A 257,284-nucleotide genomic window follows, 5' to 3' on the forward strand; every position below is an offset into this window, starting at 1 on the left:
ACTTGCTCCTTGGGAGAAAATCTATGACCAACCTAGACAGCATATTAAAAAGCAGAGACATCACTTTACCAACAAAGGTCCGTCTAGTCAAAGCTATTTTTCCAGTAGTCATGTATGGATGTGTGAGTTGGACCATAAAGAAAGCTGAGCGCCAAAGAATTGATGCTTTTGAACTGTGGTGTTGAGAAGACTCTTGAGAGTCCCTTGGACTGCAAGGAGATCCAACCAGTCCATCTTAAAGGAAATCAGTCCTGAATATTCATTACAAGGACTGATGCTGAAGCTGAAGCTCCAATACTTTGGCCACCAGATGCGAAGAAACGACTCATTTGAAAAGACCCTGAAGCTGGCAGAGATTGAAGGCAGAAGAAGGGGACGAGAGAGGATGAGATGGCTGGATGGCATCACCGACTCAACGGATATGAGTTTGAATAAATTCCGGGAGTTGGTGAAGACAGGGAAGCCTGGCGAGCTTCAGTCCACCGGGTCGCAAAGAGTCGGACACTACCGAGCATCTGAAATGAACTGAACTGCCAATCATCCCCTTTGTGTCTCTCGATTGGCCAGTGTGGTGCAAAAGCTCCGGATTAACAGGAATATTTTAACGTTGATTGGCATGCGGAAAGAATCCATCTTTGTCCAGTGATTGGCCGGCATGTCTAAACTCTGGCCAATCCTGAAGGGGGCGGGCTGGTTAAGCGTCAGATTTCCCTGACCTGCCTTGGTGGCTGTACTGGTCGGCCTAATAACTGGCTCCTTTTCTTCCTACTCTCGGTTCCTAACGCAGCGTCCTGATGGAGCTATCTTACCAGACCCTCAGGTTCACCCATCAGGCTCGGGAAGCGGTAAGGAAAGCATATACTATCAGAAACTCCTCTACTCTTGCTGCGGGCCGATTCCTGTGTCCAGTTGCTATGGCGACAGAGTCCGCTGCTCTTGTGGCGCAAGCGCAAAGTCTGGGGACTAGGGTTGAAGCGGGGTTGCGGAAAGAAAGTCGAATTTGGGCTCGACTACTGTTTGATGAAAGAGACGGCAGAGTTTGTGACTGAGGAGATGAGGTGTTGAGGGGAAGGCATTATTATCAGGCAGGCTGAGTCTTGATGAGTGAGCGGATTTAGAGTATGGTCAAAATGAAATTGTTGAAACGCAGGATAACACTGACTTGGGAGTTGGAATACGGGGTTCTGGTCCTGATTCACTACTACCAAGGTTGAGACTTTAGGAATTTAATTCCTCTTTTAGGCTTCCGTTCCCGCAGTAGAAAGTAAGGTAATTGGACTATAATCCTTTCACACAAAGATTACATGAATTTTACAATACATAGTGTTACCTATTATCTGTGTCCTTAGCTAACTGGCTCAACAATATTTTCCACAACAAAAAACGTAAATTGAAGCTGTATTATATGCCAGGCATCGAGGATATAACAATACTTCAAGGGGAAAATGATTACAAACATTTTTTTTTTAGTTGAAAAATACTGATATTTAAGCTCCACCTCCAGAGATTCTGATTTACTGGTTTTGGTGTATCCTGTTCATTGATAGTTTTTAAAACCTCAGTTGTGATCTCAATCTCGATTGCAATGTGTAGCCAAGATTATGAACCACCACTCTACTGTTTCCCACCTTTAAAAAGAAGCTAATAATACACAATGAAAGGTAACCCTTTGGCCTTACACTCCCTCTACCTAGCAGTGTCTCTCCAACTTCTGCAGTTTCTTTCCAACTCATGGAAAGGATTGGCTACACTAGCTATTGCCACTTTGTCGCCTCTGGGTTGTGCTTAAGCCCTTCCAACCTGAGCCTGAACCACCGGCATCAAAACATTTGGGGATGGCTCTTAATAAAGCAGATTTCTGCACCTCCCTGAGAATTACAGAATCAGGAGCTCTCTGGGATGAGGATATTGAAACGTGCATCTTAAATTCAGACTCCAGGTTGGAAAACCACTGCCCTAGATAGTCTCACACATCTTCATGACTTCCAGTGCCATCTGTATGCCAGCAGCTCCCTTAAACTGACTTTAGACTGGACTTCTTTGCTGAGCCATGTGATATCCTAGAATATGGAACACAGAAAGGATGATAAATCAATTGACTACTTGACAAATCCAGTGGAGAATCAAGTATCTGAATGTTAACTTGTTCAACTGCTAACTCTTAACCTTCCCCTCTAAAACTTGTAGCTTTTCCAGTCTTCCTCTATCTGGGAATGTGAAACCACCATCCACCCAGTGGCTCAAATCAGAATTCTGAGAGTCATCCTTAGCTCCTTCTTCCTGCTAATTCCTGCTTAAGGAAGGCATCAGCAAATCTTACAGGTTCTATTTATATAATGAGTCTTTAATAATAAATATTTCTACAGCCTTTATCTGGGTACAAGCCACCATAATCTATCACTTGAACCATTTCAATAGCCTCTTAACCATTCCCCCTGTTGGTTTTACCTCCTTTCAGTCAATTTTTCCTCCAACGATCAGAGTGATCTTAAAATTGTGTCACTCCTTGGCTAGGATCCTTTTAATGGCTTTCCATTATACTCAGGATAAAAGTACCACCTTGACATGATGTACAGAGCATGGTAATGTTGTGGCCCAACTTCCTCTTTGCCTCCCACTGCTCTAGGAACATTCTCTCAAATCTGACATGTTTCTGAACTCTATATAGTTTGTGCCATGTAGGTTATTATTTAATTGTGATTAATTTATGGTATTACCTGTTTCCTGCATGTGATATTGCCTCTCAGACAGAATTCACGTGACTTGAAGACAGAGGCCCAATCTTGTTTTTTTGTTGTGTTCCCAAGATGGCACTGCTGCTGCTGCTAAGTCGCTTCAGTCATGTCCGACTCTGTGCGGCTCCATAGACGGCAGCCCACCAGGCTCCGCTGTCCTGGGATTCTCCAGGCAAGAACACTGGAGTGGGTTGCCATTTCCTTCTCCAGTGCATTAAAGTGAAAAGTGAAAGTGAAGTCGCTCAGTCATGTCCGACTCTTAGCGACCCCATGGACTGCAGCCTACCAGGCTCCTCCGTCCATGGGATTTTCCAGGCAAGAGTACTGGAGTGGGTTGCCATTGCAAGATGGCACTAGGGAGAGCCATATTTAGGTATGCTTATTGATGTCGTAAACTCCTGGGGTCTAAATGCAAGGAATTTTACTAATTATGGGCCTGTGGAGGGGATAGATTGAGGTGGGGAAGATAATCAGTGAATCTGATGTATGTCCATAGGAACTTGATCATCTATGTTATCTACTGTATTGGATTTCAAGAATACTTCCTCTTTATTTGGGTGATTTTTATTGTTTCAAATTTAAATATATATGTTCTCATATATATATATTTCAATTGCATTTTTGTTTTAAATAATGTAATGTCAGCACTCAGTTTTAAAAGATTTAATAGTTCTACAGAACTTAAGAAAGTTTCCTGCTCCCTTTCACACCCTCAAGTATTGCTCCCCAGAAGCAACTACTTTTGCCCTTCTTCAAAATAACAAGTTAAAATTTCTGATGCAAATTCTACTTACTTTGATGGAAAGTGAGCATTTGGCTTTTTTTTATCCTACCTCTTTCCTTCCCCATCCTCTCTCTTTCTCTCTGGCCCATACTTCCCTTCCTCCATTCTGCCAAGATCATTTTATCACAATTTTTGATTAAATACAAATTCAGTATAATTGTGTATATTAATCCGACCATGAAACCATTATTCACAGCTGAGCCATATGGTAAACTGTGGTTGTATTTTATTTTTTATTTAACTGTGGGATAGGACTCAGTCGTAGCTTCAGTTCAGTCTCTCAGTCGTGTCCGACTCTTTGCAACCCCATGAATCCCAGCACGCCAGGCTTCCCTGTCCATCACCAGCTCCCGGAGTTCACCCAGACTCACGTCCATCGAATCAGTGATGCCATCCAGCCATCTCATCCTCTGTCGTCCCCTTCTCTTCCTGTCCCCAATCCCTCCCAGCATCAGAGTCTTTTCCAACGAGTCAACTCTTCGCATGAGGCGGCCAAAGTCTGGAGTTTCAGCTTTAGCATCATTCCTTCCAAAGAAATCCCAGGGCTGATCCCCTTCAGAATGGACTGGTTGGATCTCCTTGCAGTCCAAGGGACTCTCAAGAGTCTTCTCCAACACCACAGTTCAAAAGCATCAATTCTTCAGCACTCAGCCTTCTTCACAGTCCAACTCTCACATCCATACATGACCACAGGAAAAACCATAGCCTTGACTAGACGGACCTTTGTTGGCAAAGTAATGTCTCTGCTTTTGAATATGCTATCTAGGTTGGTCATAACTTTCCTTCCAAGGAGTAAGCGTCTTTTAATTTCATGGCTGCAGTCACCATCTGCAGTGATTTTGGAGCCCAGAAAAATAAAGTCTGACTAAACTCTGCCTTATTCTTAGGTTTACTTTTCTGTATATTTGATACTACTTTCTTCCTAAATTTTCTGAAGAAACTGTAAACCTCCTCTCCATGTGGTGAAGCTCACCAAGAAAATTTTCAGGTTTTTTTCTTTTCCTTCTTTCCTTTTGTTTAGAAGAGTGACTTAAACAATTTATTTATTCATTTTTGGTTGTGCTGGGTCTTGGTTGCTGTGTGGGCTTTCTCTAAGTTGCAGAGAACGGGGGCTACTCTCTAGCTGCAATATGCAGCCTTCTCATTGTGATGGCTCCTCTTGATGTAGAGCACAGGCTCAGGGCACTAGGGCTTCAGTAGTTGCTGCTCCCTGGTCACTAGGTGCGGCCCAATGCGTTGTTGCCCTGAGACGTGTGGGATTGTCCCCCGACCAGAGATGAGACCCATGTCCTCTGCATTGGCAGGCAGATTCTCAACCGCTGGGCCACCAGGGAAGTTCCTTTTTCCTCCTCCTTGCCTTATATCCCTGTTTTAGCAAAATACACCAACCAGTGGCTGCCAGAGAAAGGGCACATGGGAGGCAAAGTTTTTGAAGTACGTATGCACATACATCCAGACAAAGCAGCAGTGTATGAAGTGGCTTTCCAGGTGAAGAACCTGCCTGCCAGTGCAGGAGATGACTGAAGCGACTTGGCGTGCATGCACACTATGCGTGCAACTCTGTCCTTCTCTCACCTTGTTGATGGTGTGGCTGAGACTGATACTCTAGGTTGGAATTGATTTCATGTCATTTGAGGAGGCATTTCTCCATTATTTTTTAGCTTCCAGTGGGGTAGCAACAAGTGTGATGTTATTCATTCTCTGAATCCTTTTAGAATCTTCTCCTTACCATCTCTAGTTTCTGAATTTTCATGAAGATATCACTTGTTGAGAATTCTTTTTCATTCCCAGTGCTGGTATGAAGTTATGGGCCATTTAGATCAGGGAATTCATGCCCTCAATTCTGGAAAATATTCTTGTATTATTTCTTTAGATAATTTCTCTCTCTCTCTTTTTCCCTCTTGCTCTTCCTTTCTTTCTCTCTTGTCCTTCTTCCCTCCCTCCCTTCCTTTCGTTTTCCTGTTTTCCTTTCCTGGAAGTCCTATTCATTGAATGTTTGACTTCCATATGGAATCTGTAACATGCTGGTTTCTGTTTTATTTTACAATGCTTACTCTTGTTTTTTCTTATCAAGAGACCTCGTCAACTTTTTATCTGATTTGGTTGAGTTTTAAATTTCTGCTTTCGTATTTTTATTTCCAGATACTTTCTTATTGTCTCAGTGTTCTGTTTTCATGGCTCCTTTTAACTGTGAAGGTTTCCTCTCCCTCCCTGCCCCACCCCCTTCCCTTTTTGTCTTTTGCTCCTAGTATTTTGTCTGTTTCTGTTGCAGGAAGACGGACCCCTTCCAGGGCCCAAAACTGGGCTCTTGTCTAACACTAGGAAATGAATTGTCCGAGGAGACACGTGTGCTGACAAAGCAAGAGATTTTATTGGGAAAGGGCACCCGGGTGGAGAGCAGTAGGGTAAGGGAACCCAGGAGAAGTGCTCTGCTGCGTGGCTTGCAGTCTCACAGTTTTATGGTGATGGGATTAGTTTCCGGGTGGGCTTTGGCCAATCATTCTAATTCAGAGTCTTTCCTGGTGGCGCACGCATGGTTCAGCCAAGATGGATGCTAGCGAGAGGGATTCTGGGAAGCGGACGGACACACGGTGTCTCCTTTAGACCTTTCCTGAACTCTTCCCGTTGGTGGTGGCTTATTAGTTCCTTATTCCTTATCAGGATCTCCTGTCATAAAACAACTCATGCAAATGGTTACCATGGTGTCTGGCCAGGGTGGGCGGTTTCAATGTGCTTCCCCTAACATTTCCTCTCTAGTTTTTCTTTGCTTTTTTTCCCTGGTGCTCTGTCTTTCATGTAGGTTTTCCTCAGAAATCTAGTGAACCTTGCCTGAGGTAAGACACCTAAAAGCGAATTAGAATCTGTGAGCTTTAGAAGAGGCTCCTCAAATAGGGATGGGTTTTTCTGTTGGATGATCAGGTAGGCAGGAGCTTTTTTATTGGGACATCCACAGAAGCCAGTTTCTGTAGATATTTGCTGAGGTTTTCAGTTTCTCCAAGAAATGCTCTTCGCTTTCCTACAGGGAATGAGGGCAAAACAAGCATGCTTCCTATCCCTGTTGGAGTTAAACAGGGAAAGGCAGTTGTTTGGGGGTGGGGGGTTTCTCTTCACTGTTCAGAGCAAAATTTGTACTTACTCTTTCCTTTTTTAAAAAAATTCCTTTACCATCATTTTAATGTGATTTGGGGAGACAGCAGAGAGAAACACTCTCTAGAACAGTTTTTGTTTTACAGATATGTATTGTCTACTGGGCACAAAGACTCGCACTAGTTGCTTTTGCAGGAGGTGAATTTAAAAAAATCAACTAATATATGATTCGTATCTAAATGATAGGTTTGTTTTGTTATTGTGGGTTTCAAATCAGGCATTTGTCATACTTGTTTGCATGTTAAAATTTACTTTTAAATACGGTTATTTATTTGCATATGATAGGGGTTGGTGGCTGAGCTTAAGAATGGGAGTTAGATACTTTTCAATTCATATACTGGTTTTTACTTAACACTGAGGTGTAAATATACATTTATTCATCAGCTCCTACAATGAACACTTACTTAGTGACTACTATGTATAAAAACATGGTGTTTTGAGATACCCGTGATGTTTTGGGCGTTGAAACTGCCGATTAGCCTTAGGAAACGCCTCTTGGTTTTCATGATACTACAGTCTCCTAGAGTTCTGTTTTCCTTCTTGGCCTCTTTAATGCTCTTATCTTTCTCTGTCCCTTACAGTTTTGTTCTTTAGGATCTAAACTTGCCCCTTCTGGTCAGCCTTTTCCAAAGTTGACAAAGTGCCCCTCCTTGATGCAAAGAGTAGACATCACCATGCCACCTTTATCCCAGTAAATTATAATTGGATTTTTCCTTGTCATGACCTTTTCCTTTCCCGTCCTTTTCCTTCCCCTGACCCCAGTAGACTATAAGCTCCTTGAGGGCAAGAACTCTGGTAAGTTTCTTTTCTGACTGGTAAACTGATAATGTTTCAGAAGGGCTTCTGAGTCTTTAGTGTGCACACTGAACACCTGGGATGTTTTGAACATTCAGGTTGTGATCCAGTAGTTCTGGGTGTGCATCATGACCTCCTTTGTGGTACCGTAATGATCTGTGGGTAGCAAAGATCTGTGAGTGGAGAATTTTCTCCTATTCCATTTTAAATTTAGTGTTTAATTAAAATAAAGCTGTGTCCAATTTGTAAACCTCTGCCACTGTTTTTTTTTTTTTCCCCACTTGAAGGTAAGATCCTGGGGGAAAGGAACTCTGAGGAGCAATTGCTTCATTGTTTTTAATTTGACCACAGAATTTAAACCAAACAAACAGTAATTGGTATCAATGCAGAAGAACAGTTTTTAGAAAGCCATAATTGAGCCACACATTCATGTGCAAAATAATCTGATACAAAATTACTTTTATTTATTCTCACTTGTCATTACAGGTACTTTTCAAAAGTTGTGACTTCGCTTGTGTGAAACTTTTATATTAAAAAAATACCTACTATAAGTGTTAACTAATTAATGAGGTGGCAGATTAGGTTTTTAAATGAGTGTTGTTAAATGCCTTAGCTTTTATTAATCACATGGTCCCCTAAAAAAAAAAAAACTAGGGTAATTGAAAATTTAATTACATCAATGTTTTTCTTCAGAGAACTAAGGCTTATTAAACTTTAAATGTTCAAACATTTAAGCATCTATTGAAATACCAATAGCTATAAACAATGCGCAGTTCTAAATACTAATTAAATGAGCTCTAAATCACCATAAGCTAAGCTGAATTTTAAGTAACTCATGTTTTAAGTGCTCTGCTCTGCTCTTACTTACTTAAGGAAGATTAACTACTTCACTGCTGACCACCGGTGTAGCCTTGTGGGGATCTTTAAAAATGCTGTACATTTGGTGTTTTGTGTTAACATCCTTTCTTTCTTTTGTAAAAAAAAAAAACTACATTAATTTTAATAGATTTTATTTTTAAGTACAAAAAGTATATATCTCTCCATTCAGATCAGTCTTGTGTACATTTAAAAAAATTTATACAGCTTCCTGCTTTCAAATGTGATACAGCAAATAGTACCAGCAGTTTTGCAGAGATGAGACAGGGAGCTGAATTTGGGAAGACTTCGGTGGTTAGAATGGGGATGGAAGAGGACCAGAGAGGAGGCAGCTTGGCAAACAAATTGCTCCATGCTTCTGAGTTTGGGGCTGAATACTAAGCTGTGCATACACAGAGTGGAAATGTTTGAAGCTGGGGTAAAGCCAATTATCAGGGAACTGTAAGAGGAACAGCTACCCGTGCTCGTGTAACACTGAGATGTTTGAAGTCCAACCAACCTGAGTGGAGACCTCTTGTGGAACAGCAGAGCATTTACTGGAGATTCTAGGAAGGCAGTGCGTGAGGGAAGATTCCCCTGGAGGAGGGCATGGCAACCCACTTCAGTATTCTTGCCTGGAGATTCCCATAGACAGAGGAGCCTGGTGGGCTACAGTCCATGGGGTCGCAGAGTCAGACACAACTGAAGAGACTTGGCACAAAACTAGTCTTAGAATAAACATGACTTTACATAACCTCTTTTCTAACAAAGCTTAATAGGATCAGAATTACCTGCAAATAACTGAAAGATCTGCTTCTCCCAAACCCTCAACATACTTAAAAGAAGGTAATATAATCTAGAGATTTGCAGGACTGGCATCCAAGGAAAAAACTGCTAGCGGTCATAAAAAACAGGAAAATGTGCCAAAACGACAAAAATCCGTCAACAGAAGACTCAGCAATACAACAAAAGACAGAATTGGATGGGGGGTCTTTAAAAACAGTTGTTATAAATACGTTTAAACATTTACGGAAAACATGATTATAAAAAGGAGAAAAACAAGATATAAGAAAATAGGCAAAATTGTTTCTGGGTCCTCAAGTCTGTTCCATTGGTCTTTTTGTCTATTTCCTATGCCAATGCCACACTGTCTTAGAAATATAGTTGTATCCATTCTTTTATTTTTATTTTTTTCATTTTTTAAGTTATATCCATTCTTTATGGGCTTCCCCAGGTGGCTCAGTGGTAAAGAATCCTCCTGCCAATGCAGGAAACGCAGGATTGATCCCTGGGTTGGAAAGATCCCCTGGAGAAGGAGATGGCAACCCACTCCAATATTCTTGCCTAGGAAATCGCCAGAGGAGCCTGGCAGCCTACAGTCCGTGGGGCCGCAAAAGAGTCAGACACTTGTTTAGTGACGAAACGCCAATCCATTCTTGATATCCTCTAGAGCAAAGACTTCTCACTTGTTCTTTTTTGTCAAATGGTCACACTATTATTGACATGTGTTTACATATTTTAGAATCAACTTGTCAAATTCCACAAAGGTTGCTAAATTTTGATTGAGATGGCATTGAGTTGGAAGAATAAATTTGAGAAGAATTGATGATTTAAAAATAATGAGAATTACAAAGAATTCTCCAATTGAAGAGTATGGTTTCTCTTTTTATTCTGGCTTCCTTAATTTTTTTCAGTAGCAGTTTAGAGTTTTCTGCATAGAAAACTTGCCCATTTTTGTTAGAAATACTTGTAGTTCTTGATACCACTCTAAACGGTTTTCATATCATTGTAAATGGTTTCTTGGTTTTTAAATTTTAATTTTATATTTATTACTAATATGTAGAAATGCAATTGATTTTGTATGTTGATCTTATTTTAGCAATATAAAATAGTGTGCTTAGAGTTCTTTTTTTAAATCAAAGAAGTGTGTTGATTTTTACCAAATACTTTTCTACATTTGTTAAAGTGATTATAATATTTCCCTTTATTTTATAATGTGGTGCATTAACTATGTTGTTTGATTCTCTAATATTAAACAGTCTTATCTTATTCCTGGGATATGCTGAAGTTTGATGTTACATAATGGTGATTCAGTTTGCTAATATTTTGCTTAGACTTTTTCCATCTATATTAATGAGTGAGACTGGCCTATTGTTTTCCTCTTTTGAGTGTCTTTGTCAGGTTTTAGTATGAAAGATATGTTGTCCTCATAAAAATTAAGAAATATTCCCTCTTATTCATTCAGTAGTAAAAATTATGAAGATTGCCATTGTGTTTTTCATTGAATGGTAGAATTTGCCTTGAAAGAAATCTGAGAATGGATTTCCCGTAGAAAGTGTTTTGCTTTGTTTTTTGTTTGTTTATTGCGTGGTTTTTAACAAATTCAGGTTATTTTCATCAAAACTCTTGGTACTTTAAAATTTCTTTTTGCTGTTGATTTGGTATGTTATGTTTTTTTAGAATTCATTTATCTCATCTAAATTTTCAAATTTATTGGCATAATTGTTCATAATATCCTTTTTTTTTTCATAATATCCTTTCTTAAAAAATTAAATATATATGGAATCTGTAACCATCTTCCCTTTTTATTCTTACATTGGTTTTTTTGTGCCTTCTCTTATTTTTCTTCATTAGTCTTACCAAAGGTTTAATCAATTTTGTCAGTCTTTTCAAAGAACCAAGTTTTGTTGATCCTGTCTATGGTCTGTTTGATTTCTGTTTCTCTACTTTTGCGGTCTTAAAATTATTATTTCTTTGCAAATCAAAACAACAATGAGCTATCACCTCATACCAGCCAGAAGGCTAGCATCAAAAGATCTACAAACAACAAACACTGGAGAAGGTACGGAGAGAAGGGAACCCTTCTAGTCTGTTGGTGGGAATATAAATTGGTACAGTCACTATGAAGAACAGTATGCTGCTGCTGCTAAGTTGCTTCAGTTGTGTCCGACTCTGTGCGACCCCAGAGATGGCAGCCTACCAGGCTCCCCCGTCCCTGGGATTCTTCAGGCAAGAACACTGGAGTGGGTTGCCATTTCCTTCTCCAGTGCATGAAAGTGAAAGGTGAAAGTGAAGTCGATCAGTCGTGTCCGACTCTTAGCGACCCCATGGACTGCAGCCTCCAGGCTCCTCCATCCATGGGATTTTCCAGGCAAGAGTACTGGAGTGGGGTGCCATTGCCTTCTCCTATGGAGGTTCTTAAAAAACTAAAAACAGAGCTACCATATGACCCTACAATCCCACTCCTGGGCATATATCTATCCAGAGAAAAACATAATCTGAAAGGATACATACACCCCAGTGTTCATTGTAGCACTGTTTATAATAACCAAGATAGGTAAGCAGTCTAAATGTCCATTGACAGAGGAATGGATAAAGAAGATGTGTTACATATATACAATGGACTATTACTCAGCCATTAAAAAGGATGAAATAATGCCATTTGTAGTAACATGGATGGACCTAAAGAGTGTCATACTGAATGAAGTAAGTCAGACAGAGAAGAAGTGAAGTGAAGTCGCTCAGTCGTGTCCGACTCTTTGTGACCCCATGGACTGTAGCCTACCAGGCTCCTCTGTCCACGGGATTTTCCAGGCAACAGTACTGGAGTGGATTGCCATTTCCTTCCCCAGGGGATCTTCCCGACCCAGGGATCGAAGCCAGGTCTCCCACATTGTAGACAGATGCTTAACTGTCTGAGCCACCAGGGAAGTCAAGTCACACAGAGAAGGAGAAATATCATATGACATCCCTTATATGTGAAATCTAAAAAGAAATGATACAAATGAACTTACAAAACAGAAAGACATTCACAGGTTTAGAAAACAAACTTAGGTTGCTGGGGATGGGAGGGATAGTTAGGGAGTTTGGGATGGACATGTACACACTGCTGTATTTAAAACAGATAACCAACAAAGACCTACCGTATAGCACATGGAAGTCCGGTCAATGTTATGTGGCAATCTGGATGGGAGGGGGATTGAGGTGGGAAGTGGATACATGTATATGTATGACTGAGTCCCTTCGCTATTTACCTGAAACTATCATAACATTGTTAATCAGGTATACCCTAGTACAAAATAAAAAATTCAAAAGAATAAAAAAAGTGTAAAAAATGGTTATTTTCTATACTTTCCTTGGCTTTATTATTTTTATAATTTATTAATATATTTGCTTAATTTTAATATTTATCTTTTTCTTTTAACAGATGCATTTAAAGATTTAAATTTTCCTTTAATCACTGCTTTGCCTGCTTCCATATGTTTTAATATGTAGCATTTTAATTTTTCTTTTTTATTCCCTTGTGGCTCAGCTGGAAAAGAATCCACCTGCAATGCAGGAGACCTGGGTTCCATCCCTGTGTTGGGAAGATACCCTGGAGGAGAGAAAGGCTACCCACTCCAGTATTCTGGCCTGGAGAATTCCATGGACTGTATAGTCCATGGGGGCGCAAAGAGTTGGACTCAACTGAACGACTTTTGCTTTTTTCATTCAGTTCCAAATATTTTCTTATATCTATTATGATTTTTCCCTGACTCATAAGTATTTAGAAGTATATTATTTACATATGGGAGGTCTGCTGATACCTTTTGGACATTGTTTTCTAGTTTAATTGTGCTGTATTTACTAGCAACATTCTACAGGATTTCAGTCCTCTGACATTTGTCGAGAATTGTTTTATGGCTCAACGTATGGTTAAGTTTCTTAATTGTGTTGTTCAAATCTTTTATATGTTACAGATTTTTTTTTCTTTTTGTTCGAAGGCATATAAGTATCTCTCACTGTAATTGTATTTTTTGCCTATTTCTCCTTTTGATTTTGTCAATTTTGCTTTATCTGATGTTATGTTATTTTGTGGGATGAATGGTATCCCCTTCTCCCAAAATGTTATATGTTTAGGTACCTAAACATATAGAATTGTTATCTTCAGTTAATTTGTGTGTTTGATGTGAGATAGGGGTTAAGTTTATTTTTTTTTCCTATTTGGTTATCCAATTGCTCCAGCATCTTTTAAAAAATTTTTGAATTACTGTGGCAACTTCGTAAAAAATCACATGACCATATATTTGTGGGTTTATTTTTGAACTCTCTGTTCCTTTTGATTGATAGATTTATCTATCTCCAGGTCAGTATCAAACTATCTTAATTATTGTGGCTTAATACTAAGCCTTAAAAACTGGTAGTATAAATTCTCTGACCTAGCTATTTTTCAATGCCATCTTGGTTCTAAATTTCCACATAAATGTCAGAATCAGATTTTCAATTTATATAAACAAGTTCACTGAGCTTTTGATAAGATTGCATTCAATCTATACATCAGTTTTAAGGAGAACATCTTTAAAAATTCATTTTCTCAATTCTTAAACGTTATAACTTTTTAAATATCTCTTAGCCCTATTTTGTCATTTTCAGCATAGAGGTTGCATTATTTTGCTAGGGCTGCCATAACAAAATATCACAGACTGCGTGTCTTAAACAGCAAAAATTTATTTTCTCACAGTTCTGGAGGCTAGATGTCCAAGAAAAAGGTGTTGGCAGGTTTGATTTATCCTGAGGCCTTTCTCCTTGGCTTGCAAGTGGCCACCTTTTTGCTGTGTCTTCAACATGGTATTTCCTATATTAGAGAACCATCTCCGGCATCACTTCACATGTCCAAATTTCCTCTTCTTCCAAGGACACCAGTCAGATTGGATTAGGGCCCACCCTAATGGCCTCATTTTAATTTATTAATCTCCTAAAGGCTCTGTCTTTAAATACAGTCACATTCTGAGTTATTCACGGTTAGGGCTTCAGTATATGAATTTGGGGAGAAGGGAATACCATTCATCCCACAAAAGAAATCTGCAACATCTTTTGTTAAATTTGTTCCTACTTGATTTTTATAGACTATTGTAAATTATATTGATTGAAATAGTTTTCCTCAAGTCTGTGTCTGATACTTCTAATATCTTGAGTTCCATGTGGATCTGTTTCAATTTTCTGTTATTCCTAATATTTTTCATTTATGCTGTTCTTCTCTTAGACTGCATGGTAGTGTAGTTGATTTGTTTTTAGAAATAATTTGTGATGAAGGATGATGATATCTTCCTATAAAGGTAATTTAGGCTTGTTTCTGTCTTGTGCCTGGTGGGAGGAGCTAGCAATCAGGAATGTCTCAATCCAAATTTAGGGACTGAGATTTTTCTGGGGTTTCCCTAGTAGCTCAGCTACTAAAGAATCCACCTGCAATGTAGGAGACTCCCATTTTATTCCTGATCCGCTGGAGAAGGGATAGGCTACCCACTCCAGTATTCTTGGGCTTCCTCAGTGGCTCAGCTGGTATAGAATCTGCCTACCATGTGGGAGACCTGGGTTCAATCCCTGGATTGTGAAGATTCCCTGGAGAAGGGAACAGCTACCCGCTCTAGTATTCTGGCCTGGAGAATTTTAGGGACTGACATTTAGGGACTCAATCCAAATTTAGGGACTGAGATATTTCTGGGCCATACAGAACATGGGCACCTTACCTTATCTTTTGTCCTCATTCCTAGAATGGAATAAGGACTGAATATTCATTGATTTTGCCAGGGTCCCCTATCTTCATGGGTCTTGGTTTAGAACTTTTGCACCTTAGCACTTTGAGGTTGTCAAATATACTACTCAGCTTCTTAGCCTTTTAGAGGCAGGCAGATGTTCTAGAGAAAAGTGGATTCACATGCCACGGTCATGTCTTTGTATTAAATACACACACACACAGAGTTGTGTCTGTGGAATAAAATCCTATCAGTGAAATTGCTATATCAGTTTGTATATGTGTATATTTGACATGTGTGCATCTGAAGAATGCAATTCTGTGGAAATAAATAAAAACCACCCATATTGAGGAAGCAGGCTATTTACTGAGTGCTTGCTGTAGTAAGAAAGTCAAATGTCATCACTTGCATTTGGCAGGCAGGGGAGTGGGAAAGCTTTATAGTGAAAAAAAGTGGGAAGATTTTAACATTTTCTGATTGGAGGCTGTTGACCTGGGAAATCTGGAGTTGGGCTACCTGGAAGTGGGGCATCTTATGTGATTGATTTGGAGGTCATATTTGGCTTTCTTGGTTGGTCCTGACTTGGAGGCTAAGAGCAAAAATAGGGAGGCTGGCAGTTGTTGAGCAAATCTTGACCATTCTGGGCCAGTTGCTATGGAGGTTGTGATTTAGTTTCTTGGACAGATTGCTATAGGGTCTGGGATTTGGTTTTCTGAGATGGTTGCTTACAGAGGTTGTGGTTTGGCTTCCTGAGCTTATGTGGGTCTGGCCATTATCCATTTATATATTCAGTTTCTCATCTTAAAAGTGATACTGTAGTACCAAAGGATGTATATAAATTTGCCTTTCAACTTCAGTAGAAGTTGTATCAACTTATCATCTTACTAGTAATGTATGATCAGCTGCTCCAACATAGCAGGCTATTAATTTTTTGAATTTTACTCAACTGATATGTGGAAATTTGTATTATGTTTCAAATTTGCATTTTTGTAAGATTGAGCATCTCGTCATATAGAGTCGTTTGTGTTTCTTTTTGTGTGAACCATCTTTTCCTATGCTTGTCCATTTTTATAGTAAATTATTGATGTTTTTTCTTTGCTTTGTGGGCACTTATTATATATAAAGGAAATTGGTCTTTTGAATGTTAACTGAGTTGTAAATATCTTTCCCAGTTATTGTTTCTTGACCTTTTTTTATATATTTAGAATTTTTTATGTGGTCAAACCTATCAGCCTTTTTAATTAATGGCTTCTGGGTTTGTGTTCAAAAAGGCCTCATCTACTCTGAGATTAAAAAAAAAAATCCCATGTTTGCGTATTTTTATTTATATAAATACAACCTGAAGATAACATTTGTTAATTAAGACTATGTCTTACTGTTTACAAAGGTTAGTTAAGAACAAAGGTATAATGTATCTTAAAATTGTCAGTGAGAATGAGGCTTCTCATCTTCAGAATTCTGAAGTGTTCTCTAGGCAGGGAGGCAGGGGCTTGGTGTGCAGTCTTACAGAAACAACACTTGAAAACTATAGGAGTCCGAGTCCAAAAGTTTCTACAAAGCAGAAGTTGCTGGTCTCCTTAGAAAGTCCCATTCCATAACCCCCACTGCCCTTGTATTTCTCCCCCTGAATTCCACCTCCAAGGCAAGGCCTCAATTTATCGTCGGGAGAATCTGTTCTTGAAGTCTTTAATTGTCTTGGCCATCATAGGAGCAATTTTCTTCACAGGTTTCCTGCCGCTTACCACCTGTGGCAAGTGGGTACTGGTAGTGCTTGAGCATGTGTGGGCCAGCTTCTCATGGGTAAGGTTAAGGCTGTTGCTGCTGGAGGGAGTATGGCTGGTTTCTCTAGGGTACAGGGCTGGCTTGATCTTGACTTTTTCAGGGACAGCTGCTTCTCGTGTTTCAAACTGCTGCCTCCTTTGGACGTCAGAAGGTGGCCGGGCCAGAGAGTTGAGTAGGATCATTTTTGCTTGTCGGCCTTTGGGTTTATTGGCGTGTGCAGACTGGATATTCACTGTCAGTGCTCGAAGCCGCTGCTCTTGGGCATCCTGAAGCCGCATGTACATCTCTCGCCATGACTCATGCTCTTGTGGCCTTTCTTTCCTAAAATTTTGGTGACAGTGAATTTTCCATAGTTGATCTGTTTCTTGAACTAGTGTATGATTGTATTTCTCTATGCGATACAGCTGATCAGGTGCACAGCTCTTCAAGATGGGTTCAAGAACTGAATATGGGACTCCTCCCACTTTAAAGATTGAATTGATGTTGTTTTTAAGTACCCAGATGCACTGTTGGCGCAGGGTCATCATTTTGGCAAGATAAGCACACTTAGAGCCAGAAAACACTTGCATCTTAGAATTCATTCTGCATCCAGTAAATCCAACTTCTTCCTCTTTCTGGGGTGAAGACAGTGCTTTTTGCTTTGGTCGGAAGGAGGACATCAATCTAGAGGCAGGAAGTGGATGGTACTTGGCGGAGATCCTGGGTAATGGAAGATCTGGCCACACTGGTGCATCAGTGGGGACCTTTTCCAGCTTGGCCCAGATGTTTCCAGATGGTTGCAGCTTCTCTGATCTGTTTTCATTCACCTCAGGCAGTTCCTGAACTAAGTCCAAGTTTTGACTTGAGTCATTTTTTTTAGGTCCTTTCTCTTCAAGAGCAGTGGCTGAAGTTTTCATAATCTTTTTCGTGTTCTCCCTAGGCTGGTCCTGGTTGAGGAATGAATGAAAAGGCATGGTGGGCGGCTTGGATTCATTATCCATATCTGTCACAACTTCAGGGAGGGAGCCATCTGGCTTTCCATCCAAATGGGGAGGTCTTACTTTCCCTTCTTGAATCTTTCGGTTATTGGTAGCCTTCTCTTTCACCCTGGGTAACAGGCCTCTTGTCCCCTCTGCTATGTCCAAGCGGTTGAGACTTCGCTTGTTTTTGTCCGGTTTGGTTTTCTCTAAGTCTTCCTGCTTTTGCTTTTTAAAGTCTGAAGGGTGCCCGAAGGAAGGTGAAAACTGGATCCTGCGGCGCCTTCTTTCCTCCTCTTTGACACCAGTAGAAGGCGGATTCTCCTTTGCTTTGTCCCTGGGGACAAACGGTGGACTTTCCTCTCGGGAGGAGGCCAGGACTGATTTTTGGCTGGTCAAAGTAGAAGACTTCTCGTATTCTTTGGTACTCAAAGGGTGTTTGTCCTTGTGGGGAGGCTGGTGCCCCCAGCTTAGACTCCCAGCCTCCCTCCCGTGGGGGGCACAAAGGCGGTGGTCTTGACTGAACCTCAGTCTGGCCCGGGGAGCATAATAGGGTCCTTCTCCAGGTCCCCGCTGTACAACGTAGGTCTCCGAGGGGCGTCTGTGACGGTCCCTGGACATCAGACGAGGACGTGTAGACGGTGGGGGAGACCGGCTGTAACCACAATATGCCCGCTCTGAGGAATATGCTGGGGAATCTCGGCGACACTGCCTTCTGTCCTCGTCCCTCTCCCGGCCGCGGGACTCATAATAGAGCCTCGTGGGCTCTGAGGTGTGTCTGCGTTGCTGCCGTCTGTGCTCGCGACCATGCGAGCGACCGCTGCGGACTGTGAGGTGTGCGCGGCCGTCTCCCTCCATCGCCTCCTCCTCCTGAGGAGCGTCCCTGGGCAGGTTCCTCTCAGGGTTTCAGTCCCCCGAAGCCAGCCTCCTCCACTGCGCCTCTAGGTCCCGCCAAGCTTCCGACGCGATGGCGTTTGCGCCTGCCACTGCCGTCGGGCAGACCCGGCTCTCCGCTAGAACCGCCACGGGGCCGGGCGAGACCGAGGGCACTTCTCGTCTCTCCACGACCTCCTTGGTGTGAGGATGGGGGCGGCTAGGCCCCGCGGCTCCTCAGCAACCTGGTGCCCGGCCGCCGCCGCCCGGCTCTGCCTCGAGCTCCTCCTGGTGCACACGGCGCGCGACCCCGCCTCCCGCGCTCAGGACGCAGCGTGCCCGCGGGAATCGCTACCTGCGCTGCGTCCGGGACGTGAGGAAACCCCAGCGCCCCCTTCCTGCGGGGGCTGCGAGCGGTGCCCACATTACATCACCACCTGCCAGGAACCCCTGGGCCACCTCGCCCAGCTCCCGTCCCCAGAGTAGCAATAGCGACAACCAACCTAGCGCTGGACGCCTGCCATCGAGTAATTCCAGCCTGTAAGAACCAAAGAAGAGTTATATTATCTCCATTTTATGGGTGAGGCTTAGAGAGAATAAAAAACTTGCCTGTGATCACGAAACAGGAAGAGGTGCAGCCGCACTTTGACGGCAAGTAGTTGAGGTCCAGAGTCACAGCTCTGAATACGTCGAGGACCTGAGTCCTACCGAGAGAAAGGGATTTGCCTAAAATTCGACAGATTAACCCCATGAGGGCAATAATAGTCCCTGTGTCTGATTTTGGAGAAGGAAATGGCAACCCACTCCAGTACTCTTGCCTGGAAAATCCGTGGACGGAGGAGCCTGGTAGGCTGCAGTCCATGGGGTCACTAAGAGTCGGAGACGACTGAGTGACTTCACTTTCACTTTTCACTTTCATGCATTGGAGAAGGAAATGGCAACCCACTCCAGTGTTCTTGCCTGGAGAATCCCAGGGATGGGGGAGCCTGGTGGGCTACCGTCTCTGGGGTTGCACAGAGTTGGACACAACTGAAGCGACTTAGCAGCAGCAGTGTCTGATTTGCCCTCAAGCAATATCTAACAAAGGTATCAATAATTCTGAGAGGAATGAATGCTGTTTGCTCTGAACACCAAACGTCAGCAGTAGGGCCTGAGTTGGATCAGTTCATGGTGGTGCCTTAGACCCAAGTGTGCTCTAGGGAACAAACTCTTATCTTGGAAGGCCGAGATTTATTGTTACTATTATTACTACTAAAAGGAACAACTAAATAGACAACTTAAAATGTCATCATTGATTACATCTTATTTGATTAGATCAGATTTTATTAGATTATTAGATTCTGGCTAGAACTCTAATAAGAACCCACTCATTGGAAAAGACCCTGATGCTGGGAAAGATTGAAGGCAAAAGGAGAAGAGGGCGGCAGAGGATAAGATGATTGGATAGTGTCATTGACTAGGGGACATGAATCTGAGCCAACTCCTGGAGATAGTGAAGGACAGGGAAGCCTGGCATGCTGCAGCCTATGGGGTGACAAAGAGTGGGACATGACTTAGCAACTGAACAACAACAACTTTGGTGTAGATGCCAGGCTCTTCGAAGAGCTTGGTTCCTCTCTTAGATAGCCCAAGACTATCTGATTACCTTTGGTCTCCTCATCGCTCTTGGACTTAAAGAAATTCCAAGTCACTGATGTTATCTTCTTCCCTTTGTAAGCAGAGAAGTGACCTTCTCGCCAACCAGACTTTGGATCTGAAAGCAGGATCCTGTCATTGACAACAGAAAGATTTTTGTGTCTTCGATGAGCCCACGTGGTTGGGATACTAGGGTCAGAAAAGGACCAAGATTCTGTGCCTAATTTCCTCCTTATAGTAACTTTCTCTTTGCATGCTGCAGCCTATGGGGTCGCAAAAAGTGGGACATGTTAGTGACTGAACAACAAGAACTCTTAAGAATGCACCTGGCCTGACCTCTTGCCCAAATCAGAAAAGACCAGTGATTGCTGTCTTTGTTTTTTACATTAAATTTTTTTTTAATCTTTTGAACAATTCTATAAAAATTCATTGTGCACTATGGTTCAGCTTTAAATTTTTTCCTTCATTGTTATAGATAACAATGAATAATCTATATTTCTCCCATCATTCTAAGTTTTAAAGATTTCCCAGGTCTTCAGTTCAGTTCAGTTCAGTCATTCAGTTGTGCCCAACTCTTTGCGACCCCATGGACTGCCCCACGCCAGGCCTACCTCAGTTCATTTCAGTCACTCAGTCGTGTCCGACTCTTTGTGACCCAATGAATCGCAGCACACCAGGCCTCCCTGTCCATCACCAACTCCCGGAGTTCACTCAGACTCACGTCCATCGAGTCAGTGATGCCATCCAGCCATCTCATCCTCTGTCATCCCCTTCTCCTCCTGCCCCCAATCCCTCCCGCATCAAGAGTATTTTCCAATGAGTCAACTCTTCGCATGAGGTGGCCAAAGTACTGGAGTTTCAGCTTTAGCATCATTCCTTCCAAAGAAATCCCAGGGCTGATCTCCTTCAGAATGGACTGGTTGGATCTCCTTGCAGTCCAAGGGACTCTCAAGAGTCTTCTCCAACACCACAGTTCAAAAGCATCAATTCTTTGGTGCTCAACTTTCTTCACAGTCCAACTCTCACATCCATACATGACCACAGGAAAAACCACAGCCTTGACTAGACGAACCTTTGTTGGCAAAGTAATGTCTCTGCTTTTGAATATGCTATCTAGGTTGATCATCACTTTCCTTCCAAGGAGCAAGCGTCTTTTAATTTCATGGCTGCAGTCACCATCTGCAGTGATTTCGGAACCCAAAAAATTAAAGTCTGCCACTGTTTCCACTGTTTCCTCATCTGTTTCCCATGAAGTGATGGGACTGAATGCCATGATCTTCGTTTTCTAAATGTGGAGCTTTAAGCCAACTTTTTCACTCTCCACTTTCACTTTCATCAAGAGGCTTTTGAGTTCCTCTTCACTTTCTGCCATAAGGGTGGTGTCATCTGCATATCTGAGGTTATTGATATTACTCCCGGCAATCTTGATTCCAGCTTGTGTTTCTTCCAGTCCAGCGTTTCTCATGATGTACTCTGCATTGAAGTTAAATAAGCAGGGTGACAATATGCAGCCTTGACGAACTCCTTTTTCTATTTGGAACCAGTCTGTTGTTCCATGTCCAGTTCTAACTGTTGCTTCCTGACCTGCATATAGGTTTCTCAAGAGGCTGGTCAGGTGGTCTGGTATTCCCATCTCTTTCAGAATGTTCCACAGTTTATTGTGATCCACACAGTCAAAGGCTTTGGCATAGTCAATAAAGCAGAAATAGTTTTTCTGGAACTCTCTTGCTTTTTCCATGATCCAACAGATGTTGGCAATTTGATCTGTGGTTCCTCTGCCTTTTCTAAAACCAGCTTGAACATCACGAAGTTCACGGTTCACGTATTGCTGAAGCCTGGCTTGGAGAATTTTGAGCATTACTTTACTAGCATGTGAGATGAGTGCAATTGTGCGGTAGTTTGAGCATTCTTTGGCATTGCCTTTCTTTGGGACTGGAATGAAAACTGACGTTTTCCAGTCCTGTGGCCACTGCTGAGTTTTCCAAATGTGCTGGCATATTGAGTGCAGCACTTTCACGGCATCATCTTTCAGGATTTGAAAGAGCTCAACTGGAATTGCATCACCTCCACTAGCTTTGTTCATAGTGATGCTTTCTAAGGCCCACTTGACTTCACATTCCAGGATGTCTGGCTCTAGGTCAGTGATCACACCATCGTGATTATCTGGATCATGAAGATCTTTTTTGTATAGTTCTTCTGTGTATTCTTGCCACCTCTTCTTAATATCTTCTGCATCTGTCAAGTCCCTACCATTTCTGCACATATTGAGCCCATCTTTGCATGACATGTTCCCTTGGTATCTCTAATTTTCTTGAAGAGATCGCTAGTCTTTCCCATTCTGTTGTTTTCCTCTATTTCTTTGCATTGATCCCTGAGGAAGGCTTTCTTATCTCTTCTTGCTATTCTTTGGAACTCTACATTCAGATGCTTATATCTTTCCTTTTCTCCTTTGCTTTTCGCTTCTCTTCTTTTCACAGCTATTTGTAAGGCCTCCCCAGGCAGCCATTTTGCTTTTTTGCATTTCTTTTCCATGGGGATGGTCTTGATCCCTGTCTCCTGTGCAATGTCATGAACCTCAGTCCATAGTTCATCAGGCGCTCTATCTATCAGATCTAGGCCCTTTAATCTATTTCTCACTTCCAGTGTATAATCATAAGGGATTTGATTTAGGGCATACCTGAATGGTCTAGTGGTTTTCCCTACTTTCTTCAACTTAAGTCTAAATTTGGTAATAAGGAGTTCATGATCTGAGCCACAGTCAGATCCTGGTCTTGTTTTTGTTGACTGTATAGAGCTTCTCCATCTTTGGCTGCAAAGAGTATAATCAACCTGATTTCGGTGTTGACCATCTGATGATGTCCATGTGTAGAGTCTTCTCTTGTGTTGTTGGAAGAGGGTGTTTGCTATGACAAGTGCATTTTCTTGGCAAAACTCTATTAGTCTTTGCCCTGCTTCATTCCATATTCCAAGGCCAAATTTGCCTGTTACTCCAGGTGTTTCTTGACTTCCTACTTTTGCATCCCAGTCCCCTATAATGAAAAGGACATCTTTTTTGGGTGTTAGTTCTAAAAGGTCTTGCAGGTCTTCATAGAACCATTCAACTTCAGCTTCTTCAGTGTTACTGGTTGGGGCATAGACTTGGATTACTGTGATATTGAATGGTTTGCCTTGGAAACGAACAGAGATCATTCTGTCGTTTTTGAGATTGCATCCAAGTACTGCATTTCAGACTTTTGTTGACCATGATGGCTACTCCATTTCTTCTGAGGGATTCCTGCCTGTAGTAGTAGATATAATGATCATCTGAGTTAAATTCACCCATTCCAGTCCATTTGAGTTCGCTGATTCCTAGAATGTTGACATTCACTCTTGCCATCTCTTGTTTGACCACTTCCAATTTGCCTTGATTCATGGACCTGACATTCCAGGTTCCTATGCAATATTGCTCTTTACAGCATCGGACCTTGCTTCTATCACCAGTCACATCCACAGCTGGGTATTGTTTTTGCTTTGGCTCCATCCCATCGTTCTTTCTGGAGTTATTTCTTCACTGATCTCCAGTAGCATATTGGGCACCTACTGACCTGGAGTGTTCCTCTTTCAATATCCTATCATTTTGCCTTTTCATACTTTAGAATTTGTTAATCTAAGAATTCCTGACAGTTTCGTTTGTTTTCAAGTTTCTCAGTAGTATAAATTGGCAGTTCTAATGGTTACTTACATAATAAGTCAAACTTAAAGAAATAATAGGTAACAAACAGAATAAATAAGTAAAACCAAAGTATTCCCACAACCCACATATACTAGTGTATTACACAATGATGAACCTTGGTATATATCCATATATCTTTCCAGATCCTTTGGCATATGTGTGTATACACATACATGCACAAAAACATATATTCTATCAAAACGAAATTGTACAATACATGTTACTCTTTAACCAACTAGTTCTGTAATCTAGGTCTAAAACAGGGTCATTCATTGTACCTCATTGTATCCCCGAAATATCTCTGAATTTTCACATCTCCCCCTGTCCCTACTTTCTCTATTTCTATTTCATTTATTTAATCTTCTAGTTTTATTGAGATATAATTGACATATAGTACTGTATAAATTTAAGGTATATAACCTAATGATCTAACTTAATACGTTGTGAAATGATTATTTTAAGTTTAGTGAACATCTAGTATCCTGTGTAGATACAAAATTAAAGAAATAGAAAAAAATTTTTCCTTGTAATAAGAACTCTTGGAATTTGCTTTCTTAACTATATTCATTTATAAGATACAGCAGTATTGATTATGTTTATCATGTTGTACATTATATTCCTAGTACTTATTTACCTTATAACTGGGAGTTTGTACTTTTTGACCACCTTCATCTAATTCCTCTTCCTTCCACCTACCGCCTCTGGTAGCCCCAAATCTGATCTGTCTTTTTTTTATGAGTTTGTTTGTTTTTGAAGTATAATTCACTTACCACACTATGTTAGTTCCTGTTTTATTACATAGTGATTTGGTATACATTTGATTTATATAATTTCAAAATGATCAACACAATAAGTTAGTTTTGATTTGTCATCATATAAGGATATTATATAGTTATTGACTATTTTCTCCATATTGTACATTTATTTTGCAACCAGAAGTTTGTACCCCTTAATCTCCCTCACCTATTTCTTTCCTACCTCTAACTCCCTTCTGGTAAATCACCTGTTTGGTCTCTGTATTTTTCATTCTGTTTCTGTTTTGTTAATTTGTTTTGTTTTTTAGATTCCACACATATATGAAACCATATGGCATTTATCCTTCTCAGTTGGATTTATTTCCCTTAGCATAATACCTTTTAGGTCCATCCATGTCATTGTAAATGGCAATATTTTATTCTTTCTATGGCTGTGTAATATTCAGTTGTATATATATGCCACATCTTCTTTATCCTTTCATTTATTGTTGGGCAATTAGGTTGCTTCCATATCTTGACTATTGTAAATAATACTTCAGTGAACATAGAGGTGCGTAGATCTTTTCTAATTAGTGTTTTCATATTCTCTGGATAAATACCCAGGAGTAGAATTACTGGATCATACCGTAGACCAACCTAGATAGCATATTGAAAAGCAGAGACATTACTTTGCCAACAAAGGTCTGTCTAGTCAAGGCTATGGTTTTTCCAGTGGCCATGCATGGATGTGAGAGTTGGACTGTGAAGAAAGTTGAGCACCGAAGAATTGATGCTTTTGAACTGTGATGTTGGAGAAGACTCTTGAGAGTCCCTTGGACTGCAAGGAGATCCAACCAGTCCATTCTGAAGGAGATCAGCCCTGGGATTTCTTTGGAAGGAATGATGCTAAAGCTGAAACTCCAGTACTTTGGCCACCTCATGCGAAGAGTTGACTCATTGGAAAAGACTCTTGATGCTGGGAGGGATTGGGGGCAGGAGGAGAAGGGGACGACAGAGGATGAGATGGCTGGATGACATCACCGACTCAATGGACATGAGTTTGAGTGAACTCCGGGAGTCGGTGATGGACAGGGAGGCCTGGTGTGCTGCGATTCATGGGGTCGCAAAGAGTCGGACATGACTGAGTGACTGAACTGAACTGATGGTAGTTCTATTGTTAATTTTTGAGGAATCTCCATACTGTTTTTCATAGTGTCTATACCAATTTATATTCCTATCAATGGTGTTAGAGGATTCTCTTTTCTGCACATCCTCAGCAACACTTGATATTTGTTATTTTTTTTGGTAATAGCCATTGTGACAGGCCTTGCCTGAAAAATCCCATGGACAGAGGAGCCTGATAAGCTGTAGTCCAAAGGGTCACAGAGAGTCTAACACAACTGAGTGACTAAACATACAACATAACACACATTGTGATAGGTATGAGGTGATATCTCATTATGGTTTTGACTTGCATTACCCTAATGATTCAGAGAAGGCAATGGCACCCCACTCCAGTACTCTTGCCTGGAAAATCCCATGGACAGAGGACCCTGGTAGGCTGCAGTCTATGGGGTAGTGAAGAGTCGGACATGACTGAGCGACTTCACTTTCACTTTTCACTTTTCACCTTCATGCGTTGGAGAAGGAAATGGCAACCCACTCCAGTGTTCTTGCCTGGAGAATCCCAGGGATGGGGGAGCCTGGTGGGCTGCCGTCTATGGGGTCGCACAGAGTCGGACATGACTGAAGCGACTTAGCAGCAACCCTAATGATTAGTGATGTTGAATATCTTTCTATCTGCTTCTTGGCCATCTGTATGTCTCTTGAAAAATATCTATTCAGATTCTCTCCCTCTTTTTTATTTTTTTATTTTTATTTTTTCTCTTTTTTAATCTGGTTTTTTGATGTTGAGTTCTGAGAGTTCTTTGTATATTTTGGATATTAATCCTTTGTTGGATATACTGTTTGCAAATATATAGTCTCCCATTTAGTATGTGGCCTTTTCATTTTGTTGATTTCCTTTACTGTGCAAGTCTTTTAGTTTGATATAATCCTGTTTTTTGCTTTTGTTTCCCTTACCTGAGAAGCATATTCAAAAAATATTACAAAGACAAATGTTAAAGAGCATATTGCTTATGTTTTCTTCTAGAAGTTTTATAGATTCAGGTCTTACATTTAAGTCTTTAACCCATTTTTAATTTATTTTTGGTCATGGTGTGAGAGTATTCCAGTTTGATACTTTTGCATGTGCTGTACAGTTTTCCCTGGTGGTTCAGACAGTAAAGCGTCTGCCTACAATGCAGGAGACCCGGGTTCGATCCCTGGGTCGGGAAGATCCCATGGAGAAGGAAATGGCAACCCACTCCAGCATTCTTGCCTGGAAAATCCTGTGGACGGAGGAGCCTGGTAGGCTACAGTCCATGGAGTTGCAAAGAGTCAGACACGACTGAGCGACCTCACTTCACATACAGTTTTCCCAACACCATTTATTAAAGAGGCTGTCTTTTCCACATTGTATATTCTAGCCTCCCTGGTTGTAGATTAACTACCATATATAAGTGTGGCTTCATCTCTGGGTTCTCTATTCTGTTCCATTGATCTGTGTCTGTTTTTGTGCCAGTACTATACTATTTTCATGACTGTAGCTTTGTAGTATAGTTTGAAATCTGGGAGTATGATACCTTCAGCTTTGTTCTTTCTCAAGAGTGTTTTGACTGCTTGTTTTGTGGTTTCATACAGATCTTAGAATTTTTTTTTTTTTTTTTTTAGATTTTAGAATTTTTTATTCTAGTTTTGTGAAAAATGCCATTGGTATCTCAACAGGGATTACATTGAATTTGTAGATTGCTTTGGTCATTTTCATTTGAATGGTCATTTTAATAATTTTCCTTCTTCCCATCTATGAACATGGTGTATTGTTCTATCTGTTTGTGTTGTCTTCAATTTCTTTAATCGGTGTCATAGTTTTCCAAGTACAGACTTTTTATCTCCTTAGTTAGATTTGTTCCTCAGTATTTTTAATTTTTAATGTGATGATATATGGAATTTTTTCTTAATTTCTCTTTCTGATAATTCATTGTTAGTATACAGAAATGCAACAGATTTGTATATATTAATTTTGTATCCTGCAACTTTACCAAATTAACTGATGAGTTCTAGTAGGTTTTGGTGGCATCCTTAGAATTTTTATGTATAGTATTGTGTCATCTGCAAACAGTGATAGTTTTACTTTTTTCTTTCCAGTTGGATTCCTTTTATTCTTTTTTCTCTGATAGTAGTGCCTAGAATTTCCAATGCTATGTTGAATAGAAGTGGTGAGAGTGGGCATCGTTGTACTGTTCCTGATCTCTGATGAAATGCTTGTAGCTTTTCACCATTGAGTATGATGTAAGTTGTAGGCTTGTCATATATGGCCTTTATTAAATCACTGCAGATGGTAACTGCAGCCATGAAATTAAAAGACACTTACTCCTTGGAAGGAAAGTTATGACCAACCTAGATAGCATATTAAAAAGCAGAGACATTACTTTGCCAACAAAGGTTCGTCTGGTCAAGGCTATGGTTTTTCCTGTGGTCATGTATGGATGTGAGGGTTGGACTGTGAAGAAGGCTGAGCGCTGAAGAATTGATGCTTTTGAACTGTGGTGTTGGAGAAGACTCTTGAGAGTCCCTTGGACTGCAAGGAGATCCAACCAGTCCATTCTGAAGATCAGCCCTGGGATTTCTTTGGAAGGAATGATGCTAAAGCTGAAACTCCAGTACTTTGGCCACCTCATGTGAAGAGTTGACTTGTTGGAAAAGACTCTGATGCTGGGAGGGATTGGGGGCAGGAGGAGAAGGGGACGACAGAGGATGAGATGGCTGGATGGCATCACTGACTCGATGGACGTGAGTCTGAGTGAACTCCGGGAGTTGGTGATGGACAGGGAAGCCTGGCGTGCTGCGATTCATGGGGTCGAGAAGAGTTGGACATGACTGAGCGACTGATCTGATCTGATGCCTTTATTACGTTCCTTTTGTGCCTACTTTGTTGAGAGGTTTTTTTTGTTGTTGTTGTTATCATAAATGGATGTTGAATTTTGTCAAAAACTTTTTCTGCATCTGTTGAGATAATTATATGGCTTTTAGTCTTCAATTTTTTAATATGGCATATCACATTGATTGAGTTGCAGATATTGAACCATCCTTGCTTCCCTGGAGATAAATCCCAATTGATTATTGTGTATGATCCTTTTAATGTACTATTGAATTCAGTTTGCTGATATTTTGTTGAGGATTTTTACATCTATGCCCATCAGTGATACTGGCCTGTAATTTTTTGTGTAATGTCTTTGTCTGATTTGGCATCAGGGTAATCCTGGCCTCATGTTTGGAAAAATATGTTTGGAAAAATATGTTTGGAAGTGTTTGTCCCTTTGCAGGTTTTTGAAATAGTTGGTGAAGTATCAGTTTACCTATCTTCTAAATGTTTGGTGTAATTCACCTGTATAGCCATCTAGTCATGGACTTTTGTTTGTTGGAAAGTTTTTTGTTTTTATTTGTTACTGATTTGATTTCATTACTGGCAATTGTTCTGTTCATATTTTCTATTTCTTCCTCATTCAGTCTTGAGAGATTGTACATTTTTGTGAATTTATCCATTTCTTCTAGGTTGTCTATTTTATTGGCATATAATTGTAGTAATCTCTTATGATCCTATGTATTTCAGTGGCATTGGTTATAAATTCTCCTATTTCATTTCTGACTTAAATTGATTTGGGCCCTATTTTTTTTTTTTGAGTCTGGCTAAAGGTTTATCAGTTTTGTTTATCTTTTCAAATAACCAGCTCTTAGATTCATTGATCTTTTCTGTTTCATTTTTTAGTCTTTATTTCATTGATTTCTGCCCTGATCTTTATAATTTCATTCCTTTTACTAACTTTGTGGTTTTTTTCTTTCTCTAGTTACTTTAGGTGTGAGGTTAGGTTGTTTGAGAGTTTTCTTGTCTCCTGAAGTAAGCTTGTATTGCTATAAACTTCCCTGTTAGAATTACTTTTTCTTTATCTCATAGATTTTCAGTCATGCGTTTTTGTTTTCATTTTCTCCATGTTTTTAAAATTTTGCCTTTGATTTTTTTCAACAACTTCTTGGTTGTTTAGTAACATTATTTAGCCTCTACATGTTTGTGTTTTGCATATTTTTTCTTGTATTTGATTTCTAGTCTCATAGTATTGTGATTGGAAAGGATGCTTGATATGATTTCAGTTTTCTTAAATTTACTGAGACTTGTTTTGTGACCTAACATGTGATCTATCCTCGATAACGTTCCATGTGCACCTGAAGAGAATGTGTATTCTACTGCTTTTGGATGGAATGTTTCGTATAAATGAATGTGATCCATTTGGCCTAATGTGTCTTTTAAGGTCAGTGTTTCCTTATTAATTTTCTCTCTGGATGATCTGCCATTGATGTAAGTGAGGGTTGTTAAAAAGTCCCTTACTATCATTGTAATGCTGTCAGTTTTTCCATTTCTATCTGTTAATGTTTGCTTTATGTATTTACGTGCTCTTATCTGGGGGGCATATATATTTATAATTGTCTTCTTGGATTGATCCCTTGATCATTAGGTAATGTCCTTCTTTGTTACAGTCTTTGTTTTAAAGTCTTTCATCTGATATAAGTATTGCTACCCTGGCTTTTTTTATTTCATTTTAGTCTGCGTGGAATACTCTTTTCAATCCCTTCACTTTCAGTCCATGTGTGTCTTTAGATCTAAAGTGAGTTTCTTGCGGGCAGTGTGTATATGGGTCTTGTTTTTATGTGCATTCAGCCACTCTGTGTATTTTGATTACAACATTTAGTTCATTAGTCCAATTACATTTGGAGTAATTATATATACACTTATTGAAATTTTGTAAATTTTTTTGTGATTGTTATTGTATTTTTTCTTTTGTTCTTCTTTTGCTCTCTTCCCTTGTGATTTGATGACCATCTTTAGTGTTATATTTGAATTCCTTTCTCTTTTTACATGTGTGTGTATTTATTATAGATTTTGGTTTATGGTCATCATGAAGTTTATATATATAGAAATACATATTTTAAGATGCTGGTCTTTTAAGTTCAAATGCATTTTAACAATCCTGCATTTTTACTTTCCAATGTTTATTGCTTTTGACATTTTTTTGGTTTGTTTTTTATTTTTTGTAAATTAATTAATTTATTTTAATTAATTACTTTACAATATTGTGGTGGTTTTTGCCATACATTCACATGAATCAGCCATGGGTTTACATGTGTCCCCCATCCTGAACTCCCCTCCTGCAACCCCCCCCATCCCATCCCTCAGTGTCATCACAGTGCACTGACCCTGAGTGCCCTGTCTCATGCATTGATTGACAGCATTTTTATCCCTTCACTACGTAATATGGATAAAGATGAGTTTACCACACCTGTCTTTTTGTTAAGATTTGTGTGTTTATTAACTTTTGGCTGTGTTGGGTCTTTGTTGCTGCATACGGGCTTTCTCTAGTTGCAGCAAGTGGGGGCTGCTTGTCGTCGTGCACGGGCTTCTTGTGTGGTGGCTTCTCTTGTGGATCATCGGCTCTAGGGCACACAGGCTTCTGTACTTGTGGTGCATGGACTCAGGAGTTGTGGTGCACGGGCTTAGTTGCCCCTCACAGCATGTGGAATCTTCCTGAACCAGGGGTTAAACCTATTTCCCCTTCATGGGCAGGCAGATTCTTAACCACTAGACCCCCAGGAAAACTCAACCCTTGTCTTTTAACCTTCCTACTAGTTTTACACATGGTTGGTTCACTGCCTTTATTGTCTATATGCCTTTACCAATGAGGTTTTTCCTTTCATAATTTTCCTAGTTCTAGTAGCAGTCTTTTCTTTTTCACTTAAAGTAGTCTCTTTAATATTTCTTGTAAAGCTGTTTTGGGAGGGCTGAGCTCCTTTATCTTTTGCTTGTCTATAACCTTTTTGATCATTCTATCAAATTTGAGTGAACACATTGCCTGAGAGAGTATTCTTTTTTTTTTTTTTTTTTTGACGTCAGTAAGTATTTAATTAAAAAAACAGGTTCCATCTTTAGACAAGGATATATTCAAACTCAAATAGAAGGGATTCTTAGAGCCTTTAATATGCCAATAGGCAGGTTTGCAAAGTTCCCAACTTGCTCATGGAACCTTTCATACCCTTGAGCATCTCTTAGGAATAAATGCTCCACAGAGCAAGTCTTAAGAAACACAGTTTTGAAACTTTGGTGCATTCAGGAGCTTCACTAATTCCTTAGGCTATCAGTCTTAAAATTAACACCAAAAATAACAGTTATAGCCAGTAAGTCTAGGATTACAGATTCAGGAAGAAAGCATATGGGCAATGGGTAGGGAATATACCTGTTCATCATACTCCATCATTTTCACCTCCCCAGCAAAAATATGTTCAGAATCCCCATGTTAACCACTTTTGATGATGGCTGTACAAAACACCTGAACAAGCTAACCAAGACTGCTTGAGGCAAAAACACTGAAATAAAGTTTTCACTTTCCCAAATGGAAAAATGCACACATGTCGTATTAACAATTTATAATTATATACTCAGAAGAGGTAACCTCAGTTATCAGTTAAGAATCTGCATACTGTGTAATTCATTAACATTTACGGAGCTACTTTATATTAAGTTACTAGTGAATAAGTAAAGCTTCTATGGAAAACTTCTCTTTATTTAGGAGTTCTCTTACTTTCGTGGTGGTTTAGTCGCTAAGTCATGTCCAACTCTTGCAACCCCATGGACTATAGCCTGCCAGGCTCCTCTGTCCATGGGATTCTCCAAGCAAGAATATTGGAGTGGGTTGCCATTTCCTTCTCCATGAGAGAGTATTCTTGGTTGTAGGTTTTCCCCTTTCATCTCTGTAAATATATTGTGCCACTCCCTTCTGGCCTGCAAAGTTTTTGCTGAAAAGTCAGTTGATAACCTTATGGGAGTTTCCTTGTACTTAACTTTTTGTTTTTCTCTTGCTATTTTTAATCTCTCTGTTTATCTTTAGTTTTTGCTACTTTTATTACAGTTTGTGTTGGTGTGGTCCTCTTTGGGTTGATCCTGTTTGGGAATCTCTGTGATTCCTGGACCTGATGTCCATTTCTTTACACAGGAAAGTTTTCTGCTGTTATTTCTTCACACTGTTATTACTTCACACTTCACACTGTTATTTCTGCCACACTCTCTCTCTCCTATTTCTGAGACCCTATAATGCAAATGTTAGTACCTTAATGTTTAAGAGTTCTCTTAAACTCTCTTCATTAAATTTTTTTTCTTTTTTTTCTGTTCAACTTGGGTGATTTCTACTACTCGGTTTTCCAGCTCACAGATTCATTCCTCTGTATCATTTAATCTACTATTGATTGCTTCTAGTATATTTTAAAATTTCACTTATTGTAGTTTTTATCTTTCTTTGGTTCTTCTTTATGTTTTCTAACCCTTTATTAATAACTTTCAACTTCTTACTCTGCTTACCTAATCTTCTCCTGAGTTCTTTGAGCAGCTTTACAATTATAACGTTGAGGTCTTTATTGGGTTGATTATCTCCACCTCACTCATTTCATCTGGTGTTTTATCATGTTCCTTCATTTGGAACATATTCCTGTGTCACTTCATTTTGCCGAATTTCCTGTTTTTATTTCTGTGTATTTGGTAGGTTGGCTATATTTCCTGACCTTGGAGAAGTGGACTTTTGTAGATGTCCTGTGTTTCCCAGAAGTGCACTTCCCTCTGGTTGCAAGAGCTATATGCTTTAGGATTATCCCCTGTGTGGGCCGTGTGGGTCATTATGTTGTGACAGGCTGACTACTGTGGGTTGTCTGGTAGGCCTGGGTGCTTTATATATAGAGCTTCCCTGGTGGCTCAAATGGTAGAGAGTCTGCCTAGAATGCAGGAGACCCAGGTTTGAACCCTGGGTCAGGAAGATGCCCTGGAGAAGGAAATGGCAACCCTATATGTATAGCAATATAAATAGCTATAAACCATATTGTTTTGTTGCCTGTGCTGAAGCTGCTAGCCACTGGTGGATGAGGCTGGGTCCCAAAGCAGCTGGATACAAAGCCTTGAGTGGTTCTGGGGCTAGTGCTAGTCCATTGATGGGTGGAGCCAGGTCCTAGGATGGGTGGTTGCAGGGCTAGGTGTCTCGAATCCACTAGATGGCCTGCTGGTGTGGGGCCTGTTCCTGACACAGCTATCTGTGGAGTCCAGGGTGTCCGAAAACAGGTATTGGCTTGCTGGTGAGTGGGCCCAGGGACAGGGGTTTCCCAGGGCTAGTGCTAGCCTGCCATGGGTGGGACTGAGGCCCTTGGAGTCCTGGGGCTAGCGCAGGTTCACTGGTGTGAGGGTTCTGGGGACAGGTCCTGGGGCAACCTGTCTAGCTACTTGGCCTGTGGTGTCCCTGTACCCGTGCTTACAGGCTTGTGGGTGAGGCCAGTCTCAGTGCTAACAAGCTGCAGGGAGGACTCTGCAATGGCACTAGTCAGCAACAGTGTCCTTGTGATAGAATGAGCTTCCAATAATGGCTGCTACCAGCGTCCATGTCCACAAGGGGAACTCCCGTATCTTCCTGCCTCTCCAGGAGGCTCTCAGAGATCACCAGGGAGGTCTGACCCAGGCTTCTTTCAAATTATTGCTTCTGCCCTGGATCCCAGCACATATGGGATTTTGTGTGCACAAAGAAGAAAAAAATAGAGGTGAGGTCTCTATTTTCCACAGTCTTCTGGCTCTCTTGAAAGTAAGCCCCATTGGCCTTCAAACCAAACATTCTAAGGGCTCATCTTCTTGGTGCAGGACTCCCAGGCTAAAGATCATGATGTGGAGCTTGAACCCCTTACTCCTTGTGGAAAACCACAGCAGTTGTAATTATCCCCCCATTTGCGGGCTGCCCACCCATGGATATGGGTCTTGACCATATAGCATCTCCACTCCTCCACCCTGTCTCATTGTGGTTCTTTCTTTTCTATCTTTAGTTATAGAAAACATTTCCTTCTCTTCTTCTGGTCTTATCAATAGCTGCTCTGTAAGCAGTTGTAATTTTGGTGTGCTTATGGGAGGAGGTGGGTGCGGGGTCTTCCTACTCCACCATTTTGGCCATTCTTTATTTTTAATGACACTGACTTGTTCAAGAAGCCGTGTCAATTATCCTGCAGAACATCTCCCTTTCTATAGTTGTCTGATTGTTTCCTCGAGGTTTCACCTGCTGTTTTATGCCTGGTCACACTGTGATGTCGCCTTACCAGGATGGCAGTCTGATCTTTCCATCATGTAGCTATGTTGCAACTAGAAAGTACTCTGTCTGAGCATGAGCTTTTGAAAAGAACATAAACCTCGTGATTCCATAATCTGCTTCTGTGTTTATAACAATGACATGGCACAGAAAGTCCTCTGTATTTCAATAGGCTTTATACTTCCCTGAAATCCCCAGTTTTATAACCAATTCATACTCAGGATTGACTCTACATGCTTCCCTTCATGGAACACTGTTCCTGAGCATAATTGACCGGTTCTGATTTTTTATTAAGTATAATAAATGCCTTTCTTGGATCTGTAGACACCACTTTTGGTAGTTCTAGTGCTTCATCAAGTTGAGCAGCATTTGAAAGTTGGGAAGTTTCCTGGTAGAAACAGGAGGTAATCAGGAAACAAACAAAAAACAAATTAGAACTTATGGGTATATATATTCAAGCTTTTAAGTGAATTTTAGATGCAAAGACTGTAAAAGAGAACTATAATAAAAACATTTGAAAGAAGAAATGTGTCCTTTTTAACTGTTTGTTTTTGAGATGGAAAGCTTAATGCAAAATTTGGATCTTATTACAGAAATTGAAACGAGCTCATGCAAATTAATCTCCATTGCACCCGTAAAAAAGAAATTAAAAGCACTAATGCTGCTTCTAGTGTATATACAGTAACATTTCCTAAATATCTTCTGGGTCTAAAGCTAGGAATGATATTCAGTGCTTCCTTTTCCTCAGGCTACAGTATCATAGGATTCAATTTTGAATCTGATAATGGAGGCGCTTTTGTTGCACAATAGCCCACAAAGGAAATGAAGGAAGTAGAAAACAGGCAGATTACTGAAGCAGAGACAAATGAGACGCCTCGGTTAGAGGCTCAGTCTTGGGCTTCCTTTCTTTGGTAGACAGAAATTAATTGAGCATCTAATTGTGTCCATTTCAGGGGCACATTACCTTTTACAGTTTAAATTGACCATTGATGGTGGCCCTATGCTTAGTCTTTTAATCCAGAAGACAGTTTTCTATGTTCATTTGAATGACGTGAGTAGAAGATGTTACAGATCTGACAGACTTTATACTTTTATTTAACAAATTTATAAGATGACATTCTGTGTTTCAAGTAATTACATATCTTAAATAGTTAATACTAGGTATTTGCATAGAGTTTTCTTAGCTCTCTTTTCTGCTCTTAACAAATTCTGAATTTCCATCAAACTTATCTCAAAAAAAAAGTAGTGATTTTATTTTAAGGCCTGGGCACCTCAAGTATAAGCTGTTTCACAATCTGCATAGAAAGAAAGCCATTTTTGAAGCAACCCATGATCAAAGAATTCTAAGTTACTGAGCCACAGCATGTCCTTAAGTCCCCATTATCTGCTGTAGAGAGCAAGTCTACTTGCCAGACTTTGTGATTCCAGCCTAAAACCCTAGAAGTACTCTTGACTGGAGTTGAGACAGCTACCGTTTTCCAGGAATGTAGTAAAACTTTGCGGAGCCACCTCAGACAGGTCGTTTATAGTCTTTCAAGAATATGGTCAACATTGCTCAGATCAGCTCAGGATCCGGAAGTCCCTCCATTCCAAGAGTTAGAGCTTTGCCTTCCTATTCATCTTGGTATACCAGGATTTCACTAAGTCAGTGATTCACTGATTAAGTGACTCTGCAGGGATTCTAAAAGGAATTTGAGGGAAATTATTCTAACAAATCCTTCAGCTCATTTGGTGAGGGCAGCTGTGAAACCCAAGGCTCTCCATATGTGTGTGGATAATTGGATCCCTAGATTTCTCTGCCTTAGTGTATATGTACATGAAAGGCATCTGTATATTCAGTGTATAGGCATGCAAGGTCAGGGGACCAGGGACTAGGAAGTGTAGTGTGGAGGAGGAGACGCCTGTGGGTGCCTTTGTCTGGATCTTTCCCTCCTAGTGAATGGAACACCCAAGGCCAGCATCAGTGTCAGGACATTTCCCACTCCCGTACCTACTGATGCAGAAGAGGGGAGGGACCCTGATATCAGAGTGGCTCATCTGCCAAGGTGATGATGGAATTTCTTAGCATAGAAATTTTTTGATCTGTGAACAGTAGAATCCAGCCTATTGGGTTTCCTTGCTTTGTACTTGCCAAAGTATTAAACAATTCAGAAACCTCTGGATAAAAAGAAAAAAATTGAGTTGCTGTACCCTCATCCCATTCCTTGCAGAAGGTGATGGCACCCCACTCCAGTACTTTTGCCTGGAAAATCCCATGGACGGGGGAACCTGGTAGGCTGCAGTCCATGGGGTTGCGAAGAGTCAGACACGACTGAGCGACTTCCCTTTCACTTTTCACTTTCATGCATTGGAGAAGGAAATGGCAAGCCACTCTAGTGTTCTTGCCTGGAGAATCCCAGAGATGGGGGAGCCTGGTGGGCTGCCATCTATGGGGTCACACAGAGTCGAACACTACTGAAGTGACTTAGCAGCAGCATCCCATTCCTTTACCCAGAAGTATCTAAGTTTTTCACCAAAGCACAGAAATACACATCCACACTCTTTCACTCATAGAAAAAGAAAGGGAAAAAAAATTAGATATATCTTGGGCTTCCCTGGTAGCTCAGACGGTAAAGTGTCTGCCTGCAATGCGGGAGACCCCGGTTTGATCCCTGGGTCAAGAAGAGACCCTGAAGAAGGAAATGACAACCCACTCCAGTACTCTTGCCTGGAAAATAGGCTACAGTCCATGAGGTCGCAAAAAGTCAGACACAACTGAGTGACTTCACTTTCACTTTCACTTTCACTACATATGTCTTAGAATTAGGTAGATCTGCATTTGCTTATATACAGAGGTGTTCAAGACATATTATTGAATGGGGGAAAAAGGCCAAACAGTATACACAAAATGATTCCATTTTTGCAAATTTAAAAGAGTATTTGCAAAAATGGACTCATTGATGTATTGATATATATATTGATATATTCAGAACAATTATATGAGAAATTAGTAATAGTGATTGGGTGGAAAGCTAAACGTTTCTTTTTAAACTTTTTGTATTAATTGAAGTTTTTCTTTGTCCGATTTAAACATTACCTTTATGTTTTAAAAAGTTATTTATTTATTTTTGGCTGCGTTGAGTCCTCGTTGCTGCATGAAGCCTTTCTCCAGTTGAGGCGAGTGGGGACTACTCTTCATTGCGGTGAGGGGGCTTCTCATTTCAGTTTCTCTTGTTGCAGAGCACAGGCTCTAGGGCATGGGCTTCAGTAGTTGTGGTGTCCCACAGTATGTGGGGTCTTCCTGGACCAGGGATCAAACCTGTGTGCCCTGCGTTGGCAGGCAGATTCTTAACCACTGTACCACCAGGGAAGTCCAAACACTACCTTTAATTCAAACTTTCTTTCTACTCGGGAGTGGACAGACAGTACGTGGATGGGGAGAAAAAGCTGTCTTCAAAATCAGATCTACTTTGTCTTTGTATTGTGGTGATCCTTGGTAAGCCTGTATCATGATTTATGTAACCTCTAATGGACATTTTCTGTGTGTGTGTGTGTGTGCTCCATCGTGTCCTACTCTATGTGACCCCATGGACTGTAACTTGCCAGGCTCCTCTGCCCGTGGAATTTTCTAGGCAAGAATACTGCAGCAGGTTGTCATTTCCTACTCCAGGGGCTCTTCCTGACCCAGGGATCGAACCTAAATCTTTTGTATCTCCTGCATTGGCAGGTGGATTCTTTACCACTAGCGTTTTAGATATTTCTAATTTCAGAGGAGAATGTACATAATGCTTTATTAAATATCCTTGAACATTAATTATTTTGCACATGTGAACCATTCCTATAATATAGTGTAATCTTGCGTGAATGGTGAGGTGTGGAATTGTGAGTTGGTGGGCATGTGTTTCATTTTGCTCTGTAAAAATGTTGTACTAGTTTATATTCCTACCAATTGTATCTGAGTACATATTCTTTCATACCTTGCCTGCTCTGAATATTAGCTGGGTAAAATCTTAAAAATTTCTGCATTAAAATTTTTTGAGATTCTTTTTGAAAGAAGCTAATATTTTTGTCCAGATGCACTGAAGAAATACTAATAATACTTAAGGTGGTTTCTTCAATTTTCTGTGCACGGCAAGCTTTTTGATACAACCAAAAAGAAAACATATGAAGGGAATATCTGCTTAGATGATTTTGTGTGTTCTTTTCTTTCTGGGGACTCTATCTTGTAATCACGTTGACTCAGCAAGTTTGTTACAGCCAATTCATCAGAACAAGTAAAGGAGCATCGTTGCCACATTCTAAGATATGGCCCGGCTCTGCCATCAGGGCAGTAAGGAGACCCTCATAATCGTGTGGGTGATAAGCAGCCCCCCATTTCCATTTTGAATAACTTCAGAATATTACATGAAATCATTTGTATTTCCAGCCATATCATTTATTTTATATTAATTACTAAAAAAATTATTCAGATTATTTACATTCATTTTAGCCTTTTTCTCCCTACCTCTCCCTGTTTTTATGTATTTTAAGACAGCTTTGTTGAGATATAATTCACATACCATGCAACTCACCCATTTTAAATGTACAGTTCTATGGCTTTTAAGGACAGAGGGTGACAGCTAAGGGGTGCAGAGTTTCTTCGGGGAGTAATGAAGATATTTTAAGATTATTATAGTGATTGTGGTATAAATCTGTAAATAAACATGGGCTCTACCCAGGTGAGCACCTTTAGGAAATTCAGGGCTACCAGCCAAAGCCAGAGCAGTGCATGTCATACTGAGGAGCACAGGCAAAACACCCCGACTGTCTTTTCTCAGCATCTTAGTCATAAGAGAACACGAGCGCGTGTTTAGGAAGGAGCTCGTACTCCCAGAGCGTAGCATGGAGGGACTCTGAACTCTATGAACAAAGTAACTAATAGCTGCTGCTGCTGCTAAGTCGCTGCAGTCGTGTCCGACTCTGTGTGACCCCATAGACGGCAGCCCACTAGGCTCCCCGGTCCCTGGGATTCTCCAGGCAAGAACAGTGGAGTGGGTTGCCATTTCCTTCTCCAATGCGTGAAAGTGAAAAGTGAAAATGAAGTTGCTCAGTCATATCTGACTCTTCGGGACCCCATGGACTGCAGCCTACCAGGCTCCTCCGTCCATGGGATTTTCCAGGCAAGAGTACTGGAATGGGGTGCCATTGCCTTCTCCGAATAGCTGTTGAGTACCCACCAAACACTGACCCTGATGCTGGCAGAACACCCACAGTTTCGCAAAACACTGCCCAGGTAGAAATGGTCACAGTCCGTGTCCAGTGCAGTCCCTCTGGGGATGTTTGTGGCTTTCATGGCTCTTTAATTCAGATCCTTTTGTTCTTAAAAACCTTTGCTTACAAATGAAACAGATGAGCTTCAGGTACAGCAGGACTGTGACTTTTCTGGAGTTAAAGGCATAATTCCCTATGAGATACACTTCTCTTGGTGCAGCAGAGTGACTAATTAACTGAGGCCTGGCCAGAAGTTGCTCTGAAATGGTCACTAAAATTGTGAGATTCAGTTTGAGGACCTGTAAGGGACACCATTTGTTACTAATGTGAGGTCAGCCAAGAATTACTGGTAACCATAGTTGTTTGATTTTGGCAAATTTGGCACACCATTTTTGACAAAATAGCGATTTCTCTTTGGTCTCGTGAATGTGCAGGGGTGGGAATGGACATTGATGAGTAGGGGTTAATGCAGGGGGGCAACTGATGGAGGAAAGGTCATTGGCTTGGGAGCCAGAGACCTAGGTTTTGAGTCAAACCCTCAAGTGTGAGTTTGAGAATGTGGACATTTAGAAACATATTCCATCAATCTTGCTTGTTTAATATGCAGTTTTAGTTTTTATTTTGCAAGCTTGATTTGAACTGAATTTTATGCTGATCATCTTTATTATGTAAACAGTCCTTCGAAACTACCCAAATTTCATAAAGGACCCCAATGCTGGGAAAGATCAAGGGCAAGAAGAGAAGGAGGGGACAGAGGATGAAATGGTTGGATGGCATCACCGACTTAATGGACTTAAGTCTGAGTGAACAGTGGGAGATAGTGAAGGACAAGGAAACCTGGCGTACTCCAGTCTGGGCTCTCTGAGAGTCAAATAGGATTTAGCCACTAAAGAGCAAAATTCATGAGGTGCTTCCCCTCCTCATACACTAGATGGCACTATAGGTGAGGCAAATCAATTTACCAAAAAAGAGCCTTGGATAACCAAGACTAATTTTGGTAAATTAGAAAAGCTTAGCACTACAGGATACTTCTATTTTCTGGGAAACAGAAGAGTTACCTTGAGAAGCCTTAAGATAGCAACCCTCTAAGACACTGAAATTATGCCCACAGACTAGAAAGCAGTGGGAGCAGATAATTGAATGAAGATATTATGAAATAGCTGCATTATACCTAAGCTCTTACTTTGATATGAACTTTTTTGGGGGAGGGGAGAAATTACATACTGTGAAATAAAAGTAGTCACAAGAAATAAATGTAAATTCCATTCACATAATGTTAAAAAATGTGAAAACCTAAACCTAGAGTCTGTTATACAGAGTTAAGAGAAAAACAAATATCAGATATATGTATTAAGTTAGCTACTCAGTCGTGTCCGACTCTTTGTGATCCCATGGACTGGAGCCCACCAGGCTCCTCTGTCCATGGAATTCTCCGGGCAAGAATACCAGAGTGGGTTGCCATTCCCTTCTCCAGGAGATCTTCCCAACCCAGGGATAGAACCCAGGTCTCCTGCATTGCAGGCAGACTCTTTACCGACTGAGCCACCAGGGAAGCCAAAAATATTTACTCATGATCACATTTTAACGAACTGAAGAGTCTATTACTAAGAGAATAAATAAACATTATGTGATACATTCTTGTTTTAATTTAACTTTTTTTGTGTGTGTTAGTCCCTCAGTCGTGTCCAACTCTTTGCAACCCCACAAACTAACCTGCCAGGCTTCTCTGTCCATGGAATTCTCCAGGCATATATATACAATATGTATATGTACATGATATCTAAACGATATACTCTAGAAGAATAGTACTGATGAACCCATCTACAGCGAAGAAATGGAGACACAGACTAGAGAATGGACTTGTGGACCCAGCTGGGGATGGAGGGGCTAGGAGAAATCGAGAAAGTAACATTGACATCTGTTCACCATCATGTGTGAAATAGACAACTAACAGGAAACTGCTCTATAACACAGAGAGCCCAGCCTGGTGCTCTGTGATGACCTCGAGGGGTGGAATGGGGAGAGAGAGAGGCTTTAGAGAGGGGATATGTATAAAATTATGACTAATTCATATTGATGTACGGCAGCAACCACCACAACATTGTAAAGCAATTATCCTCCAATAAAAAAGTTAATTATCCTCCAATAAAAGCAATTCTCTTCCAATAAAAAAGCCCTTCCTCGTTAGTATAGTGGTGAGTATCTGCACCTGTCATGTGGGAGATGGGAGTTTGATTCCCCAACAGGGAGGCTGTATACATAATTCAAAGGACTTCCCTGTAGCTCAAACAGTAAAGAATTTGCCTGTGATGCAGGAGACCAGGGTTCAATCCCTGGGTTGGGAAGATCCTCTGGAGAAGGGAATGGCAATCCACTCCAGTGTTCTTGCCTGGAGAATTCCATGGACAGAAAAGCCTGGCGGGTTAGTTTGTGGGGTCGCAAAGAGTCGGACATGACTGAGGGACTAACACACACACAAAAGTTAAAAGAAGAACGTATCACACAATGTTTATTCATTCTCTTAGTAATAGACTCTCCAGTTCTTTAAAATGTGATCGTGAGTAAATATTTATGGATATTAAAAAATGTGAAAACTATCTACAGTGTATTTTTAAGGATGTATGGTAGGCTTCCCTGATAGCTCAGTTGGTAAAGAATCCTCCTGCAATGCAGGAGACCCTGGTTCGATTCCTGATCCAGGAAGATCCCCTGGAAAAGGGAAAGGCTACCCACTCCAGTATTCTGGCCTGGAGAATTCCATGGACTGTATAGTCCACGGAGTTGCAAAGAGTTGGACACGACTGAGCGACGTTCACTTTCACATAGTTGGTAAAACCATAAAGAGAAAGGCAATGCTGAGTATAAAAATTGGGATGGAAGTTACCTCTGGTGGGAGGAGGGGAAACGTCTGAAAGGAACAGTGAGGGGGTTTCTTAGACACAGAACGTGCTCTGGGCTCTAACCAGGGTGAAGCCTGTTATTATTATTAAAAAGGAATGGATGTTTTATACTCTTCTATATGAATTATATATTTCGTAATAACAGATAAAAACGTAGCAAAGATTACTGTAATTCCCTTCTTGATTCTTTTTTTTTAATTTTAATTTTATTTTATTTTTAAACTTTACAATATTGTATTGGTTTTGCCATATATCAAAATGAATCAGCCACAGGTATACATGTGTTCCCCATCCTGAACCCTCCTCCCTCCTCCCTCCCCATACCATCCCTCTGGGTCGTCCCAGTGCACCAGCCCCAAGCATCCAGTATCGTGCATCGAACCTGGACTGGCGACTCATTTCATATATGATAAAAATATGGAACGCTTCACGAATTTGCGTGTCATCCTTGCGCAGGGGCCATGCTAATCTTCTCTGTATCGTTTCAATTTTAGTATATGTGCTGCCGAAGCGAGCACCCTTCTTCATCTTTATCTTGCCTTTCCGGTTTTTTAACTCCCCCTGATGCTACAGATTTCTTTAAGGACAGAGGGGGAGATGTACCCAGGGTCATTTTTTAAGGATGGCCTGTCATCTGCTTTTAAAACTCTCTTAATGTTATCAGATCTGTCCCTGAGGGCAAATTTGGATTTTAGAAACAGTCAAAGCTGCTAATAAAGTGTGTTCTTAAATTTGGTGAGGCCCAACTTCAAACAAGAGGACTCTCCAACAGCTGAGGGATAATTAAGTTATGATGCTTTCTGTGCAGTCATTAAAACTTTTAATAACTGGGAAAAATATTTACAAAGTATTTTTATGGAAAAAAACACAGCTTATCAAAACACATGAGAAGCCTATTTTGTAAGAAGATGGAAAGAATGTAACCAAAATATCTTATTTTTTTTTCTTGTGCATTTATGCATTGGTCCAGTTTTCTACAGGGCTGCATATTATTTTTGTAAATGTGGGCTAGGAGAGGATGAAGTGAAGTGAAGTCGCTCAGTCGTGTCTGACTCCTTGTGACCCCATGGACTGTAGCCCACCAGGCTCCACCGTCCATGGGATTTTCCAGGCAAGAGTACTGGAGTAGGTTGCCATTGCCTTCTCCAGGGGATCTTCCCTACGACCCAGGGATCAAACTCAGGTCTCCTGCATTACAGGCAGATGCTTTACCACCTGAGGTAACAGGGATGAATCTACATTGAAGGTGATTTTAAAAGAAGAGTTTCAGAAATGTTTTGATCAATAGAATAAAAGCATGACCTACTAAGGTGACTACTTTGAAGAGTGACTCCGTTTAAATATATTGAGTTGGCCAAAAATTTCCTTCAATTGTAAAGTAAAAATAAAAGACGTATTTTTCATTTTCACCAGGAACTTTACTGAACAATGTACTCACCATTTTCTTCTACTACCTTCTGCCATTTTCCGGACAACTTCATAATTCCGTATTCCCAAAACTTTTTCTCTTTTTGAGCAAAGAACTCTTCTGGGCGCTTTTTACAGTTCTAGGGAATTGAATTTTTTTCCATTAAGCGAATTTTGTAAAGACCAAAATAAATGGAAATCCAAAGGTACAATGTCTGGTGAGTACATTGGATGAATCAGAACTTCCCAGCCAAGCTCTAATAGTTTTTGCCTGGTCATGAGAGAAATATGTGCTCTTTTGTTATCTTGATGGAAGATTATGTGTTTTCTGTTGACTGATGCCGGACACTTTTTGTTGAGTGCTGCTTTCAGTTGGCCTAATTGGGAGCAGTACTTGTTGGAATTAATTGTTAGGTTTTTGGCAAGGAGCTCTTAATGAAGGACTCCCTTCCGATCCCACCGTATACACAATAGCACCTTCTTTGGTTGAAGACTGGCCTTTGGTATGGTAGAGGGTGGTTCATTTCACTTGCCCCACGATCTCTTCCATTCTACATTATTGTACAGTATCCACTTTTCATTGCCCGTCACAATCTGTTTTTTAAAATGGACAGTTTTCATTACATTTAAGTAGAGAATCACATGCAGAAATATGGTCAAGAAGGTTTTTTTCCACTTGACTTATGTGGAACCCAATCATCAAAGTGATTAACGTAACCAAGCTGGTGCAAATCATTTCCAATGCTTGATTTGGATATTTTGAGTATATCAGCTGTCTCCTGTGTGATATAACATTGATAGTTCCCAGTTAATGTCTTGATTTGATCTCTATCAACTTCAACTGGTCTACTTGACTGTGGAGCATGGTCTAGCAAAAAACTCCACAAAGCACTTTTGACATGTTTTTTCACCTTCTCCAAACACTTAAAAAATCTTTTTTTGTGTGTTTCAGTTGAGTATTTACCTTTCTCAAAATAATAAAGCATAAAATGCCAAAAATGTTGCTTTTTACTTCCATCTTCAATATTAAAATGGCTACACAAAAATTCACCAATTTTGATGCTTTTTTAAAAAGTTGCACACTGATATGACTGCTGTTAAAATACAGTCTGAAAATTGTTTCCAATGAAGTTAAAGACAACTGAGTGCTATTTAGATCCGTTTTACAGGGGAAAAAAAGAATGAACTTTTTGGCCAACACAGTATTAGATCTGATATTTTTGTTTAAAAATCAATTCATATTAAAAAGAAAGATTTTTTTTAAGAGCAGTTTTAGGTTCACAGCAAAATTGAGTGGAAAGTTCAGAGAATTCCCATATATCTCCCACCTCACATGTCCACAACTCCAGCATCATCAATATCTTGCATCAGATGAATCTACATTGACTCGTCTTTATTACTCAGAGTACATAGTTTGCATTGCATTAAAGTCACTTTATGCACACCCTATCGATTTTGACAATGTGGCTACGTTGATAGTGTCATGTAGAAAATAGTTCACCGCTCTGAAAGCCTCTGTGTTCTGTCTCCCTCTCTCTCCCCACCACTGATCTTATTGTCTTCATAGTTTTGCTTTTTTTTCCAGAATGTCACATAGGTGAAATCACACAGTATGAAACTGTTGATATAAATAATCAGTAAACAACCTAAAATAGGAATGAAGTGAAAGTGTCAGTTGCTCAGTCATGTCCGACTCTTTGCGACCCCATGGACTGTAGCCCTCCAGGCTCCTCTGTCCATGGGTTTTTCCAGGCAAGAATGCTGGAGTGGATTGCCATTTCCTTCTCCAGGGGATCCTCCTAACTCAGGGATCGAATCCGGGTCTGCATTGCAGGCAGATTCTACTGTGTGAGCCACCTGGCCCATCCCATAATAAAAGTAGAGAAGTTTTATTTGAGCCAAACCAAGGACTATAGCCTGGGAGACACAGATTCAAGAAGCATTTGAATTATGTTCTGCAGGATCAAAATGGGGCAGGCTTTTAAAGGCAAAAAACTGGAAGGTTACAACTAGTTATATGAGCTGTTTATCAAGAATTATAACTGGAGCTGGCAAGAAGTAAGTGTGCTTGTGGAGTAAGGATTGGTTGGGGTCCACATGGTTGCAGCTGCTAGCAGTTTGAGGATAGCTAGTGGTGGTGTTGAGTCTGATACTGTTCAGAAATTCAAGTGCTTAGTAATGTAGAACCTGTCTGAAACCACATTCACAGTGGCCACCAGGCTTCATGTTGGATGCTTGAACTACAGTTACTCCATTTTGATTTTTAAAAGCATTCTTTTCTTTAATGGTTAAAGCAGATGTACACTTTATATTTGACAGGCTACAGACTGGCTATTCTAGACAAGCCAGATCACGTGTTAGGCAGAATGACTTCTCCATAACTCAGTATTTGAAAGTTTCTTCCATTGTTACCTTTTCAGATCGGCTTCTTTCACTTAGTAATATGCATGTTTCCTTCATGCCTTAATATATTTTTAAAAATACTGTCTGATATTCTGTTGTGTAGATGTGGTGCACTTTATTGATTCACATACTGAAATAGGGCATTTTGATTGCTTCTGGCAATTATAAATAAAGCTGCATGGGCAGCTTCAGAGTGAAATTTTGTGTGTAGGTGTGTTTTTAACTCTTTGGAGTAAATACCAAGGAGCATTACAGCTGGATCATATGGTAAGAGTATGTTTAGTTTTGTAAGAAACCAACAAACTGTCTTCCAAAGCGGCCGTACCATTCTGCCTTCCCACCATCGGTGAATGAGAGTTCCCATGGCTTCGCGTCTTCATCAGTATGTGGTGCTGGTAGTGTTTTGGATTTTCACCATTCTGGTAGGTGTGCAGTGCTATCTTGTTTTAATTTGCCACTCCTTGATCACGTATGTTGTTGAGCATCTTTTCTGATAGGTGTGCAGTGCTGTCTTGTTTTAATGTGCTACTCCTTGATGACGTATGTTGTTGAGCATCTTTTCATATATTTGTTTAGACTATCCATATATCTTCTTTTGTGAGGTATTTGTTCATTTCTTTTGCCTATTTTCAATTGTATTTTTTGTTTTCTTATTGTTGAGTTTTAGGAGCTCTTTGTATATTTTTAATATAGTTCTTTATCCGATGTGTCATTTGTAAATATTTTCTCCTAGTTTAAGTCACTACTTTTTGTGTTAAATATTTTATTACTTCAAGGATTATAATTTTCCTTTAATCTCCTTTTCTCTTAGACTTTTGGGGACATTCACTTTATTTATTTTAGCCTGAATTCAAAGAAAAAAGTTTAACTAAATAACAAAAAAATGTGTATAAACTGGATGATAAAATGCAAATTAATTTTTTTAAAGCAATAATTATCTCTGAATGGCAGAAAACAAATTTTGGTTGAAAAGGTAGTTCAGTTCAGTTCAGTTCAGTCACTCAGTTGTGTCCAACTCTTTGCAACCCCATGAATTGCAGCACGCCAGGCCTCCCTGTCCATCACCAACTCCCGGAGTTCATTCAAACACATGTCCATTGAGTCGGTGATGCCATCCAGCCATCTCATCCTCTGTCGTCCCCTTCTCCTCCTGCCCCGAATCCCTCCCAGCATCAGAGCCTTTTCCAATGAGTCAACTCTTCACATGAGGTGGCCAAAGTACTAGAGTTTCAGCTTTAGCATCATTCCTTCCAAAGAACACCCAGACTGATCTCCTCTAGAATGGACTGGTTGGCTCTCCTTGCAGTCCAAGGGACTCTCAAGAGTCTTCTCCAACACCACAGTTCAAAAGCATCAATTCTTCAGTGCTCAGCTTTCTTCACAGTCCAACTCTCACATCCGTACATGACCACTGGAAAAACCAAGCCTTGACTAGATGGACCTCTATTGGCAAAGTAATGTCTCTGCTTTTGAATATGCTATCTAGGTTGGTCATCACTTTCCTTCCAAGGAGTAAGCGTCTTTTAATTTCATGGCTGCAGTCACCATCTACAGTGATTTTGGAGCCCCAGAAAATAAAGTCTGACACTTTCCACTGTTTCCCCATCTATTTGTCATGAAGTGATGGGACCAGATGCCATGATCTTAGTTTTCTGAATGTTGAGCTTTAAGCCAACTATTTCACTCTCCTCTTTCACGTTCATCAAGAGGCTTTTTTAGTTCCTCTTCACTTTCTGCCATAAGGGTGGTGTCATCTGCATATCTGAGGTGATTGATATTTCTCCAGTCAATCTTGAGTCCAGCTTGTGCTTCTTCCAGCCCAGCGTTTCTCATGATGTACCCTGCATGTAAGTTAAATAAGCAGGGTGACAATATACAGCCTTGACGTACTCCTTTTCCTATTTGGAAACAGTATGTTGTTCCATGTCCAGTTCTAACTGTTGCTTCCTGACCTGCATATAAGTTTCTCAAGAGGCCAGTCAGGTGGTCTGGTATTCCCATCTCTTTCAGAATTTTCCACAGTTTATTGTGATCCACACAGTCAAAAGCTTTGGTGTAGTCAATAAAGCAGAAATAGATGTTTTTCTGGAACTCTCTTGCTTTTTCCATGATCCAACGGATGTTGGCAATTTGATCTGTGGTTCCTCTGCCTTTTCTAAAACCAGCTTGAACATCTGGAAGTTCACGGTTCACATATTGCTGAAGCCTGGCTTGGAGAATTTTGAGCATTACTTTACTAGCATGTGAGATGAGTGCAACTGTGTGGTAGTTTGAGCATTCTTTGGCATTGCCTTTCTTTGGGATTGGAATGAAGGTTTACTATGATTCCTTCACAAGGTCTTAGAAATACAAGTTTCTTTGTTTTCTGTATTTTCTGGCAATCTGAATAAAAACGTATCACCTTAAGCAACAAAACTTTATTTGAATCATTTTGGGTGGATATCTTTATAAAATAGTGTTTTACTTGCCTGCTGCTGCTGCTGCTAAGGTGCTTCAGTCATGTCCGACTCTGTGAGACCCCAGAGACGGCAGCCCACCAGGCTCTGCCGTCCTTGGGATTCTCCAGGCAAGAACACTGGAGTGGGTTGCCATTTCCTTCTCCAATGCATGAAAAGTGAAAGTGAAGTCGCTCAGTCATGTCCAACTCTATGCGACCCCATAGACAGCAGCCTACCAGGCTCCTCCGTCCATGGGATTCTCCAGGCAAGAGTACTGGAGTGGGTGCCATCGCCTTTTCTGTTTACTTGCCTACATAAACATTATGTTCAAAATATTGAACTTAACTGACTTTGAATCATAAGAGAACAGTGTATTCAAAAAACAAGAATGATATGTTTTGAAAAAGGAACGATCGTAGCATAAGAACAAGGTCTTGGAAGTTAAAAATATTTTTGGCTAAATAAATTCTGTAGAATTATTTAAAGACAAGGCCAAGGAAGTTGCCCAGAAAATAGAAAAAAAAGAGACCAAAAAATGGGACACGTATAGGGGAAAAAAATCTTGTAAAACATGCATATGGGTACTTAAAAATCAAATAGTACTATATTTTATCCCTTTCTAAGTTTCTTTTTCATTGTGATAAAATACGCATTACATAAATTTTACCATTTTAAACTATTTTTTAAAAGGTTTACTTATTTGTTTATTTTTGGTAGTACTGGGTCTTCATTGCTGCCTGTGGGCTTTCTTCAGCTGCAGCAAATCGGGGCTCCTCTGTGTTGAGGTGTGAAGGCTTCTCAGTGCAGTGGCCTGCCCTGTGCAGACCACAGGTTTCCATAGATGCAGGTCATGGGCTCTAGAGAATAGGCTCAATAGTTGTGGTGCTAAGGCTTAATTGTCCCTCAGCATCTGGGATCCTCTCAGACCAGGAGTCGAACCTGTGTCCCCTGCATTGCCAGGCGGATTCTTAACCACTAGACCACCAGGAAAGCAAAGGTACATGGAGATGTGGTTGAGAATTTGCATGGCTGAAAGTGTCTTTGTTCTATTTAAAAATGTGATCATTTGAAAGGGCATAAGGAAAAAGCAAGAGAGTTCCAGAAAAACATCTATTTCTGCTTTATTGACTATGCCAAAGCCTTTGACTGTGTGGATCACAATAAACTGTGGAAAATTCTGAAAGAGATGGGAATACCAGACCACCTGACCGGCCTCTTGAGAAATCTGTATGCAGGTCAGAAAGGAACAGTTAGAACTGGACATGGAACAACATACTGTTTCCAAATAGGACAAGGAGTATGTCAAGGCTGTATATTGTCACCCTGCTTATTTAACTTACATGCAGGGTACATCATGAGAAATGCTGGACTGGAAGAAACACAAGCTGGACTCAAGATTGCCAGGAGAAATATCAATCACCTCAGATATGCAGATGACACCACCCTTATGCAGAAAGTGAAGAAGAACTAAAAAGCCTCTTGATGAAAGTGAAAGTAGAGAGTGAAAAAGTTGGCTTAAAGCTCAACATTCAGAAAACTAAGATCATGGCATCCGGTCCCATCACTTCATGGCAGATAGACGGGGAAACAGTGGAAACAGAGTCAGACTTTATTTTCTGGGGCTCCAAAATCACTGCAGATGGTGACTGCAGCCATGAAATTAAAAGACGCTTGCTCCTTGGAAGGAAAGTTATGACCAACCTAGATAGCATATTCAAAAGCAGAGACATTACTTTGCCAACAAAGGTCCATCTAGTCAAGGCTATGGTTTTTCCAGTGGTCATGCATGGATGTGAGAGTTGGACTGTGAAGAAAGCTGGGCACTGAAGAATGGATGCTTTTGAACTGTGGTGTTGGAGAAGACTCTTGAGAGTCCCTTGGATTGCAAGGAGATCCAACCAGTCCATTCTGAAGGGGATCAGCCCTGGGATTTCTTTGGAAGGAATGATGCTAAAGCTGAAACTCCAGTACTTTGGCCAGCTCATGCGAAGAGTTAAGACTCTGATGCTGGGAGGGATTGGGGACAGGAGGAGAAGGGGATGACAGAGGATGAGATGGCTGGATGGCATCACTGACTAGATGGACGGTGTGTTTGAATGAACTCCGGGAGTTGGTGATGGACAGGGAGGCCTGGTGTGCTGCGATTCATGGGGTCGCAAAGAGTCAGACATGACTGAGCGACTGAACTGAACTGAACCTTCTTATTCCTGGTCCTTTGAAGGTAAAGGATCTTTTCTTCTCAGGAAACTTTTAGAATCTTTTTAACTCTGGTGTTCTGAAATTACACAATTTCGTTCATGCCTGCCTTTTTCCATTCACTGGGCTTGCTGTTGTCAAACCAGACATTCTCATGCTTCCATTCTAAAATAAAATGTCTTTTATTATTTCATTGATAAATTATTCCCCTATGCTTTCTCCAATTTATTTTTAAGAACCTCTATTAATGGGGTATAACCTGGATTGATTTTTTAAAGATTTTTTCCCCTATAGTGTCCCATATTTTGGTCTCTCTCTCTTTTTTTTTTTCTATTTTCTGGGAAGTTTTCTTGGCGTTGTCTTTAAACCATTCTACAGAATTTATTTAGACAATAATATTTTTAACTTCCAAGAGCTTGTTCTTATTTTCTGTTCCTTTTTCAAAAGAGTTGGCTTAAGACTAAATATTAAAAAAACTAAGGTCATGGCATCTGGCCACATTACTGCATTGCAGATAGAAGGGGAAAAGGTGGAAGTAGTGAGACATTTCCTCTTCTTGGGTTCCAAAATCACTGGGGACGATGACTGTAGCCATGAAATCAGAAGACGATTGCTTCTTGGCAAGAAAGCCATGACAAACCTAGATAGTGTGTTGAAAAGCAGAGACATTACTCTACCAACAAAGATCCGGATAGTCAAGGCCATGGTTTTCCCAGTGGTCACATATGGTTGTGAGAACTGGACCATAAAGAAGACAGAATGCCGAAGAATTGAGCCTTCGAACTGTGGTGCTGGAGAAGACTCCTGAAAGTCCCTTGGACAGCAAGGGGATCAAACCAGTCAATCTTAAGGGAGATCAACCCTAAATATTTACTGGGAGGACTGATGCTGAAGCTGAAGCTCCAGTATTTTGGTCATCTGATGTGAACAAACGACTCATTGGGAAAGTACCTGATGCTAGAAAGATTTAGGGCAGAAGGAGAGGAGATTGTCAGTGGATGAGATGGCTGGACGGCATCACTGATGCAATGAACATGAACTTGGGCAAACTCTGGGCGATGGTAAGGCCTGGCATGCTGCAGCCCATGGGGTCGCAAAGAGTCGGACATGACTGGGCGACTGAACAACAACAATGCATGTTTCAATTTTATTACATTAATTTTTAGAAAGTTTGGATGAATGCCTCAAAAGTTTCTATGTGTCATCATTGTGTTTGTGCCTAGATTTTATGATATAATTTGGGCCACTCGGGCCTTTCTTGGTTTTATCCAGTTCTTACCTGTGTTCTCTTTAGATAAAGGTAAACATTTTCAAATAAGGGAAGTATTAGTGAAGGTAAATATTTTATGAATACATTTTAAGAGAATGTAAGATACCAGATATCTTACATGCATACAGATAATGCATATTAATACTATGAATAAAAGTACAGCTTCATTCAGTTTGAATAAGGACATTGTTATTTGGGAATGTCCCCTTTATGGTCCCTGCTACTCAAGAGGATATTCTAAATGCCCGGGTGGGGTTCTCCTGAGTGGTTTGTTGGAACTTATCTCCACAATTTTTTAAAAATTTATTTTTAATTGAAGGATAATTGATTTACAGTAGTGTGTTGGTTTCTACCAAACATCATCTCCATGTTTGTGAAGGGTCTGGGTGGGATTCTGGGTGAATTTAAGGGTTTCCCTGGTGGCTCAGTGGTAAAGAATCTGCCTGCCAATGCAGGAGATGCAGGTTTGATCCCTGAGTCTCAAATATCCCCTGGAGAAGGAAGTAGCAACCCACTCCAGTATTTTTGCCTGGGAAATCTCATGGATGGAGGAGCCTGGCCAACTACAGTCCATAGGGTTGCAAAATAGTTTATATTTTAACATCACTTTCCTTCACCTGGTTCAAATAAATGTGTGTGTATTTGTTCCTTTGCAGTGATAAGCAATAAAATGCCAATTAGTTTGGCAGTAAGAAGTGAACTAGTCAAGTGCAATCCCAATTGAGATCATTGTACCTTCAGTTTACAATTGAGGAGGCAGCTCTGAGAAGAAAATAACAATGGAAAAACAACTTTATATATCCTTAGAGACCCCAAACTGTCTTGCAGCCAAGAAGTTATGCTTCTTGCTTTTGACAGGTTACAAGTACCTTCAAGAGTTTACTGCTATAGAAGGAGTGTTGTATTTCATTGTTATCCCATCTGCATTTTCTTTTTTGTTCACAGTGCGAGATGAGGACAGAAGCACGACGAAAAAATCTTCTGATTTTGATTTTGCATTACTTAACACAAGAAGGGTATGTTGCACTACAGATATTTACAGAGAGGATTCCTGTCTTTCTCTGACCTCTGCCTTTCCAGATACACACTTTTAAAAGCAATTAATAACTGTATTTTTTTAGACCAGTTTTCGATTTACTGAAAAATTGAGCAGAAATTTCTGGTATATGGGCGAGAACTCCCATATATCAGCAGTTCCCCACCCTGCCTAGTGACCCTGTTACAGCTTACATCGATGGGTACGTTTATTGCACTTGGTGAGTTGATATTGATACATTATTATTGAAGTCTGTAGTTTACATCAGAGTTCACTTTGTGTCATATAGTTCTACGAGTTTTGACAAAGGCATGATGTCACATATCCACCCTTGTAGTATCATGCAGAATAGCTTCTCTGCTCTAAAAATCTCTTGTGCCCTACCTATCAGTGCCCCCACCCCACCTCCAGCAACCCAGACACCTATTTTTATTGTCTCATTTGTCTAGATATTTTTCACATTGTGCATTAAAAAAATTTTTATTAACAAAGCTACCCAGTTCATGGGATACTTGCCCTTTCCCAATCAGGTTTGAAGATGGTGTAGGCCTTTTAATAAGATTTCTGAAGTCCCATTGCTGGCACACAAAGACAGCTTTCTTACTCCTCAGTTTTCCTTCTTCAAAATAAAGGTTTTGCATTTACCTGGATGACTTGTACTCAACTCTCTTTCCTGAGGAAATTGGGAAGCATTTGAGTTTGGCCACCTACCTCATTTAAAAATGTGCGAGCATTGGAGAAGGAAATGGCAACCCACTCCAGTACTCCTGCCTGGAGAATTCCATGGACAGAGGAGCCTGGCGGGCTCCAGTCCATGGGGTCACATGCCTGTGCGACTAGAAAAAAAATGTGTGAGCACTTACAATGAAGACTGCTGGTATGCTGGGTCCGGGAGAGGAAGAGAGACTACAAAGTATCTGAAGGCTCCTCTTTTTAATTTATTTTTTATTTTATTTTGGCTGTTGCACTGCACGGCATGTGGGATCTTAGTTCCCCAACAAGGGATCAAACCCTCGCCCCCTGCATTGGAAACTCAGAGTCTTAACCACTGGTCCACCAGGGAAGTTCCTGAAGACTACTGTTTAGAGTTTCCTTTCCTTTTAAAATTTTCAGCCTGGAAGAAAATATTCAGGTTTCAGGATTAATAGGGCTAAAAACTTTTGAGTTAAAGCAGTGGTTCTCAACCCAGAGAACCACTGAAAAGATATTTGACGTCTGGAGTCCTTCTGAGTGGTGTACCGGTATCTAGTGGGAAGAGGCCGGGATGCTGCTGAATGCCCTTCAGGTGCACAGGACAACCGCAAATGTCAATCACACCCTGATGGAGAAACCTTTCCTTAGAGCACAAAGAACCAGCCGGCTGCTGGTATTCTCCCAAAAGACTGAGTGAGCATCTCTTCCTCCGATAAATGTTGTAGCTGTCCGTGAAATAGGAGATCTACTGTAGCTGAGAGTCTAGTAACCCTCGTGTTGAGGTAGGAAGGCAAGCTGGAGGGTAGGAGGTGGCTGGGACGGAAGTGAGAGCTGATGCTTGTTTCTCTGATCTGTGCCAGCAGCAGCTGTTTTAAATCTAGCGCCCTCCCAAGGGGAATGACCATTCTAGAGACCTTGAGGACTTTTTCTTTTAAGCTCTAAGGGAAGTAGTATTAGGGTCCCCCTTTTACATTTGAAGAAATTGAGGCTTAGGGGCATCTAGCAACTTGCTGGAAGTCTCCTGGCTCTAAGTGGGGGCACTTTGCAGGCCTGTCTCACCCCCAAAGTCTTTCAGGATCTGATTCCTCTGCTCTGGTGTGGAAGACTTGTTTTTGTTTGAGGATTACCTCAGGAAAATCAAAATGTATGTGTGGCATATTTTTTGAGTTAAAAAAAAAAAATAGATGGCTTTTAAAAGTCAGAAAATGAAATCTCTGCAACTGTAGTGAAGCATTCTTTTGTTATTGAAAGATTTGAATTTTTATCGTGGAGGTTTTTTTTTTTTGGCCAAAATTTCAAAGGCATCCTTTTTGGTGATGGATTATAACACAGCATTTTTGAAAAAAAATTTTTATCTTATATTGGAGTATAGCCGATTAACAAAGTTGTGATAGTTTTAGGTGAGCATCGAAGGGGACTCAGCCCTATGTTATACATATCTCCAGTCTCCCCAAACTCCTCTCCCCTCCAAGGCACCACATAACACTGAGCAGAGTTCCATGTGCCATACAGTAGTTCCTTGTTGGTTATCCATTTTAAATATAGCAGTGTGTACATGTTCATCCCAAACTCCCAAATTATCCCTCTCCCCCTACCCGCTAGCAGCCATAAGTTTGTTCACTAAGTCGACAACAGCATTTAAAAATTCTTTTTGTTTACTTATTCATTTTTGGCTGCATTGGGTCTTTGTTGCTTTGGGAGGGCTTTCTCTAGTTGTGGCAAGCAGGGGCTCCTCTTTGTTACGATCCGTGGGCTTTTCATGAAAGTGGCTTCTCTTGTTGCAGAGGAGGCTTCAGTCGTTGCAGTACACGGGCCCAGTATTTGTCACGCACAGGCTTTGTTGCTCCGTGGCACGTGGAATCTTCTGGAAGCAGGGTTCAAACCTGAGTCCCCTGCATTGGCAGGCAGATTCTTATCCCACTGTGCCACCAGGGAAGTCCCAGCAATTTTTTTTATTTTAACAGCACTTTTGAACAAACTTTGTTACTGAGTAATATGATTTCTCCCTGGACTGACCGCATTAGATCTTCAGTGACAAAGTGTGGCCTTTCTTATAATACCTTACATCAAAATTTTGGAAATGGCCTTTTTTCTCATGGTAAACATGATGAACATGGTAAACATCACTGCAGATGGTGACTGCAGCCATGAAATTAAAAGACGCTTACTCCTTGGAAGGAAAGTTATGACCAACCTAGACAGCATATTAAAAAGCAGAGACATTACTTTGCCAACAGAGGTCCATCTAGTCAAGGCTTGGTTTTTCCAGTGGTCATGTATGGATGTGAGAGTTGGACTGTGAAGAAAGCTGAGCACCGAAGAATGATGCTTTTGAACTGTGGTGTTGGAGAAGACTCTTGAGAGTCCCTTGGACTGCAAGGAGATCCAACCAGTCCATCCTAGAGATCAGACCTGGGTGTTCATTGGAAGGACTGATGTTGAAGCTGAAACTCCAATACTTTGGCCACCTGATGGGAAGAGCTGACTAATTTGAAAAGACCCTCGTGCTGGGAAAGATTGAAGGCAGGAGGAGAAGGGGACGACAGAGGAAGAGATGGTTGGATGGCATCACCAACTAGGTGATGGACATGAGTTTGGGTAAACCCCAGGAGTTGGTGATGGACAGGGAGGCCTGGCATGCTGCAGCTCATGGGGTCGCAAAGAGTCGGACACGACTGAGCAACTGAACTGAACTGAAACATGATGAACTTCGTCATGTTTAACATTAGATCTTCATGTCATTGAAGATCTAATGTGGTCAGTCCAGGGGAGAAGAGCAATTGACGAACCAGGCAGTCTGCACGTGGGCAGTGGGTTGCTCTGCACTTTTCACCATTCATTGATGGAAAGCACTTCCAAGGGCAGCGTAGTGCCAAGTGTCTGCTCTAAAACCAGGGCTGGCGGATTGGTGTGGTAGGAAGGGCTTGCAGGGTAGAAACACAGACTCAGGAGCCAGTATTGTTGTTGTTCAGTCGCTAAGTCATGTCCGACTCTTTGTCACCTATGGGCTGCAGCACGCCAGACTTCCCTGTCCTTCACTATCTCTGGAGTTTGCTCAAACTCATGTCCACTGAGTCAGTGATGCTATCCAACCATCTCATCCTCTGTCACTCCCTTCTCCTGATGCCCTCAATCTTTCCCAGCATCAGGGTCTTTTCCAGTGAGTCAGCTCTTCGCATCAGGTGGACAGAATATTGGAGCTTCAGCTTCAGCATCAATCCTTCCAATGAATATTCAGGATTTATTTCCTTTAGGAATGACTGGATTGACTGGTTTGATCAACTTGTGTCCAAGAGACTCTCAAGAACCTTCTCCAGCACCACAATTCGAAAGCATCAGTTCTTCAGTGCTCAGCCTTCTTTATTATCCAACTCTCACATCACGACTGAAAAAACCATGGCTCTGACTATAGGACCTTTGTTGGCAAAGCGATGTCTGCTTTTTTAAATTTTATTTTATTTTTAAACTTTACATAATTGTATTAGTTTTGCCAAATATCAAAATGAATCCGCCACAGGTATACATGTGTTCCCCATCCTGAACCCTCCCCCCTCCACCCTCCCCATACCATCCCTCTGGGTCGTCCCAGTGCACTAGTCCCAAGCATCCAGTATCGTGCATCGAACCTGGACCGGCAACTCGTTTCTTACATGATATTTTACATGTTTCAATGCCATTCTCCCAAATCTTCCCACCCTCTCCCTCTCCCACAGAGTCCAAAAGACTGTTCTATACATCAGTGTCTCTTTTGCTGTCTCGTACACCAGGTTATTGTTACCATCTTTCTAAATTCCATATATATGCGTTAGTATACTATATTGGTGTTTTTCCTTCTGGCTTACTTCACTCTGTATAATAGGCTCCAGTTTCATCCACCTCATTAGAACTGATTCAAATGTATTCTTTTTAATGGCTGAGTAATACTCCATTGTGTATATGTACCACAGCTGTCTTATCCATTCATCTGCTGATGGACATCTAGGTTGCTTCCATGTCCTGGCTATTATAAACAGTGCTGCAATGAACATTGGGGTACACGTGTCTCTTTCAATTCTGGTTTCCTCAGTGTGTATGCCCAGCAGTGGGATTGCTGGATCATAAGGCAGTTCTATTTCCAGTTTTTTAAGGAATCTACACACTGTTCTCCATAGTGGCTGTACTAGTTTGCATTCCCACCAACAGTGTAAGAGGGTTCCCTTTTCTCTACACCCTCTCCAACATTTATTATTTGTAGACTTTTGGATCGCAGCCATTCTGACTGGTGTGAAATGGTACCTCATAGTGGTTTTGATTTGCATTTCTCTGATAATGAGTGATGTTGAGCATCTTTTCATGTGTTTGTTAGCCATCTGTATGTCTTCTTTGGAGAAATGTCTGTTTAGTTCTTTGGCCCATTTTTTGATTGGGTCATTAGTTTTTCTGGAGTTGAGCTGTAGGAGTTGCTTGTATATTTTTGAGATTAGTTGTTTGTCAGTTGCTTCATCGATGTCTGCTTTTTAATACTGTGTCTAGGTTTGTCATAGCTTTTCTTCCAGGAGCAAGCTTTTTTTAATTTCATGGCTTTAGTCACCGTCCGCAGTGATTTTGGAGCCCAAGAAAATAAAACATGCCACTGTTTCCACTTTTCCCCCATTTATTTGCCATGAAGTGATGGGAGCAGATGACATCATCTTGGTTTTTTGAATGTTGACTTTTAAGCCAGCCTTCTCACTCTCCTCTTTTACCTTCATCAAGAGGTTCTGCCTTGATGGAGGAGCCAATCTGCCTTGGTTCAAATGCCCTCTCTACTCTTTGCTAACCAGTGACCTTGGGCGATCTACTTACTTCCTCTGTCCCTCAGTTCCCGTGCTTGTAAAATGGAGCAATGGAAGATAATGAGTGTCAGGCACATGTTTTATTATAAGGATTAAACACACGACTTGCTTAGAGTAGTGCCTGACACCACGTGAGCATATATGAGTCCTTGCTTACTTTTACTGTGGAGGAGGTACGAGCTGGATTTTATCCTTCTAATACACAACCTGGTTCAGCAAAGAACTTAAAGCAGTTAAAAATGTGGGTTTGGCCCACTTTTCATTATCTTTTGATAAAAATCTCAGCTCCATTCAAAAAACTCTGAGCTGAATTACCTCGAGACAGTGTTTTCTAAGCACCTGGAACTCTATAACAGTCATTCTGCAGAATGTTAATTGATATGACTTCAAATGAGCTTTATGGTCAAGTAAGCTTGGCAAACATTGGGTTCAGTTCAGTTCAGTTCAGTCGCTCAGTCATGTCCAACTCTTTGTGATCCCATGAACCGCAGCCTCCCTGTCCATCACCAACTCCCAGAATCCACCCAAACCCATATCCATTGAGTCGGTGATGCCATCCAACCATCTTATCCTCTGTTGTCCACTTCTCCTCCTGCCCTCAATCTTTCCCAGCATCAGGGTCTTTTCCAATGAGTCAGCTCTTCGCATGAGGTGGCCAAAGTATTGGAGTTTCCGCTTCAACATCAGACCTAGCAATGAACACCCAGGATTGATCTCCTTTAGGATGGACTGGTTGGATCTCCTTGCAATTTGCAATCCAAGGGACTCTCAAGAGTCTTTTCCAACACCACAGTTCAAAAGCATCAATTCTTTGGCGCTCAGCTTTCTTTATAGTCCAACTCTCACATACATACATGACCACTGGAAAAACCATAGCCTTGACTAGACGGACCTTTGTTGACAAAGTAATGTCTCTGCTTTTTAATATACTGTTTAGGTTGGTCATAACTTTCCTTCCAAGGAGTAAGCGTCTTTTAATTTCATGGCTGCAGTCACCATCTGCAGTGATGTTTACCATGTTCATCATGTTTACCATGAGAAAAAAGGCCATTTCCAAAATTTTGATGTAAGGTATTATAATAAAGGCCACATTTTGTCATTGAAGATCTAATGTGGTCAGTCCAGGGAGAAATCAGTCCAGTGATTTTAGAGCCCAGAAAAATAAAGTCAGCTACTATTTCCATTGTTTCCCTGTCTGTTTGTCATGAAGTAATGGGACCGCATGCCATGATCTTAGTTTTCTGAATGTTGAGCTTTAAGCCAACTTTTTCACTCTCCTCTTTCATCAAGAGGATCTTTAGTTCTTCTTCACTTTCTGCCATAAGGGTGGTGTCATCTTCATATCTGAGGTTATTGATATTTCTGCTGGCAATCTTGATTCCAGCTTATGCTTCTTCCAGCCCAGCGTTTCTCATAATGTACTCTGCATAGAAGTTAAATAAACAGGGTGACAATATACAGCCTTGACGTACTCCTTTTCCTATTTGGAACCAGTCTGTTGTTCCATGTCCAGTTCCAACTGTTGCTTCCTGACCTGCATACAGGTTTCTCAAGAGGCAGGTCAGGTGGTCTGGTATTCCCATCTCTTTCAGAATTTTCCACAGTTTATTGTGATCCACACAGTCAAAGGCTTTGGCTTAATCTAGGTTAAACAGGCTCCTTTATTTCCTGACTTCTCAGATCTTCTAATTTACATACAATGGGAATATATCTGTGCTAAAGTCACAGTATTCTGGGCTTTGCAAACCAGTTTGGCCAAGGAACTGATTTTTCCTCAGGCCATCTTTAGGGACTAGTTTTTCATGGAACACTCTGAGAAATGCTGCCTTCACAGATTCACTGACCCTCATAGACCTGAACTCACCTTATAAGGCCCCAACATCATGAGCTTTGTATTAATAGATGCTTGATAAGTGTTATTTGAGCAGCCATTAAGAAACTTACTAGCAGGTAGATGGGTGAAATAATTGGAAAGAAAGACACAGCAATTCACACAGGTAATTACTGTTTTTTTTTTTTTTTTGTATTCTAGAAACTGTATCAGGAGAACTGTAAAAACAAAAAGACAAAAGTCACACAGCTATCCTTTCTCCTGCAGGTGCTATTACTGCCTCAAGAATCGTCTGTTTACAAAGCATGCATTTCCCCTTTCTGCCACGAGATGGCCTCTTGCATCTGTAATTGATAGAAGTTATGCTAAAGTTGATCATTTCCAGAGACCTGCTGGGAAAGGGAGAGATGAATGAATTATCAAGTTGAAAAATGTTTAAGGACATATTAGTGTCACGAAAGTAGACTTGCCTTAAATGAAAAGCTGAGAGGATTGATTTTTGTGTATTAAAATAAATAGAGAAAGCGTTGTAGGGAAGGCCATGTGAGCTGGTCTTGAAAGATGTATAAAATGTGGATAGACAGTTGTGATGGACAAGGACGTTTTAGACAGGGGCACAGAGCAAGCAGGGGCAGGGCATAAGTGAACCACTAGGTGAACAAAGAGCAGAGATCAAATGCATGAGGGAGAGTTAGTGAGAGCCGACGGTGAGGGGTCATGGCTGCCGTTCCTCTAGCTCCGCACGTGCACCTCCTCTGGCCCCAGTGCCTGTTACCAGCCTCTCCGGCATCTCTTCTACTGTGGCTTTCTCCTTACTGCTCACACCTCTTTTTAAAGTCCTGTCACTCTGTTGGTTAAGAATTTCCAGTAGCTCCTCCTACCAACTCTGTTAAATTCAGACCCCGTTCAAGCCCAAACAATGGAATAGGAGCACATAGACATAGCTCTGCGTACTTCCCTGATGGTCCAGTGGTTAAGACCTTGTGCTCCCCGTGCAGGGGGTACGAGTTCAATCCCTGGTAGGGGAAGTATGATCCCACATTCCCCATGGAATGGCAAAAAAAAAAAAAAATCCTGTTTTCCTGATCAACTAGTTTAGGAAATATGGGGCCTGCCATCATCTATTGTTATCATTTTTAAGCCCAAACTCTCTGATCCTGGAAAGTGTTCAGAATGTGATGTCAGGAAAGCAGTCTTTATATTCAGGCAGTCTCTAATGTATGTTCCCATCTTTTTTTTTTTTAAACAAGTATATGTATGTAAGTATATGTGTATTTAAGTCATTTTAAAAATGTTTGGAAAGAGAGAAAACATTAACATTGTCTCTGAGTAGTGCAATTTTCTTTTGATTTATCTATATTTTCTAATTTTTTCTTAAATGAGCATGTATTACATCATACTAAACAAAAAATTATTAATAAAAATGGATTTAGTTTTTTCCTATGTAAAATGGGGATTAAGACATAGGATAGAAGCCTGATGAGCCATTAAGGAGTATAGAAGCTGACTGACCTGATCAATTCACGTTTGCAAATTCTTTAAATTAAGCAAGGTACTTGAAATAGTCATGGCAACCTCTTTTAAGAAAGTTTAGTCCTCTAACTGATCTGAATCTGGAACACAGAAGGAAGCATGATAAAAAAAGGAAAGTTTTCTCCTCTATATGTTCCCAGAGTTGAAATCAAAGAGAAAGAACTCTAACTGGAGTCCTCAATCTGAGGTCTTTGGATGAGTTCCTGAAATTATATGCTAATTTGTACGTATTTGCATGTTTTTCAGGAGAGAGTTTTTGGTTTTCAAAGAGGTTGAGGACTCAGATTAAAACCAGAGTTTTTCCACTTTCAGAGGATTGTGAGACAAGGAGCTTGCTTTTATTGCTAAGACCACTTAAGTCAGACAGCCTCTGACTGACCAGGTTAAAATGAGCGAGGGACCCCTGGTGCTGACACTACATGCATACAGAGGAAGCTGGTGGTATAATCTGTGACCAATGAAGAAATTATCAGAAACAATACATCCAAGTAGATGACACTTTCTTATACTAAATTTCCTTAGTGATGTCGATCAACAGATTTTTGGAATCCCCTTCAGAGCACGTGACATATTCTTTTCAGCTACTTCAGTGATGGCAAGCCTTGCCTATTGTGGTTAAACTGGGGTTTTATCACTTGTCAAATGTTGCCTGAAATGAATACTAGTAAATAAAGAAGTAAGCAAGTTGGGCAAATAACCATCTTTGGCTAAACATGAATGAAAGTAAATTACAAGATATTTTCTTAGTTGATTTACTTATTTGACTTTTAAGTACTTCCAGTAGCATATTGGGCACCTACCGACCTGGGGAGTTCCTCTATCAGTATCCTGTCATTTTGCCTTTTCATACTGTTCATGGGGTTCTCAAGACAAGAATACTGAAGTGGTTTGCTATTCCCTTCTCCAGTGGACCACATTTTGTCAGAGTGAAAAAGTTGGCTTAAAGCTTAATATTCAGAAAACTAAGATCATGGCATCTGGTCCCATCACTTCATGGGAAATAGATGGGGAAACAGTGGAAGCAGTGTCAGACTTTTATTTTTCTGGGCTCCAAAATCACTGCAGATGGTGACTGCAGCCATGAAATTAAAAGACGCTTGCTCCTTGGAAGGAAAGTTATGACCAACCTAGATAACATATTGAAAAGCAGAGATATTACTTTGCCAGCAAAGGTCCGTCTAGTCAAGGCTATGGTTTTTCCAGTGGTCATGTATGGGTGTGAGAGTTGGACTATAAAGAAAGCTGAGCACTGAAGAATGGATGCTTTTGAACTGTGGTGTTGGAGAAGACTCTTGAGAGTCCCCTGGACTGCAAGGAAATCCAACCAGTCCATTCTGAAGGAGATCATCCTGGGTGTTCACTGGAAGGAATGATGCTAAAGCTGAAACTCCAGTACTTTGGCCACCTCATGCGAAGAGTTGACTCACTGGAGAAGACTCTGATGCTGGGAGGGATTGGGGGCAGGAGGAGAAGGGGACGACAGAGGATGAGACGGCTGGATGGCATTACTGACTCGATGGACGTGAGTCTCAGTCAACTCTGGGAGTTGGTGATAGACAGGGAGGCCTGGCGTGCTGCAGTTCATGGGGTTGCAAAGAGTCGGACACGACTGAGCGACGGAACTGAACTGAAGTTCTTCCAAAATGTCTTTTTAATTTTTATTTACGTGTTGACTTGGCCGTGCTCTGTCTTAGTTGTGGCCCCTGGAGGCTTCCATCTGCGTTGAGGCATGTGGGGTCTTTCGCTGTGGCATGTGCACTCTTAGTTGCAGCGTGTTGGACCTAGTTCCCCGAGCAGGGATCGAACCCACGCTCCCTGCATTGGGAGTGCAGAGTCTTAGCTGCTGGACCACTGCGGAAGTCCCCAAAATGTTTTGAAAGACAGTGTTTGGATATACTTAACCTATGTGGTGGAGCTCTTTACTATACAGGCAAACCTTGTATGTTCTAGTTTTTGTTTAATGTACTCTTTAATATACGCTTACTATTTGTATTGAGTTTCTTTGGACTTTGCCTTTATTTTCTTTACCTAGAGTTAATTTTTTTCTTTCTTTTGTGAAATGGCCAGATATATTGATGCAGCCAATGCTTTGGAGCAAGAAACTAAAATGGGGTTACGACGCTTTCAAGTGTGTGACAACGTTGATCTTGAAACTATTTTGATGGAATATGAGAGCTATTATTTTGTAAAGTTTCAGAAATACCCCAAAATTGTCAAAAAGGCATCAGACACAGGTACGTGGCTATTTTCTAGAAGTAAGGTGCTGTCTCATCTTTAAGTTCTGTGTGTCTTCCTCATTTTATTCCCAGATAGAGGATGTCCTCCACCCTACACTGAAAGAATAGACCAGAAGGATTCTGTAGCCTCTTTTAGATCCAGTGCAGATGATTTAAACATGGTCGTCTGGACACTGATGTCCCTTTTTGTCATGTCGGCATTTGCTTGAGGACTGTATGGTTTAGGGCAATGAAAACAAAACCCCAGCGTGTCGCAGGTACTTTTTAGAAGATCAACATTACTTTCATTTCTTTAGAGATGGAAAGAGCTGTTGGAAGACAGTAAATGACAGAAGACTTTTTTCTTGTTGGGAAGACCTATTATCTATCTTGAAAATAACATGAAAATGAGTATTGGTGAGGCTAATAGCTCATGTATAGATAATGAAATGCTTCTGAAAGCCATCAATCCAGATAATGATCAATATAATGCAAAGACCCAGTATAGGTTAGCAGTCAAGGAGGCTGGCTGGAGGGAAGATCTAAAGTTAAGGCCCTGTGTTTTGTAGTGACATTGACTTAGAAGTCTGTAAGTGGGGGAAGTAATTATAAACCAAGGGAGATCATTGTCCTGTTTACAAGGCACTTGTTAAGCCACAGACTTTAACATTTCATGTAGGGACCAGGAAACCAAAAGGAACGTCAATTAAAAATAGCCAGGGCTGAATCACAGAGCTGGAAGGGGTCCGAGAGAGCAAGAGAGGTTTCATCTGCACTCTCTTCCAGTTCAGTGTTCATAGCTCTACATCCGTGGCTGGTTGATGGATCTGGGTTTTGACAGAAAAAAGCAGAGACTCCTAATCACTGGGCCACAGGACTGTTACTGACATGACTTGATTTTAATGCTAGTTCTAGCTTGGAACCACACTCTCCTGGGATATTGGGCACAGTGTCTTTAGTTTAAGGTAAACGGGCAGGGTTTGACTGAAGTGTTCCATTCTGGTGTCCCAGAAAGTGAAAGCAAAAGTGTTAGTTGCTCAGTTGTGTCCAGTTCTTTAAGACCCCATGGACTGTAGCCCATTAGGTTCCTCTGTCCATGGAATTCTCCAGGCAAGAATACTGGAGTGGGTGGCCATTCCCTCCTTCAGGGGTCTTCCTGACCCGAGGATCGAACCCAGGTCTCCTGCACTGCAGGCAGATTCTTTACCATCTGAGCCATGTCCCAGGGACCACAGCAAAATCATGTCAAGTTCATGAAAACTTAATGAAATGGTAACTATAAAGCAGCCCACACTGGAGCTGCCACCGAGTCTGTGGTCTCCAACACGTTTAATATCTTCTGAGGCCTTTGGGGTATTTGTGTGGAAATGCTTGGGAAGCTTGGGCTTCTTTCTCTTTGCTGGTAATTCCATTCCTCTCTAGATGAGAATAGCTTACAGTTTCTGCATGTAGCACTAATTTTAAGAACAATGTAAAAGGACAAACATACCTGAAAAATCACTTTCTCTTAAAAATTTATATTTCCTTCTCCTCTTGATATTTGTTTTGCCACAGCAGAAAACAGTTTACCTCAAAGAAGTGGAGGGAAGACCAGAAGGTAAAGTAAATGGTAATTCATCTTGACCAACTCAACCCTTAAGAGTTTGTGGGATCCGTTTCCAGAAGATTCTCCGGTACGGCTCCATATCTGCCAAGCAGCAATATCAGACCGTGGTCCTGTGACCTTGGGGGGCCAGCCATGGGCTCCCCTTATGTTACAGACAGCCAGGGCGTGGACCACTGTCGGCGCTCTGCTTTTACCACCAAGAATTGCATCCGCCGATGCTTTGTCTTTCTAGACTAGGTGGTATGAAAAGTATGGACCTCAGAGACCAAAAGATCCAGGTTCAGTTCCTGGCTCTGCCACTTACAAGCTTGGAGCAAGAGTCTGACACATAGTGAGTTCCCAGAACATAGTAAGCACCTCCCCAGAAATATTTTTCCTTTTTGAATCGTAAAGGTCATTTCTCTGTGTACCCTAGATCACGTCCTGACAGTCTGGAGGGAGTCAGGTCTTTCCATTCCTCTCCTTTTCTCACACTCACCTTGTATTTCTTTCTCCAGCTTCTCAAATCCCAGTCTCATCTGGGAGTCGTGGTATCTGACTGGAGCCCCTCTGTCTCCTGACTCTTCTGGGTTGACACTTGCCTCAGTGTCCCCCGCGTTCCCCTCCTCCCACTCCGGGCCACACGCCTGTCAGCAGAGCCTGTTCACAAAGTGCCCAGGACCGCACAGCTGTGGGGCATCAAGGCCTGTGCTCTTTGCTATTACAGGAAAGCCCAGACCTCAGGGGAAAGTGGCAGTGGGCTTCCAGTGGAGACCACACAATCACTCAGGCCGTGAGCAAAGTTTAAAAAAAAAATCTTAGGACACAATTAAAAGAAGAAAACTTAGATTGTGATCGTAGGTAACTCACTGGGCCCTCGAGAGCTTCTGGGAGTCCCATGGACTCCCTGCTCTGTGACTCCAAGTCCCTTGTCTGCAGCCTGAGAAGGAAGGGACTTAGCCGCCTCATCTTTTATAAGTGAAGACCTTTGGCGTCATTTAAAGAAGAGCTATGGAGCCCGAGCCTACTTCACCATGACGGTCACGGGTCCTCAGCCTGAGGCTACCTTTGCTTTCATGCAGTTTTTTCCGAACAGTCTCTTTGTTTTCACCAAAGTGTTCTTCTTTCCTTTATAGTTTCCATAAAGCTAGTCAGACTCCGGTAATAAATGATAACTACTTGTGAGCAGAAACAGTGAGGTGCATTTTAAGAGGCAGCTTCGGAATGCGTATGGAAACCTGATTGCTTTTCAGCCGCAGGTTCATCCCTGGGACCTCCTCAGCACTCCGTATCTGGCGGAACGCTCTGGGAGCGACTGTCTGGGAGCGCCTTGCTCCTTTAGCCCTGGAGCAGGGTGGCATGGGGCAGCAGGGGGTTTCTTCAGCTCCTCTCTGGGTAGCTGTTTATACATGGCAACCATTGACGTTGGGTGGAAAATTGTTGGCTGTAAGAAAGATAGCTAGAAAAATGATGCATGGCATTTGTATATAATCTATACTCTAAACAGTTATTGAAATGAGAGGTTGTGTCATGAGAGGAGGCGGTGGACCCTCTAGCCCCGCCTTAGACCTGGGAGGTAGACTGAAGATGGGCAGGGCTGGGCCGGACTGGGTGGGAGGACAGTCCAGATGGATTTGTGCCTGCAGATCTTTCCAGAACTCTCCTTAAATGCACTGTGTGAGGTGTTTGCGATCTCAGATTCAGTTAACAGGATTTCCTCCAAGGTCTTTGTTCCCTGCCCTAGGGTGATGACCGACAGTTGTCAGAATCTTCCCAAGATCAACCAGCAGAGGCGCGGTCCAAAACCACCGTGGGAAAGCCCGGGGACGCCAGGCCCCTCCACGTGGAGCATCCCAAACAGGTTGGGATGGCTTTGCTTGGCTCCAGTACCATTACAGGTGGCTGAGAAACAGCCCCAAGGAAATAGTCACGTTTACTTGTTCATTGAGGACAGTTTGATTTTGTTCAGTTACAGAGTTTCTTCCAGTACTTGGAAGGAGGGCTCCTTCCTCCCCACAAACTTTCGGCCTGTCTGAGTGCTGGGCGACAAGCCTTGAGGGGTGAATCCTAGGCCCAGTCAGAGCAGGAGGGCCTGGTTCCCACAAGGCTCAGTCTTCCTCTTGAGGAAGCTGGAGGTGCCAGCTCTTCCCATCCCACAGTGTATCCCTGGGGTCCTAAGTGGTAGGTTGGGGTGGTCTTGGTGTGGCTGGGCTTCAAGTCTCCTGTTGGGTTTCTCCAAGGCACACATGGTGGGTCGCTAACCCACACCTCCACACTTGGCTTTCTGTGGGGAGAGATGGGCAAGCAAGAGGAGAGAGAGAGCCCAGCAGGCGAGTGAAACCCATGCTGAGAAACTTCGGTACAGGACAAAACATACCAACCAGGTTTGAAGGAAAGAGAACCAATGGAAATGGTGAAGAGGAAAGGGAAGAATGCATGTCAGAGCTGTCCAGGGGGATAGAAAGTCATTATCTCACAACTCAGTAAGGGTCAGAGGGAATCTCTCATCTTCAAGGGGGTTGTGTGGTCCTGGCCACTGTAGACTGGCTCAGGTGGAAGCAAAGTAAAGCGGGAGGGGGCAGGATGAATCCCACAGGAGGCTGGCTGCCTGTTGACTGCTGTGTTTCCAAACTCAGCCACCCCTGGCCACAAACACCTCTGGTCCCAGGAGAAAAGACAGGCCTGTGAATGGAGGTGGGTGGAGGCCCAGCCATTTCTTCCACTGTTTGTGGGTCTCAGAGCCTGTGGCTTCCTGGGACAGCTCCTCCCACCCAGCACAAGCAGAGTTTATTCGTCTTGTTGGGTCTGCACAAAAGTGGTGGAATCACACATGGAGCTCCCCATTTGCAGAAGGATTTGGGACGACAGGACAGGCAGCTGCAGCCAGCATCTCAAAATTGCTTTCTGTCGCTGACTTCTCACTTCTCTTCCTCTTTCTCCAGGACGTTGTCAATCACACTCACAAGGAGAATGCTGACTTTGGCTTAAGTATATCTGGAATCAACAAAGGCAGTGGAGAAGAAAACGTCCGTCCACAAAAAGTAAGCGGGACTCATGAAGCAAACACTGAATGGGGAATTTCCCTGTTCTTTCTGAAAATGAAAAATTTTGAGTGTTAACATTTCTCAAACAGATAAGGTAGTATGTGATGATCAAAGGTTGGCTATGGGGTGAACTGGGAAGAGATGGGCTGAGGATGAAACCCTGAGGTCCTGGACCAGGTCTCCCTTCTGGATGGGTAGATTTGAATTAGTGGCTCCATCTCCAAAGGGCTCAGTTTCCCATTTATAAATTGTGGGGTTTGGAAGAGATGGCTTGGTTCCTTTCAGCTTAAAAATCCTGTGGTTACAGTGATCAACTGTCTGCATTATTTAAGGAGTTGTGGCCTCACATTCATTCCTTTCTGCCCTGTCAGTGGGAGTTGACTAGCAGTGTCCCTTTCTCCTTGGAGATATGGCTCCAGATTTGAATATAATTTCATGTGAACCTCAGTTGATATAAGGTTGATCTTGTCCTCGATAGTCATTTCTACTGCTTTCCTTTTTTTTTTTTTTTCTACTGCTTTCCTAATGAACTTCATGTCCTGATTTGTGTGTAAGAGTTTTTCGAACAGAAAAGACCCAGTTTGGGTAGCTGTAGGCTACAGGCAGGTAAAAATGTGTCACTTGGACATAAAAAGCAGCATCGACACCAGTGTGTTTCTCTTGACTGTAACTTTGAGGACTGAGTTCCATTCAGAGTTACCTTTCTTTCTTCGATCCTATGGGACTGCTGACTCACCTCTAGCCAGCGCTTCTCAGGCAAACTTAACTCTGGATGTGTGTGTCTGGAGGGAAATGGGGAGCATCTCCCTGGAAATCAAGGGGAATTGGCTCCTTTTAGGGCCTCAATTATATGGGTGAATGCTGGAGGTGACAGATTCCGATCAGTGCCGCCCACAAAGAAGCACTTCCCTGCTCACCGTTCCTACCTTATCATGTTTTCCAGTCACTTTTGTGCCCAGCAGTGTTGCAGCATTAGTTGCTCTTAGGAACATCTCACGTTGATATGAACGGGTATTTCTAATCAGGTCAAGGAAGGGGCTGTTTAATCCAGCACTTAACCTTTGAAAGAATCTGGCTATAAATTCTGTTTGCAGCAGAAATGCCCTCAGGTTAAGCTTTGGACAGTTTCTGCCTAACGTTTCATGAGCTTAAGAAGGGGTTATAGTCAGGGGCCCATCTCCAAAAACTGGCGCTTCATTGTCATCTCAGAGGTGCCCAATCTCAGAGCCTCCAAAGCTCACGATACCCAAGTCCCTTTGCAGATTTACTAGGTGTATTGTTCTCAAGGCACCAGCTTTGAAGTCAGCCTGCCTAGGTTCAAATCCCACGTCTCACCTTCCTGACTGATTCTTGGGCCAGTTTTTAGATCTCTCCAAGCCTCATTTCTCTCATCTGTGAAATGGAAATAATCAGAGTGTGCACCTCCAATGTCATAAGGAACAGAGAGCACACGATAAACACTCGGTGAGTGTTGGCTACTGTTACTGTCATTTAATTTTGACAAGTATCCTTGCTTTTTCCTTCTTTCTATAGAGGGACAGTGGCATCAGAAGGAGGCTGGGTATGGGAGATAGATATCTGGGTTTGAATCCTGGTCTTAAGTTCCTTGTTAGCTGTGGGACCCTGGGTAGAGCATTTCACTTCTCTAGGCTTACCTCCACATCTGTGAAGCGAGGATGCCACTCCCGACTAGCAGAAGTGTTATAAGAATTGGCAGTAATCCACAGCAGGTACCTCACACACCTGATTTGTGCCAGGCACTCTCCTGAGTGATGAAGGTACAGTATAGTCAGCAGATAGGAACTATCATTATTCTTGTGCCAATGAGTTCTTCCCATGTGTGGAGTATTTTAAAAGAAAGATGATACAGGGGAATTGGACACGTAGAAAACTGGTGGTGCATCAGGAGCTGAAAAATGCTCGGGAATTTTATTCAAGCCAACTTCATTGTGGAAAATTTATTTATAATGTGTTTTTTCTTTTTTTCCTGGAGTGCCCCAACCTGAGGAAATCATCTTGTTCATTATTAGCATAGCTTCCTCTTAAAGCTTTACTTTAAGTTTGCACTGCAGACCATGGTACATAAATGTGTCTTGATTTAATGAAGCCGAGCTATTAAGGACAGTCTCCCCTCCTGTTTTAATGGCCGCTGCAATAACTATTACTCCCTTTCAGGGCCCAATCATTGACTTCCGAGGGCTGCTCACAGATGCCATCAAAGGAGCAACCAGTGAACTTGGCTTGAACAGCTTCGACTGTAACCCAGACCCCTCAGTAAGTGGCTAGGATGGGACATCCATCTTGCAAACTGCCCAAATCCAGATGAGATTCTGGAGCACAGTTTTGAGTCCAGAGGAGCCTTGAGATCCAGTTAAAGGTCACGGCGACCTGCCACCGTTTGTGTCATGGAGCTCTGTGCCCTGTTTTCCTTCCTAAGTGGTGAAGCCATATTGTAACGTGAGGCTTTCTACCCTCATCATTAGGAACGACTCTTGAAACCTCTGAGCGCATTTATTGGCATGAACAGTGAGATGCGAGAATTGGCAGCCGTGGTGAGCCGGGTAAGATCTGATATTCAATTCACAAATTTACGGAGGCAGACTGGGGCTCCAGGAGCATTGTGGGCTGCTGCTTTTATTAATAACAATAAATATGATCATTTATTTATAAAGTGCCCCCACTTGCGAAGGCACTCATATTGTTTAGAGGCACAATAATGCATGATGAATAAATTATAGAATCATAAAATTACAATACAAAAAGCCCACCATCTCACTATAGAGGCCAAGAAAACCCAAAGAGAAAAGGACTTAGAAAGGAAGGGACAGGTGAAAGGTTTTAGAGCTAAGCCAAGATTTAAGGAAAGCAAGCCTCTTAGAGAAGGAGAGAGGACGTCTGTGTTTTGTTTAAACAGTCTAAGCCTAGAAATAGAGATGTCGGGAGTCTGGTTTCATAACTGGAAATTTTCATGAAGAAACAGATTAGTAGGAAAGATCTTACCATCTACAGGACTGATTTTTTTTTCAAGCTTGGTCCCCCAGGACCTAAAGGCAGTGAAATCTAGTGGTTGATGACACACAAGCTTGGGAATAGATTGACCTGGATTTGATTTCTAGATCCTCCTCTTTTTCACTCTGTGACTTGGGGCAAGTTCCTTGGTAACAGAATAGATTCCTGAGTTACAGGAGATTTTTCTAATCTCCAGTGATCTCATATTTAATGAAAGACGGAAACCAAGGCAGGCTCCTTTCTGGATGTTTAAAATGATGCAAAATTTGCACAGCTGCTCCGAGGTCGTTAAGGTCCCCAGGTCTCCATTTAGTCCAGCGGGTGTCCCCTGCATGCCTCTGATGTGTCAGGCACGTGCTGGCGGCTGGAAGCACAAAGGTGAATGGTAGCTGGAAAGGATCTGTATCTTCTTAGGGAAGAAGAGACACAGGAAATAGCCCACGAGAAAGGGTAGAAGAGGGCGGAGGGGAGGCGTTCTGGGCAGAGGTACAGACAAGTGAGTTGTAGCGCCTATGCAGTGTTTCTGGGGATCCAACTGAAACACCATTAGAAACTGCGGGAGAAGGGACTGGAGAGCGAGGCTGGGGTTCCTGCGTGTTCGGGCGCTGTGAACAGTACCTGAGGTTGGGCTCAGTCTGTATCAGATGGAGAATCTCTGAAAGGCGTCCATCAGGAGAACGGGATAATCAAATGTGCTTTTAGACAGCTTGTTCTAATGACAGTGTGGAAGGCCATCAGAGAAATGGAGATAGGAAGACCAGCTCAGGAGTTATTATCAGTGAGAGGATGAGGGGTCAAGCCAGGCTATGGTAATTAGGATGCATAAGAGAGCAGAGAAAAACATTGTTATACCCCCAAATCAAGTCTTGTTACTGTCTTTGCAAATGGATACCATGACTAGTGGTGATATAGTTGTGGAGTAGAAGTGGCCTGGAATGATTCCACCTGGAATCCTTTCTACAGAACTGTGAGAGGCAGTCATATGGACTCTGCTTGAAAGCCGACAGGGACGGGGAGCTCATCTCCCACTGAGGCAGTTCTATTGAGTTCTGATAACTTTTGACTGAGATTAGGAGGAGCTTCCTACTGGGAAATTATAAACACTACCATGTGGAATTCAGTGTCAGTGCTTGATGATGACAAGAGATACTGCTGTGACTGATGGATGCCTTGAACTCCAGTGAATGCCCATTGTGTGCAAAGCTTTTCCTAAGAAAGTGTGGTAATAATACTGAGTGGCTGGTCCTTTCAAGACGGGGTGGTTCTCCCGAGATTTGGGAAGACTGAGATCTTTATCATCTCACCCAGGAATGGATCCTACATATCACGCACTATCAAAATCACCTGTGTAAAGAGTTTCTCTAAGAAACGCTGTCACCCCTTGTGGGGGGACCTGGGAGGATGGGGGACTGAGTGGGGGCATAGCATCTCACCAGCATGTAAAAAATATGTTTTTACGTATTATATAGATTTATTTATTCGGTTGCACCAGGTCTCAGTTGCAGCACACAGGATCTTCATTGCATCATGGGGGATCTTTTGTTGCAGTGTGAGGGCTCAGTAGTTGTAACACTTGGGCTTAGTTGGCACTTGGGGTTAGTGGCCTCTTGGCACGTGGAATCTCAGTCCCAGACCAGGGATCAAGCCCACGTCCCCTGCATTGAGAGGGTGATTCTTAACCACTAGACCACCAAGGAAGTCCCTGGTTTTATGTTTTTGAATCATGTGCATATATCACTTTTTTAAAAATAAAATAAATATAAAATTAGTTTCCAGATTGTTCTGTAGTCACTCAGAATGACTGTGGAAGGGAGGTGGGTTTTTTTGTTTTTTTTTTTTTCTTTTTGCTATAACACTCTAGACAAGTTTGCCCAATACAGTTCCACTGAGAAAAGCCCCTGAGTGACTGTTCCGAGCATCTCGTGAAATTGAAGTTTGGAGACTGCAAATTAGTTATCAGTAAAAGCTACCTTAATTGATAATCCTCCATGGTTGCTATGGGGCTCTACTCTGTGAGGGGAAAACTGTATTTTCACTTGGTTGTTGGCTTCCTTGGATTTTGCAGAAGCAATTGCTCCTGATGGAAGTAGGGAGCAATCACTAGGGAAAAAGAGAAATTGGTTTCAGAGGAGCATAATCTCTTTTATGTAGCAAATTAGAAAGTGTTGTTGAGATCAAGGAGCAGGAGAGAGTCCAGGCACCACCTAGGAACTATGTTTCGGATTAAAAGCTAATGTAATTTGTAGGCATGTTCTGTAGCTTCTTTGATTACAGTCATAAATCAGCATGGTTTGGTACTGACTGAAGACGGGTATAGTCCACTGTTCGGAGATTTTTTCTTTTTGGTAAATTTTATGTTGTATTATTGTTGTTGTTTAGTCGCTAAGTCATGTTCTACTCTTTTGCAACTCCATGGACTGTAGCCTGCCAGGCTCTTCTGTCCATGGGATTTTCCAGGCAAGAATACCGGAGTGGGTTGCTGTTTCTTTCTCCAGGGGATCTTCCTGACCTCAGGGATCGAACTCAGGGATTGAACACACATCTCCTGCACTGGCAGTTAGATTCTTCACTGAGCCACCTGGGAAGCCCTTTATTTTGTGTGTGTATATGTAGTTGGAGAAGGAAATGGCAACCCACTCCAGTATTCTTGCCTAGAGAATTCCATGGACAGAGGAGCCTGGCGGGCTACAGTCCATGGGGTTGCAAAGAGTTGGACACAACTGACTAACACTTTCCCTTTCATATATATATATATATACACACACACATACATATATATTTTGTATATTTAGCTAATATTTGTATATACACATATTTTGTATACATATACATGTATATGTGCATGCACGCTAAGTCAACTCTTCGTGACCCTGTGGACTATATTCTGTCAGACTCCTCTGCCCATGAGATTCTCCAGGCAAGAATACTGGAGTGGGTTGCCATGCCCTCCTCCAGGGGATCTTCCCGACCCAGGGATTGAACCTGCATCTCTTATGTCTCCTTCGGTGGCAGGCAGGAACTTTACCACTAGAGCCACTTGGGAAGCCCGTGTATGTATATGTATGTATACAAAGCCTTCTTAAAATGTATATATACATATATATATATATAGCATATATATACAAGTAAATGGCAGTCCACTCCAGTATTCTTGCCTGGGAAATCCCACGGACAGAGGAGCCTGGTGGGCTACAATCCATAGGGCCGCAAAGAGTCAGATACAAATAAAGCAACACAGCGCACACACATATACATACATACCTATATGTTTAATTTGGCTACACCAGGTCTTCGTTGTGGTATGTGGGTTCTAGTTCCCTGACCAGGGATTGAGCAGGGCTCCCCCTGCTTTGGGAGCCCAGAATCTTAACCACAAGACCACCAGAGAAGTCCCTAGGAGATTTTTTTTTTAACCCTAAAAGTACAGTATTATATTATGAATATCTTCTTCAGGGAAAATCACTAAATATTTTCATGGCATCCCTTTGGTGAACTAACTTCAAATTACAATATGTATGTACATATATACCTAATACGAAAAGTTTTTTTTATCATAAGCACTTTATGTCCTATCGCAAGTCAAGTATTCTGCTGCCCCTGTGTTTATTACAGCTGTGAAGGAGAACATTATAGTTTTAACAGAATGATCAAATGTGCATTGCAGGACATTTATCTCCATAATCCAAACATAAAGTGGAATGACATTATTGGACTCGATGCAGCCAAGCAGTTAGTCAAAGAAGCTGTTGTGTATCCTATACGGGTAAGGATGGGAGGCCTCTTGGGAGGCCCAATTTCTGTCCATTATCCATGGGGCAAGCTCACCTATCAGGAAGAGAAAGGGTGATTTTCTGTGCACAAATTGACTCTGTTTTTTTAAATTTAAATATATTAAAATTTTTTTACAATATTGTATTGATTCCTGCAGTACAACAGTGTGAATCAGCCATAATTATACATACCTCCCCTCCCTCCCGAGTTTCCCCTTCTTCCCCCCGTGCCATCCCTCCAGGTCATCACAGGGCACCAGACGGCTCCCTGTGCCAAACGGCACTTCTCACCAGCTGTCCTTCTTGCAGCTGATACAGCTGCGTGCGTACGTTGATGCTTCTTTCTCCATTTGTTCCACTCTCCCTCCACCACTGTGTCGACAAGTCCATTCTCTACGTCCTCATCTCCATTCCTTCCCTGCAAACAGATTCTTCAGCACCATTTTTTAGATTCCATATACGTGCATTAATATCCTATATTTTGTGTTTCTCTTTCTGACTTACTTCACTCTGTATAACAAGCTCTAAGTTCATCTACCTCACTAGAACTGACTCAGATTCATTCTTCTTTACGACTAAGTAATATTCCCTTGTAGGTATACACCACATCTTCTTTACCCATTCATCTGTCGATGGACATCTGGGCTGCTTCCATGTCCTGGCTATTGTCAGTAGTGCTGCTGTGAACACTGGAGTACATGTGTCTTTTTTGATTATGGTTTTTGCATCGTACATACCCAGTGGTGGGGTTGCTGGGTCATATGGTAGATTTATTCCTGGTGTTTTAAGGAATCCCCATACTGTTCTCCATAATGGCTATATCTGTTCTCATTTTACATTCCCACCAACAGTGGAGGGTTCCCTTTTCTCCACATCTTCTCCAGCATTTATTGTTTGTAGATTTTTTGATGATGGCCATTCTGCCTGGTGTAAGGTGATACCTCATTATACTTTTGATTTGCATGTCTCTAATAATTAGTGATGTTGAGCATCTTTTCATGTGTTTACTGGTCATACATTCACTTTTTGCCTATGTCACAATATTTTGTCAACACGGAAGCACCAAGGCTCTGTCCATTCTAGGCCATTTGAAATCATGTTACATATTGGTTGAAGGCAGGTGTCTCCTCTAAGAGGTAATTTAAGATCTAAGACTCTGTAGTCTATATGATTAGTCAGTTACTATCAGACTATCTCCCTAAATATACTTATTATAGTAAAAATACCTGCCATAGGAGAGAGCATCTGACTGTGTTTGCATGGATTTCCCCCCGCCTCACCCCCCGTACTCCCATCATTGGGGGCTTTGCTTTCGGCTGGTTGTAAAGACTAGACAGCCCCTTCCAGGGAACCAGCTGGTAGAGCCATTGAGTTGTGCTCATTGCTTACTGCTGACAAACCTTTGTGCAGAGTGACTCACTAAACAGGAAGAAAAACAGAAAAACGAGACTCCACGTTTGGTTTACACCAGTGGCGGTGAGGTCAGTGTTGTTGTTGTTCGGTCACTAAGTCATGTCTGACTTTGCGACCCCATGGACTGTAGCACGCCAGGCTTCCCTGTCCTTCACCATCTCCTGGAGTTTGCTCAGACTCATGTCCATTGAGTCGATGATGCCATCCAGCCATCCCATCTTCTGCCTCCTCATTCTCCTCCTGCCCTCAATCTTTCCCAGCATCAGGGTCTTTTCCGATGAGTTGGTGCTTCGCATCAGGTAGCCAAAATATTGAAGTTTCAGCTTCTGCATCAGTCCTTCTAATGGATATTCAGGGTTGATTTCCTTTAGGATTGACTGGTTTGATACTAAACAGGAAGAAATACAGAAAGCAAGACTACATGTTAGGTTTACAGCAGTGGCGATGAGGTCAGTGTACCACATGGCTTTTGCTGTGTAACAGACCACCCCAACAGTTAGTGCCTTAGAGCCACAATCATTTCCTTGTTTGCAGCGGTTCTGTGGGTGGGCATTTGGGGCTGGGCTCGGCAGGGCCAGCTTACGCTTTTCCGCGTGACCTTGGTTGGGCTCACTCACATGTTTGGGGTATCAGCCAGTCTGTCTGGAGAAGATGGAGAGCCTGGCAAAGCTGGGGTCACCAGGGCACCTGAGACCTCTCTCTGCCTCTCATCCTCCAGCAGGAGAGCCCAGTCTTGTTCACGTGGTGTCATCGAGTTCCCAGACAGAAGCAAGAAAGGGCCCAATTGCTGAGCCTTTCCCATGTCTCTTTTCATATACCTTATATTTTCAAGTCTCTTCTTCTACCTGCTAATGCCCCACTGGCCAAATTCATGAGGCCAAGTCCAGATTCAAGTGGTGGAGAAATATCCTCTGCCTCTTGATGGACAGGAAGGCCTGGTGTGCTGCAATTCATGGGGTCGCAAAGAGTCGGACACGACTGAGCGACTGAACTGAACTGAACTGAACTTGATGTAGCAGCTGCAAATAATTAGTGGCCAGTTTTGGTGATCTCCTGCAGTCAGGATTACAAATTTGCTTTCTTGAATAACCTATTTATTCTTACCCCTGAGACCTTGCAGCCCCTGATTTTTGGATGCTTCTATTCAAATGAGACAAAATCAGTCCATTTGGACCGTCTTTCCTTTCTTCCTTCCTGTGTTCAGACACATGGGGGAGGAACTACAGTGGTGGTCAGAGGAAGTAGAAAGGTATTCCCTGCTTCCTCTGAGTAGCTCCATTGTTCAAGTCTTCTTGTGCAAAAGGCTAGAGCATTCATTGAGACTCTCCGGATGTGTTGTCGCCATGGTATTTGAAGTTCCATACAATGTCAAGATTTTGAATTAGTGTCAGCAAGAAGCTAATAGCTAGTTATGATTTTACTGTTTCTTTTCCTTCTCTCTTGTCCTTTACCAACTCCAGATGGTTTGAATTTGAACTAACAGGAGAGATTCACTGAAGTCCATGCGTGTCCTGTTTGGAGTCGGTGTCTCATTATTATTGTGCATTGCACGTTCTCAGCTTCCAAATCAGGCTTCACCATAACGTTGAACTTTACTCACATACACCTTTCTATATTGGTTTTAAAAAGTTGGCATCTTAAAGAGCGCACCTGCTTCACAACATTCAAAAGACTGCTCGAACTCGGGGGGAAATCGTTACTTGCATGTGAGCAGTGACTACAGCAATGGAGGGGATAGTACCTATACATGCCTTTCTTCTCCTTAAAATAACTGCTCTTTTAAAAAGCAAAACATTTGTGTATCCTATCAAGAGTGAAAGTCAAATCGAGATAAACTAGATACTCGTGTGTGTGTGTATACAGAGAGGGAGAGAGCCAGTCTTAAAAAAGGAGGGGCTGGCCCAGAGTTGTGTGTGTTTCACCCTAGCTCCCCTAGCTTGCCTGAGCTGAGGGTGTGCAGGCTGCCCTGCAGGTACCAAACCTCATTATTGTTCCTTGCTCCCACAGTACCCACAGCTGTTTACAGGAATTCTTTCCCCCTGGAAAGGACTGCTACTCTATGGACCTCCAGGTAAAGGAATCTTTCTTCTGTGATCTTGGTGTGAAGCGAGTGTGCAGAGGATGAGTGGCCCATCTGTCTTCCCTTCGGGACTGGGGCAGCATGTGCTGTGTACCCCCTCCTGTGCTGCTTGTGTGACTGTCTTGTGTCTGTCAGCAGAGGAATGGAGTTCGAGGGTCGCTCATGTTTTACCCACATGTGTCTCCAGGTACAGGAAAGACTTTACTGGCCAAAGCTGTGGCTACGGAATGCAAAACCACCTTCTTTAATATTTCTGCATCTACCATTGTCAGCAAATGGAGAGGGGACTCAGAAAAGCTTGTTCGGGTAGGGTTTCTTGATTTTGTTTCTTTAGAATTAATTCTGGCAGAAGACAGTGGTACAAAATGATGACAGTGGTCTTATTTGTTCTTAAGCGATTTAAGTGTTCAAATATATCCTGGATCTTAATGACCAAAAGCCCAGGAGGTGGACTGACTACTGTGAAGCTGCTAGCGGTGCCCCTATCAGCAAACATGATCTCCCTTCTTTTGGGAATTTGGCCAACAGCCCCTTTTTGATTCACGCGACATACAAATAGAACCATGAAAAAAATTGTCTCTGTAGTGGCCTATTTTTCTTTTATTCAAGAAACATTTATTATTAAGCATGTTCAGTATATTCAGTTAAGATTTACTGAGAGGCTACCGCGGTATGCTTGTCCTTATACTAGATACTCTAAGGAAGAATCAAGAAACTTAAAAAACTCTTTCAGATGCTCCAACCAGCTTTCCTCCACAGTGCCATAGGCTGTAGGGTTTTTTTTTTTTATTCCCTTAGGAGATTGTTTTTATCTTTATATCATTTCTAAGAGTATATGGTATATGTTTTTTAAAATATTTATTTATTTTTAATTGATTGATGATTGGCTTATAACATTGGTTTGATTTCTGTCATACATCCACATGAATTAACCATGAAAATGAAAGTTGCTCAGTCGTGTCCAACTCTTTGCGACCACATGGACTGTAGCCCACCAGGCTCCTCTGTCCATGGAATTCTCCAGCCAGAATACTGGACTGGGTAACCTTTCCCTTCCCCAGGGGATCTTCCCAACCCAGGAATCATACCCAGCTCTCCTGCATTGCAGGCAGATTCTTTACAGCTGAGCCACAAGGGAAGCCCAAGAATACTAGCGTGGGTAGCCTATCCCTTCTCCAGTGGATCTTACAACCCAGGAATCAAACTGGGGTCTCCTGCATTGCAGGCAAATTCTTTACCAACTGAGCTATCAGGGAAGCCATAGGTGTACATATGTCTCCTCCCTCTTGAATCTCCATCCCACCTCCCGCCCATTCCCACCCCTCTAGGTTATTACAGAGCCCCAGTTTGAGTTCCCTGAGTCATACAGCAAATTCACATTGGCTGTCTATTTACATATGTTAGTGTATATGCATCCATCCTACTCTCCCCCATTTGTCTCACCTTCTCCCCCATTTGTCTCACCCTCTCCCTCTTCTCCCCCACCCTTGTCCATGAGTCTTTTCTCTATGTCTGCATCTGCATTGCTGTTCTATGAACAGATTCATCAGTACCATCCTTCTAGATGACATATATATGTGTTAATATAGGATGTTTTTTTTCTCTTTCTGACCTACTTCACTGTATAATAGGCTTTAGGTTCATCCACCTCATTAGAACTGACTGACATGTGTTCCTTTTTACGGCTGAGTAATATTCCATTGTATGTATGTACCACAGCTTCTTTATCCATTCATCCGTCAATGGACATCTAGGTTGCTTCTAAGTCTTGGCTATTGTAAGTAGTGCTGCAATTAACATTGGGGTATATGTGTCTTTTTCAGTTTTGATTTCCTCAAGGTAATGCCTAGAAGTGGTATTGCTGGGTCACATGGTGTCTTTATTCCTAGTTTTTAAAGGAATCTCCATACTGTCTTCCATAGTGGCTGTATCAATTTACATTCTCACCAGCAGTGTAGGAGGGTTCCCTTTTCTCCACACCCTCTCCAGCACTTGTTTGTGGATTTTTTGATTCTGGCCATTCTGTCTGGGGTGAAGTGATATCTCACTGTAGTTCTGATTTGCATTTCTCTAATAATGAGTGATGTTGAGCATCTTTTTATATGTTTATTACCATCTGTATGTCTTCTTTGGAGAAATATCTGTTTAGGTCTTTTGCCCACTTTTTGATTGGGTTGTTTGTTTTTCTGGTATTGAGTTTATGAGTTGCTTATATATTTTGGAAATTAATTATCTGTCACTTGTTTAATTTGCTATTATTTTCTCCCATTCTGAGGGTTGTCTTTTCACCTTGTTTATAGTTTCTTTTGCTGTGTAAACACTTTCAAGTTAATTATGTCCCATTTATTTATTTATTTTTGTTTTTATTTCCATTCTAGGAGGTGGGTCATAAATGATCTTGCTATTATTTATGTTATACAGTGTTCTGCTTATGTTTTTCGTCTATGAGTTTTATAGTTTTTGGTCTTACATTTTGGTCTTTAATATATTTCAAGTTTATCTTTGTGTATGGTGTTAGGGACTAGATCTGATAGACAAAGTGGCTGATGAACTATGGATGGAGGTTCGTGACATTGTACAGGAGACAGGGATCAAGACCATCCCCAAGATAAAGAAATGCAAAAAAGCAAAATGGCTGTCTGAGGAGGCCTGACAAATAGCTGTGAAAAGAAAAGAAATGAAAAGCAAAGGAGAAAAGGAAAGATATACCCATTTGAATGCAGAGTTCCAAAGAATAGCAAGGAGAGATAAGAAAGCCTTTCTCAGTGATCAATGCAAAGAAATAGAGGAAAACAATACAATGGGAAAGACTAGAGATCTCTTCAAGAAAATTAGAGATACCAAGGGAACATTTCATGCAAAGATGGGCTCAATAAAAGACAGATATGGTATGGACCTAACAGAAACAGAAGATATTAAGAAGAAGTGGCAAGAATACACAGAAGAACTGTACAAAAAAGATCTTCACAACACAGATAATCACAGTGGTGTGATCACTCACCTAGAGCCAGACATCCTGGAATGTGAAGTCAAGTGGGCCTTAGGAAGCATCACTACGGAACAAAGCTAGTGGAGGTGATGGAATTCCACTTGAGCTATTTCAGATCCTAAAAGATGGTGCTGTGAAAGTGTTGCATTCAATATGTCAGCAAATTTGGAGAACTCAGCAGTGGCCACAGGACTGGAAAAGGTCAGTTTTCATTCCGATCCCAAAGAAAGGTAATGCCAAAGCAAGCTCAAACTACCACACAATTGCACTCATCTCATATGCTAGTAAAGTAATGCTCAAAATTCTTCAAGCTATGCTTCAACAGTACATGAACTGTGAACTTCCAGATGTTCAAGCTGGTTTTAGAAAGGGCAGAGGAACCAGAGATCAAGTTGCCAACATCTGCTGCATCATCAAAAAAGCAGGAGAGTTCCAGAAAAATATCTATTTCTGCTTCATTGACTATGCCAAAGCCTTTGACTGTGTGGATCACAATAAACTGTGGAAAATTCTGAAAGAGATGGGAATACCAGACCACCTGACCTGCCTCTTGAGAAACCTGTATGCAGGTCAGGAAGCAACAGTTAGAATTGGACATGGAACAATAGACTGGTTCCAAATAGGAAAAGGAGTATGTCAGGCTGTATATTGTCACCCTGCTTATTTAACTTACATGCAGAGTACATCACGAGAAACTCTGGGCTGGAAGAAGCACAAGCTGGAATCAAGATTGCCAGGAGAAATATCAATAACTTCAGATATGCAGATGACACCACCCTTAGGACAGAAAGTGAAGAAGAACTAAAGAGTCTCTTGATAAAAGTGAAAGAGGAGAGTGAAAAAGTTGGCTTAAAGCTCAACATTCAGAAAATTAAGATCATGGCATCTGGTCCCATCACTTCATGGGAAGTAGATGGGGAAACAATGGCAACAGTGGTTGACTTTATTTTTTTGGGCTTCCAAAATCACTGCAGATGGTGATTGCAGCCATGAAATTAAAAGATGCTTACTCCTTGGAAGGAAAGTTATAACCAATCTAGACAGCATATTAAAAAGCAGAGACATCACTTTGTCAACAAAATAGTCAAGGCTATGGTTTTTCCAGTGGTCATGTATGGATGTGTGAGTTGGACTCTAAAGAAAGCTGAGCGCCAAAGAATTGATGCTTTTGAACCGTGGTGTTGGAGAACTCTTGAGAGTCCCTTGGACTGCAAAGGAGATCCAATCAGTCCATCCTAAAGGAGATCAGTCCTAGATGTTCACTGGAAGGACTGATGTTGAAGCTGAAACTCCAATACTTTGGCCACCTGATGCGAAGAGCTGACTCATTGGAAAAGACTCTGATGCTGGGAGGGATTGGGGGCAGGAGGAGAAGGGGATGGCAGAAAATAAGATGGTTGGATGGCCTCACCGAGTCAATGGACATGAGTTTGGGTAAACTCTGGGAGTTGGTGATGCACAGGGAGGCCTGGCATGCTGAGGTTCATGGGGTCACAAAGAGTCAGACACAACTGAGTGACTGAACTGAACTGATGGTGTTAGGAAGTACTGTAATTTAATTCTTTTGCACATAGTTATCCAGTTCTTCCAGCACAGCTTATTAAAGAGGCTATCTTTTTCCCGTTGTATATTCCTCTTTTATGACAACAAAAACACGATGACCCAAAACCTATGGGATGCAGAAAGAGCAGTTCTAAAAGGGAAGTTTATAGCAGTACAGCCCTACCTCAAAAAAACTAGAAAAACATTAAATGGATAATCTAACTCTACATCTAAAGCAGCTGGAAAAAGAAGAACCAAAAAGTCCCAAAGTCAGAAGAAGGAAAATCATAAAGATCAGAGCAGAAATAAATGAAAAAAAAAGAGAGAAAACAATAGTAAAGATTAATAAAACTAAAAACTGGTTCTTTGAGAAGATAAACAGCATTGACAAACCATTAGCCAGACTCATCAAGAAAAAGGTGGAGAAAAATCAACAAAAAAGGAGAGGTTACAACAGACAATATAGAAATGCAAAGGATTGTAAGAGACTATTATGATCAACTATATGCTAATAAAATGGACAATTTAGAGGAAATGGACAGATTCTTAGAAAAGTTCAAGCTCCCAAGACTGAAACAGAAAGAAATAGAAAGTCTGAACAAGCTGATTACAAAGTCTGAAGTCAAAACCGTGATCAAAATCTCCCAAAAAACAAAAACTTAGGACCAGATGGCTTCACAGGGGAATTCTTTCAAACATTTAGAGAAGAGCTAATCCCTGCCTTTCTGAAAGTCTTCCCAAAAATTGCAGAGGAAGGGACACTCACAAACTCATTCTACAAGGCCACAATCACCCTGATACCAAAACCAGACAAAGATATCATGAAAAAAGAAAGTTATAGGCCAATATCAATGATGAATACAGATGCAAAAATCTTCAACAAAATTCTAGCATGCAGAATTTAACAACCCATTAAAAAGATCATATACCATGATCAAGTTGGGTTTATCCCAGGGATGGAAGGATACTTCAATATACACAAATCAATTAACGTGATACACTGTATTAACAAATTGAAAAATAAAAACCCCATGATAATCTCAATAGATGCATAAAAAGCTTTTGACAAAATTCAGCACCCATTTATGGTAAAAACTCTTCAAAAAATGGGCATAGAAGGAACCTACCTTAACATAATAAAGGCCATATACAACAAACGCACAGCAAACATTCTCAGTGGTGAGTAACTGAAGACGTTCCCTCTGAGGTCAGGATGTCCATTCTCACCACTATTATTCAACATAGCTTTGGAAGCCCAGTTACAGCAATCAGAGAAGAGAAAGAAAAAGAAATCCAGAGTCTAAAGGAAGAAGTAAAACTCTCACTATTTGCTGATTACATGATACTATATATAAAAACCCTAAAAATACTATCAGAAAATTACTAGAACTAATCAGTGAATTTAGTAAAGTTGCAGGATACAGAATCAGTATACAGAAATCACTTGCATTCCTGTATACTAACAATGACAAATCAGAAAGAAATTAAGGAATCAATCCCATTTACCATAGTATATGGTATATTTTATATTATAAAAGTTTATTACACCTTCCAGTCACCTTAAGAAAATACTTGTTTTGATTTACGCCTCAATGTAAGGTGGGTCCTGCTCAGAAATCCTGTTAAACTATTGCACTCTGTTGGGTGACTGATAAGTAATCAATACAAAGTGAATGTAAATATATTTTCTGAAAAAAGATTCCTTTAAAATATTTCACTTAAGTTACATTTCCATAGAGAGGCTCATCTTCAAAATATTATGGCTTATTTGAAAGTGATCATAAAATATTTTTAAAAGATTGATTTACTTAAAATACCTAAAATAACCTATGTATTACTTTTTGATTGTCCTCAAGTTACTTCAAAAGTGTATATTTTTATAAACTTTTATCACCCGTATCAGATTGTAATTTTTGGAAATCTATGTTGACATCTTCTGTTTCATTGTTCTTCATCTGGAGTCTAACTCAGTGCCAGATGGGATTTAAATTTAATGCTCCTAAATTTATGGGTTTTGTTTGATTCTAGTTAGCTAGATTTCAATTAGCTTAAATCCAACTAACTAGAATTGTTATCAGCCTGAAGACTTCTTTTTAACATTCCATTTCTATGGGCTGAGGAACAGTAAAACTTACAAGGTGCCCTCAGAATCAGCTTCAAATCAGTGAGCAAAAAACACTGTAAGGTGTTCAGAGAAAAGATTCCATCAGATTCCTTGGATAGGACTCACCTAAGCAGAAGAAAAAATTCAGGTGTTTATGAATATGGATTTTCTTGTTCAGTGTTGAACAGCCAGAAAAGTCATTTACCTAGAATGCTCCATTCTCTGGGAGCGTTTTATTTAACTCCAATTTTCCTCTGCTTCAGGAAGACTTCTGAGAATGAGGAAAGAATTCCACCCTCAATTTCTCCCCTTTCCTTTACCAAACATTTTAAAAGTTGTCTTTAAAACAATATTGATAGTAAAAAGACGCCTGAGCTATCTTTCCAGAGGAAACCATAACAGTTGCTGGTACAGCTTTCCAGAGCATTTATTTATATTTACATTAACCTCAACAACCATATCTCTGTTTTCCCTTCCTTTTAAAATACAAGTAGGAACATAGTACATATGCTCTTCTGTACCTTGTGATTTTTCTTCTCACTTAACAGTGTAACTTGGATATTGCTCTACAGTTTTATAGACAGACCTAACATGGTTTTTATATGTCTGCATGACATTTCATTGCATGGTTGAAAGCAAAATGTGTTTAATCAGCCTTTTCTCAGTGGACATTTACGTTGCTCCCAGTCTCTTGCTATTATGAAGAAAGCTCTCTCTGCTCCTGTCTGCACGTGGTGTAGTGTAGGACAGTTTTTTTGAAGTAGAGTCACTGGATCAGAAGGAAGGAAAACCACTGATTGACAAATTCCCTGCCGACAGGGCTGCATCCCTTACACTCTCGTCAGTGCGTGTGTGTTGGTTTCCACAGCCAGCACCACGTAGCACCCAGATGTAAAAGTCTTTGCCAGTCTGATAGTGAAAGTAATATTTCAGTGCTCAGATTTGCATTTCTTGCATTCTGAATGAATTTGAACATCTTTTTATAGGTTTAGAAGATATTCATATTTCTTTCTGTGAAATACATTTTTATTTTGGATATTAAAAATAATTCAAAAGGAAAACAGAGTCAGCTTGTAGTGCAGGAGATGCAAGAGACCCTGGTTCGATCCCTGGGTGGAGAAGATCCTAGAGAAGGAAAGGGCTACACATCCCAGTATTCTTGCCTGGAAAATTCCTTGGACAGAGGAGCCTGGCGGGCTATGGTCCATAGGGTCACGAAGAGTCGGACATGACCCAACAACTAGGTGTGCACACAATCACGCGACCTGGAAGGAACCTATTGTCTGTGCTTTCTGAAATTCCTCTATTTTCTGAGCTCCTGGAAAGAGCCACACCTGGCAAATCTTGGTCATGCTCTCAAGATTCTCATTGTGAAGCTTTCAGATAAAGAAAGCCCCTCAAGACCTTCACCTAAAGCAGAGATGCTTTCCTACCATTTGCTTCTCTTTCTGCTCCAATTAAGGAGTTATTTATAGGGAACCCTTTTGTTGCTCCCTTCCCTCCTAATGTTTAGGCCTCTGAGGAGTTGATGCTATTGAGTAGTTGAGTGGTCTCGTTAGCAAATGCACACACCTGTTGGTGCTTACATCTTTCAATGTTTCACCGCCATGCCCCACCCCATTGCATGATTTAACTTCCTCCAAGTACTTCTGAAAAATTTTAGACTAATGCTTCCCGAGTGCTTACCCAGGATTCCTCATGTTCTCTGGCCATGGGAGAGTAGTGATCCACGTGGAGACGTGGGCTTCAAATGTGGTTCTCCTTCCAATGGGATGTTTGGTCTTATTGAACCTGATGGCCTCTCTGCAATTTGGGGAGTCCTTAAAATGTGTATGGTTCCAAAAGAGTCCATTTTTTATTGGGTAGGTTGCTGCTGCTGTAATTATCCTTAGTATCAGGTCTATTTGAACTTTTCTATTTGTGACAGAAAGAGAGATTACCTGCCTCTAATGAGGTGGTCTCTATTGTCTGTCTAAAGAGCATTTGTGATGAGTGTCCCAGCATTGACACTGTTCTTGGAAGCTCCTTGGGCTGAGCCAGTTGTCCTGGCCACATAAAATAGGATTCTGTGAAAGGAAAACACTAGTGCATATGAGCATGGAAGGGGCGCTAGCGGTAAAGAACCCATCTGTCCGTGAAGGAGACATAAGAGACGTGGGTTTAATCCCTGGGTTGGGAAGATCCCCTGGAGAAGGGAATGGCGACCCACTCCAGTATTCTTGCCTGGAGAATCCCATGGACAGAGGAGCCTGGCAGGCTATGGTCCATAGCGTTGCAAAGAGTTGGACACAACTGAAGCGACTTAGCACGCACACACATAAACAGGCAGGGACCACACACACAGCAGTGGTGAAGGTGAGGCTGTGCCCATTCAGTGACAGCGAGGCCTGAAAAGACGACTGGCTACTACTACGAAAACCACAGTCTGGCCTCTTCTGAGCCCTTCCCCTCTTCTTTACTCTGTGATGGTTTGCTAGTGCTAATTGACATGGAGAATAAATCCCCTATGCCTATTTAAGAACATCTATTCTTTTCTAAATCTCTAATGCTTTCTCTGATCAACCAGGGAAAAACTGTATATGGTGCTCAAGCGATCAGTTTCAGGGTTTTTTGAAAAAAGGTATAGTTTCTTATACTCCTTTCCTCACCACCACATCTCCCTCTAGAGCTCTTGAGTTTGTTTTTGTACGTCTGTTCTTTTGCTGGTTGTTTTACTGTTCCTGTTCAGTCTATAATATTTTACTCTGGAGTGGAACATTTTATTCAATCGGGAATTGCCTCGAAGTACCTGAGCCTACCAAACAGCAGTGTGGGGGGTCCTGGGGAATAATTTGGGGAGCAGAAAAGGGCAGAATTCTTCAGCCCTGTTACTCACAACTGGAACTCTATTTTTTTTCTGCAGTTCTTTCTTTCGAGAATAACCTTCTTATTGTCCCTAAATGTTAAGCAAAAAAAATTGTTACACGATTTTATATCTTCTACGGCTTTGTGTCCATATAGAACACGTCATTGGCAGGGGGTCTCAAGGATTAACTAACTGACTGGAAGTTCAGGAACTGAGTTTTACCTTAAGCTCTCCCACTTATAATTAGTAACCTTGAGCTCACCACTTACTCTCTCTGGCTCTCATTTTATCAGCTGATAGATGCAACTAATTGGACCATCCAACCCCATGGGGTAGTGCTAGGGAGAAATAACTAATGATTATAAGGTTGTTGTGAGCTAAAGTGCAGCATAGATGCTTAATATTACAGCCATCCTAATCTTTTAATCTCTGGGGCCATCTGAGAACTTTAAGTATATGGATTTGAACATGTTGGTTTTCTCCCACCCAGGTGTTATTTGAACTTGCCCGCTATCACGCCCCCTCCACCATCTTCCTGGACGAGCTGGAGTCAGTGATGAGCCAGAGAGGCACGGCTCCTGGGTAACAGACCGGGGGTTTTTTTGGTCCTCACTTTTCCCCTCCTGTAAGTGTGTTTGATGGTCGGAAGCCCATCGACATTTACCAGCAGAATGAGCCTATTAATAAGCCCACAAATTTTCTGCAGACACACGGAAAGGTCTTTAAATTAGATCCTGTTAACTGAATAGCTGATTTAAGTAGTTTTTATAACCGGAGGAAATGTCCTCCTCCCTTCCCCCCTTCCCCACAGAGTGGTTTTCAGGCCCAAAGATCATCTAGCCCCTGATCCCAGGCCGCCATAACCGTTCTGCTAGCTCAAAATAGCTGCCTGTAAGAGCCTCCGCTGGAGCCAGAGGGGCTGCCTGTGGGGAGCGGGGCTGCCCAGGGCCGAGTCTGGAGAGGAGGCCCTTGATAAGGTGTGTGAGGCTGGGGAAGTCACCGCTTCTCTGTGACACCAGACTGCGGCTCAGCCTGACCGATTGTGAACATGTCACACACCTTATCTCTAAAGATTAAGTGTCCACTAGGGTCCCCAGCCAGAAAGCCCACATCTCAGACTGTAATGAGGCTCTCCCTCTGTGTGTGTGTGTGAGTGGTGTTTTAAGAGTTATTTTCTTTTGAAACGTTTTACTAATCTTGGTATCCCTGGCTTGAAAAAACAGGTCTCAGGGAAATCTCAACACAGCTGCATTTATTGATAGCCTCCAATGGTCTGTCATCAAGACAAAATTGATAGTAATAAAAAGCAAATAATTATCTTGTTGGAAGTATAACTAGAATTTAATTTATGAAATTTTACTTATGAAGAACCATTTCCCCAGTAGAGAGAAACAGCCATCAAGATGTACCCAGGATGCTCAGGCTGCGACTATTTCTATGGCTTACAGGGTGCTAGTCAGCCCTGGACTGGGTGCTCTGTCCCTCCAAAGGGGCCCGACGGGAGAGGCAGCTGCGGCGGGGCCTAGCGAGGACCCCACTGGAGTGCCCTAATGGCACTCGTCTGCACGGCCCCACGCACGCAGCCTGCCTTCCGCAGTGACTCTCACCCTTATATGCAGTCTGTCTGCCTCCGTCCCCAGGGTTCCCCACAGCTGTGACTGAGCTGATTTGGAAACTCTTCCTCTATATTGAGCATGTCAGTTTCCTCCTCTGGAAGTTAAATACTAAAACTGGAGGCTTCAAAGGATCAGGGAACGAGGGCAGGTGCTCTGAAGACTTTGGGGGTCATATTATGTTAAAAGAGTAGTAATTATGTGTTGCTGCTAAGTCACTTCAGTCGTGTCCGACTCTGTGCAACCCCATAGACAGCAGCCCACCAGGCTTCCCTGTCCTTGGGATTCTCCAGGCAAGAACACTGGAGTGGGTTGCCATTTCCTTCTCCAATGCATGAAAGTGAAAAGTGAATGTGAAGTCGCTCAGTCGTGTCTGACTCTGTGCAACCCCATGGACTGCCGCCTACCAGGCACCTCTGTCCATGGGATTTTCCAGGCAAGAGTACTGGAGTGGGGTGCCATTGCCTTCTCCAAATTATGTGTTAATACTAGATAAATATATAACTCTACCGTGAGACTGGCTTTCCTCTGAGGTAGAAAGGGTCACAGTTCCTAAAAAAATCCAAGAAGTCTAATTTGGACTGCCAGCATGTACGTGCAGAGATGAGATGAGACCCTGAGGGTTGTCTTGTGCTAGAAAGGCCTTTTATTGTCCTTTAACTTGATCTACATGAGAGCTTGCTGGAGTCGGCCAGGCTTAGAGCCATTTCGATTGTGCAGGTCCTCTGGTGTCCTGAGGATGGCCTCAGGCAGTGGGGGTGGTGGGGACACTGGAGGGTGAATTTGCACAGAAAACGGCCTCTAACCCGTTTTCCATGCTGTGCACGGAAAGCCTAGTTTCCCTGTCGTTCTCTCGTCTCTTATTAGAAGAGAAGGAAACAGATTGTGTTGTAGCTCATCTCTCTTCTTGGACAGTTTATATCCATAGATTACACTAAACAATAATGTGTGTAATATACTCTCATGCCTGTTGTATAAATGAAAATGATTATTCTCAATGAAGCTTTTTTTTTTTTTTAAAGGGTAGATGATACTGCAGGTCGGTACAGCCAGGCTGCCTTTTTTAAATCTACTAGTTCCATGGTCTCCCTCTGTTACTTTCCGGTTCATTGCCAACCTTTGGTTTTCTTTTCGGTATCTTCATTATATTCATTTACTTCCTTTCTGGTACTGTTTGAAAAGAGTTCCAACTGCTCATTTCCTCCAGCCTTGGGGTGAGCAGCTCCTGAGGACGTGGCAGGGCAGGGGTTCCAAGGGGAACTCAGTCTGCAGTCTCCGCGTCCTTACTGTGAGCGGAAGCAAAGACTCTGCCTCCTGGGAGCGCCTCACCTCCTCGTCTTTCTCTAGGGGAGAGCATGAAGGCAGCCTGAGGATGAAGACGGAGCTTCTGGTGCAGATGGACGGGCTGGCTCGTTCCGAGGATCTCGTGTTTGTCTTAGCAGCCTCCAACCTGCCGTGGTAAGAGATCCAGAGAGCACATTCTGAATGCATTTTCAGGAGCCACTGAGCCGGTGTGGATATCATATTGATCGCTTCAGGCAAAGTCTCCTTGTTTGGTTCCAGCCCTGGAAGGTTAAGCTGAAGGCTCTCCTGGACCAAGTCCTCAATCCTTGCTACTTGGATTGTGAAAGAATTTGCCTGAACTGAAGGAACATAGGTCAGGGCTACCACTGACTATTTAAAATGGACATTCTGAGCCAAATTATTTACTGTGTTTAAGCAGGGCTTTGGCAGAGAACCATAAAATACTAAAGTCTCCAGGACTCAAGAATATTCCAGAAATAATATGTTTGGATTTTAACAGTGTTAAATTTAAACTCTTTTTGAGTTATGAGGAAAATCTTTAATATTGTGCAGTAAATATGAAGCTAAATAATCTCTAATTGAAACTATAATCTACTCAGAGAGTCTGTTATTCAAACTATCCCAGAGTGATATAAGAACAATTCTAGAAGTAGAATTGGGAAATAAGAGATGTTGACTAGAGAAAAATAATTTCGACTTGGAGAGAATATTTAAAAAAATAATTATAATCCCTTTATAGTTCTCAAGAATATGTTCACATTGTTTTGAGCTACAGGTGAGACAGGAGACAATAAGGAAAGGCTGCTCTTGCTATTTGCAAAGGAGGCCAAGGTCAAGGGAGGTCAATCCACCCAAAGTCAACAGCCGATTTGCAACAGAGCTTGAACTAGCCACACCCTCTCCCTTCCCGTACTTCGTCCATTTCTGTTTCTATATTCAAAGATGCAATGCTTTTGTTTGTACACGCTGATCATCTAGCCTCCTGAAGAAGTCACTGGAGAGAGAGAAGGATGTTTGTGTGGAGTCTGTTATTTTAACTATATTTATAATTTCAACCCAACTTCGCCACTTCTCAAATTTATGACTTTTCTGATGTGCTAAGGTGATCAGCATTTTACATTGTGAGGAGAAAGGTTTTTATACACAATGTTGAAGTTGAAATCAGAGAGCTATCATTTAGGCATGGAGAATCCTTTAGAGAGAGAATCTCCATTCCTTCACCTGTTTGAAACAGGGTTGATCATCATCTCTTTTCTTATGTCCCGGGGGGCCTGTGAGAGCCGGCTGAGGAGGGTGGGTGACAACTGGACAGCTTCGTGCATGGCTCTGGAAAGGGCTGTGCCTGCCAGGGAGGCGTGGAGAGCCTTCACTCCCAGCGAAACCTAGGGCTTCACTGGGAGGTTATGGTGCTTCCACGGTTTCCCTTGGGCAACCAGTCTTTGGTAAACTCAAATAAAATGGTTCAGAGAGGAAAAATAAAAAGCTGGCAAGCAATCACAAATAAAGAAGCTCAGAAGGGCTTTTCTGAAAGAATTACCTCTCATCATGAAAAAAGTGAAGGTCCATCATGTCAAATGGCAAATACGTATGTTTTTAAGCTTGAATTCCTTGACATCACAGATTGCAACCCTACCGCATACCTGGGAACTGTCCTACCCACTCTTGAACGTTGCTGGGTTTAAAAAACTTTTTATGATGAAAAATTCTTGACAAACACTAAAGATGAGAGTACAAAGAACTCATTGGGTTTAAAAAACTTTTTATGATGAAAAATTCTTGACAAACACTAAAGATGAGAGTACAAAGAACTCAACATTTTCCAGTTTCAGAAACTAGCATCTGGCCCAATTGATTTTAATCTATTTCTACCTTCTCTCTTGTTTTGCTGCAATATCTTAAACTATATCCCAGATTCTCATGTTATTGCTCACATATGTATACTTCAGCTTACATCTTAAAAAATAAGGACATTTTCTTACATTATCACAATGTCATTATCAACCCCAACAAAATTAACAATAATTGCTCAATATCATCTAATACCCAGTTTATATTCAGATTTCCCGTACTATTCCAAAAATATCTTTGTACAGTTGGTTTACTGAACTGGTAACCAAACAAAATTTGCATTTTGTAATTGGCTGTTCTCTTACGTATCTTTTAATCTAGAACACACTCTTTCTTCCCCCACCCCTTCCCCACTTGCTATTGACTTGATTGCTAGAGAGGTTGTCCTACAGAGCCTAAACTTTCTGGATGTGGCTCATTGTATCCTCATGGTACTGTTTAGCTAGTTTTCCTTACCCTTAAAATTACTCTAGACTAAAGGTTGGATTGATTAGATTTGATTCAGGACCAGTGGAATTCTGGGGTGGACATACTTCGTAGGTGATGCTGAATATATGGCATTGCATCGTATGCAGCCGTATATAACACCCTGTCGTCCCACCTTTGGTTATACCAAGGTTGATCCGTGGGCTGAGGTGTGTCAGCCAGGTTCCTCCGCTGTGTAGTTCCCATCAGTGGTTGAAGCATCCATTGATATCTTTGCCTGAATCGCTTATTTCACTAGAAGTGTGATTCTGTCATGCCTTCTGATTGATAGCTGGAATTATTCTCTACGATAGAACTTTCCCCCATCCAATAGGGTTATTTGATAACCCTGAAATGTAGTTCATCCTAAAAAAGCAGAATTCTTTCTCTTTAATATTTAGAGTCATGTGTTGTGCCCTGGCAACCTCCAGGTAACTGATGAGTCCTGTCTCCCTGTCTCTTTCTCTCTCTCTCCGATCTCATGCCTTGTTTGGTATAACATCATTTGTTTTTTTTAAAGTTTTATTGATATATAACTCACATACCATACACTTTACCCATTTAATGTGTATAACTCAATGGTTTTAGATATATTTATATTTATGTGGTTGTACAACCATCACTACAATTAATTTTAGAACATTTTACTTTACCCCCAAAGAAACCCTATACCCATTAGCAATCATCCCCATCTCCCACTCCCAGCACTAAGCAACCACCTACCTATTTTCTGTTTCTATAGATTTGCCTACTTTTTTACCTATTAATATGAGTGGAATTATTATGGTAACTCTATGTTTGATTGGGCTTCCCGGGTAGCTTACCTGGTAAAGAATCCTCATGCAATGTGAGAGAGACCTAGGTTCGATCCCTGGGTTGAGAAGATCCCCTGGAGGAGGGCATGGCAACCCACTCCAGTATTCTTGTCTGGACAATCCCATGAACAGAGGAGCCTGGTGGGCTACAGGCCATGGGGTTGCAAAGAGGCTGACACGACTGAGTGACTAAGTACACACATGCATATTTACTTGAAGAATGACCAATCTGTTTTCAAAAGTGGCTGCACCATTTTATACTCCTACTGCTGCTGCTGCTGCTGCTGCTGCTGCTAAGTTGCGTCAGTCATGTCCAACTCTGTGCGACCCCATAGATAGCAGCCCACCAGGCTCCCCCACCCCTGGGATTCTCCAGGCAAGAACACTGGAGTGGGTTGCCATTTCCTTCTCCAAAACATGAAAGTGAAAAGTGAAAGTGAAGTCGCTCAGTCATGTCCAGCTCCTAACGACCCCATGGACTTCAGTGCACCAGGCTGCCTCCTACCCAGGCAAGAGTACACTCCTACTAGCCATGCACTAAGCTTCCAGTTTCACCACATCCTCATCAACACTTGTTATTGTCATTTTGATTGTAGTCATCCTAGGATGAGAAGTGCCGTCTCCTCTCTTTGCTTTGCTTTTCATGGTGACTGATGATAGCATATCGTCTTTGGTGAGATGTCTTTTCAAATCCTTTGTCCATTTTTAAGTTATTGAGTTATAAGATTTGTTTTGTCATGTATCAGATATATGATTTGTAGATATTTTCTCCATTCTTTGGCCACTAGTCTGTCTTCCCTCCCTCCTTCCATCTCTGAATTTTTTTGTTCCTCTCTGTCTCTTTATGCCCTTGCTAAACTTCCCATGGCTATCCTATTTCCTAAGCCCCAAGTCTTTCAGAAGACACTGTGACCATTTTTTTGGCACTAGTTCTGTCTATTAGAAATACAGACTTAAAAAAAGTCTAGTAGCCATATTAAAAAATAGCAAAAGAAACAGATAAAATACAATTTTGTTAACATGTTTTATTTAACCCAGTATATCTAAAATATTATTTCCATATATAATCAATATAAAATTATTGTGATATTTTACATTTTTTTCATATGAAATCTTTGAAATCCAGTGTATACTTTACACTTATGGCCTGTTCCAGTTTGGACTAGCCACATTTCAAGCGCCCAATAGCCACATGTGGTTGGTAGCTACTGTATTGGGCAGTGCAAATCCAAGGGTAATTTGTCAGTCCCATACCTCTGTGGTAGAGATTGAGAACTGCCTCCCAATATTTATTTCATCCTTCTAATGTAATAATAGAACCCCAATTTCTGAATTCTGCTTCTTAGTCTTCCCTGCTGTTAGGTGTGGCAAAGCCAAGTTTCTTTGTCATTTTCACAAGATGACCCAGGCTTAATTTTAATATTCTGCTACAGACTTGGAATCAACCATTGATTCACAGAGCCCTGGTTCCCTTCACTGAAAAGTACTGTTTAAAAATCATAGTCCCACAGTTATGGGTGTTCCTTGCTACTGGATTATCATTGATTCATAGCCTTTTGATTGAGTAGAGCTAAGAAATAGATACCTAGTGTCAAAAGGGGGCAAATAATGAGTTCGTACTAGTATTTTCCATTCAAATTTAAGATTACAAGGTTTTTAGTTAAATTAGTTGATTTTATATTTGTGTCTTTTCTTTGTGAAAATTTTAGTTCTTAACACTGGTATAATTACTATTCACTTTATCCACATACTTTGCCAACAAAGATCCGTCTAGTCAAGGCTATGGTTTTTCCAGTGGTCATGTATGGATGTGAGAATTGGACTGTGAAGAAGGCTGAGCGCTGAAGAATTGATGCTTTTGAACTGTGGCGTTGGAGAAGACTCTTGAGAGTCCCTTGGACTGCAAGGAGATCCAACCAGTCCATTCTGAAGGAGATCAGCCCTGGGATTTCTTTGGAAGGAATGATGCTAAAGCTGAAACTCCAGTACTTTGGCCACCTCATGCGAAGAGTTGACTCACTGGAAAAGACTCTGATGCTGGGAGGGGTTGTGGGCAGGAGGAGAAGGGGACGACAGAGGATGAGATGGCTGGATGGCATCACTGACTCGATGGACGTGAGTCTGAGTGAACTCCGGGAGTTGGTGATGGACAGGGAGGCCTGGCGTGCTGCGATTCATGGGGTCACAAAGAGTCGGATACGACTGAGTGACTGAACTGAACTGAACTGAACTGAATATGTAGATATATTTTATATTTGTGTCTATAACAGAATTTTCAGTAGTATTACCAGTACTATCATAAAAGTAGTATTTTTATAAAGAAAATGATACGGACCTGACATAACTAAGATGAAGAGCGCCCTGACATTTGGGGCCAGATAACCCTGCTGTGGGGCCTCCTGTGCACTTTGCCATGCGGAGCAGTGTCCTTGGTCTCTCCCCACCAGAGGCTAGTGGCGTCACCCCCAGTTGTGACAAGCAAAGTATGTCCACAGACTTTGTCAGGTGTTCCCAGGGAGCAAAATCATCTCTAGTTGAGACTCACTGGGTTAATGGGAGGAATGACAGACATTAATTGCATAGAGACAAACTGTCACATCCTCCACAAATAAACTCTTGAGTTTTTGTGTTTTTTTTAAGAAAACCGTAAAATAACTGAACTTGATTTACTTACGTGAAAGGTGGCATATTATAGAAATTGTCCTGTATTTTGATTTTTTCCATAACAAAATGTTGGAGATCCTTCCAAATAAGTCCAGAAAGTTCTCCTTCCCATTGTAGCTGCACGTGTTCCATCTTGTTCATATGATAGTTTATCCCACTCACTTACTGATGGGCACTTGGCTATTCCTACTCTTTGCTATTATAAATAACGTTGCAGTGAGGAATGGTACGCACATATATCACTTGGTGTGTTTTTCAGTGTATCTTTGGGGAAGGCTCCTGGAAGTAAAATTGCCAGGTCAGAGGGTTAATGTGCATGAAATTATAATCGAGATTGCCAAACTTCCCTCCATAGAAGTTGTGCATTTTGTATTCCCACCAGTGTCCTGCTTTCATTACTTAACATTATAGTAAGAACATTTCCAATGTCATTAAATAATCCTTGGAAATTGGATTTTGTAATGACTGCCCAAAATTCCCACATGTGAATATACTATAATTTAGTTAATCATTCCTTTCCTGTTGAACATAAATGATGCTCCCAACTTTCTCTATTATAAATAACACTGAAATGAACTTCCTTGAATAAAAATCTTTGACCAAAATCTAGTTATTTCTTGAGGAGAAATTTCTTGCAGTAGGATTGCTGTATCAAAGGGTATAGATTTTTAAAAAGTCCTTTGTTACATATTGCCCAAGTTCTTAAATTAGGAAATAGGATTTTTATCAGACCACCTTACCTGTCTCCTGAGAAACCTGTGTGTGGGTCAAGAGACAACAGTTAGAACAGGATATGGAACAGCAAACTGGTTCAAAACTGGGATATACAGTCAAGGCTGTATATCGTCACCCCGCTTATTTAACTTATATGCAGAGTACATCATGTGAAATTCTGGGCTGGATGAAGCACAAACTAGAATCAAGATTGCTGGGAGAAATATCAATAACTTCATATATGCAGATGATACCACTCTAATGGCAGAAAGTGAAGAGGAACTAAACAGACTCTTGATGAAGGTGAAAGAGAAGAGTGAAGAAGCTGGCTTGAAACTCAGCATTTGAAAAACTAAAATCATGGCATCCAATCCCATCACTTCATGGAAAATAAATGGGGAAAAAGTGGAAACAGTGACAGATTTTCTTTTCTTGGGCTCCACAATCACTGTGGATGGTGACTGTCACCACGAAATTAAAAGACGCTTGCTCCTTAGAAGGAAAGCTATGACAAAGCTAGACAGTGTATTAAAAAGCAGAGACATCACTTTGCCAACGAAGGTCCACCTAGTCAAAGTTATGTTTTTTCCAGTAGTCACATATGAATGTGAGAATTGGACCATAAAGATGGCTGAGTGCCAAAGAATTGATGCTTCCGAACTGTAGTGTTGAAGAAGACTCTTGAGAGTCCCTTGGACTACAAGGAAATCAAACCAGTCTATCCTAAAGGAAATCAACCTTGAATACTCATTGGAAGGACTGATGCTGAAGCTGAAGCTCCAGTACTTTGGCACCTGATGCAAAGAGCCGACTCAGTGGAAAAGACCCTGAAAAGCTTGGAAAGATTGAAGGCAAAAGGAGAAGGGGGCAGCAGAGGACAAAATGGTTAGATAGCATTACCGACTTAAGGATATGAATCTGAGCAAACTCCAGGAGACAGTGAAGAACAGGGAAGCCTGGCGTGCTGCAGTCCACCAGATCGCCAAGAGTTGGACATGACTTAGTGACTGAACAACAACAAAAATTTTTATCAAGAATATTGGGACATACCTTTATTTTGGCTTTAGATGAGGGAATAAACTTATCTGATAAAAGCAGTCTGCCCTTCTTAGGGAAGTAACTAAATCACACCATAGTATGTAAAAACCCAGTCGTAAAATCCCCAAAGAAATCCTTTCTGGTTGGTTAGTGGTGTTTCTTATCCACAACATCTTCCAGAGTGCTAGGCCATCGTCTACTGCTTGTTAACTTATCACTTTCCTTAGACAAATCCGTTCTGTCTCAAAGGGCCATCATTTTCTCCCTTCTCACAGGGAGATGACATGCAGCATCTTTGTTTATTCAGTGCTTCTTCTCCAAGGAGCCCCTTCCTTGAGCTATAGCATCACAGAGAGGAAAAGAAAGAAGCAAGAAATAACAGTTCATCTGTGTTATTTGATGGGTAAATTAGCAATGAGAGGAATAACAAATGTTGCATCTTTAATATTATCACTTAAAGTAATAGCCATGGAAGAAGTGTTTAACAAACACAATTAGGGCTAATTTGACCCGCTTCGACTACTGAGTATTCAAAAACTCAGGCCTGGGAGTCCAGAGGGAAACAAAATACTGAACAGGGCTATTAAAGTAAATGCCATCTTTAGATGTCTATTTAACTTGATGGTAGTTGGTACAAAGAAGGTACATGTTTGTGTGAAGCATGTTGAAACTCATCTTTTCTTTGTTAAACCCTAGTGAACTTTTTGGCCAACCCAATATTTGCAAAAGGGCTAGACATTTCACTATCCCTCTTAAAAATCATCCACGTGGTATGATCAAATTCTAGATTTTTAAAAGTCCTAAAATGTAGAAGAAAGCATAAGATCTGAAAGGTTTGGAAGGGTTTGTACACTGGGAATGTGCAAAAATGTACCAATGTAAACTGACTTCTTCCCATGTGGGCTCTCTCCTGTCTGGCGTGAGATCTCTACAGAAGTGTATACATGTGATCAAAGAGGTCAGCAGACATAACCCTGGGCTTTCCCCCAATAACTCCATGCATCTGCTGGGCTCCAGGAAGAAACTATGCTCTCTGAGGTCCTACCTTTCAGCCTCATGTCTTGACTGTCATCACCCTCTAGACCAGCATTTCTCCAAGAATGGTTTCCCACAGGGTCAGATCCCCCAAAATGGGATTTCATGGGATCTAATTTAACTCAGAGATACTGAGTTAAACACAGTTCAACTGATTTCCCCATGGCAGGACTTTTAAGTGCCTTCAAGATGCTTTTGTGTGTTCTGACTCTAAGAAAAGCTATGAGAAAGCAGTGCATTCCATATTTATTTGATCCCAGAATCCTTTACCTTAAAGAGCATCTTATAAGATCAATGTTCTATTTGAAAACTTTTTGCAAATAGTGGTTTGCATTAACTCATTCTGATCCAATAATTGCATCTTTCATTGTGATGGCATTCAATCCTACTTGTAGGCATTTAAAATCTTTTGTTTTTAAAAAAGTGACAACAGGCCCAAAATGAAGTCACTCATTCTAAGCCCATGTCATTTCACCAAGACTCAGTCAGTTCAGTTCAGTTGCTGAGTCATATCTGATTGTTTGTGACCCCATGGATTGCAGTATGCCAGGCTTCCCTGTCCATCACCAACTCCTGGAGTTTGCTCAAACTCATGTCCATCAAGTCAGTGATGCCATCCAACCATCTCTTCCTCTGTCATCCCCTTCTCTTCCTGCCTTCAATCTTTCCCAGCATCAGGGTCTTTTCCAATGTCAGTTCTTCGCATCAGGTGGCCAATACTTTATTGGAGCTTCAGCTTCAGCATCAGTCCTTCCAATGAGTATTCAGGATTGATTTCCCTTAGGATTGACTGGTTTGATCTCCTTGCAGTCCAAGGGACTCTCAAGAGTCTTCTCCAACACCACAGTTCAAAAGCATCAATTCTTTGGCGCTCAGCCTTCTTTATGGTCCAACTCTCACATCCGTACATGACTACTGGAAAAAACCGTAGCTTTGACTAGATGGACCTTTGTTGGCAAAGTAATATCTCTGCTTTTTAATATGGTGTCTAGGTTGGTCATAGCTTTTCTTCTAAGGAGCAAGTGTCTTTGAATTTCATGGCTGCAGTCACCATCTGCAGTGATTTTGGAGCCCAAGACAATCAAGTCTGTCACTGTTTCGATTGTTTCCCCATTTGTTTGCCATGAAGTGATGGGACCGCATGCCATGATCTTCATTTTCTGAATGTTGAGTTTTAAGCCAACTTTTTCACTCTCTTCTTTCACTTTCACCAAGAGGATCTTTAGTTCCTCTTCACTTTCTGCCATAAGGGTGGTGTCTTCTGCATATCTGAGGTTATTGATATTTCTCCCAGCAATCTTGATTCCAGCTTGTGCTTCATCCAGCCCAGCATTTCTCACGATGTACTCTGCATAGAAGTTAAATAAGCAGGGTGACAATATACAGTCTAGACGTACTCCTTTCCCAATTTGGAAACAGTCCATTGTTCCATGTGCAGTTCTACCTGTTGCTTCTTAACCTGCATACAGATTTCTCAGGAGGCAGGTAAGGTGGTCTGGTATTCCCATCTCTTGAAGAATTTTCCACAGTTTATTCATACATAACCTAATTGTAATTTCAACCTCTTCCAGGAATGTAATCTTAACCAGTCAGTCTGGAATTACCTGGTCAGTACTGGTGAGTTAATCTACCAGGTAGACTCTGCTGTTCCCCAAAGGAAGGTGACCTTCCCTAAAACAGTCCACTCTCTGCTCTTTGCTTTCCTGTTGTATCTCCTCCTGCTTATGAAAGTCTTCCACTTTGTATAGCTCTTCAGCGTTCCTTTCTATTTGCTAGGTGAGATGCTCGTGGATCCCTGAGTCACTGAACAAGAAGAGTCGGATCTTTAAATTTACCCATTTGAATTTTGTTTTTTAACAATAGTATGTCCATGTCTACTAGTGATCAGATTGTTTTGCTTGAAGTTGCTTCTCTCCATACAAAGTTTCACTAACCCATGCAATCCTGTCGAGTTTTTGATTCTCCACATGTGGCTGTTGGGTGATTCTGACACAACCAGGAAGGAAGCGCGAGGAGCAGGATTTGGTGGGTGCAGCGGGGCAGACCCAGGACTGACCCGGCAGGAGGTTACTGCGAGCACCCTTGGTCTTGCCCCGTCGATTTGGTGGGTGCAGCCGGGCAGACCCAGGTGCGAGCACCCTTGGTCTTGCCCCATCAATTTGGTGGGTGCAGCGGGCAGACCCAGGACTGACCCGGCAGGAGGTTACTGCGAGCACCCTTGGTCTTGCCCCATCAATTTGGTGGGTGCAGCGGGGCAGACCCAGGACTGACCCGGCAGGAGGTTACTACGAGCACCCTTGATCTTGCCCCGTCCACACCTTCTCAGGCTGTTTGGCTTCCTCAGACATAAATTGATTTCAGCCTGGCCTCCTATGGCATTACTTTTGCTTCTTAGGGTGCAGGTTGACATGGGAACTATAATTCTAAGACCATACTTTTTAAAATATAAAATTAACATAACCCTTTTACAGAAAATATGAGAGCTAGGATAAAATCACTCATAATTTCAGCACTGTGATTTAAGTATTATCATCTTTGTATAATCCTAATGGTGGAAGTGTTTTGGTTATTTGTTATCATTTGTTGCTGGTATATCCTTCTGTGGTAATTTTTTTCCCTGAGAGGGAAGTCGTTTTTATAATTTTAGCTGTTTACAAAAAGAATACATGTTCATCATAAAAATCATATTTTATATGCTTTGGTATTGGTTGAAAGTGAACAGTCCCCTATAATTGTACATACAGACACCACAGACACGTTACATATTATTTTGTTTTATGGCTTTTTTTTTCTTCTTTCACTTAATATATTGTGGACAACTCTGAAAATTCTACCTATTTCAGTATAGAATCCCACTGTGTGAGTGAGCTGTAATTTGTTTTTTAAGTTAATTTTTGAATTTTTTAATTGGAGAATAATTGCTTTATGATGTTGTGTTAGCCTCTGTTGTATAATAGTGTGAATCAGCGATAAGTATGCATACATCCTTTCCCTCTTGGGCCTCCCTCCCACCCCCATCCCACCCCTTTAGGTCGTCATAGAGCACCGAGCTGAGCTCCCTGTGCTATATAGCAGCTACCCACCAGCAATTTATCTTACACTTTTCTTCTTCTTGAGGGTTTTAATACAGCACCAACCCATCAGACCAAGCTCCTTCCACCATGGCTCCCAGCACGGACACTCGAGGTGGGGGACAGTTTTCCCTTTGGTGTTTGGCTGAAGCAGCGGAAGTATTATCAAAACAGCTTTGTGTCCTGATGGACCTCCCTTTGCCAGTCCTTTGTTTGAGGGATTTTCTTGGGGCTTTTGTCTGTGCCTGTCAGCAGTTTGCCGCCAGGTTTCTCCGGCGCCCCATGTGGGAGGTCTGTGGGAGGCAAGAAGGGCCTCCCTTCTTGTATGTGTATTTGTCTACCGAGAGCCAGGTACATTTTATAGGCCCAGTTCAAGTGCCCGCTACCCCATTTTCTTTTAAGTATCTTTCATCAGAAATGGCCTGTGTTCCTGGAACACTGCCCTGTCGTTCGCCTGGCCCTCAGCCCCCTCACCTCTTCCCAGTGTCTTCCTAGGTTTCGATGCTGCAGGGGTTTTGGTTGCAGAGCGTGGACTAGAGAGGGGCGGTCTTCTCTATCTTGACCGGAAGCAGTCTCTCACTCATATGTTTGATTCCCTCTTTTATCTCTCTATCCATCTGAAATGCGGTTATTTTGATTCCCTCTTTTATCTCTCTATCCATCTGAAATGCGGTTATGTTATAGTCTGTGTCAGTGGAGTCCAGTTCAGTTCTCAGTGTCTTCTGCAGACTCTCCTTCATGGTGGTTCCGCATGTTTCATAATTTTGGATGGTGAGCTTCCATTTAGTGAGGGGGATCTTGTACGCATGCCTCCACAGAAAATTTATGTCTGACTAGGTCAGGCTGTAGGCCACTGTAAGCTGACTTCTCAGCATAGGGTTTCTTCAGCCATGCGTGTGGGGGTGAGTAGTGGAGATTTTCAGTAAAGATTCCCCCTCCCCACAAAGCACAAGACAGACAAATTCCCTTCGTTCCTTCCACTTCCAGTGAGGGGATTTTTCTGACCCACCTGTGATAAAGGATGTGCCATCTAGTTTTTGTTTGTGTGTTTGTTTAATGTGATGGACTTTGTTTCCACCTACCATCTAGAATGGGTCCAAGGCCTTCTATGCTATCCCACATGTGGACTTTAAAATCCAAACTTTTTTGGTAACTAAGAGGCAAACACTCCTGAATCAACCACAGCTTCAGTCTCACTTGCCCAGCCTTGAGTTTTAGCTTCCTCTTCATTTTTAGGGCTTGAGAATTTTGGTGCCACTTCCTTGTGGACTCTTTTGTTGTGTATTCCAAAAAAATATGTCCTAGCAAGCTTTTTAAGGGACTTTATATCAAGAGATGTTTGAATGTCTAGCTCATCATCTTATTGGAAAAAGAAGCTTCCCATTTCTTTTCTCAATAATTGATCATATATTTTCTGGCAAGAGTAAGGGGGATATATTTCCTTTGTCAGTATTGTAGTAATTTGAAGTAGTTGCGATCTTTTATTATAAATGAGTGATGCTCTTAACCCCAACATCAGTAGGACATGGATCGAACTGACGGCTCTCCTCCTGGATCCCCTTGTCTAATGCTTGTAAGCTTATCCTCAGAATGAGAAGTACAGTCTCTGGAGATGAGAGACCCTATATGGAGATTCCATCTTTCACCTTATCTTCAAAAGCATTGCCCAGCCAAGTGAGTTGAATGAATCATTCCCTACAATCATCATTTCCATTATTTTTTTTACTAAAGATGAAAACAAAATGTTTTATTCCTGTGTTGGTTTTCTCTGTTAATTCTAGCTAATGATGATTATAAAGTGCTAGTTTTCAACAAAGCAGATTTACCTTCATAAATAAAGACTGGGCTCTAAGGAAGCCGATCATTTTACTTGAAGCCAGTAACCTTGAACTGAAAGCTTCTTTACTTACCGCAAGTAGTATCTATTGAGTACCTATTGTGAGTATTCTGTGTGATGGAAGGAGGAACCCAAGATATATGGTCCAGAGGCTGGCTATCTGATGGAACAGTGGATAAAACATAAACACAAATAACTAGGAAGTAAGGCTATAGCCAGCCATGTGGCTCGTACAGACAATACACAGGATAAAAGTATGTAAGGAAGAGGCCATTTCTGATGAAAGATACTTAAAAGAAAATGGGGTAGCGGGCACTTGAACTGGGCCTATAAAATGTACCTGGCTCTCGGTAGACAAAAGTGAAAGTTCCCACTAAAGAAAATGGCCTGAATAGACTCTCCCCTAGAACAGCAAAAGGTAAATTCAGACAAAAGCAGACAAAGGAGTTTGGTCCAACTGGGAAATGTAGGTAGGAGGAGTCAGCTCCTGCAGAGCTCAGTGCAATGGATGAAGTAGCCTTTGAAGCTTTGCTTGTTGGTGGTCATCTGCCAAAGCCCACGACAGTTCTGGAGTCTGTTCTTCAAGGATTGTCACGATCTCTTACTTTACGTTGGTTACGGACATTCTGCAAAGACTCCGCCTAACAATCTGAAGGTTGCTTTCCTCTTGCCACACTGAGATGGCTTGAAGTTAACGTTTTCATGATGGAATGAGCAAGCTGGAATTGTGTTTAATTTCCAAGTTCTGTTAACTTTGGGATGATCATTTTCCCAGGAACAACACAGTTTAACGGGAGACACAGACCAAGGGCTGAGGAAGGGCCCTGACAGATTGGCACAGGAGCCCAGGTGCTCAGGTGCGAGGTCCTGGCCCATGTAAACTGTCTAGGTGGCCAGTGGGCATTGCCACCTTGTCTCTCTCAGTGGGCACCGGTCCAGTGGTCAGGCTGTGAGGTCTGTGAGCCTTCACTGAGTCACAGTCTCTCTCGCTGGTTGCTTTTGACCTTCGAGGTGATGGAACTATGAAATGACCAAGATAAAGGAGATGTGAAAACAGAATAATTTAGGTTTAAAAAAATCAAAGTGTAGCAGCTAAAGGGAGTGTTTTCTGGTTGCCGCAGGTTAAATTTTTTCACATGAATATATTGGCAGAAAGAATGATTTCTGGGTACATTCCATTTGTCCTTTGTTTCCTCCCTTGTATGATTATATTATTATTGATGTCATTAAAAGTGCATTCATCAGGCCCGGCTGTCAGCGACTTGCACTTATTTTGTGCCCACAAGCAGTTTTGAGGTAGATCTCTTGCTTTAGGGCATTAGCTGATCAATGAGACCATCTGTCGTGAGGGATAGTTTTGCCCACCTCCCTCTGCTGCCTCCATTTTCCTGGGGCTTTCGGGGATCTGGTCTTCCTCTCACTAAGGAGTCCCTCCCGCTGGGGTGGAGAGACCAGAGGTGCCCCCACCAAACAGCCATCCTTCCGCAGCCCTTGCACTTTCCGGAGGGACAGCTGGTCCAAGGGGAGGCCTTGGGGGAAATATGGCGACTGCCCACCACCCCAGTGCTGCCGTTTCTCCAGCTTATTCTCTCTTCCTTCTTGGTTTTCAGGGGCTCAGGTCTTGTTTTATCTTTGAAGTTTACAGGGCCCAACATTCCTTCAGTCCAAGGCCCAGGCCTCCCTGTTATTATAGCCTATTATTTACATAGAAAGTGAAAGTGAAAGTCGCTCAGTTGTGTCCAGCTCTTTGCAACCCCATGGACTGGAATTCTCCAGGCCAGAATATGGAGTGGGTAGCTTTTCCCTTCTCCAGGGGATCTTCCCAACCCAGGGATCAAACCCAGGTCTCCCGCATTGCAGGAGGATTCTTTACCAGCTGAGCCACGAGGGAGCAATGGCACGCCACTCCAGTACTCTTGCCTGGAGAATCCCATGGACGGAGGAGCCTGGTAGGCTGCAGCCCATGGGGTCGCTGAGGGTCGGACACGACTGAGCGACTTCACTTTCACTTTTCTCTTTCATGCATTGGAGAAGGCAATGGCAACCCACTCCAGTGTTCTTGCCTGGAGAATCCCAGGGACGGGGGAGCCTGGTGGGCTGGCGTCTCTGGGGTCGCACAGAGTTGGACACGACTGAAGTGACTCAGCAGCAGCAGGGAGTTTATCACATTCATTTCTGTGTACTGGAGACTCAGCAGTTGACAATACACTTGCCAGGAGGGGAACGTTGCTGGACTGAATTCCTGAACGAGAGTCTAATGGCTTCTCTTCTCTGTTAGAAGATCTCCCTGACCCCCTCCTTTCGTCGCCCCTCACCCACCCTCCTCCTGCCGCCAGTCCAGGCCCAGCTCTCTGCTAACTGTCCAAAACAACTCTGGATTCACTCAGACTTACCAGGTGTTCACTCCATTTTGTCTTCTTGGAGGCATACTTTCCAGAACCTTCTTACCAGCTCCAAACTGAGTGGCTGTCCTCTGCACCCCGGGCCCCCATGTCATCCCTCTCTCTGTCAGACCTTCTGTTTCTCGGAGCCCGTGTGGCCCTTTGGTTCGGCTCCTCCTTTGGTTCTCCAGTACTTTCCCAATAAAGGGTACATGGGAGGTGATATTTTTTTAGGCTCTGCATGTTGGTTTGATCAAGATACTACATTGGAAATTATTTCCCTCCAGTCCAGGTTCAACGCACGATATTGGATGCTTGGGGCTGGTGCACTGGGACGACCCAGAGGGATGGTACGGGGAGGGAGGAGGGAGGAGGGTTCAGGATGGGGAACACGTGTATACCTGTGGCAGATTCATGTTGATATATTACAAAACCAATACAATATTGTAAAGTTAAAAAATAAAATATAAAAATTAAAATAAAACAAAAAAAAACGGAATTTTGAAGGCCCACCCTATTTTTTTTTTTTTTTAATTATCTCACTTTGCTGATGAGAAATCTTATTCTCCATCCATTGGATGCAACCCATTTTTCCTCTCTGGAAACGTTTATGGTCCTCTCTTGGTTCCCAGGGTTCTGAGAGCTCACCTTAACGTGACTTGGGGTCTCTCTGCCGCTCCTGTGCTGGTGTCAGTCCAGTGACTGAGGCACAGGCCGCGGAGCCTCACTGTTTGGGTTCAAGTCCAGGCCTTTCATTCACTCGCTTTGGCTTCAGGCAGCTACTCTTCTCTGCACCTGTTTCCTCATCTTTCATGGAGATGGTCGTGCCTACTTCATAGGGTGGATCTGAAAATTAAATTAATATCTGAAAAGTGCTTGAAACACTTGAAACACTCACCGCCACTTGGTGAGTGCTATTTAAGCATTAGTTTTTATTATTATTTCAAATGTAAAAAATAATCTCCTAGAGGGCTTCTCTGGTAAAGAATCCACCTACAATGCAGGAGACCTGGGTTGTATCCCTGGGTTGGGAAAATCCCCTGGAGAAGGGAAAGGCTACCCACTCCAGTATTCTGGAGAATTCTATGGATTGTATAGACCATGGGGTTGCAAAGAGTCAGACACATCTGAGCAACTTTCACTCTCTCCCTCAGAGGCCTGCAAAGTTCCTTTGACCCTGTGTCTGGAATATAAACGTTGGCCGTGAGAGGGAGGGGGCGCAGTTGTGCAAGTGGCTGAGTCTCTGATGAGATGAGTTTCCACAGGGTGAAGCTGATAAAGCAAATGTGAAAAAGATAGGTAATTGTTATTGCCAGGAAAGCGCCCTGGACTGGATTCTTAGCTCGGAGGAGAGTAATAGGTAAACAAAAAACATAATCTCTTAAGAAATCTGGTCCTTCCAATTTAGATTCAGATATATTTCCTTTTCAACTTAAAAGGAAATATCATGACATAGATTCAGAATGAGAGTAAGAAAAATGGGAAGATGCTTTGCAAAGTCTTGGTATCTTTAGGACAGAAAATTTGGTGACCATGTTACTCTTTATTAGTGGCTCAGCCAAACCAACACACAGGCATTTCCTAATTTCTTACACTGGAAAATCAAACAGATTTCCTTCCCATCTAGAAGATTGAAATTTTAACATACAAAGAGTTCACAAACTTACACTCAGAATGATATGTTTTTAATAAGTACTCAAGGTAACCAGAGCCGCAGTCATTGAGGGAAAGTTCCACTTTACATAATAATTCCAAATAATACATTTGGAATGGAAAATTTTTTAAATCGCCATTTTGCATCGCTCTCATGAAACAATTTATTCAAAGATCATCAACAGATGCTAAAATCACTAGTTGAAATGGCCTGGGGAAAGGGGTCTTCACACGGTGCCAAAGTAGTCTACTCAGAACACTTACTCCTTGCAAGGGATCTTATCCAATGCAGAGAGCCGTGGTCAGCAGATAATCTCAGTAACTAAACATCACATCATTAAAGTGAGATACACCAACATGTGGATTCCAATGTAATTAATACGAAAATGTATCATCTATGAAATATACTTGACAGAACTGTTTATCCTGAGTCTGATTAAGTTTTGAGATCTCACTTCCATCTTGGAGGACGGGGGACAGAGGAACCAGTTACCTGATACCACGAGGAAAACAGGTGAATCCAGAATGTAGGGCATTGTACAACTAGCCCTATCTTTTCAAAAAGAGGCCAAAGCAAGGAGACTGCTTTAGATTACAAGAGAACTAAGAGATAGAATCATACGTGATACATAATCTTTGATTGAATTTTGGTTGAAAAAAACTGTAAAAGATATTTGGAGGATGATTGGAGAGATTTTAATATGGAATAACCATTGGACATGTTATATAATGATTCTCTTAGTGTCATAATGATATTGTAGTTATATAAAAAGTCCTTTTAGGGGGAAATACACACTGAAGCATTTGGGGGTGGAATTTCATGATGGAATTTACATTGAAATAGTCTAATAAGAATAGATACATAGATATGAAGCAGATACGGCAAAATGTTAACTGTTAAGTCAAGATGGTAGGTATGTGGATATTTGTTGTTTTAGTCTATTTTTCTACTTGCTTGAAATTTTTACCAATATATTAAGAAATGTAAGGAAATGGCCCACAGATGCAAAATTGCACAAACCTGGCCTGATAGCGTTTTGAGAGGAGCAAGGGTCAGTGTTTCAAAGGGCCACATTTGCACTGGGCACCCAGGAAGGAGCATTCACCTTCACTCACAATGGAGTGAGATTGTCATTTGCTTCAGAATGTATGTGAGTTCCGGAAGAATTAGTGTCCTTCCCAGAGTACCCACGTTATTATCAGGAATAATGTACTCACTGGCAGGATCAGATTGGAAAACTGATGTTACAACTGCATTGGGAATGCTCACGTTTGGTTGTTGTTAGCTGGATTTATTTCCCCTCAAATTAAGTCACTTAAAAATTCACATGAGTTCTTTGGGGGATTTTTTTTTCTTTCTCCTTTTCTCTTTCTTTTATTCTCCCTCCTTCCTCCTTTCCTCTCTCCCTCCCTTTCTCTCTCTCTTTTTTCTTCTTTTTTAACTATTTCTTTCTCCCAAACAACACGAAGTGGTGGTGCTCTCCCCTCAAGCACAGATGTAGCATCACAGGGAAGATGCAGGATTGTCTAATTTGTTCTTCAGACACAGTTGTGGCTCATGAAGCGCGTTGACCGCCTCAAACCAGTTCCTCTGTTTCGGCCGTGATTCAGGGAGCTGGACTGTGCCATGTTGCGCCGCCTGGAGAAGAGGATTCTGGTGGACCTGCCGAGCCAGGAGGCCCGGGAGGCCATGATCCACCACTGGCTGCCCGCCGTGAGCAGGAGCAGCGCCCTGGAGCTGCGCGCGGACCTGGAGTACAGCCTGCTGAGCCGGGTGAGCCGCTGGGGAGGCCGCCCCGAGACCCTCTTCTCAGCAGGGTCATCTCGTGAGCTGTTCGGAGGCTGGAGTCACCTAGAAAAGATCCAGGCTACCCCCAACAACCCGACAGGCCTCTCCTCCATGAAGGAGTGAGCTCTTTGTCCCTTGCAAGCATTCCAGCAGAAAGAGATGCGATGAAGTGGAAATAGCATAGGGCTTAGACTCAGAGCCTCTGGTCAGATCCTGGCCCTGTCGCTTATACTAGCTGTGTGCCCTCGGGGACATCACGTCCTCTCTGAGCCCCAGCTTCTTCATCTGTAAAATGGGTAACAGGCCACAGAGGGTTACTGTGATGATTAAATGCACATCTTTCACAAACAGTAAAGCTTTAGGTCACCTGTCTGTTATCCCACAGCCACGGGTGTCATTGCTTGAAAGGACTCTTGAATGTGGTGTTCTCTGAGGTTCCTTAGAGACAGGTTATAATCTTATTTACAAGAATAAAAGTGTCCACAGAATTTGATCATCCTGGGATCTGGGCACAAAGGCCCCATTAGGCTGACTTGGGCGGGCCAGTCCTTCACCAGCATCTCCCCACCTTTGCTTGGATGGTATTAGGAAGCTGTTCGTTGCCCAGCTCCTTAGGTTATCCAGCCTCCCTCCCCCCAGACACTGTTTATCCGGGAACCTTTTATATAGTGTCCATGGGTGACAGACACGGAATCCAAACAGGGGCTCTGACACCTGGTCCTGCCTGTGAGGATGTAACCACCGCCGCGTTCTGCCTGCTGCCTAATGGCTCCGTCTGCGGGTGTTTCAGGAGACCGAAGGCTACTCTGGCTCGGACATTAAGCTAGTCTGCAGGGAAGCAGCTATGCGGCCTGTGAGGAAGATCTTCAACGCCCTTGAAAATCACCAGTCAGGTACGGTGAGGATGACAGCCAAGGGGCTCTGGGAGAGAAAATTGTTTAAAAATTTAGCTTTCGCCAGCAGGTGGCGCCTCGCCTCTGTTCCTCGTGGCTCCCTACACTGCCACTCGTTCTTTGGTGGAAATCTTCCTTCTGCACCCAACTCCTTTCTCCTCTTCTGTTCTGTTTTGGATCAACTTTGCCCCCAGGTGATAAACTCCTTAGGGCTCGGGCTTTTATTTCTCTGGTACACTATGTGGGGCTGGATCTATTTGCGGCACATATAAATATTAAATAATACTTTTTAACGATACATTTAAGTCAGATTTTGTGTATGGGCTTCAGGGGCTGAATTGCACATTAAAGATGTTTTCCCCCAACCTTCTTTAGCCTTGCCTGTTGCTGCATTAACCATTAAGAATGCTGCATTATGCATTGTCTTGAAAGAAGGTCTATTAGCGTTTCAAGAGCATTGATCACCATTAGGTCGATTGTTGAGCCCTTATTCTTGTGTTTCCATCTAGGGAGCAGCAATTTACCTGGGATCCAGCTGGATACAGTGACCACTGCCGACTTTTTGGATGTGCTCGCCCATACCAAGCCTTCAGCAAAAAGTCTGACTCAGAGATACGCAGCCTGGCAAAGTGAGTTCGAGTCTGTGTGAGGTCACATTTACGCTGACTTGGCCTCAAAGAAAACCACAGAGGCCTCCTCATTGATTAGTGTAAGTTTACAGGAAGAACAGAAAATTGGAATAGAAAACAGAAAATTTACCTTGAAGATTGGATTAATTTGGACAACTGTACTACTTTGGAAGTAGATATTTTCATGGTCAATGTCAGCAAAATACTGAAGATTCTAATTACAGGTATGTGTCATGCAGTGGAGACTTTTCTCACAGTGAGACCCCATAAAATTTCAATGAGTAATTTCTTGTAGTGTTCCTCCTTTGTGAACTGGCATTTTTCTTTTGAAGAATGTGTGGTTAGGAAAGTTGTGTTGGGATGCACAGGGTGGTTCTGAGTTGGGGAGCCAATCAGAAGTGGAGCTTGACAGACCATCTGACCAGCGGACAGTTCAAGGGTGGATAAAGGTGAGAGCATGGAAGGAAGCAGAGTTTGCTTCCTTCTTCTGACAATATTCTGAATCTCATCAGCTCTCCCTGATTCTGACTCCAGCCATTCTATCAGCAGAGCCAACTCCTAACAGACTAGCCCCACTCAGGAATGTCACTGGCCCATCTCAGAGTGAAAGTCACTCTTTGCAACCCCATGTAGTCAGTCCATGGAATTCTCCAGGCCTGAATACTGGAGTGAGTTGCCGTTCCCTTCTCCAGGGGATCTTCCCAACCCAGGGATCAAACCCAGGTCCCCCGCATTGCAGGCAGATTTTTACCATCTGAGCGACCAGGGAAGGCCATCTCTGGAGACGAGCTGATAGCAGTGGGGATAAGCAACCACTTTCCCCACCCACCAGTTGCAGCGTTTTGAGTTCTGGCCCCTGTTAACGTCTTCACATCTCACACCCTGTGTGTTCAGCCCTTCTCTTTCCATTGCCACAGCTCCTTGTTGGATCCAAAGCTTAGGATGGGATATCTGAGCTTCTGGAACAGTCCTCCCTGCTCTTAGGCTCCTCCTTAATCTTCTTATGGGGTTGGAAACAGCTGGAAACATCTCATTTAGAAACCCACAATCTGAGGCATCAGCTTGCAGATCCTGGTACATTTTGAAGGCTTTCACTAAGTAATGCTGTCCCTACCCCCACCTGGAATTTTCCCATGGTGGCCACCTTCTGTCGTCTCCCTTGCCTTCTTTTCTTCATCCCTACAAGTCAGACTCATTCAGAAAACACTTCCAGGAAAAAAAGGACATTTTGGCTAAATAGTCCAAAGGATCTCACCCTTTAAAAAAAAAAAACACATTGGGGTATTGATCATTTTGAATAGAATATTCTCAAATGCCTCTTAAGACATCATTTCATGGAAAATGTAATCAAATTGAAAATATACGCTTATAAAACGACTTTAAAAGAACCAAGAAGACATTTCATCTTAGCAGAAGCGCAGCTGAAACTTCTTCATGGTCACTAGGTAGGCCCTGAGCGGCACTGCTGACAGCTGGGATACAGAGGTCTCCAAGTTCAACGGCCTCACTGCTGTACTGCTTAATTTCCAAGAGCTGCCTTCTGTGCTTCTGGGTTGTTTTCTTTGCCTGGCTGTCAGCTGACATTTCTTACAGCTGTTAGGGCGTTCGCTTGTGGCTTTTGCCATCCTTTCTGATTTCATAAAATCTCAAGTGGGTGGAACCTCCACCTGAAAAGCAGGTGCACTGTATGTGTACTTAAGGTGTATTTAAGATACAGGGTACTTGACATGTACTACATGTGTACTTAACATGTCCTAGACGTGTACTTAAGAGTGAACCGGCAAAGGAGTGGAGGAGGGCTCCTGTGGACAGCATGCTTTGTGACAACAGGGCTGGACCCCTCAGCTTACTGCCCGAGAGTTTATGACTCTGTTCAGGTAAGTGTGGTTTGGCCATCCTTCCCACAAATCCATGTAATCTTCCATTTCCAAAGCCCACCTACATTTCCTTCCTCCATTCCTTTTGAGTATCTCCAAATTCATCTTTGGAGCACTTCTACCTACATTCAATCACATTCTCCTTTCCCCATTCCTTGGAAAATTTGTCTGCAAATGACCATGCATGACTGTTCTTAGATCATGCCTTTATTTTAGTGGCTTCTTCATCACTTTTACGGAGAAGGCAATGGCACCCCACTCCAGTACTCTTGCCTGGAAAATCCCATGGATGGAGGAGCCTGGTAGGCTGCAGTCCATGGAGTTGCTAGGAGTCGGACACGACTGAGCGACTTCAATTTCACTTTTCACTTTCATGCATTGGAAAAGGAAATGGCAATCCACTCCAGTGTTCTTGCCTGGAGAATCCCAGGGACAGGGGAGCCTGGTGGGCTGCCGTCTGTGGGGTTGCACAGAGTCGGACACGACTGAAGCGACTTAGCAGTAGCAGTCATCACTTTTATACATTATCTAATGACTTCCTGCTTTGGATGAAATGAAATGTAGCTTTTTCATTCCTCTGCCCCATCCATACCACACACATAAGTCTTTCCCTATCATCCTCAAATAGTTTTATTACAGTTTTAGGTTAACTCAATAATCATATTTTTTATGACATTGTTCATTGTACATTGTTCACTGCAGAGGCAAGAATTGGATCAGGTTATATTTCCTTTCTTGATGGGTTTTGTCTGTCTTGGAATTAATAACTGTCTCCTTTTTTTCATTTGCTTAATTTTCTTGGCAACATTCTGAGATTTGTCAGATGCCTATCAGTGTTGAGGGCTTCCCTGATAGCTCAGTTGGTAAAGAATCAGCCTGCAACACAGGAGACCCCGGTTCGATTCCTGGGTTGGGAAGGTCTGCTGGAGAAGGGATAGGCTACCTACTCCAGCGTTCTTGGGTTTTCTTTGTGGCTCAGCTGGTGAAGAATCTACCCGCAAAGAGGGAGACCTGGGTTCGATCCCTGGTTTGGGAAGATCCCCTAGAGAAGGGAAAGGCTACCCACTCCAGTATTCTGGCCTGGAGAATTCCATGAACTGTATAGTCCATGGGCTCGCCAAGAGTCAGACACAAATGAGCAACTTTCACTTTCATCAGCGTTCTCTTCTAAATGGCCAAACACATCAGGTAAACAACCTTAAGCCCATTCCCATGCACTCTGGTCCGGGAGGTAAGGGGAAGGGGACCAGAGGACCAGTGCAGCCTAAGCAGAGATTTACCTAATCCCGTTTTCAGCCCTGCATCTCACGCTGGCCCACCCCCGACTCTATAGTCTCCAAGGCCTTTATGTTCACAGGTCCACTCTCCCAGAGTAAACCTCCTCTCCTGCCTCGCTGAGGGTGCTCATCTGGCTACTTAGGGTGGGGAGGGTTTCTGGGCTTCCAGCCACTATCCCAGCTTTGAACCAATTCCTTGCTTCTCAAACTTGCCCCACACCTCATACCTCTCTGCTCAGTGTCTCCAAGCCTTGAGTCTTTGAGGTTGTCTTACAGGATGAATTCTGGTTTTTTGCTTTGTGCAGATTTTAGCACAAATGCTCCAACCTCTTCACAGATCCTAGACAACTGAACTCTGTCATCTACCGATGTCTCCTCTACCATTTTTGTGGGTTTATTCCAACTTTATTCCTCTCTTGAGTGGGGCTTTGAGAGATATCAACTAATACATGATTAATCTGCTGTTTAGAGTCTCTGGTTATTTTTTTAAAAGTAGACTAAAGTATGTCTAGAAGACAATGGCACCCCACTCCAGTACTCTTGCCTGGAAAATCCCATGGACGGAGGGGCCTGGTGAGCTGCAGTCCATGGGGTCGCTAGGAGTTGGACACGACTGAGCGACTGCACTTTTTCACTTTCATGCATTGGAGAAGGAAATGGCAACCCATTCTAGTGTTCTTGCCTGGAGAATCCCAGGGACGGGGGAGCCTGCTGGGCTACCATCTATGGGGTCGCACAGAGTCGGACACGACTGAAGCAACTTAGCAGCAACAGCAAAGTATGTCTAAGTTTATAGGGCTATAGGAGACTGGCCTGTTAGTCGATGGAAAATTTAACTTAATTCCACCTGGGGCATTTTCTTTTAAAGCAGAGGTCATAACTGAAATGCCTATAGAACTTTGAGCATAGTAACACATGGGTAAAGTAAGGAGAGGTGGGGACTGTGGTGAACTGCAGAGGCCAGAACTGTCCGAAGGACACAGCATCGACCTGGCTCCAACTGAACACGGAAATGCAGACCCTCTGACCTTCCCAGGAAAACCAGTCATGGATTTGCATTTGCCACCTCCTGGTAATTCAGACGCTGGCAGTTCAGGTTCTTCGCCCTTCACCCACGGCACTCATTCTGGCCATCGGGTGCCTTCCCTAGTTATCTAAAGGAACAGCAGCCTCATGCTTCCTGGCTCTGTTCTCCATCAGTTCTTGTCAGTAGCTCCACTGCATGACACAGTTGTGTGTACGGCTGATTGTCTGTTTACCCTACCTGAATGTTAGCACCATGGTTGTGGTACTTTCTGCCACTGCTATTGAATGGATGAAATGACAGAACACAGACTGTCTGAGCACTCTATGTGCTTCAGAGGCTGGACGTTGTGATTACTGTTCCCAAGCCTTTCGCTCACTGCACATCAGCTCTTCTCTGGGAGGACTTACACGACCACCTTGAACTTGCCAGAGCCCCTGGGACTTCTAGGTGCGCTGTTTACATGCTTTATTTCCCATCTAGAGGATTTGTATCTAGGAGTTGGAGCTACAGTCTGCTCGGTCTTCCTTGATGCTTTACTCCCGGTGGGCATTTAAGAAATAACTTTGATTTCCTCAGGCACAGCAGCCATTGAAACAAGCAGGCACTGAGATGTGTATGACATTAAATACTGGAAAAAGATACTGAAATCTGTTTCATTTTAATAGATGCCGTTTGAATTACGATAAACGATTTCTGGTGCTCAGGCACCTCGCCTCTCAAGGAGAGCAGCATTCTTTGAGTAGTAGGTGGTTGGTGTAACACAAAGTTAGCAAAGGCCTTGTGCATTTATTTTGGGCAAAATTTTGTGATTTATGTCAAAGAAAACTCTGTGATACAAACTTGCTCCATGCAGATAACTGCTAACAGGACAAGGGACTCTGCCACCGAGGCAAGTGTTTTAATGAAACACATTAGTGCAGTTTTAAAAATTCTTTATTATAAGTACCCAAGGACTTGAGTTTCATCCTACATGAACCACCAGTGATCCAAAATCAACTGAACATCATCAACACAGGTGTATTTTGACTTTCCTGTACAATTCACTCCTGTAATTTTTCAATGTGGAATTAGGGTTAGGTGATGACACCTGTCACTCCAGGGGAGTCTGTGACATCCACAGCCATAGGTGTTTGATGGAGCCGTTGCTGAAGGAGGTGGGCAAGCCCCCTTCTTTCGGGGCATCACTATCTGCCCTGAGAGGGGTGGAATGGTGGGTAGGCAGAGTCACTGCAGAACTCGCTGATTCTGGATGGTGAGTGTGAAGTGGGCACAACTGTATCTCCCCCAGGACTTGCCCTTCGCCCATCACACCGAGCACACACCTGGCTCACAGCAGACACGCAATGACCACCTTCCGACAGTGGATGTTCTCTAATGCCCTTTCCAGCCCTAAGATGTCACTTGGTCCCTTTCTGGGGCCAGGACAGGATTACAGTAAAGCTGATACAAACACTTTCCTTGGGGGTCAGTACCACAGGACAGTCCTTGAAATGTAATGGCTGGAAAATAAAGTCCTTTACATACTTCGGTTATTAAATCTCCTCCATGAGGCCCAACGCAGACCAACCTGCTGAGCTGGGAATGTTTCCAGTAATTTCAACACTGTGGACAGGTCGGTTAGAAAGCCCTATTTAACGTTTGTTAAATAAAACGGTAAACTAAGGTTTTAATGGCTTCTAGGGCCACGTGAGAGTGGAGGAAAGTGGAACAGCCACTTCTCCTGGCAGGGCTGGGTGCACACGGTGCCTTACCCTCTCCTGCCACGCACCTGTCAGTCATGTCTACTGCGTGTGGCTTTAGCTCTAACCTGTCCCCAGAGCATCAGAGCCATTACTTAAATGTCTAATGGGCCTCTTCTATGGACAGCAAGTCTAAAATGAAACTTATTTTCTCCTCCCTACCCACAGCTAAACGTTCTAGCATTAAGTTCTTCTGATATTTACAGCTAAGTTTGATTGGTCCGGTGACTGCCTGAGTACCTGTTCTGTGCTGTAGCAGACACAGTCTTGTCTGGTGGGGAGAGGAGACGCGTGAAGGTCCAAGTGTAATCTAACAAGTGCAGCACAGAGGTGGGGACACTTCCTCCATTCTGCGGGCAGGACATCACAGGACAGGGACACAGGATCTTCACACTGCCTTGGGCATCCTCCTGGGCCCCTCCTGGCCAGATCCTTCTCTTATACGCTTGCTTCCTAGCAGGCACTTCACACACAGCAGCGAGCAAACACTTGAGAACGCCTGGGCCAAGGAATCGCTGCCCCAGGTGCTGGGGAACAGGCCACAGGTGAACATACCAGCAGCCTCTCTGCTTGCACGCGGGGCTTCCCCTCTTTGCAGCTCTGGTCTGAAGGAGTTCAAATATCGTAGAATGTCTCTTTTTTTAAATCCTCAGGAAGACCTTCCCCACTGAACTGGCTATAGAGATGAATTCTACCAAACTTTCCCAGATGGTTAAATGTGGACACTCCTGTATCTGCATGTTGTCATCGCAGACGTGGGAGACTTAGCATCTGCCTGATTCCATTCAAAGTCTTTAACACGTGGGCTGTGCATTTAACTCTCACAACACGCCTGCGTGGTGGGCACCGTGGTTATCTCTATGGAGAAGGGAGCAGAGGCAGGAGGGGCTAGGGGAGGGGCTAGGGTCCTGGAGGGGCGAGCTGGCAGTGCTGGCCAGGCTCTGCGCCCCTGCCACTGCCCCTCCTTCCCGTCCGGGTGGTGTCCCAGCACTGCTGTCTTCGGCACTCTGCCACATGCTAGGACTAAGTCCAGCATCTGCACAGTAAGAACAGCGAGCGGCCAACGGCCAGGAGGAGGGGAGTGGCCATTTAGCTCTGCCCCCTCCCACCTAAGACCAAGCTGCTCTCTAAACAAGCATCAAAACCCGAAGCTCATCCACACCGCTGTGTGCTTCAGTGTGGGGAGCACCAAGATGATGGGCAATTACGTGCTGATAACCCAAGGCCCAAGAGCCCAGTAAAACAGCTGCCGAGGCCCAGGATCCTCCGCGTATGCAAATGCACAGGACAATCATCACCTCCTCAGTCCCCTTCATTGTGGTGGGTTTAACATGACAAGAAGCATCCATGCTACAAGGCGAGATTTCATTTTACAGCCGCGGTAACCAAGTACATAAAAGCTTGAATCTGTCCCAGTAGTTTCTGAAGGATTTTTCCCACAGTGTCAGAGGCAAAAATAATGAAATCTTGCAAATGTACAGTTAATGGGACCCGGGTGGACACTAACCTCAAAAATGCATGGTCTGTAAGACATTAAAGGCTTGATTTTAGTTTCTGCACTGTTCCTGTTAATAACAATGTCTAATTAAAACATCTGTGAAATACTGATAGTTTTAATTTTACATAAAATTTCCAAAACAACTGTTACACAGTATAATAGGTATCTGCAATGAATAGGTTATTAATGGAAATATTATTTTAAATTAAAATCAGGTTCTAAATTTAAATTAGTTATCTCTGGTTAATGAAGAGAAAAAGAAGTCACCCAGGCTGGGAGTAATACAGTAGCTAATCTAGTTTTCAACATCCGTGAAAGCAAATCCACTCCATCACTTGGGCTAAAGGACAATTTATTTTGTTGCTTCTGTTCTGTACTCCACTTGGCACTTCTGACAGATTTCACAGCTGAACTCAGCATTAAAACTACAGCCTAATGCAGCCTGCAGTACAGTACTTTATAACTTAAAAAGATACCATTCAACTTTAGTCAGCCTGAAGCCCACCAATTTACCATTGAGAGGACAGAGAACGAGGCTCCCTGCAGCAGACTCCCCTCCAGCCCCGCTAACCTGATGAATATTTTAAAAGGAACACGCAATCTCAGTTTTCCCTTTTTTTGGATCTCATCTTCTTTTACAAAATAAAAGGGATTATTAGCCCGGCTGAGTGGCTGGCTGCAATTCAATACCTTTCTTTCTAATTACTGCACAATAAAAGAGGGTTGAACGGTGAGCAGGGCTGAGTGGTCCGCGTCTGTCTAGGCCGGCACTGAGTGTGTTGAGGGATTCATTCCAGTCGATGAAAAGCTGCGTTTCAAGTTCCTTCAGATTCACGTAACGGTTCACAGCAGATGCTGCAGAATGTGGTCCACGGCATGCGGGAAGCTCTCACAGGTTAAGTAAGGAGCTGGGTTAATTTTGTCTTCGTCTGCTGCTCGATATTTCCCTGAAATGAAAGTAAAGCCCGTGAACAAAGGCTACTGTCAGGACGCCAGAGTAATCGTGGCCTGTGAGCACACAGGCCACCCTGACAGTGCCGAGAGAACCGGGGGCTCCACAACCCCCAAAGCACCTTTCATCCAGGCTTCAGGATGCCATGAGGCAACCCAAAGCCAGATGTGTTCAGCATTTCCCAGGCCCTCTGGTCTCTCAGCAACGGATGCCAGATCCCAGGCACTGGGTCACCTGGCAGTTAAGGGTGCCCTCAAATCTCCTCACCTGGTGAAATTTCCTCCCCCACCAGCCCTAAAGATACGGACAGGGATTAAATCAGTGCTTTTACATGAGAGCCCAGACCGCACAGGATAGAGGCCTTGTCAGCTCACGGGTGACTGGAAACTGCATGAGCTGCTGCCCAACAGGAACCCTGTGAGCAGGCAAATGAGCGCGCCGGGGGCAGGGAGAGACGGATGGTCACGGTGCTCATGTGCAGGCTGGCCGGCCAGGCTGCCCAGCAGGGCACTGGTCACACGGGGACACAGAGCTGATCTGACAAATGGTCATCAGGCCATGCATGACCCCCATTTAGACACCCTTAATGTGTCCCAGTGCTCTTCAGAAAGAACCCCAAATGTCTGTTGTTGCCTACCAGGCCCTCAGTCACCCAGCTCAGCACTCCTCACATGGTGGGCATTCTGTAGCACTGGTTAAATGAAAGAAAGAAGGAAGGAAAGAAGGGACAGAGGGAAGCGGGGAGGAACACTGCTTCAGTCAAGGCCTTGGGGATGAGGCCGACTGCCCTGTAGCCTCAGTGCAGCCTCTGCACGTGCCCTTTCTGCAAGCTCTCTCATCCCCCTTTCTGTGAGCTCTCTTTATTCTTGTGCAATTTCCTGTATTCTCTGCCTAAATCTGGGTTTCCAAACAATAGGCTCACCATTTTCTACAATACAATCCCTTTTGTTTTCTACAACTACCTACAAGGTTTTGTCCAGCAAACATGAAGCCTGAAAATCCCCAGCCCACAACTTGGTGCTGTGGTGGTGACATTGCTCCTGTCCTGTCTTGCTGACTTGTGAATTCCTTCAGGAAAGGAGCCAGCATCAAATGCACAAAGGTAACTCCTCAGCATCCTCAAGGCACCTGTCCACGGTACGGTCCACACAGCAAACTCTATTGCTTATTTCTTCTTAAGCTTAAATCCCATTGAGTATAAATCTTTGCAAGGTTTCTGCTTGGTCTCACAGGTAAGTTAATGACTACTTTTTACTATACCACCCACTTCTTGGATCTAGTTGTTTAAGGACCGATGTGTGAAAGTCAGGGTTCTTAGCCATGGAGAGAAGGGCTTGCAGCATGCTTCTGCTTAGTCTGGCCCTGGGGTTTCTACAAACTAACACAGTGGCTTGCGTATGCGTGCAAGTTCTAGCACCCTGCACTGTGTGTGGGACGTGGCAGGCGCTCAACAACGCTGGCGGAGTGAAGGGAGCAGGCCACCGCCACTCAGGCCTGACGCAGCACGGCAGTCTATACTCTCCTGGATGAACAAATGTAAATGGAGGCAGAATGCAGGAAGCCATGTTGACAACATTGGACAGAGGGTGATCCCATCTTTCCTAGGTCATTGTTTTACATGCTAAACAGAATTAGATTCTGGTCAGGGCTAGTCACGGAGAAGGCAATGGCACCCCACGCCAGTACTCTTGCCTGGAAAATCCCATGGACAGAGGAGCCTGGTGGGCTGCAGTCCATGGGGTCGCTAAGATTCAGACACGACTGAGCGACTTCACTTTCACTTTTCTCTTTCATGCATTGGAGAAGGAAATGGCAACCCACTCCAGCGTTCTTGCCTGGAGAATCCCAGGGACGGCGGAGCCTGGTGGGCTGCCCTCTATGGGGTTGCATAGAAGTATAGACATGAAGCGACTTAGCAGCAGCAGCAGCATCAGGGGGGCTAGTCTTTACAAATGTATATTGAGCGTTTAACATGTGTTACTGAGAAACAAATTGCTCAAGACAATCACTGCGTAAGTTAAAATTTCCATGGTGATTTTCAACACTGAGAAACCATGCACTTGTCCACTGCATTCAGTTCAAAACCATCAGTGGAATCTGCAGCTCTGTACACTTTCAGAACAGTGGTCTTGGGATTTTTTTTTTCTGACCAAAGATGAACAGTACAAATGGGTCTGTTTTCATGAGCTGAACTTAGCTACATAACTAAGTTAGACATTTTAGATGTGACTGTGTAGAGCTGCTGGCTTCTCTAAGATTGACTGGCTGCCTGTGTGATGGGCTGACCACAGCCAATGGCCAGTCAGAAAAGAAGGCAGAACCATGGAGACCCGCTAGGGGGAGCTGGGCCCACAAGACACTGGCACAGGAGCAGTTTTCATACTTGGTGTAAATCCTTAATTACGTGAGCTAAGAAAGGAAATGTTTATGGGAACGCTAGAAATAGTTATCTGTGGATTTCCTCAATGATCGGATCATAAAATGGTGAATGTCAGGAATCTGAAAATTCAGACACAAGGCAAGATGATGAGTGTGCCTGTTTTTCTTGACTCCCTGATAGGTCCCGTTGTCCTCTTTTTCGCGTCCATCAAAGCAGAGTGATGTTCCAGGGAAAATGGTGATCATTTTGAATGAGAAATGTGCAAAAACACTGTTAGTTCTAAGGCGACGAGTCACCATGTGCAAGGCTCCCCCGGGACCTCCTGCACGAGCAGACTGTCCCTCTTGGTCCACACCATGCGTGTTCAGTTGCACAGTTGGGTCTGACTCTTTGCGACCGCATGGACTGTAGCCCACCAGGCTCCTCTGTCCATGGGATTCTCCAGGCAAGAATATTGGAGTGGGTTGCCACTTCCTAATCCAGGGATCTTCCTGAACCAAGGATCAAACCCGAGTCTCTTGCGTCTCCTGCATTAGCAAGCAGATTCTTTACCACTAGTGCCACCTGGGAAGCCAGGGCCTGACAAGTACTTCTTATTCAATTATAGCAGCATCTCCTGTTTTCTTGTTTCTGTTTTTAAATTCAAAATAGCTTTCATGCAACCACATTTTCTTGAACAAACACCATAGTCATGAGTAAATATACATTTTTCTAAAAATTTCCTGGTGGCAGGTCTTCTATGACTGTTTAAATTCTCCCTTTTCTGGACAACCTGTACAAAGCCAGGCATATGAACTCACAGAGCCATTTACAGAGCCTTCTGCTGTTACTGTTCGGTCACTACATCGTGTCTGACTCTGCCCACGGACTGTACCCCGCCAGGCTCCTCTGTCCATGGGATTTTCTAGGCAAGAATACTAGAGTGGGTTGCCATTTCCTTCTCCAGGGATTTCAGCATCTCCTGCATAGGCAGGCAGATTCTTAACTGCTGGGCCACCAGGGAAGCCCACAGAACCCCTTATCTGCTATTTAACTGATAAGAGTCTGATGCCAATTCTTGGACCGGACCCTGGCTGTCATCCTCAAACACGTGCTATTAGTTCCAAGCTCAGCAGGTATCCTCTGGCGGCAGGTGTGGGGGAGACCTTTTCATTTTACCTGGAAAGGCTGATCAAGTTCTCAGCGCAACAGCACATGCCCACACACAGCTCTCATGCCTTGTCTCTCCTTACCTTGAGAGGATTTTATTCATCACACTCCACGCTGGAAAATGGCACAGAGCTAAAAGGGACCAGTCCAGCCCCATCATCTATAAACAGTCCAAAGAGGTAAAGGGCTCTGACAGAATCTCAGAGTCAGTGTAGAGCTGAGACTGAGACCCAAGACACCTAACTGGTCTGCTGTCCTCATGATGCCGTATTAGCTGTGGCTTCCCCATTAAGTTCTTTCTCTTTCCTTAAATTTATTTGAGGGACCACACCCAGTTTACTTAATTTTGGTATAGGAAATTGTTACTAAAACAGTACAGGAAAGGTAAGAAAAAAGTTTTTTTATGTGTGTTTTTAAAACAACATTAACACAAAGTATCACTTAGCTAGTCAGTCCCCAAAGAGGTCAAAGTCATCATTTTATACCTGGTTCAAAAGGAAAGGATATTTTTACAGAGCCCCATGATCAATGGTTTTTTGCTCAGCCAGTGGTTTGTATATCCAGAAAATCATATAAATGCTAACTGTCTTATGTATGACTATCTCTGAGGAAGTGTGAAAACACCTCTGAACTCTGATCTGAACTTCCTAGCTTTGCACAGTACGGGCCCTCTCACGTCGTCTCTCTTCCCTGCAATCCTAAGCCCACTTTATTTTTGCTTTGTGGTGGAAAGAGAATTAAAGTACCCAGTGGGCTTTGCCATTTTATCAAAGACTGTTCTTTAAGAATGGTGTATTTTACCATTCTGTTTCAGAGAAAGCTTGTACAGAAGATACGTACCTGTCTTGACTAAGATGCCCCGCATGCCGGCATTCTGAGCCCCACCAACATCATCTCTGCAGTCCTAGAAAAGTGTGACGAAGCGTTTAGTCCAGTGTCTTCAGTGAGCTCGCCAACAAACCAACCTACCAGTGATTTATTAGGCTGGAATGGCCAACTGCAATCCCATGCTTTTTCTTAAAACGAGAGGGAGGGAGGTATAAAAAAGGATAAACCCAGGTGTGATAGTCTAAGGGAGCATACTAACTGGAAAGGGAAGCATCACGGAGGTAGAGGTAAAAAACAAGAGTAGCAACCCCGGTAACCAAACATAGAAAGTGCAGTTACAGCGCTGCATGTTTTGCACATGTACATCTATTTCTTTTTTTAAAATATTTTTTATTTTTATTTATTCATTTGCATCAGGTCTTAGTTGCAGCATGTGGGATTTAGTTCACCGACAAGGGATCAAATCTCGGTCTCTTGCATTGGGAGCACAGAGTCTCAACCACTGGACCACCAGGGAAGGTCCCATCTATCTCCTTTTAAAATAGATCATGGAAAAAAGGTATTTTATCACTTGGCAGCTCTTAAGGCAAATGATCCAACTGCAGGGCAGTGAGTGAACTAGGTTCAGAAGACAGCTCTCATGCTGCCTACGTAAGACATTATCCTTACTTTTCATCCAACTGTCAGTAACAGGAGGAATCAAGTCAGACCGTATACTTAAACAGATTTTGAGATTGTCTTCACACTTAGGAATAACAGACCAGTTTAAAAGGGAAGCTCTTGTTTTTCAATTTTTACTCAAGATAGGGGTGAATATACTCAGCTAACTGTGATAAATGCAAGGCAATAAAAATCCAAGAAATGGAAGAAACATCAATAAAATCAATCCTGCCATCTCATGTCTATAAGAATTTATTCAGATCATGCCCAAAGAAAAACTTTTCCGTTAAAATCATTCATGTAATTTAACAACCACCCTTGGAAATGAGTCTCAGAATTTCTCTCAAAATCTTCACTCAAGGTCAAACTTAAAACCTTTTCTGTTGCATCTAAACCTGCCTTGTTGAAGCAGGCAAGATGGGGGAGAGGGAAAGGCTGAAGGAGAGGGGAAAAGTAGACATGGAAAGAGAGGGAAAAGCCACCCTCTCTCAGACAACACCCCTCCAGGCAGCTGAACTCTGCTATCACGTGCCCTTCCCACCTTCCATGCTGTCCCAATAGCAGTGTCTCCAGGGACAAAGAATTCCGGAATCTCCAGGCTAGGGTGACCACTTTCTTGAACACACATTTGCCTAGAAAAGTCAGCTAAAGGCCTGCCAGAGGGAAAAGTTGTTACTGAAAAGACAGTTTTTCAAAGCAGTCCTGAGTCCAGTGACAGCCTACTGGGTTTGGTTCAGGAACCTAGAAGTAGGAGACGGCAGTCAGGAAGATTGCGATCCATGAGCACTCGCACAGTTCAAGACAGCAGGGGATCTACAGTTTCTTCTGGAGGGAGTCCGGCCTCGAGTTCTACTTCCAGCCATGCCACTCATCAGCTCTGGGACTACCTCTCTGGGCTAAGGTTTCTCAGCTGATAAAGTGAGGAGGTTCGGACCAGACAATCCTGATGGTCCCTTCCAGCCTAAGGCATTATTATTTAAAATTGAAATATAATCCTTGCCACCTACTACTGACCACAAGATAGTGTGCTTTCCAGTACTTTTCCCCTCACAGCACAGACAGAAAATAATGTTTTCCCAGTAAGTTCAGTCGCTCAGTCGTCTCCGACTCTTTGTGACCCTACGGATTGCAGCACGCCAGGCTTCCCTGTCCATCACCAACTCCCAGAGCTTACTCAAACGCATGTCCATCGAGTCAGTGATGTCATCCAACCATCGCATCCTCTGTCGTCCCCTTCTCCTCCCGCCTTCAATCTTTCCCAGCATCAGGGTCTTTTCAAATGAATCAGTTCTTTGCATCAGGTGGCCAGAGTATTGGAGCTTCAGCATCAGTCCTTCCAATGAATATTCGGGACTGATCTCCTTTAGGATGGACTGGTTGGATCTCCTTGCAGTCCAAAGGACTCTCAAGAGGCTTCTCTGACACCACAGTTCAAAAGCATCAATTGTTCGGTGTTCAGCTTTCTTTATAGTCCAACTTTGACATCCATACGTGACTCCTGGAAAAATCATAGCTTTGACTAGATGGATCTTTGTTGGCAAAGTAATGTCTCTGCTTTTTAATATGCTGTCTAAGTTTGTCATAGCTTTTCTTCCAAGGAGCAAGCGTCTTTTAATTTCATGGCTGCAGTCACCATCTGCAGTGATTTTGGAGCACAAGAAAATAAAGTCTGACACTGTTTCCACTGTTTCCCCATCTATTTGCCACAAAGTGATGGGACCGGATGCCATGATCTTAGTTTTCTGAATGTTGAGCTTTAAACCAACTTTTTCTCTCCTTTTTTACTTTCATCAAGAGGCTCTTTAGTTCTTCACTTTCTGCCACAAGGGTGGTGTCATCTGCATATCTGAGGTTATTGATATTTCTCGCAGCAATCTTGATTCTAGCTTCTGCTTCATCCAGCCTGGCATTTTGCATCATGTATTCTGCATGGAAGTTAAATAAGCAGGGTGACAATATACAGCCTTGATGTACTCCTTTTCCCATTTGGGACCAGTGTGTTGTTCCATGTCCGGTTCTAACTGTTGCTTCTTGACCTGCGTACAGATTTCTCAGGACGCAGGTCAGGTGCTCTGGTATTCCCATCTCTTTCAGAATTTTCCACAGTTTGTTGTGATTCACACAGTCAAAGCCTTTGGTGTAGTCAATAAAGCAGAAGTAGATGTTTTTCTGGAACTCTCTTGCTTTTTGGATGATCCAATGGATGTTGGCAATTTGATCTCTGGTTCCTCTGCCTTTTCTAAATCCAGCTTGAACATCTGGACATTCACGGTTCACGGACTGCTGAAGCCTGGCTTGGAGAATTTTGAGCATTACTTTGCTAGTGTGTGAGATGAGTGCAGTTGTGCAGCAGTTTGAACATTCTTTGGTATTGCCTTTCTTACCAGGGTAGACTGACAACGTGCTCACAGCCAAAGGTCACTGGCTAGGGCATCTGGTCACCAGAGCCAGCCCTGCCACTCAAAGGCCTGAGGCAATCGATATCTTTAGCTATCTCTGGCAAATTGGGAAGTTTTTCCATAAAGTATGTACTAGCAAAAAAAAAAAAATCAATAGTGAGAGAATTCTTTAGGTACAGGTGGTCTCTGCATTAAGGAATAGTAAAAAACAAATCTAAGTTATCTTCAAAAGGACATATAAAGCATTTAATTGTCTTGTATCTGATGGTCTTTTGAATTGTATATATCTCATCACACTGTGAAGACTGTCAGAAATAATCAACAATTCAGTTCTTTAGAATACCAGTGAACAACTACTGGAAAGCCTGCTTTATGGGTGGCCTCTTATTACCACCTGACAATCACCAATAACGGGTCTGCTCGTGTTTCAAAGCACTGCTTTGAAGCTGGCTCCTCCCAGCAGGACAGGTGAGCCCAGGGCGTTTCCTGGGCTCTTCTACTTACATCTCCAATCATAACGGTCTCCTCAGGTTCACAGCCAGTGCCCCGCAACGCCTCCAAAAAGAACGTTTTCTCTGGTTTCCCCACGACCGTGGCTTTGGTATCGGTGGCATACTCTAAAGCAGTCACAAATGGTCCAGGCCCCAGGGCTAAGCCATCCTTCCTCTTGTAATACCTAGCTTTGTGGATTGCTATCAGAGGCGCTCCATCCAGGAGTAACCTAGAGAGTCAGAGACAATGGAAACTGGCTAAAAGCAATGCTTTTTTATGAGTGGAAAAGACTGTCAGACTTACAAAGTAGTTTTATTCACTCACAGAGACAAATAGTTTCATATTAACTTTTAATGACTTGCTGTCTTCTAATGAATTTGCTAGGAACTGCTGGGAATTGCACTCAGATACACTGAAGAAAGGTGATGGATTATTAAATTTGGGATTGCTTCAACCTTTTACCTTTAGTGGTTTCAGACGCTTTACCCAAATCATCAGGGAAAGAGAATTAAGAGAAGTAAAGCTAAATAAGGCACTCGAGGGAAGAAGCTTAACTTAATGAGACAAGTTGTTTCAACCTCCCTAATGGTAAGTAGGAGGCTCCTGAGCCTTTTACAGTGGCTCAACTGCTGTGCAGTGACACGTTTAGCCAACTCCTAAAACACCTGGCTGCCTCTTTTCTCTACTCCAAAATGTGAGATTCTAATTCAGAAATTTCATAGAGCATTTTACAAATATTTTCTGCTTGTATCATCCCCTCTTCATTTTACCCTTTGACTGCTTCTGCTGTTACTTTGAAAATCAGGCCGTTTTCACTGAAGGACAAAGCAGTAAGGCTTAAGGGGAAATGTCAAGCCCCTTCCTTTTTCCTGATGTAGGACCAACGGAAAGGGCACGAAGAGTTTTCTTGTTAGAGAACCAAACTGTATATAGGTAAGGATCCTCATTAGTGACTCAGGCATAACATAATAAAAGAAATCCCTCAAACCCCATCAACCCCATCCAAAAATAATCTGCCATCCATCTCAACACTGCAGCCTACATATAGGCACACAGCAAAGAGTCACACAGCTATTATCATCTCATCATATACGGAACATGATAGTCTTCTCAAGCTGCTTTTAACCAATGGAATAAATGATCTCACTAGCTTAATTTACTTTAAGTCATCTACTTAGTTAAAATATTTAGTATGTCCATTGAGGCAGAATTCATCACATCTTACCCTTCACAATTATGAGTAATTAAGCGCTCAACTATGAAACTGCTAAATGATTCTTGTCAGTGGGCATGGAAATGCCTTCCTGTGGGAGATGCAGGATTCAGACATTTATGATTAAATATTTTATTAAGTAAAAACCAATACTGGCCTATTACAGGGCCTTATTGTTAGTTACTACGAACTGCTCACAGCACAGAATGGATCCTTCAAATTTATTCTCTAATATTAATACAAATTTATTTCTTAAGCAGATCTTAAAATCCAACAGTTAGGAAACCTGATAAGGCCACTATGCTGGCCCTAAAGAACCACAGCTGATCGAAAGGAGAGAATAATGAGTGATTTATCTATCTCCCCTCTTGTCATCCTGCCCCCAATCCCATTTATTTGCTACTCTACCACGGAACTGGAATTCTTTATGCAACAGACCTCAAAATTGCTTTTCACTTACACAGCTAAACTAAAAACTCATTTGATTTAGCTTTGTTAATATTTTATTATATATTAACTGGGTATAAGACTTATCAGCTTGATTGATGTGTGTACTTAATTCCCAGGCAGTGCTTTAGTGCCTTCCCTGGAAGGGCTGAAACTGTGGGTTCCTCTGCATTTCTCTAAATGGGAACTGGTTCCACATGGGCCTGGAGAATAGGCATCTCTCAGCGAAGTGGCTCCTGCTTCTGTCATTGTTCTCTGTATAGCAGAAGATTTAGAGCCAAGGCATGTTCAGGATAGACTGAAAGGTAAATTATTTTCTAGGACACAGATTAAAAGTTTTTTTTTTAATAATTAACACTTCCAAAAATATGAGAAAATAGACACCATACAACTTAGAGGTGTTTGTACATTTCCTGCTGCTGCTGCTGCTGCTAAGTCACTTCAGTTGTGTCTGACTCTGTGCGACCCCATAGACGGCAGCCCAACAGGCTCCCCCGTCCCTGGGATTCTCCAAGCAAGAACACTGGAGTGGGTTGCCATTGCCTTCTCCAATGCATGAGAGTGAGAAGTGAAAGTGAAGTCGCTCAGTCGTGTCCGACTCTTAGCGACTCCATGGACTGCAGCCTACCAGGCTCCTCCGTCCATGGGATTTTCCAGGCAAGAGTACTGGAGTGGGGTGCCATTGCCTTCTCCGGTACATTTCCTAGGCGGGGCAATTGATTTCTTTGTTATCAGAAGTAACGTATCAGCAAGAAATCTGAGGATTTCTATCTCTATTTGACTATAAGTCCATCGAGGTACAAGAAACAAGAAAAAAAGGCATCAAGAAGGCCTCAAGCAGAAATCCTTGGCTATAAATTCCATGTAGGCAAAGGGAAAAAAACTATAAAAAAGACCTAGCCAGGGAGCACATTATTGAAAGGGATGGTAAAGAACACCAAGTCCAGCACATCCCGTTTTACAAGATCATCCGGCAATGCCAGCTGAGACCAAGGAGAGCAGGAACCCAGAACTCCAGAAAACCACTTTTCTAGGAAAAAACAAAAACAAAAACACAAGATCAACTTTTTACCATTTCTGCTGAAAATGGAACATGTGGAAATGAAATTACATGGCAGCTTAAGCAACTGCCAGAAGCTTCCCATTTGCCCAACATCAAACTACTGAGTCCTTTCCTTCCCACTCCCCAAACGACTCTCCCCCAGTCTTTCTCAACTTAGCAAATTCACCCCATTGCTCAAGCCAGAAACCTAGCAGTCATCCCTGATTTCTTACTTTCCCTCACCCTTCCATATCCCTTTATAAGCACATCCAATAACTTCCGAGTCCAAAAGAAAAATAAAAACGTCTCCAGTCTTACTTTCTCTGCTGAACCTCTGCAATAGTCAACTCGTCTTCCTGCTTTCTGCTGTTGCCCTATTATACCAACCCATCGTACAGGCAATAGCAGGAGTTTTAAAAGTACAGGCGAGATCATGTATGTCCTTGCTCAGCTTAAAAACCTTTCAATAACCTCTTACTGCAAAGGGTATAAAAGCCAAAGTCCTCTCTGCAGCCGGTGAGGCCTGGCCTCATCTGGCCACCGCTTACATCTCCATCTCAAGACACCTTCCCTATTGCTGACTACACACCAAGAAGGTCAGACTCCTTCCTGCTTCAGCCCTACACACAGTGTTCCCTCCTCCTGAAGCACTGCCCCATACTTTGCACACAGCTTTCTTCTGCTCACCTGTCAGATCTCAGCTTGAAGTCAGCACACAGAAGCCACCATCGCCAATCTCCCTACAAAGTGGACTTCCTCCTCACAGTTCAGCTCCATCTCATCTTTTTTCCTTTCTATCAACTTTCCAAGAGTCCCTTGGACTGCAAGGAGATCCAACCCGTCCATTCTGAAGGAGATCAGCCCTGGGATTTCTTTGGAAGGAATGATGCTAAAGCTGAAACTCCAGTACTTTGGCCACCTCATGCGAAGAGTTGACTCATTGGAAAAGACTCTGATGCTGGGAGGGATTGGGGGCAGGAGGAGAAGGGGACGACAGAGGATGAGATGGCTGGATGGCATCACCGACTCGATGGACGTGAGTCTCAGTGAACTCCGGGAGTTGGTGATGGACAGGGAGGCCTGGTGTGCTGCAATTCATGGGGTCGCAAAGAGTCGGACACGACTGAGTGACTGATCTGATCTGATCTGATCTGATCCGATCAACTTTCCATAGTTTATAATTCTTACTCAGCTGTGTGTGGTTTGTCTTCCTCGCTACCATATAGTCTCCACTATGCCCATCAGTCTTGCTCATCACTGTATTTCTTACTTCAAAAAAAAAAAAAAAATCCAAAGCGAAATAAAAAACAAGTCATGGGGTACTTCCTTGGGGGCTCAGTGGTAAGGAATCCACCTGCCAATGCAGGAGATGTGAGTTCGATCCCTGGGCTGGGAGGATCCCACATGTCACAGAGCAACTAAGCCCAAAGGCCACAACTACTGAGTCTGGGCTCTAGAGTCCAGCAACCGTAACTACCGAGCGCACACACCACAGCTACTGAAGCCCACACGCTCTCGAGCCTGTGCACTACAACAAGAGAAGCCACCATGATAAAAAGCCCGCACAGCTAGAAAGTAGCTCCCACTGGCCCCAACTAGAAAAGCACCCACGCAAAGCAAAGAAGACCTAGCACAGCCAAAAAATTAAATAAATAAATAAAATTATATTTAAAAAAGCCCAAACTCTGGGACCTTTCACTAGACACTTACTGAATAAATTCATTAATGGATGAAGCACTATATGCCTCAGTATCCTGATCCTGATCTATAACATGCAGAATAATGCTTACCTTTTTGGGGAATAAAGATGATATATGCAAACTTTTTCATAATATTTGACAGTAATGATAATGATTTTTATTCATAAATATGGGAAGGGTAGTGTCTGTGCTACTTAAAATAGGTAACAGTAAATCACTTCACATTTGTGGGTCTCAGTTTCTTATCAAATGAAGGAACTGAATCAGATTAGGTCTTGCAACCTCAACACTGACATTTTTTACTGAAAAATGCTTTATTGTGAGAGGAGGCTGTCTTATCCCTGTTGGATGTTTGGCAGCATCTATGGCGCTACCCACTAGATGTACTCTTTTCCCCCAGTTGTGACAACCAACGTCTCCAAACAATGGCAAATGTCCCCCTGGGAGCAAAAATGTCCAGAGTTGAGAACAACAACTAGATGATGCCCAAATCTTCACCTTCATGGACTTCCCTGGTCGTCCAGTGGTTACAAGTCTGCCTGCCAACGCAGGGGACATGGGTTTGATCCCTGGTCTGGGAAGACTCCGCCTGCGGTGGGGCAGCTAAGCCTGTGCCCGACAACTACAGAGCCCGTTCCCTGGAGCCCATGCTCTGCAACGAGAGAAACCACGGCAATGAGAAGCCTGCACACCACAGCCTGAAAGCACCCCCACTTGCCACAACCAGAGAAGCCAGCATGCAGCATCAAAGACCCCGTACACACCTCTCAAAAAAACCAGAACAACAAAAAACCTTGACATTCAATACAATTAAAATGAACACCAATCAATCTGACAACACAAACTACTAAAAGTTCAAATCAAAACAACAGCAAATCATTAAATATATCAAGAGATAATCCCATCAACACTTAATTGAAACCCCCAGAATATCTCCAGTGTCATATTAACACAGCAATTTTCTCACTTATAGTAGGCTACCCACTATCACCACTTCTGTTTGGTATTGTAGTTGGGGTCCCAGAGAGTATAATAAAGAAAAACAAATGAAAATACAAAGACTGGTAGGGGAGAAGTAAAATTGTCATTATTTGTGGTTGACACAATTATCTATGTAGAAAATTCAATTCAAAAGATTTTACAAATAAATTATTAGAATTAGCAAGTGAATGTAAGAAGGTCAATGAATAAACACAAGGTTAACATACAAAATCTCAATCATATTTCTCCATATTAGCAATGAACAATTAAAAACAAAATTAACAAAATACTACTTACAATCACATCAAACAGGAAATAGAAAGATTAACTTAACAAAATAACTAACCCATACTCTAGAAAATGTACTCTAGAAAAAAAAAAAAAAAACCCATACTGCTGAAAAATGTAAAAATAAAATCTAAATAAATGGAGATATATTCCATTTTCATACACTGGCAGCACACTATTATTCAGTAAGTTCTACCCAAATCTGTAGATTTAATGAAGGACCAATCAAACTCCTAGTGAGCCTTTTTGGTAGAAACAGACAAGTTGATTTCAAAATTCACATGGAAAGGATGTAGAATCTTAAAAAGGACTGAGTTAAAGAATGTATACTACCAGACATTAAGATTTATTATAAAGCTGTAGTATCCAAGACAGTGTGGAACTGCACAAATGTGAAACAGAGCCACACTTACATAGTCACTTGATTTATGTCAAAGCACTAAAATGTCACTGCAATTCTGTGAGGCTCTTGAAAGAATGGATCTGACGCAGTAAATGTTACAGAAACAACAGGATATCTGTAAAGAAAAAAGTGAAATTTACTTCACACAATTCATAAAAATCCATTCAAAACAAGCCCTAGACCTAACTGCTAACGGTAGAACAATAAAGCTTGCAGAAGAAAACATATGGAGAGTATCTTCATGACCCTGAGGTGGGTTAAGCACAACAGAAGAAAATACTGACAAATTAGACTCCATCAAAATTAAAAATGTCCTGTTCTCATACTATTAAGAGAATGCAAACCACCGACAGAAATAAGATATCTGTAGGACATATATCCAACCAAAGACTTGTATACACAACACACACAGGACTCCAACAAACCTCTAAGAAAACTATAAGCTTCAGAAAGGAGAAAACATTTGAATGGGGAGATCACAAAACAAGTTACCCAATGGCCAGTAAGTATGTGAAAAGGCTTCAACAACATTACTCACTAGGGAAATACAAATTAAAACCCAGTAAGATACCACTATACACACCAGAAAGAATAGCCATAGTGACACAGACTAAGGAGAGACTGGTGGAACTCTGGTTCATAGCTAGTGGGAACGTATGACTCCATAAAATCACTGTGTAAAATTACTTAGCAATATTGACTAAAGCTAAGCAGGCACTTATCTATTATCCAGTAATTTCCCAGATAAAGACCCCAAAGAAATAAATGGGTATGTCCCCAAAAAACATGTAGACGAACGTTCATAGAAGCTTTCTTAAGAGCCAAAAATGGAAAAATCCAAATGTCCGTTATTGATCGAATAAATTGTGGAATTGCCATACAACAGACTACAATACCACAAGAAAAATAAAGAACAAACAAAACAAAAACACAGTACTGCTACATGCAACAGCCTGGATAAATCTCAAAAGTAGACCAAAATAAAAAAAATGCTACAACTGTATGATTTCAATCATATGAAGATTGAAAACTTGCAATATTGACAGAAGTCAGAGTAACGGTTTCCCTGAGGAAGGTGTGGTACTGACTAGCATAGAGAACCTTCTAGGGTGCTGGAAATGTTTTGTATCTTCATCAGAGTGGGGGTTATGCTGCTGTATCTATGTGTCAATTTTTACTGAGTTGTACACTGACAATCTGTATAATTTACTGTATAGGTTATACATCAAATTTTAAAAGATCAGTAATACTGTATTTATGTAGTTTACTCACCTAAACCTTTCGCTTACGAGTGGCAAGAGTTGCCTTGATCATAAAAGAATCTCCCAGTTAATTAAAAAATGAGTAGTAACTGACATTAAACTCAATTCGGTATTCCGTGATCTTCAAATTGGCATATAAAGTTGTTCTTCTGCATGTACTAATGGAACGCTTTAAATAACTCAAGTTCTTAAGTCTTCAACAATTTCTTATCTCCGGAGTGTTTTATTTTTATAGTCTGGACTTTAATTAAAAAGACTGCATAGCAGTCAGCTCTTTCAAAATGGAAAAAGCCCAAAGAAATATTTCTAATTTAAGCCCTGCTGCCACACTATTCTAGAATTCCTTATGCCAGGGCTCTCAGAAAAGATTCAGGAGTTGTGGTACAAAGGCAGCAGAAACTGATTTCTGTTGAGTTTTTTCCCCTCCCCTTCTCCTCTTCCCTTTCTAAGGAACTGAATATATTAAATATAAAACTTTTTATTTTTCTTAATGAGAAGGGGAAAGGAAAGCAATCCAACATTCAACAGAAACCATTTATGGGGATAAGAATTTCTTCCCAAAACACAGGAGAAACTGGTTTCTGCATACCTCTAAGACTTCAGAAGGATTCTCATACCTTGTAACAATTATAGGAAAGAAGTCATTAACAAAGTGTTCAAAACATAAAACTTTTTTTTTTTTAAGCAGCCTTCATCTCTGCATTTAAATATGAAAGCTATGATGTCACTTTAGTTGTAACAACATTTTAATAAGCTCCTAGAGAAGCCGGAGAACAGCTGCTCTTAATTTAGAAAATATTTTTTTCTGTGAACTTTTCTTAGGTTAAGCAATTCCATGTAGTTTTTTCCCAAAATTCCTGGGATCTCACAACTATACTTCTGAGAAAACATGTTATGGAAACATAACCATTGCTTAACAAATATGTTCAGAAGTTTTTTTTTAAATTTAACTCATAAAACCTGGAAATAACCAACAATCAGAAATGCATGACACTTTTTAAAGTGGAAAATGCTCTGGGAATCAAGTATGTTTTAGAAGAATATTTAAGCATATAGAAAAACTTAAAAGGCAAGTAACCACACAGCATATATACATTCTCAGTTTTGGCTATATATATGTTCCTGGAAACAAACTAGTTGTATGTTAAAATATTAATTGTCGATCAAACTAGTCGTATGTTAAAATATTAATTGTCGATCTCTTAGGTGGAGAATCATGGGTAATTCTGTTTATTCACATTTCTTTTTTGAGCATTTCAAAATTTCCACAATGATGTATTACTTATTTTTGGGCTTGTTAATGCTAAGTTCATTTAGATTAAGTGATCTGCTTACCCAGGTAGCATTTCTCCTAATAGATAACATCAAATTTAATTAAAATTGGTCCATTACTAAAATGCTCAAGCTTTTTTCCCCTAATACATCAGAAGATAAAAAAAGACCTTCCTACAAGGTGGTATAAGACAACTGAGAAAATGAATGAACTAGACCTACAGGTATTCATATTGATGAATCATACATTGTTTCTAGAGAAGAAAGCAAACTGATGAATATATAAAGTATAAAACATGCAAGATAATATTATATATTGTCCAGAAATACTTATGTATGTGTTACAAGTATAAAGAAATGCAATAATAAACACAAAATTCACCATCCGGATTACTTTTGGGCTTTGGCTAACAAAATTGAGGAGGGATACATATGGGATAGCAAACATGTTGATAACTTATATTTCTTAAATTGGTTGATAGACATATGGGTATTTACTATATTATACTTTATACCTTTTCAGTTCAGTTCAGTCACTCAGTCGTGTCTGACTCTTTGCGACCCCATGAATCGCAGCACTCCAGGCCTCCCTGTCCATCACCAACTCTCGGAGTTCACCCAGATTCACGTCCATCTAGTCAATAATGCCATCCAGCCATCTTATCCTCTGTCGTCCCCTTCTCCTCCTGCCCCCAATCCCTCCCAGCACCAGGGTATTTTCCAATGAGTCAACTCTTTGCATGAGGTGGCCAAAGTATTGGAGTTTCAGCCTCAGCATTAGTCCTTCCAATGAACACCCAGGACTGGTCTCCTTTAGAATGGACTGGTTGGATACCCTTGCAGTCCAAGGGACTCTCAAGAGTCTTTTCCAACGCCACATTCAAAAGCATCAATTCTTTGGTGCTCAGTTTTCTTCACAGTCCAACTCTCACATCCATACATGACCACAGGAAAAACCATAGCCTTGACTAGACGGACCTTTGTTGGCAAAGTAATATCTCTGCTTTTTAATATGCTATCTAGGTTGGTTATAACTTTCCTTCCAAGGAGTAAGCGTCTTTTAATTTCATGGCTGTATACCTTTTAGTACTAGGCAAAAGGAAAAAAGACATCAGTGGCTTTTAGGATTTGAATGTCTCATAGACTCCAAACCCAAATCACCTCTATTCCCTACTGGTGGTTCCTATCCTTCCCTAAAATCAATCCTTTAAAATTCAGTGCTCTCAATTTTATTCAGACATTTTAGACATATTTGTGTAACATGGAAGGCTGATATATTTGCCTATGGGTAATATGCCTCTAAAGCTAGTATTCAATGCAACAGGATTTAAAATCCAATGTATATTCTCATTATAAACCTGAATAGTAATTTAACTAATTGGTGGTTCATCTGAGATGTCTATATTTGCCACTCACAATCCAAACAGCTGTAGTCATTGGTTGGAAGGCACAGTCTCTGTGGAGACATCAATATGCAAAGAAGGGCAAGACCTAAAATCCTTCTGTTAACTTTCCAACCAGCTGTTAAGTGCATTTGTGAAATTAGAGTTGACTTATAAGTGCACTATAATGCTTTAAAATGTAGTGTTTAAAAAAATCAATATGGTTAGGGAAGTGTACTAATTAAGACAGCATCCGAGCAATTACAAATTCAGTATTATGTCAACATACATTTTTATTACCCTGAGTCTAGTATTTATCTAAGACAGAGACCTCCCAACTTCCTATTAAATATGTCCTTCCCAAATTACCAGCTAAAATCAATCAATACCTTCTCCTTGAATTCTGTGGTTCAAGAACTGAATAAAATGTAGTAGGGGGTAAACTCGGAAGGAAGAAATAATAGCAGATTCTCCATTTCAAATGAAAACTGCTTTTGGTATAGTTACAAACCTTACTTAAGGAGCAGGTGAGATAATCCCCTTGTACCTCTATACCCAAAGAAGCTAGAACAGAAAACTGAAGTAGGTGAAGGAAAGAAATTTTAATACTCAAGTTATCTGGCATAGTAGTGGATCTCTGGGAAATAATGTCTGAGCAATTATAAAAGTGAATTTGTTTTTATTTAAATGAAGGCTTGACTATCACAGACACCGAGAGTCACAGACAAAAGTGCATTCAGTAGTGTTATTTCCGGCCACACAGACTGTACATGAGGACAGCCATCTTCAAGATCAAATAATGTGCCCAGATGTGTGAACCTTGTAACAAGTTTTAACATTCTGATTCTAGGACATATATTTACATCAAGAAGTGAATTCTACATCAAGTATAAGTTAGAGTGATTCTTGAACACCTTTGCACTGGTAATAAAATGATGTTAAATTCCAAAAATTTACTAAGCTGTTAAAGAAATCTTTTTTAAGTTAAAGTACATCTATGCAATGTGTAGGACTACTTAACTTGTCATAAATTTAAAGGCAAATCACACTGCTTAATATCCAACAAGTAAAAGGCAAGATAAAAAATGAAAAGTTTATAAAAATGAAAAATCCAAGGGGAAAAATTAAATCAGTCTCACTCTAGAGCAGATTTGCAAATAAATTTTGACTCAATTTATTTTAGGAAGTAGAACCAGTATGCAGCTTGCCTTTTGGAAACAGCAGTGAGAAGGTCCTACAGGTAAAACACACACACGCAAGAGAAGATTTATAACATTTTACCTGTAGGCTATGGTTCTCCAATTTCTACCAACAGCCGCTGGAACACCTCCACTTAGAGGCCCACAGTTCAAAGGACCTCACCCTAAACGCATCACCTCCTGAGCCCACACAGAGCACATTCTCCATTACACACACTTAGACATCTCGATGTCCTCCCTGACTCACTGTTCTACTTCACCCCTGACCCAACTGTCCATCAAGTCATGTTGACACTACCAGAACCTAATTTTCTTCTTCCCTACTGCCCAAAATCCCAGATCATCCAACCATTATCACTCATCAAATACTTTGTTTGAAAGTATGGTCAAACCTGACAACTTTTTTTGGTAGCCTGGATTCTCACTGGAGGGAGAATCACATTTACTATTATGGGTGAGTCAGCCTGGATATTATTTTCCTTCAGAGATCACAGTTAGTGAAGAGTCACAGGAGTGACAATAAAAGATAAAACTCTGAGCTTAACAGCTGCAATTTGACTGTGAATTTCTGCCCCAGAATATTGATCCTATAAATCAGAAAAACTGCAGTGATCACTGCGTTTTAACATATTGATAATTAAAAAAAAAAACTAAGACAGTAATAAATATTATTTAACATTGATCTTGAAGTGATCTTTAAGATATTTGTTCTCACGTACAATCTAGGTGGCCGAAAGTAAAACATGTATAACCTTACATGACAAAGACTTGAGAAGAAGGGGGTCTTCCCTGGTGGCTCAGTTGTAAAGAATTTGTCTTCCAATGCAGGAGACACAGGTTCGATCTGTGACGGGGAAGATCCCACATGCCTCAGAGCAACTAAGCCCGTGCACCAGAGCCCAGGAGCCCCAACTACTGAAGTCCACATGCCACAGAGCCTGTGCTCCACGAGAGAAGCACCTCAATGAGAAGCCCTCTCACCAGAACCAGAGGGTAGCCCCTCCTCACCACAACTAGAGAAAGCTCACACAGCAATGAAGACCCAGCACAGCCAAAAATAAATAAATATATGAATAAAATTATTTAAAGAAAAGAAAAAGAAGAGAAGAAGTGAGTATATGATCACATGAAAAATAAATAGCTAAAGACTCACCGGAAGGCTTGATTCAGAATTTGATAATGAAAATGTTCTGGTGCCAATCCTATGACCACAGCATTAGGATCGCTTGTCTGTATTCCTGAAAATGTGAAGAAAAAATTACTGAAAAATGCAATTAACAGTAATGTCACGATTTATAATAAAGCAGTTTTAGGCAACCAAGTCCGAATTTTTGTTGTAGCAATAATCTGAAGTTTAAGAGATTATCCTGCCCAGTATACTTTGGAAGTATGAGCTATACTTAAAAGAAAAAAAAAGGTCTCCTAGTAGTTTTGTATATTACTTTTGCAGTCTTACCCTATTGAGTAACTAGAAGATCTGAACTAAAACTTGTAACCTGATGTTCTCAAACAAGTAACAATTTGTAACTTCAAAAAGCTTTACTCATTAAAATCAACAAGAACAGCCACAGTTCTCTATGAGCTATCAGATCAATAGCAACTGATGAGGGACTGGAAAGCTAAGAGGCAAAGAAAATTAGACTTTCTGAGCCACATAGCTGAGGCACACACAGTCGTGATAAACATGGAATGCACTGTAGATCCTACAGCTTTCTACACGACACCTAATCCACATTTAGTTCCACAAATATCATTCTATAATGAAAACATCTTTTAAGGCCTTGGTACCTGATGACAAGACTTTAGATACAAGAACCAAACGAGGGTATTCACTATCACAGTTACTAAAACTCTGATTGAAGGGTCTGTGCATTATTCATATGCCGATTCCTATTTGCCTCTCTTATTGCCTGCCTTTAAGCATTCTCATTATCAATTCTACCAAAATGTGAGGAGTAGTAGTAGAAAGAGCAGATAGTCAAGATTTTCAATTCCCTCCTAACCGGCAGCCACGAGTACTGAGTAATTGGTTACAGCTTGTTGAAGGGAGAAAATAAAATCAGTGGCTATAGTGAAAAGCTGAAGTTTTTGTACACTTTTTATTTTCTCCATCTACCACTAGCTAAGATATTCAATATTAGCCAAGATATTTCCATTCCCTTCAAAAACCCATCGACTCTGGGTATTTCCATATTGCAAGTTCAGTCTTACACTAAATAACAAAGATTTCTTCCAGACCAGGGATTCTGCTTAGATGTGCCAACTCTAGCTCACTGCTGCACAACCAGAATCTTTCTTCAAATAAAGTAAAAGGTCTGGATAAGACTGTTTTGCAGTACTTCAGCTGGCCCAGAAATATAAATATACTAATTACAGAGTGTATGTGTCATTATTTTTGGCAGCCCAGTTTCTGAATATCATTTTCACAGCCGGGGAATCCACTAGCTCATAAGGCTTGGTGAGGAGCAGATCTCACCCTCGCTTGAAAACCCTGCCTACTTGTATTTCCAGCCTCTCTGCAGCTATGGGTACTGGCTTGAGACGGAGGTTCTGCCAATCAAAAGCGCTCACCCCAGGCTCTTCAATGGAAGCTAGGAACATAAAGCAACTGGGAGAATGCCACTGGAAATTCTGAGGCAGGAGGGCAAACTGGAACTTCCAGTCTCCAGTGCCGCTGGGGTCAACAAGCCAGCTGCAGAGGGCAGTGTGCAGAGGCACACTGGGGACGCCAGATCAGCTCTGCACGCGAGGGGCTGCATACTGCTCCTGGGGCACAACCCCGGAGACCTACCCCAGCCCCCACTGGGCGGTTAGTTCTACAGGCCACCCAAACAGTCTTTTTTGTTGTTGCAGACACATAAATGATGTTAAAAAATGGAAAGACTAGCTCATAATGAGTTCTGATGTATCCATCACCCAGCTTTAGCAGTCACCAACATTTTGCCTTTTCATACTGTTCATGGGGTTCTCAAGGCAAGAATACTGAAGTGGTTTGCCATTCCCTTCTCCAGTGGACCACATTCTGTCAGACCTCTCCACCATGACCCGCCCGTCTTGGGAGGCCCCACAGGGCATGGCTTAGTTTCACTGAGTTAGACAAGGCTGTGGTCCTAGTGTGATTAGATTGACTAGTTTTCTGTGATTATGGTTTCAGTGTGTCTGCCCTCTGATGTGGAGAAGGCAATGGCACCCCACTCCAGTACTCTTGCCTGGAAAATTCCATGGATGGAGGGGCCTGGTGGGCTGCAGTCCATGCGGTCGCTAGGAGTCGGACACGACTGAGCGACTTCACTTTCACTTTTCACTTTCATGCACTGGAGAAGGAAATGGTAACCCACTCCAGTGTTCTGGCCTGGAGAATCCCAGGGACAGGGGAGCCTGGTGGGCTGCCATCTGTGGGGTTGCACAGAGTTGGACACAACTGAAGCGACTTAGCAGCAGCAGCAGCAGCTCTCTGATGCCCTCTTGCAATAGTACTTTGGCTACCTCATGCGAAGAGTTGACTCATTGGAAAAGACTCTGATGCTGGGAGGGATTGGGGGCAGGAGGAGAAGGGGACGACAGAGGATGAGAGAAGGGGAACGACAGAGGATGAGATGGCTGGATGGCATCACCGACTCGATGGATGTGAGTTTGAGTGAACTCCGGGAGATGGTGATGGACAGGGAGGCCTGGCGTGCTATGATTCATGGGGTTGCAAAGAGTTGGACACAACTGAGCGACTGAACTGAACTGAACATTTTGCCAATTATATCTATGATTCTCTCCATTTTCTAAAGTCTTTGAAAAGTAAACCCCAGATATCCATCATCTCACCCCTTCATATTTCAGTATATATCTTTAACTGATAAAGACCTTAAAAAAAAAAAAAAAAAAACTTTAATATTATACCATCAAAGTTAACGATAGTATTTTTTTATTCATTTATTTTTGGCTGCACTGGGTCTTCATTGCTGTGTGTAGGCCTTTCTGTAGTTGTAGAGAGCAGGGCTTCTCTCCAGTTGTGCTATGTTCTTATTGAGGTGGCTTCTCTTGAGAAGCACAGGCTCTGGGGCGCATGGGCTTCACTAGTTGCTATCCCGGGATCGAGAGCACAGGCTCAACAGCTGTGGCCCATGGGCTTAGTTGCTCCATGGCATGTGGGATCTACCTGGATCAGGGATCGAACCTGTGTATCCTGAATTGGCGGGCAGAGTCTTTACCACTGAGCCACTAGGGAAGCCCAGTTATAATTCTTATTAATCACTCAATACCTAGTCCACATTTGAATCTCTCCAAATGTCTCAAAAACGTCTTTTTATATCTGATATGTAATTGACACCCAAAAAGGTCCACATATAGTATTTCATTATTATCCTTTACTTCTCATTCTACAGCAACAGTCTTCTGTCAGTCTTATCTACTAAAGCACCTAGATCTTGGAAAAAGTCCTACTTTCTGGATTCAACTGGTTGCTTATGATTATCATTTAATTTGTTCCTTTACTCTTATTATTTCATACAAACCAGTAACTGGATCTAGAGATTTTGTTAAGTTCACATTCAATTACTAAGCAAGGTTATCTCATAGGCGATGCTCTATTATATCACATCACGAAGCACAAGGGATCTGGCTGTTCATCTAGTGATGCTAAGACTGATCAGCTGGTTCAAGTGGAGTCAGCATGATCCCTCCATTCTGAACCTCATCAATTCTTCACCTACTGTGTTTAAAATCTGTTGACACTGTTGCCTATTTCACTGGGGTTTGGCAAATGTGATTTTCTAATTCTGCCACTCTTTCTGCATTTACTAGCTAGAACTCTTCTATAAAGAACTTACTCTCATCAAATGTTTAGTTACTCTAAAATACACTTAAAATAGGAAAGGCAGGATAAATCCTTGTTTCATTTGCCAATTTTCAGAATGAGTTACTGCCCTGCTGCTGCTGCTGCTAAGTCACTTCAGTCGTGTCCAACTCTGTGTGACCCCATAGACGGCAGCCGACCAGGCTCCCCCGTCCCTGGGATTCTCCAGGCAAGAACACTGGAGTGAGTTGCCATTTCCTTCTCCAGTACATGAAAGTGAAAAGTGAAAGTGAAGTCGCTCAGTCGTGTCCGACCCTCAGCGATCCTATGGACTGCAGCCTACCAGGCTCCTCCGTCCATGGGATTTTCCAGGCAGGAGTACTGGAGTGGGGTGCCATTGCGTTCTCCGGAGTTACTGCCCTAACAACCTCCAATAGTGACCAATGAGTTTTGTGGGGTTGAGTATCATTTTAATCATTTTGTATATAAGATGTGTTGCAATCTATTACAATCATTATTCTTTTTGATTCTCAAATTATCCCTTCAAATTGGCTTCAGTGTCCTTTAGCCATGACTTTATTAGTTTTCAATAATTTCCTTGCTAAAAATTAAGTTATCCCAGCCTCATACAATCCCTGCGGATCCAGAATCTCTCATTTCTTCACAGAACTAAAGTAGGAAATCAGAGTAGCACTACAGTTTGACCACAGGGTTTCATTGCTTCTACGCCTTTTTAGATCTAGATAGTACGTATTTTTAAAAAGAACAAGGGAGTTGATCATAATATTTTTAATTCAAAATTAACACACACCTTATTTGATTTTTATATTTGTATTTTTTTTCACTTACACTTAAAGTCTGGAGTACTAATAATACTAGCATAACTACCACTTTATCCTGTAATGCATCTATAATTATAAAATAACATCAACACTACTAATAAACACTAGGACTACTAATGCAGTTTTAGGTTTCTTTGCAGTTCTTTTATCCTTCAATTTATGCCCTATGAATGAACTATCAGAATACTGTATTTTAAAGTCATGTAAAGTAATTCTTTGAGTGGTTATGTCATCAACTTTATATACAGTTCATTTGTTTTGATCTGTTTTTGGTTTTTAGGGATTGGCTTGTTTTTAACTTTTTGTCTTTTAAATATGTAAAATATTCACCTGGTTCCAATATCAAAACCAGATAATAACATACTTTTATTTAAAGAGATCACATCTCCTCCTCCTGCCCTCCCCCTTTAACCATTTTTACTAGTTTTTCACTTATCTTCCTTCAGCTTCCTTTCACAAATATAAGACAAATACTTTTATAGCCATAGCCATTTCCCTCTCATTTTCTTACACAGAAAATGTGTAAGGTTTTCTATACCTTACTGAGACAGAATTCGTCATCACTTGCCTTTCAGCCATAAAGCGTTCCTCCCATTTTGTGGACATATCCTAGTTTTAATCAGTCTCTTCCAGTGAACATGTGGGTTGTTCCCAGTCTTGTAAGGTCATAATGAGGTCCAAATAAGGTCATAATGAACAACCTTATTCATAAGCCCTTACACATATTTGCCACCACATCTTGCAGATGCAGTCCTACAAAAGGCCATACTGCTTCACATGCAATTTTGAGAGCTACTGCCAACTTCCTCTCCACAGGAGTTGTGCCATTTTATATTCCGTCAGATCTTTTAATAAATTTATTTTCATTTAATTCAGCCAAAGCTGATTCCCGTTTCTTACAAATAATAATTCTGACTGATAACACAGTTATATTTCCTGATAGTATAAGTTTTGAGGTTCTGCATTTATCCATGCATAGGTTTCCAGATTATTATTTACAAAGCTATAACATGGCTTTATAATTATGAATTTATAATTTATACTTATTTTGTCAATATTGTGTACTTCACTCTATCATCTATAAAAAGAAGCAATGTGGCAAAGCTTCATAACACTAGGATATTTTTCCAGAGTTTTTAGGCTTTTTCCAAGAGAAAAGTTTTATTTTTCCTTGATTGAAAATATTTCATGGTCATTGCAAAAGCTTCACACTATATAGAATGACATCTATCTTTAAACATGTTATTTATCTAGTCAAATTAATACAGTGGCTCCAGGAATGAGGACAGCAATGCTCAGAGAAATCTTGACTTGTGCTTTTTCAAACTGTGGGCCATGATCCGTCAGTAGATTGTGAAACTAATCTGGATGGCTCTTAGCAGCATGAAAATTACACAAGTAAACCAAACAGAAAATGGGCTTCCCTGGTGGCTCAGATGGTAAAGAATTTGCCTGAAATGCAAGAGACCTGGGTTCGATCCCTGGGTTGCGAAGATCCCCTAGAGAAGGGAATGGATACCAATTCCAGTATTCTTGTCTGGAGAATTTCGTGGACAAAGGAGGCTGGCAGGCTAGTCCATGTGGTTGCAAAGAGTCCTGAGTGACTAACACTTTCACTTTTCAAACCAAATAGAAAACAGAGTACATGTCACACAGTAAGAGTAAGTATTATTTAACATGTACAAGTACACATACATATGTCCTGAATTTCTATGCAATGGGTTTCACTTACTGTGGATGGCAGTCAAAAAGGGTTTGAGAAACACCATATCTGTTGACTATTTCAGTAAGAGGAAATCTGAATAAATGCTTCCAAACATCCAGTTTTAAGAGTGACTTATAAGCAGATATCAAGAACTAATTTTTAAATCTTTCCAAATGCCTCCTACCTTTAAAATCAGGTAGAGCCCGATCATCAACCAGCAGCATGGGTCGGACTTGCTTCTGCTCTACCAAGTTTCTGGCTGCAGTCAGAGACGTGAATATTTCATCTTCAGAGATATCAAACTCCAGTTTTTTCAATCTTTCCAAGAGGTCTTGCTTGCTCTCTTTGGTCGTATTGGTCACAAACCTAACCATTACAGAAGTAGCACGTAACCTGGAAAAGCATAATTCAGGCGTCACCAGGCAGCTTTTACATTCTAGCACCATAAAACCTAATTTGGTAGCACTTGCCAAAGGTCAAAAAATGAAAGGTAAGTCACTGAGTGTTTTTATGGCCAACAGGTTTTATAACCTATACAAAACTGCTTACAGCTTATCCATACCCTGTGGGCCGCTTTATCTACAAAGGCTATAAAGGCTACCTTTTTAAGGGCCTTCTATACTTTTAACTGAATTTCACTACCAGGTTTTAAGCAAAGAAGTGAAAACAAAGACCCAAAGCTGAGTAACCACTGTACTCACAGAATGAGGTGAAAGTTATCTTGAGATTATCTACCTAGTGTAACCTTCTGAAGGAGAGAAAACTCAGGCCTACAGGATTAATGACTGGGCTCAGCTGTACACAGCTGGGCAGCTATAGGGCTGAGACAAATACTCTGGCCTGCATTCTGGACAGGGTCTGACCCCCTATGCTAAGAGACAGAGGACACCTCAAGAGTTCTTTCTTCTGAGCCAATTAGACACTGGCTAAGCCCTAATGTGCTACTAAGTTTACAAAGAGAAACTACTTGGAGAAAGAAACATGTCATTTTTATAGATATACTAGAATGTGCTTTCTCCTTTAACTATGTACATATGGGATTTTGTATGTAAAATTTCATACAAAATTTCATAATCTGCTTTTGATTTCATACTCTACTTCTTGGAACCTAAACTGGCAATCAGGTATCAGAAAAAGAATTCATAATAGTCCAGATTTAATAAAAAAAAAAACACAATATTTTCCTGGTCCTACAGAATGATGTGGTCCCTCACCTCGAGCCAGACATCCTGGAGTGTGAAGTCAAGTGGGCCTCAGGAAGCAATACTACAAACAAAGCTAGTGGAGGTGATGGAATTCCAGCTGAGCTATTTCAAATCCTAAAATATGATACTGTTAAAGTGCTGCTTTCAGTATTTCAGCAAATTTGGAAAACTCAGCAGTGGCCACAGGACTGGAAAAGGTCAGTTTTCATTCCAATCCCAAAGAAGGGCAATGGCCAAAGAATGTTCAACTACCACACAATTGTGCTCATTTCACATGCTAGCAAGGTAATGCTCAAAATCCTTCAAGCTAGGCTTCAACAGTACGTGAACTGAGAACTTTATACAGATGTATAAACTGTATTCAGAAAAAGCAGAGGAACCAGGGGTCAAATTGCCAACATTTGCTGGATCACAGAGAAAGCAAAAACATCTACCTCTGCTTCACTAACTACACTAAAGCCTTTGAATATGTGGATCACAACAAACTGTGGAATATTCTTAAAGAGATGGGAATACCAGACCACGTGACCTGCTTCTTGAGAAATCTGTATGCAGGTCAGGAAGCACCAGTTTTTTTAAAAAAGAAGCAACATTTAGAACCAGACATGGAACAACGGACTGGTTCAAAATTGGGAAAGGAGTATGACAAGGCTATATATTGTCACCCTGCTTATTTAATTTGTACATCATGCGAAATGCTGGGCTGGATAAATCACAAGCTGGACTCAAGAGTGCCAGGAGAAATATCAACAATCTCACATATGCAGATAGATGATACTACCCTAATGGCAGAAAGTGAAGAGGAACTAAAATGCTGCTTGATGAGGGTGAAAGAGGAAAGTCAAAAAGATAGCTTGAAACTCAATATTTGAAAAAATAAGATCATGGAATCTGGTCCCATCACTTCATGGCAAATAGATGGGGGAAAAGCGGAAACAGTGGCAGATTTTCTTTTCTTGGGCTCCAAAATCACTGCAGATGGTGACTGTAGCCATGAAATTAAAAGATGCTTGCTTCTTGGGAGAAAAGCAATGACAAACCTAGACAGCATACTAAAAAGCAGAGACATCGCTTTGCCGACAAAGGTCCATATAGTGAAAGCTATGATATTTTCCAGTAGTCATGTATGGATGTGAGAGTTGGACCCTAAAGAAAGCTGAATATCAAAGAGTTGATGTTTTAGAATTTTGGTGCTGGAGAAGACTCCTGAAAGTCCCTTGGATAGCAAGGAGATCAAACCAGTCAATCCTATAAGAAATCAATCCTGAATATTCATTGAAGGACTAATACTAAAGCTGAAGTTCCAATACTTTGGCCACCTGATGTGAAGAGCTGACTCACCAGAAAAGACCCTGATGCTGAGAAAGACTGAGGGCAGGGGGAGAAGCGGGCAACAGAGGATAAGATGGTTGAATGGCATCACAGACTCAATGGACATGAACTTGAGCACACTCCGGGAGATAGTGAAGGACAGGTATGCTGCAGTCCATGGGATTTGCAAAGAGTCAGAGACGACTTACCGAATGAACAACAACAGTGTTTTAATCTAAAACTAATTTTAATTTACCTACAATTAAAAATTTTATATTAATACCCTGTTGGGCTTCCCAGGTGGCACAGTGGTAAAGAAACCATCTGCCAATGTCTCTTGCCTTTAAGATGCAAGAGACGTGGGTCCCATCCTTGGGTTGGGAAGATCCCCTGGAGTAGGAAATGGCAAGCCAGTCTTGTATTCTTGCCTGGGAAATTCCATGGACAGAGGAGCCTGGCGGGCTACAGTCTATGAGGATGCAAAGAGTTGGACATGACTGAGCACTCACACATGCCATGTACACCTTATATTTTATGCCTGCCCCGAACAGATACAAGGCATAAAAGCACTGTCCATAATTTAAAATAAGCTAGAAAATATAACAAAAGAGATTTTTAAGCTTTTACTCAAAGAGCATTCAATACCTTTATATGATTAAATATTTCATTATAATCATGATTATCTCTATAATACCTGTGTGGTAGCTTTGCCTAAAAACACACTAAATTTGTTTTAGGTGCTTAAAATCTCTCAAAAGAAATTGAATACTTTAATATAACTATCATCTGAAAAATGAATAAGTGTAAGTACTGAAATGATCATATTATTTCTAACAACAATTAAAAAAAAAACCTTTCTTTTTGCTGGTCGCTTAACTTCCCTAAAGCTATTTGTTTCCATAGAAACCAAAACTGGCAGTGACAGTATATGATCTCTCTGGGGTGGAGACCCGCCTGTGCCAGTGAGAGGACAATTTGTAGGCTCTGGCCCCTCCCGAATGGCAGGCTCACAGGTTACAGATGTACTTAGAGACGTCATTCATTATTTATCAGAAATTAGATTTTTCTATCCATCCAGAGCAGAAAGCTCATTTGTGAAGCTGTACAAGCACTTGTCCAACAGGACAGCAAACTGATAAACAGGTATCCTTTTCCCTAGAAATCCTGAGAAAGACCATGGCAAGGAGTCAAGAGAAAGTCCCACTCTCCAACTCATTTAATTTGGGCCTTAAACAACATGTTGCTGTCCGCCTGTAAAAGAACACCCTGACTCCCAGCTACATCAATAGCTTCCAACTGATGCCTACCACATCTAACATCTTTTCACACTTGCTGAAGCCCCACATGGAGAGAATACCAAGTCGGTGTTGCTCTCTTGCCACAACATCTGGCACTGGTACTAGTCATGAGATTCCCTGAATAACAGCAGACCAAGAATGCTGTAAGGTGTAAAATGATAAAGCACTACATGCTAAGTATTGCTGACTTTAAAACCTCCTTCAAATTATTTTAAGGTAAGATGCTAAATAACATTACTAGTTGTGTCATGCATGCGTGCTCAGTCGTGTACAGCTCCATCCGACCCCATGGACTGCAGCCCACCAGGCTCCTCGGTCCACGGAAGGTTCCAGGCAAGAATACTGGAGTGCGTTGCCATTTCCTTCTGCAGGGGATCGACTCAGGGATCAAACCCGCATCTCCTGTGTCTCCTGTGCCAGCAGGTGGATTCTTTATCACTGAGCCACCGAGGAAGTCCCAGTTCTACTGTCCTGAGGAGTATTTTTTCCAGGATACTCAGAAACAAATATTCACGTTCACTTTAACAAGCTTTTCTATAATATGCATTTTTTAAATCTAGACTTTAGGTAATCGATGCATCAGAAATATAAGACAATCTTCAACCTTCAAAAGCATTAAATTTAGTTAATGGAGATAATTCTAAAATTTCAAGTCCCTTAATTAAATTTTATTTGAGTAGCTGCACACTCAGCGCTAGGTCTTAACTGAAAGAGGAGTGGGCAGAACTAGGCCTTTGTGTATGTGTGTGTTTCATTTTGTGATTCCAGGATTCATCTGCAATTTTTCCAGTGCTACTTATTCCACATTTTCGAATCTCGAGCTTTCATTCCCAAATTTACATTACTTAGAAAAAAGACACACGTGAAGAGCAAAAACACAGACCAAAAGGCCAAACCTAACAAAAGGCTTGGAGAACAATGTGTGGAAGACACAACAATGCATACATTTTTCAGTTAAGCCCAAGGCAGTTTCTGTATCTGCGGTAAATCGGTGAAATGCCATCTTAAGGCCATCCATTCAGCTAATGATCTGCCTTGGCAAAATGGCACTTACAAACATATTTGTCAGCTGAACGTGGAGGATAGCTTGCCTTTTAAGAGCTTCCTGTGCGCCTGGCACAGCTGCATCTTCAATGTGAAGTGTGCCACTGAGATCGACCAAAACAGCTTTTAATGCACGGCGTGTTGCCATCCTTCATTCCCTAGGAGAGAGCAAATGAAATTAAAAATACAGTTTAGGAAACAATGGACAATTAAAACCTGGTAAGACTTCAAAATATCACTCGTATCTAGAAAGATACTGCTTAATGTTAAGTTGCTTCTCTTGTAGCAAAGAAATGTTTTTTAAAAATAAAAAATCCAAATTTCACCCATAAATTTGTCTTTTTTTAAGTATTAGGGGAAATGTTAAAAGAGGGGTTACATTTACTTCAGATTTTTTGAAATAATTCTTCATAGACCAATTCATTCATCTATTTTTATGTGTGAGAAAATGTACTCTGAAGAATGGGTGGATGGAAGGAAGCCCTAAATCACTTGCAAAATCTTTTTCCGCTCTGGCTATGTACCATGAAAATGTTCTAATCGCCAGTCTTCTCCCTTATATCCTGAAGTGGCATATACGGCAAAGAGCTACTAGTATTTGTAGATCAGTGAGGAGGCTGCGACCAGCGCACTAAGCACAGCCGAGAGGAGCTACCCCACGTCCGAGGTCAGGGGCAAAAGCCAGGAGGACCCCATGCCCGAAGGGTGGCAGCCAAGAGGAGTTAGCGCACGTCTGAGGTCAGGGGCAGTGGCCAGGAGGACCAACCCCACGCCCCCACACCCCCACGCCCGAGGCCAGGGGAGGCAGCTGGGAGGACCAACCCCACGTCCAAGGAGCGGTGGCTGCGTGGGCGCAGGAGGGCCTAGAGGATCTATCCCACATTGAAGGTCAGGAAGGGCGGCGGTGAGGAGATACCCCTCGTCCAAGGTAAGGAGGAGTGGCTGCGCTTTGCTGGAGCAGCTGTGAAGAGATACCCCACGCCCAAGGTAAGAGAAACCCAAGTAAGCTGGTAGGTGTTGCAAGAGGACATCAGAGGGTAGACACACTGAGGCCATACTCACAGGTAGTCAATCTAATCACACTAGGACCACAGCCTTGTCTAACTCAATGAAACTAAGCCATGCCCATGGGGCAACCCAAGACAGGCGGGTCATGGTGGAGAGATCTGATAGAATGTGGTCCACTGGAGAAGGGAATGACAAACCACTTCAGTATTCTTGCCTTGAGAACCCCATGAACAGTATGAAAAGGCAAAATGATAGGATACTGAAAGAGAAACTCCCCAGGTCAGTAGGTGCCCAATATGCTACTGGAGATCAGTGGAGAAATAACTCCAGAAAGAATGAAGGGATGGAGCCAAAGCAAAAACAATACCCAGCTGTGGATGTGACTGGTGACAGAAGCAAGGTCCAATGCTGTAAAGAGCAATATTGCATAGGAACCTGGAATGTCAGGTCCATGAATCAAGGCAAACTGGAAGTGGTCAAACAAGAGATGGCAAGAGTGAATGTCGACATTCTAGGAATCAGCGAACTCAAATGGACTGGAATGGGCGAATTTAACTCAGATGACCATTATATCTACTACTGCGGACAGGAATCCCTCAGAAGAAATGGAGTAGCCATCATGGTCAACAAAAGAGTCCATAATGCAGTACTTGGATGCAATCTCAAAGACGACAGAATGACCTCTGTTCATTTCCAAGGAAAACCATTCAATATCACAGTAATCCAAGACTACGCCCCAACCAGTAATGCTAAAGCTGAAGTTGAATGGTTCTATGAAGACCTACAAGACCTTTTAGAACTAACACCCCAAAAAGATGTCCTTTTCATTATAGGGGACTGGAATGCAAAAGTAGGAAGTCAAGAAACACCTGGAGTAACAGGCAAATTTGGCCTTGGGATACAGAATGAAGCAGGGCAAAGACTAATAAGAGTTTTGCCAAGAAAATGCACTGGTTATAGCAAACACCCTCTTCCAACAACACAAGAGAAGACTCTACACATGGATATCACCAGATGGTCAACACCGAAATCAGACTGATTATGTTCTTTGCAGCCAAAGATGGAAAAGCTCTACACAGTCAATAAAAACAAGACCGGGAGCTGACTGTGACTCAGATCATGAACTCCTTATTACCAAATTCAGACTTAAATTGAAGAAAGTAGGGAAAACCACTAGACCATTCAGGTATGACCTAAATCAAATCCCTTATGATTATACAGTGGAAGTGAGAAATAGATTTAAGGGCCTAGATCTGATAGATAGAGTGCCTGATGAACTTGTACAGGAGACAGGGATCAAGACCATCCTCATGGAAAAGAAATGCAAAAAGGCAAAATGGCTGTCTGGGGAGGCCTTACAAATAGCTGTGAAAACAAGAGAAGCGAAAAGCAAGAGAAAAGGAAAGATATAAGCATCTGAATGCAGAGTTCCAAAGAATAGCAAGAAGAGATAAGAAAGCCTTCCTCAGCGATCAATGCAAAGAAATAGAGGAAAACAAGAGAATGGGAAAGCATAGAGATCTCTTCAAAAAAATTAGAGATACCAAGGGAACATTTCCTGCAAAGATAGGCTCAATAAAGAACAGAAATGTTATGGACCTAACAGAAGCAAAAGATATTAAGAGGTGGCAAGAATACACAGAACTGTACAAAAAAAGATCCTCACGACCCAGATACTCAGGATGATGTAATCACTGTCCTAGAGCCAGACATCCTGGAATGTGAGGTCAAGTGGGCCTTAGAAAGCATCACTACGAACAAAGCTAATGGAAGTGATGGAATTCCAGTTGAGCTATTTCAAATCCTGAAAGATGATGCTGTGAAAGTACTGCACTCAATATGCCAGCAAATTTGGAAAACTCAGCAGTGGCCACAGGACTGGAAAAGGTCAGTTTTCATTCCAATCCCAAAGAAAGGCAATGCCAAAGAATGCTCAAACTACCACACAATTGCACTCATCTCACATGCTAATAAAGTAATGCTCAAAATTCTCCAAGCCAGGCTTCAGCAATACGTGAACCGTGAACTTCCTGATGTTCAAGCTGGTTTTAGAAAAGGCAGAGGAACCACAGATCAAATTACCAAAATCCACTGGATCATGGAAAAAGCAAGAGAGTTCCAGAAAAACATCTATTTCTGCTTTACTGACTATGCCAAAGCCTTTGACTGTATGCATCACAATAAACTGTGGAAAATTCTGAAAGAGATGGGAATACCAGACCACCTGACCTGCCTCTTGAGAAATCTGTACGTAGGTCAGGAAGCAACAGTTAGAACTGGACATGGAACAACAGACTGGTTCCAAATAGGGAAAGGAGTACGTCAAGGCTGTACATTGTCACCCTGCTTATTTAACTTCTATGCAGAGTACATCATGAGAAACGCTGGACTGAAGAAGCACAAGCTGGAATCAAGATTGCCAGGAGAAATATCAATAACCTCAGATATGCAGATGACACCACCCTTATGGCAGGAAGTGAAGAGGAATTAAAAAATTTGATGAAAGTGAAAGAGGAGAGTGAAAAAGTTGGCTTAAAGCTCAACATTCAGAAAGCAAAGATCACAGCACCTGGTCCCATCACTTCATGGAAAATAGATGGGGAAACAGTGGAAACAGTGGCAGACTTCATTTTTCTGGGCTCCAAAATCACTGCAGATGGTGACTGCAGCCATGAAATTAAAAGACACTTACTCCTTGGAAGGAAAGTTATGGCCAACCTAGATAGCATATTCAAAAGGAGAGACATTACTTTGCCAACAAAGGTCCGTCTAGTCAAGGCTATGATTTTTCCTGTGGTCATGTATGGATGTGACAGTTGGACTGTGAAGAAGGCTGAGCACTGAAGAATTGATGCTTTTGAACTGTGGTGTTGGAGAAGATTCTTGAGAGTCCCTTGGACTGCAAGGAGATCCAACCAGTCCACTCTGAAGGAGATCAGCCCTGGGATTTCTTTGGAAGGAATGATGCTAAAGCTGAAACTCCAGTACTTTGGCCACCTCATGCGAAGAGCTGACTCCTTGGAAAAGACTCTGATGCTGGGAGGGATTGGGGGCAGGAGAAGGGGAAGACAGACGATGAGATTGCTGGATGCCATCACTGACTCGATGGACGTGAGTCTGAGTGAACTCCAGGAGTTGGTGATGGACAGGGAGGCCTGGCGTGCTGCGATTCATGGGGTCGCAAAGAGTTGGACACAACTGAGCAACTGAACTGAACTGAACTGAGGAGGATATTTCAAGTAATACAGTAATTTTAGTCAGGAAATATTTTCCTTATGCTATAATGTCCAATTTCCCTTTTGCATATATCTCCTTTAAAGTATGTTTATTATGAGTTATATCATATAGACAGTGAAATATAATGGGAATACAAAGTTTAAGTATAAAGATAACAGTTCAAAGATAATAAGGGAGTGGTAGGAATTGTATGGAATCTAAAGACAAAAGGATAGGACTGCCTGCATTTTTAAACTTTTTTTCCTTTTGTTTTTATAATAAAATATTTCAGACATACAAAAGGTATCAAGAATAATACAATCCCTTTTATCCATCATTCAAGTTCAGAAACAGAACATCATCGGCAGAGTGGAGCCCTCTGTGTACCCCTCTAATCTGAGTCCACATCTTTCCTGCCCCAAGGTTATTACTTTCCTTATTTTGAAGTGCTGACAGCTTAGTATTACTGTTCTTCTATGTACACTTCATGACTTGCTTTACCATTCCACATTGCTTGTGAGATGTAGCCATGTTAACACAGGTAGATATAGGTCATTTTCACTGCTGTATGGTATTATTCTATTGTGTGAAAGCACAATTTATCTTTCTCTTCTCCTGACCATGAAGGCTGAGGCAGCTCTGCACGTATTATAGTGAAGGGTGCCTCTGTGAACATCCTTGTGCATGTCTCCTGGTGGCCACGTGTGTGGACATTTCTGAGGTCTTGCTGGGTCTGAGGGTGTGTGCTCATTTCACCCTCCCGGGATGTTGCCAAGCTGCCCCATTCCTTGTGTCTTCAAACGGCTCATGTGTACTGAACACTTACTGTGTCTGGCCCTGAAGAGACAGCAGAGCTGGAAGAGCCATTTTCTTTAAAGTGAGAAGCAGATGGGAAAGAGGGAAAGAACCCAGGGATGATACAAGTAGTCAAGGAAGAGCTCTCAGGTGGTTGACTGCATCCCTGGGACACAGGTGGATGGGGGCAGACCTCTCTCTCCTAGCTGGCTCCTTCCGAGATGCACTGTGAGAGCTTGGGTCACCAGGCCTGGGTGTTGGTCCTGGGTCTGCCTCAAATTGACTGTGTGACTTTGGCCACGTGCCTTCTCTGGTCGTGAGTTTCTCCTCAATATGTGGGGCAGGGAGGCAAGAGGAAGCCTCAGTCTTTACTGCCTCCAGCCGGGCAATGTGGGATGAAGGTATCAGTGTAACACGTGCACAGCCCTCTACCCCAATTTCGTCTTCTTTAGCCTGCTAACCCCTGCTGGGTCTGTCTCCCAAGCTGCCAGGAGTACGCCAGGCTGTCCAGCATTACCCTGTAAGCGTTGGTCCCCCGTAGGGGGAGTGCTGTCAGCAGGTGGAGGGATGGCAAAGATGACTCCTCAATTCCCTCCAGCTTCTAGGTATTAGCTCCTTAGCTCCTCTTATTTCCCAGACCCCTCCTACTCCATGTCAGCCATCTCTGCACACAGGAATAAACATAAAAAAGAAACCCCGAGTGAGCCCAGAACTGCAGTCCATTGCTGGCCAGTGGCAGCCGCTGATCAAGGAGCACTGAGGACTGCCACTGGGCAAACTGGAGAAAAGTGCATTTCCCACTTGGTCAGCTGTCAGCATGTCCGGACCCAAGACGGACGCAGAGGCAGGAAGGCGCAGAGACAGTGTGCAGGCTGGGCCCAGGGACCCGTCAGCCAGGACGGCTCCAGGCCCTCCCTGTTCCTTCCCAAACCTGATCAAGGCTTCCCTCAGGGAGCTGGAACCTGGGTCCCAAGTGAGGGAGATGCAGAAGGCAGGGAAAGCAGCACCAGCGGTAACGGTGAGGTAGGTCCACGGTTTGGGAGTAGCTGCCTACCCTTGGGCAAGAGTAGTCATCATCCCAAGCCTCTACTTCCTCATCTATATAAGGGGAAACACACTTGTGAAGACCCTGCAGGGCTGAGAGGGTTCACTGAGTTAAGGAAAATGCCTGGCAGTGACGAGCATAGAGTAGGAACATAATCTATGTGTCCTGTTCTTTCCCACTCATCTGTCTAACAGGTACTTCCCTCTACCTGCCCCCCTACCCCACGCCATGCATGGCCTGGGGTCTCAGACCAGGAAAGGTAAGAAGCGAGAAGTGACTGGGAATAATTCAAAGAGAAAGAAAGAACAGCTCCCATTTACCCAATGCTATAGGTGATCTGCATAGATATGGGAGAAGGCATGGCACCCCACTCCAGTACTCTTGCCTGGAAAATCCCATGGACGGGGGAGCCTGGTAGGCTGCAGTCCATAGGGTCGCTGGGAGTTGGACATGACTGAGCGACTTCACTTTCACTTTTCACTTTCATGCATTGGAGGAGGAAATGGCAACCCACTCCAGTGTTCTTGCCTGGAGAATCCCAGGGACGGCGGGGCCTGGTGGGCTGCCGTCTATGGGGTTGCACAGAGTCGGACACGACTGAAGCGACTTAGCAGCAGCAGCAGCATAGGTGATCTGCACTCTGCTAAACACTCTGTAGTCTTTACTACGTCACTGAAAGTTCTCAGCAATCCCAGAGGAAGAAACTGAGACTCTGAGAAGTTACTAACTTGCTCAAGCTTAGTTTTGACTTTGAATCATGTTAATAGTTAATGTATTCAAATGTAAATTAAGCCAGCCCTAAAATGGAATTCAAACAAACTACAGACAACTTCTGTAGAGTGCTGACTCTAGCCCTACCATAGGATATACTCCAAGGACAAAAGAACTGCAAGAAAATCTTGAACTTAATTCAGCAGGCTTGTTGTTGGTAATGGTAGTGGTATGAGTTCCAAAATAATTCCATGTGTGTTGTAGGACTGAGTAAATCAGCACATACTGTTGATGTTTAGAAAAAAATCAGGGTTCTCAAATGGAAGAAAAGAGCTATAAATATGGAATGGGAGGACAGGAAGAACCCTGTTGTGTGGTTTAGAATTAGAGGTGTCATTATGAATTCGTGATTTAAAAACATTTATGTATTTCTTAGCACTCTCCACTAAAAGGAACAAGAAGCAACAAGACTCCCACAGTTATGACCACAGCTAATGTGCACTAAACAAAGCAGGGCTGGGGCGGCCGAAATACGGGTAAGTCTGGAAGATAATGTTTTACCAGATCACAGGGGACAAAAAGGACAGGGGAAGCAGGGGATTCAACTGACCAAACCTGGGGCAATGTGAGCACCAAAAAGAAAAAGGTAACAGAAATGAGGAACAATAATACAGCCACTGGGTGAAAAGTTGTTAGGGAATAGTAGTTAACCCTTGAACAATGCAGGGGCTAATTTACGCATAACTTACAGTTCACCCTCCACATCCAGGGTTCCTCCACATCCTTGGATTCAACCAACCAACAACTGTCTAGCACCGTAACATCTACTACTGAAAAATATCCAATTATATGGACCCACGCAGTTCAAACCCACACTGTTCAAGGATGTTTAATCACTCAGGCTCAAATAATCACCCACAAATTAAGGTTCTCCATTAACTACGAATGAGATACTTTCCAGATACTTTTACAGTGCGAAAAATGGCCAAATAATCCCTTAACCAAATGATTAAATTAACACCCTTAATAATGGGGAAAACTGACATTACATGCTTCCTGGGAAGACTTTTGTAGTAGTCCTGCCTTTGCAGAATTTCTGCCAAAAATGTGTAACACAAATCAATCATGGCAATTCCAAATTCTATAAAACTGGCTTGAACTTTTCAAAAAAAAAAATCAATATCATAAAAGACAAAGAAGAGGCTGGGGAACTGTTTCAAATTAAAGATATGTGGAGAGACATGACAAATAAGTGCAATGCATGAGAGAGACATAAAACAAATAGACCAAAATATTAACAATTAGTAAATTGTGGTGAAAGGTATATGGCTTTCATTGTACCATTTTTTACAAATTTTCAACTTCTGGAGGAAAACAAATTTTAAAAAGATCTCTTTTAAAAATGGGCTGAAGGCACAAGAAAGATGTTTTCATATCTAATAATAATCGTAATATAAAAATGAAACTTGTATGTTTAGCCAGCCCCTAGTTTAAGACTAGAAAGAACACCGCTAATACTGCTGCACCTCCTATATGAGCCCCTTTAGTTACATTCCCTTCCTACCTCCCAGAAGCAATTAACATAATGAATTTTGTGATAATCATTTTCTTGCTTTTCTTAATATTTTTACTTGTCACACAGCTTTAATTTAATGTCTTTTAACTCTATAAAAGTGAGATCATAATTTTGCGGCTTTCACATTTTGCTCAACATTGTATTTCTGAAATTGATCCACATTGATGCCTGTCATTTTCCATCAAAACAAACACCAAATCTCCCCATTGAGATTCTGACTAGAACTGCACTGGATCTATAGAGCAGTATTGAGAGAACCAAAATCCCTACTATATTGAGCCATGGAACTTCTTTAAGATGATAAAAGAGTATTTACAAAAGCATTGGAGAAGGAAATGGCAACCCACTCCAGTGTTCTTGCCTGGAGAATCCCAGGGACGGCGGAGCCTGGTGGGCTGCCGTCTATGGGGTTACACAGAGTCAGACACAAGTGAAGTGACTTAGCAGTAGCAGTATAGATAGCCAACATTAGACTTATCAGTAATATATTTGTAAGTTTATAACTTATACTTCATACTATAAAATCAGATATCAGTAATAAACTGAAAACAATGCGACAGGGAAAGACACAAGGATGTTACTACCACCACTTCTATTTAACATTGCGAATGATACCTCAGCTAATGCAGTACAAGAAAAAGGTATAAGCATTGGAAAGAAGAAACAAAACTAATGTTATTCATGATGAGTTGATTGTATATACAAAAATTCAGGAGTCTAAAACAAAGTAAAAAAGTATAGCAACTAATATTGGAAAATCACTATGTCACAATTAGAAAACTAATTTAAAAAAAGGTATCACTTACAGTACTGTCAGAAAATACAGTTACCAGAAAGTCTAACAAGAGTCACTTCCATGGCAAAACTATAAAACCTCAATGAAAAACACAAAGAAGACTTAAAAATATAGACAGATCTTTTAAAGGACCCGATATTATGTAAGCTTCCCTTTTTAATGACCAGGAGATTTAAAGCAATTCCAATCAAAATCCCACAAAGGGTTCTGTGGAACTTGATAAGCTGATTCTAAAACACACACCAGTACAAATAGCCAAGATACTTCAGCCCAGATTGAAGAGAAAGAAGATGGGAGCCCTGCTTTTCCTAACATCCAGACAATTCATCAGGTCTTGTAACTAATTAAGATGTTGTGGTATTAACAAATGAAGAGAAAAACTGATCAATGGAATACAGAACCAACAAAAAGACCCTTTTTGAGTCCTAACCCCAACCAGTGTGGAATCTTGATATATGACAGAGATAGTGTTTCAGATCAGTGAAGAAAGAAAAATGACTATCTATAGCAGAAAAAAATGAAATTAGACTTCCATATCATACTACATGTGCCTCCCAAGTGGCTCAGTAGTAAAGAATACACCTGCCAATGCAGGAGATGTGGCTAGAGACTCGGGTTTGAGCCCTGGGTTGGGAAGATCCCGTGAAGAAGGAAATGGCAACCCAATTCGGTATTCTTGCCTGGAAAATCCCATTGACAGAGAAGACTGAAGGGCTACAGTCCATGAGATCACAAAGAGTACGACACAACTTAGCAACTGGGCATGCATGCATCATACTACAGACACATTTTTCTGTGTTTAAAGATTAAACAACCACATGTTTAAGGGGAAACTGTAAAACTTTTAGATAGGAGAGTGTCTTCATGATCTGAGAGTAGGAATGGCTTTAAGATATAAAAAGCATAAAGGAATAAAGGAAAAGACAGATATTTCAACAGTACTGTGAAAAGAGAAAGAGAATAGAAATATATAGAGTGAAAAATAGATTTGCAACACATGTCAGAAAGGATCAGAGTCCAGGAAATATAAGCTATAAATATTAAGAAACAGATAAACACTTAATAGAAAAATGGCATAAGATCTCAATATACCCTTTACAAAACAGCAAATCTGAAACGAATTATACAATGGAAGTGACAAATAGATTCAAGGGATTAGATCTGATAGGCAGAGTGCCTGAATAACAATGGACGGAGGTTCATGGCAGGAGGCAAGGATCAAGACCATCCCCAAGAAAAAGAAATGCAAAAAGGCAAAATGGTTGTCTGATGAGGCCTTACAAATAGCTATGAATAGAAGAGAAGCGAAAGGCAAAGGAGAAAAGGAAAGATATACCCATTTGAATGCAGAGTTCCAAAGAATAGCAAGGAGAGATAAGAAAGCCGTTCTCAGCGATCAATACAAAGAAATAGAGGAAAACAACAGAATGGCAGTCTAGAGATCTCTTCAAGAAAATTAGAGATACCAAGGGAACATTTCACGGAAAGATGAGCACAATAAAGGACAGAAATGGTATGGACCTAACAGAAGCAGAAGATATTAAGAAGAGGTGGCAAGAATACACAGAACTGTACAAAAAAGTTCTTCATGACCCAGATAAGCACAATGGTGTGATCACCAGCCTAGAGCCAGACATCCTGGAATGTGAAGTCAAGTGGGCCTTAGGAAGCATCACTACGAACAAAGCTAGTGGAGGTGATGGAATTCCAGAGCTATTTTAAATCCTAAAAGATGATGCTGTGAAAGTGCTGCACTCAATATGCCAGCAAATTTGGAAAACTCAACAGTGGCCACAGGACTGGAAAAGGTCAGTTTTCATTCCAATCCCAAAGAAAGGCAATGTCAAAGAATGCTCAAACTACCGCACAATTGCACTCATCTCACATGCTAGCAAAGTAATGCTCAAAATTCTCCAAGCCAGGCTTCAACAGTACATGAACCATGAACTTCCAGATGTTCAAGCTGGATTTAGAAAAGGCAGAGGAACCAGAGATCAAATTGACAACATCCGTTGGATCATCAAAAAAGCAAGAGTTCCAGAAAAACATCTATTTCTTCTTTATTGACTACACCAAAGCCTTTGACTGTGTGGACCACAAGAAACTCTGGAAAACTCTTTAAGAGATGGGAATACCAGACCACCCGATCTGCCTCCTGAGAAATGTGTATGCAGGTCAGGAAGCAACAGTTAGAACTGGACATGGAACAGACTGGTTCCAAATTGGGAAAGAAGTACGTCAAGGCTGTATATTGTCACCCTGTTTATTTAACTTCTATGCAGAGTACATCATGAGAAACGCTGGGCTGGAAGAAGCACAAGCTGGAATCAAGATTGCCGGGAAAAATATCAATAACCTCAGATATGCAGATGACACCACCCTTGTGGCAGAAAGCAAAGAACTAAAGAGCTTCTTGATAAAAGTGAAAGAGTGAAAAAGTTGGCTTAAAACTCAACATTCAGAAAACGAAGATCATGGCATCCGGTCCCATCACTTTGTGGCAAACAGATGGGGAAACAGTGGAAAACTTTATTTTCTTCAGCTCCAAGATCACTGCAGATGGTGACTGCAGCCATGAAATTAAAAGACGCTTGCTCCTTGGATGCAAAGTTATGACCAACCTAGACAGCATATTAAAAAGCAGAGACATAACTTTGCCAACAAAGGTCCATCTAGTCAAAGCTTTGGTTTTTCCAGTAGTCATGCATGGATGTGAGAGTTGGACTATAAAGAAAGCTGAGCACCAAAGAACTGATGCTTTTGAACTGTGGTGTTGGAGAAGACTTTTGAGAGTCCCTTGGACTGCAAGGAGATCCAACCAGTCCATCCTAACAGAAATCAGTCCTGAATATTCATTGGAAGGACTGACGCTGAAGCTGAAACTTCAATACTTTGGCCACCTCATGCAAAGAACTGACTCATTTGAAAAGACCCTGATGATGGGAAAGATTGAAGGCAGGAGGAGAAGGGGATGACAGAGGATGAGATGATTGGATGGTATCACTGACTTAATGGACATGAGTTTGAGTAAACTCCGGGAGTTGGTGATGGACAGGGAAACCTGGCGTGCTGCAGTCCATGGGGCCACAAAGAGTCTGCCACGACTGAGCAAATGAACTGAACTGAACTGAATAATCATCAACATATCCTTTACAAAAGAGCACATAAACACATGAAGATTTTCAAAAAAACTCATTGGTAACCAAGGATATGCAAATTTAAAGCAGAATGAGATTACTGCAACAACAAAAAAAATAGGCAAAATTTAAGTCAGAAAACATCAAAGGTTTTCCAAAGCAACTCCCTTATACTGCTAAGTGAGAGAATTGGTTCCTAAACACTCATTTAGGAACCAATTTGGCATCACCATACTCTATGACCCAGCAGTTCCACTCCCATGTATTAAATCCTAGAGATTTTTTCATACTCTACCTTTAGATACAAACAAAAATGTCCAAAGCAGCACTGTGTGTAATAACCAGGTACTGGAAACAATACAAATGTCTATCAACAGCAGAATGGACAAGTAAATTGTGGTGTATTCAAACACAGAATGCAAAAGGAGGTGGAAATGAATGACTACAATTACATCATCCTTGGTAAGGAGCAAGTCACAAAAGAATACATGCCGTATTACAGCATACACAGGTGACAAAACCACAAGGAGGAGGGAATGATTAAGGCAAGGGTGGCTGACAGGCAGTGATTCCTGCAGGGGCTGGGCAGGAGAGCACACCAGGAGGAGCACAAGGGTGCCTCCAAGGTCTTCTTGACCTAGACAGTGAGTACACAGTTTTTAATTATTTAAAACTGACATGTTCTGCGTACTCTTGTGTAGATGACATATTTCACAACAAAAACTAGTCTTGCTATGTTTTAGTCATTTCTCATACATTTCATAATCATAAAAAACTAAATTTTCCCAATTAATGTACATCAGTGTAACAGCCCTCATCAAGTATTTTGATTTTAAAATAAACCTCTGGTTCTGTCTTTCATAATGAATCTGCAAGGGGAGGGGTGGTTAAGGGGGAAGAGTGCAGAGGCAATAAAAGATATTATGAGCTCTGGTTAATCAAAATTCCACTGCAAAATCCTTTCTAACAGTCCTCATCAGTTTAGTTCCATTGCTCAGTCCTGTCCAACTCTTATGTTATTCTATTTCTGATCTTTATTGTGACCTTGAAACGGAGCATTACATCAATAATAGCACCAACTATAAACCTGCCTGAGAGGGGAAGCAGCTTGTTAGGCAAAAGACTAGATTGTTCCAAGTGACTCTATTTAGACGTGTGACAGTTAAAGGATTCTTTAAAATACACTGCGTCACTAAAGGTAAGGCTATAGTAAATCAACCCTGAATATTCATTGGAAGGACTATCGCTGAAGCTCCAATACTTTGGCCACCTGGAGCAAAGAGCTGAATCACTGGAAAAGACCCTTAGGCTGGGAAAGATTGAAGACAAAAGGAGAAGCGGGTGGCAGAGGATGAGATGGTTAGATAGCATCACCAACTCAATGGACATGAATTTGAGAAAACACTGGGAGGACAGAGGAGCCTGGCATGCTATACAGTCCATGGGGTAAGAGTTCTACACGACTTAGCGACTGAACAACAAATCCGAACTACAAGTAAATACTTGATAAACTGCAAGATATTAGTATCACTCCAGAAAACTGCAAAGGCTTCAAAGGTGGTCCTTGTTTCTTCATATAAAGTCCATGTCCCACCATCTCTCATGGCTTGAACAAGTTATGTGAGAGATACTTTACAAGAATCATAATCAATTGATACTGGTACATATTCAATGAAAAGAAAAAAATTCTCTCTCATCCCCAAAAGAACTCTTCAAGATACTTCAGAGAATATCTCCCCCTGAATATCCCTGGGGCTTCTCAATCCAAGTCCTTGTTATCCTCCAGAAGCTACTCTTTATCCTGCGACCCTTATGTGTGAATGGCAGCACCATCAACGTAGATGTAACCACCAGACTGTCCCTGGCCTTCTTCCCAATCAGTCAAGGGCCAAATCATATCATTGCTACCTCCTGTACAGTCTTAAATCCACTCACTTCCTTTCATTGTTATCCAAATTATCTTGGCTTTTGAAATCATCACCTCTCATCTAGAATATACCAACAACTTTATGTCCTCTTCGCTTGGAATCATCTTCCTATTTCTAGCTCTTATAACTGGAACGAGTCCATGAACAGGGCTCTTTCTGCATTAACTTAACCACGATCCCCTCCTCCTTCTCCTGAGGAGGACAGGTCACGCACCGTCCGCCAGAGCGAGGTTCAGCGCCTGGCAAACGCCAGACAGACGGGAAGGGACGCGGGCTTCGAAATACAGTTCAAGGTTAAGTTCCAAGGAACGACCAACAACCCAGAGCCACCGCTCACCCAGCGCTAGCAGGGCGGAAGCGCTGCTGGCCAGCTCGGCGCACGCGCGGCAGTGCCGCGCCGAAGGCCGTCCCCGCCGAGAAGGCTGGGCGAGCCTCACCCAGCGAGCGCGCGGGTTGGTGTAGAAGCCAGGAGGGTGGGGGCCTAGAGATGCCACCGCTTATGTCCTCAGCTTCCTCACAAAGAAAGGAAGCCCCCAGACGGGCGGGCACTTGCCCGTTCCACAGCGGCTCCTCACCGGGCTCGCAGAGCCGTTCTCAGCAAAGGCGAAGGCCCGGCTAGCGGAGAAACCAGTACGGCCGCGTCCCTCCACAGCGTCCTTGCCGGGGGAGCCCAGAGCGCCGGGAAGTGGCCTGACGCCGCCGGAAACAGGACCTGGGCTGCGCCGGAAGTCCCGCCTCTCCGCAAACGTCTCCGCCCCGTCCGGCCTGGGTTACTTTCGCAGGTTAACGTTTAGCTCCTGTGCGAGCTAACCGGTCTAGTGCTACCTCGTTACCTTGTAACAGAATAAGTGGTTATCGAGACCTAATCCCTTTAAGTGGGGGCCCTGCTGGGCTTGAATAAAGCAGGAAAAACAAAAACTTATGCTTTTGTCCAGTAGGCAATTTCTCGTTCCACAGCAGTGTTGTCAAACCAAGTTATTATTACCTTTCTTTGCGCCATGGTCGCTTACTCTGCCACGTCAGTGAGACAGCCTTCACAACAGGCCAAAAAGAGCTGTTGGGGGAAGGGCTCGTGACTTTACTTGGAATGCCAGCAAACTGAGAAGGTGGCTGACTGGGGTCCCAAAGAACTGTTTTACCATTTTACTCTGAAAGGAGAGGGGGCGTGGGCTGTTGTGGGCTGTTGGTGCCTCGGGAGACCCCAAAAGGGGATGCGATAATCCTTTGTTGTTTCAGTCAGGTCATCAGTTCAGTTCAGTTCAGCCGCTCGGTCGTGTCCGACTCTTTGCGACCCCATGAACCGCAGCACGCCAGGCCTCCCTGTTCATCACCAACTCCCAGAATCTACCCAAACCCATGTCCATCGAGTTGGTGATGCCATCCAGCCATCTCATCCTCTGTCGTCTCCTTCTCCTCCTGCCCCCAATCCCTCCCAGCATCAGGGTCTTTTCCATTGAGTCAGATCTTCGCATGAGGTGGCCAAAGTACTGAAGTTTTCATCTTCAGCATCAGTCCTTCCAATGAACGCCCAGGACCGATCTCCTTTAGGATGGACTGGTTGGATCTCCTTGCAGTCCAAGGGACTCTCAAGAGTCTTCTCCAACACCACAGTTCAAAAGCATCAATTCTTCGGCGCTCAGCTTTCTTCACAGTCCAGCTCTCACATCAGGTCGTCATGTTCCTGTAAACCTCCAACTTGAGACAAATGTTATTCTCTGTTATGCAACTTTTTATCTCTATATACCTTGAAATGGCAAGCCTGGGAGGCGGAAGCTTTGAAAATGGGCTATATATTTCAGGCTGTGGGCAACAATCCTTTACAAAGGTTCAGAGTCAACATGACTAAGCACAGACAACAGAGCACAAAGGTTAAAGATTAAAGGAACAGATCCAACATGGAGTTAGCTTTTTTCCCCTTACACTTCTCACCCATTCTGAAGGACTTTTCTCGGAAGTCATCTCCTTGATACTGCCCTTGAAACACCCAGTCTCTGAAGCAGTTTCCTGCTTTACTACTTGAATAGCATCTGGCACTCATTGCTGTCTTTTATTAACCACTATCACTGACAGAAGTATCCCTCTTTTCCAGCATAAACTTACTCCAAAACTTTATGCTGGCAAGTTTCCTGCCCTGCCTCTCTAAGGAACAGATGGGACAGGTCTTGCCTGTTATCCCTAGGGGAGCAATATCTTGGGATATGTAGAACCACTTCACTCACTGCTTCCTTTCCATACACATTGGGAGTCTCCACTCATCTCCCTTTGATCTAACTAAACCCCTTGAGTGCAGAGATGGGCATCCTAGGCATTCTATATGAAAACGACTAAATGAAAAGCCTTTAAGAGCAGTCTGACATCAATTTACACATATGAAACCCCTTGACAAAACTGCTGCTCTACACTTGACTGGGGACTCATTTACTGCTAGAACACCCACATCCCCTCTGTCCACTGCTGCAGTCAGCCGTGTTGTAAGCCATAACCCTTTCTGATCCTTGGACTAGGGACCCTTTGCTTTTCTTCCTCACTGGGACTGCAGGTTGCTTTCATCTTATATTTGTTAAGTCAAAGTTTTCTGCTGGAGGGCCAGTAGAAGGAAATGTAAACTATTCCTAGTTTCCCCTTCAGAACTAGGAACTGTGTGTGTTTGATCAAATTAAAACACCACCAAAGGATTTTAAGTAGGTAATATTAAGGCATGTATTTTTCAAAACACTTAACTCTGGCTGCAATATGGAACAGATGGGAGAGGTGACAAAATGTATGTGAGACTGGATAAGAATCTATTGCAGGGCTACAAGAGAGATGCTTAAACTGTGTGGAAACAAAGCAAACCAATTCAAGATCTTTAGGAGGTTAAGAGTCAGAAATTGGTGGAAGATTAGATTAAGGGTAAGGGAGAGGAAGGCATCAAGATAATTACTAGGTTCCTGCTGCTGCTGCTGCTAAGTCACTTCAGTCGTGTCCGACTCTGTGCGACCCCAGAAACGGCAGCCCACCAGGCTCCCCCATCCCTGGGATTCTCCAGGCAAGAACACTGGAGTGGGTTGCCATTTCCTTCTCCAATGCATGAAAGTGAAAAGTGAAAGGGAAGTCACTCAGTCGTGTCCGACTCTTCGCCACCCCATGGACTGCAGCCCACCAGGCTCCTCGGTCCATGGGATTCTCCAGGCAAGAGTACTAGGTTCCTGGGTTTGGGCAATTGGGTGGTATGGTGTCTTTCACTGAGATGTGGAATAATAGACCATGACTAATGGCTTCCTCTTCACAAAAGATTCAAATGACCTTGCCTGCCAAAGGGCAAGACCAGTAAAAATGGGATGGGACCTCAAAAGAAAAAAATGGGACAAAACCCCAGAGAAGTGGAGATGGAAATAAGACCGTACCAGAACTAGAACAAAAGGAGTAGAATTCCTAAACTTAAATTCATCATGAGTATCTAACTTACCTTGATCATGAGTGTCTGTGGACATTGTCCAGTATGTGTCCCAGGTCCTTGCACAAAATGTTTTCACAATATCTGACATCTAATGACCAATCAGAGGCCAAGGAAAATTTTAGCAAAAAAGATTTCCATTATGCTTGGTATTAAAATTTTATTATTGGTAATGACTTTGGTTACAAGTCAGTAAGAAAGTAACTTATTTCACACACAAAAAACATTTCAGAACATCTTTTTTTATCTAGGATCAAAGGTTAGTGACCTGGTAAAGATGACTCTCTCTCTCTCTCTCTCTCTCTCTCTATATATATATATATATATTTATAAAATCTGTAACAGACATCTGGTCTGAAACAATTATTGACCAATTTTACAGATGAAGCAACCAAAACAACTGAGGTCTTAGGAAGTTTATTTAAGCCATATGATAAATAGTTCTAGCTGGCATACTAGCAATATCCTGCCTCCTATTTTACTCAAATATACTGCCTTGTCTCAGGTCACTTCATGAGTACATACATATATACACACAAGTGATTACAAACATCTACAGGGCACAAATCACCATGCCTACTCTACAAAAAGCAGGGTTTTTTCTCAATACTTCATATTTTTGAAAGTTTAGGGTTTGGTGGAAGAACCTTAGGAAGCTTGTTAAGAGTAGACGCTGAACAGTGGGCCTATGGGTCTCATTCCTGCTTCAACTGATATACAGAAATGGACCTGCTCCCATCTGTTTTATTTCTGGCTGTGCTGGGTGTTCGTTACAGCCTGTGGGCTCTTCATTGTGGCACATGGGCTTAGGTGCCCTGAAGCCTGTGGGATCTTAGTTCCCCGGCTGAGGATCAAACCTGTGTCCCCTACATTGCAAGGCAGATTCTTAACTACTGGACCACCAGGGAAGTCTGCCATCTGTTTAAGATACTAGAGGATTACACTTCTAAATTATTCTTTTGGAAATCCAGTTCTGCTGTTAACAATCGAAGTTTGAAAACCATTTGCTTAAGGAATAGGCTATGAATTTGAGTATGTACAGACTACAGTAAAGATCCTTCATCCCAGGTCATAGGCATATAGACACAGGGTCAGAATACACAAGACCATTGACACTACAGGTATTTGGAGTCCAAAATAATCACAGATTGTTAACCCTAAGAATGGTTAAGTGGGAAGATGTTGGTAGGCAGGCAGGCGCTTAAGTTACTGTCTACTAAAACAAGACTCTATAGTTACTGAATTGCAACTTCCCTGGGGAAACCAGGGTTAGCCTGTGAAAGTTTACAGACCTCTTTTCAGGCACAGTAGAGCTAGAACTGTGTAAGAGGACTTTAGGGAGAAAACTTTTTTCTTTCCATCTTTTTAAGACTTATTATTTGGCGGTGGTGGTCTTTGTTGCTGTGAGCAGGCTTTCTCTAGGTGCACAGTGGGAATGACTCCCTAGTTGTGGTGTGCTGGTTTCTTTTTGCAGTAGCTTCTCTTGTTGCAGAGAACAGGTTCTAGGCCAGCAGGCTTCAGTAATTTCAGCACGCGGAGTCTACAGCACAGGCTTAGTCCCTGTGGCACATAGACTTAGTTACTCCGTGGCATGTAGGATCCAACCATACCTGGGATCAAACCTGTGTCCCTTGCATTGGAAGGCAGATTCTTAAGCACTGGACCACCAGGGAAGCTCCTAGAGAGGAAATACTTTGATGCCCATGTTGCACAGAACCACTTCACTACAGAATACTCTAATCCTGCCCTGCTGTGACTGCTCTCCATTGAAAGGTGAACTTGGACAGTATCTCAACATTAAATGAGTATAAAAGTGTGTTGTAACATCTTCACTAAAATGCTATTAGGCCAAGGTCTCTTCTATTTATTTTTTGCTTTTAAAGTTTTACTTTTTTATTTTTTAACTTTGCAGTATTGTATTGGTTTTGCCATGTATCAATATGAATCCGCCACAGGTATACACGTGTTCCCCATTCTGAACCCTCCTCCCTCCTCCCTCCCTGTACCATCCCTCTGAGTCGTCCCAGTGCACCAGTCCCAAGCATCCAGTATCTTTCATTGAACCTGGACTGGTGACTCGTTTCATATATGATATTATTCATGTTTCAATGCCATTCTCCCAAATCTTCCCACCCTCTCCCTCTCCCACAGAGTCCACAAGACTGTTCTATACATCAGTGTCTCTTTTGTTGTCTTGTATACAGCGTTATTGTTACCATCTTTCTAAATTCCATATATATGCATTAATATACCGTATTGGTGTTTTTCTTTCTGGCTAACTTCACTCTGTATAATAGGCTCCAGTTTCATCCACCTCATTAGAACTGATTCAAATGTATTCTTTTTAATGGCTGAGTAATACTCCATTGTGTATATGTACCACAGCTTTCTTATCCATTCATCTGCTGATGGACATCTAGGTTGCTTCCATGTCCTGGCTATTATAAACAGTGCTGCAATGAACATTGGGGTACACATGTCTCTTTCAAGTCTGGTTTCCTCAGTGTGTATGCCCAGCAATGGGATTGCTGGGGAGAAGGCAATGGCAACCCACTCCAGTACTCTTGCCTGGCAAATCTCATGGACGGAGGAGCCTGGTAGGCTGCAGTCCATGGGGTCGCTAGGTGTCAGACACGACTGAGCGACTTCACTTTCACTTTTCACTTTCATGCATTGGCGAAGGGAATGGCAACCCACTCCAGTGTTCTTGCCTGGAGAATCTCAGGGATGGGGGAGCCTGGTGGGCTGCCGTTTCTGGGGTCGCACAGAGTCGGACACGACTGAAGCGACTTAGCAGCAAGGCAGTTCTATTTCCGGTTTTTAAAGGAATCTCCACACTGTTCTCCATAGTGGCTGTACTAGTTTGCATTCCCACTAATAGTGTAAGAGGGTTCCCTTTTCTCCACACCCTCTCCAGCATTTATTGCTTGTAGATTTTTGGATCACAGCCATTCTGACTGGCGTGAAATGGTACCTCATAGTGGTTTTGATTTACATTTCTCTGATAATGAGTGATGTTGAGCATCTTTTCATGTGTTTGTTAGCCATCTGTATGTCTTCTTCGGAGAAATGTCTATTTAGTTCTTTGGCCCATTTTTTGATTGGGTCATTTTTCTGGAATTGAGCTGTAGGAGTTGCTTGCATATTTTTGAGATTAGTTGTTTGTCAGTTACTTCATTTGCTATTATTTTCTCCCATTCTGAAGGCTGTCTTTTCACCTTGCTTATAGTTTCCTTTGTTGTGCAGAAGCTTTTAAGTTTAATTAGGTCCCATTTGTTCATTTTTGCTTTTATTTCCAATATTCTGGGAGGTGGGTCATAGAGAATCCTGCTGTGATGCATGTCGGAGAGTGTTTTGCCTATGTTCTCCTCTAGGAATTTTATAGTTTCTGGTCTTACGTTTAGATCTTTAATCCATTTTGAGTTTATTTTTGTGTATGGTGTTAGAAAGTGTTCTAGTTTCATTCTTTTACACGTGGTTGACCAGTTTTCCCAGCACCACTTGTTAAAGAGATTGTCTTTAATCCATTGTATATTCTTGCCTCCTTTGTCAAAGGTAAGGTGTCCATAGGTGCGTGGATTTATCTCTGGGCATTCTATTTTGTTCCATTGATCTATATTTCTGTCTTTGTGCCAGTACCATACTGTCTTGATGACTGTGGCTTTGTAGTAGAGCTTGAAGTCAGGCAGGTTGATTCCTCCAGTTCCATTCTTCTTTCTCAAGATTGCTTTGGCTATTCAAGGTTTTTTGTATTTCCATACAAATTGTGAAATTATTTGTTCTAGCTCTGTGAAGAATACCATTGGTAGCTTGATAGGGATTGCACTGAATCTATAAATTGCTTTGGGTAGTATACTCATTTTCACTATATTGATTCTTCCAATCCATGAACATGGTATATTTCTCCATCTATTAGTGTCCTCTTTGATTTCTTTCACCAGTGTTTTATAGTTTTCTATATATAGGCCTTTAGTTTCTTTAGGTAGCTCTTCTTTCTCTTTAAAATTCTATTGCCTGTGGAGAAGCAGGAGTGCCCTCAGTTAACTGCTTCTTTTGAATCTGTTCAAAAGCTTAAATTCAAATTCATGTGTCAGATTCTTAAATTGCCTTTAAGGGCAAAATATGTTAGTTACTCCCATTAGCCAACAAATCAACTAAGGATCCCTCATAAACTTCTTTGGTTCAGCTGTAAGGCCCCCCTGCTCAGAGATCTTCCATCTCCAGCTCAGGCATGGCCAACAGGCATCTAATACCTGCCCTTAAGTCATAGAATCAGAGTTGTTCATGAGTTGTCCTGATATATGTCAGCAATGCTGTTAATTCATTGAAGAAAAAAGAAACTCATTAAATCTGTGTTCAATGATTTTAGAGCAAAGAACATATAGAGTAAGTATTATACACAAAATAAGATTAACACTGACAGGTATATACTAAGGTACAAAAACAAGTGTTTGACTTGGAAATTGAATTTTATTTACAAATGTTCTCTTTTAAACATAGATGCCGTTCCACCCCTTTTAAAGCATTATTAACTAATTTCCAGAAAAACCATTTACATTATCTTAATCTTTCTGCATAAAACAGTATTATGGGATAAACAAATATGGGATGGTCTAAGACTTAAAAACAAGACAAAAGACAATTTATCCACCATGAATGCTCTAGTGTCTGACAGAATGAAGAATCACCAATCACACCCCTTAATGTGCTACTCCAAGAAACCTGATAATTTAGGGAGGTAAATGCTTAACAATAAAGTCTTCTTACATAGTGTGGTTTAATGGTGATTGTTTAGGATTGCTCTTGCAGGCTACTATTTATGCTGATTTTAAAAAATAAGTCATCATTGTTAAAAAGGGCATAGACTTTTCTATACAGATTTTTCTTTAACCTTTGGAAATATGTAGATACTGATCTGGTCTCATCATTCAGGCCAATTAATAAAATAACAAATGCATGAATAAAACTTAAAATGAAACTTAAAAACACAATCAACATGTGACTATCCAACCTAAGAAAATTAGAACTCTCCCCAAAATCAGAGTATTGGTCCTCAATAGTTACTATAGATTTGAATTTTTCATAGCTGAGACAGTATACAGACAGAATACTTAACCAATGAGTTCAAAATAAAACAATCCAAATATTTTTCATAGCTGAGACAGTATACAGACAGAATACTTAACCAACGAGTTCAAAATAAAACAATCCAAATTATCTAACATTTTATATTTTAAAAATCCTTTAAATTTTATCTAGGAGGATAATTGTTCTCACATCATAACTAAGTTACAAGAACTTTGAAAAAAAATTCATCCCTGAGAAGTCAAAGAGAGAAATCTCTAAAAACACAGAAGTGACAGTCCTGCACCCTTTTAACAATCTTTTCCATAGCATGAACTTTTATCAGCAGTCAGCAATCCAATGTATTCCAATCCTCGACAGTTATGGCCTCTGATGATATGATCTTTTTACAATAAAACTGTAAGTACAACATTTTTTAAAAATCAGATAAATAGGGACTCTGGTTTTATTGTCAGGTTTACATTTTTGTCAAGTCCAAGGAGAGCCAGCTAAGATATGTATACTTCAATAAAGACTGAAGTAATAACTTCTGCTGGCAGCTCTTCTTCGGAGTCTCCGTTTCCCCCACTGATCTTCACCCAAACAGTAAAAGTAATACAATTGCAATTGAGTTTACTATTATCAATGGCACTGCAAAGAAAAAACAAATTTAATTATTAAACAAATCAGAAAAGAACTAAGTCAGGAAGGTAGAAATACAGTATGTCATCAGAATCACATTGCAAATCCTTATCACATAGCAACATTCAAACATGCATTGGATCATAAAATCCAAACCTTATTTGAAAGAGGGCTTGTGTGACTGGGTAAGGGTCACAACTGTCACAACTAGATCAATACAAAGTAATCTGGGGATAGTGCTGAAGCAGCTCTGGGAACACAAGCAAACTGGACCCAGGCAGAAGTAGACCCACATGGTTGCCAGCGATATCTGACATTAGAAAAACAGTGCAAAGAAGATTCTGTAGCTTCATCACTAAATGAAGAATGAACTTATTTATCATTCTACCCAAAGCTGTGATGAAAGCAGCTAATAGACAGACAGAGGTAGAGGTAGTAAGAGACTCTAATTTTAATAGTTTCAAATAAAAGGTTTTGAACTCCCGAGTTGTTCTAAAATATTTTCTAATAAAATAACAGACATGGGGCCTGTATTTTTCTCTTGAAAGTCTTACAGGACTCTAGATAACTTTTCTACTTAGAAGCAAAAAGAATTTCTAAAAGGCAAGAACACTAATGTCTTTCAATCCCAAGTGGTGACATACAGGTAGCAAAGAAACATCACATCACTGAGCATTCCATCTGCATCAGTTGGCTTAAATAGAGAAGGCAAGAGAGGAAAAAAACTAGTAACTTTTTAAGCACTAAAGCCAAGTCAAACAGAAAAAAGTTTCCACTTCAAAAATTGTTGGGAAGCCCAGTACAAAATAGCCGGTTGGAGGAAGTCCTTGGGAAAATGGTGAAGGGCCAGAAATACCCCAGCTTGATGTACCCGGGCAGAAAAACATCTCCTGCCTTTGGTTATGCCCGGCACCAAGATTTAATAATAAATATTAAGGATGTTGCTTGAGAAAACGGGTTATGGGATAAGCTCATGGGTCACTTAGAGCACGCTGTCCTTGAAATATTTTTACTGATTAGGTGTTAACCCCATACCCACTCTGCTGACTGTATACTCTAAGCTCTTTGTTAATACTTCTATAAAAAGGCTTGACTGCAGAAATAAACTTGTCAGTCCTTGCAAGAGACTGTCCAAGTATCCTTCTTTCAGGTTCGTTGCTTCCAAGTCCCGGGGAGAAAATCTCCACCAAAAATGACATTCACACTCGGAAGTTTTGCTACTTAAACCACAAAATTAAAATGAAAGAGTGTTCTACTAGTTTTGCTTCTTACCTCTCATCACGGTTCTTACAGATCGAATAAGGTTCATTAGCTGAGATTTAATTCCTGGCTCTTCTCCGAATCCTCCAATTCCCTGGTCTGTTCCCCAGCCAACTGCATAACATAAAGATGATAAGCTGTGTTAAAATTTATTAAGCACTTGCCTTGCTCCCTCATTAGTCACCTTCTAAAACGTAACTTTGAGTCTCTGTTAAAGACATAAAATATAGTCATATGATTTAAAAATTTTAGCGTGTATTTTTTACTTTTGATAAGCAGCACATTTAATTTCCCTTTTAATTTTATAAAATAAACTATAGCCTAGTAAATTATTCCATGGCACTGAATTCAATAAAGATGACTGTTGTGACAACCTAACTGTTATCTTTCTCCTTTTTTAAACAAAACATTTTTCAGGTCAGAACTGAAAACCAAAGCATATTGTCAAGTTGAATAATAAATTAGTTCAACTCAGAATTCATAAAAACCAATGTAATTATTAGTATAAAGGTGTTGCATCTAAGTTTCATTATGTGTTCACCTGGGGAAATATTAATACAAACCTGTCCATAGCTTGGATAGGTCTTCATAGCATGGCAACAGAGGTATATCTTTTTAACTTGACCATTCCTCTTCATTTCTCAATTTTGAGGTGAGGAATTTAGCCTACTATCTAATCCCACTTATTTTTAGTAAATGGGTCTTTTACCTTCTTCTGTCATTTTCCTGATAATATAAATCATTACTTCTTTACCTTTATTTGTTCATCTTTTTTTTTATTGCCTTACACATTCTTCTAGAGGCTCACACATCCTCATTTCTGCAATGTCCTTCTCTTGTCCTTATTTCAGGTCCACTTTTCATATCTCTTATGACTAGGTATTTTTTTAATCTCCTATGACTACAGGGCTTAATTAATTCCTGACACACTAACCATTTAACCTGAAGATGGAGAAAAAGTTTTTATTTTATATATGAAAGAACCAAGTATCAGCTAACAAGATTTCATATTGCTTAATCAACTTTTACTTGGTTGAAATAAAGGTTAAATAATGGTTGCTTTTTTGGTTACATCAATACTGAGATATGCTACGGTGTAAAACTAATATAAAATTCAAGTTCACAACAGAATAGGTATGTTTTGACTCCCACTCACCCTTCAAGACCTAGCTCACCTGTGTTCATAGCCTTCCTAGTCCACGGAGGTGTTACTCATTTCAAGCTCCCAGAGCTCAACCTCCATCACAATGGTTAATATCACAGCCTCTACCATCTTTGGCCAGACTCTCAATAGATGCCTCTGCAATTTCACCTCAACCTCTTTCTCCCTTAAAGGGCTAGATCTTTCTAGCTCACAATGTGTGATGATTTCCATCATCTACTGAGTGAAGTCAGAAGCTCCTTAAATTAAAATGCTAGCCCTGTATCATACCACAACCCTCCAAGTATTGCTATTCACACTCAATTCCGATTAACTGCTATACATGTTAAAGGCAGCTTCTGAATCCAGGTCTCAGTTCAGTTCAGTCACTCAGTCATGTCTGACTCTTTGTGACCCCATGAACCGCAGCACGCCAGGCCTCCCTGTCCATCACCAACTCCCAGAGTTCACCCAAACCCATGTCCATCAAGCCAGTGATGCCATCCAACCATCTCATCCTCTGTCGTCCCCTTCTCCTCCCTCCTTCAATCTTTCCCAGCATCAGGGTCTTTTCAAATGAGTCAGTTCTTTGCATCAGGTGTCCAAAGTGTTGGAATTTCAGCTTCAGCATCAGTCCTTCCAATGAATATTCAGGACTGATCTCCTTTAGGATGGACTGGTTGGATCTCCTTGCAGTCCAAGGGACTCTCAAGTCTTCTCCAACACCACAGTTCAAAAGCATCAATTCTTCAGCACTCAGCCTTCTTTATAGTCCAACTCTCACATCCATACATGACCACTGGAAAAACCATAGCCTTGACTAGATGGACCTTTGTTGGGAAAGTAATCCAGGTCTGTCTGACTTTAAAGTCAAGGCCTTTCCTAATTCCCCTCTATGTCATAATAAACCTTGTTTTACCCAAACAGTAACTACTGATTGTAAGTCATATTATAAATTCCTGGAACTAAATTTAGTCTTTCTTTACCTTTCCCTTCTCCCCAACCCCAGAGCAAGTAATATACATTTGTGGAATTAAACTGAATTTATAGCAAACCGAGTTAACTTTGGATAAACAAAGGTATGGTAAACCCTAGGATCGTAGATAAAACTTTCAAAGAACCATGTTTCTTTATTTTTAAGACACACAAAGCATAACACAAACCATTCATTCATTGTAGCTTTGAGGGAGGGAGGAAGAAATCCTCCAATATTAAATGCATAGATTTCTCCAAGTTAAAAACAATCTCAAACCTGCATTTTGCTTGCTTCTTACTTCTGGATCTCTGGCAAGAAAATATATTTATGCTGTTTCTCCAACATTTACTTTTACTATATAATAAGTTCTACTATAATTTCTTTGTCCCACATATTTTCTAGGTATTTTTCTTTCTCTTTTCTAGGTAGCTCAAATCAGAATTCTCCACTATATGGCAATTCTCTGTCATCTAAGTTCAAAGGTGTAGTACCAGCCTTTAACTACTTACAATGTGGTGAAAATTATTTCATAATAGTGTCTTGAAAAGACATAAAACACAAAATGGCTACCACCACCAGTTGTATTATTTTCCAAACCAGTTTAGTCTTACTCATATAAACCTACTTAACAACTCTGCACAGTAAGAAAGCAGCCTGGTTTCAGTTAAACATAATGGTTACTGTAAGGAAGAATGTCTCCTTGACCCTCTTAGGGTCCTTGGTTATGTATGAAAATTAAACTGACAAAGACATTAACAGGAGAAAAGCATACAAAGTTTATTAAGGTTTTACATGTACCTGGGAGTCTTCAGGAGAAAATGAAGACCTGAAAAAGTGAGCAGAACAGGAAACGTCTACCTTTTAGACAAGGGAATAAATTTGTGAAGAATTAACAAGAAAAGGCATTTGGGCTATGGATAATGTCATAAAGTAATACAGTCTGTCTGGCCCTCAGTTCCCTGTCTCTGGTGCTAAGAATGTCTCCCTTCCTTCTGGTATGGGGAGGATACCTTTCACATGAGAAACTTATTTCCTGCTTTCAGGAAAGAAGGGGCAGTGAGGGGGGAGGGTGGGGTGATCGCTCTGCTTCTGGTGTTTTCTCTAAACTCCTTCAGCTTGAGATGTTCAACATGCCACAGTGACTTACTTGGGGGTAGCATGTCCTGAACCCCATCAGTGGACACACACTTTTAAGTTAAGACTTCTCCTGAAATCTACTAATAATAATATGTCCAACTCTTTGCGACCCCATGGACTGTAGCTCCTCTGTCCATGGAATTTTCTAGACAAGAATGCTGGAGTGGGTTGCCATTTCCAGGGGACTTTCCCGACCCAGGAATCCAACCCACATCTCCTGTGCCTCCTGCACTGGCAGGTGGATTCTCTTACCACTGAGCTTACAAGAGTAATAAGAAAGAAGTCCTCAGGCAAGAGAAGTTAATCCGAACAACAACAGAAAAAGATAAACGGAACAATAACTGACTTAGCAGAGAAAACTGAAATCTAAACCTCCAGGGAGCACACAATAAAAAACTGAGGCGAATCTTGCTGAGAATCCTGAAAACTTGAGAGAAACTTCAAAATGCCAGTGAGGGTGATGCGGTTTTGGAAACACAGGAGGACTAACTGAAAGTCCCCACAGGAGAAGTTAGCGCCGCTCATCCCCACCTCCCTTTCCTTAGACTGAACTGATGGGAAGAGTTTCTCTCTCTTACCCCCTCAGGAGACGGGTTTACTCTCAGTGGAGACTGAAGCAGGGAACCTCCAGACCTGGGGTCTCGGGAAGGTGGACTGAATTAATTAATTAAGGTCTACAAACCTAAGTGTCAGATTCCTGCTCGCTTTCCCTGCTTGTGTATCACATAAGTCTGGAACATAAGAATACTTACATTCTGCAGACAGGAAGTTGCACAATTACTCAGGAAGTTGGTCAATTAGTGACTTCAGTTAGTGACATACAGGGGGATTTAATGAAACGGCGAATTTAACTCAGACGCCCACTGGTGAGTAACTCCCAACCATATACACAGAGCTTCCAAAGAGCCTCTCAGGGTTTACTCTTTAGAATGAACTGACAGTCAAGAGGGAACAATTCTGAACATGGTAGGATAGAGTCAAGCCAGAAAAGAAGGCTCTGAGGAAGAGAGAATGCAAGAAGTTCATTTTTTTAAAAAAACGAACATCCTTAGAGAAAAACAATTGTAGCTACGAAACTCAGAGAACGAGATGCCCTGAAAAAGGGAACGTAAAAAAGGAGCACTGTTCTCGCTCTATCAGCATAAAAAGTTCAAGAGGCTGACACACCAAGTTGAAGACACCTACAAGACAAGACAAACATTAAAAAAGGAATATCAATATGTCAAAATAACTGGAGTTTCAGAAAGAGCAAAGAAAAAACAGGAAAAAATTACCTAATGAGGTGGCCAAAAAGCACACGGAAAGATGTTCAACATCACTAATTATCAGAGAAAATGAAGTCAAAACTACAACGAGGTATTAACTGACACCGGTCAGAATGGCTATCATCAAAAAATCTACAACAATAAATGCTGGAGAGGGTGTGAAGAAAAGGGAAGCCTCTTACACTGTTGGTGGGAATGTAAACTGATACAGTCACTACACCACTATGGAGAACAGTGTGGAGGTTCCTTAAAACTAAAAATAGAACTACCATATGATCCAGCAATCCCGCTCCTAGGCATATACCCAGAGAAAAACATTATTCAAAAAGATACATGCACCCCAATGTTCAACAGCCAGGACACGGAAGCAACATAAATGTCCATCAACAGAGGAATGGACAAAGATGACGCAGTGCATATATACAATGGAATACTATTCAGCCATAAGAACAAAATAATGCCATTTGCAGCAACAAGGACGGACCTAGAGACTGTTTGTCATACTGAGTGAAGTCAGAAAGACATATCATTATGATATCATTTATATGTGGAGTCAAAAAAAAAGAGGGGGTACAAAATCACTGCAGATGGTGACTGCAGCCATGGAATTAAAAGACGCTTACTCCTTGGAAGGAAAGTTATGACCAACCTAGAGAGCATATTCAAAAGCAGAGACGTTACTTTGCCAGCAAAGGTCCGTCTAGTCAAGGCTATGGTTTTTCCAGTGGTCATGTATGGATATGAGAGTTGGACTGTGAAGAAGGCTGAGCGCTGAAGAATTGATGCTTTTGAACTGTGGCGTTGGAGAAGACTCTTGAGAGTCCCTTGGACTGCAAGGAGATCCAACCAGTCCATTCTGAAGGAGATCAGCCCTGGGATTTCTTTGGAAGGAATGATGCTAAAGCTGAAACTCCAGTACTTTGGCCACCTCATGCAAAGAGTTGACTCCTTGGAAAAGACTCTGATGCTGGGAGGGATTGGGGGCAGGAGGAGAAGGGGACGTCAGAGGATGAGATGGCTGGATGGCATCACTGACTCGATGGATGTGAGTCTGAGTGAACTCCGGGAGTTGGTGAGTCTGAGTGAACTCCGGGAGTTGGTGATGGACAGGGAGGCCTGGCATGCTGCAATTCATGGGGTCGCAAAGAGTCGGACACGACTGAGCGACTGAACTGAACTGAACAAATGAACTTATTTACAAAAGTACAGTCATGGATGTAAAAAACAAATTTATCATTACCAAGGGATGGGGGAGCGATAATCTGGGAAATATGAGGATTAATATATATACACTACTATATATATAAAAAAAAGATAATAAGAACCTGCTGTATAGCACAGGAAACTCTACTCAACACTCTATAATGGCCTAATGGGAAAAGAATCTTAAAAAAAAAAAAAGGATATAACGGATTCACTTTGCTGTACACCTGAAACTACCACAAATGCTGTAAATCAACTATACGCCAATAAAAGTTTTTAAAAGAATTATCAAACACATATTAAGAGATGATATCCCAAAACTGAGGGATATGAGCCTTTAGGCCAAATGGGCCCAATCAGGGTACGGCCCAATGAAAAGGAGACCCATAGACTGCCACATTATTGTAAAATTTCAGTCTTCTAAAGATAAAAGGGCTTCCCAGGTAGTGCTAGTGGTAAAGAACCCTCCTGCCAATGCAGGACATGTAAGAGATGGGGGTTCACCTCCTGGGTTGGGAAGATCCCCTGGAGGAGGGCACAGCAACCCACTCCAGTATTCTTGCCTGGAGAATCCCATGGACAGAGGAGCCTGGTGGGCTACAGAACATAGGGTTGCAAAGAATCAGACATGACTGAAGCAACTGTGCATGCAAAGATAAAGAGAATACCCTAAAGGGTCTCTACCTACAAAGAGTCAGGAATCACAATGGCATTAGACTTAACATCAATAAAGGAAATGAGAAAATTAAATGGAATAATGTCCTCAAAACTCTAGAAAAAGTGGTTCCAATCTAGAATTCTACACCTGAACCACAAATCAACTAGAAGAATAAAATTATGATTTTTCTTAACTGTTCAGCTGTAATATGCATAGTCATATTAAATATGGAATACTGATATTACCAATAATTGGCTGGAGATGTGAGAGGCGGAGAAGGGAAGTGTGTGTGTATTTGTGCTTATACAAGAATGAGTGTGCCACTGATGGTACAACTGTGCTAAAACATTTCACAATAGTAGGTCAATGATTTAAAACTTGAAAGAGTTAAAAATAATTGCTTTAGAAGAATAGAGGAGGTTGAGGAGAGATGGAGCAGGAGGCTTCTATTTTTCTTTATAGGTTGAAGGGCTTTTTTGACCTTAAAACCACACACATACATTGCTTTGATAAAAATAAAAATGACATTTAAAAAGAAAACCTGTAAAGCTACTCCTCTATTGGAGAAACCCCTATGGAATTCAGAGCATGAACATCCTGCGGGCAAGGACAGGTTCCAGAGAGGGGCTTCAACCACAAGTCACTCTGAATTGCTCTATAACTGCCTTTAGACAGTTGCTGGTTTCATTTCCTTTACCTGCTTTTAGGAAATTTATCCTTGCTAAAACTATCACTCGTTTCCATTCAGGGCCATAGTCTCTTAGATAGTAAAAAAGAACTTCTTTAAGTACTTTGTGGATCGTGCACATAATGAGGAGTGATCCCAGAAAAAAAATATATCTTCCAACTGCTTGCTCCTCAACAAAACAGGATAAAACTCTACAATATAGAGAATACCATGATTTAAGCATCAGCACTTAAGTAATTTTTAAAAAATAGTAAATTATCGGCTAATGTTAGCTTCTCTATTCTTATGCCACTAGAATGAAAAAGAAAACAGAATTTTGGGGAGAGTGAGGAAAACATTCCTCTCGATATTCCACAGACAAATACAAAATTGACCAGTGAAAGATCATCTGCCAGGGATTACCTTTTACTGTAACAAATAGTTTTCTCTCCAACTGCTACTAAAGAGTGTCAGTTGTTTTTCTAAGGAACCTGGCCAAAGTTTTAAAGAGCTTTGCTTTTTTTTTTTTAAGGATAAAGACTGAACTCAGCAGCTTTCTTGTCCATAGCTGGAGGGCCCAGCAGAAAACAAATAAGACCAGCCAGCAGCTGTTGCTGCCAATCTCAGGAATGAACTTAAATAGAAAAAGTTACTAATTGTAAACACCACATAAGGTTCTTCCCCTGCCCAGACTTCAAAAAGTCACACACAAAAGGGTAATCCATCCAGGTTCAGTCAACAATCCTCAGCTAGATACATTTTGAAGAAAAAAGTATTAACGCAGTTTTGAGAACATTGGCAAACCTCAGCTTCTTTGAGATCAGTTTCCATTTCTATGAAAGAAAATGAATGTGCTTTATTTTGTGTCACCAAGTTTGCAGGGCTATCATAAATGTAAAAGTACCTAATAAACCACACAAAGAACTCTACTAATATAAGTTTGAAAAAATTACCTTGATCAAAAAGAACACTGCTGAAGTGAATGATCTAGTATACTCAGACTAATCTCTCTTGGTTCAATATAATTCCCAATTCAACACAATTATTTCCACTTAACCTTTGACGAAATTAAATGCTTTTCAGTAATATATATTTAAATAGAAACATGTATCTATAGAGTTTCTTCAATGTTTTATAAACTGCATGCTCATCTATGTCTATCATATGTAAGGCCTATGGAATACCTTGTTCATTTCTCTGTGGTGGTGGCTTAGTTGCTGAGCCATGTCTGACTCTTGAGACCCCATGCATTGTAGCCTCACTGACTGCTCTGTCCATGGGATTTCCCAGGCAAGAATACTGGAATGGGTTGCCAGTTCCTTCTCCAGAGGGATTTTCTGATCCAGGGATTGAATCTGTGTCTCCTGTACTACAGGCAAATTTTTTACCACTAAGCCACCAGAGAAGCCCTCATTTCTCTGTACATTGATGCAAATCTGACTTATTGGTTTTTTGTTTTTGTTTTTTAATATTTACTTATTTAGCCACATTGCGTCTTGATTGCGGCACATTGGGTCTTGATTGCGGCACATGGGATCTTTAGACCAGGGACTGAACCCAGGCCCCCTGCATTGGGAGCATGGCATCTTAGCCACTGGACCACCAGGGGAGTCTCCTGACTTACTGTTTAAAATCTACCTCCTTTAGGAATTTCTCTATTATTTAGGCTCACACAACCCTCACTGGGGGGGTTTTCATAGATGTTATTTATCAGATTGAGAAAGTTCTTTCCTATTCCTAGTTTCTTGAATGTTTTATCATGAAAGGGTATGGGGTTTTGTCAAATTTTTCTCTGCATCTATTATAATCATGTGATTTTTATTTTACTAATATGATGAATTAAACTCATTTTAAAAGGTTAAATCAACCCTGCACTCTTGCGGTAAATCCCACCTGGTTTAGTTTGCCAGTGTTCTGCAGAGAATTTTTGTGTTTATATTCATCAGAGATACTGGTCTGGGGTTTCTTTTCTTGTGCTGTGTCTGGTTTTCATACCAGGTTAATACTGGCCTCAAGGGATGAGTTGGGATGTCCTCTCTCCTCTCTATTTTGGTATTAAGTTTTCTTTAAATGTTTGGTAGAATCCAGCAATGAAGCCTGGGTTTTCCTTTGTTCAAAGTTTTAAAACTACTAACTTAATCTCTTTACATGTTATAGGTCTAATCAGTCGGTTCAGTAGTTTGTGGTCTTTCTAGAAATTTGTCCATTTCATCTAAATCATCTAATTTGTTGGGATACAGTTGTTCACACCATTCCCTTAACATCCTTTTCATTCTCTAAGGTAGTGATGTCTCCTTTGATCACTGACTTTAGGAATCTGAGTCTTCTTTTTTACTGTTTGCCAATTTTGTTGATCTTCTGAGAGAACTAGCTTTTTGTTTTGTTAATTCTCTTTATTGTTTTTCTGCTCTGGATTTTATTAATTTTCACTGTAATCTTTATTATTTCCTTTGTTTTTTCCCCAGTAGGGGAGGGGGGAGAACTGGATGTGGCTCAAACACAAGAGAGTCTCACTGCCCTTACTGAGCTTTAATAGATTTTCTTGGCAGAAAAAAGAAGTTTCTCTGTTTGTTGTATATTCTTATGACAATTTCCGGTGACTCTGAATGTTTGTTTTTTAAATAATAGTCACTAGTTATAGTGGTTTCATTGAAAAGAGGGTCCAGTGAAGGTTCTCACATCAACATTTTGGAAGTGTTCTCCATTAATAATTGTATTTCCAAATAATCTGTTTAAAAGTGGGCAGAGGAACTGAAGAGTCCAAAGACATAAAAACGGCCAAAAAGTACATGAAAATGTATTCAACATCACTATTCATCAGAGAAATGCAAGTCAGAGCCACAATGAAATATCACCTCACACTTGTTAGAACAGCTATTACCAAAAAAAACAAGAGACAATAAATGCTGGCAAGGATGTGGAAAAAGGGAACCTTTGTGCACTGTCCACAGGAATGTAAATTTGTACAGCTGCTATGGAAAGTAGGATGACAGTTCCTCAAAAAATTTCAAAAAGAAATACATTTAGTAACCCCATTTCTGGGTATTTATCCAAAAGAGATGAAATCATTATCTTGAAGAGATATTTGCATTCCTATGTTCATTCCAGCACTATTCACAATTGCCGAGACATGAAAACAATCTAAGTGTTCACTGACGAATGAATGAATTAAGAAAATGTAATGTACGTATCGGAGAACGCAATGGCACTCACTCCAGTACTCTTGCCTGGAAAATCCCATAGATGGAGGAGCCTGGGAGGCTGCAGTCCATGGGGTCACTGAGGGTCGGACACGACTGAGCGACTTCACTTTCACTTTTCACTTTCACTTTTCACTTTCACGCACTGGAGAAGGAAATGGTAACCCACTCCAGTGTTCTTGCCTGGAGAATCCCAGGGACAGGGGAGCCCGGTGGGCTGCCATCTATGGGGTTGCACAGAGCCGGACACGACTGAAGCGACTTAGCAGCAGCAGCAGCCGCAGCAATGTACCTATACAATGAAATATTATTCAGCCACAAATAAGGAAAACTTGACATATGTGACAACAAAGATGGAGCCTGAGGACACTATGCTAACTGAAATAACTCAGAGGAAGACTACTACCGTACTATCTCACCTATATGTGGGATCTAAAACCATTGAACTCATAGAAAGAGACAGTAGTATGGCGGTTGCCAGGAGCTGAGTGGTGGAGGAAATCAGGAGATATTGGTCAAAAGGTACTCTCAGTTATTAGATGAGCAAATTTTGGGGATCTACTGTACAGCATGGTGACCACAGTTAACAACACTGCATTGTTTACTTGAAAGCTGCTCTGAAAGTAAATCTTAAATGTTCTCACTGAAACAATATCTACAATAAAATGATAATTATGTAAGGTGAAGGATGTGTTAACCAACCTTACTGTGGTAAGCATTCTGCAATATATATGTGTACCAAATCATCACAAATATGTCTTACACTTACACAATGTTATATGTCAATTAAATCTCAAAGCTGGGGGAAAAAAGAATGATGTATTAACATTTATAAATGGCTAATTCCCACTTAATAGCTTCATCTGTCTCCTGGCCTGCAAAAGCTTGCTATGTATTTTTAATATGGCCCTTTCAGAAAAAAAAATGTTTTCTTCCAGCTTTATTTTTACCTTTCCCACTTAGATCTACAACATTCTTGCAATTGACTTTTGTGTTTAGCATGAAGCAGAGGGTCAAGATTCATTTACTTCTTTTTGAATAGCCAGTTAACCCAGAATCATTTATCGAAGGACCTTCCTATCACACTCTGCTGTTACCTTTATTAAATTAAGTGTCCATATAAATATGTGTCTATATTTGGATTCTCCACTCTGCTCCATTGTTCTATTCTCCAAAAAACTTTTATTAAATTTCCTTCTCCTTAATTAGCCAGAATCAGCTTCTGCTGCTTGCAACCAAGAACCCTGACATGAATAAATAATTTCAGGACTCAATCCTTGAACCTCTCTGAGAAAGAGCCTTCATTCCAACAGTTTGAAATTACCAGCCAACACTAAAAATCCCCATGTGTAAATCCTCCCCAAACCTCCCTTCTGGGCGCCAGACCTGTATACACAAATGCCTACATGACATCTCTCTCCACTTAGAAGTCTGAAAGGTAACCAAAAATACACTACTTCCTATTCCTATTCTAGGACTTAGCTTTAAATGCTATTTCCTTAGGAACCAACACTGTCCTAATCCAACCAGGAGGTTACATTCCCATGGTTCTTACCTAGTTCTCTTCCTTCAAAGCATTTATCCTAGACTCAACTATCTGTATAATTATTTATCTGTTCTACTGCTCTGAGAACAAAGACACTGGGTCATGCTCACTGCTACATCTTTCCACGTTGCTCACAGTGATTGGCCTATTTGTTGTAAGGAATGGAGAAAAACTTTCTGCCACCAACTCTAGGAACCTCCTGCTTCTCCAGCTAACTTTTCCTCCTTTTTCAATAAAGAAAGTATCCCACCTCCCATTTATGCCATCTCCTCCATGTGTACCTTAGGTCCCATCTCCACCCACCTTCTCAGAATCCTTCAGCTATCAATCACCTCATTTCTCTCCTGTATCTTTTATTTTTCTCTCATTACTATTTCTTTCCTGTTAGCCATTCTTTTTTCTAACCTTTAATTATGAAAGTTTTAAAACATATTTATCACTCAGATTTAATAACTGCTGATTTTTTAAACATTTTATTTTATATTGGAGTATAGTTGATTTACAATGTGTAATAATTGTTGACTTGGGGGACTTCTCTCATGGCTCAGTGGTTAAGAATCCGTCTGCCAATGCAGGAGACACAGGTTCAATCCCTGATCTGGAAAGCACCCATGTGCCGTGGAGCAACTAAGCCCAGTTGCCGCAACTATTGCGCCTGTGCTCTTGAGCCTGGGAGCCATAACTACTGAAGCCCACACCTCTAGAGCCCGTGCTTTGCAACAACAGAACCCACCGCACTGAGAAGCCTGCACACCCCAACTAGAGAAAGCCCTCGCAGCAACCAAGACCCAGCATAGCCCAAATTAAATAAATAACTAATTTTTTTAATTATTGACTTTTTTTTTTTTTGCCTTATGTGCTTCATTTTTTTCTCTGCTTGGTTTCTTTAAAAATAAATTGCTGGTACTATAATATTTCACTCCTGAATATTTCAGTATGCATCTTTATCACACTAACAAGATGTCCAGTGATTCCTTAATATCATCTAGTATCTAGTCCATACTAGAATCTTTAAAATGTTTTTTACAGTCGATGTGTGAAGTAGAAGTCAACCAAGGTCCACATGCTGCATATGAATACCTTCTTAATCTCTTCTTTTTTATATTTGTATATTTGCTTCAGTGTTCACTTTCTCCCCATGTTTTTCATGGCACTGACTTACAAAAGAACCTGACTAGTTCTCACTGTTGCTGCTGCTGCTAAGTTGCTTCAGTCGTGTCCAACTCTGTGTGACCCCAGAGACAGCAGCCCACCAGGCTCCCCCGTCCCTGGGATTCCCCAGGCAAGAACACTGGAGTGGGCTGCCATTTCCTTCTCCAATGCGTGAAAGTGAAAAGTGAAAGTGAAGTTGCTCAGTCGTGTCCTACTCTCAGTGACCCCATGGACTGCAGCCCACCAGGCTCCTCCGTCCATGGGATTTTCCAGGCGAGAGTACTGGAGTGGGGTGCCATTGCCTTCTCCCTCACTGTTGCTGCTGACACCTAAAAACAAAACCACCACAAAACATATCCCCGTATCCCCTTCCAGCTACCATTTCTTCATTTCCTCCAACTTAGTGTAAAGCAGGGATGAGAACAGTACCTGTCTCACAGGGTTCTTGTAAGGGTTACACAAGTTAGTATGTGTAAAGCACTGGATACAGATTCTGGCACACGGTTAGTGTTCAGCATTAGGTATCATTATTGTTATTATATCCATTCAACTTGTATTATACTCACAATATCTACTTGCCCTATTTGAAATGGTGCTTTCCACATCCACTCTTCTACACTTCTGAACTGTTCTCCATAAAGTAACCAGAAAGATCTTGCAAACAACACAAATCTGGTCACATCACTGCCCTGCTTAGGACCTTTCCAATTTTCACACCAGCTTTTAACCCCTCACTTCCTGACCCTTCACCTAATGTTTACTGATACATTACACGTTTCCGGTTAGACATACTTCCTCTAAGATTTCTAAGACTCACAAGTTAGTATGTCCCAACACATCTCTTTTGTAACATTCTGCATACTTGTTATTGGCACTTCTTCAGTTTTTACTTAGAGTAACTTCCATTAGAAGGGTAGGATAACTGTTGTAACCTCAGCTCCTATTACATGGGCCCGGCACATATTTGTGCTCAATAAATCTCTCCTGAAGGAATAAATGAAACGAGTCAACCTTGCTCATGGGTTTGAGTTTCAGTGATCTACACTGACACGTTCCGCACGCTGTGACAAATGATGTACCATCATGCAGTATCCTGCCGTAATTGTGCCTTAGACAGAAAAAAAGCAGCCTGCCCAAGTGGCATGGAGCTCGCTGGATTGCGAGATCCCGGTAGGCATAATTTGTCTTCCCTGTACGCTCAGATTCTAGGCTGGTGCATCACAGGCACCCGATAAACTGTGCTGAATAAACTTTTCTTGGAATGCGCGTGGCTGGATGTTGTGATAATCCCAACAGGCTTCCTTTCCTCTTATCTCCAAAGCCCAGGAACCCCTATGACTCTCCATCAGCTCCTTCTTCAAACTACCCACGCTCCAAAATGAGCCACGCCCCTCCCTCTTTCACTGAAAACCCACACCTCAGATTTTTGACAATTAAAAGCAGCCATGGAAACGTGTACTAAATTCCTAGCCTAAACTAGTCGCAGGCAAGGGCGTCCCCGGCTCTACTCATCTCCGCTTCCCGACCCCCCAGGGCTGGCACCCAGCGGGCGTCTGTGGAACAATCTTCACTCTCCTGTGAGACGAGAGTGGCTCGGCTTCCCCACCCAAGGAAGGGCCCCAAAGAGGCGAGCCCTTGGCCGCCCGTCCGTCCGTCCCTGCCCAGGTGGTCCCCTCACGCGGCCCTACTCGGGTCCGCGATCCCCGAGCTCCGCCGCCGCCCCCTCAGTGCGGCCCACCGGCCCCACTCACTGTTCTTGAGGAAACGCTCCTCGTGAAGCACGGCGATGGCATTGACGCAGAGAAGGGCCGCCTGCAGCAGCGAGTACAACGTAAAAGCCATGGCCACCCACCCCAAGGCCCAACTGACTCCTCTCCCTCGGCGGCAGGGGACGTGGCGCCGCCACGTCCGGCGCTTCCTACGGCAGCTAGCGAGGCCCAAAACGCGCCCTGAGAGGCTCCGCCCCGTCTGGCTAAGACCCGCCCTACGCTCACCTCTGCAGGGCGTGTCTGCTGAGCTGTGTAGACCCGCGCTGTCCAATGCGGCAGCTTGAAAGTGACTACTGAACATTTGAATAGTGTCTGGCCCTAACGGAAATGTTGTAAATGTAAAATACACAGAACGAAAACAGAACGTAAAATCTCCCGATAATTTAAAAGTATTGATTACATGTTGAAATGTTTTGATTATATTAGGTAAATAAAATGCAAACATTAATTTTTATTGTTTATTTCTATTTTTAAAAATGTGGCAATGAGGTTATTGATAATGACATGGGGGCTTGTCCAATACTTCCATTGGACAGCGCTGTACTAGATGCTCCCAAGTGTTGTATGAGATGTTAAAGCTGCTGCTAAGTCGCTTCAGTCGTGTCCGACTCTGTGCAACCCCATAGACGGCAGCCCATCAGGCTCCACCGTCCCTGGGATTCTGCAGGCAAGAACACTGGAGTGGGTTGCCATTTCTTTCTCCAATGCATGAAAGTGAAAAAATAAAGTGAAGTCGCTCAGTCGTGTCCTACTCCTAGCGACCCCATGGACTGCAGCCCACCAGGCCCCTCTGTTCATGGGATTTTCCAGGCAAGGGTACTGGAGTGGGGTGCCATTGCCTTCTCTGTGAGACGTTAATAGGTAATTCCTATTTTACAGATGAAAAAGGCAAATAAAAGTTTTTATAAAAATTTAACTGAAATAATATGGGTTGAGTTGCACCCCACAGGCCTCCAAGGACTGTGCTTGCCCGAGTTCAAGACCAAACCCAGGAGTCAGAAACAGAAATAATGATGTAATGGATGAGGGGGCAGGAACAGGAATACTTACTGTCAAAAGCAAGGCCCTGGAGTGACACCCCAAGGTGGGCAAGATATGGCAGCAATCTTCATTCCTGGGGAATGGTGGGGTTGGCGGGTAGGGATGGGGGGATTACCAATTACAGAGTAATTGGCTGTCACCTTGGCTGATTGGTTACCAGGATTACCAGGGAAACCAGCAGAGGGGCATGCCCTTCACTGCTCCTTCAACAAGAACAATCACTGGCTGGGATTGGGGCAAGTGTGTGGGTGGGTCAGTCCTGAGTGTAGGGTGTAGGTGAAGCAGGTCCTGGTGGAGCAGGTGGTTACAGAGAGAAAGAGAACAGCCATCTTGGGGGGGTCTGACCTTACAACAGGTCTTAAAATTACTGGATGAGAAACATTCTCTCCTTGATCAAACTCAACCTTGGCCTGTAAAAACTACAGATTCTCAACACAAATGATTTCATCCAATCCCCTATCCACATATTAAAAGACTTAGTTTCTAACAGCTCAATCCATAAGAATTAACCCTTATTATTGTTTAGTTGCTAAGTTGTGTCCAACTCTTTTGTGACCCCATGGACTGTAGCCTACCAGGCTCCTCTGTCCATGGGATTTCCCAGGCAAGAATACTAGAGTGGTTGCCATTTCCTTCTTCAGGGGATCTTCCCAAATCAGGGATCAAACCTGCGTCTCCTGCATTGATAAGTGTGGCTGCAACGGAAGTCCCTAGCCCCCCCTTAAAGTGCCTGCCTGAGAAAGTTCAAGGCTCCCCCCAAAATTTGCTGTTTGTTCTAGCCCACACCTGAAAATAGGCACCTGACCACACCTTCTTAGAGTGCTTATGAAAGTGGATTTATGATTGTGAGTCCTTCCTCTGTCCCTTTGAGATATATATGTATCTCCTACTGTTGAAGGGTGTCTTACTCAAGGACCTAAAAGCCATTCCTTTAAAATGTAATCACCAGGACTTCCCAAGTAGTCCAGTGGTTAAGAATCCACCTGCCAGTGTAGGGCACACCAGTCAATCCCTGGTCAGGGAAGATTCCACGGGCCATGCAACAGCTAAGTCTGTACTTCACAACTACTGAGCTCCTGTGCCTAGAATCCGCAATCCGCAGCAAGCGAAGCCATCCCAGTGAGAAGGTGGCACACCGAAGCAATGAGTAGCCCCTGCTCACTGCAACTAGAGAGAGCCTGTGCACAGCAATGAGGACCCAGTGCAGCCAAAACTAACTACCTAAATAAAGGTAAAAAAATAAGAAAATGACCTTTAAAAAATAAAATTAAATGAAAAATAAAATTAAATGCAATCACTAGGAACGATAGGCCGTCTATCTCCTGGTCTCTGTATGAAGGAAGAATTCTAATTTTGATCATTTTAGCTAATAGACACAGCTGGCCTAATAAGCATTCACACTGACTGCCAGAGTCGGACACAACTGAAGTGACTCAGCACACAGCGCACACATGCAAAGTAATCATTTCCTGAACTTCTCGGTTTCCCCTTTAAAAAGGGAAAAGCAGCACATTAGGCCCAGAAAGGATTTTGGAAGCCTGTGTGTTGCAGCTGCTGGAAGAGATTCTAGCCAAAACCACGAATAATTAGTCAAACTCCCAAGAAGAAATTAAGCTTAAATGGGCCAACCAGTTAGTGCCTATAGGGAAGAAGAGATATATCATTTCTCACAGATACACATAAGCACTATCTCCAAAATCGGCCTTAAGTGCAAGTCAGGTAGGGACAAACACAGGAAGATAAAGTAAAGGGAATAAAAGAAACAACAGGATGCCAACAAATCCTCCAGTTTTTCAAGGTCCACAAAGCTGTAGAGACTAATGATAGAGACAGAAGGTGGTTTTTGTAAGGGGAGAGTGACCACTCCAAGTTTTCTATCCTGGGCTGGGTAGCAGGAGGGGAACATGCGGGCCTTGTCTGGAAGCTTTGGTTAAGTGGTGACTCACAGTTTTGGTTTTTGTTTTTTTTTTTACTAGATTATTGGTTACTGAAGAGAAGGGAAAGAGAGATGACTAGAAGTTAGGGATGGATGAAGTGGAGGTGAGAGAAAAGCATCTCACAGTCACCCCTCTCTGTCTCCACCACTGGGTTACAACTCACATGATCTAATTCTTTTATTGTCAAAAGAAGCAGGTTAACCTCTCTGGGCCTCTGTTATATCACCTATAAAATTAGGCGATTATGATCTCTAGGGCTCCTTCAGTCCCCAAAATCTCTAGATCTAGCAAAAGCAGCTTAAAATACAGTGTACAGTATTTGTACCAGGTTATCTGATTCATCACTTTTCAAATATCCAGGCTGGTAGACTAAGCTGATAACAGCAGATTATATCCTTAAAAAGAATTGTTCCTCTGATCTCCTTACTTCCAAAAACATTCAAATTCTTGGATTTTTAAAATGTGTTTATAAAATAGTTGTCTCGGCACTGCCCTCAGCGGTCCCGTAGATGCATCTCTTGCTTTAATAATGTTTGGATGGAATAGACCCAGGGACCCCCACCCCCTCACCCTTACACCAGCCTCCCACCACCCTCCAACCTTTTTTTAGTCACAACCCTCAGAATCAGCCACTCAACTCTCCCCGATCACCAAGACCAGTGAACATCATTTTTCGAGCGTAGCTTCTCATTAGTGATCAACCATAAGCTCCCAGAATCGTCAGAATTATTCCACCGAGGTGGAGGCCACCGTCATCTGCCTGGTCAACACATGTCTGCTGGCCTCCTACACCTACCTCTCGCGGGGCTTCTATACTGACCACAATGATGTGGCTCTGGAGGACATGGGCCACTTCTGTGAACTGGCTGAGGAGAAGAAGCAAGAGAGGGTCCAGCATCTCTTGAAAATGCAAAATCAACATTGCAGCTGCACCCTTTTCCAGGACATGCAGAAGCCGTCTCAAGATGAGTCAGGAAAACCCGGGATGCTGTGGAAGCCACCCTTCTCAAGGAGAAGAACCTGACCCAGCCCTTCTGGATCTGCATGGCCTGGGTTCTGCCCTCACAGACCCCTACCTCTGTGACTTCCTGGAGAGACACTTTCCAGAAGATGGGAGAACACCTGACCAATCTCTGCAGGATGGCTGGTCCCCAGGCTGGGTTGGGCAAATATCTCTTCAAAAAGCTCACCCTCAAGCATGACTAGGAGCCTCTGGAGCCCAGCGGCCTTTGAGGAACCCCCCTAATGTCAGGGCTTCACCCCTTCTCTGTGCCTTTTGTTGTTGTTGTTCAATTGCTAAATCATGTCTAACTCTTTGCGACTCCATGAAATGCAGCCTGCCAGGCTTCCCTGTCCTTCACTCTCTCCTGGAGTTTGCTCAAGTTCATGTCCATTGAGTTGGTGATGCCATCCAGCCATCTCATCCTCTGTCACCCCCTTCTTCTCATGCCCTCAAATCTTCCCCAACTTGCTTTTTCCAGTAAGTCAGCTCTTTGCATCAGGTGGCTAAAGTATTGGAGCTTCAAGTTCAGCATCAGTCCTTCCAATGAATATTCAGGACTGATTCCCTTTAGGATTGACTAGTTTGGTCTCCTTGTTGTCCAAGGGACTCTCAAGAGTCTTCCCCAGCACCACAATTTGAAAGCATTAATTCTTTGACATTCAGCCTTCTTTATGGTCCAACTCTCACATTTGTAAATGACTACTGGAAAAACCGTAGCTTTGACTATATTGACTTTTGTTGGCAAAGTGATGTCTCTGTGTTTTTGTATGCTGTCTAGGTTTGTCATAGCTTTTCTTCCAAGGAGCAAGCGTTTTCTAATTTCATGGCTGCAATCACTGTCTGCAGTGATTTTGGAGTCCAAGAAAATAAAATCTGTCACTGTTTCTACTTTTTCCACTTCTATTTGCCATGAAGTAATGGGACCAGATGCCATGATCTTAGTTTTTTTAATATTGAGTTTCAAGCCAGCTTTTTCACTCCTCTTTAACCCTTATCAAGAGGCTGTTTGGTTTCTCTTCACTTTCTGCTATTAAGAGTGGTATCATCTGCATATCTGAGGTTGATATTTCTTCTGGCAGTCTTGATTCCAGCTTGTGACTCATCCAGCCCAGCATTTTGCATGATGTACTCAATGGCACCCCACTGCAGTACTTTTGCCTAGAAAATCCCATGGACGGAGGAGTCTGGGAGGCTGCAGTCCATGGGGTCGCTAGAGTCAGACACAACTGAGCGACTTCACTTTCACTTTTCACTTTCATGCATTGGAGAAGGAAATGGCAACCCACTCCAGTGTTCTTGCCTGGAGAATCCCAGGGACGGGGAGGCCTGGTGGGCTGCCGTCTATGGGGTCGCACAGAGTCGGACACGACTGAGGCGACTTAGCAGCAGCAGCAACTCTGCATAGAGGGCTTCCCAGGTGACTCAGTGAGTAAAAAATCTGCCTGCAATGCAGTAGATGCAGAGGACATGGGTTCAATTCCAGCATCAGGAAGATCTTCTGGAGGAGGGCATGGAAATCCACTCCAGTAGTTTTGCTTGGAGAATCTTGTGACAGAGGAGCTTGGCAGGCTACAGTCCGTAGGGTTGCAAAGAGTCAGACAAGACTGAAGCATCCGAGCATGCACACTCTTCAAAGAAGTTAAATAAGCAGAGTGACAATATGCAGCCTTGACATACTCCTTTCCCAATTTTGAACTCATCTGTTGTTCCATGTCCAGTTCTAACTGTTGCTTCTTCTTCTTCTTTTTTTTTTTTTAAACTGGTGCTTCTTGACCTGCATACAGGTTTCTCAGGAGACAGTAAGGTGCTCTGGTATTCCCATCTCTTTAAGAATTTTCCACAGTTTGTTGTGATCCACATAGTCAAAGGCTTTGACATAGTCAATGAAGCAGAAGTAGATGCTTTTCTGGAATTCCCTTGCTTTTTCTATGATCCAACGGATGTTGGCAATTTGATCTCTGGTTCCTCTGCCTTTTCTAAATTCAATTTGTACATCTGGAAGTTCTTGGTTCACATACTATTGAAGCCTAGCTGAAAGATTTTGAAGATTACCTTGCTAGCATGTGAAATGAGCAAAATTATGTAGTAGCTTGAACATTCTTTGGCATTGCCCTTCTTTGGGATTGGAATGAAAACTGACCTTTTCCAGTCCTATGGCCACTGCTAAGTTTTCCAAATTTGCTGAAATACTGAATGCAGCACTTTAACAGTATCGTATTTTAGGATTTGAAATAGCTCAGCTGGAGTTATGAAATTCCATCATCTCCACTACCTTTGTTTCCAGTAATACTTCCTAAGTCCCACTTGGCTTCACACTCCAGGATATTTGGCTCTAGGTGAGTGACCACACCATCATGGTTATCTGGGTCATGAAGACCATTTTTTGTGTAGTTTTTCTGTGTATTCTTGGCACCTCTTCTTAATCTCTTCTGCTTCTGTTAGGTCCTTACTATTTTATTGTACCCATCTTTGCATGAAATGCTCTCATGATATGATATCTCCAATTTTCTTGAAAAGATCTTTAGTGTTTTCCATTCTATCATTCTCCTCTGTTTCTTTGCATTGTTCATTTAAGAAGGCTTTCTTATATTTTAACCAACCTGGAGCCCGTGCCCAAGGCTTGGACCAAATGGAAACAATAAAGATTTTGTAGCCAAAAATTAAAGTTGTCTCAGTAAAAGAAAAATCTATCTCCAAATAAAAAACTGGGTAAAACGCATAAACTATTCTATAAGCAGCTGGAAAAATAATGTCTGGTTATTGCTTATCTAAAATTAGAGCTTCAAAAAAAATAAAATTATAGCTTCCTGTTTGGTGCTCGGTTTATGTCTATATGACGTTTTCATGCATTCACGTTAGATACCTTATTGGACAATACTGTTGAGGATGAAACTATTTTTCCAGGCTTAGACACAGATGTCTCCTTATCATTTGTTTCTTCAAGTTTTGCTTTGCTTTTTTTCTCTTCAGACTGTTAGATGGCAAGCTTTGGCATCTTGGATCATCTTTCTACAGACATTCCTTGTAACTGGTAATAGGGAGTTAATATTTTTATTCCTTTGACAAGAGTCAAAGAATGGTTGCCTTCAGTAAAGATTCTTTAGGCAAGAGACAGCAATGGTTAAGATTATGTCTAGGGTAATATGTTTAGCCCCTAATTAGATGTGGGAAACAGCATAGATGCAGAATTCAAACTTATCTTTTAGAGTATCAAGATATCTTAACTTATCTTTTAAAGTTAAAATGACCCAGGATGGACCCAGTCCTTGGACTCGTGAGAGACTGCATTCATGAACTTGAATTTTTACCCTTCCGTGCATCAGTGCCTTTGCCTTCCCATTCTGCTGGTCCTTGACTTTGAGTTCAGCTGTGTCTTGCTTTGGCCAATAGAATGAGATGGAGGTAATGCTGATCCAACTCTGCCCCTAGACCTCACAAGGCCTTATATATTTCTCCTTTCCTTCTTGCACTTCTGACACTGCCATGAAAAAATAATTTCTGAGTTAGTCCACTAGTTCTGCGAGAAGAGCCACTTGGAGCAGAACCGAATCATTCTAGTCAAGGCCAGCCTAGATCAGCAAACCCTCATCCAACTAGAGATCCATGAGAATAAATGATTATCATTTTTAAGTTACTAAATGCTGGGGTTGTTCATTCCACAGTATTTTTGAAGGAAGAGATCTCTATCTACTCCCTTGGTGATCTAATTTATTCTAATAGCTTGAAAACATTTATATACTCTGCAGATCCTCAAATTTGTATCTCCTACGAAGAACTCACCCATGAATTCTCAGTCATTATTTCCAGCTGACTACCACTTAGATGTCTTATACATATCTCAAACTTACCCCAAAGTGAACTTCTGATTTCCCTCTGAAACCTATTTATCTTGCACCACATTTCAGTTAATGGCAACTCCATTCTTCTAGCTTTTTCTCTCATACTCTGTAGCAGTCCATTGGCACATTCTTTTGACTTGAACGTCAACATACAGTATATTCAAATCTGACTACTTAGACCTTCTCTACCACCAAAACTCTGATCCAACTCACCATCATTTCTTGGATGGAGTAGTGCCATAGCTCTTAACTGGTATCTGTGTTTTTACCTTTGCTTCTCTACAGTTTATTCTTCCCAGAGTTGCCCAAGTACTTCTTCTAAAACCAATCAAGAAAAGCAATTTCTCTGTTGAGAAAATGGGGTCATCTGTCCTGTGAAACTTTCCACATTCTGGATTTTGCTGATTGTCCTGGATGACTTAAATGCTATGAACAGTACCCGAATCACCAGTAAAAAATAAAAACACTTACTGATTGAAGAAAATAGTTAACATTTAAACTGACTAAAACCTTTTATTAACTCAATAAAAAATATTAGGTGTGTGATGAAGAAAATTTCATGAGTCAGATCTTAGAATAATTCAATAAATGTGTTAGCTACCCTTTTTCTATGCCTGTTTTTAAATTTCAGCATATCTATTTCTGCATTCATTAAAAAAGAGCTCATTAAGATAAGGGTTAGATATGTTATTTATTAAATATTTAGAGTCACCATAAAGAATAAAAGTGGATTATTGGTTTGTAACATTTTTATCCTAATATATTTTAATAGACATATCTATTTTATTGTTTATGTCTGAGATATGAATCAATGATGATTGAGGTATGTTTGCTTTTAATCCTGCTATTTATAATGGCTACCTTGAATTTAAATGGGTTTATGGCAGCAGAATTCACCCAAATGGATTCTATTTGAGGTAAGCATTGGACTGAAATAGGAAAATCCCACAAGATGAGCCTCATTCATGTTTATGGATTCAAACAAGCTATTCCTGGTATGAGACTCAAATTAAACCATTTGCAAGGTGAAAGCTTGTACATTATGAAGGATTTCTGGAAATAGGGCTCTTGGAAATAGAAAGTTTCTTTAAAAAATGAAGACAAGTCACTGTATCTATTTTTAAAGGAAATTAATCCTGAATGGCTATGTACAGTTAAAAAACTTGAAGTAAATAACAGCAGAATAAAAAGACTAGAGAAACTAGTTACTCAAATGCATATCTTTCCTTCCCTTACTTATTCATTTGTTCATTCTTTTTCTCAAGGAGGATTTGTTGAATTTCTAAAAGGTGCTTTACATTGTACAAGGGGTTGGGTAAGATGCAGTTAGGCTAATCATAAATAGTCATCAGACATCTTGCTCTGATGAAAATTATCAACTAGTAATAAAAATGAGCCATAGAATGCATGGAATTAGAAAGCATTAAATGCTTACTGCCTAAAATAAAGAAAGTGAGAATAAAAGATAGATTTGAACAATGTTTTCCAAACTTAGCAGATCATAGAATCACCTGGGAGCTTTTAAATATATGTGCTTAAATACTAGCTCAAGAGGGCATATCATGTACACGTATTTCTTCTGCCTATTTCCTAAACGCCATTAAATTATAAAGGAATGAAAGGGTGAGATACATTTTTAACACTAAAGATGTAGAAGAACATAAGAAATTCAAACAATCTCTGGAAGATGAAACAATAGAAGAAAGCATATCAATGAATGACATTCAGTAGATAAAGCTGTAGCCAAGAATTAACCATGAAAGGGTTGCATGGATGTAGAAGTCATTGTCTTGAAGAATTTCATGAGAGCGCCTGATTCAGAGGTATACCAGAGATCCAGAAGGAAAATTGGAGCTGAAAACATGTGAGTTGACTGATGATATATTTATGAAATAGTTAACTTTCCCAGCCCTGACTCCCAAACTACGTGGACAATATAGTGAACAGTCTGCATTTGCCCCTGGGCAAGACTGAAAGTACTTTCCTCTTAGGAAATTAAACTGTCTGAGGAGAGCCAAGTCTTCTAATGTGCACACTGCTGCACTAAGACAGGGCCATTCTTATTTTGAAATTGGGGAGGCTGTTAGCTTGACAACTTATTTCCTACTAGCTGGGTCTAAGCTGCTGATTACATAAGTTTCAACATACATAGAGCTTTCAGTTAGATATTTCTCCCCACATCATTATACAAATAGTCATTCAAGTTCATTATTATTAAACATAAACAAGCAAGCAGGACACATGATGAAAATCAGCAACATGGAGAGGAAAGATAAAGATGAAAACTGACTTCAGGAGAAAAGAGAGCTAATTCAGGGGGATAAAGGCCACTTAGTGATAATGAAAGTGATTTAAAATGCATTTAAAGAGAGTTCCCTGCCTCCCCCTCCTCGTACACAGAAATTTTTATACAAGAGGAACTATCAAAGAAAAAGAAAGAATTCTTAATGTTAAAACATAATAGTTCTCCAAAAGGGGAAGATAAAGTTGGAAGAACATTCAAGAATATAGAAAAAAACATAGAGACAGAAAATATGAGAGAAAGAAAGAAAACACAGGAAAAGTGAGTTTCATAAGGACAGAAATGCAGGATAGGAAGTAATAAGAAAAATTAAAATTTTCAAAGATGAAAAGTACATGAGTGTTCAAAGGGAGAAGACTTATGGGATACTTCGTAGTTTGAATGCTTAAGACAAACCTGGACCAACCATCATGAAATTTCAAAGCTTATTAAATCATAAAATTTAAATCCTATTAAAAGAAGGTTCTAAAACATTCAAGAGAGGGAGAATGTTATCTATAAATAAACAAGAAACTGATTAGCAGTAAATGTAGAAGACAATCATGTGCTTCTTTCAAGGTATTGAAAGAACATAATTTAGAGCCTAATATTCTATAGACAATCAAATTATCTATTAATGATGAGGGAAAAATAAAGATTTTAAACGCAAAGGCAAAACTAACATTTTCTAAACAAAAATATTTAAACAAGAAACTTTTAAATGTACAAAAAACTCAAAGCTTTTGCCTAGTCATTTGACAACAATTTATTGAGTATCTATTTTGGCATTATTTTAGGCAATAGACACACAATGATGAACATGACCTTTTGAAACCTTTTCCTCAAGAAACTGATATATAGACAAGTTTCTAGAATTCTCTTGGAAAAAGTTATTTGAGGATGTACTCTGGCAATAGATTGGTGAAAAGCAAAAGGCTATAAGAATTGACCAAATTAAACCAAGCAGTCAACAGAAAAAAACCTAAGATGAGAGACACACGTGTATGTGTGTGCGTGCAGGTGCTCTCAGTCAAGTCCAACTCTGCAACTCCATGTACTGCAGCCCGCCAGGCTCTTCTGTGCATGGAGTTTTCCAGGCAAGAATACTGGAGTGGGTTGTTGCCATTTTCTTCTCCAGTATGCCCTAGTCCTAAAAAGCATTGATAAATTCTAAAGATAAATTCCATACAATAGATAAAATGAGAATCAACTGGAAAATAGAGTTGATTGGTATGGTATAGATCATTAGCGTTCAGCAACACCCAGTTTGATCCTTCCTATTCCAGTTGAGCTATTTCAAATCCTGAAAGATGATGCTGTGAAAGTGCTGCACTCAATATGCCAGCAAATTTGGAAAACTCAGCAGTGACCACAGGACTGGAAAAGGTCAGTTTTCATTCCAGTCTCAAAGAAAGACAATGCCAAAGAATGCTCAAACTACCACACAATTGTACTCATCTCACATGCTAGTAAAGTAATGCTCAAAATTCTTCAAGCAATGCTTCAACAATATGTGAACCATGAACTTCCAGATGTTCAAGCTGGTTTTAGAAAAGGCAGAAGAACCAGAGATCAAATTGCCAGCATCCGCTGGATCATTGAAAAAGCAAGAGAGTTCCAGAAAAACATTTATTTCTGCTTTATTGACTATGCCAAAGCCTTTGACTGTGTGGATCACAATAAACTGTGGAAAATTCTGGAAGAGATGGGAATATCAGACCACCTGACCTGCCTCTTGAGAAAACTATATGCTGGTCAGGAAGCAACAGTTAGAACTGGGCATGGAACAACAGACTGGTTCCAAATAGGAAAAGGAGTACGTCAAGGCTGTATATTGTCACCCTGCTTATTTAACTTCAATGCAGAGTACATCATGAGAAACGCTGGGCTGGAAGAAGCACAAGCTGGAATCAAGACTGCTGGGAGAAATATCAATAACTTCAGATATGCAGATGACACCGCCCTTAGAGTAGAAAGTGAAGAGGAACTAAAAAGCCTCTTGATGAAAGTGAAAGTGGAGAGTGAAAAAGTTGGCTTGAAGCTCAACATTCAGAAAACGAAGATCATGGCATCTGGTCCCATCACTTCATGGGAAATAGATGGGGAAACAGTGTCAGACTTTATTTTTTTGGGCTCCAAAATCACTGCAGATGGTGACTGCAATCATGAAATTAAAAGACGCTTACTCCTTGGAAGAAAAGTTATGACAAACCTAGATAGCATATTGAAAAGCAGAGACATTACTTTGCCAGCAAAGGTCCGTCTAGTCAAGGCTATGGTTTTTCCAGTGGTCGTGTATGGATGTGAGACTTGGACTGTGAAGAAGGCTGAGCACTGAAGAATTGATGCTTTTGAACTGTGGTGTTGGAGAAGACTCTTGAGTCCCTTAGACTGCAAGAAGATCCAACCAGTCCATTCTAAAGGAGATCAACCCTGGGATTTCTTTGGAAGGAATGATGCTAAAGCTGAAACTCCAGTCCTTTGGCCACCTCATGAGAAGAGTTGACTCCTTGGAAAAGACTCTGATGCTGGGAGGGATTGGGGGCAGGAGGAGAAGGGGACGACAGAGGATGAGATGGCTGGATGGCATCACCAACTCAATGGACGTGTGTTTGAATGAACTCCGGGAGTTGGTGATGGACAGGGAGGCCTGGCGTGGTGTGATTCATGGGGTCGCAAAGAGTCGGACACGACTGAGGGACTGAACTGATGGCAACACACTCCAGTATTCTTGACTAGGGAATCCCTTGGACAGAGTCTGAGCCTGGTGGGCTGCAGTCCATGAGGTTGCAAAGAGTCGGACACAACTTAGCAACTGAGTACAGGTATACAACATGTCTACATGTCTCAATGTTCCCTACGGTTAGGTAAGACTGTGTAATTGAGTTCTAGCCAATGGAACTGAATTTCATTTTCAGGTCAAGGCAGTTAATAAATAGTGGATTTTCTGTTTAATATTTAGTCCCCTTTGGTCGCTGGATGGATGGAATGAAACCAGTGGAGAGCTCCGAAGATCTCAGGGTTGTTAGAGTTACAGCAACTTTCTCTTGACCCACTGTGGACTGTGATATGATCAAGAAATGAAGTTTTATAGTATTAACCCACCAATTGAGTGAGATTTCAGTTTTATTTGTTAGTGCAGCATTTCTTAATCTAGCCTAACTAAAAATATAGTGAAGAGAAGAGGAGGAAAAGGAAGAAGAGGAGGAAGAGGAGGAAGAGGAGGAGGGAGAAAAAGGAAGAAAGAAGGAAAGAAAGAAAGAAAAGGCACCCTTTTGTTTCAATGAGAAATATAGTCAGTCAGTTGAGTCGCTCAGTTGTGTCCAACTCTTTGTGACCCCATGGACTGCAGCACACCAGAAATACAATCAGGACCCAGCAAAATAAAATGCAGACCAACAAATTCATAATGTCAAGTTGAATGTGGCCATCTGTAGGGACAGTAGCTGAGTTCCCAGGAGCAAATAAATCTACAATGAATTAAAAAGGAGTTGGCAGTGACAGGAAGGAGAAGGCAGGCAGAGGCTTGAGGAAAAGGCAGAGTTCAAGAACTGTGGTGCGTGCTCAGTCGCTTGAGTTGTGTCTGACTCTTTGCAACCCTGTGGACTGTAGCCCACCAGGTTCCTCTGTCCATGGGATTCTCCAGGCAAGAATACTGGAGTGGGTTGCCATTCCACCCTCCTGGGGAGCTTCCTGACCTAGGGATCGAAACTGCAACTCCTGTGTCTCAGGCATTGAAGGCAGATTCTTACCCACTGAGCCACCAGAGAAGCCCTCAAGAACTGTGGTAGGTTCATGTGTTCTTAAGTCCATGGCCCTGAACAAACTACCTTCAAAGTCATTTGTTGGCATTGGTGGAGTAAACCTACTTTAGATCTGGACGAAACTACATAACAGATGGAAGTTTGCAAGTCAAGAAGCATTTGTCTGTATAATATAAGCAAAGGACAGATAGAGACTGTGAAAAGAAAAAGTGGGGAGGGAGAAAGAAGTGGTAATAAAGAATGGAGTATGGCTCAGAGAGAAGATATCTAGGTTGGCCACTTTTCTGTATGCTGAGTCTTCCACAAGTTTTGATAGTTCTCTACAAACCTGTATACAAGATTAGATAATTTAAGACATCCAATTCTTTTAGGAAACACTTATGGAGCAGCTGTGTTTATCCAGCCAAGAGGAATGCATTGTAGGACCAGGACAATTTGTTCCTACCCCTTTAGGGCAGGAGTTTATAGTCTCATTGGGCACACATAAGATAGAGAGAGTAATAAGAAACCCAAAGCAGTACATAAGAAAGGCCAAGTGACTGGTGCAGAAAACTAACTACCCTTCAAGCTTTTAGAGGAAGGAGAAAATCTGAAGATTTAGAACCCGAGCTGGGGTGGGCTTTAGCAGCTGAATCTTATGGATTAGACAGAGTTGAGGCAAGAAGAAAGGAAGGAAGAAGGGTTTTTCAAGTGGAGAAATGGTGTCAGCAAAGGCAAGAAGGTTGAAATTGGGGACCAGTGTAGGAAAAGAGTCCAGCTACAAGATGGCAAATGTAGGTTGAGTCCAAATGACAGTCATACCTCAGAGATATTGTGGGTTTGATTCCAGATCATGGCAATAAACACAAAATTTTTTGGTTTCCTAGTGCATATAAAAGTTATGCTTATACCATACTGTGGTCTATTAAGTATGTAATAGGATTATGTCTAAAAAATGTGTATTTATTTTTGTTTAGTCACTAAGTCCTGTCAAACTCTTTTGTGACATTATGGACTATACACTGCCAGGCTTCTCTGTCCGTGGAATATGCCTTAATTAAAAAATGCTCTATTGCTTAAAAATGCCAACCATCATTTGAGTCTTCAGCAAAACAGAATCTTTTTTCTGGTAGAAGGTTTTGCATTAGTGTTGATGACTCCTGACTGTTCAGGGTGGTGGCTGCTGAAGGTTGGGAAGGCTACAGCAATTTCTCAAAATAAGACAGCAATGAAGATTGCCATACTGATTCTCTTCCTTTCCTGAATGATTTCTCTGTAGTATGCATTTTACCCATAGTATAACTTTTTTCAAAATTGGAGTCAATCCTCCATATCCTACTGCTGGTTTATCAACCAGGCTTATGTCACATTCTAAATCCTTTCTTGTCATTTCAACAATCTTATACAGCATCTTCATCAGAAGTAGTTTTCATCTCAAGGAACCACTTTTTTCCTCATCCATAGAAGCAGCTTTTCATCCGTGAAAGCCTTATCATGAGATGCCAGCCATTCAGTGATGTCTTCAGGCTCTACTTCTAACTCTAGTTCTCTTGCTATTTCTACCACACCTGCAGTTACTTCCTCCATTAAAATCTTGAACCCCTCAAAGTCATTCATAAAAGTTGGAGTCAATTTATTCTAAATTCCTGTGAATGTTGGTATTTTGACTTCTTTCCTGAAAATACAAATGTTCTTAATGACATTTAGAATGGTGAGTCCTTTCCAGAGATTTTCCATTTACTTCACCCAGATCCATTGGAGGAACCATGATTGATGCACCTATAGTCTTATGAAATATAATAATAAGATTTGAAAGTGGAAATGACTTCTTGATCTGTAGGCTCCAGAATGGATGTTGTATTAGCAGGCATGAAAACAATGTTAATCTTATACATCTCCATCAGAGCTCTTGGATGATCAGGTGATTGACAATGACCAGTAATATTTTGAATTTTTTTTTTTTCTGAGCAGTAGGTCTCAATAGTGATACCGTTCAAATAATCAGTAAACTACGTTGTGAAGCTATATGCTGTCATCCAGGCTTTATTGTTCCATTTATAGAGCACAGGTAGAGTAGATATAACATAATTCTTAAGAGCCCTAGGATTTTCAGAACACTAAATAAGCATTGGCTTCAACAGGGCTTCCCAGGTGGCTCAGAGGTTAAAGCGTCTGCCTGTAATGCGGGAGACCTGGGTTCGATCCCTAGGTTGGGAAGATCCCCTGGAGAAGGAAATGGCAACCCACTCCAGTATTCTTGCCTGGAGAATCCCACGGATGGAGGAGCCTGGTGGGCTACAGTCCACAGAGTCGCAAAGAGTTGGACACAACTGAGCGACTTCACTTTTACTTTCACTTTCAACAGGGCTTCCCAGGTAGCACTAGTGGTAAAGAACCTGCCTGCCAATGCAGGAGATTTAAGAGACGTGGTTTCAATCCCTGGGTCAGGAAGATCCACTGGAGGAGGGCGTGACAGTCCACTTCAGTATTCTTGCCTGGAGAATCCCATGGACAGAGGAACCTGGTGGGCAACAGTCCACAGGATTGCAAAGAGCTAGACAAGACTGAAGCTACTTAGTACGCACACATGCCTTGACTTCAACTTCAAGTCACCAGCTTCAATAGCCCCTTACCAGAGATTCAGCCTGTCCTTTGAAGCTCTGAAGCCAGGGATTGACCTCTCTAACTTTGAAAGTCCTAGATGGCATCTTATTCCAATAGAAGACTGTTTCATTTACACTGAATATCTGTTGTTCAGTGTAGCCTTTTGCATTAGTTATCATAGGTAGATCTTTTAGATAATTTGCTTCAGCTTCTACATCAGCACTTGCTGTTTCACATTGCACTTTGATGTTATAATTTCTTTCCTTAAACTTCAAACCAACCTTTGCTATCTTCAAACTTTTCTTCTGAAGCTTCTTCTCCTCTTTCAGGCTTCATAGAACTGAATAGAGTTAGGAACTTGTTGTAGATCAGGTTTTGGCTTAAGGGAATGTTGTGGCTGGCTTGATCCTCTATTCAGACCGCTAAAACTTTCTCCATATCAGCAATAAGTCTGTTTTGGTTTCTTATAATTCATGTGTTCACTGGAGTGGCAATTTGAATTTCCTTCCAGAACTTTTCCTTTGTATTTACAGTGTGGCTAACTGCCTGGCACAAGAAGCCTAACTTTCAGCTTGTCTCCACTTTCGCATGCCTTCCTCAATAAACTTCATCGCTGGCTTTTGATTTTAAAATGAGAGATGTGCAATGCTTCCTTTTACTTTAGAGGCCATTATAGGCTTATTAATTGGCTTCATTTCAATGTTGCTGTGTCTCAGGGAATAGAAAGGCCCAAGGAGAGGGAGAGAGTTGGGGGAATGACTAGTCAGAGGAGCAGTCAGAAGACTTGCAACATTCATCTATTTAATTTGCCTTCTTATACAGCATGTTTGTGGCACCTCAAAATGATTAGTTTTTAAGTCTTCAGATATCTGAGACTATGATACCAAATCATTTTGGTTCTGGAGTAGCTACAAGGATCCATTAGCCTAGGCTTTTGAGAATTAAGAATAAAAATTTCTGTTGCAGAAGATGGAACACCCGTCTGTTGTGGCCAAGATTTTTCCTTCTTTGTTACTTAATGTTAAAGGAAGGAAACCTCTTAGGAGTTCTGAGAACTAATTAATATCTCCCAAGGGATTTTTCCTATGTCTGTGGTTATTTACATAGCTTATTAAAGAAAAGAGCTCTTTTTCCAAACATTACCTTATTAACCTTTGTTAAATCAACCTCATATAGTCAGGAAAGATAGGGTTGGGGGAAGGGAAACCAAAGTATATCAAGAAGGATGCCTGCAGACGTTAGAAACAATTTGAACCTGTTACACCAAATGGAATATTTTTCCTTTTTCTAAGTAATAGGAAAACCACATGGTTTTCTCCTAACACACTTTCCTTGAGTGGGGAACACAGAACATGTCTTTCCTCTTACATCTTTAGACATAAATGTAGATAAAATGAGGACTATGAAGAAGCAACACAGGTACTGGGTTAAGCACTTGTTTGTAGGTTTTACTTGCAGAGGTCTAGTCAACTAACTTCATGCAATTGGACTTTTTCTGAAAATATCTATTGGGTTGGCCAAAAAGTTTGTTCAGGCTTTTCATACACTGTTATGGAAAACTCAAACAAACTTTTTGGCCAACCCAATATGTTTCTGAAAACAGGACTCTTGACTGTGCATCCAGGCCTCACAAGGACCCAGGAGTGCCACACAACTGAGTTCACACAGACATGGATGGAACTTGGGAAGTGATCTAGATACTGACTTTCAAGCCCGAGAGTGGGTCTGTAGTTCCCTCTTTTCATGATAGGCTGTTATGTTGTTAAAAGGTAAACTGAGGCACATTAAAATTTGTTGTTTCAAGAGTTTATTTGATCAGACATTGATTTGAATAGGGCAGTGTCAAAGCTCGGAGAAAGAAATGGCAACCCACTCCAGTATTCTTGCCTAGACAATCCTGTGGACAGAGGAGGCTGATGGGCTACAGTCCATGGGGTTGCACAGAGTTGGACACGACTGAAGTGACTTAGCAGCAACATCAGCAGCAGTGTCAAAGCTAGCTGGTTAGGAGCACTCCAGACAAGGCCCAAGTTTTTTTTACAGAGAAGATGCTGAAGCAGAACAAAGCAATTATTTGATTGGCTATAGTTTAAGCCTTATTTGGAGGAAGCCTAGTTAGCCATTTGTGATTGGCTGTTCTTAAGTTTCACTCTCTTGGACCCAGGTGCATTGACTCTGGCTTAGGTTTGCTTTGCTTACATAGGCTACTAAGCTGTCAGAGCCACACCAGTCTACTTGCCGCCTCATTTAATTACTATAAGGTTGACTTTAGGAGCTTCCGTGGTGGCTCAGTGGTAAAGAATCTGTTTGCCAATGCAGGAGACACAGGTTCAATCCCTGATCCAGGAAGATCTCACATGCTTCGGAGCAACTAAGCCCATGTGCCACAACTATTAAGCCTGTGCTCTAGAGCCAGGGAGTCACAACTACTGAACCCCCGCACACTAGAGCCCGTGCTCCTCAATAAGAGAAGTCACTACAATGAGAAGCCTCTGTACTGCAACTAGAGAGTAGCCCCCAATCACCGCAACTAGAGAAAAGCCCACCTGGCAACGAAGACCCAGCGCAGCCAAAGATAAATAAATAAAATTATTAAAAAAAAAAAAAAGAATTGACTTTGGTTTTTGCTGCCTCTGCTGCTCCTGCCTCTCACAGCCACCTTCTCTCAACTCTGTTTTTTCTTTGCCTTATTGCTTCTGATTACTCAAAGTCTCTGCTTCCTTTTGGCTGATGCTTATTAATTACTCTTACTGCTCCATGACTTCTCCTTATTGTTTTTCTCTCTGTAAGTATTTTGGCTTCTGTCCCTTGCTATGAGCCACTCACTCTGTGTGCCTTCAATCTGGATTCTGTGAAGCCAAATGCAAGTCCAAGGTCATGGGCACAGGCAGAAGTTGAGATCTGATTTATTTATGGCTGCTCTGGGTCTTCGTTGCTACACATGGTCTTTCTCTAGTTGCGGCAAATGGAAGCTACTCTTCTTGGGGGTGTGTGGGCTTCTCATTGTGGTGGCTTCTTCTGTTGCAGAGCATGGGCTCTAGGCATGCAGGCTCAGTAGTTGTGGGACACGGCATGTGGAATCTTCCTGGACCAGGGCTTGAACCCGTGTCCCCTGCATTGGCAGGTGGATTCTTAACCACTGGACCACCAGGGAAGTCTGAGAAGTTGAGATTTGAATTGGATGAAGGGAAACATCATCCTCTGAGACTGAAGGGAAAGGATGAGGTAGATACTTCTGTAGGTAAGAACAGGAAGTTGAGAGAGGTCATATCTGATAACTTATGTCTGCTTACTGGAGTATGATCACCGTCTGCTGAGAGGAAGAGGGTTTGCATCAACAGCTTATAAAGCAGTGGAGAGCTGGACTAGCTTTAGAGGGCGATGGGAGAGGAACTGGCCAGATACAAGTGAAAACATTGAGAAGTGGAGCTGAGAGCTGAGATTCTGAGAGTAGGCAGGTCAAATCTGCCATGCCTCTGGATTGTGTGATTTCTTCTTGATTGCATGATTTCTGCCTTGCCCAACCCCTCCACTCTCTGAGTAGAAATGTTGGGGGCAGGTGAGAGGAGAGCTCAGGAGATGAACCACTTGGGCTGAGAGAGAAGAAAGGGTTAGGAAGAGGCTGAGAAGTTGGGAAGTCAAGGACTAGAAGCCTTGAAGAAGCTGATACAAATATAGAAAGAAAGAAGGTAGTTGAGGTTACAAAGTAGGACATTTGAATGATGAGAACCAGATTTCAGAGGTGATGCCAATAGTGTGGCACATGCCATCAGTTGACTCTGGTCACAACTTCTTTGCTGCTTCTCTTTCTACTCTGAATCTGAACTGGCCTTTGGACTTAACTTTGATCAGTAGAACGTGGAAGTGATAAGTGCAAGTTCTGGAACCTAGGTCACAATAGGCCTTATGACTTCTGCCTTTTCCTTCTTGGAACACTTGCCTTAGGACTGCAGTAGAATGAAAAAGCCCAGGATGAGAGACCATGCATGGAATGAAAGGCCCTGACAGCTCAGCTGTCTCAGCCCATCCTTACCTGTTGTACCTGTCTGCAGCCACAGGAGTGAGCCCAGGGGAGAGCAGTAGCTGAACTGGTCAATCAGCCTACAGACTCACAAAACACGACAAACCATTGTTTTAAGCCACTAAGTTTTAGAGTGATTTATTCTATCAGCGGTTAGCTGATACTCTCTAGGGCTGCCATAGTGGGGTGTTACTTCCTCTGCCTAGAACATTCTTCCTCCATCCTTGCATTCCAGTCCCTTGCAGTCACTCTTCATTTGCCCAACTTCTTATTTTTTAAGGCTCAGTTCAGTGTCATCTCCTGCCAAAGTGTACCAATAAGGATGCAAGTGAGACATTGAAGTGCCTTCTCAGCCTCAGATAGTCTAGGTCAGATGTGCCTTATGGTCTCAAGATATCCTGTGTGTCCACCACAGCACCTCTACCGCGTTTTATGTCCTTGTGTGTGTGCTCAGCCGTGTCCAACCCTCAGCGACCCCGTGGACTGCAGCCCACCAGGCTCCTCCGTCCATGGGATTCTGCAGGCAAGAGTACTGGAGTAGGGTGCCAGTGCCTTCTCCGGAAACACCTAGGGAGCTTATAGCAATTCTGATACCCCGGCTGCACTCCAGGCTAATCAAGTTAGTCTCTGGTGGTGAAAACTTCCCAGGTGATTCCAATGTATGGTGAACATTGGGAACCACTGACCTGGGCATACAGCTAAAAATAAACATCTTGATGACTACAAATAAATGTAACCCAATAAGATATGGATCATTGCCATCATCCCAGAAGTTCTGTCTTATCTTTTCCCAATTAATCCTTACCTTCACTCTCCCAGAGATGACCACTGTTGTGATTTTCACACTGTATGGATTGGTTGAAACCATTCTAAACTGTCAAATAATTATAGCATATAACCCACTCCAGTGTTCTTGCCTGGAGAATCCCAGGGACGGCGGGGCCTGGTGGGCTGCTGTCTGTGGGGTCGCACAGAGTTGGACAAGACTGAAGTGACTTAGCAGCAGCAGCAGCATACTATTATGTAGGACTTCTTTCACTCAGAAAAATGCTTTTGAGATTTACCCATGTTATTGCATATACCATTGATTCACTTATTTATAACTCTAATATTTCATCATACAAATATACCACAATTTTAAAATTCATTTTTCTGTTGATGGATACTTTGGCTGTTTTCAGTTCTTGGTTATTATGAATAAAGTTGCTATGAACACTCTTGTACCAGTCTTTGTGTATGTATATTTTCATTTCTTTTGGATGAATGAGTGGAAGTGCTGTGTCATAGGGTAGTTTTATAAGAAACTGCCAGAAAGCTTCCCTGGTGATCAGCAGTTAAGAATCCACTGGCCAATGAGAGACGTGTGGGCTTGATCCCTGGTCCTGAAGATCCTACACACTGTAGGGCGACTAAGCCCCAGCACAGCAGCTACCGAAGCCTGTCAGCCTGGAGCCTGTGCTCTGAAACAAAAGAAGTCCCCGCGATGAGAAACCTTCACACGGTAACAAAGAATAGCCCCCTCACTGCAACTAGAAAAAGCCCAGCAACGAAGACCCAGCACAGGCAAAGATAAACAAGTAAATGAACAAATAAAAGAAAAACTGCCAGACGTTTTCCTAAAGAGTTTACATCATTTCATATTCACATCAACAATATATGAGTGTTCTAGCTGCTCCACAACTTTGTTAACGTTTGATGTTGTCAGTCTTTAAAAATTTTAGTCATTCTGCTAAATGTGTAGTGGTATCTTGTCATTTTAATTTGAATATCTTGATGGTTAATGGTGTTGATCACTTCTTCATATGTTTATTCATGATTAGTATATTTCTTTTGTGAAATGTCTGTTCAGTTCCTTTGCTTAACTGAATTTGGTTGCTTTTTATTTTTATTAAGTGGAAGGAATTATTTATATATCCTAAATCTAAGTTATTTTTTAGATATATGTTTTCAAATATTTTCTCTGTGACTTGCATGTTCATCTTCTTATTGGTGTTATGATGGGCAGAAGTTTTAAATTTTGATGAAGTGTAATTTATCAGGGTTGTTTTTTTATTTGTTGTTGTTGTGGTTATTTGGTCTTTTGGTGGTTACTGCTTCCTATGTTTAAGAAATATTTGCCTGGCTCCTATTAATAAAGATATACTCCTGTTTTGCTCTGAAATGCTTATGATTTCAGGTCATTCACCTGTCTCGTATTACATTTTGTGTATGGTATAAAGTAGAGGTCAAAGTTCACTTTTTTAAAATTTCCAGATACATAATTGTTCTAGCACTATTTTGTTGAAAAGACTTTTTTCCCTGTTGTGTTGACACCTTTGTCAAAAATCCAAAGACCATGAAAGGTTGGCCTGTTTTTGTGATCTCTATTCAGTTACACTGGTGTTTTTGCCAGTTCTGCCATACATTGTTATGACTGCTATAGTATAGTAAGTTTTGAAATTAGATAATATAAATTCCTGAAATCTTGATTTTCTTTTTCAAAATTGCTTAGGCATCCTAGGTCTTTTGCATTTGTATTTATTTATAGAGTCATCTTGCCAGTTTCTCCCAAAAGTCCTTCTGGGAATTTGATTGAAACCATATTGAGTTTATAAACACTTTGGGGGACAATTGACATTTTAATAATAATGAATCTTCCAAACCACATACATAGTATATTTTCAAAGCATTTAAAGTTAAAAAAATTTTTCTCAGCAATGTTTTGAGGTTTTCAGTGTAAAGGTTTTGCATATCTTTTGATACAGTTATTCTTAAGTTTTTTTAATATGAAGTGAAATTCACTTAATATGAAATTGACTGTTTTAAAGTGATGTTTTGGTGATATTTAGTACACTCACAATTTTGTGAACAAATACTTTCTATTTGGTTCCCACTTTCATTACTCAAAAGAAAACCCTGCATCTATTAAGCAGTCTCTACCAATTCTCCCTTCCCCATGGCCCTGGAAACTACCAATCCATTTTTTGCTGCTATGGTTTGCCTATTTCAGGTATTTCATATAAATGGAATCCTGCTTTCTGTGACCTTTGATGCCTGGCCTCTTTCATTTTGCATGTTTTCAAGGCTCATCCATGTTGTAGCACGTGTCAGTATTTCATTTCTTCTTACAGCTGAATAATATTTCATTGTATGTACACACCCCATTTTGTTTATCCATGCACATGTTGGTGGGCATTTGGGTTGTTTCTACAGTTTGACTATTGTAAATAGTGCTGCTATTTACCACACTTGTATACAAATATTTCGTTGTTTTCAATACCTTTGGGTTTACACCTAGAAGTGGAACTGCTGAGTGATATGGTAATTATATATTTAATTTTTTGAGGAACTGCCCAACTGTTTTCACAGTGGCTGTATGTGAGATGAATTTTGAGGTGAAATGAGTTGAAGTGAGTTCACTGCGGGTTTGACTTGCCTGTCCCTGGTGACTCATGATGCTGTGTGTCTCTTCGTGTGTTTGGTGGGTGTCTGTATATCTTTTCTGGAGAAATGTCTATTCCAATCTTTTTCTCATTTCTTATTTGGGTTATTTATCTTTTTATTATCTAGTTGTAAGAGTTGGTTTTTTTTTTTTCCTGCTCCGTGAGGCTTGTGGGGCCTCATTTCCCTGACCAGGGATTGAACCTGGGCCTCAGCAATGAAAGCGCCTAACCATTGGACCACCAGGGAGTTCCCAAGAGTTCTTTACATATTCTGGATAATCCCTTGTCAGGTACAAGATTTGCAGACATTTTCTCTAAGCTCTTTTAGCTTTTTTGATGGTATCATCTATAGCACCAAAGTTTGTAATTTTCATGAAGTCCAATTTACCTATTTTTCTTTTGTCTCTTCTGCTTTAAGTATTATAATTAAGGAACCATTGCCTAACCCAAGGTCACTAGGATTTATTTCTGTATTTTCATTTTTATTGTTCTAGCTCTGTGACAGACTATACTTCAAGTAGCAGTGTCTTAGAGAGTTTATCTTTCTAGAAACATATAATACCTAAGTCAAAAAAATCATGCTAACTGGTGGGATTTCAGCTTCAAGTGAAGTTGGTGAGGGGAGATATTTTTGTTTACAAGCGGTCTCCAGCACCCTTCAGATTATGTCAGTCAGGGGGCTCCCAATTCACCCATGTACAGGGCGTCTTGCTTGGCTCACTCAGTAGCAAGCAGCGGAGTTTAGTGGTTAAAAGCAGAGGTTAATGTCACAATGGTGAAAGGTTCAAATTTCTAATTTTCCACTTACCAGCTGAGTGACTTAACTCCTTCCAGTTTCAATTAAATAGTTAAGAACTGTAGTCTCTGCCTCAGAGGGTTATTGAGAGGATTAAATGAAATAATGCTTTAAGACACTTAGTACAATGTTCTGCTTACTGTCATCACTCCTTGAAAGTTGGCTGCTTTTATTATTACTGGCTGCCAAGTAATTGGGTGATAGTGCCATATAAGTAGAGGGATGAGAAAGCAACTACATATAAAATCACAGTTTCACCAATGATGGTTTAGTATTGAATTCAAAGAGTATTTAACCATGTTTTTAAAGCACATGATTTGGGGGAAATGTTGATTCTTTATAAAGTCAATCTCTAGAGGGCCATAAAAGCTATTTTAATCACTACAACTAATTACAAGGAAGTATAAATCAATAAACTTTGCTAAATGGTCTAAAATATAATAAAGAAAGCCATCATTAACAATCATGCAGGAAGCCACTGTCCTTAATAGTGAGATGATATAAAAGTTGGATGAGAAGAATGAATTTTATTATTTGAAAACTCCAGACATTACCAACGCTTTCAGGGAAGTTCTTAATTTAGGACCGAGTTGTGAATTTTCAGAATGATTATTTACTTTAGGTAACTTGATTTTATTACCTCTAAATTACATGTATACTAGGCCTGGTCTGGAAATTTGCAGAAAATATTTTCAGCTCTTATTGTTCTTCCCATCCCTTCTCAGCTCTAAACCAGCCCTCTTTCTATTCCCCCTCCCAAAGCCATAATACTGCTTCAGAGCCTGGAGTCAAGAAGCACTTGCAAAGCTTTAGCTCTCTTCTAGTCTTGTGTGGTGGCCCAAGTCTGGAGTCTCAGGGCTACCATCTGATCCCAAGCTTACCTTGCTGCCCTCTGAATAGGAGAACCAGTGTCCATATGGGTTCCTGAGCCAAATCTCTCTCCGCCTGGCCCATCCCAGCCTCAAGGAGTGAGCTTGCTCCTCACCACACTATTTGTTCTCAGTGGTGTTTTTCCCTGAGGCTGAAATCTGCCCATGAAGGCCAGGTCAGCAGCAGGGGCCTGTTATCATGGGTAATGATGATCAACAGCCTCCTGCTTCAGAGACGCCTGTGCTATGGAGCTCTATTCCCTTGTGGGGTCCTGGCTAGGTATCTGGTCATGGCTTTACTTGCCTTTCCAACAATGTACCTTCCCAACCCAGTTTCTGTGCTACTGTGGGGAGCAGATCAAGTTCAGGTCCAGCCCCTTCCCCCATCTTTGTTATTGTTCAGTCGCTAAGTCATGTCTGACTCTTGATCCCATGGACTGCAACACACCAGGCTCCTCTGTCCTTCACTATCAATTTGAGTTTGCTCATATTCATGTCCATTGAGTCAGTGATGCTATCCAACCATCTCACCCTCTGCTGCCCCTTCTCCTTTTGTCTTCAGTCTTTCCCAGCATCAGGGCCCCCTCATCTTTACCAGTCTATATTGCAGTCAGGGATACCAGACAGGTTGTAATCCTGCTCAGCTGTGATGATGGAGCCAAGAGATTGAGTAGGAAAAGCTGTCCATGGTCATAAGAACTGGATTTGAGACTTTACTCAGCAACTAAATAGACTTCAAAACCCTGTGACTTCCTTTAGCTAAATCAATGGGCTAATGAGAAGGTAAAATGATGTAACCAGAATAAATACATATTGGAAAGTTGTCACACAAACAGGAAGTTGTGTTACTATTGGCTGATCAGAGCTCCCAAATAGAGAAAAGGGTTTTGTAATCAGTTAGAGTTAACAGAACATCTAAAATAGCAGTGGTTAAACAAGATAGAACCTCATTTTTCTCCAATACAAAAGAAGCTTGGAAGTGGACACTCCAGAGTTGGAATGGGGGCTCAGTAGCTGTCAGGGACCCAGGCTTCTATTATCCTTCTGTGCCACACTAGCATATACCTTCTGTCTCAAAAATCACCTTCATGGTCCAAGAAGACTTCCGAGGCTTCCTCCACATTACATACATCAGGAAAGAGAGACACTGCCTAATTAATCAAACTCTTTTGAGGGGACCCTCTTGAAAGTTCCACATATTTCTACCTCCATCATCTTGGCCACATCTGACAGCATGTAAGCTGGGAAAGGCAGTATTTTATCAAGGTGTATTGCTGTCTGAGAGTAGTCTGTTGGAGAGCAACCAGCAATTTGCCACATAGAGGCATCTGAAACCAAATGAAATGTCAAAATTCTTTGAGTTTAAAGTAGTAACAGTGAAATGAGTGACTCTTATGAGTGGCCCAAAGAAAACAAATGAGATTCACTCAACTTGTTCAGCAAAGAATGTTTGGTATAGCTACTGCACGCCATAGACTATTCTCAGCACTAGGGAGATGGTAGTGAGCTGAAACAAACCTTCCCTGCCCTTATATAGTTTACGGTGTATACCTCCCCAGAAAGAGTATATAATTGCAAACTGTGACATAGTTGTGTATGGGGAATCTTGTAAGATGGTCACACTTGAGCTTTGTGCACTCAACTTGAAGAGTGAGACAAAGGAGCTCTCTTCATCTGGCCTGAAATTGGCTGGAAGTACCTGCAGTGCGGGAGACCCAGGTTTGATTCCTGGGTGGGGAAGATCCCCTGGAGAAGAGCATGGCTACCTACTCCAGTATTCTTGTCTGGGGAATTCCATGAACAGAGGAGGCTGGCAGGCTGCAATCCATGGGATCGCAAAAAGTCGGACATGACTGAGCAACTAACACTTTCACTTTTACCCCAATGAATGACATGGTTACCTGTCCTTAGAATGGCTATGGTTTTCCTCTTCTCTGACCTTCCTCACTGCTGACCAAGGCTGCTTTAAACTCTTACCCATAAATGAAAGTGTTCCTCTCTTCTCATTTATATCCCCTGTAGCTAGGAGAGAATTCTTGTCTATTTTCCAAAGAGCTGAGGCTATACTTCTTGCACAATTTAAGGAAATTGGGATATGATGTCCCATTCTCCTTGCCTGTGGCAAATAGATGAGCAATTCTCAGGCATTCTGAGGATCAAAAGCATCAGTCTGAACTGTCTGGTCTATCCCAATAGAATGGGCTGGGACTTCTGCTTTGATTTGCTATTGCCTTTTCTGATCTTATAATTTCATTTGGGATTAAAATAGAACTTTCATTTGCAATGCTCATATTCTACATTTACTAATATGTGGGCTAACCTTGGAATGATAAAATAGTTGAAATAAAGAATACAGTGTCTTTTGGTTGTCATTTCATGGAGCCAAGGATTTTATTTGTCCTTCTGGAGGGTAGCTTTATTTTTAGCTCCATGTGGTATTCTAGATGGATGTTCTGTCTCCACAAGGCAGCTCAGATAACACAATCACATCAAGTTTTAGGGACAAATTCTTTTTGTTCCAACTTAGAAGCATCAAGCATTGCTAGGATACGGCGCTAGAACAGAGAGGAGGCATTTACTCTGCTCAACGAGAAAATAAATGGGTTATTGATGTTTCCATATTATATGCTGGATTTCCTTCTGAAGATTTTCATGAGTAACTTCAGAGTTGCATGGAGGACTGATAAGCACCAGTGTTTGTGAGGAAAAGACTCAGTCTGATTAAAAAGAAAACAAAAAACCTTGAAAGATGGGGGGACTCTGAGGCCACGAGAAAAAGGAACAGGAGTCTCCAGCACTCAAGGAAAGCCGCAGAGCTGGGCTTCCATGGAACCCGGAATTTAGCTGGAGATCCACAAGGCACTAATGTAGTTTCAGCATTCTAGCAGCAGAGGTCAATGGTCTCCCACTCTGAGCTTGACCATTAACTCAATTCAGGGCTATGCCATGAATAACTTGTCTAGGCTCTCAGACATATTTTAAGTTATCTGGTTCTAATTTTTATTTTGCTGCAAGATCATTTGCCGGTATTTTAGCACTAATAACTCTGAGACAAATAAAGCTGCAACTGGAAAGAAAAAAATGACATTTCAGTCTTGCTTGCATGCGTGCTAAGTCACTTCAGTTGTATCCGACTCTTTGAGACCCTATATACTGTGGCCCACCTTGTTTACATGGCTGCTTAAGAAAAAGACTTTAAATTCATCTGCAAGTCTTTAGTTATTGCTCCTCTGGATCTTCTGCTCTTACTCTGAAAAGTTATCTGGTCCCTTAGTTTCTGGAGAAGATGACCTCTGCTGTCCCCTGGTGGCTGGTCATGAAGACAGGTCTGTGCCTTTCCTGGTAATTTTCTGTCACCTCCGGTGTTATTGGCTTAGAGTACAAAGCTAAGGATGCTAGGCTTCCATCCCTAAGTGTAATCTAGAGCCTCTGTAGGAGACAATTCTCCATCAGCTTGACTGACCAGCTTCTCTCCTCGTGCCAAGCATGGGTGCCAGTTTCAGAAATGTGTGTCATGCCTGAAAGGCTGTGCGAGCCCCACGCCCGGGCTCCTGGAAGAACAACCTCCTCTTGGCGGTCAGATGCAGCATCTTCATGTTGTTTTTTGCTAGTGTCACTGGGGACCTGTCCTCAGACCCCAGGACTTTGTTTATATCCCTTCTCTGATCCAGCTTCCCATCCTTCATGGGCTGGGAAGAAAATCACTAATGAGTTTCCCTCCTTTGGTTTCTTAATGCAGCAGATAAGGATAAGAAAATTTATCTCAAAGGTGGGCTAATTGTGAAGCTTGTGTTGATAGTTCATGATAATGAAGACGGTGGGGGATAAGTATTAAATATCATGGCAATGCGTTTTAAACTTCATCTGAAGTCTGTCAAGGGATGCCATTGGTGAGATGCCTCTTCAGTTAGGATGGTCTTTAGCAATTCCAGGGCAGGAGGGCATCCACTCTCACATCCACTAGACTTCCATTCAACTCAGAATTTAGAAATCCTGGCTCCAGAGGGTCACCATTTTGGCCTATCTCTTTCATCTGAGAGGCAGAATTTTTGGCATAAAATTATCTCACGGACTTTGATTCAACATCACAGTAAGGAGAAAGGCACACTACTGACTCCCTCACCAATACTGTTAGAAGACATAGTCAAAATTTATAACCTTTCCTTATCCATACAAAGATACCATCATGATGGGGAGGACTCCAGCTGCTGACAATGGCCAAAGGCAAACTTAGACTTTAATAACCATTTCTGAAGGAATTCCATTTCCAAAAATAATGTACTCAAACATTTTAAGCCAAAATAACTCTAAAAAGTATTAGTGTTGCCCCTAAGCAGATGTTTATAATTACATGAACACAACTTTTACTTCATAGTTTTTTTATTATAGACTTTTTATCCACATGAATGTTAAAGAAACTACAACAGAGTTAAATACCATTTTTGATAACATGATTATATTCTTAATTACACTCAATATTAGACTGTAAAATATTTCCAGAGGAATACAATCTTCATTCATACAGCAGGCAAAGTACCAGAGAGGAAGGGGCCACACACAAGTCTGTCCAGTTTGCTAGGAAAAGCAGGTTCATACAGCCGATACCATCCTAGCTGCTGAAACATGATCCCGCTCCTAGGACAGGTCTCGTGTTATCTTTTCTCCAAGAATCACTTCTTCAGATGCAAAAGGCAGTCTTGTAGAGCTGCTCTCTCCAATTGTGCAGCCCTGAGATCCCCCGGGACTGTCCATGGGTTTCCCACCCCAGTTGGCTAACAGCACTCCCACGCTCTGGGTTCGGTTGGCCTTTAAAATCACAGACTCGAACTTTGGTTCCACCAAAAGATGCGACAAGCATTGACTGCTCTGGTTGGCTCCCCCCTCCCCCCACGAGTGAATGGCCGCTACAGTCTAATTTACATGGTTGTCCACGCTGCTTTGAGGTCACTTGTCCTTGGGTTCTCCCGAACCTGACTTTCTATCTCATTCCCAAGCCCTTTCCATTTGCAGTCTCTGTGCGGGTCCCAAGTGCTCAGGGGCAGGCTGTATCTTACAAGAGCACAAGAGGAAGTGGTTCTGTGTGCCTGGGATAAGACAAAAAGCACAGAATGACAACCTCAGTATGATACAATCAGATAATTTTAAAACATTTAAAGTAATATCCAATATATCCTTAAAAGCAGACATCTTTAGTACAGTTTAGATAAAAATGTTTCAACAAGTGACCATGAAAGCATCATCCTTTCCCCACGTGTTTGCCTGCTACCTTAGATTATACATCTCTGCTGACACTGAGCCGAACTAGAACTATTACATCAGAGCCTGTCGGTTTGCTACCCTTACTTCACAGTAAGGTCATTTTGTTGGGTTCCAGAGACTCCGATTTGTTGTGAGCAAACATTAAGACAGACAGCCTGTGGTAAAGGGGCAGACAGAGTTACAGGCACTGGTGCCCTGCTGGCTTTGGCTGGATGGTCCAAGTAGTATCTGTTTTTCTTGTTCTGGGTGTTAGGGCAGCTCTAGAGGTATGACTGGAGGTTTTGCCATTCAACATCAATGGGACCACTGGATCGGTTTATTAACTGTGTATTTATAACTGATAATGTAAGATGTGAATTAAGTCATGATTTCAGGTTACAAGTCAGAGGACAGTGGATGAAGTGTGGGCAACCTGGGTCAGATCCTGCCGCTTGTTAGCAGTGAGGCTACACAACCGACTCATCTCTGCATTTCAGTATGCTCAGCTGTAGAATGAAGAGAGTAGCAGTACTTCTCTCAATAGGTTGGTGTGAAGATAAAATAGTTGACATAAAGCACTTAGTCACAACCGAGCTACTGAGCACGCACGTGCGCACACACACACACACACACACACACATACACACACACAAATATGGTAGCACACTCTCATTCTCAATGGAGACTCTTATTTGACATCAAAGGAGAGAAATAGACATGCTACCCAGCCCTAACCCTTTATTTTTGATTGTTACAAAAGGAAAACACAAAGTGTTCAATTACAATTTCTCCAAACCCTTTTAAGGCCTTTTTCTTGCCATTTTTTAATAGCAGTTATCCCAGAAGTGCAGTAAAAATGATAGGAGTTTACTAAAGAGCTAGATGTTGTTAGCATAGGGAAAAAAATCATATTTTCAAACTCTCTAGAAGGATGTAAAGAGGCAATCAGTGATGAAGAAAAATGCAGAAAGAAGGCCAAAAGTAGGTGGGTTATACCCTTGGGTATTATCTAGGGTTTTGAACAGACTTTAATAAAAACAGCTCGTTTGTGGGAAAGAGAGAATTTGGCAGAAGACTGGCATTCAAGAGTGACAGTCAACATTTACAACTGATGGAGGTTTTGATCAGGTTTGGCCATCCACATTTCATAGATAAGAAGGAGCCTCAAAGATAGTAAATGAAATTCCTTAAGATGACATAGGGTAGTAGTGTCAGATTTAGAAGCCAGACTCTTTCAAAACCAGCCCAATGATCCTGGAAAGACAGAGAAGGGGCTTAGTGTTAAACAGACCTGTATTGAATCCTGGCTTTGTCACTTTCTAGCTAAGTGACCTCACTGAACCTCTGTGATCTCATGTATGAAATGGAGACAGTAATAGGATCAACCATAAAGAGTTGTAAAGATCAAAAGAGAGAATGTGGCAGAGAATTTGACCAAGTATCTCGCATGGTTAGTGCTCAGTGAATGCCAGTTATTATTATTTCCAGCTTGTTCAGCAAGTTTCTGTATGACTATGAATGAGCCATACCTATGATTCACTTTTTTCTTGTAAAAAATGATCCTGTTCTCTGTGAAAGACACAAGTGTTTCACTGAGTCACAGGGATGACATTTGTATAATGTTAAACGGAGTTTGGGAAAAAAGAATGTAAAGTAATATTGAATTGGTGTTAACATCATGACATTTTTATTTGTGGTGTAGATTTCACACACATTACACTGTAACATCTGTGTAGGAACTGGGGCGCATTAATGACTGAAGGTAAGAAAGACCATCAGGAATAATTCCGGTGTTAAAAACAGTTCCAGATGAAAGGATAATTTGCACAACATGTTGCAATATTTTTCAAATCACTTCCATGGTACTTGTGAGCTCATGATAAAGCGAATGCACAGAACAGTACAATGTCTAACCAACAAGGGCTTGTTTTAGGAGGTAGTTGAAAATAAATAACCTACAGTTTACACAGCTGGCAGCTAAACAAATAGAATTCATTGCCCCAAAGGGAGCTATGCCTAGGTTGAAGAAAGGTTTCGATGAATCCATGGATAATGGATCTGTAAGGAGTTATCAAGGGAAAATTAAGAGTTATTCAGTGTACACACCTAAATTTTGAGGTTGGTCTTGTTAAAAACACAATTTGGCTCTTCTAATGGAACTGCATAGTTAGTCCCTTGGTATGGGTGGACTTTTATTTTAATTTGACATGGAATCTCTGGTGTCCTAATGCAGGACAAACAAGATTTGTAGGGCAGTGATATGTGGCAGTACTTGCTCAGCTTATTAAGTGGACTGCCTGTGGTTTTGAAAAGCTTCCTCCTCCTAATAGTCACACTGGAATCCACTGGGTGGCAAGAACACAGCACACTACCTTAAGGTCACTCTTGCGTAAGACATTAATGCATCAGTCCCTAATTTGGAAACCTGTGGTCACTCAGCAAGACAGAATTTGTCTCTCTCCCTTGGTGTAATGATTTTTATTTTGTCATCTCTCCTGGGGTAATTCCTTGCAGGCTTGGCATGTTGAGAATCAAATACTGCCTCTAACAATATGGTTGTGATTCTCTGCTTGGCTGATTTAGCTCAGCATTTAAGTAACCACTAATCTTCTGAAAGCACCAGGGTCTACTTAGAGAAATCCCTGTTGTCTGCAAGGATGGAAACAAAACCAGCATGGAGGAAGCATTACTTACTAAACACAAATCAATCTTTTTTTTTCCCACCTCGCTGTACACTATGCCACCATCAAAGGCGTGGTTTCTGGGTGGTAGGTCTTCATTTTGTAGGTGGAGAGCAGCTCATGTGCGACAAGTAGAGAAGATGAATTGGGGAAGTGGACGGGTAAAAAGAGTTTATTGAAGTCCCTAAGTATAAATCAAACTACAGTCTAATAAAGGTGGAGTGAAAAAAGCCAGATACAAGAGAATGTTCCCTATAATGTCCTTTGCTAAAGTTCAAAAACAAGCAAACCCAGTCTTCTGGGGTCAGGGGAGTGACTGGAAAGAGGCACAAGGTGTTAGAACCCAAGCGAGTTCACTGAGCTTTGAGTTCTTGACTTCACGACTTGTAGAACTCGGTGATTTGTAGCCTTTGGTGACTGTGCTATACTTCAGTGAAAAGGTTACTTTAAAAGCACATTCCAGTATTTACTCTTTGATTTGAAAGAAAAGTAGTTTGATATTTTCAAGCTTTTATATATATGGGCTTATCAGTATTCCTTTGGATGATTCTTGCTCTGATTACCTTGATACCCTGCATTAAGATTTATTAGACTTAATGTCCTAAAATTATTTATTTCACACTGCTGGGACAAACCTGGTCTATAAAAGTGAGAAAGAAAGCACTCAAATCAACTTCAGACTTAAGACAAATACCTGAATGTACAGAATGAAGCCAAACTCACAGGTGCATTTGTGTAAGTGTATGACTTCATGGAGACGGAAACAGAATGACAATATCTGAGTGTCTCAAAACAGAATGACTTATTATCCAAGCAACTCTGTTGCTAAACATCTGCTCACAGAAGTCACTGTATAAGGACTAAGTTGCTGCTGCTGCTAAGTCACTTCAGTAGTGTCCAACTCTGTGCGACCCCATAGATGGCAGCCCACCAGGCTCCCCCGTCCCTGGGATTCTCCAGGCAAGAACACTGGAGTGGGTTGCCATTTCCTTCTCCAATGCAGGAAAGTGAAAAGTGAAAGTGAAGTCGCTCAGTCATGTCCAACTTTTAGCGACCCCATGGACTGCAGCCTACCAGGCTCCTCCATCCATGGGATACTGCACTTAAAGTCAGGAAGCCTAGAATCTCTTCCTGGTTTTGCAACAGAGACATAAAACATCATATCTCTCTTCACCGTATCTCGAGTCCCTGTGCATAAAATTAAGGGAAAGCATATGAATGAGAGATTGTCTTGGAAAGAATTTTGAGCTCCTAATGAAATGTGACATACGTACAATTGTTTAAGACAAATACTGAAGATTATCACTAATAAGGGGCTTCCCAGACAGTGCTAGTGGTAAAGAACCCACCTGCCAATGCAGGAGATGTAAGAGACGTGGGTTCGATCCCTGGGTCGGGAAGATCCCCGGGAGGAGGGCATGGCAACCCACTCCAGTATTTCTGCCTGGAGAATCCCCTGGACAGAACAGCCTGGTGTGCTACAGTCCACAAGGTCACGAACAGTTGGACCTGACTGAAGCCTCTTAGCATGCATGCATACATCACTAATAAAGATGATGGCAAGAAGTAGAACTGTCATGCGTGCATAGTAGAGGAAGCTTGTGATAGGCAGAAGAGAAACATGAAGGAAAGAAAAGGAACCACGAACCTGCATTGCATAGAATTATTTTTCTTTTTTGCCAATAAATTCTATTGAATTGAAAATAGGTTCCAGAGGGAAGGAGTGGGTAGAATTATTCAGATGGGAATGAATAAAATTGATAAATGACCACAATCCTAGTTGGCCACGAGCACGCACAAACACCACTTCTGACATCTGAGTTTTTCACTGATTTAGCTGTTCTAGCTGCTAGGTCATTTTAACGTATTTCTACAAAAACAACAGTGTCCTAGCTTTGCATTCTTTCAGTTCTAATAATTATATATATCTTCTTCTATATCATAAAAAGTTGTTTTTGAAATGTTTAGGTATATTCTGAGTATTTTGAACTGTGGTGTTGGAGAAGACTCTTGAGAGTCCCTTGGACTGCAAGGAGATTCAACAAGTCCATCCTAAAGGAGATTAGTCCTGGGTGTTCATAGCAAGGACTGATGTTGAAGCTGAAACTCCAATATTTTGGCCACCTGATGCGAAGATCTGACTCATTGGAAAAGACCCTGATGCTGGGAAAGATTGAGGGCATGGGGAGAAGGGGACGACAGAAGATGAGATGGTTGGATGGCTTCACCGACTCAATGGACATGAGTTTGGGTAAACTCCGGGAGTTGGTGATGGACAGGGAGGCCTGGCGTGCTGCAGTTCATGGGGTCACAAAGAGTCGGACACGACTGAGCGATTGAACTGAACTGAACTGAACTGAATACGGTCATTGAACTTTTACTGTCTTCTTTCCCCTAGGTGTCCAGAATTCTTGTCTTTTAAATTGTTGCCAGATATGTGACATTGGATCCGGCTTCATCTGTAGAGAAACAAGGACTGTTTTATAAAAGAATGAATGGCTAAACGTGCAGAAGAAGTTCTCGAAGGTCTATGTCGCCTGCGGTTATTCACAGCACCATCTGCCAGTAACTCACTGAAAGCTGGATTTCAGCAAGAATTTGAGCAAAGAAGAGAGCAAAGAAGAAGAAACATAATAAGCACGGCTTTAGACATTTTGATTTCCTTCAGCATACCGGGAATCGGGGTGTTAGGAGGAACCAGAAGGAGCAGAAAACCTCAAAACAGAATGAAGATCACATGTGCAAGACTGACTTGAGAATTTCCTTAGCTTTAGAAAATTTCTGCAGAATTTGTAAGATGCACTTAGCTTTTTATTAAGGAAGTCCCAGGCCCAGAATGAAGTTCAGCAGTGTATCAGCTTAAACACAGGATGCAGCACCACCCAGCTCCCGGTGCCAGGGGGCTACCATCAAGTACATCAGTGAGGAACACAAGCAAGCAACTCAGAGAGTTTTCTCTGGTGAGCTCACCTTTTAGCTTTTGCTGAGATGGGCACCAAGCTTTTCTTTCCTGATCAAGCTCGCTGCATAGGGAATCTGTAAGATAAAAACAAGCAAAACTCTCCAGGTGAGCTAAACTTGGAGACAGATGTGTAATGGAGACCCTTACCCTTCATTGTGCCTAGCGATTTGAATGTCAGTGGATCTGCCCTGAGGAGAAAAGGTCTCCATCCTCCCCAGCAGTGTGGCGCTTCTGGGATACAGCATTCCTAAGGCCCATTAGAAAGCATTTGAGGACAGAACAGATGATCACACTAGACTGTTGCTACAGCTAGTCTCTGAGGTTCCTATGTGACATTTGACTTAAGAAGTTAAAAAAAAAACTTGCATTTAATAATATGGTATTCTTACGTCCAAGGTCACAAACAAGAATGTGATTACAAGCTAGTTCAATGTAACTTTTCATTTAACTACAGCGATCAAATATCTCATTATAAATCACAAATAAGATTAACTAACTAAATGAAAACTATTACTCTGGGTAATTTCCCAGTAACTACTAAGAAGCATCAGAAATAATTGCACTGAATGGAAATATGACCCTTGAGAATTCTACCTGAAACTTGAAAAATACTTTTCAATACCGGGGCTTTGAATGAAAGTCCATCTCACTTGATATGCTAGAAAATTCAAACAACTGAAACTGGACTACATGTATAATATTATTTAGATTTGCCTCTCCATTAAATCCAGTTATGTTACTTACCTTCATTATTACAAGATTAAATTCAGAATTCTAGTGATATAAGTCTATTTTACATTTAAAGAAACACTCAGCCCTCTAGAATGTAATATGAACTATGGCTGATATGAGGTAAAAGCAGCGAAGGAAATAAAATTATAGCCACTCAATTAAGCAATATTTTGTGTCTTGTTTGAGACATTCCTCACATTCCCAGTATATTTATGTTTTGTTCTCCTGAGCTACCGGTGCATAAATATGAACCTTTATTAACGGGAAGGAGCTACAAATCTACAGTGATGCTAGTGACTAAATTAACTGCATCAGTTGGCCATAATAACCAGTTTGTCAAATCAAACAGTCTTTTTGATGAAAAAGAAAGAGAAACGAAAATAACTGTCTCAGTGTCTAGATACACAACTACAACATGGATGTATACGATAGAGTCATATCCGATAAAGGGCAGAATAGCAGCACCGACGTTGCTTCATACAGGACCATAAAACGTTCAGCGTCCTAACCTCACATTTTAGGACAAGAGCTAAGGTCAGCTAGATAACTATGACAAGAACAGTTACACAGGGACCTACTCTAGGTACCTCGTCTTTTCACTCTGTGTTATGCTATACCTGCTATTAACAGAGACATACTTGAACCTTGATTTTCCACTATGTTGTATGAAACAATATGCCCCAAATCCACGGATCACCTCTCTCTTTAGATGAATGCTATCACAGAGCCTTGAATGGAATTCTATTATTTAGGATAACAAGTGGCAAAGATGTAAACCTTGGGGTATAGAAAATTACCTAATAACATGCATTTGGGTCACTCTTGCGTTTAGAAAGCATTCTCAACATCAAGATTAGATGCCACAAAGATTTAGTAAGTATCTTCTGTACCAGGCACTACACGAGATAAGTTAATATCACCATGAGCCATCTCATCAAAGCCAGTACACTACTCACCCTAACCTAAACAAAACTGCCTGAAGGGCACTGCCTTAACATCTAAGTCAGAATGCCTTTCTCTTTCTCTTTTTTTTTTTCAGAAACAGCAATGCAGCATCTCATTAAGATGGGAAGCGGATTAGGAAATTCTTTAAGAGGACTCAGGGAAAAAAAGGACATTTCCAAAAAAGCACATTTGATCCTCAAATCTCCAGATTGAAATTTAGATCTGTGTGAAGAATTGTTCATCTCACACTGTGAGCTGAGAATTATTAATTCCAAGTCCTAAATCATGAATGATAAATAAAGAATATATTAGCACACGGCCCAGTTGCTCATGGAAACTATCCTATTTCATTGATTCTAAGATACTCTCTTCCCCCTCACATTTTAACATTTCTGATATTGGCTGTACTATGATTGATGGCATCTTAGAATAATAGTTAGGCGCTTCCTTTTCTTACAATACATCAAGTAATGGGCACTTTTATGATTGGTGGTGTATCAGGTTCTGTCTTCCCTAACTTGGGAAGCTCATGACCTTAGAGACTCCATTTAAGATAACTACGCCATGTAAACCCCATATATTAGAATTCATAAAAGCTTTCTTTTCATCTTGATCAGCTTGGAAATCACCAAGATTGGCATGGACAAAAACCTCTGAAAGTTATTATGTAACTTGTAAATTACCTAGTTGGCTCTAGAGTATCAAAAGTATTGAGATTTTGCCAAAAAGGATAATTTCCTAGTTTGTGCCAAGAGAGAGTTAGCCTGAGCTCAGACATTAAAGTGGATCTACATCTCAAAAAGAGAAAGATGTGAAAAAGGATATATAACTTAGAAACAAGTGACTGCATTGTCAAAATGCAAGGCAATGGATCAATACTTGGAAGAGGACCCACTTTAGTCAAAGCCTATCTCTTGGAGAATCTTAAGGCAGCTTCCACAGATGTTCAGACTTAGATAAACTCCTCTGATGTGTTACACATTTAGTCACAAAATCAAAATCCTCTAGGGACCCAGGGATATTTTCTAAAAATAAAGTGTTTGATCAACCTTTTAAAAATATGTAAAACATATTTTAAAAAACTTTCCAGGTTCACAGAGTACAAATCTGGGCAAGTTCCCATCCTAGTTAATCCCAGAGCACCTCCAAGAAAAGACCGTATATCTCTAAGAGCTGTGTCCTTGCTGAAGAGGGAACACTCCTACAGCAATGGTAAAAACCTGTCACTGCTCCTTTCCCTGCAAGGAAGCACAGCGCTCAGACCATCAGAGAGTTGTAAACTGCTTTTTTACAAGTCCACAGTGAACGAAACATTAGTACTAAATCTAGTGGACTAACATGATGTTAATTGAGGCTTTGAATGAAGAACTTTAAGACCGGTTCCCCTTGCCTGTGTGTGACTGCAGCGTTCTGGAAAAACAGTAGAGGGCACCTAAAGACCAGCACATTTTAAAAGCATTTTTTTTTTCCTTAATCTATGCGCCCCTTGGTAGCGCTCCAGCAAGTTCAAAGGATGTGAATCTGAGTCCAGTCATTTATTGTGTGTTTTCTATTGCAGCTTCACAATGTTCTTCAAGAACTATGACTAATGTCTTCAATAACTACGGCTTCAAATATGATATGCCTTGAATAAACCTAATGGTAGTAGCCTCTACACATATGTACTTGCTTAAAAAAAGTGTTGCCAAATTAGCAATGGAAAAAAAAAGTTATCAAGACATTATAGTAATCTCAGCTCATGTTGTAAATTATATTATATCCTAATCCTTGGAAAAACTTTAATCAAAAGGTTACATACTCTTATAGATGTAGAAAGAAACTTATGCTTACCAGGGGTTAAAAATGGGGAGGGATAAATTGGGAGATTGGGATTGATATATACACACTACTATATATAAAATGGATAAGGATAATAAGGATAAGGATCCTAATAAGGATAACTAAAAATGCTTTTTGCCTATTGTACAGCACAGGGAGCTCTACTTAGTACTCTGTAATGGCCTATATGGGAAAAGAATCTAAGAAAGAGTGGATATATGTATATGTGTAACTGATTCACTTTGCCGTAGAGCTGAAACTAACACAATATTGTAAATCAACCATACACTAGTAAAAATCTTTAAAACAATGTCATACACTTAGTAAAATACCTTCATTTCCTTCTTTAAATTTTTTTAAAAACTACATATAACATTGTAATAGTTTTTTCACTTTCTTCTTAATCCTAAAGGATGATGGTTTTGGTTTACAAATTGAATACTTTTCCCCTAGAATCGTAATTCACTTGTGAATGAGAAATCTTTTGCTCTTGATTATATTTAATGTAATAAACATCTTCATGAACTTGCTAATTCTAAAAACGTTTTTGATTCATACCGAGAGGAACATATTTGTTTGTATGAATAAATCTAGTTTGGTAACAAAAACATTTTAAGCATTTGAAAACCCAAGGCAGAGGTGGAGGACTATAATATAAACTGTGTTAAGAACTGTAAAACTCTAATTTTAAGCTATTTGAAAAAAAAAAAAAAAAATTAGCTTGTGGCCCAGTTATGTTAAATAAACTGCATATGCTTTAAACCTCACATTGAAATAAATGCACATTCATTTATAAATGTACAAAGAGAATCAATCATTTGAATCTATAGTCACCACAACTTTGCATTTAACAAACTGGAAAAGGAAGCAACAGTATAGAAGTTAAAGTCAGCAGAGAATCTAAAATGTAGGCACCAAAGAAATTCATAAGTTTTCTTTCTATGGCAATGATACCCAAGATGCTTTCAATATAATCTTGAATAAGAACACTGTGTAACAGCATAGGATAAATGCATTGTGGGTCTATGGGAATTGTTATAAAATATGATGGTTTTAATATATTTGAATTTTCTATGACTACAGGATACAGTAGGTTTTCATCTCATTTAAAGGAAAAGAAGCCTATTCTGCAGGTAAATGACTATTCTGTAACATATGCTCTATACACTTTAAATATAGAATAATTTAAGCATATTGAATTAAAAATTTTGGTGAATTGTTCTGTTCTCAAGGAACAAAGTATGTATCCATATTTAGTGATGAATTAGAGCACTAAACCAAAAATACTGAGAAAGTCAATAATTGTGATACCTAGCAACTTGATTTAGATATAATTCTAAAGACATTTTTCTCCAGGTACTCTAGCAAATACAAGCTGAATAAGGGACAGGATGTTTCCTTTCAAGAAATCTTGAGTCCACTGCCTCAATTCTAAAGCAGACGGTATAGTGTGAACACAAGTCCTTCTTGCACAAATGTGCCTTTAGCCAATAGTTCCACTAACAGAGGTACTACTTTGGGAAAGAGCATGCCATTAAATTGATTTTTCATACTGGCATAGCATTTTATGATTTACATCTGCATTTCATGCTTATTAAGCACTTGTGCCTTATCATATACCTATTAAGATACTAGGTTGGCCTTTCAATGGGTCCCTTTGGTTTAGAAACTGATACAATGAATGAATGAATGAATGAATAGGATGAATCTTGAACTCAAGTTTGCGGACCTTAAAGCTTGTATCTGTTAGTCACAAAGATAGTGCAGTAAATACATAAGCTCCTGGTAATTCACTAGAGGGCCTTCCCAGGTGGTGCAGTGGTAAAGAATTCGCTACCAATGCAGGAGATGCAAGAGACGCAGGTTTGAACCCTGGGTGGGGAAGATCTCTTTGAGTAGGAAATGGCCACCCGCTCCAGTATTCTGCTGGAAAATTCCATGAACAGAGCAGCCTGGCGGGCTACCATCCAGAGTTGAACACAACTGAGCACGCATGCACAATTCACTAGTAAGGCTTCTTTTAGTAGTTTTGGTAGTAGTTACCCAGCACAAAAAAATATTTGGGGGAAATCAGGACCAAGCCAGGAAAATCTGGAAAAGAATTAAGAGGATGGCTACATAAGATTATCAGAGTCAGGGGCATCCATGGATGGTGATTAATTCAGCAATGTCTACTGATAGCTATTTGATATTAGACACCATGCTTGGTGTTGAAGGCAACATGAAGACCCAGAAATTTCAGGATAGGGGACACAAAAGGAGGGGAAGAAACAGTAGGAATAAATCATGCCTATTTCACCAGTTTTCATGTTGGCAGTGTGGATGTGCTTTTGTGGATTTCAGGAATTACATGGTACCTACAAGGGTCGGGGGAGAAGGCAATGGCACCCCACTCCAGTACTCTTGCCTAGAAAACCCATGGATGGAGGAACCTGATGGGCTGCAGCCCATGGGGTTGCGAAGAGTCGGACACGACTGAGCGACTTCCCTCGCACTTTTCACTTTCATGCATTGGAGAAGGAAATGGCAACCCACTCCAGTGTTCTTGCCTGGAGAATCCCAGGGACAGAGGAGCCTGGTGGGCTGCCATCTATGGGGCTGCACAGAGTTGGACACGACTGAAGCGACTTAGCAGCAGCACAAGGGTCGGGGGGAAACGTTCCAACTCCTCCCAAAGAATTTAATTTGAAATCAGGAAAATTTACTATCTAGAGAAATATGAATTAATAACACTTATCTAGATAAATGACTACATGATGATAGAATATTTTGCAATACAATATAATAATTATATTTTGTAATACTAGTTTGTACCATCCCACATACCAAATATCTCAAAAGACATGAGATATTTTTCTCTTTATTAATACTGTCTGCTTATCACATGGATGCAATGCCACGTCCTCTTTTACTAAAGAAACCAAATGTCAAAGAAAATTAAGACACTAAAGTTATATAACTGGCCTTAATAACTAGCACTAAAATAATTATTTAGTTTCCTTTCCTAATGCCCATTTTGCTATGTTCATCACTACCCAGGAGTCACACATTTTTGGTTGCATGTATGGCAATTTTTGTTTTAAGAGTCTGAAAATTGTATCCTATGTAAAATAAGTAGTCTTAAAATTTTATATCCTCATACCTCTGATTCTATCTTTATATTCTTTCTTTGGGCAAATTAAGCAATACATAAATTCACAGCAAGTAATAAGCAGCTCTTATTATCTAGGTATCAAAAGCTAAGAACAGTAGATACTTTTCTTTTTTTAACTCCTGTGGGGGATTAGTGGCCAACTGATTAAGAAAATGTTTCTCTTCCCCAATGAATTTAGGTGCAAATAAAACTAACACGAACAAAACCAAAACAAGAAGAAAGATCCTATTTAAGAGGATCTTAAGTTGAGGTGGTTTTCAGAACTGAGAGTCGTTAACCAGCACTTGAGATCCAGGAAAACCTCAGATGGAGGGTTAGAGTTAGCAGCACTTTTAATAGAGCCCTCAGAATGGGGGAAAACGTCGTGAAATACAAGGATGCTTTCAAAATGACTCTCGGCAATCTCCATTAAAGCAAGCATGATTTTCTCCCATGCAGGAAGGAAACATCAATAACCATCTTTCTTAAATAATCTTGACAGAGAGCTAGATGCCTGGCTCTCTAGACAAGACAGGCGAGTCTGCGTAGACAAACATTTCATGGCAGAAGGATAGCGGGGACCAGCTCAGAAACGCCAAACAACCCAAATTATAACAACCATGCTGTGAATAACATTAAGAATCAGTGTCATGTCTTTACCCAAATGATTAAAAATATCTTACAAAAACTGAGCAGAAATTATTTCCCCATTGTACTCATGAAAATGAGGAAGCTTGGGAGATGACTTTCAAAGCACTAATAAATAATACCAGCTGTGTCTGCATGGGGATAAAGGGCGAGGAAAACAGAAAAAGAAAAAACAACTCAAAAAAGAAAAACAAAAACAAAAAACTCACACCACTAATTAGTAGATGTTCTCCTGTTTCCCTGTTTCTGTGTCAACAGAGCTTAGTCCATGTCCACTTTCAGACACGATTAGGATAGAGTGAGTAACATCCTTCATTTGGAAATAATTCATTTCTTTTCATCATCCTTCAAGGGAATTTAACTGATGAATTGTGTTTACACTAAGTTCTATTGACAGCAGTGGGCCCGGCTCAGGTCTGGGTGGTGGAAGGAGGGGTAAGACAAAGACAGTGGCCCTTCCCTGGGCCTCTGGCACAGCCCGGCGCTGTGCTCGGAGGTTTGCACCGTGGAAGACGATGCGGGTACCTCTGGTTCACTCTCAGAGACGATGCACACATCTGTCCATTAACACATGGTAGGTAGTTACATTTAGAGGAAACATACTGACACATCTGTTTACCCTGCATCTAAGTAAATCTCTTGGCAATTAGCATCTAAACCAGCGGAGGGGTAAGTGGACCAAAGGATTTCAAGGCATAAAACAGGAACAGCTTCATACGTATCAGGTGGTTTTGAAAACAAACCCATCACCTTGAATTCATTTTTAAGTAGAAATGCATCTTACAATTTGTAACTGTTGCACCATTTCTTCTCTGTAGGCTAGTTCCCTTTTCATTTGATCCTGGAAATTATCTGAAAGGGGCGAGAAACAGAGAAAGAAATTAATTAAAGTGCAAAATCTACTTTTGGTATATTTAGCATATTGACGGTATAGTAGACTACTGATGGTCCCACAGAAACACTCCCCCTTTAAAAAAATTTTTTTTTTAACTGGAGGATAATTGCTTTACAATGTGTTTATTTCTGCTGTACAACAATGTGAATCAGCCATAAAAAAATATATATATCCCTTTCCTCTTGAACCTCCCTCCAAACCCTACTCCCCACCAGCCCACCCGTCTAGGTCATCACAGAGCACCTGGGTGAGCTCTCTGTGCTATGGTTATTTGAAGACATATTTTCTCCAAGACTGTGGTTTAATCAGAATAAATAGTAAATTCTGAGAGTGTATTAGTCACTCAGTCATGTCCAACTCTTTGTGACCCCATGTAGCCTGCCAGGCTCTTCTGTCCATGGGATTCTGGTGGGACTGCTGGGCTACAGTCCATAGAGCTGCAAAGAGTTGGACATGACTGAAGCAACTTACCATGCACACACATATGCCTCAATCAGAGAAGGAAGGAAGGATCTTTAAGAGATATTGTGCAAAATATCTTTGCCATTCTACATATTGATCATTTTTATTGTATTTCCAGAAAGGAATGACTTCTTAATGTGTATCTTGCTGTTTCATCTTTTCCATGTGCTCTTTTTAAAATGGGGACTTGGCTAACTTCAGCTTTTTCAGCTTTAATTGAGAAATTGACCTGATCTCATATGAATCTGTGGTGGATGGCCAGGGCAGGACCTTGAAGAAACCAGAAACTTTGTCATCATCTTTTCTTCTCTTCCTTTCATCTCGGCAGCCAGCTGCTGTGAGTCCTGTATATTCCACCTCCATCCTCTCCTCTCTTTGCCATCGTTACCTCCCAAATGCAGACACCTCTTGCCTGAAGAATTTCCCAACCAACCATATGGCCTCCACCTCCTTCCTCTTCAAATCCCTTTCACTCTCCTGCTTAAAAGTTCGTGATGGTTTCCCACCACTTTCAAGGTGATAAACCCTTTACCATTCATGAGATTCTGGATACTTAGAAACTAAAAACACTGTTCTTTTTATTTTTTGACTTCTATCAAGGACACTTGCTCCTTGGAAGAAAGAAAAGCTATGACAAACCTAGAGAGCATATTAAAAAGCAGAGATATCACATTTGCTGACAAAGGTCTATCTAGTCAAAGCTATGGTTTTTCCAGTAGTCATGTATATGGACGTGAGAGTTGGACCACAAAGGAAGCTCAGCACCAAAGAATTGATGCTTTTGAACTATGGTACTGGAGAAGACTCTTGAGAGTCCCTTGGACAGCCAAGAGATCAAACCAGTCAATCCTAAAGGAAATCAGTCCTGAATATTCATTGGAAGTACTGATGCTAAAGCTGAAACTCCAATACTTTGGCCACCTGAAGAGCTGACTCACTGGAAAAGACCCTGATGCTGGCAAAGACTGAAGGCAGGAAGAGAAGTGTGTGACAGAGGATGAGACGGTTGGCATCATTGATTCAATGCATATGAGTTTGAGCAAACTCTGGGAGATAGTGAAGGACAGGAAAGCCTAGCATGCTGCAGGCCACGGGGTTGCAAAGAGTCACACTGGACTGAGCGACTGAACAACAAATCTTTCTATAATATTTGAATTCCTTCCCCAACCTCAAGCACGTATTTTTAATAATTTTTAAGAGATTTTAATTTAATTATTTTAATTTTAAGGGACTTTAAAAAAAATAGAGTAGTTTTAGGTTCTCAACAAAATTAAGAAGAAGCTACAGAGATTTCCTATACATACGCCCCCACTACCAACATCACTCACCAGAACTGACCACCAAGAACGAACCTACACTGACATGCCGTTATCACCCGAAGTCCACAGTTTACCTTAGGATTCACTCTTGGTGTTTTGTACAGTCTGTGCATTTGGACGAGTCTATAGCAATGTGTCTCTGTCGTCACATATTGGGCAGAATATTCTCACTGCCCTGAAATCCTCCATGCTCTGCTTATTCACTGCTCCCGTCCACCCCATCTCTAGCAGACTTGATCTTTTTATTGTCTCCACAGTCTTGCCTTTTATAACATATATTTTTTAAAAGATCCATTTCCTATTCTCTTCTCAGAACTTGATGGGAAAGTCGCTGTAATAGAGGTAAGTCTGTAGTACTGTGTGAGGGTTAAAGGAGGAGCCCCGATTCCCTTGGAGGGTGAACGCAAGGAAAGGGGGGAGGAGATGTGATCAGCACTCTGCAGTAAGACGCGGAGGCTGAGTGGGGAACAGCAAGTACCCAGCTGACTACAGCACAGCGGGTGGAGGAAGCTCCCTGCGTCCCATCACCCGCCAAACCACGCTCCAGTCTTCACACACGCACTGTACTCCCAGCCACCGTGTGATGTGTGGCCTTGCCCTTAGAGCAAACCTCTCCAATTTCTTCAAGCTTGAATGTTATGTCTCCCAGAATGTTCTCTGATTCTCCTGCCCTCTCCTTCCAGGATCAGTCACCCTTCTCTTCTACTCCTCCAGTACTGTACGCATACCTCTGTTAACGCATCCACAGTTCATACTATGATTAGCTGTTATACATGTGTCTTTGAGTGCGACAGTGAGGGCAGGAAGATATATTTTAGACACTTCTAAAATTTCCAAAGCCCACCACAGTGCTTGACACACGGCAGGGGCTGGTTAATGGATGAGGAATGAAAAGAGCACTGAAATATCCACCAGAAGGTCTGGATCTGCCTTGAATGACAGTTACCCGACTCTGGAGGCTCAGACCCTTATCCGAACAAACAAGGGGATGGAGTAATGTGCTCTGTAAGGCCCTTTCCTGCTCTACTGCTTTAAGATTTGATGACAAGGTAAATCGACTTGGTTGGGCTTCAGACACCAGTTCTCTTTCCTGTGCTGGTAGATGAGGAGTGGGTAATTTTGACATGCACTGATAACAATTAGGAGTATGAGGGGCTGGCATCCACCTGCCACCTAGGATGCACTGGAGGTGGGTCAAAGCCCATAGACTGGGCACAAGGCAATCGGAACCAACATTCCACTAGCATCCTTAGCCCCGTGCCTGGGCCAGACACCTTCAGAAGATCAGTGTTCTTTCCAGAGGCCAGAGTACATCCCAAGCAGGCATCCATCTGTGAAGACGAGACCTACCCTCTGAGCCTTGGCAGCTTCCTCTGTCCCTCTTGAGCTCCGCAGTGCCTCTGATCAGGGTGGGAACTGAGAGGGGTGGGAACAAAGCCTGCCTGAAGCTGGCTGTGCCACCTCCCTGGAATCCCAGGAGAGTCTGATTTTGGAGGAGGGCAATTTAGAGTGGAATGATGGTAACTAGCCCTTACTTAATTCGTGCTCATGGCTCTCTGATGGCATACAATACAATTCTTTAAATTAAAATGAAAAAAAAAAAGCCATTAAAGTGATAGAAAAATGGTGAATATTTTTATAGAAGTGGAGTGAGGAAAGGTGTCAAAGACAAAAAGCAAGCCAGAAAGACTGATAGATTTGATTAGATAAAAATTTAAAGCTTTGATGTGACAACAAACGTGAACACAAAACACCAAAGTCAACATTTTAAAATGAATTGAAGCAAAAAAAATTTGCAAGATGATACAGAATTAATACTTTAGTATGTAAAGAGTTCACACAAACCATAAGAAAATGAACACATCAAAAGAAATATGAGGAAAGACTATGGCATTCACAACACATACAAAGGGATGGCAGATACAGGCAAAGTGTTCAATATCCCCAGCAATGAAAGAAAAGGAAATAATATGAGGAACCACTTTTTCCATTTAAGTTACCAAAGATCTAAAGAAAAGATGATACATGGTGTTTCAAGGACGGGAATATGAATTCAACCTTTTGGGAAAGCAACATAAAATTTTCCATCAAGAGCTTTGAAAAGATCATATCTTTGACACAGCAATTCTTTTAGGAATTTATCCTAAGAAAATGATCATGGATTTGTGCAAAGATTTAGTAACAATGATGTCTAAAACTTGGATAAACTTTAATGTCCAATATAAGACCACATTTATAGACTGCTGGGTGGTCAAGAAAAGAAGTTCATGTTAAGTGGGAAAAAGGAAGGTTAAAAAAATAGTGTGTGTAATATTTTATTTTGTTTAAAAAATGATTTAATATGCATTAGAAAGGCTGAAACTCCCAAATGTTGACATTGGTTTTCTCTAGGTGACAAGATTATGGGTGATTTTTATTTTCTTTCTGTTTCTGCATACTTAAACTTTTCTACTGCTGCTGCTAAGTCGCTTCAGTTGTGTCTGACTCTGTGCGACCCCATAGACAGCAGCCCACCAGGCTCCTCTGTCCATGGGATTCTCCAGGCAAGAACACTGGAGTGGGTTGCCATTTCCTCCTCCAATGCATGAAAGTGAAAAGTCAAAGTGAAGTCGCTCAGTCGTGTCAGACTCCTAACGACCCCATGGACTGCAGCCCACCGGGCTCCTCCGTCCATGGGATTTTCCAGGCAAGAGTACTGGAGTGGGGTGCCATTGCCTCCTCCAAACTTTTCTACAACAAGCATAAATTGGGAGATATAAAGATCGCTAACTGGCAAAAGAAAAAAACTAAAAAGTTTGCTATGTTCCAAGGCGGTGAAGGCACAATTTAACTGGAGATGAAAAAATCAGTAAGCTTATCTCTCTAACGAGAATTACTTAGAGCCCAACTATTTTGGAAGATGACAGCATAAGAAGAGGTGGCAGAAAAAGCACCGGCAGTCTGCCAGCCAAACACAGCAGCAACACCTGTGTTCCGCAAACATGGACAGTCTGAAAAGCCAAAGCGTCTTTCAAATGGCAACAAGAAGTATCCAGCCTACATTCCTGGCACTAGAAATAAGACGAGGACTCATACAGTAGATCTAATTCCCCCAGTAGAGCCTACTTATCAAGCAATAAGCTCTGGGGGCTTTTTCATTTACACAGTATTCATTTTGTTGTCACTGCTTTTAAACGATAATAGAGACTTTTGATCCGTACCATGTATTAGAAACTCCCTTCCCTCCTTTTCCAGAGGACACTATACAAAGAGCAAGTAAAGAAGAATTCTATGATTCTACTGATCATAGAATGAATCTAGTAACAGTCACAGGTGAAAGATGGGATGACCATATTCAGACAGATGAAATATAGTTGGGTCTTTTAAGAAGTAATCTTAAAAGGAACTTGGAAAACAGATTTTTAAATAAAAAAAATCTAAAACGATGACATGATTAACACCTACCAGTTAAGTTTTTCACAAAGCCTCAGTCATTAGGCCTCCCTTGTTGTAAACCACTGGCCTTTCTACTTGGTTCTCTCAGTGCCATGAATTTGTCGTCATATCTGCAAATCCAAGGACTCAATTCATGAGTCCTCACTAATCTCCTTTATCAGTGATCCAATTTCATCTTCATTACAAGCTTTAATCTCTTTGAATATGACACCAAAACCTACATCAACCATTGACTGAGAGTACACTCTATGCCCACAATTTGCTGGGTGGGCAGCAACAAAGACTCTATCCTGAACATATTTACAACACTGTCAGGTGGAGGGTGAAAGAATCAGTGAGGAGTTAACACAAAACGCCAGTGGAACTAGGACTTCAGCAAAGCGTGCGTACTGCAAGAGCGGGAAGGCTTCCTCGAGGTGGCGGGACTTGAGCTATGTTCCAAATGATGAGGAGCACCTAGACGAGGAACTAGAGAAACAAGGGGTGCAGAGGTGGAAAATGAGGGGTGAGCGCTGTCCGTGGGGTAACGAGCTGAACAGGGGGAGAAGGAGAAATAAGCAGGGTGAGTGGGGCGATTACGGAGGGTTTTAGAAGCCAGTCAAGAGTCAGATTAGTTGCAATATGATCAGCAACAGAGAATCACTATAGTGCATGGAATATGTGGCACCAAAGGTAGATTTTTAGGAAGGCTGGGCTAGTGGCAGCAAGCAGAAAGAGCTGGAGTGGGGAAGGGAGGTAAGGACCCAGGGTTACACCCTGCAGCAGAGACATGAGAGAGAGAGAGAAAGGGCCTTCTCCACTGGTGACTTCATCTAGCAGCCTTTTGCAGGTCCCAGATCAGGTTTAGGCTCTGAGGTTACACTGATGGCTAGTGGCAAGAGAGTAAAATGACTGAAAAACGACAGCAAATGCTGTAATAGAGGAAGGTGCCGGGTGCTGGAGGAGAAGGGAGGAAGGAGAGATTCACTAGGGAAGGCAGATACAGTGTCAGGACAAAGTGACTACCAGATCTGCAGCTGCAACAGTGATCAGATTGGTCCTTAGTGGGAAAGTCCCGTGGCATGCTGGGGGCTGCTGCTGCTGCTGCTAAGTCACTTCAGTCGTGTCCCACTCTGTGCGACCCCATAGACGGCAGCCCACCAGGCTCCCCCGTCCCTGGGATTCTCCAGGCAAGAACACTGGAGTGGGTTGCCATTGCCGTCTCCAATGCATGAAAGTGAAAAGTGAAAGTGAAGTCACTCAGTCGTGTCTGACCCTCAGAAACCCCATGGACTGCAACCTTCCAGGCTCCTCCGTCCGTGGGATTTTCTAGGCAAGAGTACTGGAGTGGGGTGCCATTGCCGTCTCTGATGCTGGGGGCAGGGCCTGTCTGATTACACACAGGATGTCACTGCAGGATGTGGGACCAGCTGTTCCACTGTCAGCTCAACGACCTTGACAGAGGTGAAGCTCCCCTTCATCCATTTCCTCCAACTCTTATTTCTACCCGATTCTAGACTACATTTCTCCCACCTTCCCTTAGGATCCCCTCCTGACTTCTCTTTGCTTATCTGCTCAGCTGGACAACTAAATAGAATTGTCTTGTGTCAAAACCAGTTTTGCTGCCTGTCCCATCCTCTATAACTACCGCCCGATAAAGCTCTAGAAGTTCTGCTTTCTAGTATCAGCTGCTTTACAATAAAGCCCCTGTAGGAACATAAGTATTATACTTAAAATGGTAATAGTAACAACGACTCACATTACTACGGATCAGTCACTATGCTGAACACTTTATACATTTTAATCCTCTCTGCAATGCCACAAAGTGGGTAGTAGTATGGTTCTACAGCTGAAAAGGCGGTCAGGTAAAAATCTGTCTAAGGTTATTCTGTGGGAAGTCAGCGTCCAAACCTGGAGACCCGGCTACCAACCACCATGCTCTGTATTCTAGAAACACTTTTCAAGAACTCAATGCTAATGAATAATCTCCTCTTCTTCCTCCTGCTTCCTCATCACCATCACTGTCACTGATGATGCTATCAAGCACTTATCCTGCGCTAGGGATGTTCTCCGACTTTAACGTGGATCCTCTCATGTAGTCCTCATCTTTGTATGAGACGAGGATTATCTGGCCCATGTTACAGTTTCCAAGGTCCTACAACCAGGAAGTGGCAGAGGCACAAAGTAGCTCAGGGGATTTTTGAGCCTGGAATCGTAAGTTACAGGTGACAACTTAGCCTAAGTCCCCCTAAGCGTTCTAAGGGAATTAGATTTGAAGTGTCCTGACTGAATCCACCTCCTAGTAAAACGCTCCAGTTGGGTTTCCTCTCTGCTTCCTTCTGGTGTGGCTTTAGTAGTTCCGTCCTCCCCTTTCCACCTGAGCGAAGCTAAATCTGTCTGCCAGCCTCATGGCCTCTCATGTTTAGTTAACAAGCACATAATGGGCATTTGCTATTTTCACTGGTGTGAAATTAACTGCCTCTTTGTGGTGGGTCTAAACCACGCATTATTCAAACTTGGGTACCCACACCACTTCCTTGGTCAGTGGAGTACACTGCAGATAAAAAAGAGTAAAACTTTTCTGTTGTTTTTTAATCTAAGTGTTTCATACACATGGCAACATAGAGGAGTCATCTTAATTTACAACAAAAGGATGAATGAGGGGTCTGAATGGAAACTGGGATCCCAACTTTTAAAAAAACAGAAACATCTGCATGTTTATGATAACTAGTAAGAAATGTACAAATTACTTAATTTCTTAAAATGATTTTGTTTTTCCCTGGCTGCGCCATGGCATGTAGGATCTTAGTTCTCTGACCAGGGATTGAACTCATGTCCCGTGCAGTGGAAGTACAGAGTCTTAACCACTGTACTGCCAGGGAAGTCCCAATTCCTTAAAACAGTTGATCAACTTTTATTAGTGGTAAAAATTATGGCTATCCTGGCTTCACAGGGAGTTAGGTAGACACTCCAGGGACTCACTGGGGTCTGGATCCAGTCTGCTGGATCCACAAACTCAAACATTAGCTTAGAGGGGACACAAATCATTCAGTGTCTGCTCACTGCTGCAAGGATCTGTACAGTTTATCTTAAGGTACAGTTTTAGAAATTAGGGAATCCTGGTTTATTTGGAAGCACCTGTTTTTTAAGGTCTCAAAGATATTTTTACTATGTTCCTCTTTTTCTTAGCACTACAAATGTCATGATGATCCTAATACACTATCAAGAGCTATTGGTCATTCTCCTCCCTTTGATCTTATTCTAAGCCATAGGAAGCATTCTTCAAATCCAAAATACATATCATCATGAGCTCCAAACCTCCCTTGTGGATACTGACAGAGCCCAAACTTGGCCAACTCTGCTGTTCCTTGTGGCCGGTACTCTCTTCCACCATGAGCCCTCTTCATTTTTATCTCTGCTAAACATTCTGGTGCAACTTAGTCTGACATGTTACCAGGAACCCAGTACTGTTCAAAACTGCTACCCAAGAGGGCAAGTCTTTCAGTTGTGCTGACGACCACATTTGAGGAGCTCTGGTAGGCCTTTGTGTTCCTACTATTAAAATTGCCACCATTACTGAAAAGTCTTTTTCCAGATATTTGCCTGTGACTCTTACTCAGGAATTATCAACATGAGTTTTCTGATTTCTGGTTTAATAAACAAAGGGTACTGACATGCTCAAAGTGTCTCAGAAAAAAATTAAATGTATTTAATTTAAAATGTGTTTACATATTATTTTATTTCCCACTTTCCTTTCTCTGGAGAAAGGAATATGACTAAATGAAACTTCAAAAAGTTTGAAAAACACTACTGTGATGTACTGGGTCATGGATGAACTTTGTGGCCAACCCAGTACTTATCTAAGAGTGATTCAGAACATGACTGGAGAATTTTAGAAATCCAGACACCCATCTTAGGTCTTTCTGAAATTCTAGGACTCTGGGAGCAGAATCAAGGTTTTATGCCATAATTTCTTTTGCCAATAAATCTGGAATGAAATTTTAATGCTAAATATGGATGGAGAATCCCAAACTACTAAAATTATACTAATTTTAATTAATAAAATATAAGTATAGTGGATTGTTAAATTTTAAATCTTCGTATTTCAAGTACCAGGCAGCTCTCTAGCACTATCTGAGAAAAGGAATTAACTGTTCTTTTTCCTATCTTAGAGAAAAAAAATACTTGAGTAGTTCTTTTGTTTTAAAAATATTAATATATCTATTTAAATATACCTATACATATAAGGGTATATTTGCATACATGTTTTAAATGTATACTATATATATGCACAAACACATACCTACCAATACAATTAATAAAAAAAAAGTTCTTATAAGAAATTTTATCTGTAAGCTGATAAAATAAATAACAGGATAAAATCTCCAAATACTAAAGACATCACATGTACTACACAGACTAATAAAAATGTTATCAAGTATCATAATGCAATGAAATAAAAGTGATTTCTTACTGAATACTGGGAAAGATGTATTTCCTTTTAACACTTGGAATTCTTGTTCTAGTCGTCTCCGTAAATCTATTTGTTCAAATAAAACCTTCTGAAGTTCTTCTAATAAAGAAAAAAAGAAGAGTCATTTTTACTAATCTTTACAAATAACTCTCCAGAGAACTGTTACATATGGCAATTTATTATTATAAGACAAAATATTTTACTAGTTTAAAAAGTGTTGCATAGACATAGGATAGATTTTGTGCAGAAATCCATGAATATAAATCAATGTAATATATTATTTTAAAGTATTATATTACAGTGTCATGTATTGATTGATATGTATGCATTAATCTCAATTATATCCACCCAATGGTCCATATATTATTCATATGTTGCTTGTCAAGCTTAAAATATGGTGTAGAGCAAATATATCCTCCTAGTATCTCTTTAGTTTTATAAAGCTAAGAGAAGTTCTACAGAATTAAAACTTTTCTTTACCTTTCCCCATATTTTCTACATCCTTTTTGAGTGAATGAGGTGAATTCGTCTCCTGTGTATGTTCACCTTGTAAAAACGGAGGAAAAAATATTAGTTTTGTGTAGACTATTTTCTGCAAGTTTGTACTTTCACGTTCTATCTATCTACAAAAGAGTGTATTTAATATAACTTCAAAGTGGAAATCCTCAGAGCCAAATGTTGTCCTCATTTGCTCGTGTATCCTTCCCCTAAACTACGGCAGGGCGGGGTTTGTGGGGGGAGTGACAGATATGAGGTCAGAGCCCACCTACACCACAATAGTGGCTCCATGAAAGCAGACTCTCCGTGTCACCCTCTCCCGTCCCCCATCACCACCCAGTCTTTACAACGATGCTAACTGTTAGAACAGCAAAAGAGGAGGTTGAATAGTCGACATTTCTGGTAGAAATCTGATCAGAGTTCCTCTGTTTCTAGAAGTGAAGAAGCTTGCTGTTAATTTGAAGGCCCCCAAGACCAGAAGAAGCGCCTTCAGTCTTCTTGGGTCACCAAAATGGGCAATGAAGAAGAAGTGGGAGGTGTCTTTAGCTGTCCCTGGGAGAGAATATATGAGCCTGGTGTGTGTGTGTGCGCGCGTGCTAAGTGGCTTCAGTCGTGTCCAACTCTCTGTGACCCTATGGACTATAGCCCACTAGGCTACTCTGTCCATGGGGATTCTCTAGGCAAGAATGCTGGAGTGGGTTGCCACGACTTCCTCCAGGGGATCTTCCCAACCCAGGGATCAAACCCGTGTCTCTTACATGTCCTGCACTGGCAGGCAGGTTCTTTACCACTGGTGCCACCTCGGAAGCCCCCACTCCTTGAAACTGCATGGACTGTGTAGCCCACCAGGCTCCTCTGTCCATGGAATTCTCTAGGCAAGAATACTGGAGTGGGTAGCCTTTCCCTTCTCCAGGGGATCTTCCCAACCTAGGGATTGAACCAAATTGCAGGCAGATTCTTTACCCTCTGAGCCACAAGGGAAGCGGTTTCCTAATAATTGATAGGTTGTTTAAGAGGAAATCAACCTAAGTGAGAGGTGTGAAATAAGTCATGTTACTTTCTAACAATCACATGCTTACTGATGATAATTTCTTAACCATGATAATTTCTTAGCTACTTGTCTTCAACCATACAAACTATATTATGGATAGAGCTTAGATTGTTGTTCTTAACTATTTTGCAGGGGCTAACTAGAATGATAGCAAGACAAGAAAGTGTATTGCTAAGTCATAAATTGAGTCTATATAATTCAGAAAACATAAGCAAAGAAATGTAATCATTCAACTATCAGAATTTTTAAAAAATCTCAACTTGCTATAGGCAATTATCCAAATAATTTAATTAAGCTTTCCATTTTCCTCTAAAGAGAGGTGGCAGTCCAGCAAACGTGCTCTGAGGAGGTTTCTTGAATCCCCTTGTCTCTCCCTTGGGTTCACTCTCCTGTGTCCTTGGTGCTGTTTCCTTGCAGCCTTCTGCACCTAGTAGGCAGCGTACTATTTGGAAGCAGGTGCTCTGTCTTTCTGTATGGCCAGTGCCTAGCGCAGTGCCGGTCACATGCTAGGTACTCAATAAAGTCTTTCCAGCTGTCACTGAAAGGGACCCTGGGCAGTCATGAATTCTAAATTATAGCACAGACCAGATGGACCATTTCAGTTCTCTTCTCATTGTTTTTTAATTTTCCCTGCTCAGCAAGAAATAGAATGGAAGTGGTCCTGGGCACCTGCAGGAATACTGGAGAACTTCACTGTGAAGGTAAAAATTTCTGCAAAGAGAAGAGCAGAATTTCTTCCCAAAGCAGCAGCCTATAGTATCAAGGACAGACAGAGAAATCTTCAACATGATATTATAACCAGCGATGCTATAGCTTACCTGATGACTGTCAGGAGTATGTGTGTGCAGATGAGCATGTGTGCATATGTAAATACAAATACACAAATGTTCACAAGCATGTGCATAGTTACGGGAAGACACGTCCCCTGGCTCCCCATTGTTAATAATATCCAGGGCATACCTGAATTCCTTAATGGAAGCCATTTTCTGTACCATCTAGATCATATTTGCACAAACTCATTCTCACTCTTATCTTGGACATTACCTCTCTTACAGACTTTTGAATATTAATACTTTGGCTTTCTTCTCCATATGGTAAAATGATGAGAAAATATCTGCGAAGCATTTTACATACACATCTCAACATAATTCCTATAAATCAGTATTATCTAAAAGAAAGTCTTCCGTGGTGGCTCAACTGGTAAAGAATCTGTCTGCAGTGCAGGAGACCCAAGTTTGATCCCTGAGTCAGGAAGATCCCCTGGAGAAGGAAATGGCAATCCATTCCAGTATTCTTGCCTGGAGAATCCCATGGATAGAGGAAGCCTGGTGGGCTACAGTCCACCAGGTCACAAAGAGTTGGACATGACTGAGCAACTAACACTAAAAGAAGAGTAACATGAAAGTTGACCACAAATCATACAGACATAAATCAAGAATGTGTGCGTGCGTGCTAAGTTGGTTCAGTCATGTCTGACTCTTTGTAACCCTATGGACTGTTGCTCACCAGGCTCCTCTGTCCATGGAAATCTCCAGGCAAGAAAACTGGAGTGAGCTGCAATGTTCTCCTCCAGGGGAACTTCCCCACTGTGGGACTGAACCCACGGCTCTTACATTTCCTGTACTGGCCACTAGTGCCACCTGGGAAGCCCCATCAACCAAGAAAAATGGTTTAAAAATGAAGATAAATTCATATTATGTGCCGCTTTGCCTATGTTTACTTTAGAGTCAGCTAACCAGTTAAACTCATAGATGTTTCATATTTACATACTGAGGTTGAACAAGAAATGAAATGAGCCTGCACACATTTCTGTACCTATCTACAGAACACAGTGAGATCTCATCATTCTACGACTTCCCCAACCACTCAACACATGCTTTAAATGAGATAGTTTCTGAATAAGCAACTCCAGAATCCATTTGCTTATCAGTTTCTTTTTGATCTATTAATGTATTTTGTGGACTATTTACCTTATATTACATTTCAACTAGATAATTAATTTCAAAAATTAATATATGATATGTAAAAATGTATATCTTTTCCACTTCACAGTAAGTTTACATATCTATGAAGCATTAAACAAATTGGTAGTAAATGAAAACTAAATAAGTAACAGGCAAATCTACTGGTGACATTTATAATAAACTTTCATCCATTTTGTGGAGGTTTTAATAACATTTTACATCAGTGTCTATTTTAAACAGATATTTTGCTACAGCTTCTCAGGAAAATCTGCCAATTTTGAGTTCAGAAGGTTCAAATGTCTCACTTACAAAGAGTTTTAAAAGTGGGTCATTGTCAGGTAAATAAGAGGCACAGAAGCGTCAGCTGCCTTTTGTGCGTCCTTTACTGGACCGTTGCCTTTTGTATATTACTGATCTGTGAAAACCAGATTCTTAATGGTGGTTAAAAATGACCTCTGGGAGACTGGATATGTTTGTTCACTACTACTGCTAATGTTTTCCATCTGGTTAAAAGAAAAGCAAGCAGTCTAATACTAGATTAAATAAATGAGATTTAGTTGATGATGAGCTTCCCATTTTTATACCTATTCCATCAGGTTGAATGCATTTTACTTTTCCAAAATTAATGAATGGGTTTGGAGACATCCCAAAACTAAAATGCTTACTATCTTCCCATTATATTCCCCCTTAAAAAAGTTAAAAAAGTTACACAAAGGCCAGGGTGGAGGGGGGCATGAGATCTTAATTATAAAGAAAATGGTTGAAAATAGCTTAAAGTTGGAGAATGATGGATAATTCAGGCATAAAATCCATCCTGTGGATGGACGCGATGAAGAGCCGCGACTCTAGATGAGTCTACACAAACGCACATTCGTGGCATTGCCTGTGAAGCCTGTTCGCCCCAGGAGGGTAGAGACAGTGCAATCGCACATCAGAGAAACTCCACTTCTGCTGACTGCAGCGGAGCCCAGAGAGCCTGGAGCCACATGGTTCCTGCTTCCCTGGTCTCTCCAGGGTCCTCTGGGACCAGGCAGTCCCACACTTCCACCCGACCCTTGGTTCTGCCCTCACTCACACAGCCATCAGAAATTGGAAATACAAGAGAGATGGATGTGAGAATTCGCCATGCCAAAGCAGGCATGAGCAGTAAATAGCAGATGAAGGGGGAACTGGAGTATCCAAAGAGGGGAAAAAACCTTAAAAAAGCCAATAGATTGACCAGGGCTACATTTCAAGGCATAATGGTAATGACTTTCTGTTAAACACCATGGCACACCTCTGCTTACAGACCCTGCATGTGGTCTACACTGCACGATCCACTCCAGGTTCTCCAGTGACCCTGTCCCATCCAGCTCCACGAACCTGAATTTCTCTGTCACTAAACACAAACCCTTTCCCCAAGGCAGCCTTTTGTTTCCTACATCTGCTGGCTCTGTTTTAGGTGGTTTCTCTTCCCTAAGCTGCACCCCCACTAGTCCATCCAATATCAGAAGTCCCCCAAGTGGCAGTGACTCTTTCCTACGCTAGTTTGGTCTTCCACAGCTAGAAAATCTGCTTTCTGAAGGCAGAGGAATCCTGCCCTACAGGTAACCCCCAATGCCTCTGCTCTAGGGAAGGGTACAGGTACATTCCACAAAAGCCTGTAATTCATTTAATCCAATCTGGTTTCTGAAAGAAATACAAATTAATGTTACTGTAAAACTCCAATTATCATAATGTTTTTCAAGCACTAACTCATTCCTACAGACCAAAAAAGCATATTTTGATCCATTGTACAGTCTAAGCTTTATTCTCTATTTTCAGTTAACTGGAGAAGTTTGTGATTCTTTCAATTTCTGTTTCTATCTGACATTTGGAAAATTTCTTCCAGGGACAAACAAAACTATAGCACTGAATATTAACCAAGACATGAAAATGCTAATGCACATCCATGTCTGCTGTGGTCTCCAACTGCAAAAAAAAAAAAATAATAATCTTACATTTTTTTAGAGCTCATTTAATTTGAAGAGCCAAATGAGTAGGTCAGATAACCTGTTCTGTTTGTTGGTGGCTGTGAGATGGGAGGAAAAGTTGATTAAAAAGATATTATGTTCTCAAGCTAAACTTAAATTCAATAAATAAGATCATTTAAGTCTTGTATCCTGCATGTGTACAGGGCATCTAAGTACATAGGGTACAATGTAAAATGCCTGACATTTGGATGAAGAATAAAACTGTTGGCGTTTGCAAATCCCGCCTATGGAAATACATCCTCCTTCCTTCTCCTTTCAACCCCACTCTTTCCTACTCCTTATCTTGGCTGTCTCCCTTTTAAAGTCTCCTTTGAGCCTGCAAACAGCACTCAGTGGCATTACACTAGCCAGCAGCCCCAGGGGTTAGCAAGTTGCTTGTCTTTGAAAGGTCCTCTCTGTTCCCCCAGGATGACTGTTGACAACTGATGAAAAACATTTGGAGAAAATACATTTCAGAAAATGCACACTGAAGGGTAAATTTAGTCAATGAAACTATTTCGGTTTGAGGCTGTGTCTATACATGAGATACACATGCATTCTAACATTTGGATGAGGAATAAAAAATTTCATCCACATGTTTTTGTCATTCATGGGGACTCATGTGCTACTACGTGTTCTGGTGCAGGGGAGCAGACCCTGGAAGAGAAGGCAAGATGTGTACGCAAAGCTTCTTGTCTGCACACAGTTCCCAGGGCACTGTCATGCTCTCTGGGCTGGGCTGAGGTCCCGCCCTCTGCCTCCCGGCAGCCCCAGCACAGGCCTGGCATCTGTTGATTGAGAGACTCTTCTTATGTATGTTTTACTTGCGAAGAAACACTGAATTTTCATAATTAATCTTAGTTTTATAATCTGACGTTAAGACTTCTGGAAGTTAATTTTTTGTTTCCCTAACAATCTATCTTAGAGGTACAATTTGGATGGGGTCAAAGTTAATCTACAATTTATATAACTGGTACTTTGAACAATAATCAAGATTTAGCACAATGTATGGTTTAGAGAGGTTTTTAAGAACATTTTGCATTAAGGTATTAAAAAATCAATTACACAGAAAGCAAGGTTAAGTAATTTTCTCCTCTATCAGTGGGACGTGGACTTGTGTTAATTTCTTGGTGTTAAAGTCTACATTAAACTCCTCCCCTGTGACTTTTGGCACTGTAGTGAGGTCACAGAACAGAAGAGAAAAGAAAATCAATACCACTGGAGAGGGTATGCTACAAAATGAGCTAACTAAATATTAATTCCATTAACCAAAAAGAATGAACAAGAGCAAGATTAATATCGGTGGGTTTATAGTTTGTGATCAAAATTTATCGTGAGTTGCATACACGTTGCTTCTTGAATCAACATATCAAATTTTTTTGATTAATGAATTGTGAGTTCATTTAGAATTCTCTTGAGTTCTAGAACTTGTCAATTAATGCTATTTTTAATTTTTTTTCTGAAGAGTTTTAAATTGTCCTTCTCTGTCTCCTTGAGTTTCATATATCTTATTAAAAGCCACAAAAAGAAAATGTTTCCATAAATAAAAAGAAATTTACATCTGAAATATGAGGATTAGTTCATTTCAAATACATATATTTAAATACCTCAAGTCATTGTTCATAAAAATATCGGTAGTAATTTAGAGGTGTATAAACTGAGACCCAAAGTAGTCAAAGGCTTACCCAAAGTCATCTAGTAGGTAAGAGAATTAAAACTCAGATCTACCAATCTATGCTTTTTAGAAATTTTCTTCTTCTTTCATTAAAAAAAAAATCATAAGCGTGTTTTAAAATAGAATGGAATAATAAATCAGAGTGCCTCATCCGCTATATATTCATGAGAAGTGTAACTGCTTCTTACTATTCTCAGGAATCTGTCCATAGCATATTAAGTACACTAGAGAATCATACCAGTGAAAATCAAATTGATTTTAAAACTTCTATACATATAACAAGATGCAGCCATGCTGAGAGTCCAATGGTGCTGGCGTTTCTACACAATGAAAGGGATTGAAATCGAGGATGACTCCACTTCACGTGATTTCCTTGACCTGCAATAGCTTTCCGCTGTCTCACCGGCTTACCCCACTGCATTCAATTTCAAATCACTTAACTTCACTGAAGTTATTCAAAAAGGATATGCAAAACTTGACTCTGGGATTGCAAGCAAAATGCTGTCATTTATACTTTTGAGTAGGTAATATTTTGACCAAACTGGCATCCCCGTAATCTTATATTACTTGGCTTTAAAGCCATGGGTCTTATTTTAAAGAGCCCTATAGATAAAGGTTTTGGATTCTGGGTGATTTTGGCTGCTTAAAACTTTGTTTGGTCCCTCTAATTACAAAGAAGTATAATATCTGCTATGAGTAAGGTTAATGACCACTAACAGGAAGGATTTTAAAAAATCTTTAAAAAATGTAATTTCTTTGAAATTGCTGAAAAGTAACAGTTACCAGGGGCTTCCGTGGTGGCTCAGCTGGTAAAGAATCCAACTGCAATGCAGGAGACCCAGGTTTGATCCCTTGATTGGAAAGATCCCCTGGAGAAGAGAATGGCTACCTACTCCAGTATTCTTGCCTGGAGAATTCCATGGACAGAGAAGCCTGGTGGGCTACAGTCCATGGGGTTGCAAAGAGTCAGACACGATTGAGCAACTAACACTCACTTTCACTCAACAGTTACCAAGAGGGCTGAAAGGTGGAACAAAGGCCAAACTTAATTAAAATGGTGAACTAAAAAAACAAACTAGAACTAAATATTGTTGCTAAACTGAATCTGTATTAGGGACATATTGAAGCAAGTCTTTACCTTTATGTTTAGAAAAAGGTCAGAAATTTCCTGATGAACTATAATTACGATGTCATGGGAGTGAAAAATTCATGTAAAAATAAAAAATTGCATACTGACTTGTTAGGTAGTTTAAAAAGACATTTCATTATTCTATGTTATACTGTATATGCACAGAAATAAAATACTGATATTATCCAATAATGATTGAATTACACACTGGCTAAAGAGACATATGGCTATATAAATCTTATGGCGTGTTACATTGTTTTAGATTACTACAGTATTCATACTGTCTTACAGCTCATACATTTCCTCTTTTTTATTGAAAGTAACTTGAGAGCAGGGACTGGTATTGATTCTACCTCTGAATCTCTAGAGCCTGGAGAAATAGCTAGCATACAGTAGGTGTTAACAGACACTTGCTCCTTGGAAGAAAAGTTATGACCAACCCAGACAGCTTATTAAAAAGCACAGACATTACTTTGCCAACAAAGGTCCGTCTAGTCAAAGCTATGGTACTTCTAGCAGTCACGTATGGATGTGAGAGTTGGACTATAAAGCTGAGTGACGAAGAATTGATGCTTTTGAGCTGTGGTGTTGGAGAAGACTCCCGAGAGTCCCTTGGACTGCAAGGAGAGCCAACTAGTCCATCCTAAAGGAAATCAGTCCTGAATATTCATTGGAAGGACTGATGTTACAGCTGAAACGCCAATACTTTGGCCACCTAATGAGAAGAACTGACTCATCTGAAAAGACTTTGATGCTGGGAAAGATTGAAGTTGGGAAGAGAAGGGGATGACAGAGGATGAGATGGTTGGATGGCATCACTGACTCAATGCACCCGAGTGTGAGTAAGCTCTGGGAGTTGGTGATGGGCAGGGAAGCCTGGCGTGCTGCAGTCCATGGGGTCACAGAGAGTCGGACATGACTGAGCGACTGAACTGAACAGCAGGTGTTCTGAAATATTTGGGGAGTAATTGAGTAAATAAACAAGTGAATGCTATCACATACATGTGGAAGTTAACAGTCGTTACATGGGGAAAAATAACTCCATTCACCAGCAAGGCGTTCTGGATAAAGCAGTCTATTGCTACCACTCCAAAGCAATTCATCACAAGACTTCATAATTTTTTTGGTTCATCTGGATTTTTGACACTTTGCTAAATTAATGGATTCTTGGAGTTTGATCTTAAGTAAGTACCTTAATACCAAAACAGGCCAACTGGGGCCTCCCAAGTGGCTCAGTGGTAAAGAATCCGCCTGCCAGTGCAGGAGATGCAAGAGAAAGATCCCTTGGAGGAGGAAATGGCAACCCACTCCAGTATATCTTGCCTGAACAATTTTATGGACAGAGGAGCGTGGTGAGCTGCAGTCCATACGGTTGCAGAGTTGGACATGACTGAGCAAATGAGCATGTACACACAGGTCAACTGAGTGACCATTTTGGGATTTTCTCCAATGTGCATTCCATTGTGAAGACCATGAGTTGATCTGCCCTACAAGGACGGACAGCCAAAAGTACTGCAAGTCCTACAAAAGCCCAAACTCCCTAACACTTTCGGCAAAGGAACCATGAGGATGAAATTCTCATGACTCCAGGATAAATTTTAAAAAATATATTCTTCCCCCAAACATTTGTTTATTTCAATAATATATTTTCATCCCTTTCATGTCCCACCTGTCTCCCATTCAATATAGGATAATAATAATACGATATAACCTACTACCTACATGCTTCCCTGAATAATGTGAGAATGAAATTGTAATATGGAAAATCGATGTGGAACAAGTTTCTCTGGGAATCTGTATCAAATTAATTATTGTGAGGGAGGGACTCGTGATAGATCAATAGTATGACTAGGTGTTATTACCAACATAACTATTGACTGTGTGCCCTGAGTTCCAGGCACTGAGGAATTTTATGTGAACACAGACCCTGACTATACTTTTACTTCCTTCCTTTTGGCATTCGTATTTCCATCTGAACGTCAAACAACAGTCTAGTCTGTGGTTTTGATCCACTCTTGCTATCATCCTTGGTTCTAATGCCTGTCTTAGGGTTTACTGAACTTACTAAGTATGGGGGAACCAAACCCCTTCCAAGGCCAGGAGGAACTCATATTCAAATAGAACCAGTCCAGTCATGAAAATTGGAGGAAGACAAAGAAGAGAAATTCAGTTTTTAACAAATCTACAGAGACTATTCACGTATATAGAATCAAGAAGAGGTAATTCAGTAAAGAAATCAATATGTTCTAACACATTTAGATTTTTAATGGGTATACACATTTGTTGAAATGTTGATTTAAAATTTTTATAAGAATTATGAATACTAGCTATTAAGTACAAGGTAAGAAATTAAAGTTCCAAAAAGATGGTTTCAGATTGTGAAACTTGGATCTTCTCATTAAATCTATGAAAACTATTTTAACAATTTAAACATCAAATTATACCACAATTTTGTACAAATTATTGACAACTCTTTAAAAACTATGTACATTTTAGATCTTTTATAGAACATTTATAAAATTTTATTTTTATTTTCTTTAAAATTTGCACCCAGAGTTAGAGCTTAGACCCAAAGAGACTTCTAGTGAGTCATGCTTTAGCAAAATGAAGTCTGATGTGAATTATTCCCTAAATGTGTTATTTTATATTAAATACATATATAGTATAATTTGAACTTTAAAATCACCAATAGCCAACTCCAAAATTAAAACCTCCAAACTTAAAATTAAGCATATACATTACAAAGTACTAATTTTAACAAGCCACACGAAATTAAAACTTGTCTTAAGTAAATGAAAAGTGGGATCCCTATCCTGTCTCTGAGTGGGTTATACATTATTTTGAAA

General features: G+C 41.5%; 5 protein-coding genes, 2 non-coding genes and 1 pseudogene across 9 annotated transcripts in view; 3 read left to right on the forward strand and 5 right to left on the reverse strand.

Moving 5' to 3' along the window:
* The first annotated feature begins 701 nt into the window (after positions 1-701).
* On the forward strand, positions 702-117,231 carry KATNAL2 (katanin catalytic subunit A1 like 2). Its single transcript, XM_005908075.3, is given in 17 exon segments — positions 702-845; positions 53,559-53,629; positions 64,588-64,754; positions 66,291-66,333; positions 68,066-68,112; positions 68,115-68,182; positions 69,264-69,362; positions 71,541-71,639; positions 71,849-71,926; positions 76,039-76,137; positions 79,565-79,628; positions 79,825-79,943; positions 89,608-89,699; positions 92,078-92,188; positions 111,168-111,330; positions 112,136-112,238; positions 112,748-117,231. Coding segments are annotated over 17 exon segments (1,614 nt in total). The 5' UTR covers positions 702-794; the 3' UTR covers positions 112,888-117,231.
* LOC102282977 (elongin-A) lies at positions 16,484-18,424 on the reverse strand. Its single transcript, XM_005908082.1, has one exon. It carries the CDS (start codon positions 18,422-18,424, stop codon positions 16,484-16,486), a length of 1,941 nt encoding a protein of 646 aa, XP_005908144.1.
* Positions 43,311-43,417, reverse strand: LOC138985460 (U6 spliceosomal RNA). The gene has a single exon (XR_011462528.1). It is a non-coding gene; the product is annotated as a U6 spliceosomal RNA (small nuclear RNA).
* Positions 117,232-117,965: 734 nt separating the features above from the next.
* On the reverse strand, positions 117,966-167,468 carry HDHD2 (haloacid dehalogenase like hydrolase domain containing 2). Of its 3 annotated transcripts, none has more exons than XM_005908073.3 (7): positions 167,313-167,468; positions 152,573-152,683; positions 147,852-148,060; positions 141,488-141,572; positions 129,158-129,374; positions 125,607-125,670; positions 117,966-121,232 (listed from the first exon to the last, which is right to left on the reverse strand). In XM_005908073.3, exons 2-7 carry the CDS (start codon positions 152,671-152,673, stop codon positions 121,129-121,131), a joined length of 780 nt encoding a protein of 259 aa, XP_005908135.1. In that variant the 5' UTR covers positions 152,674-152,683; positions 167,313-167,468; the 3' UTR covers positions 117,966-121,128. The 3 variants fall into 3 exon arrangements, with proteins under 3 accessions (XP_005908135.1, XP_070218020.1, XP_070218019.1); XM_070361919.1 differs by lacking the exon at positions 167,313-167,468 and adding an exon at positions 167,075-167,232; XM_070361918.1 differs by lacking the exon at positions 167,313-167,468 and adding an exon at positions 166,952-166,973.
* A 7,155-nt stretch (positions 167,469-174,623) lies between these two features.
* On the reverse strand, positions 174,624-192,017 carry IER3IP1 (immediate early response 3 interacting protein 1). Its single transcript, XM_005908072.3, has 3 exons — positions 191,836-192,017; positions 177,152-177,253; positions 174,624-175,888 (listed from the first exon to the last, which is right to left on the reverse strand). The coding sequence occupies exons 1-3, from the start codon at positions 191,924-191,926 to the stop codon at positions 175,833-175,835; spliced, it is 249 nt and encodes an 82-aa protein (XP_005908134.1). The 5' UTR covers positions 191,927-192,017; the 3' UTR covers positions 174,624-175,832.
* Positions 192,018-193,931: 1,914 nt separating this feature from the next.
* Positions 193,932-196,037, forward strand: LOC102282688 (ferritin light chain pseudogene; annotated as a pseudogene).
* An 11,805-nt stretch (positions 196,038-207,842) lies between these two features.
* Positions 207,843-207,914, forward strand: TRNAY-GUA (transfer RNA tyrosine (anticodon GUA)). Its single transcript has one exon. It is a non-coding gene; the product is annotated as a tRNA-Tyr (tRNA).
* A 20,387-nt stretch (positions 207,915-228,301) lies between these two features.
* SKOR2 (SKI family transcriptional corepressor 2) overlaps positions 228,302-257,284 on the reverse strand; it is a 35,080-nt gene continuing 6,097 nt past the window's right edge. The window contains exons 4-7 of the mRNA XM_070361990.1: positions 246,611-246,676; positions 246,131-246,229; positions 236,351-236,418; positions 228,302-228,364 (exon numbers count right to left, since the gene is read on the reverse strand). Of these exons, the coding sequence (XP_070218091.1) occupies positions 228,302-228,364; positions 236,351-236,418; positions 246,131-246,229; positions 246,611-246,676 (296 nt within the window). The remainder of the gene's footprint in view (positions 228,365-236,350; positions 236,419-246,130; positions 246,230-246,610; positions 246,677-257,284) is intronic.

Source organism: Bos mutus, chromosome 24 (genome assembly GCF_027580195.1).
Source record: "Bos mutus isolate GX-2022 chromosome 24, NWIPB_WYAK_1.1, whole genome shotgun sequence".
Taxonomy (NCBI): domain Eukaryota; kingdom Metazoa; phylum Chordata; class Mammalia; order Artiodactyla; family Bovidae; genus Bos; species Bos mutus.

Coding starts and splice junctions, on each gene's coding strand:
- LOC102282977 (XM_005908082.1), bottom strand. CDS start 18,424: ATGGAGGGAGACGGCCGCGCACACCTCACAGTCCGCAGCGGTCGCTCG.
- IER3IP1 (XM_005908072.3), bottom strand. CDS start 191,926: ATGGCTTTTACGTTGTACTCGCTGCTGCAGGCGGCCCTTCTCTGCGTC. Junction 177,254..191,835: donor GGAGCGTTTCCTCAAGAACA/GTGAGTGGGGCC, acceptor TATGTTATGCAG/TTGGCTGGGGAACAGACCAG. Junction 175,889..177,151: donor TGTAAGAACCGTGATGAGAG/GTAAGAAGCAAA, acceptor TTTTCTTTGCAG/TGCCATTGATAATAGTAAAC.
- HDHD2 (XM_005908073.3), bottom strand. CDS start 152,673: ATGGCAACACGCCGTGCATTAAAAGCTGTTTTGGTCGATCTCAGTGGC. Junction 141,573..147,851: donor GGCTCTACCTGATTTTAAAG/GTAGGAGGCATT, acceptor TCACATTTTCAG/GAATACAGACAAGCGATCCT. Junction 129,375..141,487: donor ATTCTGAATCAAGCCTTCCG/GTGAGTCTTTAG, acceptor CTGACTCTCTAG/GTTACTCCTGGATGGAGCGC.